The following is a 288,358-nucleotide window of genomic DNA, read 5'->3' as shown; positions in this document are numbered from 1 at the left end:
CTTTCCTTCTCACTGTGACATTTTTTCCCTTCTTCCTGAGACCTTTTATTCCCTTCTCCCTGTGACATTTCATTCCCTTCTCCCTGTGACATTTTATTCCCTCACCATGTGACATTTTATTCCCTTCTCCCTGTGAAATTTTATTTCCTTCTCCCGGTGACTTTTTATTCCCTCTCCATGTGCCATTTTATTCCCTTCTCCCTGTGACATTTTATTCCCTTCTCCCTGTGACATTTTAATCCCTTCTCCCTGTGACATTTTATTCCCTTCTCCCTGTGACATTTTAATCCCTTCTCCCTGTGACATTTTATTCCCTCTCCCTGTGACATTTTATTCCTATTCCATGTGACATTTCATTCCCTCTCCTTGTGACATTTTATTCCCTTCTCCCTGAGTCATTTTATTCCCTTCTCCCTCTGTCATTTTCTTCCCTTCTCCGTGTGACATTTCATTCCCTCTCACTGTGACACTTTATTCCCTCTTCCTGTGACATTTTATTCCCTTCTCCCTGTGACATTTTATTCCCTTCTCTGGGTGACATTTTATTCCCTCTCACTGTGATTTTTTATTCCCTCTCCCTGCGAAATTTTTTTCCATCTCCCTGTGACATTTTATTCCCTCTCCCTGTGACATTTTATTCCCTTCTCCCTATGACATTTTATTCCTTCTCCCTGTGACATTTTATTCTATCTCCCTGTGACATTTTATTCCCTCTCCCTGAGACAGTTTATTCCCTTCTCCCTGTGACATTTTATTCCCTTCTCCCTGTGACATTTTATTCCCTTTTCCCTGTGACATTTTATTCCCTCTCCCTGTGACATTTTATTCCCTCTCCCTGTGACAGTTTATTCCCTTCTCCCTGTGACATTTTATTCCCACTATCTTTGATTTTTTATTCCCTCTCCCTGTGAAATTTTATTCCTTTTCCATGTGATATTTTATTTCCTTCTCCCTGTGACATTTTATTCCCTTCTCACTGTGACATTTCATTCCCTCTCCCTGTGACGTTTTATTCCCTCTTCCTTTGACATCTTATTCCCTTCTCCCTGTGACAATTCATTCCCTCCTCCTATGACATTTCTTTCCCCTCTAACTGTGACATTTCATTCCCTCCCCCTGTGACATCTTATTCCCTCTCCTTGGGATATTTTATTCCCTTCTCCCTGTGTCGTTTCATTCCCTCTCCCCGTGACATTTTATTCCCACTCCCTGTGATTTTTTATTCCCTCTCCATGTGAAATTTTATTACATCTCCCTGTAATATTTTATTTCATTCTCCCTGTGACATTTTATTCCCTTCTCCCTTTGACAATTCATTCCCACCTCCTGTGATATTTCTTTCCCTTCTACCTGTGACATTTCATTCCCTCCACCTGTGACATCTTATTCCGTCTGCTTGGGATATTTTATTCCCTTCTCCCTGTGTCGTTTCATTCCCTCTCCCCGTGACATTTTATTCCCAATCCCTGTGATTTTTTATTCCCTCTCCCTGTGAAATTTTATTCCATCTCCCTGTAATATTTTATTTCATTCTCCCTGTGACATTTTATTCACTTCTCCCTGTGACATTTTATTTCCTTCCACCTGTGACATTTCATTCCCTCTCCCTGTGACATTTTATTCCCTTCTCCCTGTGACATTTTATTCCCTTCTCCCTGTGACATTTTATTCCTTCTCCCTGTGACATTTTATTCTCTCGCCCTGTGACATTTTATTCCCTTCTCCCTGTGTCATTTTATTCCCTCTTCCTGTAACATTTTATTCCCTTCTCCCTGTGACATTTTATTCCCTCTCCCTGTGACATTTTATTCCGTCTCCCTGTGACAGTTTATTCCCTTCTCCCTGAGACATTTTATTCCCTTCTCCCTGTGACATTCTATTCCCTTCTCCCTGTGACATTTCATTCCCTCTCCCTGTGACATTTCATTCCCTCCCCCTTTGACATTTCATTCTCTATCCCCGTGACATTTTATTCCCTCTCGCTGTTAAATATTATTCCCTCTTCCTGTGACTTTTTATTCCCTTCTCCCTTTGATATTTTATTCCCTCTCGCTGTGATTTTTTATTCCCTCTCCCTGTGATATTTTATTTCCTTCTCCCTGTGACATTTTATTCCCACTTCCTTTGACATTTTATTCCCTTCTCCTAGTGACATTTTATTCCCTTCTCACTGTGACATTTCATTCCCTCTCCCTGTGACGTTTTATTCCCTCTTCCTGTGACATTTTATTCCCTTTTCCCTGTGACATTTTATTCCTTCTCCCCGTGACAATTCATTCCCTCTCCCTGTGAAATTTTATTCCCTCTTCCTGTGACTTTTTATTCCCTTCTCCCTGTGACATTTTATTCCCTCTCCCTGTGATTTTTTATTCCCTCACCCTGTGAAATTTTATTCCTTATCGCTGTGATATTTTATTTCCTTCTCCCTGTGACATTTTATTCCCTTCTCCCTGTGAAATTTTATTCCCTCTCTCTGTGAAATTTTATTCCTTCACCCTGTGACATTTTATTCCCTCTCCCTGTGACATTTTATTCCTTCACCCTGTGACATTTTATTCCCTTCTCCATGTGACATTTTATTCCTTCTCTCTGTGACATTTTATTCCCTTCTCCCTGTGACATTTCCTTCCCTTCACCCTGTGACATTTGATTCCCTCTCCCTGTGATATTTAATTCCCTTCTCCCTGTGACATTTTATTCCCTTCTCCCAGTGACATTTTATTCCCTTCTACCTGTGACATTTTATTTCCTTCTCACTGTGACATTTTTTCCCTTCTGCCTGAGACCTTTTATTCCCTTCTCCCTGTGACAATTCATTCCCTTCTCCCTGTGACATTTTATTCCCTCTCCATGTGACATTTTATTCCTTTCTCCCTGTGACATTTTATTTCCTTCTCCCTGTGACTTTTTATTCCCTCTCCATGTGACATTTTATTCCCTTCTCCCTGTGACATTTTATTCCCTTCTCCCTCTGACATTTTAATCCCTTCTCCCTGTGACATTTCATTCCCTTTCCCTGTGACATTTCATTCTCTAACCCTGTGACATTTCATTCCCTCTTCCTGTGACTTTTTATTCCCTCTCCATGTGACATTTTATTCCCTTCTCCCTGTTTCATTTAATTCCCTTCTCCCTCTGACATTTTAATCCCTTCTCCCTCTGACATTTTATTCCCTCTCCCTGTGACATTTTATTCCTATTCCCTGTGACATTTTATTCCCTTCTCCCGGTGACATTTTATTCCCTCTCCCTGTGATTTTTTATTCCCTCTCCCTGCGAAATTTTTTTCCATCTCCCTGTGACATTTTATTCCCTCTCCCTGTGACATTTTATTCCCTTCTCCCTGTGATATTTTATTTCCTTCTCCCTCTGACATTTTATTCCCTTCTCCCTATGACATTTTAATCCTTCTCCCTGTGACATTTTATTCTATCTCCCTGTGACATTTTATTCCCTCTCCCTGTGACATTTTATTCCTTCTCCCTGTGACATTTTATTCCTTTCTCACTTTGACATTTTTTCCCTTCTCCCTGTGACATTTTATTTCCTTCTCCCTCTGACATTTTATTCCCGCTCCCTGTGACATTTTATTACCTTCTCCCTCTGACATTTTATTCCCTCTCCCTGTGACATTTTATTCCTTCTCCCTGTGACATTTTATTCCCACTCCCTTTGATTTTTTATTCCCTCTCCCTGTGAAATTTTATTCCTTTTCCCTGTGATATTTTATTTCCTTCTCCCTGTGACATTTTATTCCCTTCTCCCTGTGACATTTTATTCCCTTCTCCATGTGACATTTCATTCCTTCTCCCTGTGACATTTGATTCCCTCTCCCTGTGATATTTAATTCCCTTCTCCCTGTGACATTTTGTTCCCTTCTCCTAGTGACATTTTATTCCCTTCTGCCTGTGACATTTTCTTTCCTTCTCACTGTGACATTTTTTCCCTTCTTCCTGAGACCTTTTATTCCCTTCTCCCTGTGACATTTTATTCCCTCTCCCTGTGACATTTTATTCCCTTCTCCCTGTGATATTTTATTTCCTTCTCCCTCTGACATTTTATTCCCTTCTCCCTATGACATTTTATTCCTTCTCCCTGTGACATTTTATTCCTTCTCCCTGTGACATTTTATTCCCACTCCCTTTGATTTTTTATTCCCTCTCCCTGTGAAATTTTATTCCTTTTCCCTGTGATATTTTATTTCCTTCTCCCTGTGACATTTTACTCCCTTCTCCCTGTGACATTTTATTCCCTTCTCCATGTGACATTTCATTCCTTCTCCCTGTGACATTTGATTCCCTCTCCCTGTGATATTTAATTCCCTTCCCCCTGTGACATTTTATTCCCTTCTCCTAGTGACATTTTATTCCCTTCTGCCTGTGACATTTTCTTTCCTTCTCACTGTGACATTTTTTCCCTTCTTCCTGAGACCTTTTATTCCCTTCTCCCTGTGACATTTTATTCCTTCACCCTGTGACATGTTATTCCCTTCTCCCTGTGACATTTCATTCCCTTCTCCCTGTGACATTTTATTCCCTCACCATGTGACATTTTATTCCCTTCTCCCTGTGACATTTTATTTCCTTCTCCCGGTGACTTTTTATTCCCTCTCCATGTGACATTTTATTCCCTTCTCCCTGTGACATTTTATTCCCTTCTCCCTGTGACATTTTAATCCCTTCTCCCTGTGACATTTTATTCCCTTCTCCCTGTGACATTTTAATCCCTTCTCCCTGTGACATTTTATTCCCTCTCCCTGTGACATTTTATTCCTATTCCATGTGACATTTCATTCCCTCTCCTTGTGACATTTTATTCCCTTCTCCCTGAGTCATTTTATTCCCTTCTCCCTCTGTCATTTTCTTCCCTTCTCCGTGTGACATTTCATTCCCTCTCACTGTGACACTTTATTCCCTCTTCCTGTGACATTTTATTCCCTTCTCCCTGTGACATTTTATTCCCTTCTCTGGGTGACATTTTATTCCCTCTCACAGTGATTTTTTATTCCCTCTCCCTGCGAAATTTTTTTCCATCTCCCTGTGACATTTTATTCCCTCTCCCTGTGACATTTTATTCCCTTCTCCCTGTGATATTTTATTTCCTTCTCCCTCTGACATTTTATTCCCTTCTCCCTATGACATTTTATTCCTTCTCCCTGTGACATTTTATTCTATCTCCCTGTGACATTTTATTCCCTCTCCCTGTGACATTTTATTCCTTCTCACTGTGACATTTCATTCCCTCTCCCTGTGACGTTTTATTCCCTCTTCCTTTGACATCTTATTCCCTTCTCCCTGTGACAATTCATTCCCTCCTCCTATGACATTTCTTTCCCCTCTAACTGTGACATTTCATTCCCTCCCCCTGTGACATCTTATTCCCTCTCCTTGGGATATTTTATTCCCTTCTCCCTGTGTCGTTTCATTCCCTCTCCCCGTGACATTTTATTCCCACTCCCTGTGATTTTTTATTCCCTCTCCATGTGAAATTTTATTACATCTCCCTGTAATATTTTATTTCATTCTCCCTGTGACATTTTATTCCCTTCTCCCTTTGACAATTCATTCCCACCTCCTGTGATATTTCTTTCCCTTCTACCTGTGACATTTCATTCCCTCCACCTGTCACATCTTATTCCGTCTGCTTGGGATATTTTATTCCCTTCTCCCTGTGTTATTTCATTCCCTCTCCCCGTGACATTTTATTCCCTATCCCTGTGATTTTTTATTCCCTCTCCCTGTGAAATTTTATTCCATCTCCCTGTAATATTTTATTTCATTCTCCCTGTGACATTTTATTCCCTTCTCCCTGTGACATTTTATTCCCTTCTCCCTGTGACATTTTATTCCTTCTCCCTGTGACATTTTATTCACTTCTCCCTGTGACATTTTATTTCCTTCCACCTGTGACATTACATTCCCTCCTCCTGTGACATTTCTTTCCCTTCTACCTGTGACATTTCATTCCCTCCCCCTGTGACATCTTATTCCCTCTCCTTGGGATATTTTATTCCCTTCTCCATGTGTCGTTTCATTCCCTCTCCCCGTGACATTTTATTCCCTCTCCCTGTGATTTTTTATTCCCTCTCCTTGTGAAATTTTATTCCATCTGCCTGTAATATTTTATTTCATTCTCCCTGTGACATTATATTCCCTTCTCCCTGTGACAATTTATTTCCTTCTCCCTGTGACATTTCATTCCCTCTCCCTGTGACATTTTATTCCCTTCTCCCTGTGACCTTTTATTTCTTCTCCCTGTGACATTTTATTCTCTCGCCCTGTGACATTTTATTCCCTTCTCCCTGTGACATTTTATTCCCTCTTCCTGTAACATTTTATTCCCTTCTCCCTGTGACATTTTATTCCCTCTCCCTGTGACATTTTATTCCTTCACCCTGTGACATTTTATTCCCTTCTCCCTGTGACTTTTTATTCCCTCTCCCTGTGACATTACATTCCCTCCCCCTGTGACATTTCTTTCCCTTCTCCCTGTGACATTTCATTCCCTCCCCCTGTGACATTTCATTCCCTTTCCCTGTGACATTTCATTCTCTAACCCTGTGACATTTCATTCCCTCTTCCTGTGACTTTTTATTCCCTCTCCATGTGACATTTTATTCCCTTCTCCCTGTTTCATTTAATTCCCTTCTCCCTCTGACATTTTAATCCCTTCTCCCTCTGACATTTTATTCCCTCTCCCTGTGACATTTTATTCCTATTCCCTGTGACATTTTATTCCCTTCTCCCGGTGACATTTTATTCCCTATCCCTGTGATTTTTTATTCCCTCTCCCTGCGAAATTTTTTTCCATCTCCCTGTGACATTTTATTCCCTCTCCCTGTGACATTTTATTCCCTTCTCCCTGTGATATTTTATTTCCTTCTCCCTCTGACATTTTATTCCCTTCTCCCTATGACATTTTAATCCTTCTCCCTGTGACATTTTATTCTATCTCCCTGTGACATTTTATTCCCTCTCCCTGTGACATTTTATTCCTTCTCCCTGTGACATTTTATTCCTTTCTCACTTTGACATTTATTCCCTTCTCCCTGTGACATTTTATTTCCTTCTCCCTCTGACATTTTATTCCCGCTCCCTGTGACATTTTATTACCTTCTCCCTCTGACATTTTATTCCCTCTCCCTGTGACATTTTATTCCTTCTCCCTGTGACATTTTATTCCCACTCCCTTTGATTTTTTATTCCATCTCCCTGTGAAATTTTATTCGTTTTCCCTGTGATATTTTATTTCCTTCTCCCTGTGACATTTTATTCCCTTCTCCCTGTGACATTTTATTCCCTTCTCCATGTGACATTTCATTCCTTCTCCCTGTGACATTTGATTCCCTCTCCCTGTGATATTTAATTCCCTTCTCCCTGTGACATTTTATTCCCTTCTCCTAGTGACATTTTATTCCCTTCTGCCTGTGACATTTTCTTTCCTTCTCACTGTGACATTTTTTCCCTTCTTCCTGAGACCTTTTATTCCCTTCTCCCTGTGACATTTTATTCCTTCACCCTGTGACATGTTATTCCCTTCTCCCTGTGACATTTCATTCCCTTCTCCCTGTGACATTTTATTCCCTCACCATGTGACATTTTATTCCCTTCTCCCTGTGACATTTTATTTCCATCTCCCGGTGACTTTTTATTCCCTCTCCATGTGCCATTTTATTCCCTTCTCCCTGTGACATTTTATTCCCTTCTCCCTGTGACATTTTAATCCCTTCTCCCTGTGACATTTTATTCCCTTCTCCCTGTGACATTTTAATCCCTTCTCCCTGTGACATTTTATTCCCTCTCCCTGTGACATTTTATTCCTATTCCATGTGACATTTCATTGCCTCTCCTTGTGACATTTTATTCCCTTCTCCCTGAGTCATTTTATTCCCTTCTCCCTCTGTCATTTTCTTCCCTTCTCCGTGTGACATTTCATTCCCTCTCACTGTGACACTTTATTCCCTCTTCCTGTGACATTTTATTCCCTTCTCCCTGTGACATTTTATTCCCTTCTCTGGGTGACATTTTATTCCCTCTCCCTGTGACATTTTATTCCCTCTCCCTGTGACAGTTTATTCCCTTCTCCCTGTGACATTTTATTCCCACGATCTTTGATTTTTTATTCCCTCTCCCTGTGAAATTTTATTCCTTTTCTTTTTTTTTTTTTTTTTTTAATTTTTTATTTTTCACACCATAAATCACAATAGCCATGATATACACTTTTTCTTTTCCACACATTTACAGTGACTTTTTCTCCCTCCCCCCTCCCTCCTCCCAAGCCACCCCCCCATCCCTCCCCCCTCTCATCCATTTTAGTTATACAATCTAGGTTGCATTAATTCAGTTAGACAATGTTGTCATTCAACAAAAATACACCAGAAATTCTACTGAGTCCATTTTTTTCTTCTCTTCTCCTTCCATCAACTTAGGTAATGTTTGTTCCCGGTAGGTTTTCGCTATTGTATCATGTGATATTTTATTTCCTTCTCCCTGTGAAATTTTATTCCCTTCTCACTGTGACATTTCATTCCCTCTCCCTGTGACGTTTTATTCCCTCTTCCTTTGACATCTTATTCCCTTCTCCCTGTGACAATTCATTCCCTCCTCCTATGACATTTCTTTCCCCTCTAACTGTGACATTTCATTCCCTCCCCCTGTGACATCTTATTCCCTCTCCTTGGGATATTTTATTCCCTTCTCCCTGTGTCGTTTCATTCCCTCTCCCCGTGACATTTTATTCCCACTCCCTGTGATTTTTTATTCCCTCTCCATGTGAAATTTTATTACATCTCCCTGTAATATTTTATTTCATTCTCCCTGTGACATTTTATTCCCTTCTCCCTTTGACAATTCTTTCCCACCTCCTGTGATATTTCTTTCCCTTCTACCTGTGACATTTCATTCCCTCCACCTGTGACATCTTATTCCGTCTGCTTGGGATATTTTATTCCCTTCTCCCTGTGTCGTTTCATTCCCTCTCCCCGTGACATTTTATTCCCTATCCCTGTGATTTTTTATTCCCTCTCCCTGTGAAATTTTATTCCATCTCCCTGTAATATTTTATTTCATTCTCCCTGTGACATTTTATTCACTTCTCCCTGTGACATTTTATTTCCTTCCACCTGTGACATTTCATTCCCTCTCCCTGTGACATTTTATTCCCTTCTCCCTGTGACATTTTATTCCCTTCTCCCTGTGACATTTTATTCCTTCTCCCTGTGACATTTTATTCTCTCGCCCTGTGACATTTTATTCCCTTCTCCCTGTGACATTTTATTCCCTCTTCCTGTAACATTTTATTCCCTTCTCCCTGTGACATTTTATTCCCTCTCCCTGTGACATTTTATTCCGTCTCCATGTGACAGTTTATTCCCTTCTCCCTGAGACATTTTATTCCCTTCTCCCTGTGACATTCTATTCCCTTCTCCCTGTGACATTTCATTCCCTCTCCCTGTGACATTTCATTCCCTCCCCCTTTGACATTTCATTCTCTATCCCCGTGACATTTTATTCCCTCTCGCTGTTAAATATTATTCCCTCTTCCTGTGACTTTTTATTCCCTTCTCCCTTTGATATTTTATTCCCTCTCGCTGTGATTTTTTATTCCCTCTCCCTGTGATATTTTATTTCCTTCTCCCTGTGACATTTTATTCCCACTTCCTTTGACATTTTATTCCCTTCTCCTAGTGACATTTTATTCCCTTCTCACTGTGACATTTCATTCCCTCTCCCTGTGACGTTTTATTCCCTCTTCCTGTGACTTTTTATTCCCTTCTCCCTGTGACATTTTATTCCCTCTCCCTGTGATTTTTTATTCCCTCTCCCTGTGAAATTTTATTCCTTATCGCTGTGATATTTTATTTCCTTCTCCCTGTGACATTTTATTCCCTTCTCCCTGTGAAATTTTATTCCCTCTCTCTGTGAAATTTTATTCCTTCACCCTGTGACATTTTATTCCCTCTCCCTGTGACATTTTATTCCTTCACCCTGTGACATTTTATTCCCTTCTCCATGTGACATTTTATTCCTTCTCTCTGTGACATTTTATTCCCTTCTCCCTGTGACATTTCCTTCCCTTCACCCTGTGACATTTGATTCCCTCTCCCTGTGATATTTAATTACCTTCTCCCTGTGACATTTTATTTCCTTCTCACTGTGACATTTTTTCCCTTCTGCCTGAGACCTTTTATTCCCTTCTCCCTGCGACAATTCATTCCCTTCTCCCTGTGACATTTTATTCCCTCTCCATGTGACATTTTATTCCCTTCTCCCTGTGATATTTTATTTCCTTCTCCCTGTGACTTTTTATTCCCTCTCCATGTGACATTTTATTCCCTTCTCCCTGTGACATTTTATTCCCTTCTCCCTCTGACATTTTAATCCCTTCTCCCTGTGACATTTCATTCCCTTTCCCTGTGAACTTTCATTCTCTAACCCTGTGACATTTCATTCCCTCTTCCTGTGACTTTTTATTCCCTCTCCATGTGACATTTTATTCCCTTCTCCCTGTTTCATTTAATTCCCTTCTCCCTCTGACATTTTAATCCCTTCTCCCTCTGACATTTTATTCCCTCTCCCTGTGACATTTTATTCCTATTCCCTGTGACATTTTATTCCCTTCTCCCGGTGACATTTTATTCCCTCTCCCTGTGATTTTTTATTCCCTCTCCCTGCGAAATTTTTTTCCATCTCCCTGTGACATTTTATTCCCTCTCCCTGTGACATTTTATTCCCTTCTCCCTGTGATATTTTATTTCCTTCTCCCTCTGACATTTTATTCCCTTCTCCCTATGACATTTTAATCCTTCTCCCTGTGACATTTTATTCTATCTCACTGTGACATTTTATTCCCTCTCCCTGTGACATTTTATTCCTTCTCCCTCTGACATTTTATTCCCGCTCCCTGTGACATTTTATTACCTTCTCCCTCTGACATTTTATTCCCTCTCCCTGTGAAATTTTATTCCTTTTCCCTGTGATATTTTATTTCCTTCTCCCTGTGACATTTTATTCCCTTCTCCCTGTGACATTTTATTCCCTTCTCCATGTGACATTTCATTCCTTCTCCCTGTGACATTTGATTCCCTCTCCCTGTGATATTTAATTCCCTTCCCCCTGTGACATTTTATTCCCTTCTCCTAGTGACATTTTATTCCCTTCTGCCTGTGACATTTTCTTTCCTTCTCACTGTGACATTTTTTCCCTTCTTCCTGAGACCTTTTATTCCCTTCTCCCTGTGACATTTTATTCCTTCACCCTGTGACATGTTATTCCCTTCTCCCTGTGACATTTCATTCCCTTCTCCCTGTGACATTTTATTCCCTCACCATGTGACATTTTATTCCCTTCTCCCTGTGACATTTTATTTCCTTCTCCCGGTGACTTTTTATTCCCTCTCCATGTGACATTTTATTCCCTTCTCCCTGTGACATTTTATTCCCTTCTCCCTGTGACATTTTAATCCCTTCTCCCTGTGACATTTTATTCCCTTCTCCCTGTGACATTTTAATCCCTTCTCCCTGTGACATTTTATTCCCTCTCCCTGTGACATTTTATTCCTATTCCATGTGACATTTCATTCCCTCTCCTTGTGACATTTTATTCCCTTCTCCCTGAGTCATTTTATTCCCTTCTCCCTCTGTCATTTTCTTCCCTTCTCCGTGTGACATTTCATTCCCTCTCACTGTGACACTTTATTCCCTCTTCCTGTGACATTTTATTCCCTTCTCCCTGTGACATTTTATTCCCTTCTCTGGGTGACATTTTATTCCCTCTCACAGTGATTTTTTATTCCCTCTCCCTGCGAAATTTTTTTCCATCTCCCTGTGACATTTTATTCCCTCTCCCTGTGACATTTTATTCCCTTCTCCCTGTGATATTTTATTTCCTTCTCCCTCTGACATTTTATTCCCTTCTCCCTATGACATTTTATTCCTTCTCCCTGTGACATTTTATTCTATCTCCCTGTGACATTTTATTCCCTCTCCCTGTGACATTTTATTCCTTCTCACTGTGACATTTCATTCCCTCTCCCTGTGACGTTTTATTCCCTCTTCCTTTGACATCTTATTCCCTTCTCCCTGTGACAATTCATTCCCTCCTCCTATGACATTTCTTTCCCCTCTAACTGTGACATTTCATTCCCTCCCCCTGTGACATCTTATTCCCTCTCCTTGGGATATTTTATTCCCTTCTCCCTGTGTCGTTTCATTCCCTCTCCCCGTGACATTTTATTCCCACTCCCTGTGATTTTTTATTCCCTCTCCATGTGAAATTTTATTACATCTCCCTGTAATATTTTATTTCATTCTCCCTGTGACATTTTATTCCCTTCTCCCTTTGACAATTCATTCCCACCTCCTGTGATATTTCTTTCCCTTCTACCTGTGACATTTCATTCCCTCCACCTGTGACATCTTATTCCGTCTGCTTGGGATATTTTATTCCCTTCTCCCTGTGTCATTTCATTCCCTCTCCCCGTGACATTTTATTCCCTATCCCTGTGATTTTTTATTCCCTCTCCCTGTGAAATTTTATTCCATCTCCCTGTAATATTTTATTTCATTCTCCCTGTGACATTTTATTCACTTCTCCCTGTGACATTTTATTTCCTTCCACCTGTGACATTTCATTCCCTCTCCCTGTGACATTTTATTCCCTTCTCCCTGTGACATTTTATTCCCTTCTCCCTGTGACATTTTATTCCTTCTCCCTGTGACATTTTATTCACTTCTCCCTGTGACATTTTATTTCCTTCCACCTGTGACATTACATTCCCTCCTCCTGTGACATTTCTTTCCCTTCTACCTGTGACATTTCATTCCCTCCCCCTGTGACATCTTATTCCCTCTCCTTGGGATATTTTATTCCCTTCTCCATGTGTCGTTTCATTCCCTCTCCCCGTGACATTTTATTCCCTCTCCCTGTGATTTTTTATTCCCTCTCCCTGTGAAATTTTATTCCATCTGCCTGTAATATTTTATTTCATTCTCCCTGTGACATTATATTCCCTTCTCCCTGTGACAATTTATTTCCTTCTCCCTGTGACATTTCATTCCCTCTCCCTGTGACATTTTATTCCCTTCTCCCTGTGACCTTTTATTTCTTCTCCCTGTGAAATTTTATTCTCTCGCCCTGTGACATTTTATTCCCTTCTCCCTGTGACATTTTATTCCCTCTTCCTGTAACATTTTATTCCCTTCTCCTTGTGACATTTTATTCCCTCTCCCTGTGACATTTTATTCCTTCACCCTGTGACATTTTATTCCCTTCTCCCTGTGACTTTTTATTCCCTCTCCCTGTGACATTACATTCCCTCCCCCTGTGACATTTCTTTCCCTTCTCCCTGTGACATTTCATTCCCTCCCCCTGTGACATTTCATTCCCTTTCCCTGTGACATTTCATTCTCTAACCCTGTGACGTTTCATTCCCTCTTCCTGTGACTTTTTATTCCCTCTCCATGTGACATTTTATTCCCTTCTCCCTGTTTCATTTAATTCCCTTCTCCCTCTGACATTTTAATCCCTTCTCCCTCTGACATTTTATTCCCTCTCCCTGTGACATTTTATTCCTATTCCCTGTGACATTTTATTCCCTTCTCCCGGTGACATTTTATTCCCTATCCCTGTGATTTTTTATTCCCTCTCCCTGCGAAATTTTTTTCCATCTCCCTGTGACATTTTATTCCCTCTCCCTGTGACATTTTATTCCCTTCTCCCTGTGATATTTTATTTCCTTCTCCCTCTGACATTTTATTCCCTTCTCCCTATGACATTTTAATCCTTCTCCCTGTGACATTTTATTCTATCTCCCTGTGACATTTTATTCCCTCTCCCTGTGACATTTTATTCCTTCTCCCTGTGACATTTTATTCCTTTCTCACTTTGACATTTATTCCCTTCTCCCTGTGACATTTTATTTCCTTCTCCCTCTGACATTTTATTCCCGCTCCCTGTGACATTTTATTACCTTCTCCCTCTGACATTTTATTCCCTCTCCCTGTGACATTTTATTCCTTCTCCCTGTGACATTTTATTCCCACTCCCTTTGATTTTTTATTCCCTCTCCCTGTGAAATTTTATTCCTTTTCCCTGTGATATTTTATATCCTTCTCCCTGTGACATTTTATTCCCTTCTCCCTGTGACATTTTATTCCCTTCTCCATGTGACATTTCATTCCTTCTCCCTGTGACATTTGATTCCCTCTCCCTGTGATATTTAATTCCCTTCTCCCTGTGACATTTTATTCCCTTCTCCTAGTGACATTTTATTCCCTTCTGCCTGTGACATTTTCTTTCCTTCTCACTGTGACATTTTTTCCCTTCTTCCTGAGACCTTTTATTCCCTTCTCCCTGTGACATTTTATTCCTTCACCCTGTGACATGTTATTCCCTTCTCCCTGTGACATTTCATTCCCTTCTCCCTGTGACATTTTATTCCCTCACCATGTGACATTTTATTCCCTTCTCCCTGTGACATTTTATTTCCATCTCCCGGTGACTTTTTATTCCCTCTCCATGTGACATTTTATTCCCTTCTCCCTGTGACATTTTATTCCCTTCTCCCTGTGACATTTTAATCCCTTCTCCCTGTGACATTTTATTCCCTTCTCCCTGTGACATTTTAATCCCTTCTCCCTGTGACATTTTATTCCCTCTCCCTGTGACATTTTATTCCTATTCCATGTGACATTTCATTCCCTCTCCTTGTGACATTTTATTCCCTTCTCCCTGAGTCATTTTATTCCCTTCTCCCTCTGTCATTTTCTTCCCTTCTCCGTGTGACATTTCATTCCCTCTCACTGTGACACTTTATTCCCTCTTCCTGTGACATTTTATTCCCTTCTCCCTGTGACATTTTATTCCCTTCTCTGGGTGACATTTTATTCCCTCTCCCTGTGACATTTTATTCCCTCTCCCTGTGACAGTTTATTCCCTTCTCCCTGTGACATTTTATTCCCACTATCTTTGATTTTTTATTCCCTCTCCCTGTGAAATTTTATTCCTTTTCTTTTTTTTTTTTTTTTTTTTTTAATTTTTTATTTTTCACACCATAAATCACAATAGCCATGATATACACTTTTTCTTTTCCACACATTTACAGTGACTTTTTCTCCCTCCCCCCTCCCTCCTCCCAAGCCACCCCCCCATCCCTCCCCCCTCTCATCCATTTTAGTTATACAATCTAGGTTGCATTAATTCAGTTAGACAATGTTGTCATTCAACAAAAATACACCAGAAATTCTACTGAGTCCATTTTTTTCTTCTCTTCTCCTTCCATCAACTTAGGTAATGTTTGTTCCCGGTAGGTTTTCGCTATTGTATCATGTGATATTTTATTTCCTTCTCCCTGTGAAATTTTATTCCCTTCTCACTGTGACATTTCATTCCCTCTCCCTGTGACGTTTTATTCCCTCTTCCTTTGACATCTTATTCCCTTCTCCCTGTGACAATTCATTCCCTCCTCCTATGACATTTCTTTCCCCTCTAACTGTGACATTTCATTCCCTCCCCCTGTGACATCTTATTCCCTCTCCTTGGGATATTTTATTCCCTTCTCCCTGTGTCGTTTCATTCCATCTCCCCGTGACATTTTATTCCCACTCCCTGTGATTTTTTATTCCCTCTCCATGTGAAATTTTATTACATCTCCCTGTAATATTTTATTTCATTCTCCCTGTGACATTTTATTCCCTTCTCCCTTTGACAATTCATTCCCACCTCCTGTGATATTTCTTTCCCTTCTACCTGTGACATTTCATTCCCTCCACCTGTGACATCTTATTCCATCTGCTTGGGATATTTTATTCCCTTCTCCCTGTGTCGTTTCATTCCCTCTCCCCGTGACATTTTATTCCCTATCCCTGTGATTTTTTATTCCCTCTCCCTGTGAAATTTTATTCCATCTCCCTGTAATATTTTATTTCATTCTCCCTGTGACATTTTATTCACTTCTCCCTGTGACATTTTATTTCCTTCCACCTGTGACATTTCATTCCCTCTCCCTGTGACATTTTATTCCCTTCTCCCTGTGACATTTTATTCCCTTCTCCCTGTGACATTTTATTCCTTCTCCCTGTGACATTTTATTCTCTCGCCCTGTGACATTTTATTCCCTTCTCCCTGTGACATTTTATTCCCTCTTCCTGTAACATTTTATTCCCTTCTCCCTGTGACATTTTATTCCCTCTCCCTGTGACATTTTATTCCGTCTCCCTGTGACAGTTTATTCCCTTCTCCCTGAGACATTTTATTCCCTTCTCCCTGTGACATTCTATTCCCTTCTCCCTGTGACATTTCATTCCCTCTCCCTGTGACATTTCATTCCCTCCCCCTTTGACATTTCATTCTCTATCCCCGTGACATTTTATTCCCTCTCGCTGTTAAATATTATTCCCTCTTCCTGTGACTTTTTATTCCCTTCTCCCTTTGATATTTTATTCCCTCTCGCTGTGATTTTTTATTCCCTCTCCCTGTGATATTTTATTTCCTTCTCCCTGTGACATTTTATTCCCACTTCCTTTGACATTTTATTCCCTTCTCCTAGTGACATTTTATTCCCTTCTCACTGTGACATTTCATTCCCTCTCCCTGTGACGTTTTATTCCCTCTTCCTGTGACTTTTTATTCCCTTCTCCCTGTGACATTTTATTCCCTCTCCCTGTGATTTTTTATTCCCTCTCCCTGTGAAATTTTATTCCTTATCGCTGTGATATTTTATTTCCTTCTCCCTGTGACATTTTATTCCCTTCTCCCTGTGAAATTTTATTCCCTCTCTCTGTGAAATTTTATTCCTTCACCCTGTGACATTTTATTCCCTCTCCCTGTGACATTTTATTCCTTCACCCTGTGACATTTTATTCCCTTCTCCATGTGACATTTTATTCCTTCTCTCTGTGACATTTTATTCCCTTCTCCCTGTGACATTTCCTTCCCTTCACCCTGTGACATTTGATTCCCTCTCCCTGTGATATTTAATTACCTTCTCCCTGTGACATTTTATTCCCTCTCCATGTGACATTTTATTCCCTTCTCCCTGTGACATTTTATTTCCTTCTCCCTGTGACTTTTTATTCCCTCTCCATGTGACATTTTATTCCCTTCTCCCTGTGACATTTTATTCCCTTCTCCCTCTGACATTTTAATCCCTTCTCCCTGTGACATTTCATTCCCTTTCCCTGTGAACTTTCATTCTCTAACCCTGTGACATTTCATTCCCTCTTCCTGTGACTTTTTATTCCCTCTCCATGTGACATTTTATTCCCTTCTCCCTGTTTCATTTAATTCCCTTCTCCCTCTGACATTTTAATCCCTTCTCCCTCTGACATTTTATTCCCTCTCCCTGTGACATTTTATTCCTATTCCCTGTGACATTTTATTCCCTTCTCCCGGTGACATTTTATTCCCTCTCCCTGTGATTTTTTATTCCCTCTCCCTGCGAAATTTTTTTCCATCTCCCTGTGACATTTTATTCCCTCTCCCTGTGACATTTTATTCCCTTCTCCCTGTGATATTTTATTTCCTTCTCCCTCTGACATTTTATTCCCTTCTCCCTATGACATTTTAATCCTTCTCCCTGTGACATTTTATTCTATCTCCCTGTGACATTTTATTCCCTCTCCCTGTGACATTTTATTCCTTCTCCCTGTGACATTTTATTCCTTTCTCACTTTGACATTTTTTCCCTTCTCCCTGTGACATTTTATTTCCTTCTCCCTCTGACATTTTATTCCCGCTCCCTGTGACATTTTATTACCTTCTCCCTCTGACATTTTATTCCCTCTCCCTGTGACATTTTATTCCTTCTCCCTGTGACATTTTATTCCCACTCCCTTTGATTTTTTATTCCCTCTCCCTGTGAAATTTTATTCCTTTTCCCTGTGATATTTTATTTCCTTCTCCCTGTGACATTTTATTCCCTTCTCCCTGTGACATTTTATTCCCTTCTCCATGTGACATTTCATTCCTTCTCCCTGTGACATTTGATTCCCTCTCCCTGTGATATTTAATTCCCTTCTCCCTGTGACATTTTATTCCCTTCTCCTAGTGACATTTTATTCCCTTCTGCCTGTGACATTTTCTTTCCTTCTCACTGTGACATTTTTTCCCTTCTTCCTGAGACCTTTTATTCCCTTCTCCCTGTGACATTTTATTCCTTCACCCTGTGACATGTTATTCCCTTCTCCCTGTGACATTTCATTCCCTTCTCCCTGTGACATTTTATTCCCTCACCATGTGACATTTTATTCCCTTCTCCCTGTGACATTTTATTCCCTTCTCTCTGTGACATTTTATTCCCTTCCCCCTGTGACATTTTAATCCCTTCTCCCTGTGACATTTTATTCCCTTCTCACTGTGACATTTTAATCCCTTCTCCCTGTGACATTTTATTCCCTCTCCCTGTGACATTTTATTCCTATTCCATGTGACATTTCATTCCCTCTCCTTGTGACATTTTATTCCCTTCTCCCTGAGTCATTTTATTCCCTTCTCCCTCTGTCATTTTCTTCCCTTCTCCGTGTGACATTTCATTCCCTCTCACTGTGACACTTTATTCCCTCTTCCTGTGACATTTTATTCCCTTCTCCCTGTGACATTTTATTCCCTTCTCTGGGTGACATTTTATTCCCTCTCACAGTGATTTTTTATTCCCTCTCCCTGCGAAATTTTTTTCCATCTCCCTGTGACATTTTATTCCCTCTCCCTGTGACATTTTATTCCCTTCTCCCTGTGATATTTTATTTCCTTCTCCCTGTGACATTTTATTCTATCTCCCTGTGACATTTTATTCCCTCTCCCTGTGACATTTTATTCCTTCTCACTGTGACATTTCATTCCCTCTCCCTGTGACGTTTTATTCCCTCTTCCTTTGACATCTTATTCCCTTCTCCCTGTGACAATTCATTCCCTCCTCCTATGACATTTCTTTCCCCTCTAACTGTGACATTTCATTCCCTCCCCCTGTGACATCTTATTCCCTCTCCTTGGGATATTTTATTCCCTTCTCCCTGTGTCGTTTCATTCCCTCTCCCCGTGACATTTTATTCCCACTCCCTGTGATTTTTTATTCCCTCTCCATGTGAAATTTTATTACATCTCCCTGTAATATTTTATTTCATTCTCCCTGTGACATTTTATTCCCTTCTCCCTTTGACAATTCATTCCCACCTCCTGTGATATTTCTTTCCCTTCTACCTGTGACATTTCATTCCCTCCACCTGTGACATCTTATTCCGTCTGCTTGGGATATTTTATTCCCTTCTCCCTGTGTCGTTTCATTCCCTCTCCCCGTGACATTTTATTCCCTATCCCTGTGATTTTTTATTCCCTCTCCCTGTGAAATTTTATTCCATCTCCCTGTAATATTTTATTTCATTCTCCCTGTGACATTTTATTCACTTCTCCCTGTGACATTTTATTTCATTCCACCTGTGACATTTCATTCCCTCTCCCTGTGACATTTTATTCCCTTCTCCCTGTGACATTATATTCCCTTCTCCCTGTGACATTTTATTCCTTCTCCCTGTGACATTTTATTCTCTCGCCCTGTGACATTTTATTCCCTTCTCCCTGTGACATTTTATTCCCTCATCCTGTAACATTTTATTCCCTTCTCCCTGTGACATTTTATTCCCTCTCCCTGTGACATTTTATTCCGTCTCCCTGTGACAGTTTATTCCCTTCTCCCTGAGACATTTTATTCCCTTCTCCCTGTGACATTTCATTCCCTCTCCCTGTGACATTTCATTCCCTCCCCCTTTGACATTTCATTCTCTATCCCCGTGACATTTTATTCCCTCTCGCTGTTAAATATTATTCCCTCTTCCTGTGACTTTTTATTCCCTTCTCCCTTTGATATTTTATTCCCTCTCGCTGTGATTTTTTATTCCCTCTCCCTGTGATATTTTATTTCCTTCTCCCTGTGACATTTTATTCCCACTTCCTTTGACATTTTATTCCCTTCTCCTAGTGACATTTTATTCCCTTTTCACTGTGACATTTCATTCCCTCTCCCTGTGACGTTTTATTCCCTCTTCCTGTGACATTTTATTCCCTTTTCCCTGTGACATTTTATTCCTTCTCCCCGTGACAATTTATTCCCTCTCCCTGTGAAATTTTATTCCCTCTTCCTGTGACTTTTTATTCCCTTCTCCCTGTGACATTTTATTCCCTCTCCCTGTGATTTTATATTCCCTCTCCCTGTGAAATTTTATTCCTTATCGCTGTGATATTTTATTTCCTTCTCCCTGTGACATTTTATTCCCTTCTCCCTGTGAAATTTTATTCCCTCTCTCTGTGAAATTTTATTCCTTCACCCTGTGACATTTTATTCCCTCTCCCTGTGACATTTTATTCCTTCACCCTGTGACATTTTATTCCCTTCTTTATGTGACATTTTATTCCTTCTCTCTGTGACATTTTATTCCCTTCTCCCTGTGACATTTCCTTCCCTTCACCCTGTGACATTTGATTCCCTCTCCCTGTGATATTTAATTCCCTTCTCCCTGTGACATTTTATTCCCTTTTCCCTGTGACATTTTATTCCTTCTCCCCGTGACAATTCATTCCCTTCTCCCTGTGACATTTTATTCCCTCTCCATGTGACATTTTATTCCCTTCTCCCTGTGACATTTTATTTCCTTCTCCCTGTGACTTTTTATTCCCTCTCCATGTGACATTTTATTCCCTTCTCCCTGTGACATTTTATTCCCTTCTCCCTCTGACATTTTAATCCCTTCTCCCTGTGACATTTCATTCCCTTTCCCTGTGACATTTCATTCTCTAACCCTGTGACATTTCATTCCCTCTTCCTGTGACTTTTTATTCCCTCTCCATGTGACATTTTATTCCCTTCTCCCTGTTTCATTTAATTCCCTTCTCCCTCTGACATTTTAATCCCTTCTCCCTCTGACATTTTATTCCCTCTCCCTGTGACATTTTATTCCTATTCCCTGTGACATTTTATTCCCTTCTCCCTGTGATATTTTATTTCCTTCTCCCTCTGACATTTTATTCCCTTCTCCCTATGACATTTTAATCCTTCTCCATGTGACATTTTATTCTATCTCCCTGTGACATTTTATTCCCTCTCCCTGTGACATTTTATTCCTTCTCCCTGTGACATTTTATTCCTTTCTCACTTTGACATTTTTTCCCTTCTCCCTGTGACATTTTATTTCCTTCTCCCTCTGACATTTTATTCCCGCTCCCTGTGACATTTTATTACCTTCTCCCTCTGACATTTTATTCCCTCTCCCTGTGACATTTTATTCCTTCTCCCTGTGACATTTTATTCCCACTCCCTTTGATTTTTTATTCCCTCTCCCTGTGAAATTTTATTCCTTTTCCCTGTGATATTTTATTTCCTTCTCCCTGTGACATTTTATTCCCTCTCCCTGTGACATTTTATTCCCTTCTCCATGTGACATTTCATTCCTTCTCCCTGTGACATTTGATTCCCTCTCCCTGTGATATTTAATTCCCTTCTCCCTGTGACATTTTATTCCCTTCTCCTAGTGACATTTTATTCCCTTCTGCCTGTGACATTTTCTTTCCTTCTCACTGTGACATTTTTTCCCTTCTTCCTGAGACCTTTTATTCCCTTCTCCCTGTGACATTTTATTCCTTCACCCTGTGACATGTTATTCCCTTCTTCCTGTGACATTTCATTCCCTTCTCCCTGTGACATTTTATTCCCTCACCATGTGACATTTTATTCCCTTCTCCCTGTGACATTTTATTTCCTTCTCCCGGTGACTTTTTATTCCCTCTCCCTGTGAAATTTTATTCCATCTCCCTGTAATATTTTATTTCATTCTCCCTGTGACATTTTATTTCCTTCCACCTGTGACATTTCATTCCCTCTCCCTGTGACATTTTATTCCCTTCTCCCTGTGACATTTTATTCCCTTTTCCCTGTGACATTTTATTCCTTCTCCCTGTGACATTTTATTCCCTCTTCCTGTAACATTTTATTCCCTTCTCCCTGTGACATTTTATTCCCTCTTCCTGTGACATTTTATTCCCTTCTCCCTGTGACATTTTATTCCCTCTTCCTGTAACATTTTATTCCCTTCTCCCTGTGACATTTTATTCCCTTCTCCCTGTGACATTCTATTCCCTTCTCCCTGTGACATTTCATTCCCTCTCACTGTGACATTTCATTCCCTCCCCCTTTGACATTTCCTTCTCTATCCCCGTGACATTTTATTCCCTCTCGCTGTTAAATATTATTCCCTCTTCCTGTGACTTTTTATTCCCTTCTCCCTTTGATATTTTATTCCCTCTCGCTGTGATTTTTTATTCCCTCTCCCTGTGATATTTTATTTCCTTCTCCCTGTGACATTTTATTCCCACTTCCTTTGACATTTTATTCCCTTCTCCTAGTGACATTTTATTCCCTTCTCACTGTGACATTTCATTCCCTCTCCCTGTGACGTTTTATTCCCTCTTCCTGTGACATTTTATTCCCTTTTCCCTGTGACATTTTATTCCTTCTCCCCGTGACAATTTATTCCCTCTCCCTGTGAAATTTTATTCCCTCTTCCTGTGACTTTTTATTCCCTTCTCCATGTGACATTTTATTCCCTCTCCCTGTGATTTTTTATTCCCTCTCCCTGTGAAATTTTATTCCTTATCGCTGTGATATTTTATTTCCTTCTCCCTGTGACATTTTATTCCCCTCTCCCTGTGAAATTTTATTCCCTCTCTCTGTGAAATTTTATTCCTTCACCCTGTGACATTTTATTCCCTCTCCCTGTGACATTTTATTCCTTCACCATGTGACATTTTATTCCTTCTCTCTGTGACATTTTATTCCCTTCTCCCTGTGACATTTCCTTCACTTCACCCTGTGACATTTGATTCCCTCTCCCTGTGATATTTAATTCCCTTCTCCCTGTGACATTTTATTCCCTTCTCCCAGTGACATTTTATTCTCTTCCCCTGTGACATTTTATTTCCTTCTCACTGTGACATTTTTTCCCTTCTGCCTGAGACCTTTTATTCCCTTCTCCCTGTGACAATTCATTCCCTTCTCCCTGTGACATTTTATTCCCTCTCCATGTTACATTTTATTCCCTTCTCCCTGTGACATTTTATTTCCTTCTCCCTGTGACTTTTTATTCCCTCTCCATGTGACATTTTATTCCCTTCTCCCTGTGACATTTTATTCCCTTCTCCCTCTGACATTTTAATCCCTTCTCCCTGTGACATTAATTCCCTCTTCATGTGACATTTTATTCCTTCACCCTGTGACATTTTATTCCCTTCTCCCTGTGACTTTTTATTCCCTCTCCCTGTGACATTACATTCCCTCCCCCTGTGACATTTCTTTCCCTTCTCCCTGTGACATTTCATTCCCTCCCCCTGTGACATTTCATTCCCTTTCCCTGTGACATTTCATTCTCTAACCCTGTGACATTTCATTCCCTCTTCCTTGTGACATTTTATTCCTTCTCCCTGTGACATTTTATTCCCTTCTCACTTTGACATTTTTTCCCTTCTGCCTGAGACCTTTTATTCCCTTCTCCCTCTGACATTTTATTCCCTCTCCCTGTGACATTTTATTCCTATTCCCTGAGACATTTTATTCCCTTCTCCCGGTGACATTTTATTCCCTTTTCCTTGTGACATTTTATTCCTTCTCCCTGTGACATTTTATTCCTTTCTCACTTTGACATTTTTTCCCTTCTCCCTGTGACATTTTATTTCCTTCTCCCTCTGACATTTTATTCCCGCTCCCTGTGACATTTTATTACCTTCTCCCTCTGACATTTTATTCCCTCTCCCTGTGACATTTTATTCCTTCTCCCTGTGACATTTTATTCCCACTCCCTTTGATTTTTTATTCCCTCTCCCTGTGAAATTTTATTCCTTTTCCCTGTGATATTTTATTTCCTTCTCCCTGTGACATTTTATTCCCTTCTCCCTGTGACATTTTATTCCCTTCTCCATGTGACATTTCATTCCTTCTCCCTGTGACATTTGATTCCCTCTCCCTGTGATATTTAATTCCCTTCTTCCTGTGACATTTTATTCCCTTCTCCTAGTGACATTTTATTCCCTTCTGCCTGTGACATTTTCTTTGCTTCTCACTGTGACATTTTTTCCCTTCTTCCTGAGACATTTTATTCCCTTCTCCCTGTGACATTTTATTCCTTCACCCTGTGACATTTCATTCCCTTCTCCCTGTGACATTTTATTCCCTCTCCATGTGACATTTTATTCCCTCTCCCTGTTACATTTTATTCCCTTCTCCCTGTGACATTTCATTCCCTTCTCCCTGTGACATTTTATTCCCTCTCCATGTGACATTTTATTCCCTTCTCCCTGTGACATTTTATTTCCTTCTCCCGGTGACTTTTTATTCCCTCTCCATGTGACATTTTATTCCCTTCTCCCTGTGACATTTTATTCCGTTCTCCCTGTGACATTTTAATCCCTTCTCCCTGTGACATTTTATTCCCTCTCCCTGTGACATTTTATTCCTATTCCATGTGACATTTCATTCCCTCTCCTTGTGACATTTTATTCCCTTCTCCCTGAGTCATTTTATTCCCTTCTCCCTCTGTCATTTTCTTCCCTTCTCCGTGTGACATTTCATTCCCTCTCACTGTGACACTTTATTCCCTCTTCCTGTGACATTTTATTCCATTCTCCCTGTGACATTTTATTCCCTTCTCTGGGTGACATTTTATTCCCTCTCACAGTGATTTTTTATTCCCTCTCCCTGCGAAATTTTTTTCCATCTCCCTGTGACATTTTATTCCCTCTCACAGTGATTTTTTATTCCCTCTCCCTGCGAAATTTTTTTCCATCTCCCTGTGACATTTTATTCCCTTCTCCCTGTGATATTTTATTTCCTTCTCCCTCTGACATTTTATTCCCTTCTCCCTATGACATTTTATTCCTTCTCCCTGTGACATTTTATTCTATCTCCCTGTGACATTTTATTCCCTCTCCCTGTGACATTTTATTCCTTCTCCCTGTGACATTTTATTCCTTTCTCACTTTGACATTTTTTCCCTTCTCCCAGTGACATTTTATTCGCTTCTCCCTGTGACATTTTATTTCCTTCTCCCTGTGACATTTTATTCCCTCTCCCTGTGACATTTTATTCCCTCTCCCTGTGACATTTTATTCCCTTCTCCCTGTGACATTTTATTCCCTTCTCCCTGTGACATTTTATTCCCTTCTCTGGGTGACATTTTATTCCCTCTCCCTGTGACATTTTATTCCCTCTCCCTGTGACAGTTTATTCCCTTCTCCCTGTGACATTTTATTCCCACTATCTTTGATTTTTTATTCCCTCTCCCTGTGAAATTTTATTCCTTTTCCATGTGATATTTTATTTCCTTCTCCCTGTGAAATTTTATTCCCTTCTCACTGTGACATTTCATTCCCTCTCCCTGTGACGTTTTATTCCCTCTTCCTTTGACATCTTATTCCCTTCTCCCTGTGACAATTCATTCCCTCCTCCTATGACATTTCTTTCCCCTCTAACTGTGACATTTCATTCCCTCCCCCTTTGACATCTTATTCCCTCTCCTTGGGATATTTTATTCCCTTCTCCCTGTGTCGTTTCATTCCATCTCCCCGTGACATTTTATTCCCACTCCCTGTGATTTTTTATTCCCTCTCCATGTGAAATTTTATTACATCTCCCTGTAATATTTTATTTCATTCTCCCTGTGACATTTTATTCCCTTCTCCCTTTGACAATTCATTCCCACCTCCTGTGATATTTCTTTCCCTTCTACCTGTGACATTTCATTCCCTCCACCTGTGACATCTTATTCCATCTGCTTGGGATATTTTATTCCCTTCTCCCTGTGTCGTTTCATTCCCTCTCCCCGTGACATTTTATTCCCTATCCCTGTGATTTTTTATTCCCTCTCCCTGTGAAATTTTATTCCATCTCCCTGTAATATTTTATTTCATTCTCCCTGTGACATTTTATTCACTTCTCCCTGTGACATTTTATTTCCTTCCACCTGTGACATTTCATTCCCTCTCCCTGTGACATTTTATTCCCTTCTCCCTGTGACATTTTATTCCCTTCTCCCTGTGACATTTTATTCCTTCTCCCTGTGACATTTTATTCTCTCGCCCTGTGACATTTTATTCCCTTCTCCCTGTGACATTTTATTCCCTCTTCCTGTAACATTTTATTCCCTTCTCCCTGTGACATTTTATTCCCTCTCCCTGTGACATTTTATTCCGTCTCCCTGTGACAGTTTATTCCCTTCTCCCTGAGACATTTTATTCCCTTCTCCCTGTGACATTCTATTCCCTTCTCCCTGTGACATTTCATTCCCTCTCCCTGTGACATTTCATTCCCTCCCCCTTTGACATTTCATTCTCTATCCCCGTGACATTTTATTCCCTCTCGCTGTTAAATATTATTCCCTCTTCCTGTGACTTTTTATTCCCTTCTCCCTTTGATATTTTATTCCCTCTCGCTGTGATTTTTTATTCCCTCTCCCTGTGATATTTTATTTCCTTCTCCCTGTGACATTTTATTCCCACTTCATTTGACATTTTATTCCCTTCTCCTAGTGACATTTTATTCCCTTCTCACTGTGACATTTCATTCCCTCTCCCTGTGACGTTTTATTCCCTCTTCCTGTGACTTTTTATTCCCTTCTCCCTGTGACATTTTATTCCCTCTCCCTGTGATTTTTTATTCCCTCTCCCTGTGAAATTTTATTCCTTATCGCTGTGATATTTTATTTCCTTCTCCCTGTGACATTTTATTCCCTTCTCCCTGTGAAATTTTATTCCCTCTCTCTGTGAAATTTTATTCCTTCACCCTGTGACATTTTATTCCCTCTCCCTGTGACATTTTATTCCTTCACCCTGTGACATTTTATTCCCTTCTCCATGTGACATTTTATTCCTTCTCTCTGTGACATTTTATTCCCTTCTCCCTGTGACATTTCCTTCCCTTCACCCTGTGACATTTGATTCCCTCTCCCTGTGATATTTAATTACCTTCTCCCTGTGACATTTTATTCCCTCTCCATGTGACATTTTATTCCCTTCTCCCTGTGACATTTTATTTCCTTCTCCCTGTGACTTTTTATTCCCTCTCCATGTGACATTTTATTCCCTTCTCCCTGTGACATTTTATTCCCTTCTCCCTCTGACATTTTAATCCCTTCTCCCTGTGACATTTCATTCCCTTTCCCTGTGAACTTTCATTCTCTAACCCTGTGACATTTCATTCCCTCTTCCTGTGACTTTTTATTCCCTCTCCATGTGACATTTTATTCCCTTCTCCCTGTTTCATTTAATTCCCTTCTCCCTCTGACATTTTAATCCCTTCTCCCTCTGACATTTTATTCCCTCTCCCTGTGACATTTTATTCCTATTCCCTGTGACATTTTATTCCCTTCTCCCGGTGACATTTTATTCCCTCTCCCTGTGATTTTTTATTCCCTCTCCCTGCGAAATTTTTTTCCATCTCCCTGTGACATTTTATTCCCTCTCCCTGTGACATTTTATTCCCTTCTCCCTGTGATATTTTATTTCCTTCTCCCTCTGACATTTTATTCCCTTCTCCCTATGACATTTTAATCCTTCTCCCTGTGACATTTTATTCTATCTCCCTGTGACATTTTATTCCCTCTCCCTGTGACATTTTATTCCTTCTCCCTGTGACATTTTATTCCTTTCTCACTTTGACATTTTTTCCCTTCTCCCTGTGACATTTTATTTCCTTCTCCCTCTGACATTTTATTCCCGCTCCCTGTGACATTTTATTACCTTCTCCCTCTGACATTTTATTCCCTCTCCCTGTGACATTTTATTCCTTCTCCCTGTGACATTTTATTCCCACTCCCTTTGATTTTTTATTCCCTCTCCCTGTGAAATTTTATTCCTTTTCCCTGTGATATTTTATTTCCTTCTCCCTGTGACATTTTATTCCCTTCTCCCTGTGACATTTTATTCCCTTCTCCATGTGACATTTCATTCCTTCTCCCTGTGACATTTGATTCCCTCTCCCTGTGATATTTAATTCCCTTCTCCCTGTGACATTTTATTCCCTTCTCCTAGTGACATTTTATTCCCTTCTGCCTGTGACATTTTCTTTCCTTCTCACTGTGACATTTTTTCCCTTCTTCCTGAGACCTTTTATTCCCTTCTCCCTGTGACATTTTATTCCTTCACCCTGTGACATGTTATTCCCTTCTCCCTGTGACATTTCATTCCCTTCTCCCTGTGACATTTTATTCCCTCACCATGTGACATTTTATTCCCTTCTCCCTGTGACATTTTATTCCCTTCTCTCTGTGACATTTTATTCCCTTCCCCCTGTGACATTTTAATCCCTTCTCCCTGTGACATTTTATTCCCTTCTCACTGTGACATTTTAATCCCTTCTCCCTGTGACATTTTATTCCCTCTCCCTGTGACATTTTATTCCTATTCCATGTGACATTTCATTCCCTCTCCTTGTGACATTTTATTCCCTTCTCCCTGAGTCATTTTATTCCCTTCTCCCTCTGTCATTTTCTTCCCTTCTCCGTGTGACATTTCATTCCCTCTCACTGTGACACTTTATTCCCTCTTCCTGTGACATTTTATTCCCTTCTCCCTGTGACATTTTATTCCCTTCTCTGGGTGACATTTTATTCCCTCTCACAGTGATTTTTTATTCCCTCTCCCTGCGAAATTTTTTTCCATCTCCCTGTGACATTTTATTCCCTCTCCCTGTGACATTTTATTCCCTTCTCCCTGTGATATTTTATTTCCTTCTCCCTGTGACATTTTATTCTATCTCCCTGTGACATTTTATTCCCTCTCCCTGTGACATTTTATTCCTTCTCACTGTGACATTTCATTCCCTCTCCCTGTGACGTTTTATTCCCTCTTCCTTTGACATCTTATTCCCTTCTCCCTGTGACAATTCATTCCCTCCTCCTATGACATTTCTTTCCCCTCTAACTGTGACATTTCATTCCCTCCCCCTGTGACATCTTATTCCCTCTCCTTGGGATATTTTATTCCCTTCTCCCTGTGTCGTTTCATTCCCTCTCCCCGTGACATTTTATTCCCACTCCCTGTGATTTTTTATTCCCTCTCCATGTGAAATTTTATTACATCTCCCTGTAATATTTTATTTCATTCTCCCTGTGACATTTTATTCCCTTCTCCCTTTGACAATTCATTCCCACCTCCTGTGATATTTCTTTCCCTTCTACCTGTGACATTTCATTCCCTCCACCTGTGACATCTTATTCCGTCTGCTTGGGATATTTTATTCCCTTCTCCCTGTGTCGTTTCATTCCCTCTCCCCGTGACATTTTATTCCCTATCCCTGTGATTTTTTATTCCCTCTCCCTGTGAAATTTTATTCCATCTCCCTGTAATATTTTATTTCATTCTCCCTGTGACATTTTATTCACTTCTCCCTGTGACATTTTATTTCCTTCCACCTGTGACATTTCATTCCCTCTCCCTGTGACATTTTATTCCCTTCTCCCTGTGACATTTTATTCCCTTCTCCCTGTGACATTTTATTCCTTCTCCCTGTGACATTTTATTCTCTCGCCCTGTGACATTTTATTCCCTTCTCCCTGTGACATTTTATTCCCTCATCCTGTAACATTTTATTCCCTTCTCCCTGTGACATTTTATTCCCTCTCCCTGTGACATTTTATTCCGTCTCCCTGTGACAGTTTATTCCCTTCTCCCTGAGACATTTTATTCCCTTCTCCCTGTGACATTTCATTCCCTCTCCCTGTGACATTTCATTCCCTCCCCCTTTGACATTTCATTCTCTATCCCCGTGACATTTTATTCCCTCTCGCTGTTAAATATTATTCCCTCTTCCTGTGACTTTTTATTCCCTTCTCCCTTTGATATTTTATTCCCTCTCGCTGTGATTTTTTATTCCCTCTCCCTGTGATATTTTATTTCCTTCTCCCTGTGACATTTTATTCCCACTTCCTTTGACATTTTATTCCCTTCTCCTAGTGACATTTTATTCCCTTTTCACTGTGACATTTCATTCCCTCTCCCTGTGACGTTTTATTCCCTCTTCCTGTGACATTTTATTCCCTTTTCCCTGTGACATTTTATTCCTTCTCCCCGTGACAATTTATTCCCTCTCCCTGTGAAATTTTATTCCCTCTTCCTGTGACTTTTTATTCCCTTCTCCCTGTGACATTTTATTCCCTCTCCCTGTGATTTTATATTCCCTCTCCCTGTGAAATTTTATTCCTTATCGCTGTGATATTTTATTTCCTTCTCCCTGTGACATTTTATTCCCTTCTCCCTGTGAAATTTTATTCCCTCTCTCTGTGAAATTTTATTCCTTCACCCTGTGACATTTTATTCCCTCTCCCTGTGACATTTTATTCCTTCACCCTGTGACATTTTATTCCCTTCTTTATGTGACATTTTATTCCTTCTCTCTGTGACATTTTATTCCCTTCTCCCTGTGACATTTCCTTCCCTTCACCCTGTGACATTTGATTCCCTCTCCCTGTGATATTTAATTCCCTTCTCCCTGTGACATTTTATTCCCTTCTCCCAGTGACATTTTATTCCCTTCTCCCTGTGACATTTTATTTCCTTCTCACTGTGACATTTTTTCCCTTCTGCCTGAGACCTTTTATTCCCTTCTCCCTGTGACAATTCATTCCCTTCTCCCTGTGACATTTTATTCCCTCTCCATGTGACATTTTATTCCCTTCTCCCTGTGACATTTTATTTCCTTCTCCCTGTGACTTTTTATTCCCTCTCCATGTGACATTTTATTCCCTTCTCCCTGTGACATTTTATTCCCTTCTCCCTCTGACATTTTAATCCCTTCTCCCTGTGACATTTCATTCCCTTTCCCTGTGACATTTCATTCTCTAACCCTGTGACATTTCATTCCCTCTTCCTGTGACTTTTTATTCCCTCTCCATGTGACATTTTATTCCCTTCTCCCTGTTTCATTTAATTCCCTTCTCCCTCTGACATTTTAATCCCTTCTCCCTCTGACATTTTATTCCCTCTCCCTGTGACATTTTATTCCTATTCCCTGTGACATTTTATTCCCTTCTCCCTGTGATATTTTATTTCCTTCTCCCTCTGACATTTTATTCCCTTCTCCCTATGACATTTTAATCCTTCTCCATGTGACATTTTATTCTATCTCCCTGTGACATTTTATTCCCTCTCCCTGTGACATTTTATTCCTTCTCCCTGTGACATTTTATTCCTTTCTCACTTTGACATTTTTTCCCTTCTCCCTGTGACATTTTATTTCCTTCTCCCTCTGACATTTTATTCCCGCTCCCTGTGACATTTTATTACCTTCTCCCTCTGACATTTTATTCCCTCTCCCTGTGACATTTTATTCCTTCTCCCTGTGACATTTTATTCCCACTCCCTTTGATTTTTTATTCCCTCTCCCTGTGAAATTTTATTCCTTTTCCCTGTGATATTTTATTTCCTTCTCCCTGTGACATTTTATTCCCTCTCCCTGTGACATTTTATTCCCTTCTCCATGTGACATTTCATTCCTTCTCCCTGTGACATTTGATTCCCTCTCCCTGTGATATTTAATTCCCTTCTCCCTGTGACATTTTATTCCCTTCTCCTAGTGACATTTTATTCCCTTCTGCCTGTGACATTTTCTTTCCTTCTCACTGTGACATTTTTTCCCTTCTTCCTGAGACCTTTTATTCCCTTCTCCCTGTGACATTTTATTCCTTCACCCTGTGACATGTTATTCCCTTCTTCCTGTGACATTTCATTCCCTTCTCCCTGTGACATTTTATTCCCTCACCATGTGACATTTTATTCCCTTCTCCCTGTGACATTTTATTTCCTTCTCCCGGTGACATTTCATTCCCTCTCCCTGTGACATTTTATTCCCTTCTCCCTGTGACATTTTATTCCCTTTTCCCTGTGACATTTTATTCCTTCTCCCTGTGACATTTTATTCCCTCTTCCTGTAACATTTTATTCCCTTCTCCCTGTGACATTTTATTCCCTCTTCCTGTGACATTTTATTCCCTTCTCCCTGTGACATTTTATTCCCTCTTCCTGTAACATTTTATTCCCTTCTCCCTGTGACATTTTATTCCCTTCTCCCTGTGACATTCTATTCCCTTCTCCCTGTGACATTTCATTCCCTCTCACTGTGACATTTCATTCCCTCCCCCTTTGACATTTCCTTCTCTATCCCCGTGACATTTTATTCCCTCTCGCTGTTAAATATTATTCCCTCTTCCTGTGACTTTTTATTCCCTTCTCCCTTTGATATTTTATTCCCTCTCGCTGTGATTTTTTATTCCCTCTCCCTGTGATATTTTATTTCCTTCTCCCTGTGACATTTTATTCCCACTTCCTTTGACATTTTATTCCCTTCTCCTAGTGACATTTTATTCCCTTCTCACTGTGACATTTCATTCCCTCTCCCTGTGACGTTTTATTCCCTCTTCCTGTGACATTTTATTCCCTTTTCCCTGTGACATTTTATTCCTTCTCCCCGTGACAATTTATTCCCTCTCCCTGTGAAATTTTATTCCCTCTTCCTGTGACTTTTTATTCCCTTCTCCATGTGACATTTTATTCCCTCTCCCTGTGATTTTTTATTCCCTCTCCCTGTGAAATTTTATTCCTTATCGCTGTGATATTTTATTTCCTTCTCCCTGTGACATTTTATTCCCCTCTCCCTGTGAAATTTTATTCCCTCTCTCTGTGAAATTTTATTCCTTCACCCTGTGACATTTTATTCCCTCTCCCTGTGACATTTTATTCCTTCACCATGTGACATTTTATTCCTTCTCTCTGTGACATTTTATTCCCTTCTCCCTGTGACATTTCCTTCACTTCACCCTGTGACATTTGATTCCCTCTCCCTGTGATATTTAATTCCCTTCTCCCTGTGACATTTTATTCCCTTCTCCCAGTGACATTTTATTCTCTTCCCCTGTGACATTTTATTTCCTTCTCACTGTGACATTTTTTCCCTTCTGCCTGAGACCTTTTATTCCCTTCTCCCTGTGACAATTCATTCCCTTCTCCCTGTGACATTTTATTCCCTCTCCATGTTACATTTTATTCCCTTCTCCCTGTGACATTTTATTTCCTTCTCCCTGTGACTTTTTATTCCCTCTCCATGTGACATTTTATTCCCTTCTCCCTGTGACATTTTATTCCCTTCTCCCTCTGACATTTTAATCCCTTCTCCCTGTGACATTAATTCCCTCTTCATGTGACATTTTATTCCTTCACCCTGTGACATTTTATTCCCTTCTCCCTGTGACTTTTTATTCCCTCTCCCTGTGACATTACATTCCCTCCCCCTGTGACATTTCTTTCCCTTCTCCCTGTGACATTTCATTCCCTCCCCCTGTGACATTTCATTCCCTTTCCCTGTGACATTTCATTCTCTAACCCTGTGACATTTCATTCCCTCTTCCTTGTGACATTTTATTCCTTCTCCCTGTGACATTTTATTCCCTTCTCACTTTGACATTTTTTCCCTTCTGCCTGAGACCTTTTATTCCCTTCTCCCTCTGACATTTTATTCCCTCTCCCTGTGACATTTTATTCCTATTCCCTGAGACATTTTATTCCCTTCTCCCGGTGACATTTTATTCCCTTTTCCTTGTGACATTTTATTCCTTCTCCCTGTGACATTTTATTCCTTTCTCACTTTGACATTTTTTCCCTTCTCCCTGTGACATTTTATTTCCTTCTCCCTCTGACATTTTATTCCCGCTCCCTGTGACATTTTATTACCTTCTCCCTCTGACATTTTATTCCCTCTCCCTGTGACATTTTATTCCTTCTCCCTGTGACATTTGATTCCCACTCCCTTTGATTTTTTATTCCCTCTCCCTGTGAAATTTTATTCCTTTTCCCTGTGATATTTTATTTCCTTCTGCCTGTGACATTTTATTCCCTTCTCCCTGTGACATTTTATTCCCTTCTCCATGTGACATTTCATTCCTTCTCCCTGTGACATTTGATTCCCTCTCCCTGTGATATTTAATTCCCTTCTTCCTGTGACATTTTATTCCCTTCTCCTAGTGACATTTTATTCCCTTCTGCCTGTGACATTTTCTTTGCTTCTCACTGTGACATTTTTTCCCTTCTTCCTGAGACATTTTATTCCCTTCTCCCTGTGACATTTTATTCCTTCACCCTGTGACATTTCATTCCCTTCTCCCTGTGACATTTTATTCCCTCTCCATGTGACATTTTATTCCCTCTCCCTGTTACATTTTATTCCCTTCTCCCTGTGACATTTCATTCCCTTCTCCCTGTGACATTTTATTCCCTCTCCATGTGACATTTTATTCCCTTCTCCCTGTGACATTTTATTTCCTTCTCCCGGTGACTTTTTATTCCCTCTCCATGTGACATTTTATTCCCTTCTCCCTGTGACATTTTATTCCGTTCTCCCTGTGACATTTTAATCCCTTCTCCCTGTGACATTTTATTCCCTCTCCCTGTGACATTTTATTCCTATTCCATGTGACATTTCATTCCCTCTCCTTGTGACATTTTATTCCCTTCTCCCTGAGTCATTTTATTCCCTTCTCCCTCTGTCATTTTCTTCCCTTCTCCGTGTGACATTTCATTCCCTCTCACTGTGACACTTTATTCCCTCTTCCTGTGACATTTTATTCCATTCTCCCTGTGACATTTTATTCCCTTCTCTGGGTGACATTTTATTCCCTCTCACAGTGATTTTTTATTCCCTCTCCCTGCGAAATTTTTTTCCATCTCCCTGTGACATTTTATTCCCTTCTCCCTGTGATATTTTATTTCCTTCTCCCTCTGACATTTTATTCCCTTCTCCCTATGACATTTTATTCCTTCTCCCTGTGACATTTTATTCTATCTCCCTGTGACATTTTATTCCCTCTCCCTGTGACATTTTATTCCTTCTCCCTGTGACATTTTATTCCTTTCTCACTTTGACATTTTTTCCCTTCTCCCAGTGACATTTTATTCGCTTCTCCCTGTGACATTTTATTTCCTTCTCCCTGTGACATTTTATTCCCTCTCCCTGTGACATTTTATTCCCTCTCCCTGTGACATTTTATTCCCTTCTCCCTGTGACATTTTATTTCCTTCTCCCTCTGACATTTTATTCCCGCTCCCTGTGGCATTTTATTCCCTTCTCCCTCTGACATTTTATTCCCTCTCCCTGTGACATTTTATTCCTTCTCCCTGTGACATTTTATTCCCTTCTCCCTGTGACTTTTCATTCCCTCTCCATGTGACATTTCATTCCCTCCCCCTTTGACATTTCATTCCCTTTTCCCTGTGACATTTTATTCCTTCTCCCCGTGACAATTTATTCCCTCTCCCTGTGAAATTTTATTCCCTCTTCCTGTGACTTTTTATTGCCTTCTCCCTGTGAAATTTTATTCCTTTTCCCTGTGATATTTTATTTCCTTCTCCCTGTGAAATTTTATTCCTTCACCCTGTGACATTTTATTCCCTTCTCCATGTGACATTTTATTCCTTCTCTCTGTGACATTTTATTCACTTCTCCCTGTGACATTTTCTTCCCTTCACCCTGTGACATTTGATTCCCTCTCCCTGTGATAATTAATTCCCTTCTCCCTGTGACATTTTTCTCTCTTCTCCCAGTGACATTTTATTCACTTCTCCCTGTGACATTTTATTTCCTTCTCACTGTGAGATTTTTTCCCTTCTCCCTGAGACCTTTTATTCCCTTCTCCCTGTGACATTTCATTCCCTTCTCCCTGTGACATTTTATTCCCTCTCCATGTGACATTTTATTCCCTTCTCCCTGTGACATTTTATTCCCTTCTCCCTCTGACATTTTAATCACTTCTCCCTGTGACATTAATTCCCTCTCCCTGTGACATTTCATTCCTTCACCCTGTGTCATTTTATTCCCTTCTCCCTGTGACTTTTTATTCCCTCTCCCTGTGACATTACATTCCCTCCGCTGTGACATTTCTTTCCCTTCTCCCTGTGACATTTCATTCCCTCCCCCTGTGACATTTCATTCCCTTTCCCTGTGACATTTCATTCTCTAACCCTGTGACATTTCATTCCCTCTTCCTGTGACTTTTTATTCCCTTCTCCCTGTGACATTTTATTCTCTCTCCCTGTGATTTTTTATTCCCTCTCCCTGTGAAATTTTATTCCCTCTTCCTGTGACTTTTTATTCCCATCTCCCTGTGACATTTTATTCCCACTCCCTTTGATTTTTTATTCCCTCTCCCTGTGAAATTTTATTCCTTTACCCTGTGATATTTTATTTCCTTCTCCCTGTGACATTTTATTCCCTTCTCCCTGTGACATTTTATTCCCTTCTCCATGTGACATTTCATTCCTTCTCCCAGTGACATTTGATTCCCTCTCCCTGTGACATTTAATTCCCTTCTCCCTGTGACATTTTATTCCCTCTCCCTGTGACATTTTATTCCCTTCTCCCAGTGACATTTTATTCCCTTCTGCCTGTGACATTTTATTTCCTTCTCACTGTGACATTTTTTCCCTTCTTCCTGAGACCTTTTATTCCATTCTCCCTGTGACATTTTATTCCTTCTCCCTGTGACATGTTATTCCCTTCTCCCTGTGACATTTCATTCCCTTCTCCCTGTGACATTTTATTCCCTCACCATGTGACATTTTATTTCCTTCTCCCTGTGACTTTTTATTCCCTCTCAATGTGACATTTTATTCCCTTCTCCCTGTGACATTTTATTCCCTTCTCCCTCTGACATTTTAATCCCTTCTCCCTGTCACATTTTATTCCCTCTTCCTGTGACATTTTATTCCTATTCCCTGTGACATTTTATTCCCTTCTCCCTGTGACTTTTTATTCCCTCTCCCTGTGACATTTCTTTCCCTTCTCCCTGTGAAATTTCATTCCCTCCCCCTGTGGCATTTCATTCCCTTTCCCTGTGACATTTCATTCCCTAACCCTGTGACATTTCATTCCCTCTCCTTGTGACATTTTATTCCCTTCTCCCTGTATCATTTTATTCCCTTCTCCCTCTGTCATTTTCTTCCCTTCTCCGTGTGACATTTTATTCCATTCTCCCTGTGACATTTTATTCCCTTCTGCCTGTGACATTTTATTTCCTTCTCACTGTTACATTTTTTCCCTTCTTCCTGAGACCTTTTATTCCCTTCTCCCTGTGACATTTTATTCCTTCTCCCTGTGACATTTTATTCCCTCTTCCTGTAACATTTTATTCCCTTCACCCTGTGACATTTTATTCCCTCTCCCTGTGACATTTTTTTCCCTTCTCCCTGTGACATTTTATTCCCTCTCCCTTTTACATTTTATTCCGTCTCCCTGTGACAGTTTATTCCCTTCTCCCTGTGACATTTTATTCCCTTCTCCCTGTGACATTCTATTCCCTTCTCCCTGTGACATTTCATTCCCTCTCCCTGTGACATTTCATTCCCTCCCCCTTTGACATTTCATTCTCTATCCCCGTGACATTTTATTCCCTCTCGCTGTTAAATATTATTCCCTCTTCCAGTGACTTTTTATTCCCTTCTCCCTTTGACATTTTATTCCCTCTCGCTGTAATTTTTTATTCCCTCTCCCTGTGATATTTTATTTCCTTCTCCCTGTGACATTTTATTCCCACTCCCTTTGACATTTTATTCCCTTCTCCTAGTGACATTTTATTCCCTTCTCACTGTGACATTTCATTCCCTCTCCCTGTGACGTTTTATTCCCTGTTCCTGTGACATTTTATTCCCTTTTCCCTGTGACATTTTATTCCTTCTCCCCGTGACAATTTATTCCCTCTCCCTGTGAAATTTTATTCCCTCTTCCTGTGACTTTTTATTCCCTTCTCCCTGTGACGTTTTATTCCCTCTCCCTGTGATTTTTTATTCCCTCTCCCTGTGAAATTTTATTCCTTATCCCTGTGATATTTTATTTCCTTCTCCCTGTGACATTTTATTCCCTTCTCCCTGTGAAATTTTATTCCCTCCCCCTGTGAAATTTTATTCCTTCACCCTGTGACATTTTATTCCCTCTCCCTGTGACATTTTATTCCTTCACCCTGTGACATTTTATTCCCTTCTCCATGTGACATTTTATTCCTTCTCTCTGTGACATTTTATTCCCTTCTCCCAGTGACATTTCCTTCCCTTCACCCTGTGACATTTGATTCCCTCTCCCTGTGATATTTAATTCCCTTCTCCCAGTGACATTTTATTCCCTTCTCCCAGTGACATTTTATTCCCTTCTCCCTGTGACATTTTATTTCCTTCTCACTGTGACATTTTTTCCCTTCTGCCTGCGACCTTTTATTCCCTTCTCCCTGTGACAATTCATTCCCTTCTCCCTGTGACATTTTATTCCCTCTCCATGTGACATTTTATTCCCTTCTCCCTGTGACATTTTATTTCCTTCTCCCTGTGACTTTTTATTCCCTCTCCATGTGACATTTTATTCCCTTCTCCCTGTGACATTTTAATCCCTTCTCCCTGTGACATTAATTCCCTCTCCATGTGACATTTTATTCCTTCACCCTGTGACATTTTATTCCCTTCTCCCTGTGACTTTTTATTCCCTCTCCCTGTGACATTACATTCCCTCCCCCTGTGACATTTCTTTCCCTTCTCCCTGTGACATTTCATTCCCTCTTCCTGTGACTTTTTATTCCCTCTTCATGTGACATTTTATTCCCTTCTCCCTGTGACATTTCATTCTCTAACCCTGTGATATTTCATTCCCTCTTCCTGTGACTTTTTATTCCCTTCTCCCTGTGACATTTTATTTGCCTCTCCCTGTGATTTTTTATTCCCTCTCCCTGTGAAATTTTATTCCCTCTTCCTGTGACTTTTTATTCCCATCTCCCTGTGACATTTTATTCCCACTCCCTTTGATTTTTTATTCCCTCTCCCTGTGAAATTTTATTCCTTTACCCTGTGATATTTTATTTCCTTCTCCCTGTGACATTTTATTCCCTTCTCCCTGTGACATTTTATTCCCTTCTCCATGTGACATTTCATTCCTTCTCCCAGTGACATTTGATTCCCTTCTCCCAGTGACATTTTATTCCGTTCTGCCTGTGACATTTTATTTCCTTCTCACTGTGACATTTTTTCCCTTCTTCCTGAGACCTTTTATTCGCTTCTCCCTGTGACATTTTATTCCTTCTCCCTGTGACATGTTATTCCCTTCTCCCTGTGACATTTCATTCCCTTCTCCCTGTGACATTTTATTTCCTTCTCCCTGTGACATGTTATTCCCTTCTCCCTGTGACATTTCATTCCCTTCTCCCTGTGACATTTTATTCCCTTCTCCCTGTGACATTTTATTTCCTTCTCCCTGTGACTTTTTATTCCCTCTCAATGTGACATTTTATTCCCTTCTCCCTGTGACATTTTATTCCCTTCTCCCTCTGACATTTTAATCCCTTCTCCCTGTGACATTTTATTCCATCTTCCTGTGACATTTTATTCCTATTCCCTGTGACATTTTATTCCCTTCTCCCTGTGACTTTTTATTCCCTCTCCCTGTGACATTTCTTTCCCTTCTCCCTGTGACATTTCATTCCCTCCCCCTGTGGCATTTCATTCCCTTTCCCTGTGACATTTCATTCCCTAACCCTGTGACATTTCATTCCCTCTCCTTGTGACATTTTATTCCCTTCTCCCTGTATCATTTTATTCCCTTCTCCCTCTGTCATTTTCTTCCCTTCTCCGTGTGACATTTCATTCCCTCTCACTGTGACATTTTATTCCCTCTTCCTGTGACATTTTATTCCCTTCTCCCGGTGACATTTTATTCCCTCTCCCTGTGATTTTTTATTCCCTTTCACTGCGAAATTTTTTTCCATCTCCCTGTGACATTTTATTCCCTCTCCCTGTGACATTTTATTCCCTTCTCCCTATCACATTTTATTCCCACTCTCTGTGACATTTCATTCCCTTCTCCCTGTGACATTTTATTCTCTCGCCCTGTGACATTTTATTCCCTTCTCCCTGTGACATTTTATTCCCTCTTCCTGTAACATTTTATTCCCTTCTCCCTGTGACATTTTTTCCCTTCTCCCTGTGACATTTTATTCCCTCTCTCTGTTACATTTTATTCCGTCTCCCTGTGACAGTTTATTCCCTTCTCCCTGTGACATTTTATTCCCTTCTCCCTGTGACATTCTATTCCCTTCTCCCTGTGACATTTCATTCCCTCTCCCTGTGACATTTCATTCCCTCCCCCTTTGACATTTCATTCTCTATCCCCGTGACATTTTATTCCCTCTCGCTGTTAAATATTATTCCCTCTTCCTGTGACTTTTTATTCCCTTCTCCCTTTGACATTTTATTCCCTCTCGCTGTAATTTTTTATTCCCTCTCCCTGTGATATTTTATTTCCTTCTCCCTGTGACATTTTATTCCCAATCCCTTTGACATTTTATTCCCTTCTCCTAGTGACATTTTATTCCCTTCTCACTGTGACATTTCATTCCCTCTCCCTGTGACGTTATATTCCCTCTTCCTGTGACATTTTATTCCCTTTTCCCTGTGACATTTTATTCCTTCTCCCCGTGACAATTTATTCCCTCTCCCTGTGAAATTTTATTCCCTCTTCCTGTGACTTTTTATTCCCTTCTCCCTGTGACATTTTATTCCCTCTCCCTGTGATTTTTTATTCCCTCTCCCTGTGAAATTTTATTCCTTATCCCTGTGATATTTTATTTCCTTCTCCCTGTGACATTTTATTCCCTTCTCCCTGTGAAATTTTATTCCCTCCCCCTGTGAAATTTTATTCCTTCACCCTGTGACATTTTATTCCCTCTCCCTGTGACATTTTATTCCTTCACCCTGTGACATTTTATTCCCTTCTCCATGTGACATTTTATTCCTTCTCTCTGTGACATTTTATTCCCTTCTCCCAGTGACATTTCCTTCCCTTCACCCTGTGGCATTTGATTCCCTCTCCCTGTGATATTTAATTCCCTTCTCCCAGTGACATTTTATTCCCTTCTCCATGTGACATTTTATTCCCTTCTCCCTGTGACATTTTATTTCCTTCTCCCTGTGACTTTTTATTCCCTCTCCATGTGACATTTTATTCCCTTCTCCCTGTGACATTTTATTCCCTTCTCCCTCTGACATTTTAATCCCTTCTCCCTGTGACATTAATTCCCTCTCCATTTGACATTTTATTCCTTCACCCTGTGACATTTTATTCCCTTCTCCCTGTGACTTTTTATTCCCTCTCCCTGTGACATTACATTCCCTCCCCCTGTGACATTTCTTTCCCTTCTCCCTGTGACATTTCATTCCCTCTCCTTGTGACATTTTATTCCCTTCTCCCTGTATCATTTTATTCCCTTCTCCCTCTGTCATTTTCTTCCCTTCTCCGTGTGACATTTCATTCCCTCTCACTGTGACATTTTATTCCCTCTTCCTGTGACATTTTATTCCCTTCTCCCGGTGACATTTTATTCCCTCTCCCTGTGATTTTTTATTCCCTCTCACTGCGAAATTTTTTTCCATCTCCCTGTGACATTTTATTCCCTCTCCCTGTGACATTTTATTCCCTTCTCCCTATCACATTTTATTCCCACTCTCTGTGACATTTCATTCCCTTCTCCCTGTGACATTTTATTCCCTCTCCCTGTGACACTTTTTTCCCTTCTCCCTGTGACATTTTATTCCCTCTCCCTGTTACATTTTATTCCGTCTCCCTGTGACAGTTTATTCCCTTCTCCCTGTGACATTTTATTCCCTTCTCCCTGTGACATTCTATTCCCTTCTCCCTGTGACATTTCATTCCCTCTCCCTGTGACATTTCATTCCCTCCCCCTTTGACATTTCATTCTCTATCCCCGTGACATTTTATTCCCTCTCGCTGTTAAATATTATTCCCTCTTCCTGTGACTTTTTATTCCCTTCTCCCTTTGACATTTTATTCCCTCTCGCTGTAATTTTTTATTCCCTCTCCCTGTGATATTTTATTTCCTTCTCCCTGTGACATTTTATTCCCACTCCCTTTGACATTTTATTCCCTTCTCCTAGTGACATTTTATTCCCTTCTCACTGTGACATTTCATTCCCTCTCCCTGTGACGTTTTATTCCCTCTTCCTGTGACATTTTATTCCCTTTTCCCTGTGACATTTTATTCCTTCTCCCCGTGACAATTTATTCCCTCTCCCTGTGAAATTTTATTCCCTCTTCCTGTGACTTTTTATTCCCTTCTCCCTGTGACGTTTTATTCCCTCTCCCTGTGATTTTTTATTCCCTCTCCCTGTGAAATTTTATTCCTTATCCCTGTGATATTTTATTTCCTTCTCCCTGTGACATTTTATTCCCTTCTCCCTGTGAAATTTTATTCCCTCCCCCTATGAAATTTTATTCCTTCACCCTGTGACATTTTATTCCCTCTCCCTGTGACATTTTATTCCTTCACCCTGTGACATTTTATTCCCTTCTCCATGTGACATTTTATTCCTTCTCTCTGTGACATTTTATTCCCTTCTCCCAGTGACATTTCCTTCCCTTCACCCTGTGACATTTGATTCCCTCTCCCTGTGATATTTAATTCCCTTCTCCCAGTGACATTTTATTCCCTTCTCCCAGTGACATTTTATTCCCTTCTCCCTGTGACATTTTATTTCCTTCTCACTGTGACATTTTTTCCCTTCTGCCTGCGACCTTTTATTCCCTTCTCCCTGTGACAATTCATTCCCTTCTCCCTGTGACATTTTATTCCCTCTCCATGTGACATTTTATTCCCTTCTCCCTGTGACATTTTATTTCCTTCTCCCTGTGACTTTTTATTCCCTCTCCATGTGACATTTTATTCCCTTCTCCCTGTGACATTTTAATCCCTTCTCCCTGTGACATTAATTCCCTCTCCATGTGACATTTTATTCCTTCACCCTGTGACATTTTATTCCCTTCTCCCTGTGACTTTTTATTCCCTCTCCCTGTGACATTACATTCCCTCTTCCTGTGACTTTTTATTCCCTCTTCATGTGACATTTTATTCCCTTCTCCCTGTGACATTTCATTCTCTAACCCTGTGATATTTCATTCCCTCTTCCTGTGACTTTTTATTCCCTTCTCCCTGTGACATTTTATTTGCCTCTCCCTGTGATTTTTTATTCCCTCTCCCTGTGAAATTTTATTCCCTCTTCCTGTGACTTTTTATTCCCATCTCCCTGTGACATTTTATTCCCACTCCCTTTGATTTTTTATTCCCTCTCCCTGTGAAATTTTATTCCTTTACCCTGTGATATTTTATTTCCTTCTCCCTGTGACATTTTATTCCCTTCTCCCTGTGACATTTTATTCCCTTCTCCATGTGACATTTCATTCCTTCTCCCAGTGACATTTGATTCCCTTCTCCCAGTGACATTTTATTCCCTTCTGCCTGTGACATTTTATTTCCTTCTCACTGTGACATTTTTTCCCTTCTTCCTGAGACCTTTTATTCCCTTCTCCCTGTGACATTTTATTCCTTCTCCCTGTGACATGTTATTCCCTTCTCCCTGTGACATTTCATTCCCTTCTCCCTGTGACATTTTATTTCCTTCTCCCTGTGACATGTTATTCCCTTCTCCCTGTGACATTTCATTCCCTTCTCCCTGTGACATTTTATTCCCTTCTCCCTGTGACATTTTATTTCCTTCTCCCTGTGACTTTTTATTCCCTCTCAATGTGACATTTTATTCCCTTCTCCCTGTGACATTTTATTCCCTTCTCCCTCTGACATTTTAATCCCTTCTCCCTGTGACATTTTATTCCATCTTCCTGTGACATTTTATTCCTATTCCCTGTGACATTTTATTCCCTTCTCCCTGTGACTTTTTATTCCCTCTCCCTGTGACATTTCTTTCCCTTCTCCCTGTGACATTTCATTCCCTCCCCCTGTGGCATTTCATTCCCTTTCCCTGTGACATTTCATTCCCTAACCCTGTGACATTTCATTCCCTCTCCTTGTGACATTTTATTCCCTTCTCCCTGTATCATTTTATTCCCTTCTCCCTCTGTCATTTTCTTCCCTTCTCCGTGTGACATTTCATTCCCTCTCACTGTGACATTTTATTCCCTCTTCCTGTGACATTTTATTCCCTTCTCCCGGTGACATTTTATTCCCTCTCCCTGTGATTTTTTATTCCCTTTCACTGCGAAATTTTTTTCCATCTCCCTGTGACATTTTATTCCCTCTCCCTGTGACATTTTATTCCCTTCTCCCTATCACATTTTATTCCCACTCTCTGTGACATTTCATTCCCTTCTCCCTGTGACATTTTATTCTCTCGCCCTGTGACATTTTATTCCCTTCTCCCTGTGACATTTTATTCCCTCTTCCTGTAACATTTTATTCCCTTCTCCCTGTGACATTTTATTCCCTCTCCCTGTGACATTTTTTCCCTTCTCCCTGTGACATTTTATTCCCTCTCTCTGTTACATTTTATTCCGTCTCCCTGTGACAGTTTATTCCCTTCTCCCTGTGACATTTTATTCCCTTCTCCCTGTGACATTCTATTCCCTTCTCCCTGTGACATTTCATTCCCTCTCCCTGTGACATTTCATTCCCTCCCCCTTTGACATTTCATTCTCTATCCCCGTGACATTTTATTCCCTCTCGCTGTTAAATATTATTCCCTCTTCCTGTGACTTTTTATTCCCTTCTCCCTTTGACATTTTATTCCCTCTCGCTGTAATTTTTTATTCCCTCTCCCTGTGATATTTTATTTCCTTCTCCCTGTGACATTTTATTCCCACTCCCTTTGACATTTTATTCCCTTCTCCTAGTGACATTTTATTCCCTTCTCACTGTGACATTTCATTCCCTCTCCCTGTGACGTTATATTCCCTCTTCCTGTGACATTTTATTCCCTTTTCCTTGTGACATTTTATTCCTTCTCCCCGTGACAATTTATTCCCTCTCCCTGTGAAATTTTATTCCCTCTTCCTGTGACTTTTTATTCCCTTCTCCCTGTGACATTTTATTCCCTCTCCCTGTGATTTTTTATTCCCTCTCCCTGTGAAATTTTATTCCTTATCCCTGTGATATTTTATTTCCTTCTCCCTGTGACATTTTATTCCCTTCTCCCTGTGAAATTTTATTCCCTCCCCCTGTGAAATTTTATTCCTTCACCCTGTGACATTTTATTCCCTCTCCCTGTGACATTTTATTCCTTCACCCTGTGACATTTTATTCCCTTCTCCATGTGACATTTTATTCCTTCTCTCTGTGACATTTTATTCCCTTCTCCCAGTGACATTTCCTTCCCTTCACCCTGTGGCATTTGATTCCCTCTCCCTGTGATATTTAATTCCCTTCTCCCAGTGACATTTTATTCCCTTCTCCATGTGACATTTTATTCCCTTCTCCCTGTGACATTTTATTTCCTTCTCCCTGTGACTTTTTATTCCCTCTCCATGTGACATTTTATTCCCTTCTCCCTGTGACATTTTATTCCCTTCTCCCTCTGACATTTTAATCCCTTCTCCCTGTGACATTAATTCCCTCTCCATTTGACATTTTATTCCTTCACCCTGTGACATTTTATTCCCTTCTCCCTGTGACTTTTTATTCCCTCTCCCTGTGACATTACATTCCCTCCCCCTGTGACATTTCTTTCCCTTCTCCCTGTGACATTTCATTCCCTCTCCCTGTGACATTTTATTTCCTTCTCACTGTGACATTTTTTCCCTTCTGCCTGCGACCTTTTATTCCCTTCTCCCTGTGACAATTCATTCCCTTCTCCCTGTGACATTTTATTCCCTCTCCATGTGACATTTTATTCCCTTCTCCCTGTGACATTTTATTTCCTTCTCCCTGTGACTTTTTATTCCCTCTCCATGTGACATTTTATTCCCTTCTCCCTGTGACATTTTAATCCCTTCTCCCTGTGACATTAATTCCCTCTCCATGTGACATTTTATTCCTTCACACTGTGACATTTTATTCCCTTCTCCCTGTGACTTTTTATTCCCTCTCCCTGTGACATTACATTCCCTCCCCCTGTGACATTTCTTTCCCTTCTCCCTGTGACATTTCATTCCCTCTTCCTGTGACTTTTTATTCCCTCTTCATGTGACATTTTATTCCCTTCTCCCTGTGACATTTCATTCTCTAACCCTGTGATATTTCATTCCCTCTTCCTGTGACTTTTTATTCCCTTCTCCCTGTGACATTTTATTTGCCTCTCCCTGTGATTTTTTATTCCCTCTCCCTGTGAAATTTTATTCCCTCTTCCTGTGACTTTTTATTCCCATCTCCCTGTGACATTTTATTCCCACTCCCTTTGATTTTTTATTCCCTCTCCCTGTGAAATTTTATTCCTTTACCCTGTGATATTTTATTTCCTTCTCCCTGTGACATTTTATTCCCTTCTCCCTGTGACATTTTATTCCCTTCTCCATGTGACATTTCATTCCTTCTCCCAGTGACATTTGATTCCCTTCTCCCAGTGACATTTTATTCCGTTCTGCCTGTGACATTTTATTTCCTTCTCACTGTGACATTTTTTCCCTTCTTCCTGAGACCTTTTATTCGCTTCTCCCTGTGACATTTTATTCCTTCTCCCTGTGACATGTTATTCCCTTCTCCCTGTGACATTTCATTCCCTTCTCCCTGTGACATTTTATTTCCTTCTCCCTGTGACATGTTATTCCCTTCTCCCTGTGACATTTCATTCCCTTCTCCCTGTGACATTTTATTCCCTTCTCCCTGTGACATTTTATTTCCTTCTCCCTGTGACTTTTTATTCCCTCTCAATGTGACATTTTATTCCCTTCTCCCTGTGACATTTTATTCCCTTCTCCCTCTGACATTTTAATCCCTTCTCCCTGTGACATTTTATTCCATCTTCCTGTGACATTTTATTCCTATTCCCTGTGACATTTTATTCCCTTCTCCCTGTGACTTTTTATTCCCTCTCCCTGTGACATTTCTTTCCCTTCTCCCTGTGACATTTCATTCCCTCCCCCTGTGGCATTTCATTCCCTTTCCCTGTGACATTTCATTCCCTAACCCTGTGACATTTCATTCCCTCTCCTTGTGACATTTTATTCCCTTCTCCCTGTATCATTTTATTCCCTTCTCCCTCTGTCATTTTCTTCCCTTCTCCGTGTGACATTTCATTCCCTCTCACTGTGACATTTTATTCCCTCTTCCTGTGACATTTTATTCCCTTCTCCCGGTGACATTTTATTCCCTCTCCCTGTGATTTTTTATTCCCTTTCACTGCGAAATTTTTTTCCATCTCCCTGTGACATTTTATTCCCTCTCCCTGTGACATTTTATTCCCTTCTCCCTATCACATTTTATTCCCACTCTCTGTGACATTTCATTCCCTTCTCCCTGTGACATTTTATTCTCTCGCCCTGTGACATTTTATTCCCTTCTCCCTGTGACATTTTATTCCCTCTTCCTGTAACATTTTATTCCCTTCTCCCTGTGACATTTTTTCCCTTCTCCCTGTGACATTTTATTCCCTCTCTCTGTTACATTTTATTCCGTCTCCCTGTGACAGTTTATTCCCTTCTCCCTGTGACATTTTATTCCCTTCTCCCTGTGACATTCTATTCCCTTCTCCCTGTGACATTTCATTCCCTCTCCCTGTGACATTTCATTCCCTCCCCCTTTGACATTTCATTCTCTATCCCCGTGACATTTTATTCCCTCTCGCTGTTAAATATTATTCCCTCTTCCTGTGACTTTTTATTCCCTTCTCCCTTTGACATTTTATTCCCTCTCGCTGTAATTTTTTATTCCCTCTCCCTGTGATATTTTATTTCCTTCTCCCTGTGACATTTTATTCCCACTCCCTTTGACATTTTATTCCCTTCTCCTAGTGACATTTTATTCCCTTCTCACTGTGACATTTCATTCCCTCTCCCTGTGACGTTATATTCCCTCTTCCTGTGACATTTTATTCCCTTTTCCCTGTGACATTTTATTCCTTCTCCCCGTGACAATTTATTCCCTCTCCCTGTGAAATTTTATTCCCTCTTCCTGTGACTTTTTATTCCCTTCTCCCTGTGACATTTTATTCCCTCTCCCTGTGATTTTTTATTCCCTCTCCCTGTGAAATTTTATTCCTTATCCCTGTGATATTTTATTTCCTTCTCCCTGTGACATTTTATTCCCTTCTCCCTGTGAAATTTTATTCCCTCCCCCTGTGAAATTTTATTCCTTCACCCTGTGACATTTTATTCCCTCTCCCTGTGACATTTTATTCCTTCACCCTGTGACATTTTATTCCCTTCTCCATGTGACATTTTATTCCTTCTCTCTGTGACATTTTATTCCCTTCTCCCAGTGACATTTCCTTCCCTTCACCCTGTGGCATTTGATTCCCTCTCCCTGTGATATTTAATTCCCTTCTCCCAGTGACATTTTATTCCCTTCTCCATGTGACATTTTATTCCCTTCTCCCTGTGACATTTTATTTCCTTCTCCCTGTGACTTTTTATTCCCTCTCCATGTGACATTTTATTCCCTTCTCCCTGTGACATTTTATTCCCTTCTCCCTCTGACATTTTAATCCCTTCTCCCTGTGACATTAATTCCCTCTCCATTTGACATTTTATTCCTTCACCCTGTGACATTTTATTCCCTTCTCCCTGTGACTTTTTATTCCCTCTCCCTGTGACATTACATTCCCTCCCCCTGTGACATTTCTTTCCCTTCTCCCTGTGACATTTCATTCCCTCTCCTTGTGACATTTTATTCCCTTCTCCCTGTATCATTTTATTCCCTTCTCCCTCTGTCATTTTCTTCCCTTCTCCGTGTGACATTTCATTCCCTCTCACTGTGACATTTTATTCCCTCTTCCTGTGACATTTTATTCCCTTCTCCCGGTGACATTTTATTCCCTCTCCCTGTGATTTTTTATTCCCTCTCACTGCGAAATTTTTTTCCATCTCCCTGTGACATTTTATTCCCTCTCCCTGTGACATTTTATTCCCTTCTCCCTATCACATTTTATTCCCACTCTCTGTGACATTTCATTCCCTTCTCCCTGTGACATTTTATTCCCTCTCCCTGTGACACTTTTTTCCCTTCTCCCTGTGACATTTTATTCCCTCTCCCTGTTACATTTTATTCCGTCTCCCTGTGACAGTTTATTCCCTTCTCCCTGTGACATTTTATTCCCTTCTCCCTGTGACATTCTATTCCCTTCTCCCTGTGACATTTCATTCCCTCTCCCTGTGACATTTCATTCCCTCCCCCTTTGACATTTCATTCTCTATCCCCGTGACATTTTATTCCCTCTCGCTGTTAAATATTATTCCCTCTTCCTGTGACTTTTTATTCCCTTCTCCCTTTGACATTTTATTCCCTCTCGCTGTAATTTTTTATTCCCTCTCCCTGTGATATTTTATTTCCTTCTCCCTGTGACATTTTATTCCCACTCCCTTTGACATTTTATTCCCTTCTCCTAGTGACATTTTATTCCCTTCTCACTGTGACATTTCATTCCCTCTCCCTGTGACGTTTTATTCCCTCTTCCTGTGACATTTTATTCCCTTTTCCCTGTGACATTTTATTCCTTCTCCCCGTGACAATTTATTCCCTCTCCCTGTGAAATTTTATTCCCTCTTCCTGTGACTTTTTATTCCCTTCTCCCTGTGACGTTTTATTCCCTCTCCCTGTGATTTTTTATTCCCTCTCCCTGTGAAATTTTATTCCTTATCCCTGTGATATTTTATTTCCTTCTCCCTGTGACATTTTATTCCCTTCTCCCTGTGAAATTTTATTCCCTCCCCCTATGAAATTTTATTCCTTCACCCTGTGACATTTTATTCCCTCTCCCTGTGACATTTTATTCCTTCACCCTGTGACATTTTATTCCCTTCTCCATGTGACATTTTATTCCTTCTCTCTGTGACATTTTATTCCCTTCTCCCAGTGACATTTCCTTCCCTTCACCCTGTGACATTTGATTCCCTCTCCCTGTGATATTTAATTCCCTTCTCCCAGTGACATTTTATTCCCTTCTCCCAGTGACATTTTATTCCCTTCTCCCTGTGACATTTTATTTCCTTCTCACTGTGACATTTTTTCCCTTCTGCCTGCGACCTTTTATTCCCTTCTCCCTGTGACAATTCATTCCCTTCTCCCTGTGACATTTTATTCCCTCTCCATGTGACATTTTATTCCCTTCTCCCTGTGACATTTTATTTCCTTCTCCCTGTGACTTTTTATTCCCTCTCCATGTGACATTTTATTCCCTTCTCCCTGTGACATTTTAATCCCTTCTCCCTGTGACATTAATTCCTTCTCCATGTGACATTTTATTCCTTCACCCTGTGACATTTTATTCCCTTCTCCCTGTGACTTTTTATTCCCTCTCCCTGTGACATTACATTCCCTCTTCCTGTGACTTTTTATTCCCTCTTCATGTGACATTTTATTCCCTTCTCCCTGTGACATTTCATTCTCTAACCCTGTGATATTTCATTCCCTCTTCCTGTGACTTTTTATTCCCTTCTCCCTGTGACATTTTATTTGCCTCTCCCTGTGATTTTTTATTCCCTCTCCCTGTGAAATTTTATTCCCTCTTCCTGTGACTTTTTATTCCCATCTCCCTGTGACATTTTATTCCCACTCCCTTTGATTTTTTATTCCCTCTCCCTGTGAAATTTTATTCCTTTACCCTGTGATATTTTATTTCCTTCTCCCTGTGACATTTTATTCCCTTCTCCCTGTGACATTTTATTCCCTTCTCCATGTGACATTTCATTCCTTCTCCCAGTGACATTTGATTCCCTTCTCCCAGTGACATTTTATTCCCTTCTGCCTGTGACATTTTATTTCCTTCTCACTGTGACATTTTTTCCCTTCTTCCTGAGACCTTTTATTCCCTTCTCCCTGTGACATTTTATTCCTTCTCCCTGTGACATGTTATTCCCTTCTCCCTGTGACATTTCATTCCCTTCTCCCTGTGACATTTTATTTCCTTCTCCCTGTGACATGTTATTCCCTTCTCCCTGTGACATTTCATTCCCTTCTCCCTGTGACATTTTATTCCCTTCTCCCTGTGACATTTTATTTCCTTCTCCCTGTGACTTTTTATTCCCTCTCAATGTGACATTTTATTCCCTTCTCCCTGTGACATTTTATTCCCTTCTCCCTCTGACATTTTAATCCCTTCTCCCTGTGACATTTTATTCCATCTTCCTGTGACATTTTATTCCTATTCCCTGTGACATTTTATTCCCTTCTCCCTGTGACTTTTTATTCCCTCTCCCTGTGACATTTCTTTCCCTTCTCCCTGTGACATTTCATTCCCTCCCCCTGTGGCATTTCATTCCCTTTCCCTGTGACATTTCATTCCCTAACCCTGTGACATTTCATTCCCTCTCCTTGTGACATTTTATTCCCTTCTCCCTGTATCATTTTATTCCCTTCTCCCTCTGTCATTTTCTTCCCTTCTCCGTGTGACATTTCATTCCCTCTCACTGTGACATTTTATTCCCTCTTCCTGTGACATTTTATTCCCTTCTCCCGGTGACATTTTATTCCCTCTCCCTGTGATTTTTTATTCCCTTTCACTGCGAAATTTTTTTCCATCTCCCTGTGACATTTTATTCCCTCTCCCTGTGACATTTTATTCCCTTCTCCCTATCACATTTTATTCCCACTCTCTGTGACATTTCATTCCCTTCTCCCTGTGACATTTTATTCTCTCGCCCTGTGACATTTTATTCCCTTCTCCCTGTGACATTTTATTCCCTCTTCCTGTAACATTTTATTCCCTTCTCCCTGTGACATTTTATTCCCTCTCCCTGTGACATTTTTTCCCTTCTCCCTGTGACATTTTATTCCCTCTCTCTGTTACATTTTATTCCGTCTCCCTGTGACAGTTTATTCCCTTCTCCCTGTGACATTTTATTCCCTTCTCCCTGTGACATTCTATTCCCTTCTCCCTGTGACATTTCATTCCCTCTCCCTGTGACATTTCATTCCCTCCCCCTTTGACATTTCATTCTCTATCCCCGTGACATTTTATTCCCTCTCGCTGTTAAATATTATTCCCTCTTCCTGTGACTTTTTATTCCCTTCTCCCTTTGACATTTTATTCCCTCTCGCTGTAATTTTTTATTCCCTCTCCCTGTGATATTTTATTTCCTTCTCCCTGTGACATTTTATTCCCACTCCCTTTGACATTTTATTCCCTTCTCCTAGTGACATTTTATTCCCTTCTCACTGTGACATTTCATTCCCTCTCCCTGTGACGTTATATTCCCTCTTCCTGTGACATTTTATTCCCTTTTCCTTGTGACATTTTATTCCTTCTCCCCGTGACAATTTATTCCCTCTCCCTGTGAAATTTTATTCCCTCTTCCTGTGACTTTTTATTCCCTTCTCCCTGTGACATTTTATTCCCTCTCCCTGTGATTTTTTATTCCCTCTCCCTGTGAAATTTTATTCCTTATCCCTGTGATATTTTATTTCCTTCTCCCTGTGACATTTTATTCCCTTCTCCCTGTGAAATTTTATTCCCTCCCCCTGTGAAATTTTATTCCTTCACCCTGTGACATTTTATTCCCTCTCCCTGTGACATTTTATTCCTTCACCCTGTGACATTTTATTCCCTTCTCCATGTGACATTTTATTCCTTCTCTCTGTGACATTTTATTCCCTTCTCCCAGTGACATTTCCTTCCCTTCACCCTGTGGCATTTGATTCCCTCTCCCTGTGATATTTAATTCCCTTCTCCCAGTGACATTTTATTCCCTTCTCCATGTGACATTTTATTCCCTTCTCCCTGTGACATTTTATTTCCTTCTCCCTGTGACTTTTTATTCCCTCTCCATGTGACATTTTATTCCCTTCTCCCTGTGACATTTTATTCCCTTCTCCCTCTGACATTTTAATCCCTTCTCCCTGTGACATTAATTCCCTCTCCATTTGACATTTTATTCCTTCACCCTGTGACATTTTATTCCCTTCTCCCTGTGACTTTTTATTCCCTCTCCCTGTGACATTACATTCCCTCCCCCTGTGACATTTCTTTCCCTTCTCCCTGTGACATTTCATTCCCTCTCCCTGTGACATTTTATTTCCTTCTCACTGTGACATTTTTTCCCTTCTGCCTGCGACCTTTTATTCCCTTCTCCCTGTGACAATTCATTCCCTTCTCCCTGTGACATTTTATTCCCTCTCCATGTGACATTTTATTCCCTTCTCCCTGTGACATTTTATTTCCTTCTCCCTGTGACTTTTTATTCCCTCTCCATGTGACATTTTATTCCCTTCTCCCTGTGACATTTTAATCCCTTCTCCCTGTGACATTAATTCCCTCTCCATGTGACATTTTATTCCTTCACCCTGTGACATTTTATTCCCTTCTCCCTGTGACTTTTTATTCCCTCTCCCTGTGACATTACATTCCCTCCCCCTGTGACATTTCTTTCCCTTCTCCCTGTGACATTTCATTCCCTCTTCCTGTGACTTTTTATTCCCTCTTCATGTGACATTTTATTCCCTTCTCCCTGTGACATTTCATTCTCTAACCCTGTGATATTTCATTCCCTCTTCCTGTGACTTTTTATTCCCTTCTCCCTGTGACATTTTATTTGCCTCTCCCTGTGATTTTTTATTCCCTCTCCCTGTGAAATTTTATTCCCTCTTCCTGTGACTTTTTATTCCCATCTCCCTGTGACATTTTATTCCCACTCCCTTTGATTTTTTATTCCCTCTCCCTGTGAAATTTTATTCCTTTACCCTGTGATATTTTATTTCCTTCTCCCTGTGACATTTTATTCCCTTCTCCCTGTGACATTTTATTCCCTTCTCCATGTGACATTTCATTCCTTCTCCCAGTGACATTTGATTCCCTTCTCCCAGTGACATTTTATTCCGTTCTGCCTGTGACATTTTATTTCCTTCTCACTGTGACATTTTTTCCCTTCTTCCTGAGACCTTTTATTCGCTTCTCCCTGTGACATTTTATTCCTTCTCCCTGTGACATGTTATTCCCTTCTCCCTGTGACATTTCATTCCCTTCTCCCTGTGACATTTTATTTCCTTCTCCCTGTGACATGTTATTCCCTTCTCCCTGTGACATTTCATTCCCTTCTCCCTGTGACATGTTATTCCCTTCTCCCTGTGACATTTTATTTCCTTCTCCCTGTGACTTTTTATTCCCTCTCAATGTGACATTTTATTCCCTTCTCCCTGTGACATTTTATTCCCTTCTCCCTCTGACATTTTAATCCCTTCTCCCTGTGACATTTTATTCCATCTTCCTGTGACATTTTATTCCTATTCCCTGTGACATTTTATTCCCTTCTCCCTGTGACTTTTTATTCCCTCTCCCTGTGACATTTCTTTCCCTTCTCCCTGTGACATTTCATTCCCTCCCCCTGTGGCATTTCATTCCCTTTCCCTGTGACATTTCATTCCCTAACCCTGTGACATTTCATTCCCTCTCCTTGTGACATTTTATTCCCTTCTCCCTGTATCATTTTATTCCCTTCTCCCTCTGTCATTTTCTTCCCTTCTCCGTGTGACATTTCATTCCCTCTCACTGTGACATTTTATTCCCTCTTCCTGTGACATTTTATTCCCTTCTCCCGGTGACATTTTATTCCCTCTCCCTGTGATTTTTTATTCCCTTTCACTGCGAAATTTTTTTCCATCTCCCTGTGACATTTTATTCCCTCTCCCTGTGACATTTTATTCCCTTCTCCCTATCACATTTTATTCCCACTCTCTGTGACATTTCATTCCCTTCTCCCTGTGACATTTTATTCTCTCGCCCTGTGACATTTTATTCCCTTCTCCCTGTGACATTTTATTCCCTCTTCCTGTAACATTTTATTCCCTTCTCCCTGTGACATTTTATTCCCTTCTCCCTCTGTCATTTTCTTCCCTTCTCCGTGTGACATTTCATTCCCTCTCACTGTGACATTTTATTCCCTCTTCCTGTGACATTTTATTCCCTTCTCCCGGTGACATTTTATTCCCTCTCCCTGTGATTTTTTATTCCCTCTCACTGCGAAATTTTTTTCCATCTCCCTGTGACATTTTATTCCCTCTCCCTGTGACATTTTATTCCCTTCTCCCTATCACATTTTATTCCCACTCTCTGTGACATTTCATTCCCTTCTCCCTGTGACATTTTATTCTCTCGCCCTGTGACATTTTATTCCCTTCTCCCTGTGACATTTTATTCCCTCTTCGTGTAACATTTTATTCCCTTCTCCCTGTGACATTTTATTCCCTCTCCCTGTGACACTTTTTTCCCTTCTCCCTGTGACATTTTATTCCCTCTCCCTGTTACATTTTATTCCGTCTCCCTGTGACAGTTTATTCCCTTCTCCCTGTGACATTTTATTCCCTTCTCCCTGTGACATTCTATTCCCTTCTCCCTGTGACATTTCATTCCCTCTCCCTGTGACATTTCATTCCCTCCCCCTTTGACATTTCATTCTCTATCCCCGTGACATTTTATTCCCTCTCGCTGTTAAATATTATTCCCTCTTCCTGTGACTTTTTATTCCCTTCTCCCTTTGACATTTTATTCCCTCTCGCTGTAATTTTTTATTCCCTCTCCCTGTGATATTTTATTTCCTTCTCCCTGTGACATTTTATTCCCACTCCCTTTGACATTTTATTCCCTTCTCCTAGTGACATTTTATTCCCTTCTCACTGTGACATTTCATTCCCTCTCCCTGTGACGTTTTATTCCCTCTTCCTGTGACATTTTATTCCCTTTTCCCTGTGACATTTTATTCCTTCTCCCCGTGACAATTTATTCCCTCTCCCTGTGAAATTTTATTCCCTCTTCCTGTGACTTTTTATTCCCTTCTCCCTGTGACGTTTTATTCCCTCTCCCTGTGATTTTTTATTCCTTCTCCCTGTGAAATTTTATTCCTTATCCCTGTGATATTTTATTTCCTTCTCCCTGTGACATTTTATTCCCTTCTCCCTGTGAAATTTTATTCCCTCCCCCTGTGAAATTTTATTCCTTCACCCTGTGACATTTTATTCCCTCTCCCTGTGACATTTTATTCCTTCACCCTGTGACATTTTATTCCCTTCTCCATGTGACATTTTATTCCTTCTCTCTGTGACATTTTATTCCCTTCTCCCAGTGACATTTCCTTCCCTTCACCCTGTGACATTTGATTCCCTCTCCCTGTGATATTTAATTCCCTTCTCCCAGTGACATTTTATTCCCTTCTCCCAGTGACATTTTATTCCCTTCTCCCTGTGACATTTTATTTCCTTCTCACTGTGACATTTTTTCCCTTCTGCCTGCGACCTTTTATTCCCTTCTCCCTGTGACAATTCATTCCCTTCTCCCTGTGACATTTTATTCCCTCTCCATGTGACATTTTATTCCCTTCTCCCTGTGACATTTTATTTCCTTCTCCCTGTGACTTTTTATTCCCTCTCCATGTGACATTTTATTCCCTTCTCCCTGTGACATTTTAATCCCTTCTCCCTGTGACATTAATTCCCTCTCCATGTGACATTTTATTCCTTCACCCTGTGACATTTTATTCCCTTCTCCCTGTGACTTTTTATTCCCTCTCCCTGTGACATTACATTCCCTCCCCCTGTGACATTTCTTTCCCTTCTCCCTGTGACATTTCATTCCCTCTTCCTGTGACTTTTTATTCCCTCTTCATGTGACATTTTATTCCCTTCTCCCTGTGACATTTCATTCTCTAACCCTGTGATATTTCATTCCCTCTTCCTGTGACTTTTTATTCCCTTCTCCCTGTGACATTTTATTTGCCTCTCCCTGTGATTTTTTATTCCCTCTCCCTGTGAAATTTTATTCCCTCTTCCTGTGACTTTTTATTCCCATCTCCCTGTGACATTTTATTCCCACTCCCTTTGATTTTTTATTCCCTCTCCCTGTGAAATTTTATTCCTTTACCCTGTGATATTTTATTTCCTTCTCCCTGTGACATTTTATTCCCTTCTCCCTGTGACATTTTATTCCCTTCTCCATGTGACATTTCATTCCTTCTCCCAGTGACATTTGATTCCCTTCTCCCAGTGACATTTTATTCCCTTCTGCCTGTGACATTTTATTTCCTTCTCACTGTGACATTTTTTCCCTTCTTCCTGAGACCTTTTATTCCCTTCTCCCTGTGACATTTTATTCCTTCTCCCTGTGACATGTTATTCCCTTCTCCCTGTGACATTTCATTCCCTTCTCCCTGTGACATTTTATTTCCTTCTCCCTGTGACATGTTATTCCCTTCTCCCTGTGACATTTCATTCCCTTCTCCCTGTGACATTTTATTCCCTTCTCCCTCTGACATTTTAATCCCTTCTCCCTGTGACATTTTATTCCATCTTCCTGTGACATTTTATTCCTATTCCCTGTGACATTTTATTCCCTTCTCCCTGTGACTTTTTATTCCCTCTCCCTGTGACATTTCTTTCCCTTCTCCCTGTGACATTTCATTCCCTCTCCTTGTGACATTTTATTCCCTTCTCCCTGTATCATTTTATTCCCTTCTCCCTCTGTCATTTTCTTCCCTTCTCCGTGTGACATTTCATTCCCTCTCACTGTGACATTTTATTCCCTCTTCCTGTGACATTTTATTCCCGTCTCCCGGTGACATTTTATTCCCTCTCCCTGTGATTTTTTATTCCCTTTCACTGCGAAATTTTTTTCCATCTCCCTGTGACATTTTATTCCCTCTCCCTGTGACATTTTATTCCCTTCTCCCTATCACATTTTATTCCCACTCTCTGTGACATTTCATTCCCTTCTCCCTGTGACATTTTATTCTCTCGCCCTGTGACATTTTATTCCCTTCTCCCTGTGACATTTTATTCCCTCTTCCTGTAACATTTTATTCCCTTCTCCCTGTGACATTTTATTCCCTCTCCCTGTGACATTTTTTCCCTTCTCCCTGTGACATTTTATTCCCTCTCTCTGTTACATTTTATTCCGTCTCCCTGTGACAGTTTATTCCCTTCTCCCTGTGACATTTTATTCCCTTCTCCCTGTGACATTCTATTCCCTTCTCCCTGTGACATTTCATTCCCTCTCCCTGTGACATTTCATTCCCTCCCCCTTTGACATTTCATTCTCTATCCCCGTGACATTTTATTCCCTCTCGCTGTTAAATATTATTCCCTCTTCCTGTGACTTTTTATTCCCTTCTCCCTTTGACATTTTATTCCCTCTCGCTGTAATTTTTTATTCCCTCTCCCTGTGATATTTTATTTCCTTCTCCCTGTGACATTTTATTCCCACTCCCTTTGACATTTTATTCCCTTCTCCTAGTGACATTTTATTCCCTTCTCACTGTGACATTTCATTCCCTCTCCCTGTGACGTTATATTCCCTCTTCCTGTGACATTTTATTCCCTTTTCCCTGTGACATTTTATTCCTTCACCCCGTGACAATTTATTCCCTCTCCCTGTGAAATTTTATTCCCTCTTCCTGTGACTTTTTATTCCCTTCTCCCTGTGACATTTTATTCCCTCTCCCTGTGATTTTTTATTCCCTCTCCCTGTGAAATTTTATTCCTTATCCCTGTGATATTTTATTTCCTTCTCCCTGTGACATTTTATTCCCTTCTCCCTGTGAAATTTTATTCCCTCCCCCTGTGAAATTTTATTCCTTCACCCTGTGACATTTTATTCCCTCTCCCTGTGACATTTTATTCCTTCACCCTGTGACATTTTATTCCCTTCTCCATGTGACATTTTATTCCTTCTCTCTGTGACATTTTATTCCCTTCTCCCAGTGACATTTCCTTCCCTTCACCCTGTGGCATTTGATTCCCTCTCCCTGTGATATTTAATTCCCTTCTCCCAGTGACATTTTATTCCCTTCTCCATGTGACATTTTATTCCCTTCTCCCTGTGACATTTTATTTCCTTCTCCCTGTGACTTTTTATTCCCTCTCCATGTGACATTTTATTCCCTTCTCCCTGTGACATTTTATTCCCTTCTCCCTCTGACATTTTAATCCCTTCTCCCTGTGACATTAATTCCCTCTCCATTTGACATTTTATTCCTTCACCCTGTGACATTTTATTCCCTTCTCCCTGTGACTTTTTATTCCCTCTCCCTGTGACATTACATTCCCTCCCCCTGTGACATTTCTTTCCCTTCTCCCTGTGACATTTCATTCCCTCTCCTTGTGACATTTTATTCCCTTCTCCCTGTATCATTTTATTCCCTTCTCCCTCTGTCATTTTCTTCCCTTCTCCGTGTGACATTTCATTCCCTCTCACTGTGACATTTTATTCCCTCTTCCTGTGACATTTTATTCCCTTCTCCCGGTGACATTTTATTCCCTCTCCCTGTGATTTTTTATTCCCTCTCACTGCGAAATTTTTTTCCATCTCCCTGTGACATTTTATTCCCTCTCCCTGTGACATTTTATTCCCTTCTCCCTATCACATTTTATTCCCACTCTCTGTGACATTTCATTCCCTTCTCCCTGTGACATTTTATTCTCTCGCCCTGTGACATTTTATTCCCTTCTCCCTGTGACATTTTATTCCCTCTTCGTGTAACATTTTATTCCCTTCTCCCTGTGACATTTTATTCCCTCTCCCTGTGACACTTTTTTCCCTTCTCCCTGTGACATTTTATTCCCTCTCCCTGTTACATTTTATTCCGTCTCCCTGTGACAGTTTATTCCCTTCTCCCTGTGACATTTTATTCCCTTCTCCCTGTGACATTCTATTCCCTTCTCCCTGTGACATTTCATTCCCTCTCCCTGTGACATTTCATTCCCTCCCCCTTTGACATTTCATTCTCTATCCCCGTGACATTTTATTCCCTCTCGCTGTTAAATATTATTCCCTCTTCCTGTGACTTTTTATTCCCTTCTCCCTTTGACATTTTATTCCCTCTCGCTGTAATTTTTTATTCCCTCTCCCTGTGATATTTTATTTCCTTCTCCCTGTGACATTTTATTCCCACTCCCTTTGACATTTTATTCCCTTCTCCTAGTGACATTTTATTCCCTTCTCACTGTGACATTTCATTCCCTCTCCCTGTGACGTTTTATTCCCTCTTCCTGTGACATTTTATTCCCTTTTCCCTGTGACATTTTATTCCTTCTCCCCGTGACAATTTATTCCCTCTCCCTGTGAAATTTTATTCCCTCTTCCTGTGACTTTTTATTCCCTTCTCCCTGTGACATTTTATTCCCTCTCCCTGTGAAATTTTATTCCTTCACCCTGTGAAATTTTATTCCTTATCCCTGTGATATTTTATTTCCTTCTCCCTGTGACATTTTATTCCCTTCTCCCTGTGAAATTTTATTCCCTCCCCCTGTGAAATTTTATTCCTTCACCCTGTGACATTTTATTCCCTCTCCCTGTGACATTTTATTCCTTCACCCTGTGACATTTTATTCCCTCTCCCTGTGACATTTTATTCCTTCACCCTGTGACATTTTATTCCCTTCTCCATGTGACATTTTATTCCTTCTCTCTGTGACATTTTATTCCCTTCTCCCAGTGACATTTCCTTCCCTTCACCCTGTGGCATTTGATTCCCTCTCCCTGTGATATTTAATTCCCTTCTCCCAGTGACATTTTATTCCCTTCTCCCAGTGACATTTTATTCCCTTCTCCCTGTGACATTTTATTTCCTTCTCACTGTGACATTTTTTCCCTTCTGCCTGCGACCTTTTATTCCCTTCTCCCTGTGACAATTCATTCCCTTCTCCCTGTGACGTTTTATTCCCTCTCCATGTGACATTTTATTCCCTTCTCCCTGTGACATTTTATTTCCTTCTCCCTGTGACTTTTTATTCCCTCTCCATGTGACATTTTATTCCTTCACCCTGTGACATTTTATTCCCTTCTCCCTGTGACTTTTTATTCCCTCTCCCTGTGACATTACATTCCCTCCCCCTGTGACATTTCTTTCCCTTCTCCCTGTGACATTTCATTCCCTCCCCCTGTGACATTTCATTCCCTTTCCCTGTGACATTTCATTCTCTAACCCTGGGACATTTCATTCCCTCTTCCTGTGACTTTTTATTCCCTCTCCATGTGACATTTTATTCCCTTCTCCCTGTTTCATTTAATTCCCTTCTCCCTCTGACATTTTAATCCCTTCTCCCTCTGACATTTTATTCCCTCTCCCTGTGACATTTTATTCCTATTCCCTGTGACATTTTATTCCCTTCTCCCGGTGACATTTTATTCCCTCTCCCTGTGATTTTTTATTCCCTCTCCCTGCGAAATTTTTTTCCATCTCCCTGTAACATTTTATTCCCTCTCCCTGTGACATTTTATTCCCTTCTCCCTGTGATATTTTATTTCCTTCTCCCTCTGACATTTTATTCCCTTCTCCCTATGACATTTTAATCCTTCTCCCTGTGACATTTTATTCTATCTCCCTGTGACATTTTATTCCCTCTCCCTGTGACATTTTATTCCTTCTCCCTGTGACATTTTATTCCTTTCTCACTTTGACATTTTTTCCCTTCTCCCTGTGACATTTTATTTCCTTCTCCCTCTGACATTTTATTCCCGCTCCCTGTGACATTTTATTACCTTCTCCCTCTGACATTTTATTCCCTCTCCCTGTGACATTTTATTCCTTCTCCCTGTGACATTTTATTCCCTTCTCCATGTGACATTTCATTCCTTCTCCCTGTGACATTTGATTCCCTCTCCCTGTGATATTTAATTCCCTTCTCCCTGTGACATTTTATTCCCTTCTCCTAGTGACATTTTATTCCCTTCTGCCTGTGACATTTTCTTTCCTTCTCACTGTGACATTTTTTCCCTTCTTCCTGAGACCTTTTATTCCCTTCTCCCTGTGACATTTTAATCCTTCACCCTGTGACATGTTATTCCCTTCTCCCTGTGACATTTCATTCCCTTCTCCCTGTGACATTTTATTCCCTCACCATGTGACATTTTATTCCCTTCTCCCTGTGACATTTTATTTCCTTCTCCCGGTGACTTTTTATTCCCTCTCCCTGTGAAATTTTATTCCATCTCCCTGTAATATTTTATTTCATTCTCCCTGTGACATTTTATTCACTTCTCCCTGTGACATTTTATTTCCTTCCACCTGTGACATTTCATTCCCTCTTCCTGTGACTTTTTATTCCCTCTTCATGTGACATTTTATTCCCTTCTCCCTGTGACATTTCATTCTCTAACCCTGTGACATTTCATTCCCTCTTCCTGTGACTTTTTATTCCCTTCTCCCTGTGACATTTTATTTGCCTCTCCCTGTGATTTTTTATTCCCTCTCCCTGTGAAATTTTATTCCCTCTTCCTGTGACTTTTTATTCCCATCTCCCTGTGACATTTTATTCCCACTCCCTTTGATTTTTTATTCCCTCTCCCTGTGAAATTTTATTCCTTTACCCTGTGATATTTTATTTCCTTCTCCCTGTGACATTTTATTCCCTTCTCCCTGTGACATTTTATTCCCTTCTCCATGTGACATTTCATTCCTTCTCCCAGTGACATTTGATTCCCTTCTCCCAGTGACATTTTATTCCCTTCTGCCTGTGACATTTTATTTCCTTCTCACTGTGACATTTTTTCCCTTCTTCCTGAGACCTTTTATTCCCTTCTCCCTGTGACATTTTATTCCTTCTCCCTGTGACATGTTATTCCCTTCTCCCTGTGACATTTCATTCCCTTCTCCCTGTGACATTTTATTTCCTTCTCCCTGTGACATGTTATTCCCTTCTCCCTGTGACATTTCATTCCCTTCTCCCTGTGACATTTTATTCCCTTCTCCCTGTGACATTTTATTTCCTTCTCCCTGTGACTTTTTATTCCCTCTCAATGTGACATTTTATTCCCTTCTCCCTGTGACATTTTATTCCCTTCTCCCTCTGACATTTTAATCCCTTCTCCCTGTGACATTTTATTCCATCTTCCTGTGACATTTTATTCCTATTCCCTGTGACATTTTATTCCCTTCTCCCTGTGACTTTTTATTCCCTCTCCCTGTGACATTTCTTTCCCTTCTCCCTGTGACATTTCATTCCCTCCCCCTGTGGCATTTCATTCCCTTTCCCTGTGACATTTCATTCCCTAACCCTGTGACATTTCATTCCCTCTCCTTGTGACATTTTATTCCCTTCTTTCTGTATCATTTTATTCCCTTCTCCCTCTGTCATTTTCTTCCCTTCTCCGTGTGACATTTCATTCCCTCTCACTGTGACATTTTATTCCCTCTTCCTGTGACATTTTATTCCCTTCTCCCTGTGACATTACATTCCCTCCCCCTGTGACATTTCTTTCCCTTCTCCCTGTGACATTTCATTCCCTCTCCTTGTGACATTTTATTCCCTTCTCCCTGTATCATTTTATTCCCTTCTCCCTCTGTCATTTTCTTCCCTTCTCCGTGTGACATTTCATTCCCTCTCACTGTGACATTTTATTCCCTCTTCCTGTGACATTTTATTCCCTTCTCCCGGTGACATTTTATTCCCTCTCCCTGTGATTTTTTATTCCCTCTCACTGCGAAATTTTTTTCCATCTCCCTGTGACATTTTATTCCCTCTCCCTGTGACATTTTATTCCCTTCTCCCTATCACATTTTATTCCCACTCTCTGTGACATTTCATTCCCTTCTCCCTGTGACATTTTATTCTCTCGCCCTGTGACATTTTATTCCCTTCTCCCTGTGACATTTTATTCCCTCTTCCTGTAACATTTTATTCCCTTCTCCCTGTGACATTTTATTCCCTCTCCCTGTGACACTTTTTTCCCTTCTCCCTGTGACATTTTATTCCCTCTCCCTGTTACATTTTATTCCGTCTCCCTGTGACAGTTTATTCCCTTCTCCCTGTGACATTTTATTCCCTTCTCCCTGTGACATTCTATTCCCTTCTCCCTGTGACATTTCATTCCCTCTCCCTGTGACATTTCATTCCCTCTCCCCGTGACATTTTATTCCCTCTCGCTGTTAAATATTATTCCCTCTTCCTGTGACTTTTTATTCCCTTCTCCCTTTGACATTTTATTCCCTCTCGCTGTAATTTTTTATTCCCTCTCCCTGTGATATTTTATTTCCTTCTCCCTGTGACATTTTATTCCCACTCCCTTTGACATTTTATTCCCTTCTCCTAGTGACATTTTATTCCCTTCTCACTGTGACATTTCATTCCCTCTCCCTGTGACGTTTTATTCCCTCTTCCTGTGACATTTTATTCCCTTTTCCCTGTGACATTTTATTCCTTCTCCCCGTGACAATTTATTCCCTCTCCCTGTGAAATTTTATTCCCTCTTCCTGTGACTTTTTATTCCCTTCTCCCTGTGACATTTTATTCCCTCTCCCTGTGATTTTTTATTCCCTCTCCCTGTGAAATTTTATTCCTTATCCCTGTGATATTTTATTTCCTTCTCCCTGTGACATTTTATTCCCTTCTCCCTGTGAAATTTTATTCCCACCCCCTGTGAAATTTTATTCCTTCACCCTGTGACATTTTATTCCCTCTCCCTGTGACATTTTATTCCTTCACCCTGTGACATTTTATTCCCTTCTCCATGTGACATTTTATTCCTTCTCTCTGTGACATTTTATTCCCTTCTCCCAGTGACATTTCCTTCCCTTCACCCTGTGGCATTTGATTCCCTCTCCCTGTGATATTTAATTCCCTTCTCCCAGTGACATTTTATTCCCTTCTCCATGTGACATTTTATTCCCTTCTCCCTGTGACATTTTATTTCCTTCTCCCTGTGACATTTTATTCCCTTCTCCCTCTGACATTTTAATCCCTTCTCCCTGTGACATTAATTCCCTCTCCATTTGACATTTTATTCCTTCACCCTGTGACATTTTATTCCCTTCTCCCTGTGACTTTTTATTCCCTCTCCCTGTGACATTACATTCCCTCCCCCTGTGACATTTCTTTCCCTTCTCCCTGTGACATTTCATTCCCTCTCCTTGTGACATTTTATTCCCTTCTCCCTGTATCATTTTATTCCCTTCTCCCTCTGTCATTTTCTTCCCTTCTCCGTGTGACATTTCATTCCCTCTCACTGTGACATTTTATTCCCTCTTCCTGTGACATTTTATTCCCTTCTCCCGGTGACATTTTATTCCCTCTCCCTGTGATTTTTTATTCCCTCTCACTGCGAAATTTTTTTCCATCTCCCTGTGACATTTTATTCCCTCTCCCTGTGACATTTTATTCCCTTCTCCCTATCACATTTTATTCCCACTCTCTGTGACATTTCATTCCCTTCTCCCTGTGACATTTTATTCTCTCGCCCTGTGACATTTTATTCCCTTCTCCCTGTGACATTTTATTCCCTCTTCCTGTAACATTTTATTCCCTTCTCCCTGTGACATTTTATTCCCTCTCCCTGTGACACTTTTTTCCCTTCTCCCTGTGACATTTTATTCCCTCTCCCTGTTACATTTTATTCCGTCTCCCTGTGACAGTTTATTCCCTTCTCCCTGTGACATTTTATTCCCTTCTCCCTGTGACATTCTATTCCCTTCTCCCTGTGACATTTCATTCCCTCTCCCTGTGACATTTCATTCCCTCCCCCTTTGACATTTAATTCTCTATCCCCGTGACATTTTATTCCCTCTCGCTGTTAAATATTATTCCCTCTTCCTGTGACTTTTTATTCCCTTCTCCCTTTGACATTTTATTCCCTCTCGCTGTAATTTTTTATTCCCTCTCCCTGTGATATTTTATTTCCTTCTCCCTGTGACATTTTATTCCCACTCCCTTTGACATTTTATTCCCTTCTCCTAGTGACATTTTATTCCCTTCTCACTGTGACATTTCATTCCCTCTCCCTGTGACGTTTTATTCCCTCTTCCTGTGACATTTTATTCCCTTTTCCCTGTGACATTTTATTCCTTCTCCCCGTGACAATTTATTCCCTCTCCCTGTGAAATTTTATTCCCTCTTCCTGTGACTTTTTATTCCCTTCTCCCTGTGACATTTTATTCCCTCTCCCTGTGATTTTTTATTCCCTCTCCCTGTGAAATTTTATTCCTTATCCCTGTGATATTTTATTTCCTTCTCCCTGTGACATTTTATTCCCTTCTCCCTGTGAAATTTTATTCCCTCCCCCTGTGAAATTTTATTCCTTCACCCTGTGACATTTTATTCCCTCTCCCTGTGACATTTTATTCCTTCACCCTGTGACATTTTATTCCCTTCTCCATGTGACATTTTATTCCTTCTCTCTGTGACATTTTATTCCCTTCTCCCAGTGACATTTCCTTCCCTTCACCCTGTGGCATTTGATTCCCTCTCCCTGTGATATTTAATTCCCTTCTCCCAGTGACATTTTATTCCCTTCTCCATGTGACATTTTATTCCCTCTCCCTGTGATATTTTATTTCCTTCTCCCTGTGACATTTTATTCCCACTCCCTTTGACATTTTATTCCCTTCTCCTAGTGACATTTTATTCCCTTCTCACTGTGACATTTCATTTCCTCTCCCTGTGACGTTATATTCCCTCTTCCTGTGACATTTTATTCCCTTTTCCCTGTGACATTTTATTCCTTCTCCCCGTGACAATTTATTCCCTCTCCCTGTGAAATTTTATTCCCTCTTCCTGTGACTTTTTATTCCCTTCTCCCTGTGACATTTTATTCCCTCTCCCTGTGATTTTTTATTCCCTCTCCCTGTGAAATTTTATTCCTTATCCCTGTGATATTTTATTTCCTTCTCCCTGTGACATTTTATTCCCTTCTCCCTGTGAAATTTTATTCCCTCCCCCTGTGAAATTTTATTCCTTCACCCTGTGACATTTTATTCCCTCTCCCTGTGACATTTTATTCCTTCACCCTGTGACATTTTATTCCCTTCTCCATGTGACATTTTATTCCTTCTCTCTGTGACATTTTATTCCCTTCTCCCAGTGACATTTCCTTCCCTTCACCCTGTGGCATTTGATTCCCTCTCCCTGTGATATTTAATTCCCTTCTCCCAGTGACATTTTATTCCCTTCTCCCAGTGACATTTTATTCCCTTCTCCCTGTGACATTTTATTTCCTTCTCACTGTGACATTTTTTCCCTTCTGCCTGCGACCTTTTATTCCCTTCTCCCTGTGACAATTCATTCCCTTCTCCCTGTGACGTTTTATTCCCTCTCCATGTGACATTTTATTCCCTTCTCCCTGTGACATTTTATTTCCTTCTCCCTGTGACTTTTTATTCCCTCTCCATGTGACATTTTATTCCCTCTTCCTGTGACTTTTTATTCCCTTCTCCCTGTGACATTTTATTCCCTCTCCCTGTGACATTTTATTTCCTTCTCCCTGTGACATGTTATTCCCTTCTCCCTGTGACATTTCATTCCCTTCTCCCTGTGACATTTTATTCCCTTCTCCCTGTGACATTTTATTTCCTTCTCCCTGTGACTTTTTATTCCCTCTCCCTGTGACATTTCTTTCCCTTCTCCCTGTGACATTTCATTCCCTCCCCCTGTGGCATTTCATTCCCTTTCCCTGTGACATTTCATTCCCTAACCCTGTGACATTTCATTCCCTCTCCTTGTGACATTTTATTCCCTTCTTTCTGTATCATTTTATTCCCTTCTCCCTCTGTCATTTTCTTCCCTTCTCCGTGTGACATTTCATTCCCTCTCACTGTGACATTTTATTCCCTCTTCCTGTGACATTTTATTCCCTTCTCCCGGTGACATTTTATTCCCTCTCCCTGTGATTTTTTATTCCCTTTCACTGCGAAATTTTTTTCCATCTCCCTGTGACATTTTATTCCCTCTCCCTGTGACATTTTATTCCCTTCTCCCTATCACATTTTATTCCCACTCTCTGTGACATTTCATTCCCTTCTCCCTGTGACATTTTATTCTCTCGCCCTGTGACATTTTATTCCCTTCTCCCTGTGACATTTTATTCCCTCTTCCTGTAACATTTTATTCCCTTCTCCCTGTGACATTTTATTCCCTCTCCCTGTGACATTTTTTTCCCTTCTCCCTGTGACATTTTATTCCCTCTCCCTGTTACATTTTATTCCGTCTCCCTGTGACAGTTTATTCCCTTCTCCCTGTGACATTTTATTCCCTTCTCCCTGTGACATTCTATTCCCTTCTCCCTGTGACATTTCATTCCCTCTCCCTGTGACATTTCATTCCCTCCCCCTTTGACATTTCATTCTCTATCCCCGTGACATTTTATTCCCTCTCGCTGTTAAATATTATTCCCTCTTCCTGTGACTTTTTATTCCCTTCTCCCTTTGACATTTTAATCCCTCTCGCTGTAATTTTTTATTCCCTCTCCCTGTGATATTTTATTTCCTTCTCCCTGTGACATTTTATTCCCACTCCCTTTGACATTTTATTCCCTTCTCCTAGTGACATTTTATTCCCTTCTCACTGTGACATTTCATTCCCTCTCCCTGTGACGTTTTATTCCCTCTTCCTGTGACATTTTATTCCCTTTTCCCTGTGACATTTTATTCCTTCTCCCCGTGACAATTTATTCCCTCTCCCTGTGAAATTTTATTCCCTCTTCCTGTGACTTTTTATTCCCTTCTCCCTGTGACATTTTATTCCCTCTCCCTGTGATTTTTTATTCCCTCTCCCTGTGAAATTTTATTCCTTATCCCTGTGATATTTTATTTCCTTCTCCCTGTGACATTTTATTCCCTTCTCCCTGTGAAATTTTATTCCCTCCCCCTGTGAAATTTTATTCCTTCACCCTGTGACATTTTATTCCCTCTCCCTGTGACATTTTATTCCTTCACCCTGTGACATTTTATTCCCTTCTCCATGTGACATTTTATTCCTTCTCTCTGTGACATTTTATTCCCTTCTCCCAGTGACATTTCCTTCCCTTCACCCTGTGGCATTTGATTCCCTCTCCCTGTGATATTTAATTCCCTTCTCCCAGTGACATTTTATTCCCTTCTCCATGTGACATTTTATTCCCTTCTCCCTGTGACATTTTATTTCCTTCTCCCTGTGACTTTTTATTCCCTCTCCATGTGACATTTTATTCCCTTCTCCCTGTGACATTTTATTCCCTTCTCCCTCTGACATTTTAATCCCTTCTCCCTGTGACATTAATTCCCTCTCCATTTGACATTTTATTCCTTCACCCTGTGACATTTTATTCCCTTCTCCCTGTGACTTTTTATTCCCTCTCCCTGTGACATTACATTCCCTCCCCCTGTGACATTTCTTTCCCATCTCCCTGTGACATTTCATTCCCTCTCCTTGTGACATTTTATTCCCTTCTCCCTGTATCATTTTATTCCCTTCTCCCTCTGTCATTTTCTTCCCTTCTCCGTGTGACATTTCATTCCCTCTCACTGTGACATTTTATTCCCTCTTCCTGTGACATTTTATTCCCTTCTCCCGGTGACATTTTATTCCCTCTCCCTGTGATTTTTTATTCCCTCTCACTGCGAAATTTTTTTCCATCTCCCTGTGACATTTTATTCCCTCTCCCTGTGACATTTTATTCCCTTCTCCCTATCACATTTTATTCCCACTCTCTGTGACATTTCATTCCCTTCTCCCTGTGACATTTTATTCTCTCGCCCTGTGACATTTTATTCCCTTCTCCCTGTGACATTTTATTCCCTCTTCCTGTAACATTTTATTCCCTTCTCCCTGTGACATTTTATTCCCTCTCCCTGTGACACTTTTTTCCCTTCTCCCTGTGACATTTTATTCCCTCTCCCTGTTACATTTTATTCCGTCTCCCTGTGACAGTTTATTCCCTTCTCCCTGTGACATTTTATTCCCTTCTCCCTGTGACATTCTATTCCCTTCTCCCTGTGACATTTCATTCCCTCTCCCTGTGACATTTCATTCCCTCCCCCTTTGACATTTAATTCTCTATCCCCGTGACATTTTATTCCCTCTCGCTGTTAAATATTATTCCCTCTTCCTGTGACTTTTTATTCCCTTCTCCCTTTGACATTTTATTCCCTCTCGCTGTAATTTTTTATTCCCTCTCCCTGTGATATTTTATTTCCTTCTCCCTGTGACATTTTATTCCCACTCCCTTTGACATTTTATTCCCTTCTCCTAGTGACATTTTATTCCCTTCTCACTGTGACATTTCATTCCCTCTCCCTGTGACGTTTTATTCCCTCTTCCTGTGACATTTTATTCCCTTTTCCCTGTGACATTTTATTCCTTCTCCCCGTGACAATTTATTCCCTCTCCCTGTGAAATTTTATTCCCTCTTCCTGTGACTTTTTATTCCCTTCTCCCTGTGACATTTTATTCCCTCTCCCTGTGATTTTTTATTCCCTCTCCCTGTGAAATTTTATTCCTTATCCCTGTGATATTTTATTTCCTTCTCCCTGTGACATTTTATTCCCTTCTCCCTGTGAAATTTTATTCCCTCCCCCTGTGAAATTTTATTCCTTCACCCTGTGACATTTTATTCCCTCTCCCTGTGACATTTTATTCCTTCACCCTGTGACATTTTATTCCCTTCTCCATGTGACATTTTATTCCTTCTCTCTGTGACATTTTATTCCCTTCTCCCAGTGACATTTCCTTCCCTTCACCCTGTGGCATTTGATTCCCTCTCCCTGTGATATTTAATTCCCTTCTCCCAGTGACATTTTATTCCCTTCTCCCAGTGACATTTTATTCCCTTCTCCCTGTGACATTTTATTTCCTTCTCACTGTGACATTTTTTCCCTTCTGCCTGCGACCTTTTATTCCCTTCTCCCTGTGACAATTCATTCCCTTCTCCCTGTGACGTTTTATTCCCTCTCCATGTGACATTTTATTCCCTTCTCCCTGTGACATTTTATTTCCTTCTCCCTGTGACTTTTTATTCCCTCTCCATGTGACATTTTATTCCTTCACCCTGTGACATTTTATTCCCTTCTCCCTGTGACTTTTTATTCCCTCTCCCTGTGACATTACATTCCCTCCCCCTGTGACATTTCTTTCCCTTCTCCCTGTGACATTTCATTCCCTCCCCCTGTGACATTTCATTCCCTTTCCCTGTGACATTTCATTCCCTCTTCCTGTGACTTTTTATTCCCTCTCCATGTGACATTTTATTCCCTTCTCCCTGTTTCATTTAATTCCCTTCTCCCTCTGACATTTTAATCCCTTCTCCCTCTGACATTTTATTCCCTCTCCCTGTGACATTTTATTCCTATTCCCTGTGATATTTTATTCCCTTCTCCCGGTGACATTTTATTCCCTCTCCCTGTGATTTTTTATTCCCTCTCCCTGCGAAATTTTTTTCCATCTCCCTGTAACATTTTATTCCCTCTCCCTGTGACATTTTATTCCCTTCTCCCTGTGATATTTTATTTCCTTCTCCCTGTGACATTTTATTCCCTTCTCCCTATGACATTTTAATCCTTCTCCCTGTGACATTTTATTCTATCTCCCTGTGACATTTTATTCCCTCTCCCTGTGACATTTTATTCCTTCTCCCTGTGACATTTTATTCCTTTCTCACTTTGACATTTTTTCCCTTCTCCCTGTGACATTTTATTTCCTTCTCCCTCTGACATTTTATTCCCTCTCCCTGTGACATTTTATTCCTTCTCCCTGTGACATTTTATTCCCTTCTCCATGTGACATTTCATTCCTTCTCCCTGTGACATTTGATTCCCTCTCCCTGTGATATTTAATTCCCTTCTCCCTGTGACATTTTATTCCCTTCTCCTAGTGACATTTTATTCCCTTCTGCCTGTGACATTTTCTTTCCTTCTCACTGTGACATTTTTTCCCTTCTTCCTGAGACCTTTTATTCCCTTCTCCCTGTGACATTTTATTCCTTCACCCTGTGACATGTTATTCCCTTCTCCCTGTGACATTTCATTCCCTTCTCCCTGTGACATTTTATTCCCTCACCATGTGACATTTTATTCCCTTCTCCCTGTGACATTTTATTTCCTTCTCCCGGTGACTTTTTATTCCCTCTCCCTGTGAAATTTTATTCCATCTCCCTGTAATATTTTATTTCATTCTCCCTGTGACATTTTATTCACTTCTCCCTGTGACATTTTATTTCCTTCCACCTGTGACATTTCATTCCCTCTCCCTGTGACATTTTATTCCCTTCTCCCTGTGACATTTTATTCCCTTTTCCCTGTGACATTTTATTCCTTCTCCCTGTGACATTTTATTCTCTCGCCCTGTGACATTTTATTCCCTTCTCCCTGTGACATTTTATTCCCTCTTCCTGTAACATTTTATTCCCTTCTCCCTGTGACAGTTTATTCCCTTCTCCCTGAGACATTTTATTCCCTTCTCCCTGTGACATTCTATTCCCTTCTCCCTGTGACATTTCATTCCCTCTCCCTGTGACATTTCATTCCCTCCCCCTTTGACATTTCATTCTCTATCCCCGTGACATTTTATTCCCTCTCGCTGTTAAATATTATTCCCTCTTCCTGTGACTTTTTATTTTCTTCTCCCTTTGATATTTTATTCCCTCTCGCTGTGATTTTTTATTCCCTCTCCCTGTGATATTTTATTTCCTTCTCCCTGTGACATTTTATTCCCACTTCCTTTGACATTTTATTCCCTTCTCCTAGTGACATTTTATTCCCTCTCCCTGTGACGTTTTATTCCCTCTTCCTGTGACATTTTATTCCCTTTTCCCTGTGACATTTTATTCCTTCTCCCCGTGACAATTTATTCCCTCTCCCTGTGAAATTTTATTCCCTCTTCCTGTGACTTTTTATTCCCTTCTCCATGTGACATTTTATTCCCTCTCCCTGTGACATTTTATTCCTTCACCCTGTGACATGTTATTCCCTTCTCCCTGTGACATTTTATTCCCTCACCATGTGACATTTTATTCCCTTCTCCCTGTGACATTTTATTTCCTTCTCCCGGTGACTTTTTATTCCCTCTCCATGTGCCATTTTATTCCCTTCTCCCTGTGACATTTTATTCCCTTCTCCCTGTGACATTTTAATCCCTTCTCCCTGTGACATTTTATTCCCTTCTCCCTGTGACATTTTAATCCCTTCTCCCTGTGACATTTTATTCCCTCTCCCTGTGACATTTTATTCCTATTCCATGTGACATTTCATTCCCTCTCCTTGTGACATTTTATTCCCTTCTCCCTGAGTCATTTTATTCCCTTCTCCCTCTGTCATTTTCTTCCCTTCTCCGTGTGACATTTCATTCCCTCTCACTGTGACACTTTATTCCCTCTTCCTGTGACATTTTATTCCCTTCTCCCTGTGACATTTTATTCCCTTCTCTGGGTGACATTTTATTCCCTCTCCCTGTGACATTTTATTCCCTCTCCCTGTGACAGTTTATTCCCTTCTCCCTGTGACATTTTATTCCCACTATCTTTGATTTTTTATTCCCTCTCCCTGTGAAATTTTATTCCTTTTCCATGTGATATTTTATTTCCTTCTCCCTGTGAAATTTTATTCCCTTCTCACTGTGACATTTCATTCCCTCTCCCTGTGACGTTTTATTCCCTCTTCCTTTGACATCTTATTCCCTTCTCCCTGTGACAATTCATTCCCTCCTCCTATGACATTTCTTTCCCCTCTAACTGTGACATTTCATTCCCTCCCCCTGTGACATCTTATTCCCTCTCCTTGGGATATTTTATTCCCTTCTCCCTGTATCGTTTCATTCCCTCTCCCCGTGACATTTTATTCCCACTCCCTGTGATTTTTTATTCCCTCTCCATGTGAAATTTTATTACATCTCCCTGTAATATTTTATTTCATTCTCCCTGTGACATTTTATTCCCTTCTCCCTTTGACAATTCATTCCCACCTCTTGTGATATTTCTTTCCCTTCTACCTGTGACATTTCATTCCCTCCACCTGTGACATCTTATTCCGTCTGCTTGGGATATTTTATTCCCTTCTCCCTGTGTCGTTTCATTCCCTCTCCCCGTGACATTTTATTCCCTATCCCTGTGATTTTTTATTCCCTCTCCCTGTGAAATTTTATTCCATCTCCCTGTAATATTTTATTTCATTCTCCCTGTGACATTTTATTCACTTCTCCCTGTGACATTTTATTTCCTTCCACCTGTGACATTTCATTCCCTCTCCCTGTGACATTTTATTCCCTTCTCCCTGTGACATTTTATTCCCTTCTCCCTGTGACATTTTATTCCTTCTCCCTGTGACATTTTATTCTCTCGCCCTGTGACATTTTATTCCCTTCTCCCTGTGACATTTTATTCCCTCTTCCTGTAACATTTTATTCCCTTCTCCCTGTGACATTTTATTCCCTCTCCCTGTGACATTTTATTCCGTCTCCCTGTGACAGTTTATTCCCTTCTCCCTGAGACATTTTATTCCCTTCTCCCTGTGACATTCTATTCCCTTCTCCCTGTGACATTTCATTCCCTTCTCCCAGTGACATTTTATTCCCTTCTCCCTGTGACATTTTATTTCCTTCTCACTGTGACATTTTTTCCCTTCTGCCTGCGACCTTTTATTCCCTTCTCCCTGTGACAATTCATTCCCTTCTCCCTGTGACGTTTTATTCCCTCTCCATGTGACATTTTATTCCCTTCTCCCTGTGACATTTTATTTCCTTCTCCCTGTGACTTTTTATTCCCTCTCCATGTGACATTTTATTCCCTTCTCCCTGTGACATTTTATTCCCTTCTCCCTCTGACATTTTAATCCCTTCTCCCTGTGACATTAATTCCCTCTCCATTTGACATTTTATTCCTTCACCCTGTGACATTTTATTCCCTTCTCCCTGTGACTTTTTATTCCCTCTCCCTGTGACATTACATTCCCTCCCCCTGTGACATTTCTTTCCCTTCTCCCTGTGACATTTCATTCCCTCTCCTTGTGACATTTTATTCCCTTCTCCCTGTATCATTTTATTCCCTTCTCCCTCTGTCATTTTCTTCCCTTCTCCGTGTGACATTTCATTCCCTCTCACTGTGACATTTTATTCCCTCTTCCTGTGACATTTTATTCCCTTCTCCCGGTGACATTTTATTCCCTCTCCCTGTGATTTTTTATTCCCTCTCACTGCGAAATTTTTTTCCATCTCCCTGTGACATTTTATTCCCTCTCCCTGTGACATTTTATTCCCTACTCCCTATCACATTTTATTCCCACTCTCTGTGACATTTCATTCCCTTCTCCCTGTGACATTTTATTCTCTCGCCCTGTGACATTTTATTCCCTTCTCCCTGTGACATTTTATTCCCTCTTCCTGTAACATTTTATTCCCTTCTCCCTGTGACATTTTATTCCCTCTCCCTGTGACACTTTTTTCCCTTCTCCCTGTGACATTTTATTCCCTCTCCCTGTTACATTTTATTCCGTCTCCCTGTGACAGTTTATTCCCTTCTCCCTGTGACATTTTATTCCCTTCTCCCTGTGACATTCTATTCCCTTCTCCCTGTGACATTTCATTCCCTCTCACTGTGACATTTCATTCCCTCCCCCTTTGACATTTCATTCTCTATCCCCGTGACATTTTATTCCCTCTCGCTGTTAAATATTATTCCCTCTTCCTGTGACTTTTTATTCCCTTCTCCCTTTGACATTTTATTCCCTCTCGCTGTAATTTTTTATTCCCTCTCCCTGTGATATTTTATTTCCTTCTCCCTGTGACATTTTATTCCCACTCCCTTTGACATTTTATTCCCTTCTCCTAGTGACATTTTATTCCCTTCTCACTGTGACATTTCATTCCCTCTCCCTGTGACGTTTTATTCCCTCTTCCTGTGACATTTTATTCCCTTTTCCCTGTGACATTTTATTCCTTCTCCCCGTGACAATTTATTCCCTCTCCCTGTGAAATTTTATTCCCTCTTCCTGTGACTTTTTATTCCCTTCTCCCTGTGACATTTTATTCCCTCTCCCTGTGATTTTTTATTCCCTCTCCCTGTGAAATTTTATTCCTTATCCCTGTGATATTTTATTTCCTTCTCCCTGTGACATTTTATTCCCTTCTCCCTGTGAAATTTTATTCCCTCCCCCTGTGAAATTTTATTCCTTCACCCTGTGACATTTTATTCCCTTCTCCATGTGACATTTTATTCCCTTCTCCCTGTGACATTTTATTTCCTTCTCACTGTGACATTTTTTCCCTTCTGCCTGCGACCTTTTATTCCCTTCTCCCTGTGACAATTCATTCCCTTCTCCCTGTGACGTTTTATTCCCTCTCCATGTGACATTTTATTCCCTTCTCCCTGTGACATTTTATTTCCTTCTCCCTGTGACTTTTTATTCCCTCTCCATGTGACATTTTATTCCCTTCACCCTGTGACATTTTATTCCCTTCTCCCTCTGACATTTTAATCCCTTCTCCCTGTGACATTAATTCCCTCTCCATGTGACATTTTATTCCTTCACCCTGTGACATTTTATTCCCTTCTCCCTGTGACTTTTTATTCCCTCTCCCTGTGACATTACATTCCCTCCCCCTGTGACATTTCTTTCCCTTCTCCCTGTGACATTTCATTCCCTCTTCCTGTGACTTTTTATTCCCTCTTCATGTGACATTTTATTCTCTTCTCCCTGTGACATTTCATTCTCTAACCCTGTGACATTTCATTCCCTCTTCCTGTGACTTTTTATTCCCTTCTCCCTGTGACATTTTATTCCCTCTCCCTGTGACATTACATTCCCTCCCCCTGTGACATTTCTTTCCCTTCTCCCTGTGACATTTCATTCCCTCTTCCTGTGATTTTTTATTCCCTCTCCCTGTGAAATTTTATTCCCTCTTCCTGTGACTTTTTATTCCCATCTCCCTGTGACATTTTATTCCCACTCCCTTTGATTTTTTATTCCCTCTCCCTGTGAAATTTTATTCCTTTACCCTGTGATATTTTATTTCCTTCTCCCTGTGACATTTTATTCCCTTCTCCCTGTGACATTTTATTCCCTTCTCCATGTGACATTTCATTCCTTCTCCCAGTGACATTTGATTCCCTTCTCCCAGTGACATTTTATTCCCTTCTGCCTGTGACATTTTATTTCCTTCTCACTGTGACATTTTTTCCCTTCTTCCTGAGACCTTTTATTCCCTTCTCCCTGTGACATTTTATTCCTTCTCCCTGTGACATGTTATTCCCTTCTCCCTGTGACATTTCATTCCCTTCTCCCTGTGACATTTTATTTCCTTCTCCCTGTGACATGTTATTCCCTTCTCCCTGTGACATTTCATTCCCTTCTCCCTGTGACATTTTATTCCCTTCTCCCTGTGACATTTTATTTCCTTCTCCCTGTGACTTTTTATTCCCTCTCAATGTGACATTTTATTCCCTTCTCCCTGTGACATTTTATTCCCTTCTCCCTCTGACATTTTAATCCCTTCTCCCTGTGACATTTTATTCCATCTTCCTGTGACATTTTATTCCTATTCCCTGTGACATTTTATTCCCTTCTCCCTGTGACTTTTTATTCCCTCTCCCTGTGACATTTCTTTCCCTTCTCCCTGTGACATTTCATTCCCTCCCCCTGTAGCATTTCATTCCCTTTCCCTGTGACATTTCATTCCCTAACCCTGTGACATTTCATTCCCTCTCCTTGTGACATTTTATTCCCTTCTCCCTGTATCATTTTATTCCCTTCTCCCTCTGTCATTTTCTTCCCTTCTCCGTGTGACATTTCATTCCCTCTCACTGTGACATTTTATTCCCTCTTCCTGTGACATTTTATTCCCTTCTCCCGGTGACATTTTATTCCCTCTCCCTGTGATTTTTTATTCCCTTCTCCCTGTGACATTTCATTCCCTTCTCCCTGTGACATTTTATTCCCTTCTCCCTGTGACATTTTATTCTCTCGCCCTGTGACATTTCATTCCCTTCTCCCTGTGACATTTTATTCCCTTCTCCCTGTGACATTTCATTCCCTTCTCCCTGTGACATTTTATTCTCTCGCCCTGTGACATTTCATTCCCTTCTCCCTGTGACATTTTATTCCCTCTTCCTGTAACATTTTATTCACTTCTCCCTGTGACATTTTATTCCCTTCTCCCTGTGACATTTTATTCCCTTCTCCCTGTGACATTTTATTCCTTCTCCCTGTGACATTTTATTCTCTCGCCCTGTGACATTTTATTCCCTTCTCCCTGTGACATTTTATTCCCTCTCCCTGTGACATTTTTTTCCCTTCTCCCTGTGACATTTTATTCCCTCTCCCTGTTACATTTTATTCCTTCTCCCTGTGACAGTTTATTCCCTTCTCCCTGTGACATTTTATTCCCTTCTCCCTGTGACATTCTATTCCCTTCTCCCTGTGACATTTCATTCCCTCTCCCTGTGACATTTCATTCCCTCCCCCTTTGACATTTCATTCTCTATCCCCGTGACATTTTATTCCCTCTCGCTGTTAAATATTATTCCCTCTTCCTGTGACTTTTTATTCCCTTCTCCCTTTGACATTTTATTCCCTCTCGCTGTAATTTTTTATTCCCTCTCCCTGTGATATTTTATTTCCTTCTCCCTGTGACATTTTATTCCCACTCCCTTTGACATTTTATTCCCTTCTCCTAGTGACATTTTATTCCCTTCTCACTGTGACATTTCATTCCCTCTCCCTGTGACATTTTATTCCCTCTTCCTGTGACATTTTATTCCCTTTTCCCTGTGACATTTTATTCCTTCTCCCCGTGACAATTTATTCCCTCTCCCTGTGAAATTTTATTCCCTCTTCCTGTGACTTTTTATTCCCTTCTCCCTGTGACATTTTATTCCCTCTCCCTGTGATTTTTTATTCCCTCTCCCTGTGAAATTTTATTCCTTATCCCTGTGATATTTTATTTCCTTCTCCCTGTGACATTTTATTCCCTTCTCCCTGTGAAATTTTATTCCCTCCCCCTGTGAAATTTTATTCCTTCACCCTGTGACATTTTATTCCCTCTCCCTGTGACATTTTATTCCTTCACCCTGTGACATTTTATTCCCTTCTCCATGTGACATTTTATTCCTTCTCTCTGTGACATTTTATTCCCTTCTCCCAGTGACATTTCCTTCCCTTCACCCTGTGGCATTTGATTCCCTCTCCCTGTGATATTTAATTCCCTTCTCCCAGTGACATTTTATTCCCTTCTCCATGTGACATTTTATTCCCTTCTCCCTGTGACATTTTATTTCCTTCTCCCTGTGACTTTTTATTCCCTCTCCATGCGACATTTTATTTCCTTCTCACTGTGACATTTTTTCCCTTCTTCCTGAGACCTTTTATTCCCTTCTCCCTGTGACATTTTATTCCTTCTCCCTGTTACATGTTATTCCCTTCTCCCTGTGACATTTCATTCCCTTCTCCCTGTGACATTTTATTTCCTTCTCCCTGTGACATGTTATTCCCTTCTCCCTGTGACATTTCATTCCCTTCTCCCTGTGACATTTTATTCCCTTCTCCCTGTGACATTTTATTTCCTTCTCCCTGTGACTTTTTATTCCCTCTCAATGTGACATTTTATTCCCTTCTCCCTGTGACATTTTATTCCCTTCTCCCTCTGACATTTTAATCCCTTCTCCCTGTGACATTTTATTCCATCTTCCTGTGACATTTTATTCCTATTCCCTGTGACATTTTATTCCCTTCTCCCTGTGACTTTTTATTCCCTCTCCCTGTGACATTTCTTTCCCTTCTCCCTGTGACATTTCATTCCCTCCCCCTGTGGCATTTCATTCCCTTTCCCTGTGACATTTCATTCCCTAACCCTGTGACATTTCATTCCCTCTCCTTGTGACATTTTATTCCCTTCTTTCTGTATCATTTTATTCCCTTCTCCCTCTGTCATTTTCTTCCCTTCTCCGTGTGACATTTCATTCCCTCTCACTGTGACATTTTATTCCCTCTTCCTGTGACATTTTATTCCCTTCTCCCGGTGACATTTTATTCCCTCTCCCTGTGATTTTTTATTCCCTTTCACTGCGAAATTTTTTTCCATCTCCCTGTGACATTTTATTCCCTCTCCCTGTGACATTTTATTCCCTTCTCCCTATCACATTTTATTCCCACTCTCTGTGACATTTCATTCCCTTCTCCCTGTGACATTTTATTCTCTCGCCCTGTGACATTTTATTCCCTTCTCCCTGTGACATTTTATTCCCTCTTCCTGTAACATTTTATTCCCTTCTCCCTGTGACATTTTATTCCCTCTCCCTGTGACATTTTTTTCCCTTCTCCCTGTGACATTTTATTCCCTCTCCCTGTTACATTTTATTCCGTCTCCCTGTGACAGTTTATTCCCTTCTCCCTGTGACATTTTATTCCCTTCTCCCTGTGACATTCTATTCCCTTCTCCCTGTGACATTTCATTCCCTCTCCCTGTGACATTTCATTCCCTCCCCCTTTGACATTTCATTCTCTATCCCCGTGACATTTTATTCCCTCACGCTGTTAAATATTATTCCCTCTTCCTGTGACTTTTTATTCCCTTCTCCCTTTGACATTTTATTCCCTCTCGCTGTAATTTTTTATTCCCTCTCCCTGTGATATTTTATTTCCTTCTCCCTGTGACATTTTATTCCCACTCCCTTTGACATTTTATTCCCTTCTCCTAGTGACATTTTATTCCCTTCTCACTGTGACATTTCATTCCCTCTCCCTGTGACGTTTTATTCCCTCTTCCTGTGACATTTTATTCCCTTTTCCCTGTGACATTTTATTCCTTCTCCCCGTGACAATTTATTCCCTCTCCCTGTGAAATTTTATTCCCTCTTCCTGTGACTTTTTATTCCCTTCTCCCTGTGACATTTTATTCCCTCTCCCTGTGATTTTTTATTCCCTCTCCCTGTGAAATTTTATTCCTTATCCCTGTGATATTTTATTTCCTTCTCCCTGTGACATTTTATTCCCTTCTCCCTGTGAAATTTTATTCCCTCCCCCTGTGAAATTTTATTCCTTCACCCTGTGACATTTTATTCCCTCTCCCTGTGACATTTTATTCCTTCACCCTGTGACATTTTATTCCCTTCTCCATGTGACATTTTATTCCTTCTCTCTGTGACATTTTATTCCCTTCTCCCAGTGACATTTCCTTCCCTTCACCCTGTGGCATTTGATTCCCTCTCCCTGTGATATTTAATTCCCTTCTCCCAGTGACATTTTATTCCCTTCTCCATGTGACATTTTATTCCCTTCTCCCTGTGACATTTTATTTCCTTCTCCCTGTGACTTTTTATTCCCTCTCCATGTGACATTTTATTCCCTTCTCCCTGTGACATTTTATTCCCTTCTCCCTCTGACATTTTAATCCCTTCTCCCTGTGACATTAATTCCCTCTCCATTTGACATTTTATTCCTTCACCCTGTGACATTTTATTCCCTTCTCCCTGTGACTTTTTATTCCCTCTCCCTGTGACATTACATTCCCTCCCCCTGTGACATTTCTTTCCCTTCTCCCTGTGACATTTCATTCCCTCTCCTTGTGACATTTTATTCCCTTCTCCCTGTATCATTTTATTCCCTTCTCCCTCTGTCATTTTCTTCCCTTCTCCGTGTGACATTTCATTCCCTCTCACTGTGACATTTTATTCCCTCTTCCTGTGACATTTTATTCCCTTCTCCCGGTGACATTTTATTCCCTCTCCCTGTGATTTTTTATTCCCTCTCACTGCGAAATTTTTTTCCATCTCCCTGTGACATTTTATTCCCTCTCCCTGTGACATTTTATTCCCTTCTCCCTATCACATTTTATTCCCACTCTCTGTGACATTTCATTCCCTTCTCCCTGTGACATTTTATTCTCTCGCCCTGTGACATTTTATTCCCTTCTCCCTGTGACATTTTATTCCCTCTTCCTGTAACATTTTATTCCCTTCTCCCTGTGACATTTTATTCCCTCTCCCTGTGACACTTTTTTCCCTTCTCCCTGTGACATTTTATTCCCTCTCCCTGTTACATTTTATTCCGTCTCCCTGTGACAGTTTATTCCCTTCTCCCTGTGACATTTTATTCCCTTCTCCCTGTGACATTCTATTCCCTTCTCCCTGTGACATTTCATTCCCTCTCCCTGTGACATTTCATTCCCTCCCCCTTTGACATTTAATTCTCTATCCCCGTGACATTTTATTCCCTCTCGCTGTTAAATATTATTCCCTCTTCCTGTGACTTTTTATTCCCTTCTCCCTTTGACATTTTATTCCCTCTCGCTGTAATTTTTTATTCCCTCTCCCTGTGATATTTTATTTCCTTCTCCCTGTGACATTTTATTCCCACTCCCTTTGACATTTTATTCCCTTCTCCTAATGACATTTTATTCCCTTCTCACTGTGACATTTCATTCCCTCTCCCTGTGACGTTTTATTCCCTCTTCCTGTGACATTTTATTCCCTTTTCCCTGTGACATTTTATTCCTTCTCCCCGTGACAATTTATTCCCTCTCCCTGTGAAATTTTATTCCCTCTTCCTGTGACTTTTTATTCCCTTCTCCCTGTGACATTTTATTCCCTCTCCCTGTGATTTTTTATTCCCTCTCCCTGTGAAATTTTATTCCTTATCCCTGTGATATTTTATTTCCTTCTCCCTGTGACATTTTATTCCCTTCTCCCTGTGAAATTTTATTCCCTCCCCCTGTGAAATTTTATTCCTTCACCCTGTGACATTTTATTCCCTCTCCCTGTGACATTTTATTCCTTCACCCTGTGACATTTTATTCCCTTCTCCATGTGACATTTTATTCCTTCTCTCTGTGACATTTTATTCCCTTCTCCCAGTGACATTTCCTTCCCTTCACCCTGTGGCATTTGATTCCCTCTCCCTGTGATATTTAATTCCCTTCTCCCAGTGACATTTTATTCCCTTCTCCATGTGACATTTTATTCCCTTCTCCCTGTGACATTTTATTTCCTTCTCCCTGTGACATTTTATTCCCTTCTCCCTCTGACATTTTAATCCCTTCTCCCTGTGACATTAATTCCCTCTCCATTTGACATTTTATTCCTTCACCCTGTGACATTTTATTCCCTTCTCCCTGTGACTTTTTATTCCCTCTCCCTGTGACATTACATTCCCTCCCCCTGTGACATTTCTTTCCCTTCTCCCTGTGACATTTCATTCCCTCTCCTTGTGACATTTTATTCCCTTCTCCCTGTATCATTTTATTCCCTTCTCCCTCTGTCATTTTCTTCCCTTCTCCGTGTGACATTTCATTCCCTCTCACTGTGACATTTTATTCCCTCTTCCTGTGACATTTTATTCCCTTCTCCCGGTGACATTTTATTCCCTCTCCCTGTGATTTTTTATTCCCTCTCACTGCGAAATTTTTTTCCATCTCCCTGTGACATTTTATTCCCTCTCCCTGTGACATTTTATTCCCTTCTCCCTATCACATTTTATTCCCACTCTCTGTGACATTTCATTCCCTTCTCCCTGTGACATTTTATTCTCTCGCCCTGTGACATTTTATTCCCTTCTCCCTGTGACATTTTATTCCCTCTTCCTGTAACATTTTATTCCCTTCTCCCTGTGACATTTTATTCCCTCTCCCTGTGACACTTTTTTCCCTTCTCCCTGTGACATTTTATTCCCTCTCCCTGTTACATTTTATTCCGTCTCCCTGTGACAGTTTATTCCCTTCTCCCTGTGACATTTTATTCCCTTCTCCCTGTGACATTCTATTCCCTTCTCCCTGTGACATTTCATTCCCTCTCCCTGTGACATTTCATTCCCTCCCCCTTTGACATTTAATTCTCTATCCCCGTGACATTTTATTCCCTCTCGCTGTTAAATATTATTCCCTCTTCATGTGACTTTTTATTCCCTTCTCCCTTTGACATTTTATTCCCTCTCGCTGTAATTTTTTATTCCCTCTCCCTGTGATATTTTATTTCCTTCTCCCTGTGACATTTTATTCCCACTCCCTTTGACATTTTATTCCCTTCTCCTAGTGACATTTTATTCCCTTCTCACTGTGACATTTCATTCCCTCTCCCTGTGACGTTTTATTCCCTCTTCCTGTGACATTTTATTCCCTTTTCCCTGTGACATTTTATTCCTTCTCCCCGTGACAATTTATTCCCTCTCCCTGTGAAATTTTATTCCCTCTTCCTGTGACTTTTTATTCCCTTCTCCTTGTGACATTTTATTCCCTCTCCCTGTGATTTTTTATTCCCTCTCCCTGTGAAATTTTATTCCTTATCCCTGTGATATTTTATTTCCTTCTCCCTGTGACATTTTATTCCCTTCTCCCTGTGAAATTTTATTCCCTCCCCCTGTGAAATTTTATTCCTTCACCCTGTGACATTTTATTCCCTCTCCCTGTGACATTTTATTCCTTCACCCTGTGACATTTTATTCCCTTCTCCATGTGACATTTTATTCCTTCTCTCTGTGACATTTTATTCCCTTCTCCCAGTGACATTTCCTTCCCTTCACCCTGTGGCATTTGATTCCCTCTCCCTGTGATATTTAATTCCCTTCTCCCAGTGACATTTTATTCCCTTCTCCATGTGACATTTTATTCCCTCTCCCTGTGATATTTTATTTCCTTCTCCCTGTGACATTTTATTCCCACTCCCTTTGACATTTTATTCCCTTCTCCTAGTGACATTTTATTCCCTTCTCTCTGTGACATTTTATTCCCTTCTCCCAGTGACATTTCCTTCCCTTCACCCTGTGGCATTTGATTCCCTCTCCCTGTGATATTTAATTCCCTTCTCCCAGTGACATTTTATTCCCTTCTCCCAGTGACATTTTATTCCCTTCTCCCTGTGACATTTTATTTCCTTCTCACTGTGACATTTTTTCCCTTCTGCCTGCGACCTTTTATTCCCTTCTCCCTGTGACAATTCATTCCCTTCTCCCTGTGACGTTTTATTCCCTCTCCATGTGACATTTTATTCCCTTCTCCCTGTGACATTTTATTTCCTTCTCCCTGTGACTTTTTATTCCCTCTCCATGTGACATTTTATTCCCTCTTCCTGTGACTTTTTATTCCCTTCTCCCTGTGACATTTTATTCCCTCTCCCTGTGACATTTTATTTCCTTCTCCCTGTGACATGTTATTCCCTTCTCCCTGTGACATTTCATTCCCTTCTCCCTGTGACATTTTATTCCCTTCTCCCTGTGACATTTTATTTCCTTCTCCCTGTGACTTTTTATTCCCTCTCAATGTGACATTTTATTCCCTTCTCCCTGTGACATTTTATTCCCTTCTCCCTCTGACATTTTAATCCCTTCTCCCTGTGACATTTTATTCCATCTTCCTGTGACATTTTATTCCTATTCCCTGTGACATTTTATTCCCTTCTCCCTGTGACTTTTTATTCCCTCTCCCTGTGACATTTCTTTCCCTTCTCCCTGTGACATTTCATTCCCTCCCCCTGTGGCATTTCATTCCCTTTCCCTGTGACATTTCATTCCCTAACCCTGTGACATTTCATTCCCTCTCCTTGTGACATTTTATTCCCTTCTTTCTGTATCATTTTATTCCCTTCTCCCTCTGTCATTTTCTTCCCTTCTCCGTGTGACATTTCATTCCCTCTCACTGTGACATTTTATTCCCTCTTCCTGTGACATTTTATTCCCTTCTCCCGGTGACATTTTATTCCCTCTCCCTGTGATTTTTTATTCCCTTTCACTGCGAAATTTTTTTCCATCTCCCTGTGACATTTTATTCCCTCTCCCTGTGACATTTTATTCCCTTCTCCCTATCACATTTTATTCCCACTCTCTGTGACATTTCATTCCCTTCTCCCTGTGACATTTTATTCTCTCGCCCTGTGATATTTTATTCCCTTCTCCCTGTGACATTTTATTCCCTCTTCCTGTAACATTTTATTCCCTTCTCCCTGTGACATTTTATTCCCTCTCCCTGTGACATTTTTTTCCCTTCTCCCTGTGACATTTTATTCCCTCTCCCTGTTACATTTTATTCCGTCTCCCTGTGACAGTTTATTCCCTTCTCCCTGTGACATTTTATTCCCTTCTCCCTGTGACATTCTATTCCCTTCTCCCTGTGACATTTCATTCCCTCTCCCTGTGACATTTCATTCCCTCCCCCTTTGACATTTCATTCTCTATCCCCGTGACATTTTATTCCCTCTCGCTGTTAAATATTATTCCCTCTTCCTGTGACTTTTTATTCCCTTCTCCCTTTGACATTTTATTCCCTCTCGCTGTAATTTTTTATTCCCTCTCCCTGTGATATTTTATTTCCTTCTCCCTGTGACATTTTATTCCCACTCCCTTTGACATTTTATTCCCTTCTCCTAGTGACATTTTATTCCCTTCTCACTGTGACATTTCATTCCCTCTCCCTGTGACGTTTTATTCCCTCTTCCTGTGACATTTTATTCCCTTTTCCCTGTGACATTTTATTCCTTCTCCCCGTGACAATTTATTCCCTCTCCCTGTGAAATTTTATTCCCTCTTCCTGTGACTTTTTATTCCCTTCTCCCTGTGACATTTTATTCCCTCTCCCTGTGATTTTTTATTCCCTCTCCCTGTGAAATTTTATTCCTTATCCCTGTGATATTTTATTTCCTTCTCCCTGTGACATTTTATTCCCTTCTCCCTGTGAAATTTTATTCCCTCCCCCTGTGAAATTTTATTCCTTCACCCTGTGACATTTTATTTCCTCTCCCTGTGACATTTTATTCCTTCACCCTGTGACATTTTATTCCCTTCTCCATGTGACATTTTATTCCTTCTCTCTGTGACATTTTATTCCCTTCTCCCAGTGACATTTCCTTCCCTTCACCCTGTGGCATTTGATTCCCTCTCCCTGTGATATTTAATTCCCTTCTCCCAGTGACATTTTATTCCCTTCTCCATGTGACATTTTATTCCCTTCTCCCTGTGACATTTTATTTCCTTCTCCCTGTGACTTTTTATTCCCTCTCCATGTGACATTTTATTCCCTTCTCCCTGTGACATTTTATTCCCTTCTCCCTCTGACATTTTAATCCCTTCTCCCTGTGACATTAATTCCCTCTCCATTTGACATTTTATTCCTTCACCCTGTGACATTTTATTCCCTTCTCCCTGTGACTTTTTATTCCCTCTCCCTGTGACATTACATTCCCTCCCCCTGTGACATTTCTTTCCCTTCTCCCTGTGACATTTCATTCCCTCTCCTTGTGACATTTTATTCCCTTCTCCCTGTATCATTTTATTCCCTTCTCCCTCTGTCATTTTCTTCCCTTCTCCGTGTGACATTTCATTCCCTCTCCCTGTGAAATTTTATTCCCTCTTCCTGTGACTTTTTATTCCCTTCTCCCTGTGACATTTTATTCTCTCGCCCTGTGACATTTTATTCCCTTCTCCCTGTGACATTTTATTCCCTCTTCCTGTAACATTTTATTCCCTTCTCCCTGTGACATTTTATTCCCTCTCCCTGTGACACTTTTTTCCCTTCTCCCTGTGACATTTTATTCCCTCTCCCTGTTACATTTTATTCCGTCTCCCTGTGACAGTTTATTCCCTTCTCCCTGTGACATATTATTCCCTTCTCCCTGTGACATTCTATTCCCTTCTCCCTGTGACATTTCATTCCCTCTCCCTGTGACATTTCATTCCCTCCCCCTTTGACATTTAATTCTCTATCCCCGTGACATTTTATTCCCTCTCGCTGTTAAATATTATTCCCTCTTCCTGTGACTTTTTATTCCCTTCTCCCTTTGACATTTTATTCCCTCTCGCTGTAATTTTTTATTCCCTCTCCCTGTGATATTTTATTTCCTTCTCCCTGTGACATTTTATTCCCACTCCCTTTGACATTTTATTCCCTTCTCCTAGTGACATTTTATTCCCTTCTCACTGTGACATTTCATTCCCTCTCCCTGTGACGTTTTATTCCCTCTTCCTGTGACATTTTATTCCCTTTTCCCTGTGACATTTTATTCCTTCTCCCCGTGACAATTTATTCCCTCTCCCTGTGAAATTTTATTCCCTCTTCCTGTGACTTTTTATTCCCTTCTCCCTGTGACATTTTATTCCCTCTCCCTGTGATTTTTTATTCCCTCTCCCTGTGAAATTTTATTCCTTATCCCTGTGATATTTTATTTCCTTCTCCCTGTGACATTTTATTCCCTTCTCCCTGTGAAATTTTATTCCCTCCCCCTGTGAAATTTTATTCCTTCACCCTGTGACATTTTATTCCCTCTCCCTGTGACATTTTATTCCCTTCTCCATGTGACATTTTATTCCTTCTCTCTGTGACATTTTATTCCCTTCTCCCAGTGACATTTCCTTCCCTTCACCCTGTGGCATTTGATTCCCTCTCCCTGTGATATTTAATTCCCTTCTCCCAGTGACATTTTATTCCCTTCTCCCAGTGACATTTTATTCCCTTCTCCCTGTGACATTTTATTTCCTTCTCACTGTGACATTATTTCCCTTCTGCCTGCGACCTTTTATTCCCTTCTCCCTGTGACAATTCATTCCCTTCTCCCTGTGACATTTTATTCCCTTCTCCCTGTGACATTTTATTTCCTTCTCCCTGTGACTTTTTATTCCCTCTCCATGTGACATTTTATTCCTTCACCCTGTGACATTTTATTCCCTTCTCCCTGTGACTTTTTATTCCCTCTCCCTGTGACATTACATTCCCTCCCCCTGTGACATTTCTTTCCCTTCTCCCTGTGACATTTCATTCCCTCCCCCTGTGACATTTCATTCCCTTTCCCTGTGACATTTCATTCTCTAACCCTGTGACATTTCATTCCCTCTTCCTGTGACTTTTTATTCCCTCTCCATGTGACATTTTATTCCCTTCTCCCTGTTTCATTTAATTCCCTTCTCCCTCTGACATTTTAATCCCTTCTCCCTCTGACATTTTATTCCCTCTCCCTGTGACATTTTATTCCTATTCCCTGTGATATTTTATTCCCTTCTCCCGGTGACATTTTATTCCCTCTCCCTGTGATTTTTTATTCCCTCTCCCTGCGAAATTTTTTTCCATCTCCCTGTAACATTTTATTCCCTCTCCCTGTGACATTTTATTCCCTTCTCCCTGTGATATTTTATTTCCTTCTCCCTCTGACATTTTATTCCCTTCTCCCTATGACATTTTAATCCTTCTCCCTGTGACATTTTATTCTATCTCCCTGTGACATTTTATTCCCTCTCCCTGTGACATTTTATTCCTTCTCCCTGTGACATTTTATTCCTTTCTCACTTTGACATTTTTTCCCTTCTCCCTGTGACATTTTATTTCCTTCTCCCTCTGACATTTTATTCCCGCTCCCTGTGACATTTTATTACCTTCTCCCTCTGACATTTTATTCCCTCTCCCTGTGACATTTTATTCCTTCTCCCTGTGACATTTTATTCCCTTCTCCATGTGACATTTCATTCCTTCTCCCTGTGACATTTGATTCCCTCTCCCTGTGATATTTAATTCCCTTCTCCCTGTGACATTTTATTCCCTTCTCCTAGTGACATTTTATTCCCTTCTGCCTGTGACATTTTCTTTCCTTCTCACTGTGACATTTTTTCCCTTCTTCCTGAGACCTTTTATTCCCTTCTCCCTGTGACATTTTATTCCTTCACCCTGTGACATGTTATTCCCTTCTCCCTGTGACATTTCATTCCCTTCTCCCTGTGACATTTTATTCCCTCACCATGTGACATTTTATTCCCTTCTCCCTGTGACATTTTATTTCCTTCTCCCGGTGACTTTTTATTCCCTCTCCCTGTGAAATTTTATTCCATCTCCCTGTAATATTTTATTTCATTCTCCCTGTGACATTTTATTCACTTCTCCCTGTGACATTTTATTTCCTTCCACCTGTGACATTTCATTCCCTCTCCCTGTGACATTTTATTCCCTTCTCCCTGTGACATTTTATTCCCTTTTCCCTGTGACATTTTATTCCTTCTCCCTGTGACATTTTATTCTCTCGCCCTGTGACATTTTATTCCCTTCTCCCTGTGACATTTTATTCCCTCTTCCTGTAACATTTTATTCCCTTCTCCCTGTGACATTTTATTCCCTCTCCCTGTGACATTTTATTCCGTCTCCCTGTGACAGTTTATTCCCTTCTCCCTGAGACATTTTATTCCCTTCTCCCTGTGACATTCTATTCCCTTCTCCCTGTGACATTTCATTCCCTCTCCCTGTGACATTTCATTCCCTCCCCCTTTGACATTTCATTCTCTATCCCCGTGACATTTTATTCCCTCTCGCTGTTAAATATTATTCCCTCTTCCTGTGACTTTTTATTTTCTTCTCCCTTTGATATTTTATTCCCTCTCGCTGTGATTTTTTATTCCCTCTCCCTGTGATATTTTATTTCCTTCTCCCTGTGACATTTTATTCCCACTTCCTTTGACATTTTATTCCCTTCTCCTAGTGACATTTTATTCCCTCTCCCTGTGACGTTTTATTCCCTCTTCCTGTGACATTTTATTCCCTTTTCCCTCTGACATTTTATTCCTTCTCCCCGTGACAATTTATTCCCTCTCCCTGTGAAATTTTATTCCCTCTTCCTGTGACTTTTTATTCCCTTCTCCATGTGACATTTTATTCCCTCTCCCTGTGACATTTTATTCCTTCACCCTGTGACATGTTATTCCCTTCTCCCTGTGACATTTTATTCCCTCACCATGTGACATTTTATTCCCTTCTCCCTGTGACATTTTATTTCCTTCTCCCGGTGACTTTTTATTCCCTCTCCATGTGCCATTTTATTCCCTTCTCCCTGTGACATTTTATTCCCTTCTCCCTGTGACATTTTAATCCCTTCTCCCTGTGACATTTTATTCCCTTCTCCCTGTGACATTTTAATCCCTTCTCCCTGTGACATTTTATTCCCTCTCCCTGTGACATTTTATTCCTATTCCATGTGACATTTCATTCCCTCTCCTTGTGACATTTTATTCCCTTCTCCCTGAGTCATTTTATTCCCTTCTCCCTCTGTCATTTTCTTCCCTTCTCCGTGTGACATTTCATTCCCTCTCACTGTGACACTTTATTCCCTCTTCCTGTGACATTTTATTCCCTTCTCCCTGTGACATTTTATTCCCTTCTCTGGGTGACATTTTATTCCCTCTCCCTGTGACATTTTATTCCCTCTCCCTGTGACAGTTTATTCCCTTCTCCCTGTGACATTTTATTCCCACTATCTTTGATTTTTTATTCCCTCTCCCTGTGAAATTTTATTCCTTTTCCATGTGATATTTTATTTCCTTCTCCCTGTGAAATTTTATTCCCTTCTCACTGTGACATTTCATTCCCTCTCCCTGTGACGTTTTATTCCCTCTTCCTTTGACATCTTATTCCCTTCTCCCTGTGACAATTCATTCCCTCCTCCTATGACATTTCTTTCCCCTCTAACTGTGACATTTCATTCCCTCCCCCTGTGACATCTTATTCCCTCTCCTTGGGATATTTTATTCCCTTCTCCCTGTATCGTTTCATTCCCTCTCCCCGTGACATTTTATTCCCACTCCCTGTGATTTTTTATTCCCTCTCCATGTGAAATTTTATTACATCTCCCTGTAATATTTTATTTCATTCTCCCTGTGACATTTTATTCCCTTCTCCCTTTGACAATTCATTCCCACCTCTTGTGATATTTCTTTCCCTTCTACCTGTGACATTTCATTCCCTCCACCTGTGACATCTTATTCCGTCTGCTTGGGATATTTTATTCCCTTCTCCCTGTGTCGTTTCATTCCCTCTCCCCGTGACATTTTATTCCCTATCCCTGTGATTTTTTATTCCCTCTCCCTGTGAAATTTTATTCCATCTCCCTGTAATATTTTATTTCATTCTCCCTGTGACATTTTATTCACTTCTCCCTGTGACATTTTATTTCCTTCCACCTGTGACATTTCATTCCCTCTCCCTGTGACATTTTATTCCCTTCTCCCTGTGACATTTTATTCCTTCTCCCTGTGACATTTTATTCTCTCGCCCTGTGACATTTTATTCCCTTCTCCCTGTGACATTTTATTCCCTCTTCCTGTAACATTTTATTCCCTTCTCCCTGTGACATTTTATTCCCTCTCCCTGTGACATTTTATTCCGTCTCCCTGTGACAGTTTATTCCCTTCTCCCTGAGACATTTTATTCCCTTCTCCCTGTGACATTCTATTCCCTTCTCCCTGTGACATTTCATTCCCTTCTCCCAGTGACATTTTATTCCCTTCTCCCTGTGACATTTTATTTCCTTCTCACTGTGACATTTTTTCCCTTCTGCCTGCGACCTTTTATTCCCTTCTCCCTGTGACAATTCATTCCCTTCTCCCTGTGACGTTTTATTCCCTCTCCATGTGACATTTTATTCCCTTCTCCCTGTGACATTTTATTTCCTTCTCCCTGTGACTTTTTATTCCCTCTCCATGTGACATTTTATTCCCTTCTCCCTGTGACATTTTATTCCCTTCTCCCTCTGACATTTTAATCCCTTCTCCCTGTGACATTAATTCCCTCTCCATTTGACATTTTATTCCTTCACCCTGTGACATTTTATTCCCTTCTCCCTGTGACTTTTTATTCCCTCTCCCTGTGACATTACATTCCCTCCCCCTGTGACATTTCTTTCCCTTCTCCCTGTGACATTTCATTCCCTCTCCTTGTGACATTTTATTCCCTTCTCCCTGTATCATTTTATTCCCTTCTCCCTCTGTCATTTTCTTCCCTTCTCCGTGTGACATTTCATTCCCTCTCACTGTGACATTTTATTCCCTCTTCCTGTGACATTTTATTCCCTTCTCCCGGTGACATTTTATTCCCTCTCCCTGTGATTTTTTATTCCCTCTCACTGCGAAATTTTTTTCCATCTCCCTGTGACATTTTATTCCCTTCTCCCTATCACATTTTATTCCCACTCTCTGTGACATTTCATTCCCTTCTCCCTGTGACATTTTATTCTCTCGCCCTGTGACATTTTATTCCCTTCTCCCTGTGACATTTTATTCCCTCTTCCTGTAACATTTTATTCCCTTCTCCCTGTGACATTTTATTCCCTCTCCCTGTGACACTTTTTTCCCTTCTCCCTGTTACATTTTATTCCGTCTCCCTGTGACAGTTTATTCCCTTCTCCCTGTGACATTTTATTCCCTTCTCCCTGTGACATTCTATTCCCTTCTCCCTGTGACATTTCATTCCCTCTCACTGTGACATTTCATTCCCTCCCCCTTTGACATTTCATTCTCTATCCCCGTGACATTTTATTCCCTCTCGCTGTTAAATATTATTCCCTCTTCCTGTGACTTTTTATTCCCTTCTCCCTTTGACATTTTATTCCCTCTCGCTGTAATTTTTTATTCCCTCTCCCTGTGATATTTTATTTCCTTCTCCCTGTGACATTTTATTCCCACTCCCTTTGACATTTTATTGCCTTCTCCTAGTGACATTTTATTCCCTTCTCACTGTGACATTTCATTCCCTCTCCCTGTGACGTTTTATTCCCTCTTCCTGTGACATTTTATTCCCTTTTCCCTGTGACATTTTATTCCTTCTCCCCGTGACAATTTATTCCCTTCTCCCTGTGAAATTTTATTCCCTCCCCCTGTGAAATTTTATTCCTTCACCCTGTGACATTTTATTCCCTCTCCCTGTGACATTTTATTCCTTCACCCTGTGACATTTTATTCCCTTCTCCATGTGACATTTTATTCCCTTCTCCCTGTGACATTTTATTTCCTTCTCACTGTGACATTTTTTCCCTTCTGCCTGCGACCTTTTATTCCCTTCTCCCTGTGACAATTCATTCCCTTCTCCCTGTGACGTTTTATTCCCTCTCCATGTGACATTTTATTCCCTTCTCCCTGTGACATTTTATTTCCTTCTCCCTGTGACTTTTTATTCCCTCTCCATGTGACATTTTATTCCCTTCTCCCTGTGACATTTTATTCCCTTCTCCCTCTGACATTTTAATCCCTTCTCCCTGTGACATTAATTCCCTCTCCATGTGACATTTTATTCCTTCACCCTGTGACATTTTATTCCCTTCTCCCTGTGACTTTTTATTCCCTCTCCCTGTGACATTACATTCCCTCCCCCTGTGACATTTCTTTCCCTTCTCCCTGTGACATTTCATTCCCTCTTCCTGTGACTTTTTATTCCCTCTTCATGTGACATTTTATTCCCTTCTCCCTGTGACATTTCATTCTCTAACCCTGTGACATTTCATTCCCTCTTCCTGTGACTTTTTATTCCCTTCTCCCTGTGACATTTTATTTGCCTCTCCCTGTGATTTTTTATTCCCTCTCCCTGTGAAATTTTATTCCCTCTTCCTGTGACTTTTTATTCCCATCTCCCTGTGACATTTTATTCCCACTCCCTTTGATTTTTTATTCCCTCTCCCTGTGAAATTTTATTCCTTTACCCTGTGATATTTTATTTCCTTCTCCCTGTGACATTTTATTCCCTTCTCCCTGTGACATTTTATTCCCTTCTCCATGTGACATTTCATTCCTTCTCCCAGTGACATTTGATTCCCTTCTCCCAGTGACATTTTATTCCCTTCTGCCTGTGACATTTTATTTCCTTCTCACTGTGACATTTTTTCCCTTCTTCCTGAGACCTTTTATTCCCTTCTCCCTGTGACATTTTATTCCTTCTCCCTGTGACATGTTATTCCCTTCTCCCTGTGACATTTCATTCCCTTCTCCCTGTGACATTTTATTTCCTTCTCCCTGTGACATGTTATTCCCTTCTCCCTGTGACATTTCATTCCCTTCTCCCTGTGACATTTTATTCCCTTCTCCCTGTGACATTTTATTTCCTTCTCCCTGTGACTTTTTATTCCCTCTCAATGTGACATTTTATTCCCTTCTCCCTGTGACATTTTATTCCCTTCTCCCTCTGACATTTTAATCCCTTCTCCCTGTGACATTTTATTCCATCTTCCTGTGACATTTTGTTCCTATTCCCTGTGACATTTTATTCCCTTCTCCCTGTGACTTTTTATTCCCTCTCCCTGTGACATTTCTTTCCCTTCTCCCTGTGACATTTCATTCCCTCCCCCTGTGGCATTTCATTCCCTTTCCCTGTGACATTTCATTCCCTAACCCTGTGACATTTCATTCCCTCTCCTTGTGACATTTTATTCCCTTCTCCCTGTATCATTTTATTCCCTTCTCCCTCTGTCATTTTCTTCCCTTCTCCGTGTGACATTTCATTCCCTCTCACTGTGACATTTTATTCCCTCTTCCTGTGACATTTTATTCCCTTCTCCCGGAGACATTTTATTCCCTCTCCCTGTGATTTTTTATTCCCTTTCACTGCGAAATTTTTTTCCATCTCCCTGTGACATTTTATTCCCTCTCCCTGTGACATTTTATTCCCTTCTCCCTGTGACATTTCATTCCCTTCTCCCTGTGACATTTTATTCTCTCGCCCTGTGACATTTCATTCCCTTCTCCCTGTGACATTTTATTCCCTCTTCCTGTAACATTTTATTCACTTCTCCCTGTGACATTTTATTCCCTTCTCCCTGTGACATTTTATTCCCTTCACCCTGTGACATTTTATTCCTTCTCCCTGTGACATTTTATTCTCTCGCCCTGTGACATTTTATTCCCTTCTCCCTGTGACATTTTATTCCCTCTCCCTGTGACATTTTTTTCCCTTCTCCCTGTGACATTTTATTCCCTCTCCCTGTTACATTTTATTCCGTCTCCCTGTGACAGTTTATTCCCTTCTCCCTGTGACATTTTATTCCCTTCTCCCTGTGACATTCTATTCCCTTCTCCCTGTGACATTTCATTCCCTCTCCCTGTGACATTTCATTCCCTCCCCCTTTGACATTTCATTCTCTATCCCCGTGACATTTTATTCCCTCTCGCTGTTAAATATTATTCCCTCTTCCTGTGACTTTTTATTCCCTTCTCCCTTTGACATTTTATTCCCTCTCGCTGTAATTTTTTATTCCCTCTCCCTGTGATATTTTATTTCCTTCTCCCTGTGACATTTTATTCCCACTCCCTTTGACATTTTATTCCCTTCTCCTAGTGACATTTTATTCCCTTCTCACTGTGACATTTCATTCCCTCTCCCTGTGACATTTTATTCCCTCTTCCTGTGACATTTTATTCCCTTTTCCCTGTGACATTTTATTCCTTCTCCCCGTGACAATTTATTCCCTCTCCCTGTGAAATTTTATTCCCTCTTCCTGTGACTTTTTATTCCCTTCTCCCTGTGACATTTTATTCCCTCTCCCTGTGATTTTTTATTCCCTCTCCCTGTGAAATTTTATTCCTTATCCCTGTGATATTTTATTTCCTTCTCCCTGTGACATTTTATTCCCTTCTCCCTGTGAAATTTTATTCCCTCCCCCTGTGAAATTTTATTCCTTCACCCTGTGACATTTTATTCCCTCTCCCTGTGACATTTTATTCCTTCACCCTGTGACATTTTATTCCCTTCTCCATGTGACATTTTATTCCTTCTCTCTGTGACATTTTATTCCCTTCTCCCAGTGACATTTCCTTCCCTTCACCCTGTGGCATTTGATTCCCTCTCCCTGTGATATTTAATTCCCTTCTCCCAGTGACATTTTATTCCCTTCTCCATGTGACATTTTATTCCCTTCTCCCTGTGACATTTTATTTCCTTCTCCCTGTGACTTTTTATTCCCTCTCCATGCGACATTTTATTCCCTTCTCCCTGTGACATTTTATTCCCTTCTCCCTCTGACATTTTAATCCCTTCTCCCTGTGACATTAATTCCCTCTCCATTTGACATTTTATTCCTTCACCCTGTGACATTTTATTCCCTTCTCCCTGTGACTTTTTATACCCTCTCCCTGTGACATTACATTCCCTGCCCCTGTGACATTTCTTTCCCTTCTCCCTGTGACATTTCATTCCCTCTCCTTGTGACATTTTATTCCCTTCTCCCTGTATCATTTTATTCCCTTCTCCCTCTGTCATTTTCTTCCCTTCTCCGTGTGACATTTCATTCCCTCTCACTGTGACATTTTATTCCCTCTTCCTGTGACATTTTATTCCCTTCTCCCGGTGACATTTTATTCCCTCTCCCTGTGATTTTTTATTCCCTCTCACTGCGAAATTTTTTTCCATCTCCCTGTGACATTTTATTCCCTCTCCCTGTGACATTTTATTCCCTTCTCCCTATCACATTTTATTCCCACTCTCTGTGACATTTCATTCCCTTCTCCCTGTGACATTTTATTCTCTCGCCCTGTGACATTTTATTCCCTTCTCCCTGTGACATTTTATTCCCTCTTCCTGTAACATTTTATTCCCTTCTCCCTGTGACATTTTATTCCCTCTCCCTGTGACACTTTTTTCCCTTCTCCCTGTGACATTTTATTCCCTCTCCCTGTTACATTTTATTCCGTCTCCCTGTGACAGTTTATTCCCTTCTCCCTGTGACATTTTATTCCCTTCTCCCTGTGACATTCTATTCCCTTCTCCCTGTGACATTTCATTCCCTCTCCCTGTGACATTTCATTCCCTCCCCCTTTGACATTTCATTCTCTATCCCCGTGACATTTTATTCCCTCTCGCTGTTAAATATTATTCCCTCTTCCTGTGACTTTTTATTCCCTTCTCCCTTTGACATTTTATTCCCTCTCGCTGTAATTTTTTATTCCCTCTCCCTGTGATATTTTATTTCCTTCTCCCTGTGACATTTTATTCCCACTCCCTTTGACATTTTATTCCCTTCTCCTAGTGACATTTTATTCCCTTCTCACTGTGACATTTCATTCCCTCTCCCTGTGACGTTTTATTCCCTCTTCCTGTGACATTTTATTCCCTTTTCCCTGTGACATTTTATTCCTTCTCCCCGTGACAATTTATTCCCTCTCCCTGTGAAATTTTATTCCCTCTTCCTGTGACTTTTTATTCCCTTCTCCCTGTGACATTTTATTCCCTCTCCCTGTGATTTTTTATTCCCTCTCCCTGTGAAATTTTATTCCTTATCCCTGTGATATTTTATTTCCTTCACCCTGTGACATTTTATTCCCTCTCCCTGTGACATTTTATTCCTTCACCCTGTGACATTTTATTCCCTTCTCCATGTGACATTTTATTCCTTCTCTCTGTGACATTTTATTCCCTTCTCCCAGTGACATTTCCTTCCCTTCACCCTGTGGCATTTGATTCCCTCTCCCTGTGATATTTAATTCCCTTCTCCCAGTGACATTTTATTCCCTTCTCCCAGTGACATTTTATTCCCTTCTCCCTGTGACATTTTATTTCCTTCTCACTGTGACATTTTTTCCCTTCTGCCTGCGACCTTTTATTCCCTTCTCCCTGTGACAATTCATTCCCTTCTCCCTGTGACGTTTTATTCCCTCTCCATGTGACATTTTATTCCCTTCTCGCTGTGACATTTTATTTCCTTCTCCCTGTGACTTTTTATTCCCTCTCCATGTGACATTTTATTCCTTCACCCTGTGACATTTTATTCCCTTCTCCCTGTGACTTTTTATTCCCTCTCCCTGTGACATTACATTCCCTCCCCCTGTGACATTTCTTTCCCTTCTCCCTGTGACATTTCATTACCTCACCCTGTGACATTTCATTCCCTGTCCCTGTGACATTTCATTCTCTAACCCTGTGACATTTCATTCCCTCTTCCTGTGACTTTTTATTCCCTCTCCATGTGACATTTTATTCCCTTCTCCCTGTTTCATTTAATTCCCTTCTCCCTCTGACATTTTAATCCCTTCTCCCTCTGACATTTTATTCCCTCTCCCTGTGACATTTTATTCCTATTCCCTGTGACATTTTATTCCCTTCTCCCGGTGACATTTTATTCCCTCTCCCTGTGATTTTTTATTCCCTCTCCCTGCGAAATTTTTTTCCATCTCCCTGTAACATTTTATTCCCTCTCCCTGTGACATTTTATTCCCTTCTCCCTGTGATATTTTATTTCCTTCTCCCTCTGACATTTTATTCCCTTCTCCCTATGACATTTTAATCCTTCTCCCTGTGACATTTTATTCTATCTCCCTGAGACATTTTATTCCCTCTCCCTGTGACATTTTATTCCTTCTCCCTGTGACATTTTATTCCTTTCTCACTTCGACATTTTTTCCCTTCTCCCTGTGACATTTTATTTCCTTCTCCCTCTGACATTTTATTCCCGCTCCCTGTGACATTTTATTACCTTCTCCCTCTGACATTTTATTCCCTCTCCCTGTGACATTTTATTCCTTCTCCCTGTGACATTTTATTCCCTTCTCCATGTGACATTTTATTCCTTCTCCCTGTGATATTTAATTCCCTTCTCCCTGTGACATTTTATTCCCTTCTCCTAGTGACATTTTATTCCCTTCTGCCTGTGACATTTTCTTTCCTTCTCACTGTGACATTTTTTCCCTTCTTCCTGAGACCTTTTATTCCCTTCTCCCTGTGACATTTTATTCCTTCACCCTGTGACATGTTATTCCCTTCTCCCTGTGACATTTCATTCCCTTCTCCCTGTGACATTTTATTCCCTCACCATGTGACATTTTATTCCCTTCTCCCTGTGACATTTTATTTCCTTCTCCCGGTGACTTTTTATTCCCTCTCCCTGTGAAATTTTATTCCATCTCCCTGTAATATTTTATTTCATTCTCCCTGTGACATTTTATTCACTTCTCCCTGTGACATTTTATTTCCTTCCACCTGTGACATTTCATTCCCTCTCCCTGTGACATTTTATTCCCTTCTCCCTGTGACATTTTATTCCCTTTTCCCTGTGACATTTTATTCCTTCTCCCTGTGACATTTTATTCTCTCGCCCTGTGACATTTTATTCCCTTCTCCCTGTGACATTTTATTCCCTCTTCCTGTAACATTTTATTCCCTTCTCCCTGTGACATTTTATTCCCTCTCCCTGTGACATTTTATTCCGTCTCCCTGTGACAGTTTATTCCCTTCTCCCTGAGACATTTTATTCCCTTCTCCCTGTGACATTCTATTCCCTTCTCCCTGTGACATTTCATTCCCTCTCCCTGTGACATTTCATTCCCTCCCCCTTTGACATTTCATTCTCTATCCCCGTGACATTTTATTCCCTCTCGCTGTTAAATATTATTCCCTCTTCCTGTGACTTTTTATTCCCTTCTCCCTTTGATATTTTATTCCTCCTCCCTGTGATATTTTATTTCCTTCTCCCTGTGACATTTTATTCCCACTTCCTTTGACATTTTATTCCCTTCTCCTAGTGACATTTTATTCCCTCTCCCTGTGACGTTTTATTCCCTCTTCCTGTGACATTTTATTCCCTTTTCCCTGTGACATTTTATTCCTTCTCCCCGTGACAATTTATTCCCTCTCCCTGTGAAATTTTATTCCCTCTTCCTGTGACTTTTTATTCCCTTCTCCATGTGACATTTTATTCCCTCTCCCTGTGACATTTTATTCCTTCACCCTGTGACATGTTATTCCCTTCTCCCTGTGACATTTCATTCCCTTCTCCCTGTGACATTTTATTCCCTCACCATGTGACATTTTATTCCCTTCTCCCTGTGACATTTTATTTCCTTCTCCCGGTGACTTTTTATTCCCTCTCCATGTGCCATTTTATTCCCTTCTCCCTGTGACAATTTATTCCCTTCTCCCTGTGACATTTTAATCCCTTCTCCCTGTGACATTTTATTCCCTTCTCCCTGTGACATTTTAATCCCTTCTCCCTGTGACATTTTATTCCCTCTCCCTGTGACATTTTATTCCTATTCCATGTGACATTTCATTCCCTCTCCTTGAGACATTTTATTCCCTTCTCCCTGAGTCATTTTATTCCCTTCTCCCTCTGTCATTTTCTTCCCTTCTCCGTGTGACATTTCATTCCCTCTCACTGTGACACTTTATTCCCTCTTCCTGTGACATTTTATTCCCTTCTCCCTGTGACATTTTATTCCCTTCTCTGGGTGACATTTTATTCCCTCTCCCTGTGACATTTTATTCCCTCTCCCTGTGACAGTTTATTCCCTTCTCCCTGTGACATTTTATTCCCACTATCTTTGATTTTTTATTCCCTCTCCCTGTGAAATTTTATTCCTTTTCCATGTGATATTTTTTTTCCTTCTCCCTGTGAAATTTTATTCCCTTCTCACTGTGACATTTCATTCCCTCTCCCTGTGACGTTTTATTCCCTCTTCCTTTGACATCTTATTCCCTTCTCCCTGTGACAATTCATTCCCTCCTCCTATGACATTTCTTTCCCCTCTAACTGTGACATTTCATTCCCTCCCCCTGTGACATCTTATTCCCTCTCCTTGGGATATTTTATTCCCTTCTCCCTGTGTCGTTTCATTCCCTCTCCCCGTGACATTTTATTCCCACTCCCTGTGATTTTTTATTCCCTCTCCATGTGAAATTTTATTACATCTCCCTGTAATATTTTATTTCATTCTCCCTGTGACATTTTATTCCCTTCTCCCTTTGACAATTCATTCCCACCTCCTGTGATATTTCTTTCCCTTCTACCTGTGACATTTCATTCCCTCCACCTGTGACATCTTATTCCGTCTGCTTGGGATATTTTATTCCCTTCTCCCTGTGTCGTTTCATTCCCTCTCCCCGTGACATTTTATTCCCTATCCCTGTGATTTTTTATTCCCTCTCCCTGTGAAATTTTATTCCATCTCCCTGCAATATTTTATTTCATTCTCCCTGTGACATTTTATTCACTTCTCCCTGTGACATTTTATTTCCTTCCACCTGTGACATTTCATTCCCTCTCCCTGTGACATTTTATTCCCTTCTCCCTGTGACATTTTATTCCCTTCTCCCTGTGACATTTTATTCCTTCTCCCTGTGACATTTTATTCTCTCGCCCTGTGACATTTTATTCCCTTCTCCCTGTGACATTTTATTCCCTCTTCCTGTAACATTTTATTCCCTTCTCCCTGTGACATTTTATTCCCTCTCCCTGTGACATTTTATTCCGTCTCCCTGTGACAGTTTATTCCCTTCTCCCTGAGACATTTTATTCCCTTCTCCCTGTGACATTCTATTCCCTTCTCCCTGTGACATTTCATTCCCTTCTCCCAGTGACATTTTATTCCCTTCTCCCTGTGACATTTTATTTCCTTCTCACTGTGACATTTTTTCCCTTCTGCCTGCGACCTTTTATTCCCTTCTCCCTGTGACAATTCATTCCCTTCTCCCTGTGACGTTTTATTCCCTCTCCATGTGACATTTTATTCCCTTCTCCCTGTGACATTTTATTTCCTTCTCCCTGTGACTTTTTATTCCCTCTCCATGTGACATTTTATTCCCTTCTCCCTGTGACATTTTATTTCCTTCTCCCTGTGACTTTTTATTCCCTCTCCATGTGACATTTTATTCCCTTCTCCCTGTGACATTTTATTCCCTTCTCCCTCTGACATTTTAATCCCTTCTCCCTGTGACATTAATTCCCTCTCCATTTGACATTTTATTCCTTCACCCTGTGACATTTTATTCCCTTCTCCCTGTGACTTTTTATTCCCTCTCCCTGTGACATTACATTCCCTCCCCCTGTGACATTTCTTTCCCTTCTCCCTGTGACATTTCATTCCCTCTCCTTGTGACATTTTATTCCCTTCTCCCTGTATCATTTTATTCCCTTCTCCCTCTGTCATTTTCTTCCCTTCTCCGTGTGACATTTCATTCCCTCTCACTGTGACATTTTATTCCCTCTTCCTGTGACATTTTATTCCCTTCTCCCGGTGACATTTTATTCCCTCTCCCTGTGATTTTTTATTCCCTCTCACTGCGAAATTTTTTTCCATCTCCCTGTGACATTTTATTCCCTCTCCCTGTGACATTTTATTCCCTACTCCCTATCACATTTTATTCCCACTCTCTGTGACATTTCATTCCCTTCTCCCTGTGACATTTTATTCTCTCGCCCTGTGACATTTTATTCCCTTCTCCCTGTGACATTTTATTCCCTCTTCCTGTAACATTTTATTCCCTTCTCCCTGTGACATTTTATTCCCTCTCCCTGTGACACTTTTTTCCCTTCTCCCTGTGACATTTTATTCCCTCTCCCTGTTACATTTTATTCCGTCTCCCTGTGACAGTTTATTCCCTTCTCCCTGTGACATTTTATTCCCTTCTCCCTGTGACATTTCATTCCCTCCCCCTTTGACATTTCATTCTCTATCCCCGTGACATTTTATTCCCTCTCGCTGTTAAATATTATTCCCTCTTCCTGTGACTTTTTATTCCCTTCTCCCTTTGACATTTTATTCCCTCTCGCTGTAATTTTTTATTCCCTCTCCCTGTGATATTTTATTTCCTTCTCCCTGTGACATTTTATTCCCACTCCCTTTGACATTTTATTCCCTTCTCCTAGTGACATTTTATTCCCTTCTCACTGTGACATTTCATTCCCTCTCCCTGTGACGTTTTATTCCCTTTCCTGTGACATTTTATTCCCTTTTCCCTGTGACATTTTATTCCTTCTCCCCGTGACAATTTATTCCCTCTCCCTGTGAAATTTTATTCCCTCTTCCTGTGACTTTTTATTCCCTTCTCCCTGTGACATTTTATTCCCTCTCCCTGTGATTTTTTATTCCCTCTCCCTGTGAAATTTTATTCCTTATCCCTGTGATATTTTATTTCCTTCTACCTGTGACATTTTATTCCCTTCTCCCTGTGAAATTTTATTCCCTCCCCCTGTGAAATTTTATTCCTTCACCCTGTGACATTTTATTCCCTCTCCCTGTGACATTTTATTCCTTCACCCTGTGACATTTTATTCCCTTCTCCATGTGACATTTTATTCCTTCTCTCTGTGACATTTTATTCCCTCTCCCTGTGACATTTTATTCCTTCACCCTGTGACATTTTATTCCCTTCTCCATGTGACATTTTATTCCCTTCTCCCTGTGACATTTTATTCCCTTCTCCCTCTGACATTTTAATCCCTTCTCCCTGTGACATTAATTCCCTCTCCATGTGACATTTTATTCCTTCACCCTGTGACATTTTATTCCCTTCTCCCTGTGACTTTTTATTCCCTCTCCCTGTGACATTACATTCCCTCCCCCTGTGACATTTCTTTCCCTTCTCCCTGTGACATTTCATTCCCTCCCCCTGTGACATTTCATTCCCTTTCCCTGTGACATTTCATTCTCTAACCCTGTGACATTTCATTCCCTCTTCCTGTGACTTTTTATTCCCTCTCCATGTGAAATTTTATTCCCTTCTCCCTGTTTCATTTAATTCCCTTCTCCCTCTGACATTTTAATCCCTTCTCCCTCTGACATTTTATTCCCTCTCCCTGTGACATTTTATTCCTATTCCCTGTGACATTTTGTTCCCTTCTCCCGGTGACATTTTATTCCCTCTCCCTGTGATTTTTTATTCCCTCTCCCTGCGAAATTTTTTTCCATCTCCCTGTAACATTTTATTCCCTCTCCCTGTGACATTTTATTCCCTTCTCCCTGTGATATTTTATTTCCTTCTCCCTCTGACATTTTATTCCCTTCTCCCTGTGACATTTTAATCCTTCTCCCTGTGACATTTTATTCCCTCTCCCTGTGACAGTTTATTCCCTTCTCCCTGTGACATTTTATTCCCACTATCTTTGATTTTTTATTGCCTCTCCCTGTGAAATTTTATTCCTTTTCCATGTGATATTTTATTTCCTTCTCCCTGTGAAATTTTATTCCCTTCTCACTGTGACATTTCATTCCCTCTCCCTGTGACGTTTTATTCCCTCTTCCTTTGACATCTTATTCCCTTCTCCCTGTGACAATTCATTCCCTCCTCCTATGACATTTCTTTCCCCTCTAACTGTGACATTTCATTCCCTCCCCCTGTGACATCTTATTCCCTCTCCTTGGGATATTTTATTCCCTTCTCCCTGTATCGTTTCATTCCCTCTCCCCGTGACATTTTATTCCCACTCCCTGTGATTTTTTATTCCCTCTCCATGTGAAATTTTATTACATCTCCCTGTAATATTTTATTTCATTCTCCCTGTGACATTTTATTCCCTTCTCCCTTTGACAATTCATTCCCACCTCTTGTGATATTTCTTTCCCTTCTACCTGTGACATTTCATTCCCTCCACCTGTGACATCTTATTCCGTCTGCTTGGGATATTTTATTCCCTTCTCCCTGTGTCGTTTCATTCCCTCTCCCCGTGACATTTTATTCCCTATCCCTGTGATTTTTTATTCCCTCTCCCTGTGAAATTTTATTCCATCTCCCTGTAATATTTTATTTCATTCTCCCTGTGACATTTTATTCACTTCTCCCTGTGACATTTTATTTCCTTCCACCTGTGACATTTCATTCCCTCTCCCTGTGACATTTTATTCCCTTCTCCCTGTGACATTTTATTCCTTCTCCCTGTGACATTTTATTCTCTCGCCCTGTGATATTTTATTCCCTTCTCCCTGTGACATTTTATTCCCTCTTCCTGTAACATTTTATTCCCTTCTCCCTGTGACATTTTATTCCCTCTCCCTGTGACATTTTATTCCGTCTCCCTGTGACAGTTTATTCCCTTCTCCCTGAGACATTTTATTCCCTTCTCCCTGTGACATTCCATTCCCTTCTCCCTGTGACATTTCATTCCCTTCTCCCAGTGACATTTTATTCCCTTCTCCCTGTGACATTTTATTTCCTTCTCACTGTGACATTTTTTCCCTTCTGCCTGCGACCTTTTATTCCCTTCTCCCTGTGACAATTCATTCCCTTCTCCCTGTGACGTTTTATTCCCTCTCCATGTGACATTTTATTCCCTTCTCCCTGTGACATTTTATTTCCTTCTCCCTGTGACTTTTTATTCCCTCTCCATGTGACATTTTATTCCCTTCTCCCTGTGACATTTTATTCCCTTCTCCCTCTGACATTTTAATCCCTTCTCCCTGTGACATTAATTCCCTCTCCATTTGACATTTTATTCCTTCACCCTGTGACATTTTATTCCCTTCTCCCTGTGACTTTTTATTCCCTCTCCCTGTGACATTACATTCCCTCCCCCTGTGACATTTCTTTCCCTTCTCCCTGTGACATTTCATTCCCTCTCCTTGTGACATTTTATTCCCTTCTCCCTGTATCATTTTATTCCCTTCTCCCTCTGTCATTTTCTTCCCTTCTCCGTGTGACATTTCATTCCCTCTCACTGTGACATTTTATTCCCTCTTCCTGTGACATTTTATTCCCTTCTCCCGGTGACATTTTATTCCCTCTCCCTGTGATTTTTTATTCCCTCTCACTGCGAAATTTTTTTCCATCTCCCTGTGACATTTTATTCCCTTCTCCCTATCACATTTTATTCCCACTCTCTGTGACATTTCATTCCCTTCTCCCTGTGACATTTTATTCTCTCGCCCTGTGACATTTTATTCCCTTCTCCCTGTGACATTTTATTCCCTCTTCCTGTAACATTTTATTCCCTTCTCCCTGTGACATTTTATTCCCTCTCCCTGTGACACTTTTTTCCCTTCTCCCTGTTACATTTTATTCCGTCTCCCTGTGACAGTTTATTCCCTTCTCCCTGTGACATTTTATTCCCTTCTCCCTGTGACATTCTATTCCCTTCTCCCTGTGACATTTCATTCCCTCTCACTGTGACATTTCATTCCCTCCCCCTTTGACATTTCATTCTCTATCCCCGTGACATTTTATTCCCTCTCGCTGTTAAATATTATTCCCTCTTCCTGTGACTTTTTATTCCCTTCTCCCTTTGACATTTTATTCCCTCTCGCTGTAATTTTTTATTCCCTCTCCCTGTGATATTTTATTTCCTTCTCCCTGTGACATTTTATTCCCACTCCCTTTGACATTTTATTGCCTTCTCCTAGTGACATTTTATTCCCTCTCCCTGTGACGTTTTATTCCCTCTTCCTGTGACATTTTATTCCCTTTTCCCTGTGACATTTTATTCCTTCTCCCCGTGACAATTTATTCCCTTCTCCCTGTGAAATTTTATTCCCTCCCCCTGTGAAATTTTATTCCTTCACCCTGTGACATTTTATTCCCTCTCCCTGTGACATTTTATTCCTTCACCCTGTGACATTTTATTCCCTTCTCCATGTGACATTTTATTCCCTTCTCCCTGTGACATTTTATTTCCTTCTCACTGTGACATTTTTTCCCTTCTGCCTGCGACCTTTTATTCCCTTCTCCCTGTGACAATTCATTCCCTTCTCCCTGTGACGTTTTATTCCCTCTCCATGTGACATTTTATTCCCTTCTCCCTGTGACATTTTATTTCCTTCTCCCTGTGACTTTTTATTCCCTCTCCATGTGACATTTTATTCCCTTCTCCCTGTGACATTTTATTCCCTTCTCCCTCTGACATTTTAATCCCTTCTCCCTGTGACATTAATTCCCTCTCCATGTGACATTTTATTCCTTCACCCTGTGACATTTTATTCCCTTCTCCCTGTGACTTTTTATTCCCTCTCCCTGTGACATTACATTCCCTCCCCCTGTGACATTTCTTTCCCTTCTCCCTGTGACATTTCATTCCCTCTTCCTGTGACTTTTTATTCCCTCTTCATGTGACATTTTATTCCCTTCTCCCTGTGACATTTCATTCTCTAACCCTGTGACATTTCATTCCCTCTTCCTGTGACTTTTTATTCCCTTCTCCCTGTGACATTTTATTTGCCTCTCCCTGTGATTTTTTATTCCCTCTCCCTGTGAAATTTTATTCCCTCTTCCTGTGACTTTTTATTCCCATCTCCCTGTGACATTTTATTCCCACTCCCTTTGATTTTTTATTCCCTCTCCCTGTGAAATTTTATTCCTTTACCCTGTGATATTTTATTTCCTTCTCCCTGTGACATTTTATTCCCTTCTCCCTGTGACATTTTATTCCCTTCTCCATGTGACATTTCATTCCTTCTCCCAGTGACATTTGATTCCCTTCTCCCAGTGACATTTTATTCCCTTCTGCCTGTGACATTTTATTTCCTTCTCACTGTGACATTTTTTCCCTTCTTCCTGAGACCTTTTATTCCCTTCTCCCTGTGACATTTTATTCCTTCTCCCTGTGACATGTTATTCCCTTCTCCCTGTGACATTTCATTCCCTTCTCCCTGTGACATTTTATTTCCTTCTCCCTGTGACATGTTATTCCCTTCTCCCTGTGACATTTCATTCCCTTCTCCCTGTGACATTTTATTCCCTTCTCCCTGTGACATTTTATTTCCTTCTCCCTGTGACTTTTTATTCCCTCTCAATGTGACATTTTATTCCCTTCTCCCTGTGACATTTTATTCCCTTCTCCCTCTGACATTTTAATCCCTTCTCCCTGTGACATTTTATTCCATCTTCCTGTGACATTTTGTTCCTATTCCCTGTGACATTTTATTCCCTTCTCCCTGTGACTTTTTATTCCCTCTCCCTGTGACATTTCTTTCCCTTCTCCCTGTGACATTTCATTCCCTCCCCCTGTGGCATTTCATTCCCTTTCCCTGTGACATTTCATTCCCTAACCCTGTGACATTTCATTCCCTCTCCTTGTGACATTTTATTCCCTTCTCCCTGTATCATTTTATTCCCTTCTCCCTCTGTCATTTTCTTCCCTTCTCCGTGTGACATTTCATTCCCTCTCACTGTGACATTTTATTCCCTCTTCCTGTGACATTTTATTCCCTTCTCCCGGAGACATTTTATTCCCTCTCCCTGTGATTTTTTATTCCCTTTCACTGCGAAATTTTTTTCCATCTCCCTGTGACATTTTATTCCCTCTCCCTGTGACATTTTATTCCCTTCTCCCTGTGACATTTCATTCCCTTCTCCCTGTGACATTTTATTCTCTCGCCCTGTGACATTTCATTCCCTTCTCCCTGTGACATTTTATTCCCTCTTCCTGTAACATTTTATTCACTTCTCCCTGTGACATTTTATTCCCTTCTCCCTGTGACATTTTATTCCCTTCTCCCTGTGACATTTTATTCCTTCTCCCTGTGACATTTTATTCTCTCGCCCTGTGACATTTTATTCCCTTCTCCCTGTGACATTTTATTCCCTCTCCCTGTGACATTTTTTTCCCTTCTCCCTGTGACATTTTATTCCCTCTCCCTGTTACATTTTATTCCGTCTCCCTGTGACAGTTTATTCCCTTCTCCCTGTGACATTTTATTCCCTTCTCCCTGTGACATTCTATTCCCTTCTCCCTGTGACATTTCATTCCCTCTCCCTGTGACATTTCATTCCCTCCCCCTTTGACATTTCATTCTCTATCCCCGTGACATTTTATTCCCTCTCGCTGTTAAATATTATTCCCTCTTCCTGTGACTTTTTATTCCCTTCTCCCTTTGACATTTTATTCCCTCTCGCTGTAATTTTTTATTCCCTCTCCCTGTGATATTTTATTTCCTTCTCCCTGTGACATTTTATTCCCACTCCCTTTGACATTTTATTCCCTTCTCCTAGTGACATTTTATTCCCTTCTCACTGTGACATTTCATTCCCTCTCCCTGTGACATTTTATTCCCTCTTCCTGTGACATTTTATTCCCTTTTCCCTGTGACATTTTATTCCTTCTCCCCGTGACAATTTATTCCCTCTCCCTGTGAAATTTTATTCCCTCTTCCTGTGACTTTTTATTCCCTTCTCCCTGTGACATTTTATTCCCTCTCCCTGTGATTTTTTATTCCCTCTCCCTGTGAAATTTTATTCCTTATCCCTGTGATATTTTATTTCCTTCTCCCTGTGACATTTTATTCCCTTCTCCCTGTGAAATTTTATTCCCTCCCCCTGTGAAATTTTATTCCTTCACCCTGTGACATTTTATTCCCTCTCCCTGTGACATTTTATTCCTTCACCCTGTGACATTTTATTCCCTTCTCCATGTGACATTTTATTCCTTCTCTCTGTGACATTTTATTCCCTTCTCCCAGTGACATTTCCTTCCCTTCACCCTGTGGCATTTGATTCCCTCTCCCTGTGATATTTAATTCCCTTCTCCCAGTGACATTTTATTCCCTTCTCCATGTGACATTTTATTCCCTTCTCCCTGTGACATTTTATTTCCTTCTCCCTGTGACTTTTTATTCCCTCTCCATGCGACATTTTATTCCCTTCTCCCTGTGACATTTTATTCCCTTCTCCCTCTGACATTTTAATCCCTTCTCCCTGTGACATTAATTCCCTCTCCATTTGACATTTTATTCCTTCACCCTGTGACATTTTATTCCCTTCTCCCTGTGACTTTTTATACCCTCTCCCTGTGACATTACATTCCCTGCCCCTGTGACATTTCTTTCCCTTCTCCCTGTGACATTTCATTCCCTCTCCTTGTGACATTTTATTCCCTTCTCCCTGTATCATTTTATTCCCTTCTCCCTCTGTCATTTTCTTCCCTTCTCCGTGTGACATTTCATTCCCTCTCACTGTGACATTTTATTCCCTCTTCCTGTGACATTTTATTCCCTTCTCCCGGTGACATTTTATTCCCTCTCCCTGTGATTTTTTATTCCCTCTCACTGCGAAATTTTTTTCCATCTCCCTGTGACATTTTATTCCCTCTCCCTGTGACATTTTATTCCCTTCTCCCTATCACATTTTATTCCCACTCTCTGTGACATTTCATTCCCTTCTCCCTGTGACATTTTATTCTCTCGCCCTGTGACATTTTATTCCCTTCTCCCTGTGACATTTTATTCCCTCTTCCTGTAACATTTTATTCCCTTCTCCCTGTGACATTTTATTCCCTCTCCCTGTGACACTTTTTTCCCTTCTCCCTGTGACATTTTATTCCCTCTCCCTGTTACATTTTATTCCGTCTCCCTGTGACAGTTTATTCCCTTCTCCCTGTGACATTTTATTCCCTTCTCCCTGTGACATTCTATTCCCTTCTCCCTGTGACATTTCATTCCCTCTCCCTGTGACATTTCATTCCCTCCCCCTTTGACATTTCATTCTCTATCCCCGTGACATTTTATTCCCTCTCGCTGTTAAATATTATTCCCTCTTCCTGTGACTTTTTATTCCCTTCTCCCTTTGACATTTTATTCCCTCTCGCTGTAATTTTTTATTCCCTCTCCCTGTGATATTTTATTTCCTTCTCCCTGTGACATTTTATTCCCACTCCCTTTGACATTTTATTCCCTTCTCCTAGTGACATTTTATTCCCTTCTCACTGTGACATTTCATTCCCTCTCCCTGTGACGTTTTATTCCCTCTTCCTGTGACATTTTATTCCCTTTTCCCTGTGACATTTTATTCCTTCTCCCCGTGACAATTTATTCCCTCTCCCTGTGAAATTTTATTCCCTCTTCCTGTGACTTTTTATTCCCTTCTCCCTGTGACATTTTATTCCCTCTCCCTGTGATTTTTTATTCCCTCTCACTGTGAAATTTTATTCCTTATCCCTGTGATATTTTATTTCCTTCACCCTGTGACATTTTATTCCCTCTCCCTGTGACATTTTATTCCTTCACCCTGTGACATTTTATTCCCTTCTCCATGTGACATTTTATTCCTTCTCTCTGTGACATTTTATTCCCTTCTCCCAGTGACATTTCCTTCCCTTCACCCTGTGGCATTTGATTCCCTCTCCCTGTGATATTTAATTCCCTTCTCCCAGTGACATTTTATTCCCTTCTCCCAGTGACATTTTATTCCCTTCTCCCTGTGACATTTTATTTCCTTCTCACTGTGACATTTTTTCCCTTCTGCCTGCGACCTTTTATTCCCTTCTCCCTGTGACAATTCATTCCCTTCTCCCTGTGACGTTTTATTCCCTCTCCATGTGACATTTTATTCCCTTCTCGCTGTGACATTTTATTTCCTTCTCCCTGTGACTTTTTATTCCCTCTCCATGTGACATTTTATTCCTTCACCCTGTGACATTTTATTCCCTTCTCCCTGTGACTTTTTATTCCCTCTCCCTGTGACATTACATTCCCTCCCCCTGTGACATTTCTTTCCCTTCTCCCTGTGACATTTCATTACCTCCCCCTGTGACATTTCATTCCCTGTCCCTGTGACATTTCATTCTCTAACCCTGTGACATTTCATTCCCTCTTCCTGTGACTTTTTATTCCCTCTCCATGTGACATTTTATTCCCTTCTCCCTGTTTCATTTAATTCCCTTCTCCCTCTGACATTTTAATCCCTTCTCCCTCTGACATTTTATTCCCTCTCCCTGTGACATTTTATTCCTATTCCCTGTGACATTTTATTCCCTTCTCCCGGTGACATTTTATTCCCTCTCCCTGTGATTTTTTATTCCCTCTCCCTGCGAAATTTTTTTCCATCTCCCTGTAACATTTTATTCCCTCTCCCTGTGACATTTTATTCCCTTCTCCCTGTGATATTTTATTTCCTTCTCCCTCTGACATTTTATTCCCTTCTCCCTATGACATTTTAATCCTTCTCCCTGTGACATTTTATTCTATCTCCCTGAGACATTTTATTCCCTCTCCCTGTGACATTTTATTCCTTCTCCCTGTGACATTTTATTCCTTTCTCACTTCGACATTTTTTCCCTTCTCCCTGTGACATTTTATTTCCTTCTCCCTCTGACATTTTATTCCCGCTCCCTGTGACATTTTATTACCTTCTCCCTCTGACATTTTATTCCCTCTCCCTGTGACATTTTATTCCTTCTCCCTGTGACATTTTATTCCCTTCTCCATGTGACATTTTATTCCTTCTCCCTGTGATATTTAATTCCCTTCTCCCTGTGACATTTTATTCCCTTCTCCTAGTGACATTTTATTCCCTTCTGCCTGTGACATTTTCTTTCCTTCTCACTGTGACATTTTTTCCCTTCTTCCTGAGACCTTTTATTCCCTTCTCCCTGTGACATTTTATTCCTTCACCCTGTGACATGTTATTCCCTTCTCCCTGTGACATTTCATTCCCTTCTCCCTGTGACATTTTATTCCCTCACCATGTGACATTTTATTCCCTTCTCCCTGTGACATTTTATTTCCTTCTCCCGGTGACTTTTTATTCCCTCTCCCTGTGAAATTTTATTCCATCTCCCTGTAATATTTTATTTCATTCTCCCTGTGACATTTTATTCACTTCTCCCTGTGACATTTTATTTCCTTCCACCTGTGACATTTCATTCCCTCTCCCTGTGACATTTTATTCCCTTCTCCCTGTGACATTTTATTCCCTTTTCCCTGTGACATTTTATTCCTTCTCCCTGTGACATTTTATTCTCTCGCCCTGTGACATTTTATTCCCTTCTCCCTGTGACATTTTATTCCCTCTTCCTGTAACATTTTATTCCCTTCTCCCTGTGACATTTTATTCCCTCTCCCTGTGACATTTTATTCCGTCTCCCTGTGACAGTTTATTCCCTTCTCCCTGAGACATTTTATTCCCTTCTCCCTGTGACATTCTATTCCCTTCTCCCTGTGACATTTCATTCCCTCTCCCTGTGACATTTCATTCCCTCCCCCTTTGACATTTCATTCTCTATCCCCGTGACATTTTATTCCCTCTCGCTGTTAAATATTATTCCCTCTTCCTGTGACTTTTTATTCCCTTCTCCCTTTGATATTTTATTCCTCCTCCCTGTGATATTTTATTTCCTTCTCCCTGTGACATTTTATTCCCACTTCCTTTGACATTTTATTCCCTTCTCCTAGTGACATTTTATTCCCTCTCCCTGTGACGTTTTATTCCCTCTTCCTGTGACATTTTATTCCCTTTTCCCTGTGACATTTTATTCCTTCTCCCCGTGACAATTTATTCCCTCTCCCTGTGAAATTTTATTCCCTCTTCCTGTGACTTTTTATTCCCTTCTCCATGTGACATTTTATTCCCTCTCCCTGTGACATTTTATTCCTTCACCCTGTGACATGTTATTCCCTTCTCCCTGTGACATTTCATTCCCTTCTCCCTGTGACATTTTATTCCCTCACCATGTGACATTTTATTCCCTTCTCCCTGTGACATTTTATTTCCTTCTCCCGGTGACTTTTTATTCCCTCTCCATGTGCCATTTTATTCCCTTCTCCCTGTGACAATTTATTCCCTTCTCCCTGTGACATTTTAATCCCTTCTCCCTGTGACATTTTATTCCCTTCTCCCTGTGACATTTTAATCCCTTCTCCCTGTGACATTTTATTCCCTCTCCCTGTGACATTTTATTCCTATTCCATGTGACATTTCATTCCCTCTCCTTGAGACATTTTATTCCCTTCTCCCTGAGTCATTTTATTCCCTTCTCCCTCTGTCATTTTCTTCCCTTCTCCGTGTGACATTTCATTCCCTCTCACTGTGACACTTTATTCCCTCTTCCTGTGACATTTTATTCCCTTCTCCCTGTGACATTTTATTCCCTTCTCTGGGTGACATTTTATTCCCTCTCCCTGTGACATTTTATTCCCTCTCCCTGTGACAGTTTATTCCCTTCTCCCTGTGACATTTTATTCCCACTATCTTTGATTTTTTATTCCCTCTCCCTGTGAAATTTTATTCCTTTTCCATGTGATATTTTTTTTCCTTCTCCCTGTGAAATTTTATTCCCTTCTCACTGTGACATTTCATTCCCTCTCCCTGTGACGTTTTATTCCCTCTTCCTTTGACATCTTATTCCCTTCTCCCTGTGACAATTCATTCCCTCCTCCTATGACATTTCTTTCCCCTCTAACTGTGACATTTCATTCCCTCCCCCTGTGACATCTTATTCCCTCTCCTTGGGATATTTTATTCCCTTCTCCCTGTGTCGTTTCATTCCCTCTCCCCGTGACATTTTATTCCCACTCCCTGTGATTTTTTATTCCCTCTCCATGTGAAATTTTATTACATCTCCCTGTAATATTTTATTTCATTCTCCCTGTGACATTTTATTCCCTTCTCCCTTTGACAATTCATTCCCACCTCCTGTGATATTTCTTTCCCTTCTACCTGTGACATTTCATTCCCTCCACCTGTGACATCTTATTCCGTCTGCTTGGGATATTTTATTCCCTTCTCCCTGTGTCGTTTCATTCCCTCTCCCCGTGACATTTTATTCCCTATCCCTGTGATTTTTTATTCCCTCTCCCTGTGAAATTTTATTCCATCTCCCTGCAATATTTTATTTCATTCTCCCTGTGACATTTTATTCACTTCTCCCTGTGACATTTTATTTCCTTCCACCTGTGACATTTCATTCCCTCTCCCTGTGACATTTTATTCCCTTCTCCCTGTGACATTTTATTCCCTTCTCCCTGTGACATTTTATTCCTTCTCCCTGTGACATTTTATTCTCTCGCCCTGTGACATTTTATTCCCTTCTCCCTGTGACATTTTATTCCCTCTTCCTGTAACATTTTATTCCCTTCTCCCTGTGACATTTTATTCCCTCTCCCTGTGACATTTTATTCCGTCTCCCTGTGACAATTTATTCCCTTCTCCCTGAGACATTTTATTCCCTTCTCCCTGTGACATTCTATTCCCTTCTCCCTGTGACATTTCATTCCCTTCTCCCAGTGACATTTTATTCCCTTCTCCCTGTGACATTTTATTTCCTTCTCACTGTGACATTTTTTCCCTTCTGCCTGCGACCTTTTATTCCCTTCTCCCTGTGACAATTCATTCCCTTCTCCCTGTGACGTTTTATTCCCTCTCCATGTGACATTTTATTCCCTACTCCCTGTGACATTTTATTTCCTTCTCCCTGTGACTTTTTATTCCCTCTCCATGTGACATTTTATTCCCTTCTCCCTGTGACATTTTATTTCCTTCTCCCTGTGACTTTTTATTCCCTCTCCATGTGACATTTTATTCCCTTCTCCCTGTGACATTTTATTCCCTTCTCCCTCTGACATTTTAATCCCTTCTCCCTGTGACATTAATTCCCTCTCCATTTGACATTTTATTCCTTCACCCTGTGACATTTTATTCCCTTCTCCCTGTGACTTTTTATTCCCTCTCCCTGTGACATTACATTCCCTCCCCCTGTGACATTTCTTTCCCTTCTCCCTGTGACATTTCATTCCCTCTCCTTGTGACATTTTATTCCCTTCTCCCTGTATCATTTTATTCCCTTCTCCCTCTGTCATTTTCTTCCCTTCTCCGTGTGACATTTCATTCCCTCTCACTGTGACATTTTATTCCCTCTTCCTGTGACATTTTATTCCCTTCTCCCGGTGACATTTTATTCCCTCTCCCTGTGATTTTTTATTCCCTCTCACTGCGAAATTTTTTTCCATCTCCCTGTGACATTTTATTCCCTCTCCCTGTGACATTTTATTCCCTTCTCCCTATCACATTTTATTCCCACTCTCTGTGACATTTCATTCCCTTCTCCCTGTGACATTTTATTCTCTCGCCCTGTGACATTTTATTCCCTTCTCCCTGTGACATTTTATTCCCTCTTCCTGTAACATTTTATTCCCTTCTCCCTGTGACATTTTATTCCCTCTCCCTGTGACACTTTTTTCCCTTCTCCCTGTGACATTTTATTCCCTCTCCCTGTTACATTTTATTCCGTCTCCCTGTGACAGTTTATTCCCTTCTCCCTGTGACATTTTATTCCCTTCTCCCTGTGACATTCTATTCCCTTCTCCCTGTGACATTTCATTCCCTCTCCCTGTGACATTTCATTCCCTCCCCCTTTGACATTTCATTCTCTATCCCCGTGACATTTTATTCCCTCTCGCTGTTAAATATTATTCCCTCTTCCTGTGACTTTTTATTCCCTTCTCCCTTTGACATTTTATTCCCTCTCGCTGTAATTTTTTATTCCCTCTCCCTGTGATATTTTATTTCCTTCTCCCTGTGACATTTTATTCCCACTCCCTTTGACATTTTATTCCCTTCTCCTAGTGACATTTTATTCCCTTCTCACTGTGACATTTCATTCCCTCTCCCTGTGACGTTTTATTCCCTCTTCCTGTGACATTTTATTCCCTTTTCCCTGTGACATTTTATTCCTTCTCCCCGTGACAATTTATTCCCTCTCCCTGTGAAATTTTATTCCCTCTTCCTGTGACTTTTTATTCCCTTCTCCCTGTGACATTTTATTCCCTCTCCCTGTGATTTTTTATTCCCTCTCACTGTGAAATTTTATTCCTTATCCCTGTGATATTTTATTTCCTTCACCCTGTGACATTTTATTCCCTCTCCCTGTGACATTTTATTCCTTCACCCTGTGACATTTTATTCCCTTCTCCATGTGACATTTTATTCCTTCTCTCTGTGACATTTTATTCCCTTCTCCCAGTGACATTTCCTTCCCTTCACCCTGTGGCATTTGATTCCCTCTCCCTGTGATATTTAATTCCCTTCTCCCAGTGACATTTTATTCCCTTCTCCCAGTGACATTTTATTCCCTTCTCCCTGTGACATTTTATTTCCTTCTCACTGTGACATTTTTTCCCTTCTGCCTGCGACCTTTTATTCCCTTCTCCCTGTGACAATTCATTCCCTTCTCCCTGTGACGTTTTATTCCCTCTCCATGTGACATTTTATTCCCTTCTCGCTGTGACATTTTATTTCCTTCTCCCTGTGACTTTTTATTCCCTCTCCATGTGACATTTTATTCCTTCACCCTGTGACATTTTATTCCCTTCTCCCTGTGACTTTTTATTCCCTCTCCCTGTGACATTACATTCCCTCCCCCTGTGACATTTCTTTCCCTTCTCCCTGTGACATTTCATTACCTCCCCCTGTGACATTTCATTCCCTGTCCCTGTGACATTTCATTCTCTAACCCTGTGACATTTCATTCCCTCTTCCTGTGACTTTTTATTCCCTCTCCATGTGACATTTTATTCCCTTCTCCCTGTTTCATTTAATTCCCTTCTCCCTCTGACATTTTAATCCCTTCTCCCTCTGACATTTTATTCCCTCTCCCTGTGACATTTTATTCCTATTCCCTGTGACATTTTATTCCCTTCTCCCGGTGACATTTTATTCCCTCTCCCTGTGATTTTTTATTCCCTCTCCCTGCGAAATTTTTTTCCATCTCCCTGTAACTTTTTATTCCCTCTCCCTGTGACATTTTATTCCCTTCTCCCTGTGATATTTTATTTCCTTCTCCCTCTGACATTTTATTCCCTTCTCCCTATGACATTTTAATCCTTCTCCCTGTGACATTTTATTCTATCTCCCTGAGACATTTTATTCCCTCTCCCTGTGACATTTTATTCCTTCTCCCTGTGACATTTTATTCCTTTCTCACTTCGACATTTTTTCCCTTCTCCCTGTGACATTTTATTTCCTTCTCCCTCTGACATTTTATTCCCGCTCCCTGTGACATTTTATTACCTTCTCCCTCTGACATTTTATTCCCTCTCCCTGTGACATTTTATTCCTTCTCCCTGTGACATTTTATTCCCTTCTCCATGTGACATTTTATTCCTTCTCCCTGTGATATTTAATTCCCTTCTCCCTGTGACATTTTATTCCCTTCTCCTAGTGACATTTTATTCCCTTCTGCCTGTGACATTTTCTTTCCTTCTCACTGTGACATTTTTTCCCTTCTTCCTGAGACCTTTTATTCCCTTCTCCCTGTGACATTTTATTCCTTCACCCTGTGACATGTTATTCCCTTCTCCCTGTGACATTTCATTCCCTTCTCCCTGTGACATTTTATTCCCTCACCATGTGACATTTTATTCCCTTCTCCCTGTGACATTTTATTTCCTTCTCCCGGTGACTTTTTATTCCCTCTCCCTGTGAAATTTTATTCCATCTCCCTGTAATATTTTATTTCATTCTCCCTGTGACATTTTATTCACTTCTCCCTGTGACATTTTATTTCCTTCCACCTGTGACATTTCATTCCCTCTCCCTGTGACATTTTATTCCCTTCTCCCTGTGACATTTTATTCCCTTTTCCCTGTGACATTTTATTCCTTCTCCCTGTGACATTTTATTCTCTCGCCCTGTGACATTTTATTCCCTTCTCCCTGTGACATTTTATTCCCTCTTCCTGTAACATTTTATTCCCTTCTCCCTGTGACATTTTATTCCCTCTCCCTGTGACATTTTATTCCGTCTCCCTGTGACAGTTTATTCCCTTCGCCCTGAGACATTTTATTCCCTTCTCCCTGTGACATTCTATTCCCTTCTCCCTGTGACATTTCATTCCCTCTCCCTGTGACATTTCATTCCCTCCCCCTTTGACATTTCATTCTCTATCCCCGTGACATTTTATTCCCTCTCGCTGTTAAATATTATTCCCTCTTCCTGTGACTTTTTATTCCCTTCTCCCTTTGATATTTTATTCCTCCTCCCTGTGATATTTTATTTCCTTCTCCCTGTGACATTTTATTCCCACTTCCTTTGACATTTTATTCCCTTCTCCTAGTGACATTTTATTCCCTCTCCCTGTGACGTTTTATTCCCTCTTCCTGTGACATTTTATTCCCTTTTCCCTGTGACATTTTATTCCTTCTCCCCGTGACAATTTATTCCCTCTCCCTGTGAAATTTTATTCCCTCTTCCTGTGACTTTTTATTCCCTTCTCCATGTGACATTTTATTCCCTCTCCCTGTGACATTTTATTCCTTCACCCTGTGACATGTTATTCCCTTCTCCCTGTGACATTTCATTCCCTTCTCCCTGTGACATTTTATTCCCTCACCATGTGACATTTTATTCCCTTCTCCCTGTGACATTTTATTTCCTTCTCCCGGTGACTTTTTATTCCCTCTCCATGTGCCATTTTATTCCCTTCTCCCTGTGACAATTTATTCCCTTCTCCCTGTGACATTTTAATCCCTTCTCCCTGTGACATTTTATTCCCTTCTCCCTGTGACATTTTAATCCCTTCTCCCTGTGACATTTTATTCCCTCTCCCTGTGACATTTTATTCCTATTCCATGTGACATTTCATTCCCTCTCCTTGAGACATTTTATTCCCTTCTCCCTGAGTCATTTTATTCCCTTCTCCCTCTGTCATTTTCTTCCCTTCTCCGTGTGACATTTCATTCCCTCTCACTGTGACACTTTATTCCCTCTTCCTGTGACATTTTATTCCCTTCTCCCTGTGACATTTTATTCCCTTCTCTGGGTGACATTTTATTCCCTCTCCCTGTGACATTTTATTCCCTCTCCCTGTGACAGTTTATTCCCTTCTCCCTGTGACATTTTATTCCCACTATCTTTGATTTTTTATTCCCTCTCCCTGTGAAATTTTATTCCTTTTCCATGTGATATTTTTTTTCCTTCTCCCTGTGAAATTTTATTCCCTTCTCACTGTGACATTTCATTCCCTCTCCCTGTGACGTTTTATTCCCTCTTCCTTTGACATCTTATTCCCTTCTCCCTGTGACAATTCATTCCCTCCTCCTATGACATTTCTTTCCCCTCTAACTGTGACATTTCATTCCCTCCCCCTGTGACATCTTATTCCCTCTCCTTGGGATATTTTATTCCCTTCTCCCTGTGTCGTTTCATTCCCTCTCCCCGTGACATTTTATTCCCACTCCCTGTGATTTTTTATTCCCTCTCCATGTGAAATTTTATTACATCTCCCTGTAATATTTTATTTCATTCTCCCTGTGACATTTTATTCCCTTCTCCCTTTGACAATTCATTCCCACCTCCTGTGATATTTCTTTCCCTTCTACCTGTGACATTTCATTCCCTCCACCTGTGACATCTTATTCCGTCTGCTTGGGATATTTTATTCCCTTCTCCCTGTGTCGTTTCATTCCCTCTCCCCGTGACATTTTATTCCCTATCCCTGTGATTTTTTATTCCCTCTCCCTGTGAAATTTTATTCCATCTCCCTGCAATATTTTATTTCATTCTCCCTGTGACATTTTATTCACTTCTCCCTGTGACATTTTATTTCCTTCCACCTGTGACATTTCATTCCCTCTCCCTGTGACATTTTATTCCCTTCTCCCTGTGACATTTTATTCCCTTCTCCCTGTGACATTTTATTCCTTCTCCCTGTGACATTTTATTCTCTCGCCCTGTGACATTTTATTCCCTTCTCCCTGTGACATTTTATTCCCTCTTCCTGTAACATTTTATTCCCTTCTCCCTGTGACATTTTATTCCCTCTCCCTGTGACATTTTATTCCGTCTCCCTGTGACAGTTTATTCCCTTCTCCCTGAGACATTTTATTCCCTTCTCCCTGTGACATTCTATTCCCTTCTCCCTGTGACATTTCATTCCCTTCTCCCAGTGACATTTTATTCCCTTCTCCCTGTGACATTTTATTTCCTTCTCACTGTGACATTTTTTCCCTTCTGCCTGCGACCTTTTATTCCCTTCTCCCTGTGACAATTCATTCCCTTCTCCCTGTGACGTTTTATTCCCTCTCCATGTGACATTTTATTCCCTTCTCCCTGTGACATTTTATTTCCTTCTCCCTGTGACTTTTTATTCCCTCTCCATGTGACATTTTATTCCCTTCTCCCTGTGACATTTTATTTCCTTCTCCCTGTGACTTTTTATTCCCTCTCCATGTGACATTTTATTCCCTTCTCCCTGTGACATTTTATTCCCTTCTCCCTCTGACATTTTAATCCCTTCTCCCTGTGACATTAATTCCCTCTCCATTTGACATTTTATTCCTTCACCCTGTGACATTTTATTCCCTTCTCCCTGTGACTTTTTATTCCCTCTCCCTGTGACATTACATTCCCTCCCCCTGTGACATTTCTTTCCCTTCTCCCTGTGACATTTCATTCCCTCTCCTTGTGACATTTTATTCCCTTCTCCCTGTATCATTTTATTCCCTTCTCCCTCTGTCATTTTCTTCCCTTCTCCGTGTGACATTTCATTCCCTCTCACTGTGACATTTTATTCCCTCTTCCTGTGACATTTTATTCCCTTCTCCCGGTGACATTTTATTCCCTCTCCCTGTGATTTTTTATTCCCTCTCACTGCGAAATTTTTTTCCATCTCCCTGTGACATTTTATTCCCTCTCCCTGTGACATTTTATTCCCTACTCCCTATCACATTTTATTCCCACTCTCTGTGACATTTCATTCCCTTCTCCCTGTGACATTTTATTCTCTCGCCCTGTGACATTTTATTCCCTTCTCCCTGTGACATTTTATTCCCTCTTCCTGTAACATTTTATTCCCTTCTCCCTGTGACATTTTATTCCCTCTCCCTGTGACACTTTTTTCCCTTCTCCCTGTGACATTTTATTCCCTCTCCCTGTTACATTTTATTCCGTCTCCCTGTGACAGTTTATTCCCTTCTCCCTGTGACATTTTATTCCCTTCTCCCTGTGACATTTCATTCCCTCCCCCTTTGACATTTCATTCTCTATCCCCGTGACATTTTATTCCCTCTCGCTGTTAAATATTATTCCCTCTTCCTGTGACTTTTTATTCCCTTCTCCCTTTGACATTTTATTCCCTCTCGCTGTAATTTTTTATTCCCTCTCCCTGTGATATTTTATTTCCTTCTCCCTGTGACATTTTATTCCCACTCCCTTTGACATTTTATTCCCTTCTCCTAGTGACATTTTATTCCCTTCTCACTGTGACATTTCATTCCCTCTCCCTGTGACGTTTTATTCCCTTTCCTGTGACATTTTATTCCCTTTTCCCTGTGACATTTTATTCCTTCTCCCCGTGACAATTTATTCCCTCTCCCTGTGAAATTTTATTCCCTCTTCCTGTGACTTTTTATTCCCTTCTCCCTGTGACATTTTATTCCCTCTCCCTGTGATTTTTTATTCCCTCTCCCTGTGAAATTTTATTCCTTATCCCTGTGATATTTTATTTCCTTCTACCTGTGACATTTTATTCCCTTCTCCCTGTGAAATTTTATTCCCTCCCCCTGTTACATTTTATTCCTTCTCCCTGTGACATTTTATTCCTTTCTCACTTCGACATTTTTTCCCTTCTCCCTGTGACATTTTATTTCCTTCTCCCTCTGACATTTTATTCCCGCTCCCTGTGACATTTTATTACCTTCTCCCTCTGACATTTTATTCCCTCTCCCTGTGACATTTTATTCCTTCTCCCTGTGACATTTTATTCCCTTCTCCATGTGACATTTTATTCCTTCTCCCTGTGATATTTAATTCCCTTCTCCCTGTGACATTTTATTCCCTTCTCCTAGTGACATTTTATTCCCTTCTGCCTGTGACATTTTCTTTCCTTCTCACTGTGACATTTTTTCCCTTCTTCCTGAGACCTTTTATTCCCTTCTCCCTGTGACATTTTATTCCTTCACCCTGTGACATGTTATTCCCTTCTCCCTGTGACATTTCATTCCCTTCTCCCTGTGACATTTTATTCCCTCACCATGTGACATTTTATTCCCTTCTCCCTGTGACATTTTATTTCCTTCTCCCGGTGACTTTTTATTCCCTCTCCCTGTGAAATTTTATTCCATCTCCCTGTAATATTTTATTTCATTCTCCCTGTGACATTTTATTCACTTCTCCCTGTGACATTTTATTTCCTTCCACCTGTGACATTTCATTCCCTCTCCCTGTGACATTTTATTCCCTTCTCCCTGTGACATTTTATTCCCTTTTCCCTGTGACATTTTATTCCTTCTCCCTGTGACATTTTATTCTCTCGCCCTGTGACATTTTATTCCCTTCTCCCTGTGACATTTTATTCCCTCTTCCTGTAACATTTTATTCCCTTCTCCCTGTGACATTTTATTCCCTCTCCCTGTGACATTTTATTCCGTCTCCCTGTGACAGTTTATTCCCTTCTCCCTGAGACATTTTATTCCCTTCTCCCTGTGACATTCTATTCCCTTCTCCCTGTGACATTTCATTCCCTCTCCCTGTGACATTTCATTCCCTCCCCCTTTGACATTTCATTCTCTATCCCCGTGACATTTTATTCCCTCTCGCTGTTAAATATTATTCCCTCTTCCTGTGACTTTTTATTCCCTTCTCCCTTTGATATTTTATTCCTCCTCCCTGTGATATTTTATTTCCTTCTCCCTGTGACATTTTATTCCCACTTCCTTTGACATTTTATTCCCTTCTCCTAGTGACATTTTATTCCCTCTCCCTGTGACGTTTTATTCCCTCTTCCTGTGACATTTTATTCCCTTTTCCCTGTGACATTTTATTCCTTCTCCCCGTGACAATTTATTCCCTCTCCCTGTGAAATTTTATTCCCTCTTCCTGTGACTTTTTATTCCCTTCTCCATGTGACATTTTATTCCCTCTCCCTGTGACATTTTATTCCTTCACCCTGTGACATGTTATTCCCTTCTCCCTGTGACATTTTATTCCCTCACCATGTGACATTTTATTCCCTTCTCCCTGTGACATTTTATTTCCTTCTCCCGGTGACTTTTTATTCCCTCTCCATGTGCCATTTTATTCCCTTCTCCCTGTGACAATTTATTCCCTTCTCCCTGTGACATTTTAATCCCTTCTCCCTGTGACATTTTATTCCCTTCTCCCTGTGACATTTTAATCCCTTCTCCCTGTGACATTTTATTCCCTCTCCCTGTGACATTTTATTCCTATTCCATGTGACATTTCATTCCCTCTCCTTGAGACATTTTATTCCCTTCTCCCTGAGTCATTTTATTCCCTTCTCCCTCTGTCATTTTCTTCCCTTCTCCGTGTGACATTTCATTCCCTCTCACTGTGACACTTTATTCCCTCTTCCTGTGACATTTTATTCCCTTCTCCCTGTGACATTTTATTCCCTTCTCTGGGTGACATTTTATTCCCTCTCCCTGTGACATTTTATTCCCTCTCCCTGTGACAGTTTATTCCCTTCTCCCTGTGACATTTTATTCCCACTATCTTTGATTTTTTATTCCCTCTCCCTGTGAAATTTTATTCCTTTTCCATGTGATATTTTTTTTCCTTCTCCCTGTGAAATTTTATTCCCTTCTCACTGTGACATTTCATTCCCTCTCCCTGTGACGTTTTATTCCCTCTTCCTTTGACATCTTATTCCCTTCTCCCTGTGACAATTCATTCCCTCCTCCTATGACATTTCTTTCCCCTCTAACTGTGACATTTCATTCCCTCCCCCTGTGACATCTTATTCCCTCTCCTTGGGATATTTTATTCCCTTCTCCCTGTGTCGTTTCATTCCCTCTCCCCGTGACATTTTATTCCCACTCCCTGTGATTTTTTATTCCCTCTCCATGTGAAATTTTATTACATCTCCCTGTAATATTTTATTTCATTCTCCCTGTGACATTTTATTCCCTTCTCCCTTTGACAATTCATTCCCACCTCCTGTGATATTTCTTTCCCTTCTACCTGTGACATTTCATTCCCTCCACCTGTGACATCTTATTCCGTCTGCTTGGGATATTTTATTCCCTTCTCCCTGTGTCGTTTCATTCCCTCTCCCCGTGACATTTTATTCCCTATCCCTGTGATTTTTTATTCCCTCTCCCTGTGAAATTTTATTCCATCTCCCTGCAATATTTTATTTCATTCTCCCTGTGACATTTTATTCACTTCTCCCTGTGACATTTTATTTCCTTCCACCTGTGACATTTCATTCCCTCTCCCTGTGACATTTTATTCCCTTCTCCCTGTGACATTTTATTCCCTTCTCCCTGTGACATTTTATTCCTTCTCCCTGTGACATTTTATTCTCTCGCCCTGTGACATTTTATTCCCTTCTCCCTGTGACATTTTATTCCCTCTTCCTGTAACATTTTATTCCCTTCTCCCTGTGACATTTTATTCCCTCTCCCTGTGACATTTTATTCCGTCTCCCTGTGACAGTTTATTCCCTTCTCCCTGAGACATTTTATTCCCTTCTCCCTGTGACATTCTATTCCCTTCTCCCTGTGACATTTCATTCCCTTCTCCCAGTGACATTTTATTCCCTTCTCCCTGTGACATTTTATTTCCTTCTCACTGTGACATTTTTTCCCTTCTGCCTGCGACCTTTTATTCCCTTCTCCCTGTGACAATTCATTCCCTTCTCCCTGTGACGTTTTATTCCCTCTCCATGTGACATTTTATTCCCTTCTCCCTGTGACATTTTATTTCCTTCTCCCTGTGACTTTTTATTCCCTCTCCATGTGACATTTTATTCCCTTCTCCCTGTGACATTTTATTTCCTTCTCCCTGTGACTTTTTATTCCCTCTCCATGTGACATTTTATTCCCTTCTCCCTGTGACATTTTATTCCCTTCTCCCTCTGACATTTTAATCCCTTCTCCCTGTGACATTAATTCCCTCTCCATTTGACATTTTATTCCTTCACCCTGTGACATTTTATTCCCTTCTCCCTGTGACTTTTTATTCCCTCTCCCTGTGACATTACATTCCCTCCCCCTGTGACATTTCTTTCCCTTCTCCCTGTGACATTTCATTCCCTCTCCTTGTGACATTTTATTCCCTTCTCCCTGTATCATTTTATTCCCTTCTCCCTCTGTCATTTTCTTCCCTTCTCCGTGTGACATTTCATTCCCTCTCACTGTGACATTTTATTCCCTCTTCCTGTGACATTTTATTCCCTTCTCCCGGTGACATTTTATTCCCTCTCCCTGTGATTTTTTATTCCCTCTCACTGCGAAATTTTTTTCCATCTCCCTGTGACATTTTATTCCCTCTCCCTGTGACATTTTATTCCCTACTCCCTATCACATTTTATTCCCACTCTCTGTGACATTTCATTCCCTTCTCCCTGTGACATTTTATTCTCTCGCCCTGTGACATTTTATTCCCTTCTCCCTGTGACATTTTATTCCCTCTTCCTGTAACATTTTATTCCCTTCTCCCTGTGACATTTTATTCCCTCTCCCTGTGACACTTTTTTCCCTTCTCCCTGTGACATTTTATTCCCTCTCCCTGTTACATTTTATTCCGTCTCCCTGTGACAGTTTATTCCCTTCTCCCTGTGACATTTTATTCCCTTCTCCCTGTGACATTTCATTCCCTCCCCCTTTGACATTTCATTCTCTATCCCCGTGACATTTTATTCCCTCTCGCTGTTAAATATTATTCCCTCTTCCTGTGACTTTTTATTCCCTTCTCCCTTTGACATTTTATTCCCTCTCGCTGTAATTTTTTATTCCCTCTCCCTGTGATATTTTATTTCCTTCTCCCTGTGACATTTTATTCCCACTCCCTTTGACATTTTATTCCCTTCTCCTAGTGACATTTTATTCCCTTCTCACTGTGACATTTCATTCCCTCTCCCTGTGACGTTTTATTCCCTTTCCTGTGACATTTTATTCCCTTTTCCCTGTGACATTTTATTCCTTCTCCCCGTGACAATTTATTCCCTCTCCCTGTGAAATTTTATTCCCTCTTCCTGTGACTTTTTATTCCCTTCTCCCTGTGACATTTTATTCCCTCTCCCTGTGATTTTTTATTCCCTCTCCCTGTGAAATTTTATTCCTTATCCCTGTGATATTTTATTTCCTTCTACCTGTGACATTTTATTCCCTTCTCCCTGTGAAATTTTATTCCCTCCCCCTGTGAAATTTTATTCCTTCACCCTGTGACATTTTATTCCCTCTCCCTGTGACATTTTATTCCTTCACCCTGTGACATTTTATTCCCTTCTCCATGTGACATTTTATTCCTTCTCTCTGTGACATTTTATTCCCTCTCCCTGTGACATTTTATTCCTTCACCCTGTGACATTTTATTCCCTTCTCCATGTGACATTTTATTCCCTTCTCCCTGTGACATTTTATTCCCTTCTCCCTCTGACATTTTAATCCCTTCTCCCTGTGACATTAATTCCCTCTCCATGTGACATTTTATTCCTTCACCCTGTGACATTTTATTCCCTTCTCCCTGTGACTTTTTATTCCCTCCCCCTGTGACATTTCTTTCCCTTCTCCCTGTGACATTTCATTCCCTCCCCCTGTGACATTTCATTCCCTTTCCCTGTGACATTTCATTCTCTAACCCTGTGACATTTCATTCCCTCTTCCTGTGACTTTTTATTCCCTCTCCATGTGAAATTTTATTCCCTTCTCCCTGTTTCATTTAATTCCCTTCTCCCTCTGACATTTTAATCCCTTCTCCCTCTGACATTTTATTCCCTCTCCCTGTGACATTTTATTCCTATTCCCTGTGACATTTTGTTCCCTTCTCCCGGTGACATTTTATTCCCTCTCCCTGTGATTTTTTATTCCCTCTCCCTGCGAAATTTTTTTCCATCTCCCTGTAACATTTTATTCCCTCTCCCTGTGACATTTTATTCCCTTCTCCCTGTGATATTTTATTTCCTTCTCCCTCTGACACTTTATTCCCTTCTCCCTGTGACATTTTAATCCTTCTCCCTGTGACATTTTATTCTATCTCCCTGTGACATTTTATTCCCTCTCCCTGTGACATTTTATTCCTTCTCCCTGTGACATTTTATTCCTTTCTCACTTTGACATTTTTTCCCTTCTCCCTGTGACATTTTATTTCCTTCTCCCTCTGACATTTTATTCCCGCTCCCTGTGACATTTTATTACCTTCTCCCTCTGACATTTTATTCCCTCTCCCTGTGACATTTTATTCCTTCTCCCTGTGACATTTTATTCCCTTCTCCATGTGACATTTTATTCCCTTCTCCTAGTGACATTTTATTCCCTTCTGCCTGTGACATTTTCTTTCCTTCTCACTGTGACATTTTTTCCCTTCTTCCTGAGACCTTTTATTCCCTTCTCCCTGTGACATTTTATTCCTTCTCCCTGTGACATGTTATTCCCTTCTCCCTGTGACATTTCATTCCCTTCTCCCTGTGACATTTTATTCCCTCACCATGTGACATTTTATTCCCTTCTCCCTGTGACATTTTATTTCCTTCTCCCGGTGACTTTTTATTCCCTCTCCCTGTGAAATTTTATTCCATCTCCCTGTAATATTTTATTTCATTCTCCCTGTGACATTTTATTCACTTCTCCCTGTGACATTTTATTTCCTTCCACCTGTGACATTTCATTCCCTCTCCCTGTGACATTTTATTCCCTTCTCCCTGTGACATTTTATTCCCTTCTCCCTGTGACATTTTAATCCCTTCTCCCTGTGACATTTTATTCCCTCTCCCTGTGACATTTTATTCCTATTCCATGTGACATTTCATTCCCTCTCCTTGAGACATTTTATTCCCTTCTCCCTGAGTCATTTTATTCCCTTCTCCCTCTGTCATTTTCTTCCCTTCTCCGTGTGACATTTCATTCCCTCTCACTGTGACACTTTATTCCCTCTTCCTGTGACATTTTATTCCCTTCTCCCTGTGACATTTTATTCCCTTCTCTGGGTGACATTTTATTCCCTCTCCCTGTGACATTTTATTCCCTCTCCCTGTGACAGTTTATTCCCTTCTCCCTGTGACATTTTATTCCCACTATCTTTGATTTTTTATTCCCTCTCCCTGTGAAATTTTATTCCTTTTCCATGTGATATTTTTTTTCCTTCTCCCTGTGAAATTTTATTCCCTTCTCACTGTGACATTTCATTCCCTCTCCCTGTGACGTTTTATTCCCTCTTCCTTTGACATCTTATTCCCTTCTCCCTGTGACAATTCATTCCCTCCTCCTATGACATTTCTTTCCCCTCTAACTGTGACATTTCATTCCCTCCCCCTGTGACATCTTATTCCCTCTCCTTGGGATATTTTATTCCCTTCTCCCTGTGTCGTTTCATTCCCTCTCCCCGTGACATTTTATTCCCACTCCCTGTGATTTTTTATTCCCTCTCCATGTGAAATTTTATTACATCTCCCTGTAATATTTTATTTCATTCTCCCTGTGACATTTTATTCCCTTCTCCCTTTGACAATTCATTCCCACCTCCTGTGATATTTCTTTCCCTTCTACCTGTGACATTTCATTCCCTCCACCTGTGACATCTTATTCCGTCTGCTTGGGATATTTTATTCCCTTCTCCCTGTGTCGTTTCATTCCCTCTCCCCGTGACATTTTATTCCCTATCCCTGTGATTTTTTATTCCCTCTCCCTGTGAAATTTTATTCCATCTCCCTGCAATATTTTATTTCATTCTCCCTGTGACATTTTATTCACTTCTCCCTGTGACATTTTATTTCCTTCCACCTGTGACATTTCATTCCCTCTCCCTGTGACATTTTATTCCCTTCTCCCTGTGACATTTTATTCCCTTCTCCCTGTGACATTTTATTCCTTCTCCCTGTGACATTTTATTCTCTCGCCCTGTGACATTTTATTCCCTTCTCCCTGTGACATTTTATTCCCTCTTCCTGTAACATTTTATTCCCTTCTCCCTGTGACATTTTATTCCCTCTCCCTGTGACATTTTATTCCGTCTCCCTGTGACAGTTTATTCCCTTCTCCCTGAGACATTTTATTCCCTTCTCCCTGTGACATTCTATTCCCTTCTCCCTGTGACATTTCATTCCCTTCTCCCAGTGACATTTTATTCCCTTCTCCCTGTGACATTTTATTTCCTTCTCACTGTGACATTTTTTCCCTTCTGCCTGCGACCTTTTATTCCCTTCTCCCTGTGACAATTCATTCCCTTCTCCCTGTGACGTTTTATTCCCTCTCCAGGTGACATTTTATTCCCTTCTCCCTGTGACATTTTATTTCCTTCTCCCTGTGACTTTTTATTCCCTCTCCATGTGACATTTTATTCCCTTCTCCCTGTGACATTTTATTTCCTTCTCCCTGTGACTTTTTATTCCCTCTCCATGTGACATTTTATTCCCTTCTCCCTGTGACATTTTATTCCCTTCTCCCTCTGACATTTTAATCCCTTCTCCCTGTGACATTAATTCCCTCTCCATTTGACATTTTATTCCTTCACCCTGTGACATTTTATTCCCTTCTCCCTGTGACTTTTTATTCCCTCTCCCTGTGACATTACATTCCCTCCCCCTGTGACATTTCTTTCCCTTCTCCCTGTGACATTTCATTCCCTCTCCTTGTGACATTTTATTCCCTTCTCCCTGTATCATTTTATTCCCTTCTCCCTCTGTCATTTTCTTCCCTTCTCCGTGTGACATTTCATTCCCTCTCACTGTGACATTTTATTCCCTCTTCCTGTGACATTTTATTCCCTTCTCCCGGTGACATTTTATTCCCTCTCCCTGTGATTTTTTATTCCCTCTCACTGCGAAATTTTTTTCCATCTCCCTGTGACATTTTATTCCCTCTCCCTGTGACATTTTATTCCCTACTCCCTATCACATTTTATTCCCACTCTCTGTGACATTTCATTCCCTTCTCCCTGTGACATTTTATTCTCTCGCCCTGTGACATTTTATTCCCTTCTCTTTGACATTTCATTCTCTATCCCCGTGACATTTTATTCCCTCTCGCTGTTAAATATTATTCCCTCTTCCTGTGACTTTTTATTCCCTTCTCCCTTTGACATTTTATTCCCTCTCGCTGTAATTTTTTATTCCCTCTCCCTGTGATATTTTATTTCCTTCTCCCTGTGACATTTTATTCCCACTCCCTTTGACATTTTATTCCCTTCTCCTAGTGACATTTTATTCCCTTCTCACTGTGACATTTCATTCCCTCTCCCTGTGACGTTTTATTCCCTTTCCTGTGACATTTTATTCCCTTTTCCCTGTGACATTTTATTCCTTCTCCCCGTGACAATTTATTCCCTCTCCCTGTGAAATTTTATTCCCTCTTCCTGTGACTTTTTATTCCCTTCTCCCTGTGACATTTTATTCCCTCTCCCTGTGATTTTTTATTCCCTCTCCCTGTGAAATTTTATTCCTTATCCCTGTGATATTTTATTTCCTTCTCCCTGTGACATTTTATTCCCTTCTCCCTGTGAAATTTTATTCCCTCCCCCTGTGAAATTTTATTCCTTCACCCTGTGACATTTTATTCCCTCTCCCTGTGACATTTTATTCCTTCACCCTGTGACATTTTATTCCCTTCTCCATGTGACATTTTATTCCTTCTCTCTGTGACATTTTATTCCCTCTCCCTGTGACATTTTATTCCTTCACCCTGTGACATTTTATTCCCTTCTCCATGTGACATTTTATTCCCTTCTCCCTGTGACATTTTATTCCCTTCTCCCTCTGACATTTTAATCCCTTCTCCCTGTGACATTAATTCCCTCTCCATGTGACATTTTATTCCTTCACCCTGTGACATTTTATTCCCTTCTCCCTGTGACTTTTTATTCCCTCTCCCTGTGACATTACATTCCCTCCCCCTGTGACATTTCTTTCCCTTCTCCCTGTGACATTTCATTCCCTCCCCCTGTGACATTTCATTCCCTTTCCCTGTGACATTTCATTCTCTAACCCTGTGACATTTCATTCCCTCTTCCTGTGACTTTTTATTCCCTCTCCATGTGAAATTTTATTCCCTTCTCCCTGTTTCATTTAATTCCCTTCTCCCTCTGACATTTTAATCCCTTCTCCCTCTGACATTTTATTCCCTCTCCCTGTGACATTTTATTCCTATTCCCTGTGACATTTTATTCCCTTCTCCCGGTGACATTTTATTCCCTCTCCCTGTGATTTTTTATTCCCTCTCCCTGCGAAATTTTTTTCCATCTCCCTGTAACATTTTATTCCCTCTCCCTGTGACATTTTATTCCCTTCTCCCTGTGATATTTTATTTCCTTCTCCCTCTGACATTTTATTCCCTTCTCCCTATGACATTTTAATCCTTCTCCCTGTGACATTTTATTCTATCTCCCTGTGACATTTTATTCCCTCTCCCTGTGACATTTTATTCCTTCTCCCTGTGACATTTTATTCCTTTCTCACTTTGACATTTTTTCCCTTCTCCCTGTGACATTTTATTTCCTTCTCCCTCTGACATTTTATTCCCGCTCCCTGTGACATTTTATTACCTTCTCCCTCTGACATTTTATTCCCTCTCCCTGTGACATTTTATTCCTTCTCCCTGTGACATTTTATTCCCTTCTCCATGTGACATTTTATTCCCTTCTCCTAGTGACATTTTATTCCCTTCTGCCTGTGACATTTTCTTTCCTTCTCACTGTGACATTTTTTCCCTTCTTCCTGAGACCTTTTATTCCCTTCTCCCTGTGACATTTTATTCCTTCTCCCTGTGACATGTTATTCCCTTCTCCCTGTGACATTTCATTCCCTTCTCCCTGTGACATTTTATTCCCTCACCATGTGACATTTTATTCCCTTCTCCCTGTGACATTTTATTTCCTTCTCCCGGTGACTTTTTATTCCCTCTCCCTGTGAAATTTTATTCCATCTCCCTGTAATATTTTATTTCATTCTCCCTGTGACATTTTATTCACTTCTCCCTGTGACATTTTATTTCCTTCCACCTGTGACATTTCATTCCCTCTCCCTGTGACATTTTATTCCCTTCTCCCTGTGACATTTTATTCCCTTTTCCCTGTGACATTTTATTCCCTTCTCCCTGTGACATTTTATTCCCTCTTCCTGTAACATTTTATTCCCTTTTCCCTGTGACATTTTATTCCCTTCTCCCTGTGACATTTTATTCCCTCTTCCTGTAACATTTTATTCCCTTCTCCCTGTGACATTTTATTTCCTTCTCCCTGTGACATTTTATTCCCACTCCCTTTGACATTTTATTCCCTTCTCCTAGTGACATTTTATTCCCTTCTCACTGTGACATTTCATTCCCTCTCCCTGTGACGTTTTATTCCCTCTTCCTGTGACATTTTATTCCCTTTTCCCTGTGACATTTTATTCCTTCTCCCCGTGACAATTTATTCCCTCTCCCTGTGAAATTTTATTCCCTCTTCCTGTGACTTTTTATTCCCTTCTCCCTGTGACATTTTATTCCCTCTCCCTGTGATTTTTTATTCCCTCTCACTGTGAAATTTTATTCCTTATCCCTGTGATATTTTATTTCCTTCACCCTGTGACATTTTATTCCCTCTCCCTGTGACATTTTATTCCTTCACCCTGTGACATTTTATTCCCTTCTCCATGTGACATTTTATTCCTTCTCTCTGTGACATTTTATTCCCTTCTCCCAGTGACATTTCCTTCCCTTCACCCTGTGGCATTTGATTCCCTCTCCCTGTGATATTTAATTCCCTTCTCCCAGTGACATTTTATTCCCTTCTCCCAGTGACATTTTATTCCCTTCTCCCTGTGACATTTTATTTCCTTCTCACTGTGACATTTTTTCCCTTCTGCCTGCGACCTTTTATTCCCTTCTCCCTGTGACAATTCATTCCCTTCTCCCTGTGACGTTTTATTCCCTCTCCATGTGACATTTTATTCCCTTCTCGCTGTGACATTTTATTTCCTTCTCCCTGTGACTTTTTATTCCCTCTCCATGTGACATTTTATTCCTTCACCCTGTGACATTTTATTCCCTTCTCCCTGTGACTTTTTATTCCCTCTCCCTGTGACATTACATTCCCTCCCCCTGTGACATTTCTTTCCCTTCTCCCTGTGACATTTCATTACCTCCCCCTGTGACATTTCATTCCCTGTCCCTGTGACATTTCATTCTCTAACCCTGTGACATTTCATTCCCTCTTCCTGTGACTTTTTATTCCCTCTCCATGTGACATTTTATTCCCTTCTCCCTGTTTCATTTAATTCCCTTCTCCCTCTGACATTTTAATCCCTTCTCCCTCTGACATTTTATTCCCTCTCCCTGTGACATTTTATTCCTATTCCCTGTGACATTTTATTCCCTTCTCCCGGTGACATTTTATTCCCTCTCCCTGTGATTTTTTATTCCCTCTCCCTGCGAAATTTTTTTCCATCTCCCTGTAACATTTTATTCCCTCTCCCTGTGACATTTTATTCCCTTCTCCCTGTGATATTTTATTTCCTTCTCCCTCTGACATTTTATTCCCTTCTCCCTATGACATTTTAATCCTTCTCCCTGTGACATTTTATTCTATCTCCCTGAGACATTTTATTCCCTCTCCCTGTGACATTTTATTCCTTCTCCCTGTGACATTTTATTCCTTTCTCACTTCGACATTTTTTCCCTTCTCCCTGTGACATTTTATTTCCTTCTCCCTCTGACATTTTATTCCCGCTCCCTGTGACATTTTATTACCTTCTCCCTCTGACATTTTATTCCCTCTCCCTGTGACATTTTATTCCTTCTCCCTGTGACATTTTATTCCCTTCTCCATGTGACATTTTATTCCTTCTCCCTGTGATATTTAATTCCCTTCTCCCTGTGACATTTTATTCCCTTCTCCTAGTGACATTTTATTCCCTTCTGCCTGTGACATTTTCTTTCCTTCTCACTGTGACATTTTTTCCCTTCTTCCTGAGACCTTTTATTCCCTTCTCCCTGTGACATTTTATTCCTTCACCCTGTGACATGTTATTCCCTTCTCCCTGTGACATTTCATTCCCTTCTCCCTGTGACATTTTATTCCCTCACCATGTGACATTTTATTCCCTTCTCCCTGTGACATTTTATTTCCTTCTCCCGGTGACTTTTTATTCCCTCTCCCTGTGAAATTTTATTCCATCTCCCTGTAATATTTTATTTCATTCTCCCTGTGACATTTTATTCACTTCTCCCTGTGACATTTTATTTCCTTCCACCTGTGACATTTCATTCCCTCTCCCTGTGACATTTTATTCCCTTCTCCCTGTGACATTTTATTCCCTTTTCCCTGTGACATTTTATTCCTTCTCCCTGTGACATTTTATTCTCTCGCCCTGTGACATTTTATTCCCTTCTCCCTGTGACATTTTATTCCCTCTTCCTGTAACATTTTATTCCCTTCTCCCTGTGACATTTTATTCCCTCTCCCTGTGACATTTTATTCCGTCTCCCTGTGACAGTTTATTCCCTTCTCCCTGAGACATTTTATTCCCTTCTCCCTGTGACATTCTATTCCCTTCTCCCTGTGACATTTCATTCCCTCTCCCTGTGACATTTCATTCCCTCCCCCTTTGACATTTCATTCTCTATCCCCGTGACATTTTATTCCCTCTCGCTGTTAAATATTATTCCCTCTTCCTGTGACTTTTTATTCCCTTCTCCCTTTGATATTTTATTCCTCCTCCCTGTGATATTTTATTTCCTTCTCCCTGTGACATTTTATTCCCACTTCCTTTGACATTTTATTCCCTTCTCCTAGTGACATTTTATTCCCTCTCCCTGTGACGTTTTATTCCCTCTTCCTGTGACATTTTATTCCCTTTTCCCTGTGACATTTTATTCCTTCTCCCCGTGACAATTTATTCCCTCTCCCTGTGAAATTTTATTCCCTCTTCCTGTGACTTTTTATTCCCTTCTCCATGTGACATTTTATTCCCTCTCCCTGTGACATTTTATTCCTTCACCCTGTGACATGTTATTCCCTTCTCCCTGTGACATTTCATTCCCTTCTCCCTGTGACATTTTATTCCCTCACCATGTGACATTTTATTCCCTTCTCCCTGTGACATTTTATTTCCTTCTCCCGGTGACTTTTTATTCCCTCTCCATGTGCCATTTTATTCCCTTCTCCCTGTGACAATTTATTCCCTTCTCCCTGTGACATTTTAATCCCTTCTCCCTGTGACATTTTATTCCCTTCTCCCTGTGACATTTTAATCCCTTCTCCCTGTGACATTTTATTCCCTCTCCCTGTGACATTTTATTCCTATTCCATGTGACATTTCATTCCCTCTCCTTGAGACATTTTATTCCCTTCTCCCTGAGTCATTTTATTCCCTTCTCCCTCTGTCATTTTCTTCCCTTCTCCGTGTGACATTTCATTCCCTCTCACTGTGACACTTTATTCCCTCTTCCTGTGACATTTTATTCCCTTCTCCCTGTGACATTTTATTCCCTTCTCTGGGTGACATTTTATTCCCTCTCCCTGTGACATTTTATTCCCTCTCCCTGTGACAGTTTATTCCCTTCTCCCTGTGACATTTTATTCCCACTATCTTTGATTTTTTATTCCCTCTCCCTGTGAAATTTTATTCCTTTTCCATGTGATATTTTTTTTCCTTCTCCCTGTGAAATTTTATTCCCTTCTCACTGTGACATTTCATTCCCTCTCCCTGTGACGTTTTATTCCCTCTTCCTTTGACATCTTATTCCCTTCTCCCTGTGACAATTCATTCCCTCCTCCTATGACATTTCTTTCCCCTCTAACTGTGACATTTCATTCCCTCCCCCTGTGACATCTTATTCCCTCTCCTTGGGATATTTTATTCCCTTCTCCCTGTGTCGTTTCATTCCCTCTCCCCGTGACATTTTATTCCCACTCCCTGTGATTTTTTATTCCCTCTCCATGTGAAATTTTATTACATCTCCCTGTAATATTTTATTTCATTCTCCCTGTGACATTTTATTCCCTTCTCCCTTTGACAATTCATTCCCACCTCCTGTGATATTTCTTTCCCTTCTACCTGTGACATTTCATTCCCTCCACCTGTGACATCTTATTCCGTCTGCTTGGGATATTTTATTCCCTTCTCCCTGTGTCGTTTCATTCCCTCTCCCCGTGACATTTTATTCCCTATCCCTGTGATTTTTTATTCCCTCTCCCTGTGAAATTTTATTCCATCTCCCTGCAATATTTTATTTCATTCTCCCTGTGACATTTTATTCACTTCTCCCTGTGACATTTTATTTCCTTCCACCTGTGACATTTCATTCCCTCTCCCTGTGACATTTTATTCCCTTCTCCCTGTGACATTTTATTCCCTTCTCCCTGTGACATTTTATTCCTTCTCCCTGTGACATTTTATTCTCTCGCCCTGTGACATTTTATTCCCTTCTCCCTGTGACATTTTATTCCCTCTTCCTGTAACATTTTATTCCCTTCTCCCTGTGACATTTTATTCCCTCTCCCTGTGACATTTTATTCCGTCTCCCTGTGACAGTTTATTCCCTTCTCCCTGAGACATTTTATTCCCTTCTCCCTGTGACATTCTATTCCCTTCTCCCTGTGACATTTCATTCCCTTCTCCCAGTGACATTTTATTCCCTTCTCCCTGTGACATTTTATTTCCTTCTCACTGTGACATTTTTTCCCTTCTGCCTGCGACCTTTTATTCCCTTCTCCCTGTGACAATTCATTCCCTTCTCCCTGTGACGTTTTATTCCCTCTCCATGTGACATTTTATTCCCTACTCCCTGTGACATTTTATTTCCTTCTCCCTGTGACTTTTTATTCCCTCTCCATGTGACATTTTATTCCCTTCTCCCTGTGACATTTTATTTCCTTCTCCCTGTGACTTTTTATTCCCTCTCCATGTGACATTTTATTCCCTTCTCCCTGTGACATTTTATTCCCTTCTCCCTCTGACATTTTAATCCCTTCTCCCTGTGACATTAATTCCCTCTCCATTTGACATTTTATTCCTTCACCCTGTGACATTTTATTCCCTTCTCCCTGTGACTTTTTATTCCCTCTCCCTGTGACATTACATTCCCTCCCCCTGTGACATTTCTTTCCCTTCTCCCTGTGACATTTCATTCCCTCTCCTTGTGACATTTTATTCCCTTCTCCCTGTATCATTTTATTCCCTTCTCCCTCTGTCATTTTCTTCCCTTCTCCGTGTGACATTTCATTCCCTCTCACTGTGACATTTTATTCCCTCTTCCTGTGACATTTTATTCCCTTCTCCCGGTGACATTTTATTCCCTCTCCCTGTGATTTTTTATTCCCTCTCACTGCGAAATTTTTTTCCATCTCCCTGTGACATTTTATTCCCTCTCCCTGTGACATTTTATTCCCTACTCCCTATCACATTTTATTCCCACTCTCTGTGACATTTCATTCCCTTCTCCCTGTGACATTTTATTCTCTCGCCCTGTGACATTTTATTCCCTTCTCTTTGACATTTCATTCTCTATCCCCGTGACATTTTATTCCCTCTCGCTGTTAAATATTATTCCCTCTTCCTGTGACTTTTTATTCCCTTCTCCCTTTGACATTTTATTCCCTCTCGCTGTAATTTTTTATTCCCTCTCCCTGTGATATTTTATTTCCTTCTCCCTGTGACATTTTATTCCCACTCCCTTTGACATTTTATTCCCTTCTCCTAGTGACATTTTATTCCCTTCTCACTGTGACATTTCATTCCCTCTCCCTGTGACGTTTTATTCCCTTTCCTGTGACATTTTATTCCCTTTTCCCTGTGACATTTTATTCCTTCTCCCCGTGACAATTTATTCCCTCTCCCTGTGAAATTTTATTCCCTCTTCCTGTGACTTTTTATTCCCTTCTCCCTGTGACATTTTATTCCCTCTCCCTGTGATTTTTTATTCCCTCTCCCTGTGAAATTTTATTCCTTATCCCTGTGATATTTTATTTCCTTCTCCCTGTGACATTTTATTCCCTTCTCCCTGTGAAATTTTATTCCCTCCCCCTGTGAAATTTTATTCCTTCACCCTGTGACATTTTATTCCCTCTCCCTGTGACATTTTATTCCTTCACCCTGTGACATTTTATTCCCTTCTCCATGTGACATTTTATTCCTTCTCTCTGTGACATTTTATTCCCTCTCCCTGTGACATTTTATTCCTTCACCCTGTGACATTTTATTCCCTTCTCCATGTGACATTTTATTCCCTTCTCCCTGTGACATTTTATTCCCTTCTCCCTCTGACATTTTAATCCCTTCTCCCTGTGACATTAATTCCCTCTCCATGTGACATTTTATTCCTTCACCCTGTGACATTTTATTCCCTTCTCCCTGTGACTTTTTATTCCCTCTCCCTGTGACATTACATTCCCTCCCCCTGTGACATTTCTTTCCCTTCTCCCTGTGACATTTCATTCCCTCCCCCTGTGACATTTCATTCCCTTTCCCTGTGACATTTCATTCTCTAACCCTGTGACATTTCATTCCCTCTTCCTGTGACTTTTTATTCCCTCTCCATGTGAAATTTTATTCCCTTCTCCCTGTTTCATTTAATTCCCTTCTCCCTCTGACATTTTAATCCCTTCTCCCTCTGACATTTTATTCCCTCTCCCTGTGACATTTTATTCCTATTCCCTGTGACATTTTATTCCCTTCTCCCGGTGACATTTTATTCCCTCTCCCTGTGATTTTTTATTCCCTCTCCCTGCGAAATTTTTTTCCATCTCCCTGTAACATTTTATTCCCTCTCCCTGTGACATTTTATTCCCTTCTCCCTGTGATATTTTATTTCCTTCTCCCTCTGACATTTTATTCCCTTCTCCCTATGACATTTTAATCCTTCTCCCTGTGACATTTTATTCTATCTCCCTGTGACATTTTATTCCCTCTCCCTGTGACATTTTATTCCTTCTCCCTGTGACATTTTATTCCTTTCTCACTTTGACATTTTTTCCCTTCTCCCTGTGACATTTTATTTCCTTCTCCCTCTGACATTTTATTCCCGCTCCCTGTGACATTTTATTACCTTCTCCCTCTGACATTTTATTCCCTCTCCCTGTGACATTTTATTCCTTCTCCCTGTGACATTTTATTCCCTTCTCCATGTGACATTTTATTCCCTTCTCCTAGTGACATTTTATTCCCTTCTGCCTGTGACATTTTCTTTCCTTCTCACTGTGACATTTTTTCCCTTCTTCCTGAGACCTTTTATTCCCTTCTCCCTGTGACATTTTATTCCTTCTCCCTGTGACATGTTATTCCCTTCTCCCTGTGACATTTCATTCCCTTCTCCCTGTGACATTTTATTCCCTCACCATGTGACATTTTATTCCCTTCTCCCTGTGACATTTTATTTCCTTCTCCCGGTGACTTTTTATTCCCTCTCCCTGTGAAATTTTATTCCATCTCCCTGTAATATTTTATTTCATTCTCCCTGTGACATTTTATTCACTTCTCCCTGTGACATTTTATTTCCTTCCACCTGTGACATTTCATTCCCTCTCCCTGTGACATTTTATTCCCTTCTCCCTGTGACATTTTATTCCCTTTTCCCTGTGACATTTTATTCCCTTCTCCCTGTGACATTTTATTCCCTCTTCCTGTAACATTTTATTCCCTTTTCCCTGTGACATTTTATTCCCTTCTCCCTGTGACATTTTATTCCCTCTTCCTGTAACATTTTATTCCCTTCTCCCTGTGACATTTTATTTCCTTCTCCCTGTGACATTTTATTCCCACTCCCTTTGACATTTTATTCCCTTCTCCTAGTGACATTTTATTCCCTTCTCACTGTGACATTTCATTCCCTCTCCCTGTGACGTTTTATTCCCTCTTCCTGTGACATTTTATTCCCTTTTCCCTGTGACATTTTATTCCTTCTCCCCGTGACAATTTATTCCCTCTCCCTGTGAAATTTTATTCCCTCTTCCTGTGACTTTTTATTCCCTTCTCCCTGTGACATTTTATTCCCTCTCCCTGTGATTTTTTATTCCCTCTCACTGTGAAATTTTATTCCTTATCCCTGTGATATTTTATTTCCTTCACCCTGTGACATTTTATTCCCTCTCCCTGTGACATTTTATTCCTTCACCCTGTGACATTTTATTCCCTTCTCCATGTGACATTTTATTCCTTCTCTCTGTGACATTTTATTCCCTTCTCCCAGTGACATTTCCTTCCCTTCACCCTGTGGCATTTGATTCCCTCTCCCTGTGATATTTAATTCCCTTCTCCCAGTGACATTTTATTCCCTTCTCCCAGTGACATTTTATTCCCTTCTCCCTGTGACATTTTATTTCCTTCTCACTGTGACATTTTTTCCCTTCTGCCTGCGACCTTTTATTCCCTTCTCCCTGTGACAATTCATTCCCTTCTCCCTGTGACGTTTTATTCCCTCTCCATGTGACATTTTATTCCCTTCTCGCTGTGACATTTTATTTCCTTCTCCCTGTGACTTTTTATTCCCTCTCCATGTGACATTTTATTCCTTCACCCTGTGACATTTTATTCCCTTCTCCCTGTGACTTTTTATTCCCTCTCCCTGTGACATTACATTCCCTCCCCCTGTGACATTTCTTTCCCTTCTCCCTGTGACATTTCATTACCTCCCCCTGTGACATTTCATTCCCTGTCCCTGTGACATTTCATTCTCTAACCCTGTGACATTTCATTCCCTCTTCCTGTGACTTTTTATTCCCTCTCCATGTGACATTTTATTCCCTTCTCCCTGTTTCATTTAATTCCCTTCTCCCTCTGACATTTTAATCCCTTCTCCCTCTGACATTTTATTCCCTCTCCCTGTGACATTTTATTCCTATTCCCTGTGACATTTTATTCCCTTCTCCCGGTGACATTTTATTCCCTCTCCCTGTGATTTTTTATTCCCTCTCCCTGCGAAATTTTTTTCCATCTCCCTGTAACATTTTATTCCCTCTCCCTGTGACATTTTATTCCCTTCTCCCTGTGATATTTTATTTCCTTCTCCCTCTGACATTTTATTCCCTTCTCCCTATGACATTTTAATCCTTCTCCCTGTGACATTTTATTCTATCTCCCTGAGACATTTTATTCCCTCTCCCTGTGACATTTTATTCCTTCTCCCTGTGACATTTTATTCCTTTCTCACTTCGACATTTTTTCCCTTCTCCCTGTGACATTTTATTTCCTTCTCCCTCTGACATTTTATTCCCGCTCCCTGTGACATTTTATTACCTTCTCCCTCTGACATTTTATTCCCTCTCCCTGTGACATTTTATTCCTTCTCCCTGTGACATTTTATTCCCTTCTCCATGTGACATTTTATTCCTTCTCCCTGTGATATTTAATTCCCTTCTCCCTGTGACATTTTATTCCCTTCTCCTAGTGACATTTTATTCCCTTCTGCCTGTGACATTTTCTTTCCTTCTCACTGTGACATTTTTTCCCTTCTTCCTGAGACCTTTTATTCCCTTCTCCCTGTGACATTTTATTCCTTCACCCTGTGACATGTTATTCCCTTCTCCCTGTGACATTTCATTCCCTTCTCCCTGTGACATTTTATTCCCTCACCATGTGACATTTTATTCCCTTCTCCCTGTGACATTTTATTTCCTTCTCCCGGTGACTTTTTATTCCCTCTCCCTGTGAAATTTTATTCCATCTCCCTGTAATATTTTATTTCATTCTCCCTGTGACATTTTATTCACTTCTCCCTGTGACATTTTATTTCCTTCCACCTGTGACATTTCATTCCCTCTCCCTGTGACATTTTATTCCCTTCTCCCTGTGACATTTTATTCCCTTTTCCCTGTGACATTTTATTCCTTCTCCCTGTGACATTTTATTCTCTCGCCCTGTGACATTTTATTCCCTTCTCCCTGTGACATTTTATTCCCTCTTCCTGTAACATTTTATTCCCTTCTCCCTGTGACATTTTATTCCCTCTCCCTGTGACATTTTATTCCGTCTCCCTGTGACAGTTTATTCCCTTCTCCCTGAGACATTTTATTCCCTTCTCCCTGTGACATTCTATTCCCTTCTCCCTGTGACATTTCATTCCCTCTCCCTGTGACATTTCATTCCCTCCCCCTTTGACATTTCATTCTCTATCCCCGTGACATTTTATTCCCTCTCGCTGTTAAATATTATTCCCTCTTCCTGTGACTTTTTATTCCCTTCTCCCTTTGATATTTTATTCCTCCTCCCTGTGATATTTTATTTCCTTCTCCCTGTGACATTTTATTCCCACTTCCTTTGACATTTTATTCCCTTCTCCTAGTGACATTTTATTCCCTCTCCCTGTGACGTTTTATTCCCTCTTCCTGTGACATTTTATTCCCTTTTCCCTGTGACATTTTATTCCTTCTCCCCGTGACAATTTATTCCCTCTCCCTGTGAAATTTTATTCCCTCTTCCTGTGACTTTTTATTCCCTTCTCCATGTGACATTTTATTCCCTCTCCCTGTGACATTTTATTCCTTCACCCTGTGACATGTTATTCCCTTCTCCCTGTGACATTTCATTCCCTTCTCCCTGTGACATTTTATTCCCTCACCATGTGACATTTTATTCCCTTCTCCCTGTGACATTTTATTTCCTTCTCCCGGTGACTTTTTATTCCCTCTCCATGTGCCATTTTATTCCCTTCTCCCTGTGACAATTTATTCCCTTCTCCCTGTGACATTTTAATCCCTTCTCCCTGTGACATTTTATTCCCTTCTCCCTGTGACATTTTAATCCCTTCTCCCTGTGACATTTTATTCCCTCTCCCTGTGACATTTTATTCCTATTCCATGTGACATTTCATTCCCTCTCCTTGAGACATTTTATTCCCTTCTCCCTGAGTCATTTTATTCCCTTCTCCCTCTGTCATTTTCTTCCCTTCTCCGTGTGACATTTCATTCCCTCTCACTGTGACACTTTATTCCCTCTTCCTGTGACATTTTATTCCCTTCTCCCTGTGACATTTTATTCCCTTCTCTGGGTGACATTTTATTCCCTCTCCCTGTGACATTTTATTCCCTCTCCCTGTGACAGTTTATTCCCTTCTCCCTGTGACATTTTATTCCCACTATCTTTGATTTTTTATTCCCTCTCCCTGTGAAATTTTATTCCTTTTCCATGTGATATTTTTTTTCCTTCTCCCTGTGAAATTTTATTCCCTTCTCACTGTGACATTTCATTCCCTCTCCCTGTGACGTTTTATTCCCTCTTCCTTTGACATCTTATTCCCTTCTCCCTGTGACAATTCATTCCCTCCTCCTATGACATTTCTTTCCCCTCTAACTGTGACATTTCATTCCCTCCCCCTGTGACATCTTATTCCCTCTCCTTGGGATATTTTATTCCCTTCTCCCTGTGTCGTTTCATTCCCTCTCCCCGTGACATTTTATTCCCACTCCCTGTGATTTTTTATTCCCTCTCCATGTGAAATTTTATTACATCTCCCTGTAATATTTTATTTCATTCTCCCTGTGACATTTTATTCCCTTCTCCCTTTGACAATTCATTCCCACCTCCTGTGATATTTCTTTCCCTTCTACCTGTGACATTTCATTCCCTCCACCTGTGACATCTTATTCCGTCTGCTTGGGATATTTTATTCCCTTCTCCCTGTGTCGTTTCATTCCCTCTCCCCGTGACATTTTATTCCCTATCCCTGTGATTTTTTATTCCCTCTCCCTGTGAAATTTTATTCCATCTCCCTGCAATATTTTATTTCATTCTCCCTGTGACATTTTATTCACTTCTCCCTGTGACATTTTATTTCCTTCCACCTGTGACATTTCATTCCCTCTCCCTGTGACATTTTATTCCCTTCTCCCTGTGACATTTTATTCCCTTCTCCCTGTGACATTTTATTCCTTCTCCCTGTGACATTTTATTCTCTCGCCCTGTGACATTTTATTCCCTTCTCCCTGTGACATTTTATTCCCTCTTCCTGTAACATTTTATTCCCTTCTCCCTGTGACATTTTATTCCCTCTCCCTGTGACATTTTATTCCGTCTCCCTGTGACAGTTTATTCCCTTCTCCCTGAGACATTTTATTCCCTTCTCCCTGTGACATTCTATTCCCTTCTCCCTGTGACATTTCATTCCCTTCTCCCAGTGACATTTTATTCCCTTCTCCCTGTGACATTTTATTTCCTTCTCACTGTGACATTTTTTCCCTTCTGCCTGCGACCTTTTATTCCCTTCTCCCTGTGACAATTCATTCCCTTCTCCCTGTGACGTTTTATTCCCTCTCCATGTGACATTTTATTCCCTACTCCCTGTGACATTTTATTTCCTTCTCCCTGTGACTTTTTATTCCCTCTCCATGTGACATTTTATTCCCTTCTCCCTGTGACATTTTATTTCCTTCTCCCTGTGACTTTTTATTCCCTCTCCATGTGACATTTTATTCCCTTCTCCCTGTGACATTTTATTCCCTTCTCCCTCTGACATTTTAATCCCTTCTCCCTGTGACATTAATTCCCTCTCCATTTGACATTTTATTCCTTCACCCTGTGACATTTTATTCCCTTCTCCCTGTGACTTTTTATTCCCTCTCCCTGTGACATTACATTCCCTCCCCCTGTGACATTTCTTTCCCTTCTCCCTGTGACATTTCATTCCCTCTCCTTGTGACATTTTATTCCCTTCTCCCTGTATCATTTTATTCCCTTCTCCCTCTGTCATTTTCTTCCCTTCTCCGTGTGACATTTCATTCCCTCTCACTGTGACATTTTATTCCCTCTTCCTGTGACATTTTATTCCCTTCTCCCGGTGACATTTTATTCCCTCTCCCTGTGATTTTTTATTCCCTCTCACTGCGAAATTTTTTTCCATCTCCCTGTGACATTTTATTCCCTCTCCCTGTGACATTTTATTCCCTTCTCCCTATCACATTTTATTCCCACTCTCTGTGACATTTCATTCCCTTCTCCCTGTGACATTTTATTCTCTCGCCCTGTGACATTTTATTCCCTTCTCCCTGTGACATTTTATTCCCTCTTCCTGTAACATTTTATTCCCTTCTCCCTGTGACATTTTATTCCCTCTCCCTGTGACACTTTTTTCCCTTCTCCCTGTGACATTTTATTCCCTCTCCCTGTTACATTTTATTCCGTCTCCCTGTGACAGTTTATTCCCTTCTCCCTGTGACATTTTATTCCCTTCTCCCTGTGACATTCTATTCCCTTCTCCCTGTGACATTTCATTCCCTCTCCCTGTGACATTTCATTCCCTCCCCCTTTGACATTTCATTCTCTATCCCCGTGACATTTTATTCCCTCTCGCTGTTAAATATTATTCCCTCTTCCTGTGACTTTTTATTCCCTTCTCCCTTTGACATTTTATTCCCTCTCGCTGTAATTTTTTATTCCCTCTCCCTGTGATATTTTATTTCCTTCTCCCTGTGACATTTTATTCCCACTCCCTTTGACATTTTATTCCCTTCTCCTAGTGACATTTTATTCCCTTCTCACTGTGACATTTCATTCCCTCTCCCTGTGACGTTTTATTCCCTCTTCCTGTGACATTTTATTCCCTTTTCCCTGTGACATTTTATTCCTTCTCCCCGTGACAATTTATTCCCTCTCCCTGTGAAATTTTATTCCCTCTTCCTGTGACTTTTTATTCCCTTCTCCCTGTGACATTTTATTCCCTCTCCCTGTGATTTTTTATTCCCTCTCACTGTGAAATTTTATTCCTTATCCCTGTGATATTTTATTTCCTTCACCCTGTGACATTTTATTCCCTCTCCCTGTGACATTTTATTCCTTCACCCTGTGACATTTTATTCCCTTCTCCATGTGACATTTTATTCCTTCTCTCTGTGACATTTTATTCCCTTCTCCCAGTGACATTTCCTTCCCTTCACCCTGTGGCATTTGATTCCCTCTCCCTGTGATATTTAATTCCCTTCTCCCAGTGACATTTTATTCCCTTCTCCCAGTGACATTTTATTCCCTTCTCCCTGTGACATTTTATTTCCTTCTCACTGTGACATTTTTTCCCTTCTGCCTGCGACCTTTTATTCCCTTCTCCCTGTGACAATTCATTCCCTTCTCCCTGTGACGTTTTATTCCCTCTCCATGTGACATTTTATTCCCTTCTCGCTGTGACATTTTATTTCCTTCTCCCTGTGACTTTTTATTCCCTCTCCATGTGACATTTTATTCCTTCACCCTGTGACATTTTATTCCCTTCTCCCTGTGACTTTTTATTCCCTCTCCCTGTGACATTACATTCCCTCCCCCTGTGACATTTCTTTCCCTTCTCCCTGTGACATTTCATTACCTCCCCTGTGACATTTCATTCCCTGTCCCTGTGACATTTCATTCTCTAACCCTGTGACATTTCATTCCCTCTTCCTGTGACTTTTTATTCCCTCTCCATGTGACATTTTATTCCCTTCTCCCTGTTTCATTTAATTCCCTTCTCCCTCTGACATTTTAATCCCTTCTCCCTCTGACATTTTATTCCCTCTCCCTGTGACATTTTATTCCTATTCCCTGTGACATTTTATTCCCTTCTCCCGGTGACATTTTATTCCCTCTCCCTGTGATTTTTTATTCCCTCTCCCTGCGAAATTTTTTTCCATCTCCCTGTAACATTTTATTCCCTCTCCCTGTGACATTTTATTCCCTTCTCCCTGTGATATTTTATTTCCTTCTCCCTCTGACATTTTATTCCCTTCTCCCTATGACATTTTAATCCTTCTCCCTGTGACATTTTATTCTATCTCCCTGAGACATTTTATTCCCTCTCCCTGTGACATTTTATTCCTTCTCCCTGTGACATTTTATTCCTTTCTCACTTCGACATTTTTTCCCTTCTCCCTGTGACATTTTATTTCCTTCTCCCTCTGACATTTTATTCCCGCTCCCTGTGACATTTTATTACCTTCTCCCTCTGACATTTTATTCCCTCTCCCTGTGACATTTTATTCCTTCTCCCTGTGACATTTTATTCCCTTCTCCATGTGACATTTTATTCCTTCTCCCTGTGATATTTAATTCCCTTCTCCCTGTGACATTTTATTCCCTTCTCCTAGTGACATTTTATTCCCTTCTGCCTGTGACATTTTCTTTCCTTCTCACTGTGACATTTTTTCCCTTCTTCCTGAGACCTTTTATTCCCTTCTCCCTGTGACATTTTATTCCTTCACCCTGTGACATGTTATTCCCTTCTCCCTGTGACATTTCATTCCCTTCTCCCTGTGACATTTTATTCCCTCACCATGTGACATTTTATTCCCTTCTCCCTGTGACATTTTATTTCCTTCTCCCGGTGACTTTTTATTCCCTCTCCCTGTGAAATTTTATTCCATCTCCCTGTAATATTTTATTTCATTCTCCCTGTGACATTTTATTCACTTCTCCCTGTGACATTTTATTTCCTTCCACCTGTGACATTTCATTCCCTCTCCCTGTGACATTTTATTCCCTTCTCCCTGTGACATTTTATTCCCTTTTCCCTGTGACATTTTATTCCTTCTCCCTGTGACATTTTATTCTCTCGCCCTGTGACATTTTATTCCCTTCTCCCTGTGACATTTTATTCCCTCTTCCTGTAACATTTTATTCCCTTCTCCCTGTGACATTTTATTCCCTCTCCCTGTGACATTTTATTCCGTCTCCCTGTGACAGTTTATTCCCTTCGCCCTGAGACATTTTATTCCCTTCTCCCTGTGACATTCTATTCCCTTCTCCCTGTGACATTTCATTCCCTCTCCCTGTGACATTTCATTCCCTCCCCCTTTGACATTTCATTCTCTATCCCCGTGACATTTTATTCCCTCTCGCTGTTAAATATTATTCCCTCTTCCTGTGACTTTTTATTCCCTTCTCCCTTTGATATTTTATTCCTCCTCCCTGTGATATTTTATTTCCTTCTCCCTGTGACATTTTATTCCCACTTCCTTTGACATTTTATTCCCTTCTCCTAGTGACATTTTATTCCCTCTCCCTGTGACGTTTTATTCCCTCTTCCTGTGACATTTTATTCCCTTTTCCCTGTGACATTTTATTCCTTCTCCCCGTGACAATTTATTCCCTCTCCCTGTGAAATTTTATTCCCTCTTCCTGTGACTTTTTATTCCCTTCTCCATGTGACATTTTATTCCCTCTCCCTGTGACATTTTATTCCTTCACCCTGTGACATGTTATTCCCTTCTCCCTGTGACATTTCATTCCCTTCTCCCTGTGACATTTTATTCCCTCACCATGTGACATTTTATTCCCTTCTCCCTGTGACATTTTATTTCCTTCTCCCGGTGACTTTTTATTCCCTCTCCATGTGCCATTTTATTCCCTTCTCCCTGTGACAATTTATTCCCTTCTCCCTGTGACATTTTAATCCCTTCTCCCTGTGACATTTTATTCCCTTCTCCCTGTGACATTTTAATCCCTTCTCCCTGTGACATTTTATTCCCTCTCCCTGTGACATTTTATTCCTATTCCATGTGACATTTCATTCCCTCTCCTTGAGACATTTTATTCCCTTCTCCCTGAGTCATTTTATTCCCTTCTCCCTCTGTCATTTTCTTCCCTTCTCCGTGTGACATTTCATTCCCTCTCACTGTGACACTTTATTCCCTCTTCCTGTGACATTTTATTCCCTTCTCCCTGTGACATTTTATTCCCTTCTCTGGGTGACATTTTATTCCCTCTCCCTGTGACATTTTATTCCCTCTCCCTGTGACAGTTTATTCCCTTCTCCCTGTGACATTTTATTCCCACTATCTTTGATTTTTTATTCCCTCTCCCTGTGAAATTTTATTCCTTTTCCATGTGATATTTTTTTTCCTTCTCCCTGTGAAATTTTATTCCCTTCTCACTGTGACATTTCATTCCCTCTCCCTGTGACGTTTTATTCCCTCTTCCTTTGACATCTTATTCCCTTCTCCCTGTGACAATTCATTCCCTCCTCCTATGACATTTCTTTCCCCTCTAACTGTGACATTTCATTCCCTCCCCCTGTGACATCTTATTCCCTCTCCTTGGGATATTTTATTCCCTTCTCCCTGTGTCGTTTCATTCCCTCTCCCCGTGACATTTTATTCCCACTCCCTGTGATTTTTTATTCCCTCTCCATGTGAAATTTTATTACATCTCCCTGTAATATTTTATTTCATTCTCCCTGTGACATTTTATTCCCTTCTCCCTTTGACAATTCATTCCCACCTCCTGTGATATTTCTTTCCCTTCTACCTGTGACATTTCATTCCCTCCACCTGTGACATCTTATTCCGTCTGCTTGGGATATTTTATTCCCTTCTCCCTGTGTCGTTTCATTCCCTCTCCCCGTGACATTTTATTCCCTATCCCTGTGATTTTTTATTCCCTCTCCCTGTGAAATTTTATTCCATCTCCCTGCAATATTTTATTTCATTCTCCCTGTGACATTTTATTCACTTCTCCCTGTGACATTTTATTTCCTTCCACCTGTGACATTTCATTCCCTCTCCCTGTGACATTTTATTCCCTTCTCCCTGTGACATTTTATTCCCTTCTCCCTGTGACATTTTATTCCTTCTCCCTGTGACATTTTATTCTCTCGCCCTGTGACATTTTATTCCCTTCTCCCTGTGACATTTTATTCCCTCTTCCTGTAACATTTTATTCCCTTCTCCCTGTGACATTTTATTCCCTCTCCCTGTGACATTTTATTCCGTCTCCCTGTGACAGTTTATTCCCTTCTCCCTGAGACATTTTATTCCCTTCTCCCTGTGACATTCTATTCCCTTCTCCCTGTGACATTTCATTCCCTTCTCCCAGTGACATTTTATTCCCTTCTCCCTGTGACATTTTATTTCCTTCTCACTGTGACATTTTTTCCCTTCTGCCTGCGACCTTTTATTCCCTTCTCCCTGTGACAATTCATTCCCTTCTCCCTGTGACGTTTTATTCCCTCTCCATGTGACATTTTATTCCCTTCTCCCTGTGACATTTTATTTCCTTCTCCCTGTGACTTTTTATTCCCTCTCCATGTGACATTTTATTCCCTTCTCCCTGTGACATTTTATTTCCTTCTCCCTGTGACTTTTTATTCCCTCTCCATGTGACATTTTATTCCCTTCTCCCTGTGACATTTTATTCCCTTCTCCCTCTGACATTTTAATCCCTTCTCCCTGTGACATTAATTCCCTCTCCATTTGACATTTTATTCCTTCACCCTGTGACATTTTATTCCCTTCTCCCTGTGACTTTTTATTCCCTCTCCCTGTGACATTACATTCCCTCCCCCTGTGACATTTCTTTCCCTTCTCCCTGTGACATTTCATTCCCTCTCCTTGTGACATTTTATTCCCTTCTCCCTGTATCATTTTATTCCCTTCTCCCTCTGTCATTTTCTTCCCTTCTCCGTGTGACATTTCATTCCCTCTCACTGTGACATTTTATTCCCTCTTCCTGTGACATTTTATTCCCTTCTCCCGGTGACATTTTATTCCCTCTCCCTGTGATTTTTTATTCCCTCTCACTGCGAAATTTTTTTCCATCTCCCTGTGACATTTTATTCCCTCTCCCTGTGACATTTTATTCCCTACTCCCTATCACATTTTATTCCCACTCTCTGTGACATTTCATTCCCTTCTCCCTGTGACATTTTATTCTCTCGCCCTGTGACATTTTATTCCCTTCTCCCTGTGACATTTTATTCCCTCTTCCTGTAACATTTTATTCCCTTCTCCCTGTGACATTTTATTCCCTCTCCCTGTGACACTTTTTTCCCTTCTCCCTGTGACATTTTATTCCCTCTCCCTGTTACATTTTATTCCGTCTCCCTGTGACAGTTTATTCCCTTCTCCCTGTGACATTTTATTCCCTTCTCCCTGTGACATTTCATTCCCTCCCCCTTTGACATTTCATTCTCTATCCCCGTGACATTTTATTCCCTCTCGCTGTTAAATATTATTCCCTCTTCCTGTGACTTTTTATTCCCTTCTCCCTTTGACATTTTATTCCCTCTCGCTGTAATTTTTTATTCCCTCTCCCTGTGATATTTTATTTCCTTCTCCCTGTGACATTTTATTCCCACTCCCTTTGACATTTTATTCCCTTCTCCTAGTGACATTTTATTCCCTTCTCACTGTGACATTTCATTCCCTCTCCCTGTGACGTTTTATTCCCTTTCCTGTGACATTTTATTCCCTTTTCCCTGTGACATTTTATTCCTTCTCCCCGTGACAATTTATTCCCTCTCCCTGTGAAATTTTATTCCCTCTTCCTGTGACTTTTTATTCCCTTCTCCCTGTGACATTTTATTCCCTCTCCCTGTGATTTTTTATTCCCTCTCCCTGTGAAATTTTATTCCTTATCCCTGTGATATTTTATTTCCTTCTACCTGTGACATTTTATTCCCTTCTCCCTGTGAAATTTTATTCCCTCCCCCTGTTACATTTTATTCCTTCTCCCTGTGACATTTTATTCCTTTCTCACTTCGACATTTTTTCCCTTCTCCCTGTGACATTTTATTTCCTTCTCCCTCTGACATTTTATTCCCGCTCCCTGTGACATTTTATTACCTTCTCCCTCTGACATTTTATTCCCTCTCCCTGTGACATTTTATTCCTTCTCCCTGTGACATTTTATTCCCTTCTCCATGTGACATTTTATTCCTTCTCCCTGTGATATTTAATTCCCTTCTCCCTGTGACATTTTATTCCCTTCTCCTAGTGACATTTTATTCCCTTCTGCCTGTGACATTTTCTTTCCTTCTCACTGTGACATTTTTTCCCTTCTTCCTGAGACCTTTTATTCCCTTCTCCCTGTGACATTTTATTCCTTCACCCTGTGACATGTTATTCCCTTCTCCCTGTGACATTTCATTCCCTTCTCCCTGTGACATTTTATTCCCTCACCATGTGACATTTTATTCCCTTCTCCCTGTGACATTTTATTTCCTTCTCCCGGTGACTTTTTATTCCCTCTCCCTGTGAAATTTTATTCCATCTCCCTGTAATATTTTATTTCATTCTCCCTGTGACATTTTATTCACTTCTCCCTGTGACATTTTATTTCCTTCCACCTGTGACATTTCATTCCCTCTCCCTGTGACATTTTATTCCCTTCTCCCTGTGACATTTTATTCCCTTTTCCCTGTGACATTTTATTCCTTCTCCCTGTGACATTTTATTCTCTCGCCCTGTGACATTTTATTCCCTTCTCCCTGTGACATTTTATTCCCTCTTCCTGTAACATTTTATTCCCTTCTCCCTGTGACATTTTATTCCCTCTCCCTGTGACATTTTATTCCGTCTCCCTGTGACAGTTTATTCCCTTCTCCCTGAGACATTTTATTCCCTTCTCCCTGTGACATTCTATTCCCTTCTCCCTGTGACATTTCATTCCCTCTCCCTGTGACATTTCATTCCCTCCCCCTTTGACATTTCATTCTCTATCCCCGTGACATTTTATTCCCTCTCGCTGTTAAATATTATTCCCTCTTCCTGTGACTTTTTATTCCCTTCTCCCTTTGATATTTTATTCCTCCTCCCTGTGATATTTTATTTCCTTCTCCCTGTGACATTTTATTCCCACTTCCTTTGACATTTTATTCCCTTCTCCTAGTGACATTTTATTCCCTCTCCCTGTGACGTTTTATTCCCTCTTCCTGTGACATTTTATTCCCTTTTCCCTGTGACATTTTATTCCTTCTCCCCGTGACAATTTATTCCCTCTCCCTGTGAAATTTTATTCCCTCTTCCTGTGACTTTTTATTCCCTTCTCCATGTGACATTTTATTCCCTCTCCCTGTGACATTTTATTCCTTCACCCTGTGACATGTTATTCCCTTCTCCCTGTGACATTTTATTCCCTCACCATGTGACATTTTATTCCCTTCTCCCTGTGACATTTTATTTCCTTCTCCCGGTGACTTTTTATTCCCTCTCCATGTGCCATTTTATTCCCTTCTCCCTGTGACAATTTATTCCCTTCTCCCTGTGACATTTTAATCCCTTCTCCCTGTGACATTTTATTCCCTTCTCCCTGTGACATTTTAATCCCTTCTCCCTGTGACATTTTATTCCCTCTCCCTGTGACATTTTATTCCTATTCCATGTGACATTTCATTCCCTCTCCTTGAGACATTTTATTCCCTTCTCCCTGAGTCATTTTATTCCCTTCTCCCTCTGTCATTTTCTTCCCTTCTCCGTGTGACATTTCATTCCCTCTCACTGTGACACTTTATTCCCTCTTCCTGTGACATTTTATTCCCTTCTCCCTGTGACATTTTATTCCCTTCTCTGGGTGACATTTTATTCCCTCTCCCTGTGACATTTTATTCCCTCTCCCTGTGACAGTTTATTCCCTTCTCCCTGTGACATTTTATTCCCACTATCTTTGATTTTTTATTCCCTCTCCCTGTGAAATTTTATTCCTTTTCCATGTGATATTTTTTTTCCTTCTCCCTGTGAAATTTTATTCCCTTCTCACTGTGACATTTCATTCCCTCTCCCTGTGACGTTTTATTCCCTCTTCCTTTGACATCTTATTCCCTTCTCCCTGTGACAATTCATTCCCTCCTCCTATGACATTTCTTTCCCCTCTAACTGTGACATTTCATTCCCTCCCCCTGTGACATCTTATTCCCTCTCCTTGGGATATTTTATTCCCTTCTCCCTGTGTCGTTTCATTCCCTCTCCCCGTGACATTTTATTCCCACTCCCTGTGATTTTTTATTCCCTCTCCATGTGAAATTTTATTACATCTCCCTGTAATATTTTATTTCATTCTCCCTGTGACATTTTATTCCCTTCTCCCTTTGACAATTCATTCCCACCTCCTGTGATATTTCTTTCCCTTCTACCTGTGACATTTCATTCCCTCCACCTGTGACATCTTATTCCGTCTGCTTGGGATATTTTATTCCCTTCTCCCTGTGTCGTTTCATTCCCTCTCCCCGTGACATTTTATTCCCTATCCCTGTGATTTTTTATTCCCTCTCCCTGTGAAATTTTATTCCATCTCCCTGCAATATTTTATTTCATTCTCCCTGTGACATTTTATTCACTTCTCCCTGTGACATTTTATTTCCTTCCACCTGTGACATTTCATTCCCTCTCCCTGTGACATTTTATTCCCTTCTCCCTGTGACATTTTATTCCCTTCTCCCTGTGACATTTTATTCCTTCTCCCTGTGACATTTTATTCTCTCGCCCTGTGACATTTTATTCCCTTCTCCCTGTGACATTTTATTCCCTCTTCCTGTAACATTTTATTCCCTTCTCCCTGTGACATTTTATTCCCTCTCCCTGTGACATTTTATTCCGTCTCCCTGTGACAGTTTATTCCCTTCTCCCTGAGACATTTTATTCCCTTCTCCCTGTGACATTCTATTCCCTTCTCCCTGTGACATTTCATTCCCTTCTCCCAGTGACATTTTATTCCCTTCTCCCTGTGACATTTTATTTCCTTCTCACTGTGACATTTTTTCCCTTCTGCCTGCGACCTTTTATTCCCTTCTCCCTGTGACAATTCATTCCCTTCTCCCTGTGACGTTTTATTCCCTCTCCATGTGACATTTTATTCCCTTCTCCCTGTGACATTTTATTTCCTTCTCCCTGTGACTTTTTATTCCCTCTCCATGTGACATTTTATTCCCTTCTCCCTGTGACATTTTATTTCCTTCTCCCTGTGACTTTTTATTCCCTCTCCATGTGACATTTTATTCCCTTCTCCCTGTGACATTTTATTCCCTTCTCCCTCTGACATTTTAATCCCTTCTCCCTGTGACATTAATTCCCTCTCCATTTGACATTTTATTCCTTCACCCTGTGACATTTTATTCCCTTCTCCCTGTGACTTTTTATTCCCTCTCCCTGTGACATTACATTCCCTCCCCCTGTGACATTTCTTTCCCTTCTCCCTGTGACATTTCATTCCCTCTCCTTGTGACATTTTATTCCCTTCTCCCTGTATCATTTTATTCCCTTCTCCCTCTGTCATTTTCTTCCCTTCTCCGTGTGACATTTCATTCCCTCTCACTGTGACATTTTATTCCCTCTTCCTGTGACATTTTATTCCCTTCTCCCGGTGACATTTTATTCCCTCTCCCTGTGATTTTTTATTCCCTCTCACTGCGAAATTTTTTTCCATCTCCCTGTGACATTTTATTCCCTCTCCCTGTGACATTTTATTCCCTACTCCCTATCACATTTTATTCCCACTCTCTGTGACATTTCATTCCCTTCTCCCTGTGACATTTTATTCTCTCGCCCTGTGACATTTTATTCCCTTCTCCCTGTGACATTTTATTCCCTCTTCCTGTAACATTTTATTCCCTTCTCCCTGTGACATTTTATTCCCTCTCCCTGTGACACTTTTTTCCCTTCTCCCTGTGACATTTTATTCCCTCTCCCTGTTACATTTTATTCCGTCTCCCTGTGACAGTTTATTCCCTTCTCCCTGTGACATTTTATTCCCTTCTCCCTGTGACATTTCATTCCCTCCCCCTTTGACATTTCATTCTCTATCCCCGTGACATTTTATTCCCTCTCGCTGTTAAATATTATTCCCTCTTCCTGTGACTTTTTATTCCCTTCTCCCTTTGACATTTTATTCCCTCTCGCTGTAATTTTTTATTCCCTCTCCCTGTGATATTTTATTTCCTTCTCCCTGTGACATTTTATTCCCACTCCCTTTGACATTTTATTCCCTTCTCCTAGTGACATTTTATTCCCTTCTCACTGTGACATTTCATTCCCTCTCCCTGTGACGTTTTATTCCCTTTCCTGTGACATTTTATTCCCTTTTCCCTGTGACATTTTATTCCTTCTCCCCGTGACAATTTATTCCCTCTCCCTGTGAAATTTTATTCCCTCTTCCTGTGACTTTTTATTCCCTTCTCCCTGTGACATTTTATTCCCTCTCCCTGTGATTTTTTATTCCCTCTCCCTGTGAAATTTTATTCCTTATCCCTGTGATATTTTATTTCCTTCTACCTGTGACATTTTATTCCCTTCTCCCTGTGAAATTTTATTCCCTCCCCCTGTGAAATTTTATTCCTTCACCCTGTGACATTTTATTCCCTCTCCCTGTGACATTTTATTCCTTCACCCTGTGACATTTTATTCCCTTCTCCATGTGACATTTTATTCCTTCTCTCTGTGACATTTTATTCCCTCTCCCTGTGACATTTTATTCCTTCACCCTGTGACATTTTATTCCCTTCTCCATGTGACATTTTATTCCCTTCTCCCTGTGACATTTTATTCCCTTCTCCCTCTGACATTTTAATCCCTTCTCCCTGTGACATTAATTCCCTCTCCATGTGACATTTTATTCCTTCACCCTGTGACATTTTATTCCCTTCTCCCTGTGACTTTTTATTCCCTCCCCCTGTGACATTTCTTTCCCTTCTCCCTGTGACATTTCATTCCCTCCCCCTGTGACATTTCATTCCCTTTCCCTGTGACATTTCATTCTCTAACCCTGTGACATTTCATTCCCTCTTCCTGTGACTTTTTATTCCCTCTCCATGTGAAATTTTATTCCCTTCTCCCTGTTTCATTTAATTCCCTTCTCCCTCTGACATTTTAATCCCTTCTCCCTCTGACATTTTATTCCCTCTCCCTGTGACATTTTATTCCTATTCCCTGTGACATTTTGTTCCCTTCTCCCGGTGACATTTTATTCCCTCTCCCTGTGATTTTTTATTCCCTCTCCCTGCGAAATTTTTTTCCATCTCCCTGTAACATTTTATTCCCTCTCCCTGTGACATTTTATTCCCTTCTCCCTGTGATATTTTATTTCCTTCTCCCTCTGACATTTTATTCCCTTCTCCCTGTGACATTTTAATCCTTCTCCCTGTGACATTTTATTCTATCTCCCTGTGACATTTTATTCCCTCTCCCTGTGACATTTTATTCCTTCTCCCTGTGACATTTTATTCCTTTCTCACTTTGACATTTTTTCCCTTCTCCCTGTGACATTTTATTTCCTTCTCCCTCTGACATTTTATTCCCGCTCCCTGTGACATTTTATTACCTTCTCCCTCTGACATTTTATTCCCTCTCCCTGTGACATTTTATTCCTTCTCCCTGTGACATTTTATTCCCTTCTCCATGTGACATTTTATTCCCTTCTCCTAGTGACATTTTATTCCCTTCTGCCTGTGACATTTTCTTTCCTTCTCACTGTGACATTTTTTCCCTTCTTCCTGAGACCTTTTATTCCCTTCTCCCTGTGACATTTTATTCCTTCTCCCTGTGACATGTTATTCCCTTCTCCCTGTGACATTTCATTCCCTTCTCCCTGTGACATTTTATTCCCTCACCATGTGACATTTTATTCCCTTCTCCCTGTGACATTTTATTTCCTTCTCCCGGTGACTTTTTATTCCCTCTCCCTGTGAAATTTTATTCCATCTCCCTGTAATATTTTATTTCATTCTCCCTGTGACATTTTATTCACTTCTCCCTGTGACATTTTATTTCCTTCCACCTGTGACATTTCATTCCCTCTCCCTGTGACATTTTATTCCCTTCTCCCTGTGACATTTTATTCCCTTCTCCCTGTGACATTTTAATCCCTTCTCCCTGTGACATTTTATTCCCTCTCCCTGTGACATTTTATTCCTATTCCATGTGACATTTCATTCCCTCTCCTTGAGACATTTTATTCCCTTCTCCCTGAGTCATTTTATTCCCTTCTCCCTCTGTCATTTTCTTCCCTTCTCCGTGTGACATTTCATTCCCTCTCACTGTGACACTTTATTCCCTCTTCCTGTGACATTTTATTCCCTTCTCCCTGTGACATTTTATTCCCTTCTCTGGGTGACATTTTATTCCCTCTCCCTGTGACATTTTATTCCCTCTCCCTGTGACAGTTTATTCCCTTCTCCCTGTGACATTTTATTCCCACTATCTTTGATTTTTTATTCCCTCTCCCTGTGAAATTTTATTCCTTTTCCATGTGATATTTTTTTTCCTTCTCCCTGTGAAATTTTATTCCCTTCTCACTGTGACATTTCATTCCCTCTCCCTGTGACGTTTTATTCCCTCTTCCTTTGACATCTTATTCCCTTCTCCCTGTGACAATTCATTCCCTCCTCCTATGACATTTCTTTCCCCTCTAACTGTGACATTTCATTCCCTCCCCCTGTGACATCTTATTCCCTCTCCTTGGGATATTTTATTCCCTTCTCCCTGTGTCGTTTCATTCCCTCTCCCCGTGACATTTTATTCCCACTCCCTGTGATTTTTTATTCCCTCTCCATGTGAAATTTTATTACATCTCCCTGTAATATTTTATTTCATTCTCCCTGTGACATTTTATTCCCTTCTCCCTTTGACAATTCATTCCCACCTCCTGTGATATTTCTTTCCCTTCTACCTGTGACATTTCATTCCCTCCACCTGTGACATCTTATTCCGTCTGCTTGGGATATTTTATTCCCTTCTCCCTGTGTCGTTTCATTCCCTCTCCCCGTGACATTTTATTCCCTATCCCTGTGATTTTTTATTCCCTCTCCCTGTGAAATTTTATTCCATCTCCCTGCAATATTTTATTTCATTCTCCCTGTGACATTTTATTCACTTCTCCCTGTGACATTTTATTTCCTTCCACCTGTGACATTTCATTCCCTCTCCCTGTGACATTTTATTCCCTTCTCCCTGTGACATTTTATTCCCTTCTCCCTGTGACATTTTATTCCTTCTCCCTGTGACATTTTATTCTCTCGCCCTGTGACATTTTATTCCCTTCTCCCTGTGACATTTTATTCCCTCTTCCTGTAACATTTTATTCCCTTCTCCCTGTGACATTTTATTCCCTCTCCCTGTGACATTTTATTCCGTCTCCCTGTGACAGTTTATTCCCTTCTCCCTGAGACATTTTATTCCCTTCTCCCTGTGACATTCTATTCCCTTCTCCCTGTGACATTTCATTCCCTTCTCCCAGTGACATTTTATTCCCTTCTCCCTGTGACATTTTATTTCCTTCTCACTGTGACATTTTTTCCCTTCTGCCTGCGACCTTTTATTCCCTTCTCCCTGTGACAATTCATTCCCTTCTCCCTGTGACGTTTTATTCCCTCTCCAGGTGACATTTTATTCCCTTCTCCCTGTGACATTTTATTTCCTTCTCCCTGTGACTTTTTATTCCCTCTCCATGTGACATTTTATTCCCTTCTCCCTGTGACATTTTATTTCCTTCTCCCTGTGACTTTTTATTCCCTCTCCATGTGACATTTTATTCCCTTCTCCCTGTGACATTTTATTCCCTTCTCCCTCTGACATTTTAATCCCTTCTCCCTGTGACATTAATTCCCTCTCCATTTGACATTTTATTCCTTCACCCTGTGACATTTTATTCCCTTCTCCCTGTGACTTTTTATTCCCTCTCCCTGTGACATTACATTCCCTCCCCCTGTGACATTTCTTTCCCTTCTCCCTGTGACATTTCATTCCCTCTCCTTGTGACATTTTATTCCCTTCTCCCTGTATCATTTTATTCCCTTCTCCCTCTGTCATTTTCTTCCCTTCTCCGTGTGACATTTCATTCCCTCTCACTGTGACATTTTATTCCCTCTTCCTGTGACATTTTATTCCCTTCTCCCGGTGACATTTTATTCCCTCTCCCTGTGATTTTTTATTCCCTCTCACTGCGAAATTTTTTTCCATCTCCCTGTGACATTTTATTCCCTCTCCCTGTGACATTTTATTCCCTACTCCCTATCACATTTTATTCCCACTCTCTGTGACATTTCATTCCCTTCTCCCTGTGACATTTTATTCTCTCGCCCTGTGACATTTTATTCCCTTCTCTTTGACATTTCATTCTCTATCCCCGTGACATTTTATTCCCTCTCGCTGTTAAATATTATTCCCTCTTCCTGTGACTTTTTATTCCCTTCTCCCTTTGACATTTTATTCCCTCTCGCTGTAATTTTTTATTCCCTCTCCCTGTGATATTTTATTTCCTTCTCCCTGTGACATTTTATTCCCACTCCCTTTGACATTTTATTCCCTTCTCCTAGTGACATTTTATTCCCTTCTCACTGTGACATTTCATTCCCTCTCCCTGTGACGTTTTATTCCCTTTCCTGTGACATTTTATTCCCTTTTCCCTGTGACATTTTATTCCTTCTCCCCGTGACAATTTATTCCCTCTCCCTGTGAAATTTTATTCCCTCTTCCTGTGACTTTTTATTCCCTTCTCCCTGTGACATTTTATTCCCTCTCCCTGTGATTTTTTATTCCCTCTCCCTGTGAAATTTTATTCCTTATCCCTGTGATATTTTATTTCCTTCTCCCTGTGACATTTTATTCCCTTCTCCCTGTGAAATTTTATTCCCTCCCCCTGTGAAATTTTATTCCTTCACCCTGTGACATTTTATTCCCTCTCCCTGTGACATTTTATTCCTTCACCCTGTGACATTTTATTCCCTTCTCCATGTGACATTTTATTCCTTCTCTCTGTGACATTTTATTCCCTCTCCCTGTGACATTTTATTCCTTCACCCTGTGACATTTTATTCCCTTCTCCATGTGACATTTTATTCCCTTCTCCCTGTGACATTTTATTCCCTTCTCCCTCTGACATTTTAATCCCTTCTCCCTGTGACATTAATTCCCTCTCCATGTGACATTTTATTCCTTCACCCTGTGACATTTTATTCCCTTCTCCCTGTGACTTTTTATTCCCTCTCCCTGTGACATTACATTCCCTCCCCCTGTGACATTTCTTTCCCTTCTCCCTGTGACATTTCATTCCCTCCCCCTGTGACATTTCATTCCCTTTCCCTGTGACATTTCATTCTCTAACCCTGTGACATTTCATTCCCTCTTCCTGTGACTTTTTATTCCCTCTCCATGTGAAATTTTATTCCCTTCTCCCTGTTTCATTTAATTCCCTTCTCCCTCTGACATTTTAATCCCTTCTCCCTCTGACATTTTATTCCCTCTCCCTGTGACATTTTATTCCTATTCCCTGTGACATTTTATTCCCTTCTCCCGGTGACATTTTATTCCCTCTCCCTGTGATTTTTTATTCCCTCTCCCTGCGAAATTTTTTTCCATCTCCCTGTAACATTTTATTCCCTCTCCCTGTGACATTTTATTCCCTTCTCCCTGTGATATTTTATTTCCTTCTCCCTCTGACATTTTATTCCCTTCTCCCTATGACATTTTAATCCTTCTCCCTGTGACATTTTATTCTATCTCCCTGTGACATTTTATTCCCTCTCCCTGTGACATTTTATTCCTTCTCCCTGTGACATTTTATTCCTTTCTCACTTTGACATTTTTTCCCTTCTCCCTGTGACATTTTATTTCCTTCTCCCTCTGACATTTTATTCCCGCTCCCTGTGACATTTTATTACCTTCTCCCTCTGACATTTTATTCCCTCTCCCTGTGACATTTTATTCCTTCTCCCTGTGACATTTTATTCCCTTCTCCATGTGACATTTTATTCCCTTCTCCTAGTGACATTTTATTCCCTTCTGCCTGTGACATTTTCTTTCCTTCTCACTGTGACATTTTTTCCCTTCTTCCTGAGACCTTTTATTCCCTTCTCCCTGTGACATTTTATTCCTTCTCCCTGTGACATGTTATTCCCTTCTCCCTGTGACATTTCATTCCCTTCTCCCTGTGACATTTTATTCCCTCACCATGTGACATTTTATTCCCTTCTCCCTGTAATATTTTATTTCATTCTCCCTGTGACATTTTATTCACTTCTCCCTGTGACATTTTATTTCCTTCCACCTGTGACATTTCATTCCCTCTCCCTGTGACATTTTATTCCCTTCTCCCTGTGACATTTTATTCCCTTTTCCCTGTGACATTTTATTCCGTCTCCCTGTGACAGTTTAATCCCTTCTCCCTGAGACATTTTATTCCCTTCTCCCTGTGACATTCTATTCCCTTCTCCCTGTGACATTTCATTCCCTCTCCCTGTGACATTTCATTCCCTCCCCCTTTGACATTTCATTCTCTATCCCCGTGACATTTTATTCCCTCTCGCTGTTAAATATTATTCCCTCTTCCTGTGACTTTTTATTCCCTTCTCCCTTTGATATTTTATTCCCTCTCGCTGTGATTTTTTATTCCCTCTCCCTGTGATATTTTATTTCCTTCTCCCTGTGACATTTTATTCCCACTTCCTTTGACATTTTATTCCCTTCTCCTAGTGACATTTTATTCCCTTCTCACTGTGACATTTCATTCCCTCTCCCTGTGACGTTTTATTCCCTCTTCCTGTGACATTTTATTCCCTTTTCCCTGTGACATTTTATTCCTTCTCCCCGTGACAATTTATTCCCTCTCCCTGTGAAATTTTATTCCCTCTTCCTGTGACTTTTTATTCCCTTCTCCATGTGACATTTTATTCCCTCTCCCTGTGACATTTTATTCCTTCACCCTGTGACATGTTATTCCCTTCTCCCTGTGACATTTCATTCCCTTCTCCCTGTGACATTTTATTCCCTCACCATGTGACATTTTATTCCCTTCTCCCTGTGACATTTTATTTCCTTCTCCCGGTGACTTTTTATTCCCTCTCCATGTTCCATTTTATTCCCTTCTCCCTGTGACATTTTATTCCCTTCTCCCTGTGACATTTTAATCCCTTCTCCCTGTGACATTTTATTCCCTTCTCCCTGTGACATTTTAATCCCTTCTCCCTGTGACATTTTATTCCCTCTCCCTGTGACATTTTATTCCTATTCCATGTGACATTTCATTCCCTCTCCTTGTGACATTTTATTCCCTTCTCCCTGAGTCATTTTATTCCCTTCTCCCTCTGTCATTTTCTTCCCTTCTCCGTGTGACATTTCATTCCCTCTCACTGTGACACTTTATTCCCTCTTCCTGTGACATTTTATTCCCTTCTCCCTGTGACATTTTATTCCCTTCTCTGGGTGACATTTTATTCCCTCTCCCTGTGACATTTTATTCCCTCTCCCTGTGACAGTTTATTCCCTTCTCCCTGTGACATTTTATTCCCACTATCTTTGATTTTTTATTCCCTCTCCCTGTGAAATTTTATTCCTTTTCCATGTGATATTTTATTTCCTTCTCCCTGTGAAATTTTATTCCCTTCTCACTGTGACATTTCATTCCCTCTCCCTGTGACGTTTTATTCCCTCTTCCTTTGACATCTTATTCCCTTCTCCCTGTGACAATTCATTCCCTCCTCCTATGACATTTCGTTCCCCTCTAACTGTGACATTTCATTCCCTCCCCCTGTGACATCTTATTCCCTCTCCTTGGGATATTTTATTCCCTTCTCCCTGTGTCGTTTCATTCCCTCTCCCCGTGACATTTTATTCCCACTCCCTGTGATTTTTATTCCCTCTCCATGTGAAATTTTATTACATCTCCCTGTAATATTTTATTTCATTCTCCCTGTGACATTTTATTCCCTTCTCCCTTTGACAATTCATTCCCACCTCCTGTGATATTTCTTTCCCTTCTACCTGTGACATTTCATTCCCTCCACCTGTGACATCTTATTCCGTCTGCTTGGGATATTTTATTCCCTTCTCCCTGTGTCGTTTCATTCCCTCTCCCCGTGACATTTTATTCCCTATCCCTGTGATTTTTTATTCCCTCTCCCTGTGAAATTTTATTCCATCTCCCTGTAATATTTTATTTCATTCTCCCTGTGACATTTTATTCACTTCTCCCTGTGACATTTTATTTCCTTCCACCTGTGACATTTCATTCCCTCTCCCTGTGACATTTTATTCCCTTCTCCCTGTGACATTTTATTCCCTTCTCCCTGTGACATTTTATTCCTTCTCCCTGTGACATTTTATTCTCTCGCCCTGTGACATTTTATTCCCTTCTCCCTGTGACATTTTATTCCCTCTTCCTGTAACATTTTATTACCTTCTCCCTGTGACATTTTATTCCCTCTCCCTGTGACATTTTATTCCGTCTCCCTGTGACAGTTTATTCCCTTCTCCCTGAGACATTTTATTCCCTTCTCCCTGTGACATTCTATTCCCTTCTCCCTGTGACATTTCATTCCCTCTCCCTGTGACATTTCATTCCCTCCCCCTTTGACATTTCATTCTCTATCCCCTTGACATTTTATTCCCTCTCGCTGTTAAATATTATTCCCTCTTCCTGTGACTTTTTATTCCCTTCTCCCTTTGATATTTTATTCCCTCTCGCTGTGATTTTTTATTCCCTCTCCCTGTGATATTTTATTTCCTTCTCCCTGTGACATTTTATTCCCACTTCCTTTGACATTTTATTCCCTTCTCCTAGTGACATTTTATTCCCTTCTCACTGTGACATTTCATTCCCTCTCCCTGTGACGTTTTATTCCCTCTTCCTGTGACATTTTATTCCCTTTTCCCTGTGACATTTTATTCCTTCTCCCCGTGACAATTTATTCCCTCTCCCTGTGAAATTTTATTCCCTCTTCCTGTGACTTTTTATTCCCTTCTCCCTGTGACATTTTATTCCCTCTCCCTGTGATTTTTTATTCCCTCTCCCTGTGAAATTTTATTCCTTATCGCTGTGATATTTTATTTCCTTCTCCCTGTGACATTTTATTCCCTTCTCCCTGTGAAATTTTATTCCCTCTCTCTGTGAAATTTTATTCCTTCACCCTTTGACATTTGATTCCCTCTCCCTGTGATATTTAATTCCCTTCTCCCTGTGACATTTTATTCCCTTCTCCCAGTGACATTTTATTCCCTTCTCCCTGTGACATTTTATTTCCTTCTCACTGTGACATTTTTTCCCTTCTGCCTGAGACCTTTTATTCCCTTCTCCCTGTGACAATTCATTCCCTTCTCCCTGTGACATTTTATTCCCTCTCCATGTGACATTTTATTCCCTTCTCCCTGTGACATTATATTTCCTTCTCCCTGTGACTTTTTATTCCCTCTCCATGTGACATTTTATTCCCTTCTCCCTGTGACATTTTATTCCCTTCTCCCTCTGACATTTTAATCCCTTCTCCCTGTGACATTTCATTCCCTTTCCCTGTGACATTTCATTCTCTAACCCTGTGACATTTCATTCCCTCTTCCTGTGACTTTTTATTCCCTCTCCATGTGACATTTTATTCCCTTCTCCCTGTTTCATTTAATTCCCTTCTCCCTCTGACATTTTAATCCCTTCTCCCTCTGACATTTTATTCCCTCTCCATGTGACATTTTATTCCTATTCCCTGTGACATTTTATTCCCTTCTCCCGGTGACATTTTATTCCCTCTCCCTGTGATTTTTTATTCCCTCTCCCTGCGAAATTTTTTTCCATATCCCTGTGACATTTTATTCCCTCTCCCTGTGACATTTTATTCCCTTCTCCCTGTGATATTTTATTTCCTTCTCCCTCTGACATTTTATTCCCTTCTCCCTATGACATTTTAATCCTTCTCCCTGTGACATTTTATTCTATCTCCCTGTGACATTTTATTCCTTCTCCCTGTGACATTTTATTCCTTTCTCACTTTGACATTTTTTCCCTTCACCCTGTGACATTTTATTCCTTCTCCCTGTGACATTTTATTCCTTTCTCACTTTGACATTTTTTCCCTTCTCCCTGTGACATTTTATTACCTTCTCCCTCTGACATTTTATTCCTTCTCCCTGTGACATTTTATTCCTTTCTCACTTTGACATTTTTTCCCTTCTCCCTGTGACATTTTATTACCTTCTCCCTCTGACATTTTATTCCCTCTCCCTGTGACATTTTATTCCTTCTCCCTGTGACATTTTATTCCCACTCCCTTTGATTTTTTATTCCCTCTCCCTGTGAAATTTTATTCCTTTTCCCTGTGATATTTTATTTCCTTCTCCCTGTGACATTTTATTCCCTTCTCCCTGTGACATTTTATTCCCTTCTCCATGTGACATTTCATTCCTTCTCCCTGTGACATTTGATTCCCTCTCCCTGTGATATTTAATTCCCTTCTCCCTGTGACATTTTATTCCCTTCTCCTAGTGACATTTTATTCCCTTCTGCCTGTGACATTTTCTTTCCTTCTCACTGTGACATTTTTTCCCTTCTTCCTGAGACCTTTTATTCCCTTCTCCCTGTGACATTTTATTCCTTCACCCTGTGACATGTTATTCCCTTCTCCCTGTGACATTTCATTCCCTTCTCCCTGTGACATTTTATTCCCTCACCATGTGACATTTTATTCCCTTCTCCCTGTGACATTTTATTTCCTTCTCCAGGTGACTTTTTATTCCCTCTCCCTGTGAAATTTTATTCCATCTCCCTGTAATATTTTATTTCATTCTCCCTGTGACATTTTATTCACTTCTCCCTGTGACATTTTATTTCCTTCCACCTGTGACATTTCATTCCCTCTCCCTGTGACATTTTATTCCCTTCTCCCTGTGACATTTTATTTCCTTCTCCCTGTGACATTTTATTCCTTCTCCCTGTGACATTTTATTCTCTCGCCCTGTGACATTTTATTCCCTTCTCCCTGTGACATTTTATTCCCTCTTCCTGTAACATTTTATTCCCTTCTCCCTGTGACATTTTATTCCCTCTCCCTGTGACATTTTATTCCGTCTCCCTGTGACAGTTTATTCCCTTCTCCCTGAGACATTTTATTCCCTTCTCCCTGTGACATTCTATTCCCTTCTCCCTGTGACATTTCATTCCCTCTCCCTGTGACATTTCATTCCCTCCCCCTTTGACATTTCATTCTCTATCCCTGTGACATTTTATTCCCTCTCGCTGTTAAATATTATTCCCTCTTCCTGTGACTTTTTATTCCCTTCTCCCTTTGATATTTTATTCCCTCTCGCTGTGATTTTTTATTCCCTCTCCCTGTGATATTTTATTTCCTTCTCCCTGTGACATTTTATTCCCACTTCCTTTGACATTTTATTCCCTTCTCCTAGTGACATTTTATTCCCTTCTCACTGTGACATTTCATTCCCTCTCCCTGTGACGTTTTATTCCCTCTTCCTGTGACATTTTATTCCCTTTTCCCTGTGACATTTTATTCCTTCTCCCCGTGACAATTTATTCCCTCTCCCTGTGAAATTTTATTCCCTCTTCCTGTGACTTTTTATTCCCTTCTCCATGTGACATTTTATTCCCTCTCCCTGTGATTTTTTATTCCCTCTCCCTGTGAAATTTTATTCCTTATCGCTGTGATATTTTATTTCCTTCTCCCTGTGACATTTTATTCCCCTCTCCCTGTGAAATTTTATTCCCTCTCTCTGTGAAATTTTATTCCTTCACCCTGTGACATTTTATTCCCTCTCCCTGTGACATTTTATTCCTTCACCCTGTGACATTTTATTCCCTTCTCCATGTGACATTTTATTCCTTCTCTCTGTGACATTTTATTCCCTTCTCCCTGTGACATTTCCTTCACTTCACCCTGTGACATTTGATTCCCTCTCCCTGTGATATTTAATTCCCTTCTCCCAGTGACATTTTATTCCCTTCTCCCTGTGACATTTTATTTCCTTCTCACTGTGACATTTTTTCCCTTCTGCCTGAGACCTTTTATTCCCTTCTCCCTGTGACATTTCATTCCCTTCTCCCTGTGACATTTTATTCCCTCTCCATGTGACATTTTATTCCCTTCTCCCTGTGACATTTTATTTCCTTCTCCCTGTGACTTTTTATTCCCTCTCCATGTGACATTTTATTCCCTTCTCCCTGTGACATTTTATTCCCTTCTCCCTCTGACATTTTAATCCCTTCTCCCTGTGACATTAATTCCCTCTCCATGTGACATTTTATTCCTTCACCCTGTGACATTTTATTCCCTTCTCCCTGTGACTTTTTATTCCCTCTCCCTGTGACATTACATTCCCTCCCCCTGTGACATTTCTTTCCCTTCTCCCTGTGACATTTCATTCCCTCCCCCTGTGACATTTCATTCCCTTTCCCTGTGACATTTCATTCTCTAACCCTGTGACATTTCATTCCCTCTTCCTGTGACTTTTTATTCCCTCTCCATGTGACATTTTATTCCCTTCTCCCTGTTTCATTTAATTCCCTTCTCCCTCTGACATTTTAATCCCTTCTCCCTCTGACATTTTATTCCCTCTCCCTGTGACATTTTATTCCTATTCCCTGTGACATTTTATTCCCTTCTCCCGGTGACATTTTATTCCCTCTCCCTGTGATTTTTTATTCCCTCTCCCTGCGAAATTTTTTTCCATCTCCCTGTGACATTTTATTCCCTCTCCCTGTGACATTTTATTCCTTCTCCCTGTGACATTTTATTCCTTTCTCACTTTGACATTTTTTCCCTTCTCCCTGTGACATTTTATTTCCTTCTCCCTCTGACATTTTATTCCCGCTCCCTGTGACATTTTATTACCTTCTCCCTCTGACATTTTATTCCCTCTCCCTGTGACATTTTATTCCTTCTCCCTGTGACATTTTATTCCCACTCCCTTTGATTTTTTATTCCCTCTCCCTGTGAAATTTTATTCCTTTTCCCTTTGATATTTTATTTCCTTCTCCCTGTGACATTTTATTCCCTTCTCCCTGTGACATTTTATTCCCTTCTCCATGTGACATTTCATTCCTTCTCCCTGTGACATTTCATTCCCTCTCCCTGTGATATTTAATTCCCTTCTCCCTGTGACATTTTATTCCCTTCTCCTAGTGACATTTTATTCCCTTCTGCCTGTGACATTTTCTTTCCTTCTCACTGTGACATTTTTTCCCTTCTTCCTGAGACCTTTTATTCCCTTCTCCCTGTGACATTTTATTCCTTCACCCTGTGACATGTTATTCCCTTCTCCCTGTGACATTTCATTCCCTTCTCCCTGTGACATTTTATTCCCTCACCATGTGACATTTTATTCCCTTCTCCCTGTGACATTTTATTTCCTTCCCCGGTGACTTTTTATTCCCTCTCCATGTGACATTTTATTCCCTTCTCCCTGTGACATTTTATTCCCTTCTCCCTGTGACATTTTAATCCCTTCTCCCTGTGACATTTTATTCCCTTCTCCCTGTGACATTTTAATCCCTTCTCCCTGTGACATTTTATTCCCTCTCCCTGTGACATTTTATTCCTATTCCATGTGACATTTCATTCCCTCTCCTTGTGACATTTTATTCCTTCTCCCTGTGACAGTTTATTCCCTTCTCCCTGAGACATTTTATTCCCTTCTCCCTGTGACATTCTATTCCCTTCTCCCTGTGACATTTCATTCCCTCTCCCTGTGACATTTCATTCCCTCCCCCTTTGACATTTCATTCTCTATCCCCGTGACATTTTATTCCCTCTCGCTGTTAAATATTATTCCCTCTTCCTGTGACTTTTTATTCCCTTCTCCCTTTGATATTTTATTCCCTCTCGCTGTGATTTTTTATTCCCTCTCCCTGTGATATTTTATTTCCTTCTCCCTGTGACATTTTATTCCCACTTCCTTTGACATTTTATTCCCTTCTCCTAGTGACATTTTATTCCCTTCTCACTGTGACATTTCATTCCCTCTCCCTGTGACGTTTTATTCCCTCTTCCTGTGACATTTTATTCCCTTCTCCCTGTGACATTTTATTCCCTTCTCCCTCTGACATTTTAATCCCTTCTCCCTGTGACATTTCATTCCCTTTCCCTGTGACATTTCATTCTCTAACCCTGTGACATTTCATTCCCTCTTCCTGTGACTTTTTATTCCCTCTCCATGTGACATTTTATTCCCTTCTCCCTGTTTCATTTAATTCCCTTCTCCCTCTGACATTTTAATCCCTTCTCCCTCTGACATTTTATTCCCTCTCCCTGTGACATTTTATTCCTATTCCCTGTGACATTTTATTCCCTTCTCCCGGTGACATTTTATTCCCTCTCCCTGTGATTTTTTATTCCCTCTCCCTGCGAAATTTTTTTCCATCTCCCTGTGACATTTTATTCCCTCTCCCTGTGACATTTTATTCCCTTCTCCCTGTGATATTTTATTTCCTTCTCCCTCTGACATTTTATTCCCTTCTCCCTATGACATTTTAATCCTTCTCCCTGTGACATTTTATTCTATCTCCCTGTGACATTTTATTCCCTCTCCCTGTGACATTTTATTCCTTCTCCCTGTGACATTTTATTCCTTTCTCACTTTGACATTTTTTCCCTTCTCCCTGTGACATTTTATTACCTTCTCCCTCTGACATTTTATTCCCTCTCCCTGTGACATTTTATTCCTTCTCCCTGTGACATTTTATTCCCACTCCCTTTGATTTTTTATTCCCTCTCCCTGTGAAATTTTATTCCTTTTCCCTGTGATATTTTATTTCCTTCTCCCTGTGACATTTTATTCCCTTCTCCCTGTGACATTTTATTCCCTTCTCCATGTGACATTTCATTCCTTCTCCCTGTGACATTTGATTCCCTCTCCCTGTGATATTTAATTCCCTTCTCCCTGTGACATTTTATTCCCTTCTCCTAGTGACATTTTATTCCCTTCTGCCTGTGACATTTTCTTTCCTTCTCACTGTGACATTTTTTCCCTTCTTCCTGAGACCTTTTATTCCCTTCTCCCTGTGACATTTTATTCCTTCACCCTGTGACATGTTATTCCCTTCTCCCTGTGACATTTCATTCCCTTCTCCCTGTGACATTTTATTCCCTCACCATGTGACATTTTATTCCCTTCTCCCTGTGACATTTTATTTCCTTCTCCCGGTGACTTTTTATTCCCTCTCCCTGTGAAATTTTATTCCATCTCCCTGTAATATTTTATTTCATTCTCCCTGTGACATTTTATTCACTTCTCCCTGTGACATTTTATTTCCTTCCACCTGTGACATTTCATTCCCTCTCCCTGTGACATTTTATTCCCTTCTCCCTGTGACATTTTATTTCCTTCTCCCTGTGACATTTTATTCCTTCTCCCTGTGACATTTTATTCTCTCGCCCTGTGACATTTTATTCCCTTCTCCCTGTGACATTTTATTCCCTCTCCCTGTGACATTTTATTCCGTCTCCCTGTGACAGTTTATTCCCTTCTCCCTGAGACATTTTATTCCCTTCTCCCTGTGACATTCTATTCCCTTCTCCCTGTGACATTTCATTCCCTCTCCCTGTGACATTTCATTCCCTCCCCCTTTGACATTTCATTCTCTATCCCCGTGACATTTTATTCCCTCTCGCTGTTAAATATTATTCCCTCTTCCTGTGACTTTTTATTCCCTTCTCCCTTTGATATTTTATTCCCTCTCGCTGTGATTTTTTATTCCCTCTCCCTGTGATATTTTATTTCCTTCTCCCTGTGACATTTTATTCCCACTTCCTTTGACATTTTATTCCCTTCTCCTAGTGACATTTTATTCCCTTCTCACTGTGACATTTCATTCCCTCTCCCTGTGACGTTTTATTCCCTCTTCCTGTGACATTTTATTCCCTTTTCCCTGTGACATTTTATTCCTTCTCCCCGTGACAATTTATTCCCTCTCCCTGTGAAATTTTATTCCCTCTTCCTGTGACTTTTTATTCCCTTCTCCATGTGACATTTTATTCCCTCTCCCTGTGATTTTTTATTCCCTCTCCCTGTGAAATTTTATTCCTTATCGCTGTGATATTTTATTTCCTTCTCCCTGTGACATTTTATTCCCCTCTCCCTGTGAAATTTTATTCCCTCTCTCTGTGAAATTTTATTCCTTCACCCTGTGACATTTTATTCCCTCTCCCTGTGACATTTTATTCCTTCACCCTGTGACATTTTATTCCCTTCTCCCTGTGACATTTCCTTCACTTCACCCTGTGACATTTGATTCCCTCTCCCTGTGATATTTAATTCCCTTCTCCCTGTGACATTTTATTCCCTTCTCCCAGTGACATTTTATTCCCTTCTCCCTGTGACATTTTATTTCCTTCTCACTGTGACATTTTTTCCCTTCTGCCTGAGACCTTTTATTCCCTTCTCCCTGTGACAATTCATTCCCTTCTCCCTGTGACATTTTATTCCCTCTCCATGTGACATTTTATTCCCTTCTCCCTGTGACATTTTATTTCCTTCTCCCTGTGACTTTTTATTCCCTCTCCATGTGACATTTTATTCCCTTCTCCCTGTGACATTTTATTCCCTTCTCCCTCTGACATTTTAATCCCTTCTCCCTGTGACATTAATTCCCTCTCCATGTGACATTTTATTCCTTCACCCTGTGACATTTTATTCCCTTCTCCCTGTGACTTTTTATTCCCTCTCCCTGTGACATTACATTCCCTCCCCCTGTGACATTTCTTTCCCTTCTCCCTGTGACATTTCATTCCCTCCCCCTGTGACATTTCATTCCCTTTCCCTGTGACATTTCATTCTCTAACCCTGTGACATTTCATTCCCTCTTCCTGTGACTTTTTATTCCCTCTCCATGTGACATTTTATTCCCTTCTCCCTGTTTCATTTAATTCCCTTCTCCCTCTGACATTTTAATCCCTTCTCCCTCTGACATTTTATTCCCTCTCCCTGTGACATTTTATTCCTATTCCCTGTGACATTTTATTCCCTTCTCCCGGTGACATTTTATTCCCTCTCCCTGTGATTTTTTATTCCCTCTCCCTGCGAAATTTTTTTCCATCTCCCTGTGACATTTTATTCCCTCTCCCTGTGACATTTTATTCACTTCTCCCTGTGATATTTTATTTCCTTCTCCCTCTGACATTTTATTCCCTTCTCCCTATGACATTTTAATCCTTCTCCCTGTGACATTTTATTCTATCTCCCTGTGACATTTTATTCCCTCTCCCTGTGACATTTTATTCCTTTCTCACTTTGACATTTTTCCCCTTCTCCCTGTGACATTTTATTTCCTTCTCCCTCTGACATTTTATTCCCGCTCCCTGTGACATTTTATTACCTTCTCCCTCTGACATTTTATTCCCTCTCCCTGTGACATTTTATTCCTTCTCCCTGTGACATTTTATTCCCACTCCCTTTGATTTTTTATTCCCTCTCCCTGTGAAATTTTATTCCTTTTCCCTGTGATATTTTATTTCCTTCTCCCTGTGACATTTTATTCCCTTCTCCCTGTGACATTTTATTCCCTTCTCCATGTGACATTTCATTCCTTCTCCATGTGACATTTGATTCCCTCTCCCTGTGATATTTAATTCCCTTCTCCCTGTGACATTTTATTCCCTTCTCCTAGTGACATTTTATTCCCTTCTGCCTGTGACATTTTCTTTCCTTCTCACTGTGACATTTTTTCCCTTCTTCCTGAGACCTTTTATTCCCTTCTCCCTGTGACATTTTATTCCTTCACCCTGTGACATGTTATTCCCTTCTCCCTGTGACATTTCATTCCCTTCTCCCTGTGACATTTTATTCCCTCACCATGTGACATTTTATTCCCTTCTCCCTGTGACATTTTATTTCCTTCCCCGGTGACTTTTTATTCCCTCTCCATGTGACATATTATTCCCTTCTCCCTGTGACATTTTATTCCCTTCTCCCTGTGACATTTTAATCCCTTCTCCCTGTGACATTTTATTCCCTTCTCCCTGTGACATTTTAATCCCTTCTCCCTGTGACATTTTATTCCCTCTCCCTGTGACATTTTATTCCTATTCCATGTGACATTTCATTCCCTCTCCTTGTGACATTTTATTCCTTCTCCCTGTGACAGTTTATTCCCTTCTCCCTGAGACATTTTATTCCCTTCTCCCTGTGACATTCTATTCCCTTCTCCCTGTGACATTTCATTCCCTCTCCCTGTGACATTTCATTCCCTCCCCCTTTGACATTTCATTCTCTATCCCCGTGACATTTTATTCCCTCTCGCTGTTAAATATTATTCCCTCTTCCTGTGACTTTTTATTCCCTTCTCCCTTTGATATTTTATTCCCTCTCGCTGTGATTTTTTATTCCCTCTCCCTGTGATATTTTATTTCCTTCTCCCTGTGACATTTTATTCCCACTTCCTTTGACATTTTATTCCCTTCTCCTAGTGACATTTTATTCCCTTCTCACTGTGACATTTCATTCGCTCTCCCTGTGACGTTTTATTCCCTCTTCCTGTGACATTTTATTCCCTTTTCCCTGTGACATTTTATTCCTTCTCCCCGTGACAATTTATTCCCTCTCCCTGTGAAATTTTATTCCCTCTTCCTGTGACTTTTTATTCCCTTCTCCATGTGACATTTTATTCCCTCTCCCTGTGATTTTTTATTCCCTCTCCCTGTGAAATTTTATTCCTTATCGCTGTGATATTTTATTTCCTTCTCCCTGTGACATTTTATTCCCCTCTCCCTGTGAAATTTTATTCCCTCTCTCTGTGAAATTTTATTCCTTCACCCTGTGACATTTTATTCCCTCTCCCTGTGACATTTTATTCCTTCACCCTGTGACATTTTATTCCCTTCTCCATGTGACATTTTATTCCTTCTCTCTGTGACATTTTATTCCCTTCTCCCTGTGACATTTCCTTCACTTCACCCTGTGACATTTGATTCCATCTCCCTGTGATATTTAATTCCCTTCTCCCTGTGACATTTTATTCCCTTCTCCCAGTGACATTTTATTCCCTTCTCCCTGTGACATTTTATTTCCTTCTCACTGTGACATTTTTTCCCTTCTGCCTGAGACCTTTTATTCCCTTCTCCCTGTGACAATTCATTCCCTTCTCCCTGTGACATTTTATTCCCTCTCCATGTGACATTTTATTCCCTTCTCCCTGTGACATTTTATTTCCTTCTCCCTGTGACTTTTTATTCCCTCTCCATGTGACATTTTATTCCCTTCTCCATGTGACATTTTATTCCCTTCTCCCTCTGACATTTTAATCCCTTCTCCCTGTGACATTAATTCCCTCTCCATGTGACATTTTATTCCTTCACCCTGTGACATTTTATTCCCTTCTCCCTGTGACTTTTTATTCCCTCTCCCTGTGACATTACATTCCCTCCCCCTGTGACATTTCTTTCCCTTCTCCCTGTGACATTTCATTCCCTCCCCCTGTGACATTTCATTCCCTTTCCCTGTGACATTTCATTCTCTAACCCTGTGACATTTCATTCCCTCTTCCTGTGACTTTTTATTCCCTCTCCATGTGACATTTTATTCCCTTCTCCCTGTTTCATTTAATTCCCTTCTCCCTCTGACATTTTAATCCCTTCTCCCTCTGACATTTTATTCCCTCTCCCTGTGACATTTTATTCCTATTCCCTGTGACATTTTATTCCCTTCTCCCGGTGACATTTTATTCCCTCTCCCTGTGATTTTTTATTCCCTCTCCCTGCGAAATTTTTTTCCATCTCCCTGTGACATTTTATTCCCTCTCCCTGTGACATTTTATTCCCTTCTCCCTGTGATATTTTATTTCCTTCTCCCTCTGACATTTTATTCCCTTCTCCCTATGACATTTTAATCCTCCTCCCTGTGACATTTTATTCTATCTCCCTGTGACATTTTATTCCCTCTCCCTGTGACATTTTATTCCTTTCTCACTTTGACATTTTTTCCCTTCTCCCTGTGACATTTTATTTCCTTCTCCCTCTGACATTTTATTCCCGCTCCCTGTGACATTTTATTACCTTCTCCCTCTGACATTTTATTCCCTCTCCCTGTGACATTTTATTCCTTCTCCCTGTGACAATTTATTCCCACTCCCTTTGATTTTTTATTCCCTCTCCCTGTGAAATTTTATTCCTTTTCCCTGTGATATTTTATTTCCTTCTGCCTGTGACATTTTATTCCCTTCTCCCTGTGACATTTTATTCCCTTCTCCATGTGACATTTCATTCCTTCTCCCTGTGACATTTGATTCCCTCTCCCTGTGATATTTCATTCCCTTCTCCCTGTGACATTTTATTCCCTTCTCCTAGTGACATTTTATTCCCTTCTGCCTGTGACATTTTCTTTCCTTCTCACTGTGACATTTTTTCCCTTCTTCCTGAGACCTTTTATTCCCTTCTCCCTGTGACATTTTATTCCTTCACCCTGTGACATGTTATTCCCTTCTCCCTGTGACATTTCATTCCCTTCTCCCTGTGACATTTTATTCCCTCACCATGTGACATTTTATTCCCTTCTCCCTGTGACATTTTATTTCCTTCCCCGGTGACTTTTTATTCCCTCTCCATGTGACATTTTATTCCCTTCTCCCTGTGACATTTTATTCCCTTCTCCCTGTGACATTTTAATCCCTTCTCCCTGTGACATTTTATTCCCTTCTCCCTGTGACATTTTAATCCCTTCTCCCTGTGACATTTTATTCCCTCTCCCTGTGACATTTTATTCCTATTCCATGTGACATTTCATTCCCTCTCCTTGTGACATTTTATTCCCTTCTCCCTGAGTCATTTTATTCCCTTCTCCCTCTGTCATTTTCTTCCCTTCTCCCTGTGACATTTTATTCCCTCTCACTGTGACACTTTATTCCCTCTTCCTGTGACATTTTATTCCCTTCTCCCTGTGACATTTTATTCCCTTCTCTGGGTGACATTTTATTCCCTCTCACAGTGATTTTTTATTCCCTCTCCCTGCGAAATTTTTTTCCATCTCCCTGTGACATTTTATTCCCTCTCCCTGTGACATTTTATTCCCTTCTCCCTGTGATATTTTATTTCCTTCTCCCTCTGACATTTTATTCCCTTCTCCCTGTGACATTTTATTCTATCTCCCTGTGACATTTTATTCCCTCTCCCTGTGACATTTTATTCCTTCTCACTGTGACATTTCATTCCCTCTCCCTGTGACGTTTTATTCCCTCTTCCTTTGACATCTTATTCCCTTCTCCCTGTGACAATTCATTCCCTCCTCCTATGACATTTCTTTCCCCTCTAACTGTGACATTTCATTCCCTCCCCCTGTGACATCTTATTCCCTCTCCTTGGGATATTTTATTCCCTTCTCCCTGTGTCGTTTCATTCCCTCTCCCCGTGACATTTTATTCCCACTCCCTGTGATTTTTTATTCCCTCTCCATGTGAAATTTTATTACATCTCCCTGTAATATTTTATTTCATTCTCCCTGTGACATTTTATTCCCTTCTCCCTTTGACAATTCATTCCCACCTCCTGTGATATTTCTTTCCCTTCTACCTGTGACATTTCATTCCCTCCACCTGTGACATCTTATTCCGTCTGCTTGGGATATTTTATTCCCTTCTCCCTGTGTCGTTTCATTCCCTCTCCCCGTGACATTTTATTCCCTATCCCTGTGATTTTTTATTCCCTCTCCCTGTGAAATTTTATTCCATCTCCCTGTAATATTTTATTTCATTCTCCCTGTGACATTTTATTCACTTCTCCCTGTGACATTTTATTTCCTTCCACCTGTGACATTTCATTCCCTCTCCCTGTGACATTTTATTCCCTTCTCCCTGTGACATTTTATTCCCTTCTCCCTGTGACATTTTATTCTCTCGCCCTGTGACATTTTATTCCCTTCTCCCTGTGACATTTTATTCCCTCATCCTGTAACATTTTATTCCCTTCTCCCTGTGACATTTTATTCCCTCTCCCTGTGACATTTTATTCCCTCTCCCTGTGACATTTTATTCCGTCTCCCTGTGACAGTTTATTCCCTTCTCCCTGAGACATTTTATTCCCTTCTCCCTGTGACATTCTATTCCCTTCTCCCTGTGACATTTCATTCCCTCTCCCTGTGACATTTCATTCCCTCCCCCTTTGACATTTCATTCTCTATCCCCGTGACATTTTATTCCCTCTCGCTTTTAAATATTATTCCCTCTTCCTGTGACTTTTTATTCCCTTCTCCCTTTGATATTTTATTCCCTCTCGCTGTGATTTTTTATTCCCTCTCCCTGTGATATTTTATTTCCTTCTCCCTGTGACATTTTATTCCCACTTCCTTTGACATTTTATTCCCTTCTCCTAGTGACATTTTATTCCCTTCTCACTGTGACATTTCATTCCCTCTCCCTGTGACGTTTTATTCCCTCTTCCTGTGACATTTTATTCCCTTTTCCCTGTGACATTTTATTCCTTCTCCCCGTGACAATTTATTCCCTCTCCCTGTGAAATTTTATTCCCTCTTCCTGTGACTTTTTATTCCCTTCTCCCTGTGACATTTTATTCCCTCTCCCTGTGATTTTTTATTCCCTCTCCCTGTGAAATTTTATTCCTTATCGATGTGATATTTTATTTCCTTCTCCCTGTGACATTTTATTCCCTTCTCCCTGTGAAATTTTATTCCCTCTCTCTGTGAAATTTTATTCCTTCACCCTGTGACATTTTATTCCCTCTCCCTGTGACATTTTATTCCTTCACCCTGTGACATTTTATTCCCTTCTTTATGTGACATTTTATTCCTTCTCTCTGTGACATTTTATTCCCTTCTCCCTGTGACATTTCCTTCCCTTCACCCTGTGACATTTGATTCCCTCTCCCTGTGATATTTAATTCCCTTCTCCCTGTGACATTTTATTCCCTTCTCACTGTGACATTTCATTCCCTCTCCCTGTGACGTTTTATTCCCTCTTCCTGTGACATTTTATTCCCTTTTCCCTGTGACATTTTATTCCTTCTCCCCGTGACAATTTATTCCCTCTCCCTGTGAAATTTTATTCCCTCTTTCTGTGACTTTTTATTCCCTTCTCCATGTGACATTTTATTCCCTCTCCCTGTGATTTTTTATTCCCTCTCCCTGTGAAATTTTATTCCTTATCGCTGTGATATTTTATTTCCTTCTCCCTGTGACATTTTATTCCCCTCTCCCTGTGAAATTTTATTCCCTCTCTCTGTGAAATTTTATTCCTTCACCCTGTGACATTTTATTCCCTCTCCCTGTGACATTTTATTCCTTCACCCTGTGACATTTTATTCCCTTCTCCATGTGACATTTTATTCCTTCTCTCTGTGACATTTTATTCCCTTCTCCCTGTGACATTTCCTTCACTTCACCCTGTGACATTTGATTCCCTCTCCCTGTGATATTTAATTCCCTTCTCCCTGTGACATTTTATTCCCTTCTCCCAGTGACATTTTATTCCCTTCTCCCTGTGACATTTTATTTCCTTCTCACTGTGACATTTTTTCCCTTCTGCCTGAGACCTTTTATTCCCTTCTCCCTGTGACAATTCATTCCCTTCTCCCTGTGACATTTTATTCCCTCTCCATGTGACATTTTATTCCCTTCTCCCTGTGACATTTTATTTCCTTCTCCCTGTGACTTTTTATTCCCTCTCCATGTGACATTTTATTCCCTTCTCCCTGTGACATTTTATTCCCTTCTCCCTCTGACATTTTAATCCCTTCTCCCTGTGACATTAATTCCCTCTCCATGTGACATTTTATTCCTTCACCCTGTGACATTTTATTCCCTTCTCCCTGTGACTTTTTATTCCCTCTCCCTGTGACATTACATTCCCTCCCCCTGTGACATTTCTTTCCCTTCTCCCTGTGACATTTCATTCCCTCCCCCTGTGACATTTCATTCCCTTTCCCTGTGACATTTCATTCTCTAACCCTGTGACATTTCATTCCCTCTTCCTGTGACTTTTTATTCCCTCTCCATGTGACATTTTATTCCCTTCTCCCTGTTTCATTTAATTCCCTTCTCCCTCTGACATTTTAATCCCTTCTCCCTCTGACATTTTATTCCCTCTCCCTGTGACATTTTATTCCTATTCCCTGTGACATTTTATTCCCTTCTCCCGGTGACATTTTATTCCCTCTCCCTGTGATTTTTTATTCCCTCTCCCTGCGAAATTTTTTTCCATCTCCCTGTGACATTTTATTCCCTCTCCCTGTGACATTTTATTCCCTTCTCCCTGTGATATTTTATTTCCTTCTCCCTCTGACATTTTATTCCCTTCTCCCTATGACATTTTAATCCTTCTCCCTGTGACATTTTATTCTATCTCCCTGTGACATTTTATTCCCTCTCCCTGTGACATTTTATTCCTTTCTCACTTTGACATTTTTTCCCTTCTCCCTGTGACATTTTATTTCCTTCTCCCTCTGACATTTTATTCCCGCACCCTGTGACATTTTATTACCTTCTCCCTCTGACATTTTATTCCCTCTCCCTGTGACATTTTATTCCTTCTCCCTGTGACATTTTATTCCCACTCCCTTTGATTTTTTATTCCCTCTCCCTGTGAAATTTTATTCCTTTTCCCTGTGATATTTTATTTCCTTCTCCCTGTGACATTTTATTCCCTTCTCCCTGTGACATTTTATTCCCTTCTCCATGTGACATTTCATTCCTTCTCCCTGTGACATTTGATTCCCTCTCCCTGTGATATTTAATTCCCTTCTCCCTGTGACATTTTATTCCCTTCTCCTAGTGACATTTTATTCCCTTCTGCCTGTGACATTTTCTTTCCTTCTCACTGTGACATTTTTTCCCTTCTTCCTGAGACCTTTTATTCCCTTCTCCCTGTGACATTTTATTCCTTCACCCTGTGACATGTTATTCCCTTCTCCCTGTGACATTTCATTCCCTTCTCCCTGTGACATTTTATTCCCTCACCATGTGACATTTTATTCCCTTCTCCCTGTGACATTTTATTTCCTTCCCCGGTGACTTTTTATTCCCTCTCCATGTGACATTTTATTCCCTTCTCCCTGTGACATTTTATTCCCTTCTCCCTGTGACATTTTAATCCCTTCTCCCTGTGACATTTTATTCCCTTCTCCCTGTGACATTTTAATCCCTTCTCCCTGTGACATTTTATTCCCTCTCCCTGTGACATTTTATTCCTATTCCATGTGACATTTCATTCCCTCTCCTTGTGACATTTTATTCCCTTCTCCCTGAGTCATTTTATTCCCTTCTCCCTCTGTCATTTTCTTCCCTTCTCCCTGTGACATTTTATTCCCTCTCACTGTGACACTTTATTCCCTCTTCCTGTGACATTTTATTCCCTTCTCCCTGTGACATTTTATTCCCTTCTCTGGGTGACATTTTATTCCCTCTCACAGTGATTTTTTATTCCCTCTCCCTGCGAAATTTTTTTGCATCTCCCTGTGACATTTTATTCCCTCTCCCTGTGACATTTTATTCCCTTCTCCCTGTGATATTTTATTTCCTTCTCCCTCTGACATTTTATTCCCTTCTCCCTATGACATTTTATTCCCTCTCCCTGTGACATTTTATTCTATCTCCCTGTGACATTTTATTCCCTCTCCCTGTGACATTTTATTCCTTCTCACTGTGACATTTCATTCCCTCTCCCTGTGACGTTTTATTCCCTCTTCCTTTGACATCTTATTCCCTTCTCCCTGTGACAATTCATTCCCTCCTCCTATGACATTTCTTTCCCCTCTAACTGTGACATTTCATTCCCTCCCCCTGTGACATCTTATTCCCTCTCCTTGGGATATTTTATTCCCTTCTCCCTGTGTCGTTTCATTCCCTCTCCCCGTGACATTTTATTCCCACTCCCTGTGATTTTTTATTCCCTCTCCATGTGAAATTTTATTACATCTCCCTGTAATATTTTATTTCATTCTCCCTGTGACATTTTATTCCCTTCTCCTTTTGACAATTCATTCCCACCTCCTGTGATATTTCTTTCCCTTCTACCTGTGACATTTCATTCCCTCCACCTGTGACATCTTATTCCGTCTGCTTGGGATATTTTATTCCCTTCTCCCTGTGTCGTTTCATTCCCTCTCCCCGTGACATTTTATTCCCTATCCCTGTGATTTTTTATTCCCTCTCCCTGTGAAATTTTATTCCATCTCCCTGTAATATTTTATTTCATTCTCCCTGTGACATTTAATTCACTTCTCCCTGTGACATTTTATTTCCTTCCACCTGTGACATTTCATTCCCTCTCCCTGTGACATTTTATTCCCTTCTCCCTGTGACATTTTATTCCCTTCTCCCTGTGACATTTTATTCCTTCTCCCTGTGACATTTTATTCTCTCGCCCTGTGACATTTTATTCCCTTCTCCCTGTGACATTTTATTCCCTCATCCTGTAACATTTTATTCCCTTCTCCCTGTGACATTTTATTCCCTCTCCCTGTGACATTTTATTCCCTCTCCCTGTGACATTTTATTCCGTCTCCCTGTGACAGTTTATTCCCTTCTCCCTGAGACATTTTATTCCCTTCTCCCTGTGACATTCTATTTCCTTCTCCCTGTGACATTTCATTCCCTCTCCCTGTGACATTTCATTCCCTCCCCCTTTGACATTTCATTCTCTATCCCCGTGACATTTTATTCCCTCTCGCTGTTAAATATTATTCCCTCTTCCTGTGACTTTTTATTCCCTTCTCCCTTTGATATTTTATTCCCTCTCGCTGTGATTTTTTATTCCCTCTCCCTGTGATATTTTATTTCCTTCTCCCTGTGACATTTTATTCCCACTTCCTTTGACATTTTATTCCCTTCTCCTAGTGACATTTTATTCCCTTCTCACTGTGACATTTCATTCCCTCTCCCTGTGACGTTTTATTCCCTCTTCCTGTGACATTTTATTCCCTTTTCCCTGTGACATTTTATTCCTTCTCCCCGTGACAATTTATTCCCTCTCCCTGTGAAATTTTATTCCCTCTTCCTGTGACTTTTTATTCCCTTCTCCCTGTGACATTTTATTCCCTCTCCCTGTGATTTTTTATTCCCTCTCCCTGTGAAATTTTATTCCTTATCGATGTGATATTTTATTTCCTTCTCCCTGTGACATTTTATTCCCTTCTCCCTGTGAAATTTTATTCCCTCTCTCTGTGAAATTTTATTCCTTCACACTGTGACATTTTATTCCCTCTCCCTGTGACATTTTATTCCTTCACCCTGTGACATTTTATTCCCTTCTTTATGTGACATTTTATTCCTTCTCTCTGTGACATTTTATTCCCTTCTCCCTGTGACATTTCCTTCCCTTCACCCTGTGACATTTGATTCCCTCTCCCTGTGATATTTAATTCCCTTCTCCCTGTGACATTTTATTCCCTTCTCACTGTGACATTTCATTCCCTCTCCCTGTGACGTTTTATTCCCTCTTCCTGTGACATTTTATTCCCTTTTCCCTGTGACATTTTATTCCTTCTCCCCGTGACAATTTATTCCCTCTCCCTGTGAAATTTTATTCCCTCTTCCTGTGACTTTTTATTCCCTTCTCCATGTGACATTTTATTCCCTCTCCCTGTGATTTTTTATTCCCTCTCCCTGTGAAATTTTATTCCTTATCGCTGTGATATTTTATTTCCTTCTCCCTGTGACATTTTATTCCCCTCTCCCTGTGAAATTTTATTCCCTCTCTCTGTGAAATTTTATTCCTTCACCCTGTGACATTTTATTCCCTCTCCCTGTGACATTTTATTCCTTCACCCTGTGACATTTTATTCCCTTCTCCATGTGACATTTTATTCCTTCTCTCTGTGACATTTTATTCCCTTCTCCCTGTGACATTTCCTTCACTTCACCCTGTGACATTTGATTCCCTCTCCCTGTGATATTTAATTCCCTTCTCCCTGTGACATTTTATTCCCTTCTCCCAGTGACATTTTATTCCCTTCTCCCTGTGACATTTTATTTCCTTCTCACTGTGACATTTTTTCCCTTCTGCCTGAGACCTTTTATTCCCTTCTCCCTGTGACAATTCATTCCCTTCTCCCTGTGACATTTTATTCCCTCTCCATGTGACATTTTATTCCCTTCTCCCTGTGACATTTTATTTCCTTCTCCCTGTGACTTTTTATTCCCTCTCCATGTGACATTTTATTCCCTTCTCCCTGTGACATTTTATTCCCTTCTCCCTCTGACATTTTAATCCCTTCTCCCTGTGACATTAATTCCCTCTCCATGTGACATTTTATTCCTTCACCCTGTGACATTTTATTCCCTTCTCCCTGTGACTTTTTATTCCCTCTCCCTGTGACATTACATTCCCTCCCCCTGTGACATTTCTTTCCCTTCTCCCTGTGACATTTCATTCCCTCCCCCTGTGACATTTCATTCCCTTTCCCTGTGACATTTCATTCTCTAACCCTGTGACATTTCATTCCCTCTTCCTGTGACTTTTTATTCCCTCTCCATGTGACATTTTATTCCCTTCTCCCTGTTTCATTTAATTCCCTTCTCCCTCTGACATTTTAATCCCTTCTCCCTCTGACATTTTATTCCCTCTCCCTGTGACATTTTATTCCTATTCCCTGTGACATTTTATTCCCTTCTCCCGGTGACATTTTATTCCCTCTCCCTGTGATTTTTTATTCCCTCTCCCTGCGAAATTTTTTTCCATCTCCCTGTGACATTTTATTCCCTCTCCCTGTGACATTTTATTCCCTTCTCCCTGTGATATTTTATTTCCTTCTCCCTCTGACATTTTATTCCCTTCTCCCTATGACATTTTAATCCTTCTCCCTGTGACATTTTATTCTATCTCCCTGTGACATTTTATTCCCTCTCCCTGTGACATTTTATTCCTTTCTCACTTTGACATTTTTTCCCTTCTCCCTGTGACATTTTATTTCCTTCTCCCTCTGACATTTTATTCCCGCACCCTGTGACATTTTATTACCTTCTCCCTCTGACATTTTATTCCCTCTCCCTGTGACATTTTATTCCTTCTCCCTGTGACATTTTATTCCCACTCCCTTTGATTTTTTATTCCCTCTCCCTGTGAAATTTTATTCCTTTTCCCTGTGATATTTTATTTCCTTCTCCCTGTGACATTTTAATCCCTTCTCCCTGTGACATTTTATTCCCTTCTCCATGTGACATTTCATTCCTTCTCCCTGTGACATTTGATTCCCTCTCCCTGTGATATTTAATTCCCTTCTCCCTGTGACATTTTATTCCCTTCTCCTAGTGACATTTTATTCCCTTCTGCCTGTGACATTTTCTTTCCTTCTCACTGTGACATTTTTTCCCTTCTTCCTGAGACCTTTTATTCCCTTCTCCCTGTGACATTTTATTCCTTCACCCTGTGACATGTTATTCCCTTCTCCCTGTGACATTTCATTCCCTTCTCCCTGTGACATTTTATTCCCTCACCATGTGACATTTTATTCCCTTCTCCCTGTGACATTTTATTTCCTTCCCCGGTGACTTTTTATTCCCTCTCCATGTGACATTTTATTCCCTTCTCCCTGTGACATTTTATTCCCTTCTCCCTGTGACATTTTAATCCCTTCTCCCTGTGACATTTTATTCCCTTCTCCCTGTGACATTTTAATCCCTTCTCCCTGTGACATTTTATTCCCTCTCCCTGTGACATTTTATTCCTATTCCATGTGACATTTCATTCCCTCTCCTTGTGACATTTTATTCCCTTCTCCCTGAGTCATTTTATTCCCTTCTCCCTCTGTCATTTTCTTCCCTTCTCCCTGTGACATTTTATTCCCTCTCACTGTGACACTTTATTCCATCTTCCTGTGACATTTTATTCCCTTCTCCCTGTGACATTTTATTCCCTTCTCTGGGTGACATTTTATTCCCTCTCACAGTGATTTTTTATTCCCTCTCCCTGCGAAATTTTTTTCCATCTCCCTGTGACATTTTATTCCCTCTCCCTGTGACATTTTATTCCCTTCTCCCTGTGATATTTTATTTCCTTCTCCCTCTGACATTTTATTCCCTTCTCCCTATGACATTTTATTCCTTCTCCCTGTGACATTTTATTCTATCTCCCTGTGACATTTTATTCCCTCTCCCTGTGACATTTTATTCCTTCTCACTGTGACATTTCATTCCCTCTCCCTGTGACGTTTTATTCCCTCTTCCTTTGACATCTTATTCCCTTCTCCCTGTGACAATTCATTCCCTCCTCCTATGACATTTCTTTCCCCTCTAACTGTGACATTTCATTCCCTCCCCCTGTGACATCTTATTCCCTCTCCTTGGGATATTTTATTCCCTTCTCCCTGTGTCGTTTCATTCCCTCTCCCCGTGACATTTTATTCCCACTCCCTGTGATTTTTTATTCCCTCTCCATGTGAAATTTTATTACATCTCCCTGTAATATTTTATTTCATTCTCCCTGTGACATTTTATTCCCTTCTCCCTTTGACAATTCATTCCCACCTCCTGTGATATTTCTTTCCCTTCTACCTGTGACATTTCATTCCCTCCACCTGTGACATCTTATTCCGTCTGCTTGGGATATTTTATTCCCTTCTCCCTGTGTCGTTTCATTCCCTCTCCCCGTGACATTTTATTCCCTATCCCTGTGATTTTTTATTCCCTCTCCCTGTGATTTTTTATTCCCTCTCCATGTGAAATTTTATTCCTTATCGATGTGATATTTTATTTCCTTCTCCCTGTGACATTTTATTCCCTTCTCCCTGTGAAATTTTATTCCCTCTCTCTGTGAAATTTTATTCCTTCACCCTGTGACATTTTATTCCCTCTCCCTGTGACATTTTATTCCTTCACCCTGTGACATTTTATTCCCTTCTTTATGTGACATTTTATTCCTTCTCTCTGTGACATTTTATTCCCTTCTCCCTGTGACATTTCCTTCCCTTCACCCTGTGACATTTGATTCCCTCTCCCTGTGATATTTATTTCCCTTCTCCCTGTGACATTTTATTCCCTTCTCCCAGTGACATTTTATTCCCTTCTCCCTGTGACATTTTATTCCCTTCTCCCTGTGACATTTTATTCCCTTCTCCCTCTGACATTTTAATCCCTTCTCCCTGTGACATTAATTCCCTCTCCATGTGACATTTTATTCCTTCACCCTGTGACATTTTATTCCCTTCTCCCTGTGACTTTTTATTCCCTCTCCCTGTGACATTACATTCCCTCCCCCTGTGACATTTCTTTCCCTTCTCCCTGTGACATTTCATTCCCTCCCCCTGTGACATTTCATTCCCTTTCCCTGTGACATTTCATTCTCTAACCCTGTGACATTTCATTCCCTCTTCCTGTGACTTTTTATTCCCTCTCCATGTGACATTTTATTCCCTTCTCCCTGTTTCATTTAATTCCCTTCTCCCTCTGACATTTTAATCCCTTCTCCCTCTGACATTTTATTCCCTCTCCCTGTGACATTTTATTCCTATTCCCTGTGACATTTTATTCCCTTCTCCCGGTGACATTTTATTCCCTCTCCCTGTGATTTTTTATTCCCTCTCCCTGCGAAATTTTTTTCCATCTCCCTGTGACATTTTATTCCCTCTCCCTGTGACATTTTATTCCCTTCTCCCTGTGATATTTTATTTCCTTCTCCCTCTGACATTTTATTCCCTTCTCCCTATGACATTTTAATCCTTCTCCCTGTGACATTTTATTCTATCTCCCTGTGACATTTTATTCCTTCTCCCTGTGACATTTTATTCCTTTCTCACTTTGACATTTTTTCCCTTCTCCCTGTGACATTTTATTTCCTTCTCCCTCTGACATTTTATTCCCGCTACCTGTGACATTTTATTACCTTCTCCCTCTGACATATTATTCCCTCTCCCTGTGACATTTTATTCCTTCTCCCTGTGACATTTTATTCCCACTCCCTTTGATTTTTTATTCCCTCTCCCTGTGAAATTTTATTCCTTTTCCCTGTGATATTTTATTTCCTTCTCCCTGTGACATTTTATTCCCTTCTCCCTGTGACATTTTATTCCCTTCTCCATGTGACATTTCATTCCTTCTCCCTGTGACATTTGATTCCCTCTCCCTGTGATATTTCATTCCCTTCTCCCTGTGACATTTTATTACCTTCTCCTAGTGACATTTTATTCCCTTCTGCCTGTGACATTTTCTTTCCTTCTCACTGTGACATTTTTTCCCTTCTTCCTGAGACCTTTTATTCCCTTCTCCCTGTGACATTTTATTCCTTCACCCTGTGACATGTTATTCCCTTCTCCCTGTGACATTTCATTCCCTTCTCCCTGTGACATTTTATTCCCTCACCATGTGACATTTTATTCCCTTCTCCCTGTGACATTTTATTTCCTTCCCCGGTGACTTTTTATTCCCTCTCCATATGACATTTTATTCCCTTCTCCCTGTGACATTTTATTCCCTTCTCCCTGTGACATTTTAATCCCTTCTCCCTGTGACATTTTATTCCCTTCTCCCTGTGACATTTTAATCCCTTCTCCCTGTGACATTTTATTCCCTCTCCCTGTGACATTTTATTCCTATTCCATGTGACATTTCATTCCCTCTCCTTGTGACATTTTATTCCCTTCTCCCTGAGTCATTTTATTCCCTTCTCCCTCTGTCATTTTCTTCCCTTCTCCCTGTGACATTTTATTCCCTCTCACTGTGACACTTTATTCCCTCTTCCTGTGACATTTTATTCCCTTCTCCCTGTGACATTTTATTCCCTTCTCTGGGTGACATTTTATTCACTCTCACAGTGATTTTTTATTCCCTCTCCCTGCGAAATTTTTTTCCATCTCCCTGTGACATTTTATTCCCTCTCCCTGTGACATTTTATTCCCTTCTCCCTGTGATATTTTATTTCCTTCTCCCTCTGACATTTTATTCCCTTCTCCCTGTGACATTTTATTCCCTTCTCACTGTGACATTTCATTCCCTCTCCCTGTGACGTTTTATTCCCTCTTCCTTTGACATCTTATTCCCTTCTCCCTGTGACAATTCATTCCCTCCTCCTATGACATTTCTTTCCCCTCTAACTGTGACATTTCATTCCCTCCCCCTGTGACATCTTATTCCCTCTCCTTGGGATATTTTATTCCCTTCTCCCTGTGTCGTTTCATTCCCTCTCCCCGTGACATTTTATTCCCACTCCCTGTGATTTTTTATTCCCTCTCCATGTGAAATTTTATTACATCTCCCTGTAATATTTTATTTCATTCTCCCTGTGACATTTTATTCCCTTCTCCCTTTGACAATTCATTCCCACCTCCTGTGATATTTCTTTCCCTTCTACCTGTGACATTTCATTCCCTCCACCTGTGACATCTTATTCCGTCTGCTTGGGATATTTTATTCCCTTCTCCCTGTGTCGTTTCATTCCCTCTCCCCGTGACATTTTATTCCCTATCCCTGTGATTTTTTATTCCCTCTCCCTGTGAAATTTTATTCCATCTCCCTGTAATATTTTATTTCATTCTCCCTGTGACATTTTATTCACTTCTCCCTGTGACATTTTATTTCCTTCCACCTGTGACATTTCATTCCCTCTCCCTGTGACATTTTATTCCCTTCTCCCTGTGACATTTTATTCCCTTCTCCCTGTGACATTTTATTCTCTCGCCCTGTGACATTTTATTCCCTTCTCCCTGTGACATTTTATTCCCTCATCCTGTAACATTTTATTCCCTTCTCCCTGTGACATTTTATTCCCTCTCCCTGTGACATTTTATTCCCTCTCCCTGTGACATTTTATTCCGTCTCCCTGTGACAGTTTATTCCCTTCTCCCTGAGACATTTTATTCCCTTCTCCCTGTGACATTCTATTCCCTTCTCCCTGTGTCATTTCATTCCCTCTCCCTGTGACATTTCATTCCCTCCCCCTTTGACATTTCATTCTCTATCCCCGTGACATTTTATTCCCTCTCGCTGTTAAATATTATTCCCTCTTCCTGTGACTTTTTATTCCCTTCTCCCTTTGATATTTTATTCCCTCTCGCTGTGATTTTTTATTCCCTCTCCCTGTGATATTTTATTTCCTTCTCCCTGTGACACTTTATTCCCACTTCCTTTGACATTTTATTCCCTTCTCCTAGTGACATTTTATTCCCTTCTCACTGTGACATTTCATTCCCTCTCCCTGTGACGTTTTATTCCCTCTTCCTGTGACATTTTATTCCCTTTTCCCTGTGACATTTTATTCCTTCTCCCCGTGACAATTTATTCCCTCTCCCTGTGAAATTTTATTCCCTCTTCCTGTGACTTTTTATTCCCTTCTCTCTGTGACATTTTATTCCCTCTCCCTGTGATTTTTTATTCCCTCTCCCTGTGAAATTTTATTCCTTATCGATGTGATATTTTATTTCCTTCTCCCTGTGACATTTTATTCCCTTCTCCCTGTGAAATTTTATTCCCTCTCTCTGTGAAATTTTATTCCTTCACCCTGTGACATTTTATTCCCTCTCCCTGTGACATTTTATTCCTTCACCCTGTGACATTTTATTCCCTTCTTTATGTGACATTTTATTCCTTCTCTCTGTGACATTTTATTCCCTTCTCCCTGTGACATTTCCTTCCCTTCACCCTGTGACATTTGATTCCCTCTCCCTGTGATATTTATTTCCCTTCTCCCTGTGACATTTTATTCCCTTCTCCCAGTGACATTTTATTCCCTTCTCCCTGTGACATTTTATTCCCTTCTCCCTGTGACATTTTATTCCCTTCTCCCTCTGACATTTTAATCCCTTCTCCCTGTGACATTAATTCCCTCTCCATGTGACATTTTATTCCTTCACCCTGTGACATTTTATTCCCTTCTCCCTGTGACTTTTTATTCCCTCTCCCTGTGACATTACATTCCCTCCCCCTGTGACATTTCTTTCCCTTCTCCCTGTGACATTTCATTCCCTCCCCCTGTGACATTTCATTCCCTTTCCCTGTGACATTTCATTCTCTAACCCTGTGACATTTCATTCCCTCTTCCTGTGACTTTTTATTCCCTCTCCATGTGACATTTTATTCCCTTCTCCCTGTTTCATTTAATTCCCTTCTCCCTCTGACATTTTAATCCCTTCTCCCTCTGACATTTTATTCCCTCTCCCTGTGACATTTTATTCCTATTCCCTGTGACATTTTATTCCCTTCTCCCGGTGACATTTTATTCCCTCTCCCTGTGATTTTTTATTCCCTCTCCCTGCGAAATTTTTTTCCATCTCCCTGTGACATTTTATTCCCTCTCCCTGTGACATTTTATTCCCTTCTCCCTGTGATATTTTATTTCCTTCTCCCTCTGACATTTTATTCCCTTCTCCCTATGACATTTTAATCCTTCTCCCTGTGACATTTTATTCTATCTCCCTGTGACATTTTATTCCTTCTCCCTGTGACATTTTATTCCTTTCTCACTTTGACATTTTTTCCCTTCTCCCTGTGACATTTTATTACCTTCTCCCTCTGACATATTATTCCCTCTCCCTGTGACATTTTATTCCTTCTCCCTGTGACATTTTATTCCCACTCCCTTTGATTTTTTATTCCCTCTCCCTGTGAAATTTTATTCCTTTTCCCTGTGATATTTTATTTCCTTCTCCCTGTGACATTTTATTCCCTTCTCCCTGTGACATTTTATTCCCTTCTCCATGTGACATTTCATTCCTTCTCCCTGTGACATTTGATTCCCTCTCCCTGTGATATTTCATTCCCTTCTCCCTGTGACATTTTATTCCCTTCTCCTAGTGACATTTTATTCCCTTCTGCCTGTGACATTTTCTTTCCTTCTCACTGTGACATTTTTTCCCTTCTTCCTGAGACCTTTTATTCCCTTCTCCCTGTGACATTTTATTCCTTCACCCTGTGACATGTTATTCCCTTCTCCCTGTGACATTTCATTCCCTTCTCCCTGTGACATTTTATTCCCTCACCATGTGACATTTTATTCCCTTCTCCCTGTGACATTTTATTTCCTTCCCCGGTGACTTTTTATTCCCTCTCCATATGACATTTTATTCCCTTCTCCCTGTGACATTTTATTCCCTTCTCCCTGTGACATTTTAATCCCTTCTCCCTGTGACATTTTATTCCCTTCTCCCTGTGACATTTTAATCCCTTCTCCCTGTGACATTTTATTCCCTCTCCCTGTGACATTTTATTCCTATTCCATGTGACATTTCATTCCCTCTCCTTGTGACATTTTATTCCCTTCTCCCTGAGTCATTTTATTCCCTTCTCCCTCTGTCATTTTCTTCCCTTCTCCCTGTGACATTTTATTCCCTCTCACTGTGACACTTTATTCCCTCTTCCTGTGACATTTTATTCCCTTCTCCCTGTGACATTTTATTCCCTTCTCTGGGTGACATTTTATTCACTCTCACAGTGATTTTTTATTCCCTCTCCCTGCGAAATTTTTTTCCATCTCCCTGTGACATTTTATTCCCTCTCCCTGTGACATTTTATTCCCTTCTCCCTGTGATATTTTATTTCCTTCTCCCTCTGACATTTTATTCCCTTCTCCCTGTGACATTTTATTCTATCTCCCTGTGACATTTCATTCCCTCTCCCTGTGACGTTTTATTCCCTCTTCCTTTGACATCTTGTTCCCTTCTCCCTGTGACAATTCATTCCCTCCTCCTATGACATTTCTTTCCCCTCTAACTGTGACATTTCATTCCCTCCCCCTGTGACATCTTATTCCCTCTCCTTGGGATATTTTATTCCCTTCTCCCTGTGTCGTTTCATTCCCTCTCCCCGTGACATTTTATTCCCACTCCCTGTGATTTTTTATTCCCTCTCCATGTGAAATTTTATTACATCTCCCTGTAATATTTTATTTCATTCTCCCTGTGACATTTTATTCCCTTCTCCCTTTGACAATTCATTCCCACCTCCTGTGATATTTCTTTCCCTTCTCCCTGTGACATTTCATTCCCTTCTCCCTGTGACATTTTAATCCCTTCTCCCTGTGACATTTTATTCACTTCTCCCTGTGACATTTTATTTCCTTCCACCTGTGACATTTCATTCCCTCTCCCTGTGACATTTTATTCCCTTCTCCCTGTGACATTTTATTCCCTTCTCCCTGTGACATTTTATTCCTTCTCCCTGTGACATTTTATTCTCTCGCCCTGTGACATTTTATTCCCTTCTCCCTGTGACATTTTATTCCCTCATCCTGTAACATTTTATTCCCTTCTCCCTGTGACATTTTATTCCCTCTCCCTGTGACATTTTATTCCCTCTCCCTGTGACATTTTATTCCGTCTCCCTGTGACAGTTTATTCCCTTCTCCCTGAGACATTTTATTCCCTTCTCCCTGTGACATTCTATTCCCTTCTCCCTGTGACATTTCATTCCCTCTCCCTGTGACATTTCATTCCCTCCCCCTTTGACATTTCATTCTCTATCCCCGTGACATTTTATTCCCTCTCGCTGTTAAATATTATTCCCTCTTCCTGTGACTTTTTATTCCCTTCTCCCTTTGATATTTTATTCCCTCTCGCTGTGATTTTTTATTCCCTCTCCCTGTGATATTTTATTTCCTTCTCCCTGTGACATTTTATTCCCACTTCCTTTGACATTTTATTCCCTTCTCCTAGTGACATTTTATTCCCTTCTCACTGTGACATTTCATTCCCTCTCCCTGTGACGTTTTATTCCCTCTTCCTGTGACATTTTATTCCCTTTTCCCTGTGACATTTTATTCCTTCTCCCCGTGACAATTTATTCCCTCTCCCTGTGAAATTTTATTCCCTCTTCCTGTGACTTTTTATTCCCTTCTCCCTGTGACATTTTATTCCCTCTCCCTGTGATTTTTTATTCCCTCTCCCTGTGAAATTTTATTCCTTATCGATGTGATATTTTATTTCCTTCTCCCTGTGACATTTTATTCCCTTCTCCCTGTGAAATTTTATTCCCTCTCTCTGTGAAATTTTATTCCTTCACCCTGTGACATTTTATTCCCTCTCCCTGTGACATTTTATTCCTTCACCCTGTGACATTTTATTCCCTTCTTTATGTGACATTTTATTCCTTCTCTCTGTGACATTTTATTCCCTTCTCCCTGTGACATTTCCTTCCCTTCACCCTGTGACATTTGATTCCCTCTCCCTGTGATATTTAATTCCCTTCTCCCTGTGACATTTTATTCCCTTCTCACTGTGACATTTCATTCCCTCTCCCTGTGACGTTTTATTCCCTCTTCCTGTGACATTTTATTCCCTTTTCCCTGTGACATTTTATTCCTTCTCCCCGTGACAATTTATTCCCTCTCCCTGTGAAATTTTATTCCCTCTTCCTGTGACTTTTTATTCCCTTCTCCATGTGACATTTCATTCCCTCTCCCTGTGATTTTTTATTCCCTCTCCCTGTGAAATTTTATTCCTTATCGCTGTGATATTTTATTTCCTTCTCCCTGTGACATTTTATTCCCCTCTCCCTGTGAAATTTTATTCCCTCTCTCTGTGAAATTTTATTCCTTCACCCTGTGACATTTTATTCCCTCTCCCTGTGACATTTTATTCCTTCACCCTGTGACATTTTATTCCCTTCTCCATGTGACATTTTATTCCTTCTCTCTGTGACATTTTATTCCCTTCTCCCTGTGACATTTCCTTCACTTCACCCTGTGACATTTGATTCCCTCTCCCTGTGATATTTAATTCCCTTCTCCCTGTGACATTTTATTCCCTTCTCCCAGTGACATTTTATTCCCTTCTCCCTGTGACATTTTATTTCCTTCTCACTGTGACATTTTTTCCCTTCTGCCTGAGACCTTTTATTCCCTTCTCCCTGTGACAATTCATTCCCTTCTCCCTGTGACATTTTATTCCCTCTCCATGTGACATTTTATTCCCTTCTCCCTGTGACATTTTATTTCCTTCTCCCTGTGACTTTTTATTCCCTCTCCATGTGACATTTTATTCCCTTCTCCCTGTGACATTTTATTCCCTTCTCCCTCTGACATTTTAATCCCTTCTCCCTGTGACATTAATTCCCTCTCCCTGTGACATTTTATTCCTTCACCCTGTGACATTTTATTCCCTTCTCCCTGTGACTTTTTATTCCCTCTCCCTGTGACATTACATTCCCTCCCCCTGTGACATTTCTTTCCCTTCTCCCTGTGACATTTCATTCCCTCCCCCTGTGACATTTCATTCCCTTTCCCTGTGACATTTCATTCTCTCACCCTGTGACATTTCATTCCCTCTTCCTGTGACTTTTTATTCCCTCTCCATGTGACATTTTATTCCCTTCTCCCTGTTTCATTTAATTCCCTTCTCCCTCTGACATTTTAATCCCTTCTCCCTCTGACATTTTATTCCCTCTCCCTGTGACATTTTATTCCTATTCCCTGTGACATTTTATTCCCTTCTCCCGGTGACATTTTATTCCCTCTCCCTGTGATTTTTTATTCCCTCTCCCTGCGAAATTTTTTTCCATCTCCCTGTGACATTTTATTCCCTCTCCCTGTGACATTTTATTCCCTTCTCCCTGTGATATTTTATTTCCTTCTCCCTCTGACATTTTATTCCCTTCTCCCTATGACATTTTAATCCTTCTCCCTGTGAAATTTTATTCTATCTCCCTGTGACATTTTATTCCCTCTCCCTGTGACATTTTATTCCTTTCTCACTTTGACATTTTTTCCCTTCTCCCTGTGACATTTTATTTCCTTCTCCCTCTGACATTTTATTCCCGCTCCCTGTGACATTTTATTACCTTCTCCCTCTGACATTTTATTCCCTCTCCCTGTGACATTTTATTCCTTCTCCCTGTGACATTTTATTCCCACTCCCTTTGATTTTTTATTCCCTCTCCTTGTGAAATTTTATTCCTTTTCCCTGTGATATTTTATTTCCTTCTCCCTGTGACATTTTATTCCCTTCTCCCTGTGACATTTTATTCCCTTCTCCATGTGACATTTCATTCCTTCTCCCTGTGACATTTGATTCCCTCTCCCTGTGATATTTAATTCCCTTCTCCCTGTGACATTTTATTCCCTTCTCCTAGTGACATTTTATTCCCTTCTGCCTGTGACATTTTCTTTCCTTCTCACTGTGACATTTTTTCCCTTCTTCCTGAGACCTTTTATTCCCATTCTCCCTGTGACATTTTATTCCTTCACCCTGTGACATGTTATTCCCTTCTCCCTGTGACATTTCATTCCCTTCTCCCTGTGACATTTTAATCCCTTCTCCCTGTGACATTTTATTCCCTTCTCCCTGTGACATTTTAATCCCTTCTCCCTGTGACATTTTATTCCCTCTCCCTGTGACATTTTATTCCTATTCCATGTGACATTTCATTCCCTCTCCTTGTGACATTTTATTCCCTTCTCCCTGAGTCATTTTATTCCCTTCTCCCTCTGTCATTTTCTTCCCTTCTCCCTGTGACATTTTATTCCCTCTCACTGTGACACTTTATTCCCTCTTCCTGTGACATTTTATTCCCTTCTCCCTGTGACATTTTATTCCCTTCTCTGGGTGACATTTTATTCCCTCTCACAGTGATTTTTTATTCCCTCTCCCTGCGAAATTTTTTTGCATCTCCCTGTGACATTTTATTCCCTCTCCCTGTGACATTTTATTCCCTTCTCCCTGTGATATTTTATTTCCTTCTCCCTCTGACATTTTATTCCCTTCTCCCTATGACATTTTATTCCCTCTCCCTGTGACATTTTATTCTATCTCCCTGTGACATTTTATTCCCTCTCCCTGTGACATTTTATTCCTTCTCACTGTGACATTTCATTCCCTCTCCCTGTGACGTTTTATTCCCTCTTCCTTTGACATCTTATTCCCTTCTCCCTGTGACAATTCATTCCCTCCTCCTATGACATTTCTTTCCCCTCTAACTGTGACATTTCATTCCCTCCCCCTGTGACATCTTATTCCCTCTCCTTGGGATATTTTATTCCCTTCTCCCTGTGTCGTTTCATTCCCTCTCCCCGTGACATTTTATTCCCACTCCCTGTGATTTTTTATTCCCTCTCCATGTGAAATTTTATTACATCTCCCTGTAATATTTTATTTCATTCTCCCTGTGACATTTTATTCCCTTCTCCTTTTGACAATTCATTCCCACCTCCTGTGATATTTCTTTCCCTTCTACCTGTGACATTTCATTCCCTCCACCTGTGACATCTTATTCCGTCTGCTTGGGATATTTTATTCCCTTCTCCCTGTGTCGTTTCATTCCCTCTCCCCGTGACATTTTATTCCCTATCCCTGTGATTTTTTATTCCCTCTCCCTGTGAAATTTTATTCCATCTCCCTGTAATATTTTATTTCATTCTCCCTGTGACATTTTATTCACTTCTCCCTGTGACATTTTATTTCCTTCCACCTGTGACATTTCATTCCCTCTCCCTGTGACATTTTATTCCCTTCTCCCTGTGACATTTTATTCCCTTCTCCCTGTGACATTTTATTCCTTCTCCCTGTGACATTTTATTCTCTCGCCCTGTGACATTTTATTCCCTTCTCCCTGTGACATTTTATTCCCTCATCCTGTAACATTTTATTCCCTTCTCCCTGTGACATTTTATTCCCTCTCCCTGTGACATTTTATTCCCTCTCCCTGTGACATTTTATTCCGTCTCCCTGTGACAGTTTATTCCCTTCTCCCTGAGACATTTTATTCCCTTCTCCCTGTGACATTCTATTTCCTTCTCCCTGTGACATTTCATTCCCTCTCCCTGTGACATTTCATTCCCTCCCCCTTTGACATTTCATTCTCTATCCCCGTGACATTTTATTCCCTCTCGCTGTTAAATATTATTCCCTCTTCCTGTGACTTTTTATTCCCTTCTCCCTTTGATATTTTATTCCCTCTCGCTGTGATTTTTTATTCCCTCTCCCTGTGATATTTTATTTCCTTCTCCCTGTGACATTTTATTCCCACTTCCTTTGACATTTTATTCCCTTCTCCTAGTGACATTTTATTCCCTTCTCACTGTGACATTTCATTCCCTCTCCCTGTGACGTTTTATTCCTTCTTCCTGTGACATTTTATTCCCTTTTCCCTGTGACATTTTATTCCTTCTCCCCGTGACAATTTATTCCCTCTCCCTGTGAAATTTTATTCCCTCTTCCTGTGACTTTTTATTCCCTTCTCCCTGTGACATTTTATTCCCTCTCCCTGTGATTTTTTATTCCCTCTCCCTGTGAAATTTTATTCCTTATCGATGTGATATTTTATTTCCTTCTCCCTGTGACATTTTATTCCCTTCTCCCTGTGAAATTTTATTCCCTCTCTCTGTGAAATTTTATTCCTTCACACTGTGACATTTTATTCCCTCTCCCTGTGACATTTTATTCCTTCACCCTGTGACATTTTATTCCCTTCTTTATGTGACATTTTATTCCTTCTCTCTGTGACATTTTATTCCCTTCTCCCTGTGACATTTCCTTCCCTTCACCCTGTGACATTTGATTCCCTCTCCCTGTGATATTTAATTCCCTTCTCCCTGTGACATTTTATTCCCTTCTCACTGTGACATTTCATTCCCTCTCCCTGTGACGTTTTATTCCCTCTTCCTGTGACATTTTATTCCCTTTTCCCTGTGACATTTTATTCCTTCTCCCCGTGACAATTTATTCCCTCTCCCTGTGAAATTTTATTCCCTCTTCCTGTGACTTTTTATTCCCTTCTCCATGTGACATTTTATTCCCTCTCCCTGTGATTTTTTATTCCCTCTCCCTGTGAAATTTTATTCCTTATCGCTGTGATATTTTATTTCCTTCTCCCTGTGACATTTTATTCCCCTCTCCCTGTGAAATTTTATTCCCTCTCTCTGTGAAATTTTATTCCTTCACCCTGTGACATTTTATTCCCTCTCCCTGTGACATTTTATTCCTTCACCCTGTGACATTTTATTCCCTTCTCCATGTGACATTTTATTCCTTCTCTCTGTGACATTTTATTCCCTTCTCCCTGTGACATTTCCTTCACTTCACCCTGTGACATTTGATTCCCTCTCCCTGTGATATTTAATTCCCTTCTCCCTGTGACATTTTATTCCCTTCTCCCAGTGACATTTTATTCCCTTCTCCCTGTGACATTTTATTTCCTTCTCACTGTGACATTTTTTCCCTTCTGCCTGAGACCTTTTATTCCCTTCTCCCTGTGACAATTCATTCCCTTCTCCCTGTGACATTTTATTCCCTCTCCATGTGACATTTTATTCCCTTCTCCCTGTGACATTTTATTTCCTTCTCCCTGTGACTTTTTATTCCCTCTCCATGTGACATTTTATTCCCTTCTCCCTGTGACATTTTATTCCCTTCTCCCTCTGACATTTTAATCCCTTCTCCCTGTGACATTAATTCCCTCTCCATGTGACATTTTATTCCTTCACCCTGTGACATTTTATTCCCTTCTCCCTGTGACTTTTTATTCCCTCTCCCTGTGACATTACATTCCCTCCCCCTGTGACATTTCTTTCCCTTCTCCCTGTGACATTTCATTCCCTCCCCCTGTGACATTTCATTCCCTTTCCCTGTGACATTTCATTCTCTAACCCTGTGACATTTCATTCCCTCTTCCTGTGACTTTTTATTCCCTCTCCATGTGACATTTTATTCCCTTCTCCCTGTTTCATTTAATTCCCTTCTCCCTCTGACATTTTAATCCCTTCTCCCTCTGACATTTTATTCCCTCTCCCTGTGACATTTTATTCCTATTCCCTGTGACATTTTATTCCCTTCTCCCGGTGACATTTTATTCCCTCTCCCTGTGATTTTTTATTCCCTCTCCCTGCGAAATTTTTTTCCATCTCCCTGTGACATTTTATTCCCTCTCCCTGTGACATTTTATTCCCTTCTCCCTGTGATATTTTATTTCCTTCTCCCTCTGACATTTTATTCCCTTCTCCCTATGACATTTTAATCCTTCTCCCTGTGACATTTTATTCTATCTCCCTGTGACATTTTATTCCCTCTCCCTGTGACATTTTATTCCTTTCTCACTTTGACATTTTTTCCCTTCTCCCTGTGACATTTTATTTCCTTCTCCCTCTGACATTTTATTCCCGCACCCTGTGACATTTTATTACCTTCTCCCTCTGACATTTTATTCCCTCTCCCTGTGACATTTTATTCCTTCTCCCTGTGACATTTTATTCCCACTCCCTTTGATTTTTTATTCCCTCTCCCTGTGAAATTTTATTCCTTTTCCCTGTGATATTTTATTTCCTTCTCCCTGTGACATTTTAATCCCTTCTCCCTGTGACATTTTATTCCCTTCTCCATGTGACATTTCATTCCTTCTCCCTGTGACATTTGATTCCCTCTCCCTGTGATATTTAATTCCCTTCTCCCTGTGACATTTTATTCCCTTCTCCTAGTGACATTTTATTCCCTTCTGCCTGTGACATTTTCTTTCCTTCTCACTGTGACATTTTTTCCCTTCTTCCTGAGACCTTTTATTCCCTTCTCCCTGTGACATTTTATTCCTTCACCCTGTGACATGTTATTCCCTTCTCCCTGTGACATTTCATTCCCTTCTCCCTGTGACATTTTATTCCCTCACCATGTGACATTTTATTCCCTTCTCCCTGTGACATTTTATTTCCTTCCCCGGTGACTTTTTATTCCCTCTCCATGTGACATTTTATTCCCTTCTCCCTGTGACATTTTATTCCCTTCTCCCTGTGACATTTTAATCCCTTCTCCCTGTGACATTTTATTCCCTTCTCCCTGTGACATTTTAATCCCTTCTCCCTGTGACATTTTATTCCCTCTCCCTGTGACATTTTATTCCTATTCCATGTGACATTTCATTCCCTCTCCTTGTGACATTTTATTCCCTTCTCCCTGAGTCATTTTATTCCCTTCTCCCTCTGTCATTTTCTTCCCTTCTCCCTGTGACATTTTATTCCCTCTCACTGTGACACTTTATTCCATCTTCCTGTGACATTTTATTCCCTTCTCCCTGTGACATTTTATTCCCTTCTCTGGGTGACATTTTATTCCCTCTCACAGTGATTTTTTATTCCCTCTCCCTGCGAAATTTTTTTCCATCTCCCTGTGACATTTTATTCCCTCTCCCTGTGACATTTTATTCCCTTCTCCCTGTGATATTTTATTTCCTTCTCCCTCTGACATTTTATTCCCTTCTCCCTATGACATTTTATTCCTTCTCCCTGTGACATTTTATTCTATCTCCCTGTGACATTTTATTCCCTCTCCCTGTGACATTTTATTCCTTCTCACTGTGACATTTCATTCCCTCTCCCTGTGACGTTTTATTCCCTCTTCCTTTGACATCTTATTCCCTTCTCCCTGTGACAATTCATTCCCTCCTCCTATGACATTTCTTTCCCCTCTAACTGTGACATTTCATTCCCTCCCCCTGTGACATCTTATTCCCTCTCCTTGGGATATTTTATTCCCTTCTCCCTGTGTCGTTTCATTCCCTCTCCCCGTGACATTTTATTCCCACTCCCTGTGATTTTTTATTCCCTCTCCATGTGAAATTTTATTACATCTCCCTGTAATATTTTATTTCATTCTCCCTGTGACATTTTATTCCCTTCTCCCTTTGACAATTCATTCCCACCTCCTGTGATATTTCTTTCCCTTCTACCTGTGACATTTCATTCCCTCCACCTGTGACATCTTATTCCGTCTGCTTGGGATATTTTATTCCCTTCTCCCTGTGTCGTTTCATTCCCTCTCCCCGTGACATTTTATTCCCTATCCCTGTGATTTTTTATTCCCTCTCCCTGTGAAATTTTATTCCATCTCCCTGTAATATTTTATTTCATTCTCCCTGTGACATTTTATTCACTTCTCCCTGTGACATTTTATTTCCTTCCACCTGTGACATTTCATTCCCTCTCCCTGTGACATTTTATTCCCTTCTCCCTGTGACATTTTATTCCCTTCTCCCTGTGACATTTTATTCCTTCTCCCTGTGACATTTTATTCTCTCGCCCTGTGACATTTTATTCCCTTCTCCCTTTGACATTTTATTCCCTCATCCTGTAACATTTTATTCCCTTCTCCCTGTGACATTTTATTCCCTCTCCCTGTGACATTTTATTCCCTCTCCCTGTGACATTTTATTCCGTCTCCCTGTGACAGTTTATTCCCTTCTCCCTGAGACATTTTATTCCCTTCTCCCTGTGACATTCTATTCCCTTCTCCCTGTGACATTTCATTCCCTCTCCCTGTGACATTTCATTCCCTCCCCCTTTGACATTTCATTCTCTATCCCCGTGACATTTTATTCCCTCTCGCTGTTAAATATTATTCCCTCTTCCTGTGACTTTTTATTCCCTTCTCCCTTTGATATTTTATTCCCTCTCGCTGTGATTTTTTATTCCCTCTCCCTGTGATATTTTATTTCCTTCTCCCTGTGACATTTTATTCCCACTTCCTTTGACATTTTATTCCCTTCTCCTAGTGACATTTTATTCCCTTCTCACTGTGACATTTCATTCCCTCTCCCTGTGACGTTTTATTCCCTCTTCCTGTGACATTTTATTCCCTTTTCCCTGTGACATTTTATTCCTTCTCCCCGTGACAATTTATTCCCTCTCCCTGTGAAATTTTATTCCCTCTTCCTGTGACTTTTTATTCCCTTCTCTCTGTGACATTTTATTCCCTCTCCCTGTGATTTTTTATTCCCTCTCCATGTGAAATTTTATTCCTTATCGATGTGATATTTTATTTCCTTCTCCCTGTGACATTTTATTCCCTTCTCCCTGTGAAATTTTATTCCCTCTCTCTGTGAAATTTTATTCCTTCACCCTGTGACATTTTATTCCCTCTCCCTGTGACATTTTATTCCTTCACCCTGTGACATTTTATTCCCTTCTTTATGTGACATTTTATTCCTTCTCTCTGTGACATTTTATTCCCTTCTCCCTGTGACATTTCCTTCCCTTCACCCTGTGACATTTGATTCCCTCTCCCTGTGATATTTATTTCCCTTCTCCCTGTGACATTTTATTCCCTTCTCCCAGTGACATTTTATTCCCTTCTCCCTGTGACATTTTATTCCCTTCTCCCTGTGACATTTTATTCCCTTCTCCCTCTGACATTTTAATCCCTTCTCCCTGTGACATTAATTCCCTCTCCATGTGACATTTTATTCCTTCACCCTGTGACATTTTATTCCCTTCTCCCTGTGACTTTTTATTCCCTCTCCCTGTGACATTACATTCCCTCCCCCTGTGACATTTCTTTCCCTTCTCCCTGTGACATTTCATTCCCTCCCCCTGTGACATTTCATTCCCTTTCCCTGTGACATTTCATTCTCTAACCCTGTGACATTTCATTCCCTCTTCCTGTGACTTTTTATTCCCTCTCCATGTGACATTTTATTCCCTTCTCCCTGTTTCATTTAATTCCCTTCTCCCTCTGACATTTTAATCCCTTCTCCCTCTGACATTTTATTCCCTCTCCCTGTGACATTTTATTCCTATTCCCTGTGACATTTTATTCCCTTCTCCCGGTGACATTTTATTCCCTCTCCCTGTGATTTTTTATTCCCTCTCCCTGCGAAATTTTTTTCCATCTCCCTGTGACATTTTATTCCCTCTCCCTGTGACATTTTATTCCCTTCTCCCTGTGATATTTTATTTCCTTCTCCCTCTGACATTTTATTCCCTTCTCCCTATGACATTTTAATCCTTCTCCCTGTGACATTTTATTCTATCTCCCTGTGACATTTTATTCCTTCTCCCTGTGACATTTTATTCCTTTCTCACTTTGACATTTTTTCCCTTCTCCCTGTGACATTTTATTTCCTTCTCCCTCTGACATTTTATTCCCGCTCCCTGTGACATTTTATTACCTTCTCCCTCTGACATATTATTCCCTCTCCCTGTGACATTTTATTCCTTCTCCCTGTGACATTTTATTCCCACTCCCTTTGATTTTTTATTCCCTCTCCCTGTGAAATTTTATTCCTTTTCCCTGTGATATTTTATTTCCTTCTCCCTGTGACATTTTATTCCCTTCTCCCTGTGACATTTTATTCCCTTCTCCATGTGACATTTCATTCCTTCTCCCTGTGACATTTGATTCCCTCTCCCTGTGATATTTCATTCCCTTCTCCCTGTGACATTTTATTCCCTTCTCCTAGTGACATTTTATTCCCTTCTGCCTGTGACATTTTCTTTCCTTCTCACTGTGACATTTTTTCCCTTCTTCCTGAGACCTTTTATTCCCTTCTCCCTGTGACATTTTATTCCTTCACCCTGTGACATGTTATTCCCTTCTCCCTGTGACATTTCATTCCCTTCTCCCTGTGACATTTTATTCCCTCACCATGTGACATTTTATTCCCTTCTCCCTGTGACATTTTATTTCCTTCCCCGGTGACTTTTTATTCCCTCTCCATATGACATTTTATTCCCTTCTCCCTGTGACATTTTATTCCCTTCTCCCTGTGACATTTTAATCCCTTCTCCCTGTGACATTTTATTCCCTTCTCCCTGTGACATTTTAATCCCTTCTCCCTGTGACATTTTATTCCCTCTCCCTGTGACATTTTATTCCTATTCCATGTGACATTTCATTCCCTCTCCTTGTGACATTTTATTCCCTTCTCCCTGAGTCATTTTATTCCCTTCTCCCTCTGTCATTTTCTTCCCTTCTCCCTGTGACATTTTATTCCCTCTCACTGTGACACTTTATTCCCTCTTCCTGTGACATTTTATTCCCTTCTCCCTGTGACATTTTATTCCCTTCTCTGGGTGACATTTTATTCACTCTCACAGTGATTTTTTATTCCCTCTCCCTGCGAAATTTTTTTCCATCTCCCTGTGACATTTTATTCCCTCTCCCTGTGACATTTTATTCCCTTCTCCCTGTGATATTTTATTTCCTTCTCCCTCTGACATTTTATTCCCTTCTCCCTGTGACATTTTATTCTATCTCCCTGTGACATTTCATTCCCTCTCCCTGTGACGTTTTATTCCCTCTTCCTTTGACATCTTATTCCCTTCTCCCTGTGACAATTCATTCCCTCCTCCTATGACATTTCTTTCCCCTCTAACTGTGACATTTCATTCCCTCCCCCTGTGACATCTTATTCCCTCTCCTTGGGATATTTTATTCCCTTCTCCCTGTGTCGTTTCATTCCCTCTCCCCGTGACATTTTATTCCCACTCCCTGTGATTTTTTATTCCCTCTCCATGTGAAATTTTATTACATCTCCCTGTAATATTTTATTTCATTCTCCCTGTGACATTTTATTCCCTTCTCCCTTTGACAATTCATTCCCACCTCCTGTGATATTTCTTTCCCTTCTACCTGTGACATTTCATTCCCTCCACCTGTGACATCTTATTCCGTCTGCTTGGGATATTTTATTCCCTTCTCCCTGTGTCGTTTCATTCCCTCTCCCCGTGACATTTTATTCCCTATCCCTGTGATTTTTTATTCCCTCTCCCTGTGAAATTTTATTCCATCTCCCTGTAATATTTTATTTCATTCTCCCTGTGACATTTTATTCACTTCTCCCTGTGACATTTTATTTCCTTCCACCTGTGACATTTCATTCCCTCTCCCTGTGACATTTTATTCCCTTCTCCCTGTGACATTTTATTCCCTTCTCCCTGTGACATTTTATTCTCTCGCCCTGTGACATTTTATTCCCTTCTCCCTGTGACATTTTATTCCCTCATCCTGTAACATTTTATTCCCTTCTCCCTGTGACATTTTATTCCCTCTCCCTGTGACATTTTATTCCCTCTCCCTGTGACATTTTATTCCGTCTCCCTGTGACAGTTTATTCCCTTCTCCCTGAGACATTTTATTCCCTTCTCCCTGTGACATTCTATTCCCTTCTCCCTGTGACATTTCATTCCCTCTCCCTGTGACATTTCATTCCCTCCCCCTTTGACATTTCATTCTCTATCCCCGTGACATTTTATTCCCTCTCGCTGTTAAATATTATTCCCTCTTCCTGTGACTTTTTATTCCCTTCTCCCTTTGATATTTTATTCCCTCTCGCTGTGATTTTTTATTCCCTCTCCCTGTGATATTTTATTTCCTTCTCCCTGTGACATTTTATTCCCACTTCCTTTGACATTTTATTCCCTTCTCCTAGTGACATTTTATTCCCTTCTCACTGTGACATTTCATTCCCTCTCCCTGTGACGTTTTATTCCCTCTTCCTGTGACATTTTATTCCCTTTTCCCTGTGACATTTTATTCCTTCTCCCCGTGACAATTTATTCCCTCTCCCTGTGAAATTTTATTCCCTCTTCCTGTGACTTTTTATTCCCTTCTCTCTGTGACATTTTATTCCCTCTCCCTGTGATTTTTTATTCCCTCTCCCTGTGAAATTTTATTCCTTATCGATGTGATATTTTATTTCCTTCTCCCTGTGACATTTTATTCCCTTCTCCCTGTGAAATTTTATTCCCTCTCTCTGTGAAATTTTATTCCTTCACCCTGTGACATTTTATTCCCTCTCCCTGTGACATTTTATTCCTTCACCCTGTGACATTTTATTCCCTTCTTTATGTGACATTTTATTCCTTCTCTCTGTGACATTTTATTCCCTTCTCCCTGTGACATTTCCTTCCCTTCACCCTGTGACATTTGATTCCCTCTCCCTGTGATATTTATTTCCCTTCTCCCTGTGACATTTTATTCCCTTCTCCCAGTGACATTTTATTCCCTTCTCCCTGTGACATTTTATTCCCTTCTCCCTGTGACATTTTATTCCCTTCTCCCTCTGACATTTTAATCCCTTCTCCCTGTGACATTAATTCCCTCTCCATGTGACATTTTATTCCTTCACCCTGTGACATTTTATTCCCTTCTCCCTGTGACTTTTTATTCCCTCTCCCTGTGACATTACATTCCCTCCCCCTGTGACATTTCTTTCCCTTCTCCCTGTGACATTTCATTCCCTCCCCCTGTGACATTTCATTCCCTTTCCCTGTGACATTTCATTCTCTAACCCTGTGACATTTCATTCCCTCTTCCTGTGACTTTTTATTCCCTCTCCATGTGACATTTTATTCCCTTCTCCCTGTTTCATTTAATTCCCTTCTCCCTCTGACATTTTAATCCCTTCTCCCTCTGACATTTTATTCCCTCTCCCTGTGACATTTTATTCCTATTCCCTGTGACATTTTATTCCCTTCTCCCGGTGACATTTTATTCCCTCTCCCTGTGATTTTTTATTCCCTCTCCCTGCGAAATTTTTTTCCATCTCCCTGTGACATTTTATTCCCTCTCCCTGTGACATTTTATTCCCTTCTCCCTGTGATATTTTATTTCCTTCTCCCTCTGACATTTTATTCCCTTCTCCCTATGACATTTTAATCCTTCTCCCTGTGACATTTTATTCTATCTCCCTGTGACATTTTATTCCTTCTCCCTGTGACATTTTATTCCTTTCTCACTTTGACATTTTTTCCCTTCTCCCTGTGACATTTTATTTCCTTCTCCCTCTGACATTTTATTCCCGCTCCCTGTGACATTTTATTACCTTCTCCCTCTGACATATTATTCCCTCTCCCTGTGACATTTTATTCCTTCTCCCTGTGACATTTTATTCCCACTCCCTTTGATTTTTTATTCCCTCTCCCTGTGAAATTTTATTCCTTTTCCCTGTGATATTTTATTTCCTTCTCCCTGTGACATTTTATTCCCTTCTCCCTGTGACATTTTATTCCCTTCTCCATGTGACATTTCATTCCTTCTCCCTGTGACATTTGATTCCCTCTCCCTGTGATATTTCATTCCCTTCTCCCTGTGACATTTTATTCCCTTCTCCTAGTGACATTTTATTCCCTTCTGCCTGTGACATTTTCTTTCCTTCTCACTGTGACATTTTTTCCCTTCTTCCTGAGACCTTTTATTCCCTTCTCCCTGTGACATTTTATTCCTTCACCCTGTGACATGTTATTCCCTTCTCCCTGTGACATTTCATTCCCTTCTCCCTGTGACATTTTATTCCCTCACCATGTGACATTTTATTCCCTTCTCCCTGTGACATTTTATTTCCTTCCCCGGTGACTTTTTATTCCCTCTCCATATGACATTTTATTCCCTTCTCCCTGTGACATTTTATTCCCTTCTCCCTGTGACATTTTAATCCCTTCTCCCTGTGACATTTTATTCCCTTCTCCCTGTGACATTTTAATCCCTTCTCCCTGTGACATTTTATTCCCTCTCCCTGTGACATTTTATTCCTATTCCATGTGACATTTCATTCCCTCTCCTTGTGACATTTTATTCCCTTCTCCCTGAGTCATTTTATTCCCTTCTCCCTCTGTCATTTTCTTCCCTTCTCCCTGTGACATTTTATTCCCTCTCACTGTGACACTTTATTCCCTCTTCCTGTGACATTTTATTCCCTTCTCCCTGTGACATTTTATTCCCTTCTCTGGGTGACATTTTATTCACTCTCACAGTGATTTTTTATTCCCTCTCCCTGCGAAATTTTTTTCCATCTCCCTGTGACATTTTATTCCCTCTCCCTGTGACATTTTATTCCCTTCTCCCTGTGATATTTTATTTCCTTCTCCCTCTGACATTTTATTCCCTTCTCCCTGTGACATTTTATTCTATCTCCCTGTGACATTTCATTCCCTCTCCCTGTGACGTTTTATTCCCTCTTCCTTTGACATCTTATTCCCTTCTCCCTGTGACAATTCATTCCCTCCTCCTATGACATTTCTTTCCCCTCTAACTGTGACATTTCATTCCCTCCCCCTGTGACATCTTATTCCCTCTCCTTGGGATATTTTATTCCCTTCTCCCTGTGTCGTTTCATTCCCTCTCCCCGTGACATTTTATTCCCACTCCCTGTGATTTTTTATTCCCTCTCCATGTGAAATTTTATTACATCTCCCTGTAATATTTTATTTCATTCTCCCTGTGACATTTTATTCCCTTCTCCCTTTGACAATTCATTCCCACCTCCTGTGATATTTCTTTCCCTTCTCCCTGTGACATTTCATTCCCTTCTCCCTGTGACATTTTAATCCCTTCTCCCTGTGACATTTTATTCACTTCTCCCTGTGACATTTTATTTCCTTCCACCTGTGACATTTCATTCCCTCTCCCTGTGACATTTTATTCCCTTCTCCCTGTGACATTTTATTCCTTTTCCCTGTGACATTTTATTCTCTCGCCCTGTGACATTTTATTCCCTTCTCCCTGTGACATTTTATTCCCTCATCCTGTAACATTTTATTCCCTTCTCCCTGTGACATTTTATTCCCTCTCCCTGTGACATTTTATTCCCTCTCCCTGTGACATTTTATTCCGTCTCCCTGTGACAGTTTATTCCCTTCTCCCTGAGACATTTTATTCCCTTCTCCCTGTGACATTCTATTCCCTTCTCCCTGTGACATTTCATTCCCTCTCCCTGTGACATTTCATTCCCTCCCCCTTTGACATTTCATTCTCTATCCCCGTGACATTTTATTCCCTCTCGCTGTTAAATATTATTCCCTCTTCCTGTGACTTTTTATTCCCTTCTCCCTTTGATATTTTATTCCCTCTCGCTGTGATTTTTTATTCCCTCTCCCTGTGATATTTTATTTCCTTCTCCCTGTGACATTTTATTCCCACTTCCTTTGACATTTTATTCCCTTCTCCTAGTGACATTTTATTCCCTTCTCACTGTGACATTTCATTCCCTCTCCCTGTGACGTTTTATTCCCTCTTCCTGTGACATTTTATTCCCTTTTCCCTGTGACATTTTATTCCTTCTCCCCGTGACAATTTATTCCCTCTCCCTGTGAAATTTTATTCCCTCTTCCTGTGACTTTTTATTCCCTTCTCCCTGTGACATTTTATTCCCTCTCCCTGTGATTTTTTATTCCCTCTCCCTGTGAAATTTTATTCCTTATCGATGTGATATTTTATTTCCTTCTCCCTGTGACATTTTATTCCCTTCTCCCTGTGAAATTTTATTCCCTCTCTCTGTGAAATTTTATTCCTTCACCCTGTGACATTTTATTCCCTCTCCCTGTGACATTTTATTCCTTCACCCTGTGACATTTTATTCCCTTCTTTATGTGACATTTTATTCCTTCTCTCTGTGACATTTTATTCCCTTCTCCCTGTGACATTTCCTTCCCTTCACCCTGTGACATTTGATTCCCTCTCCCTGTGATATTTAATTCCCTTCTCCCTGTGACATTTTATTCCCTTCTCACTGTGACATTTCATTCCCTCTCCCTGTGACGTTTTATTCCCTCTTCCTGTGACATTTTATTCCCTTTTCCCTGTGACATTTTATTCCTTCTCCCCGTGACAATTTATTCCCTCTCCCTGTGAAATTTTATTCCCTCTTCCTGTGACTTTTTATTCCCTTCTCCATGTGACATTTTATTCCCTCTCCCTGTGATTTTTTATTCCCTCTCCCTGTGAAATTTTATTCCTTATCGCTGTGATATTTTATTTCCTTCTCCCTGTGACATTTTATTCCCCTCTCCCTGTGAAATTTTATTCCCTCTCTCTGTGAAATTTTATTCCTTCACCCTGTGACATTTTATTCCCTCTCCCTGTGACATTTTATTCCTTCACCCTGTGACATTTTATTCCCTTCTCCATGTGACATTTTATTCCTTCTCTCTGTGACATTTTATTCCCTTCTCCCTGTGACATTTCCTTCACTTCACCCTGTGACATTTGATTCCCTCTCCCTGTGATATTTAATTCCCTTCTCCCTGTGACATTTTATTCCCTTCTCCCAGTGACATTTTATTCCCTTCTCCCTGTGACATTTTATTTCCTTCTCACTGTGACATTTTTTCCCTTCTGCCTGAGACCTTTTATTCCCTTCTCCCTGTGACAATTCATTCCCTTCTCCCTGTGACATTTTATTCCCTCTCCATGTGACATTTTATTCCCTTCTCCCTGTGACATTTTATTTCCTTCTCCCTGTGACTTTTTATTCCCTCTCCATGTGACATTTTATTCCCTTCTCCCTGTGACATTTTATTCCCTTCTCCCTCTGACATTTTAATCCCTTCTCCCTGTGACATTAATTCCCTCTCCCTGTGACATTTTATTCCTTCACCCTGTGACATTTTATTCCCTTCTCCCTGTGACTTTTTATTCCCTCTCCCTGTGACATTACATTCCCTCCCCCTGTGACATTTCTTTCCCTTCTCCCTGTGACATTTCATTCCCTCCCCCTGTGACATTTCATTCCCTTTCCCTGTGACATTTCATTCTCTCACCCTGTGACATTTCATTCCCTCTTCCTGTGACTTTTTATTCCCTCTCCATGTGACATTTTATTCCCTTCTCCCTGTTTCATTTAATTCCCTTCTCCCTCTGACATTTTAATCCCTTCTCCCTCTGACATTTTATTCCCTCTCCCTGTGACATTTTATTCCTATTCCCTGTGACATTTTATTCCCTTCTCCCGGTGACATTTTATTCCCTCTCCCTGTGATTTTTTATTCCCTCTCCCTGCGAAATTTTTTTCCATCTCCCTGTGACATTTTATTCCCTCTCCCTGTGACATTTTATTCCCTTCTCCCTGTGATATTTTATTTCCTTCTCCCTCTGACATTTTATTCCCTTCTCCCTATGACATTTTAATCCTTCTCCCTGTGAAATTTTATTCTATCTCCCTGTGACATTTTATTCCCTCTCCCTGTGACATTTTATTCCTTTCTCACTTTGACATTTTTTCCCTTCTCCCTGTGACATTTTATTTCCTTCTCCCTCTGACATTTTATTCCCGCTCCCTGTGACATTTTATTACCTTCTCCCTCTGACATTTTATTCCCTCTCCCTGTGACATTTTATTCCTTCTCCCTGTGACATTTTATTCCCACTCCCTTTGATTTTTTATTCCCTCTCCTTGTGAAATTTTATTCCTATTCCCTGTGATATTTTATTTCCTTCTCCCTGTGACATTTTATTCCCTTCTCCCTGTGACATTTTATTCCCTTCTCCATGTGACATTTCATTCCTTCTCCCTGTGACATTTGATTCCCTCTCCCTGTGATATTTAATTCCCTTCTCCCTGTGACATTTTATTCCCTTCTCCTAGTGACATTTTATTCCCTTCTGCCTGTGACATTTTCTTTCCTTCTCACTGTGACATTTTTTCCCTTCTTCCTGAGACCTTTTATTCCCATTCTCCCTGTGACATTTTATTCCTTCACCCTGTGACATGTTATTCCCTTCTCCCTGTGACATTTCATTCCCTTCTCCCTGTGACATTTTATTCCCTCACCATGTGACATTTTATTCCCTTCTCCCTGTGACATTTTATTTCCTTCCCCGGTGACTTTTTATTCCCTCTCCATGTGACATTTTATTCCCTTCTCCCTGTGACATTTTATTCCCTTCTCCCTGTGACATTTTAATCCCTTCTCCCTGTGACATTTTATTCCCTTCTCCCTGTGACATTTTAATCCCTTCTCCCTGTGACATTTTATTCCCTCTCCCTGTGACATTTTATTCCTATTCCATGTGACATTTCATTCCCTCTCCTTGTGACATTTTATTCCCTTCTCCCTGAGTCATTTTATTCCCTTCTCCCTCTGTCATTTTCTTCCCTTCTCACTGTGACATTTTATTCCCTCTCACTGTGACACTTTATTCCCTCTTCCTGTGACATTTTATTCCCTTCTCCCTGTGACATTTTATTCCCTTCTCTGGGTGACATTTTATTCCCTCTCACAGTGATTTTTTATTCCCTCTCCCTGCGAAATTTTTTTCCATCTCCCTGTGACATTTTATTCCCTCTCCCTGTGACATTTTATTCCCTTCTCCCTGTGATATTTTATTTCCTTCTCCCTCTGACATTTTATTCCCTTCTCCCTATGACATTTTATTCCTTCTCCCTGTGACATTTTATTCTATCTCCCTGTGACATTTTATTCCCTCTCCCTGTGACATTTTATTCCTTCTCACTGTGACATTTCATTCCCTCTCCCTGTGACGTTTTATTCCCTCTTCCTTTGACATCTTATTCCCTTCTCCCTGTGACAATTCATTCCCTCCTCCTATGACATTTCTTTCCCCTCTAACTGTGACATTTCATTCCCTCCCCCTGTGACATCTTATTCCCTCTCCTTGGGATATTTTATTCCCTTCTCCCTGTGTCGTTTCATTCCCTCTCCCCGTGACATTTTATTCCCACTCCCTGTGATTTTTTATTCCCTCTCCATGTGAAATTTTATTACATCTCCCTGTAATATTTTATTTCATTCTCCCTGTGACATTTTATTCCCTTCTCCCTTTGACAATTCATTCCCACCTCCTGTGATATTTCTTTCCCTTCTACCTGTGACATTTCATTCCCTCCACCTGTGACATCTTATTCCGTCTGCTTGGGATATTTTATTCCCTTCTCCCTGTGTCGTTTCATTCCCTCTCCCCGTGACATTTTATTCCCTATCCCTGTGATTTTTTATTCCCTCTCCCTGTGAAATTTTATTCCATCTCCCTGTAATATTTTATTTCATTCTCCCTGTGACATTTTATTCACTTCTCCCTGTGACATTTTATTTCCTTCCACCTGTGACATTTCATTCCCTCTCCCTGTGACATTTTATTCCCTTCTCCCTGTGACATTTTATTCCCTTCTCCCTGTGACATTTTATTCCTTCTCCCTGTGACATTTTATTCTCTCGCCCTGTGACATTTTATTCCCTTCTCCCTGTGACATTTTATTCCCTCATCCTGTAACATTTTATTCCCTTCTCCCTGTGACATTTTATTCCCTCTCGCTGTGACATTTTATTCCCTCTCCCTGTGACATTTTATTCCGTCTCCCTGTGACAGTTTATTCCCTTCTCCCTGAGACATTTTATTCCCTTCTCCCTGTGACATTCTATTCCCTTCTCCCTGTGACATTTCATTCCCTCTCCCTGTGACATTTCATTCCCTCCCCCTTTGACATTTCATTCTCTATCCCCGTGACATTTTATTCCCTCTCGCTGTTAAATATTATTCCCTCTTCCTGTGACTTTTTATTCCCTTCTCCCTTTGATATTTTATTCCCTCTCGCTGTGATTTTTTATTCCCTCTCCCTGTGATATTTTATTTCCTTCTCCCTGTGACATTTTATTCCCACTTCCTTTGACATTTTATTCCCTTCTCCTAGTGACATTTTATTCCCTTCTCACTGTGACATTTCATTCCCTCTCCCTGTGACGTTTTATTCCCTCTTCCTGTGACATTTTATTCCCTTTTCCCTGTGACATTTTATTCCTTCTCCCCGTGACAATTTATTCCCTCTCCCTGTGAAATTTTATTCCCTCTTCCTGTGACTTTTTATTCCCTTCTCCCTGTGACATTTTATTCCCTCTCCCTGTGATTTTTTATTCCCTCTCCCTGTGAAATTTTATTCCTTATCGATGTGATATTTTATTTCCTTCTCCCTGTGACATTTTATTCCCTTCTCCCTGTGAAATTTTATTCCCTCTCTCTGTGAAATTTTATTCCTTCACCCTGTGACATTTTATTCCCTCTCCCTGTGACATTTTATTCCTTCACCCTGTGACATTTTATTCCCTTCTTTATGTGACATTTTATTCCTTCTCTCTGTGACATTTTATTCCCTTCTCCCTGTGACATTTCCTTCCCTTCACCCTGTGACATTTGATTCCATCTCCCTGTGATATTTAATTCCCTTCTCCCTGTGACATTTTATTCCCTTCTCCCAGTGACATTTTATTCCCTTCTCCCTGTGACATTTTATTTCCTTCTCACTGTGACATTTTTTCCCTTCTGCCTGAGACCTTTTATTCCCTTCTCCCTGTGACAATTCATTCCCTTCGCCCTATGACATTTTATTCCCTCTCCATGTGACATTTTATTCCCTTCTCCCTGTGACATTTTATTTCCTTCTCCCTGTGACTTTTTATTCCCTCTCCATGTGACATTTTATTCCCTTCTCCCTGTGACATTTTATTCCCTTCTCCCTCTGACATTTTAATCCCTTCTCCCTGTGACATTTCATTCCCTTTCCCTGTGACATTTCATTCTCTAACCCTGTGACATTTCATTCCCTCTTCCTGTGACTTTTTATTCCCTCTCCATGTGACATTTTATTCCCTTCTCCCTGTTTCATTTAATTCCCTTCTCCCTCTGACATTTTAATCCCTTCTCCCTCTGACATTTTATTCCCTCTCCCTGTGACATTTTATTCCTATTCCCTGTGACATTTTATTCCCTTCTCCCGGTGACATTTTATTCCCTCTCCCTGTGATTTTCTATTCCCTCTCCCTGCGAAATTTTTTTCCATCTCCCTGTGACATTTTATTCCCTCTCCCTGTGACATTTTATTCCCTTCTCCCTGTGATATTTTATTTCCTTCTCCCTCTGACATTTTATTCCCTTCTCCCTATGACATTTTAATCCTTCTCCCTGTGACATTTTATTCTATCTCCCTGTGACATTTTATTCCCTCTCCCTGTGACATTTTATTCCTTCTCCCTGTGACATTTTATTCCTTTCTCACTTTGACACTTTTTCCCTTCTCCCTGTGACATTTTATTTCCTTCTCCCTCTGACATTTTATTCCCGCTCCCTGTGACATTTTATTACCTTCTCCCTCTGACATTTTACTCCCTCTCCCTGTGACATTTTATTCCTTCTCCCTGTGACATTTTATTCCCACTCCCTTTGATTTTTTATTCCCTCTCCCTGTGAAATTTTATTCCTTTTCCCTGTGATATTTTATTTCCTTCTCCCTGTGACATTTTATTCCCTTCTCCCTGTGACATTTTATTCCCTTCTCCATGTGACATTTCATTCCTTCTCCCTGTGACATTTGATTCCCTCTCCCTGTGATATTTAATTCCCTTCTCCCTGTGACATTTTATTCCCTTCTCCTAGTGACATTTTATTCCCTTCTGCCTGTGACATTTTCTTTCCTTCTCACTGTGACATTTTTTCCCTTCTTCCTGAGACCTTTTATTCCCTTCTCCCTGTGACATTTTATTCCATCTCCCTGTAATATTTTATTTCATTCTCCCTGTGACATTTTATTCACTTCTCCCTGTGACATTTTATTTCCTTCCACCTGTGACATTTCATTCCCTCTCCCTGTGACATTTTATTCCCTTCTCCCTGTGACATTTTATTCCCTTTTCCCTGTGACATTTTATTCCTTCTCCCTGTGACATTTTATTCTCTCGCCCTGTGACATTTTATTCCCTTCTCCCTGTGACATTTTATTCCCTCTTCCTGTAACATTTTATTCCCTTCTCCCTGTGACATTTTATTCCCTTCTCCCTGTGACATTCTATTCCCTTCTCCCTGTGACATTTCATTCCCTCTCCCTGTGACATTTCATTCCCTCCCCCTTTGACATTTCATTCTCTATCCCCGTGACATTTTATTCCCTCTCGCTGTTAAATATTATTCCCTCTTCCTGTGACTTTTTATTCCCTTCTCCCTTTGATATTTTATTCCCCCTCGCTGTGATTTTTTATTCCCTCTCCCTGTGATATTTTATTTCCTTCTCCCTGTGACATTTTATTCCCACTTCCTTTGACATTTTATTCCCTTCTCCTAGTGACATTTTATTCCCTTCTCACTGTGACATTTCATTCCCTCTCCCTGTGACGTTTTATTCCCTCTTCCTGTGACATTTTATTCCCTTTTCCCTGTGACATTTTATTCCTTCTCCCCGTGACAATTTATTCCCTCTCCCTGTGAAATTTTATTCCCTCTTCCTGTGACTTTTTATTCCCTTCTCCATGTGACATTTTATTCCCTCTCCCTGTGATTTTTTATTCCCTCTCCCTGTGAAATTTTATTCCTTATCGCTGTGATATTTTATTTCCTTCTCCCTGTGACATTTTATTCCCCTCTCCCTGTGAAATTTTATTCCCTCTCTCTTTGAAATTTTATTCCTTCACCCTGTGACATTTTATTCCCTCTCCCTGTGACATTTTATTCCTTCACCCTGTGACATTTTATTCCCTTCTCCATGTGACATTTTATTCCTTCTCTCTGTGACATTTTATTCCCTTCTCCCTGTGACATTTCCTTCACTTCACCCTGTGACATTTGATTCCCTCTCCCTGTGATATTTAATTCCCTTCTCCCTGTGACATTTTATTCCCTTCTCCCAGTGACATTTTATTCTCTTCCCCTGTGACATTTTATTTCCTTCTCACTGTGACATTTTTTCCCTTCTGCCTGAGACCTTTTATTCCCTTCTCCCTGTGACATTTTATTCCCTCTCCATGTGACATTTTATTCCCTTCTCCCAGTGACATTTTATTTCCTTCTCCCTGTGACTTTTTATTCCCTCTCCATGTGACATTTTATTCCCTTCTCCCTGTGACATTTTATTCCCTTCTCCCTCTGACATTTTAATCCCTTCTCCCTGTGACATTAATTCCCTCTCCATGTGACATTTTATTCCTTCACCCTGTGACATTTTATTCCCTTCTCCCTGTGACTTTTTATTCCCTCTCCCTGTGACATTACATTCCCTCCCCCTGTGACATTTCTTTCCCTTCTCCCTGTGACATTTCATTCCCTCCCCCTGTGACATTTCATTCCCTTTCCCTGTGACATTTCATTCTCTAACCCTGTGACATTTCATTCCCTCTTCCTGTGACTTTTTATTCCCTCTCCATGTGACATTTTATTCCCTTCTCCCTGTTTCATTTAATTCCCTTCTCCCTCTGACATTTTAATCCCTTCTCCCTCTGACATTTTATTCCCTCTCCCTGTTTCATTTTATTCCTATTCCCTGTGACATTTTATTCCCTTCTCCCGGTGACATTTTATTCCCTCTCCCTGTGACATTTTATTCCTTCTCCCTGTGACATTTTATTCCTTTCTCACTTTGACATTTTTTCCCTTCTCCCTGTGACATTTTATTTCCTTCTCCCTCTGACATTTTATTCCCGCTCCCTGTGACATTTTATTACCTTCTCCCTCTGACATTTTATTCCCTCTCCCTGTGACATTTTATTCCTTCTCCCTGTGACATTTTATTCCCACTCCCTTTGATTTTTTATTCCCTCTCCCTGTGAAATTTTATTCCTTTTCCCTGTGATATTTTATTTCCTTCTCCCTGTGACATTTTATTCCCTTCTCCCTGTGACATTTTATTCCCTTCTCCATGTGACATTTCATTCCTTCTCCCTGTGACATTTGATTCCCTCTCCCTGTGATATTTAATACCCATCTCCCTGTGACATTTTATTCCCTTCTCCTAGTGACATTTTATTCCCTTCTGCCTGTGACATTTTCTTTCCTTCTCACTGTGACATTTTTTCCCTTCTTCCTGAGACCTTTTATTCCCTTCTCCCTGTGACATTTTATTCCTTCACCCTGTGACATGTTATTCCCTTCTCCCTGTGACATTTCATTCCCTTCTCCCTGTGACATTTTATTCCCTCACCATGTGACATTTTATTCCCTTCTCCCTGTGACATTTTATTTCCTTCTCCCGGTGACTTTTTATTCCCTCTCCATGTGACATTTTATTCCCTTCTCCCTGTGACATTTTATTCCCTTCTCCCTGTGACATTTTAATCCCTTCTCCCTGTGACATTTTATTCCCTTCTCCCTGTGACATTTTAATCCCTTAGCCCTGTGACATTTTATTCCCTCTCCCTGTGACATTTTATTCCTATTCCATGTGACATTTCATTCCCTCTCCTTGTGACATTTTATTCCCTTCTCCCTGAGTCATTTTATTCCCTTCTCCCTCTGTCATTTTCTTCCCTTCTCCGTGTGACATTTCATTCCCTCTCACTGTGACACTTTATTCCCTCTTCCTGTGACATTTTATTCCCTTCTCCCTGTGACATTTTATTCCCTTCTCTGGGTGACATTTTATTCCCTCTCACAGTGATTTTTTATTCCCTCTCCCTGCGAAATTTTTTTCCATCTCCCTGTGACATTTTATTCCCTCTCCCTGTGACATTTTATTCCCTTCTCCCTGTGATATTTTATTTCCTTCTCCCTCTGACATTTTATTCCCTTCTCCCTATGACATTTTATTCCTTCTCCCTGTGACATTTTATTCTATCTCCCTGTGACATTTTATTCCCTCTCCCTGTGACATTTTATTCCTTCTCCCTGTGACATTTTATTCCTTTCTCACTTTGACATTTTTTCCCTTCTTCCTGTGACATTTTATTCGCTTCTCCCTGTGACATTTTATTCCCTCTCCCTGTGACATTTTATTCCCTCTCCCTGTGACATTTTATTCCCTTCTCCCTGTTACATTTTATTTCCTTCTCCCTCTGACATTTTATTCCCGCTCCCTGTGACATTTGATTCCCTTCTCCCTCTGACATTTTATTCCCTCTCCCTGTGACATTTTATTCCTTCTCCCTGTGACATTTTATTCCCTTCTCCCTGTGACTTTTCATTCCCTCTCCCTGTGACATTTCATTCCCTCCCCCTTTGACATTTCATTCCCTTTTCCCTGTGACATTTTATTCCTTCTCCCCGTGACAATTTATTCCCTCTCCCTGTGAAATTTTATTCCCTCTTCCTGTTACTTTTTATTGCCTTCTCCCTGTGAAATTTTATTCCTTTTCCCTGTGATATTTCATTTCCTTCTCCCTGTGAAATTTTATTCCTTCACCCTGTGACATTTTATTCCCTTCTCCATGTGACATTTTATTCCTTCTCTCTGTGACATTTTATTCCCTCTCCCTGTGACGTTTTATTCCCTCTTCCTGTGACATTTTATTCCCTTTTCCCTGTGACATTTTATTCCTTCTCCCCGTGACAATTTATTCCCTCTCCCTGTGAAATTTTATTCCCTCTTCCTGTGACTTTTTATTCCCTTCTCCATGTGACATTTTATTCCCTCTCCCTGTGATTTTTTATTCCCTCTCCCTGTGAAATTTTATTCCTTATCGCTGTGATATTTTATTTCCTTCTCCCTGTGACATTTTATTCCCCTCTCCCTGTGAAATTTTATTCCCTCTCTCTGTGAAATTTTATTCCTTCACCCTGTGACATTTTATTCCCTCTCCCTGTGACATTTTATTCCTTCACCCTGTGACATTTTATTCCCTTCTCCATGTGACATTTTATTCCTTCTCTCTGTGACATTTTATTCCCTTCTCCCTGTGACATTTCCTTCACTTCACCCTGTGACATTTGATTCCCTCTCCCTGTGATATTTAATTCCCTTCTCCCTGTGACATGTTATTCCCTTCTCCCTGTGACAATTCATTCCCTTCTCCCTGTGACATTTTATTCCCTCTCCATGTGACATTTTATTCCCTTCTCCCTGTGACATTTTATTTCCTTCTCCCTGTGACTTTTTATTCCCTCTCCATGTGACATTTTATTCCCTTCTCCCTGTGACATTTTATTCCCTTCTCCCTCTGACATTTTAATCCCTTCTCCCTGTGACATTAATTCCCTCTCCATGTGACATTTTATTCCTTCACCCTGTGACATTTTATTCCCTTCTCCCTGTGACTTTTTATTCCCTCTCCCTGTGACATTACATTCCCTCCCCCTGTGACATTTCTTTCCCTTCTCCCTGTGACATTTCATTCCCTCCCCCTGTGACATTTCATTCCCTTTCCCTGTGACATTTCATTCTCTAACCCTGTGACATTTCATTCCCTCTTCCTGTGACTTTTTATTCCCTCTCCATGTGACATTTTATTCCCTTCTCCCTGTTTCATTTAATTCCCTTCTCCCTCTGACATTTTAATCCCTTCTCCCTCTGACATTTTATTCCCTCTCCCTGTGACATTTTATTCCTATTCCCTGTGACATTTTATTCCCTTCTCCCGGTGACATTTTATTCCCTCTCCCTGTGATTTTTTATTCCCTCTCCCTGCGAAATTTTTTTCCATCTCCCTGTGACATTTTATTCCCTCTCCCTGTGACATTTTATTCCCTTCTCCCTGTGATATTTTATTTCCTTCTCCCTCTGACATTTTATTCCCTTCTCCCTATGACATTTTAATCCTTCTCCCTGTGACATTTTATTCTATCTCCCTGTGACATTTTATTCTATCTCTCTGTGACATTTTATTCCCTTCTCCCTGTGACATTTCCTTCACTTCACCCTGTGACATTTGATTCCCTCTCCCTGTGATATTTAATTCCCTTCTCCCTGTGACATTTTATTCCCTTCTCCCAGTGACATTTTATTCCCTTCTCCCTGTGACATTTTATTTCCTTCTCCCAGTGACATTTTATTCCCTTCTCCCTGTGAAATTTTATTCCCTCTCTCTGTGAAATTTTATTCCTTCACCCTGTGACATTTTATTCCCTCTCCCTGTGACATTTTATTCCTTCACCCTGTGACATTTTATTCCCTTCTTTATGTGACATTTTATTCCTTCTCTCTGTGACATTTTATTCCCTTCTCCCTGTGACATTTCCTTCCCTTCACCCTGTGACATTTGATTCCCTCTCCCTGTGATATTTAATTCCCTTCTCCCTGTGACATTTTATTCCCTTCTCACTGTGACATTTCATTCCCTCTCCCTGTGACGTTTTATTCCCTCTTCCTGTGACATTTTATTCCCTTTTCCCTGTGACATTTTATTCCTTCTCCCCGTGACAATTTATTCCCTCTCCCTGTGAAATTTTATTCCCTCTTCCTGTGACTTTTTATTCCCTTCTCCATGTGACATTTTATTCCCTCTCCCTGTGATTTTTTATTCCCTCTCCCTGTGAAATTTTATTCCTTATCGCTGTGATATTTTATTTCCTTCTCCCTGTGACATTTTATTCCCCTCTCCCTGTGAAATTTTATTCCCTCTCTCTGTGAAATTTTATTCCTTCACCCTGTGACATTTTATTCCCTCTCCCTGTGACATTTTATTCCTTCACCCTGTGACATTTTATTCCCTTCTCCATGTGACATTTTATTCCTTCTCTCTGTGACATTTTATTCCCTTCTCCCTGTGACATTTCCTTCACTTCACCCTGTGACATTTGATTCCCTCTCCCTGTGATATTTAATTCCCTTCTCCCTGTGACATTTTATTCCCTTCTCCCTGTGACATTTTAATCCCTTCTCCCTGTGACATTTTATTCCCTCTCCCTGTGACATTTTATTCCTATTCCATGTGACATTTCATTCCCTCTCCCTGTGACATTTTATTCCCTTCTCCCTGTGACATTTTATTCCCTCTTCCTGTAACATTTTATTCCCTTCTCCCTGTGACATTTTATTCCCTTCTCCCTGTGACATTCTATTCCCTTCTCCCTGTGACATTTCATTCCCTCTCCCTGTGACATTTCATTCCCTCCCCCTTTGACATTTCATTCTCTATCCCCGTGACATTTTATTCCCTCTCGCTGTTAAATATTATTCCCTCTTCCTGTGACTTTTTATTCCCTTCTCCCTTTGATATTTTATTCCCTCTCGCTGTGATTTTTTATTCCCTCTCCCTGTGATATTTTATTTCCTTCTCCCTGTGACATTTTATTCCCACTTCCTTTGACATTTTATTCCCTTCTCCTAGTGACATTTTATTCCCTTCTCACTGTGACATTTCATTCCCTCTCCCTGTGACGTTTTATTCCCTCTTCCTGTGACATTTTATTCCCTTTTCCCTGTGACATTTTATTCCTTCTCCCCGTGACAATTTATTCCCTCTCCCTGTGAAATTTTATTCCCTCTTCCTGTGACTTTTTATTCCCTTCTCCATGTGACATTTTATTCCCTCTCCCTGTGATTTTTTATTCCCTCTCCCTGTGAAATTTTATTCCTTATCGCTGTGATATTTTATTTCCTTCTCCCTGTGACATTTTATTCCCCTCTCCCTGTGAAATTTTATTCCCTCTCCCTTTGAAATTTTATTCCTTCACCCTGTGACATTTTATTCCCTCTCCCTGTGACATTTTATTCCTTCACCCTGTGACATTTTATTCCCTTCTCCATGTGACATTTTATTCCTTCTCTCTGTGACATTTTATTCCCTTCTCCCTGTGACATTTCCTTCACTTCACCCTGTGACATTTGATTCCCTCTCCCTGTGATATTTAATTCCCTTCTCCCTGTGACATTTTATTCCCTTCTCCCAGTGACATTTTATTCTCTTCCCCTGTGACATTTTATTTCCTTCTCACTGTGACATTTTTTCCCTTCTGCCTGAGACCTTTTATTCCCTTCTCCCTGTGACATTTTATTCCCTCTCCATGTGACATTTTATTCCCTTCTCCCAGTGACATTTTATTTCCTTCTCCCTGTGACTTTTTATTCCCTCTCCATGTGACATTTTATTCCCTTCTCCCTGTGACATTTTATTCCCTTCTCCCTCTGACATTTTAATCCCTTCTCCCTGTGACATTAATTCCCTCTCCATGTGACATTTTATTCCTTCACCCTGTGACATTTTATTCCCTTCTCCCTGTGACTTTTTATTCCCTCTCCCTGTGACATTACATTCCCTCCCCCTGTGACATTTCTTTCCCTTCTCCCTGTGACATTTCATTCCCTCCCCCTGTGACATTTCATTCCCTTTCCCTGTGACATTTCATTCTCTAACCCTGTGACATTTCATTCCCTCTTCCTGTGACTTTTTATTCCCTCTCCATGTGACATTTTATTCCCTTCTCCCTGTTTCATTTAATTCCCTTCTCCCTCTGACATTTTAATCCCTTCTCCCTCTGACATTTTATTCCCTCTCCCTGTTTCATTTTATTCCTATTCCCTGTGACATTTTATTCCCTTCTCCCGGTGACATTTTATTCCCTCTCCCTGTGACATTTTATTCCTTCTCCCTGTGACATTTTATTCCTTTCTCACTTTGACATTTTTTCCCTTCTCCCTGTGACATTTTATTTCCTTCTCCCTCTGACATTTTATTCCCGCTCCCTGTGACATTTTATTACCTTCTCCCTCTGACATTTTATTCCCTCTCCCTGTGACATTTTATTCCTTCTCTCTGTGACATTTTATTCCCACTCCCTTTGATTTTTTATTCCCTCTCCCTGTGAAATTTTATTCCTTTTCCCTGTGATATTTTATTTCCTTCTCCCTGTGACATTTTATTCCCTTCTCCCTGTGACATTTTATTCCCTTCTCCATGTGACATTTCATTCCTTCTCCCTGTGACATTTGATTCCCTCTCCCTGTGATATTTAATACCCTTCTCCCTGTGACATTTTATTCCCTTCTCCTAGTGACATTTTATTCCCTTCTGCCTGTGACATTTTCTTTCCTTCTCACTGTGACATTTTTTCCCTTCTTCCTGAGACCTTTTATTCCCTTCTCCCTGTGACATTTTATTCCTTCACCCTGTGACATGTTATTCCCTTCTCCCTGTGACATTTCATTCCCTTCTCCCTGTGACATTTTATTCCCTCACCATGTGACATTTTATTCCCTTCTCCCTGTGACATTTTATTTCCTTCTCCCGGTGACTTTTTATTCCCTCTCCATGTGACATTTTATTCCCTTCTCCCTGTGACATTTTATTCCCTTCTCCCTGTGACATTTTAATCCCTTCTCCCTGTGACATTTTATTCCCTTCTCCCTGTGACATTTTAATCCCTTCTCCCTGTGACATTTTATTCCCTCTCCCTGTGACATTTTATTCCTATTCCATGTGACATTTCATTCCCTCTCCTTGTGACATTTTATTCCCTTCTCCCTGAGTCATTTTATTCCCTTCTCCCTCTGTCATTTTCTTCCCTTCTCCGTGTGACATTTCATTCCCTCTCACTGTGACACTTTATTCCCTCTTCCTGTGACATTTTATTCCCTTCTCCCTGTGACATTTTATTCCCTTCTCTGGGTGACATTTTATTCCCTCTCACAGTGATTTTTTATTCCCTCTCCCTGCGAAATTTTTTTCCATCTCCCTGTGACATTTTATTCCCTCTCCCTGTGACATTTTATTCCCTTCTCCCTGTGATATTTTATTTCCTTCTCCCTCTGACATTTTATTCCCTTCTCCCTATGACATTTTATTCCTTCTCCCTGTGACATTTTATTCTATCTCCCTGTGACATTTTATTCCCTCTCCCTGTGACATTTTATTCCTTCTCCCTGTGACATTTTATTCCCTTCTCCTAGTGACATTTTATTCCCTTCTGCCTGTGACATTTTCTTTCCTTCTCACTGTGACATTTTTTCCCTTCTTCCTGAGACCTTTTATTCCCTTCTCCCTGTGACATTTTATTCCTTCACCCTGTGACATGTTATTCCCTTCTCCCTGTGACATTTCATTCCCTTCTCCCTGTGACATTTTATTCCCTCACCATGTGACATTTTATTCCCTTCTCCCTGTGACATTTTATTTCCTTCTCCCGGTGACTTTTTATTCCCTCTCCATGTGACATTTTATTCCCTTCTCCCTGTGACATTTTATTCCCTTCTCCCTGTGACATTTTAATCCCTTCTCCCTGTGACATTTTATTCCCTTCTCCCTGTGACATTTTAATCCCTTCTCCCTGTGACATTTTATTCCCTCTCCCTGTGACATTTTATTCCTATTCCATGTGACATTTCATTCCCTCTCCTTGTGACATTTTATTCCCTTCTCCCTGAGTCATTTTATTCCCTTCTCCCTCTGTCATTTTCTTCCCTTCTCCGTGTGACATTTCATTCCCTCTCACTGTGACACTTTATTCCCTCTTCCTGTGACATTTTATTCCCTTCTCCCTGTGACATTTTATTCCCTTCTCTGGGTGACATTTTATTCCCTCTCACAGTGATTTTTTATTCCCTCTCCCTGCGAAATTTTTTTCCATCTCCCTGTGACATTTTATTCCCTCTCCCTGTGACATTTTATTCCCTTCTCCCTGTGATATTTTATTTCCTTCTCCCTCTGACATTTTATTCCCTTCTCCCTATGACATTTTATTCCTTCTCCCTGTGACATTTTATTCTATCTCCCTGTGACATTTTATTCCCTCTCCCTGTGACATTTTATTCCCTTCTCCATGTGACATTTCATTCCTTCTCCCTGTGACATTTGATTCCCTCTCCCTGTGATATTTAATACCCTTCTCCCTGTGACATTTTATTCCCTTCTCCTAGTGACATTTTATTCCCTTCTGCCTGTGACATTTTCTTTCCTTCTCACTGTGACATTTTTTCCCTTCTTCCTGAGACCTTTTATTCCCTTCTCCCTGTGACATTTTATTCCTTCACCCTGTGACATGTTATTCCCTTCTCCCTGTGACATTTCATTCCCTTCTCCCTGTGACATTTTATTCCCTCACCATGTGACATTTTATTCCCTTCTCCCTGTGACATTTTATTTCCTTCTCCCGGTGACTTTTTATTCCCTCTCCATGTGACATTTTATTCCCTTCTCCCTGTGACATTTTATTCCCTTCTCCCTGTGACATTTTAATCCCTTCTCCCTGTGACATTTTATTCCCTTCTCCCTGTGACATTTTAATCCCTTCTCCCTGTGACATTTTATTCCCTCTCCCTGTGACATTTTATTCCTATTCCATGTGACATTTCATTCCCTCTCCTTGTGACATTTTATTCCCTTCTCCCTGAGTCATTTTATTCCCTTCTCCCTCTGTCATTTTCTTCCCTTCTCCGTGTGACATTTCATTCCCTCTCACTGTGACACTTTATTCCCTCTTCCTGTGACATTTTATTCCCTTCTCCCTGTGACATTTTATTCCCTTCTCTGGGTGACATTTTATTCCCTCTCACAGTGATTTTTTATTCCCTCTCCCTGCGAAATTTTTTTCCATCTCCCTGTGACATTTTATTCCCTCTCCCTGTGACATTTTATTCCCTTCTCCCTGTGATATTTTATTTCCTTCTCCCTCTGACATTTTATTCCCTTCTCCCTATGACATTTTATTCCTTCTCCCTGTGACATTTTATTCTATCTCCCTGTGACATTTTATTCCCTCTCCCTGTGACATTTTATTCCTTCTCCCTGTGACATTTTATTCCTTTCTCACTTTGACATTTTTTCCCTTCTTCCTGTGACATTTTATTCGCTTCTCCCTGTGACATTTTATTCCCTCTCCCTGTGACATTTTATTCCCTCTCCCTGTGACATTTTATTCCCTTCTCCCTGTGACATTTTATTTCCTTCTCCCTCTGACATTTTATTCCCGCTCCCTGTGACATTTGATTCCCTTCTCCCTCTGACATTTTATTCCCTCTCCCTGTGACATTTTATTCCTTCTCCCTGTGACATTTTATTCCCTTCTCCCTGTGACTTTTCATTCCCTCTCCCTGTGACATTTCATTCCCTCCCCCTTTGACATTTCATTCCCTTTTCCCTGTGACATTTTATTCCTTCTCCCCGTGACAATTTATTCCCTCTCCCTGTGAAATTTTATTCCCTCTTCCTGTTACTTTTTATTGCCTTCTCCCTGTGAAATTTTATTCCTTTTCCCTGTGATATTTTATTTCCTTCTCCCTGTGAAATTTTATTCCTTCACCCTGTGACATTTTATTCCCTTCTCCATGTGACATTTTATTCCTTCTCTCTGTGACATTTTATTCACTTCTCCCTGTGACATTTTCTTCCCTTCACCCTGTGACATTTGATTCCCTCTCCCTGTGATAATTAATTCCCTTCTCCCTGTGACATTTTACTCTCTTCTCCCAGTGACATTTTATTCACTTCTCCCTGTGACATTTTACTCTCTTCTCCCTGTGACATTTTACTCTCTTCTCCCTGTGACATTTCATTCCCTTCTCCCTGTGACATTTTATTCCCTCTCCATGTGACATTTTATTCCCTTCTCCCTTTGATATTTTATTCCCTCTCGCTGTGATTTTTTATTCCCTCTCCCTGTGATATTTTATTTCCTTCTCCCTGTGACATTTTATTCCCACTTCCTTTGACATTTTATTCCCTTCTCCTAGTGACATTTTATTCCCTTCTCACTGTGACATTTCATTCCCTCTCCCTGTGACGTTTTATTCCCTCTTCCTGTTACATTTTATTCCCTTCTCCCTGTGACATTTTATTCCTTCTCCCTGTGAAATTTTATTCCCTCTTCCTGTGACTTTTTATTCCCTTCTCCCTGTGACATTTTATTCCCTCTCCCTGTGAAATTTTATTCCTTATCGATGTGATATTTTATTTCCTTCTCCCTGTGACATTTTATTCCCTTCTCCCTGTGAAATTTTATTCCCTCTCTCTGTGAAATTTTATTCCTTCACCCTGTGACATTTTATTCCCTCTCCCTGTGACATTTTATTCCTTCACCCTGTGACATTTTATTCCCTTCTTTATGTGACATTTTATTCCTTCTCTCTGTGACATTTTATTCCCTTCTCCCTGTGACATTTCCTTCCCTTCACCCTGTGACATTTGATTCCCTCTCCCTGTGATATTTAATTCCCTTCTCCCTGTGACATTTTATTCCCTTCTCACTGTGACATTTCATTCCCTCTCCCTGTGACGTTTTATTCCCTCTTCCTGTGACATTTTATTCCCTTTTCCCTGTGACATTTTATTCCTTCTCCCCGTGACAATTTATTCCCTCTCCCTGTGAAATTTTATTCCCTCTTCCTGTGACTTTTTATTCCCTTCTCCATGTGACATTTTATTCCCTCTCCCTGTGATTTTTTATTCCCTCTCCCTGTGAAATTTTATTCCTTATCGCTGTGATATTTTATTTCCTTCTCCCTGTGACATTTTATTCCCCTCTCCCTGTGAAATTTTATTCCCTCTCTCTGTGAAATTTTATTCCTTCACCCTGTGACATTTTATTCCCTCTCCCTGTGACATTTTATTCCTTCACCCTGTGACATTTTATTCCCTTCTCCATGTGACATTTTATTCCTTCTCTCTGTGACATTTTATTCCCTTCTCCCTGTGACATTTCCTTCACTTCACCCTGTGACATTTGATTCCCTCTCCCTGTGATATTTAATTCCCTTCTCCCTGTGACATTTTATTCCCTTCTCCCATTGACATTTTATTCCCTTCTCCCTGTGACATTTTATTTCCTTCTCCCAGTGACATTTTATTCCCTTCTCCCTGTGAAATTTTATTCCCTCTCTCTGTGAAATTTTATTCCTTCACCCTGTGACATTTTATTCCCTCTCCCTGTGACATTTTATTCCTTCACCCTGTGACATTTTATTCCCTTCTTTATGTGACATTTTATTCCTTCTCTCTGTGACATTTTATTCCCTTCTCCCTGTGACATTTCCTTCCCTTCACCCTGTGACATTTGATTCCCTCTCCCTGTGATATTTAATTCCCTTCTCCCTGTGACATTTTATTCCCTTCTCACTGTGACATTTCATTCCCTCTCCCTGTGACGTTTTATTCCCTCTTCCTGTGACATTTTATTCCCTTTTCCCTGTGACATTTTATTCCTTCTCCCCGTGACAATTTATTCCCTCTCCCTGTGAAATTTTATTCCCTCTTCCTGTGACTTTTTATTCCCTTCTCCATGTGACATTTTATTCCCTCTCCCTGTGATTTTTTATTCCCTCTCCCTGTGAAATTTTATTCCTTATCGCTGTGATATTTTATTTCCTTCTCCCTGTGACATTTTATTCCCCTCTCCCTGTGAAATTTTATTCCCTCTCTCTGTGAAATTTTATTCCTTCACCCTGTGACATTTTATTCCCTCTCCCTGTGACATTTTATTCCTTCACCCTGTGACATTTTATTCCCTTCTCCATGTGACATTTTATTCCTTCTCTCTGTGACATTTTATTCCCTTCTCCCTGTGACATTTCCTTCACTTCACCCTGTGACATTTGATTCCCTCTCCCTGTGATATTTAATTCCCTTCTCCCTGTGACATGTTATTCCCTTCTCCCTGTGACAATTCATTCCCTTCTCCCTGTGACATTTTATTCCCTCTCCATGTGACATTTTATTCCCTTCTCCCTGTGACATTTTATTTCCTTCTCCCTGTGACTTTTTATTCCCTCTCCATGTGACATTTTATTCCCTTCTCCCTGTGACATTTTATTCCCTTCTCCCTCTGACATTTTAATCCCTTCTCCCTGTGACATTAATTCCCTCTCCATGTGACATTTTATTCCTTCACCCTGTGACATTTTATTCCCTTCTCCCTGTGACTTTTTATTCCCTCTCCCTGTGACATTACATTCCCTCCCCCTGTGACATTTCTTTCCCTTCTCCCTGTGACATTTCATTCCCTCCCGCTGTGACATTTCATTCCCTTTCCCTGTGACATTTCATTCTCTAACCCTGTGACATTTCATTCCCTCTTCCTGTGACTTTTTATTCCCTCTCCATGTGACATTTTATTCCCTTCTCCCTGTTTCATTTAATTCCCTTCTCCCTCTGACATTTTAATCCCTTCTCCCTCTGACATTTTATTCCCTCTCCCTGTGACATTTTATTCCTATTCCCTGTGACATTTTATTCCCTTCTCCCGGTGACATTTTATTCCCTCTCCCTGTGATTTTTTATTCCCTCTCCCTGCGAAATTTTTTTCCATCTCCCTGTGACATTTTATTCCCTCTCCCTGTGACATTTTATTCCCTTCTCCCTGTGATATTTTATTTCCTTCTCCCTCTGACATTTTATTCCCTTCTCCCTATGAAATTTTAATCCTTCTCCCTGTGACATTTTATTCTATCTCCCTGTGACATTTTATTCTATCTCTCTGTGACATTTTATTCCCTTCTCCCTGTGACATTTCCTTCACTTCACCCTGTGACATTTGATTCCCTCTCCCTGTGATATTTAATTCCCTTCTCCCTGTGACATTTTATTCCCTTCTCCCAGTGACATTTTATTCCCTTCTCCCTGTGACATTTTATTTCCTTCTCCCAGTGACATTTTATTCCCTTCTCCCTGTGAAATTTTATTCCCTCTCTCTGTGAAATTTTATTCCTTCACCCTGTGACATTTTATTCCCTCTCCCTGTGACATTTTATTCCTTCACCCTGTGACATTTTATTCCCTTCTTTATGTGACATTTTATTCCTTCTCTCTGTGACATTTTATTCCCTTCTCCCTGTGACATTTCCTTCCCTTCACCCTGTGACATTTGATTCCCTCTCCCTGTGATATTTAATTCCCTTCTCCCTGTGACATTTTATTCCCTTCTCACTGTGACATTTCATTCCCTCTCCCTGTGACGTTTTATTCCCTCTTCCTGTGACATTTTATTCCCTTTTCCCTGTGACATTTTATTCCTTCTCCCCGTGACAATTTATTCCCTCTCCCTGTGAAATTTTATTCCCTCTTCCTGTGACTTTTTATTCCCTTCTCCATGTGACATTTTATTCCCTCTCCCTGTGATTTTTTATTCCCTCTCCCTGTGAAATTTTATTCCTTATCGCTGTGATATTTTATTTCCTTCTCCCTGTGACATTTTATTCCCCTCTCCCTGTGAAATTTTATTCCCTCTCTCTGTGAAATTTTATTCCTTCACCCTGTGACATTTTATTCCCTCTCCCTGTGACATTTTATTCCTTCACCCTGTGACATTTTATTCCCTTCTCCATGTGACATTTTATTCCTTCTCTCTGTGACATTTTATTCCCTTCTCCCTGTGACATTTCCTTCACTTCACCCTGTGACATTTGATTCCCTCTCCCTGTGATATTTAATTCCCTTCTCCCTGTGACATGTTATTCCCTTCTCCCTGTGACAATTCATTCCCTTCTCCCTGTGACATTTTATTCCCTCTCCATGTGACATTTTATTCCCTTCTCCCTGTGACATTTTATTTCCTTCTCCCTGTGACTTTTTATTCCCTCTCCATGTGACATTTTATTCCCTTCTCCCTGTGACATTTTATTCCCTTCTCCCTCTGACATTTTAATCCCTTCTCCCTGTGACATTAATTCCCTCTCCATGTGACATTTTATTCCTTCACCCTGTGACATTTTATTCCCTTCTCCCTGTGACTTTTTATTCCCTCTCCCTGTGACATTACATTCCCTCCCCCTGTGACATTTCTTTCCCTTCTCCCTGTGACATTTCATTCCCTCCCCCTGTGACATTTCATTCCCTTTCCCTGTGACATTTCATTCTCTAACCCTGTGACATTTCATTCCCTCTTCCTGTGACTTTTTATTCCCTCTCCATGTGACATTTTATTCCCTTCTCCCTGTTTCATTTAATTCCCTTCTCCCTCTGACATTTTATTCCCTTCTCCCGGTGACATTTTATTCCCTCTCCCTGTGATTTTTTATTCCCTCTCCCTGCGAAATTTTTTTCCATCTCCCTGTGACATTTTATTCCCTCTCCCTGTGACATTTTATTCCCTTCTCCCTGTGATATTTTATTTCCTTCTCCCTCTGACATTTTATTCCCTTCTCCCTATGACATTTTAATCCTTCTCCCTGTGACATTTTATTCTATCTCCCTGTGACATTTTATTCTATCTCTCTGTGACATTTTATTCCCTTCTCCCTGTGACATTTCCTTCACTTCACCCTGTGACATTTGATTCCCTCTCCCTGTGATATTTAATTCCCTTCTCCCTGTGACATTTTATTCCCTTCTCCCAGTGACATTTTATTCCCTTCTCCCTGTGACATTTTATTTCCTTCTCCCAGTGACATTTTATTCCCTTCTCCCTGTGAAATTTTATTCCCTCTCTCTGTGAAATTTTATTCCTTCACCCTGTGACATTTTATTCCCACTCCCTGTGACATTTTATTCCTTCACCCTGTGACATTTTATTCCCTTCTTTATGTGACATTTTATTCCTTCTCTCTGTGACATTTTATTCCCTTCTCCCTGTGACATTTCCTTCCCTTCACCCTGTGACATTTGATTCCCTCTCCCTGTGATATTTAATTCCCTTCTCCCTGTGACATTTTATTCCCTTCTCACTGTGACATTTCATTCCCTCTCCCTGTGATATTTAATTCCCTTCTCCCTATGACATTTTAATCCTTCTCCCTGTGACATTTTATTCTATCTCCCTGTGACATTTTATTCCCTCTCCCTGTGACATTTTATTCCTTCTCCCTGTGACATTTTATTCCTTTCTCACTTTGACATTTTTTCCCTTCTCCCTGTGACATTTTATTTCCTTCTCCCTCTGACATTTTATTCCCGCTCCCTGTGACATTTTATTACCTTCTCCCTCTGACATTTTATTCCCTCTCCCTGTGACATTTTATTCCTTCTCCCTGTGACATTTTATTCCCACTCCCTTTGATTTTTTATTCCCTCTCCCTGTGAAATTTTATTCCTTTTCCCTGTGATATTTTATTTCCTTCTCCCTGTGACATTTTATTCCCTTCTCCCTGTGACATTTTATTCCCTTCTCCATGTGACATTTCATTCCTTCTCCCTGTGACATTTGATTCCCTCTCCCTGTGATATTTAATTCCCTTCTCCCTGTGACATTTTATTCCCTTCTCCTAGTGACATTTTATTCCCTTCTGCCTGTGACATTTTCTTTCCTTCTCACTGTGACATTTTTTCCCTTCTTCCTGAGACCTTTTATTCCCTTCTCCCTGTGACATTTTATTCCTTCACCCTGTGACATGTTATTCCCTTCTCCCTGTGACATTTCATTCCCTTCTCCCTGTGACATTTTATTCCCTCACCATGTGACATTTTATTCCCTTCTCCCTGTGACATATTATTTCCTTCTCCCGGTGACTTTTTATTCCCTCTCCCTGTGAAATTTTATTCCATCTCCCTGTAATATTTTATTTCATTCTCCCTGTGACATTTTATTTACTTCTCCCTGTGACATTTTATTTCCTTCCACCTGTGACATTTCATTCCCTCTCCCTGTGACATTTTATTCCCTTCTCCCTGTGACATTTTATTCCCTTTTCCCTGTGACATTTTATTCCTTCTCCCTGTGACATTTTATTCTCTCGCCCTGTGACATTTTATTCCCTTCTCCCTGTGACATTTTATTCCCTCTTCCTGTAACATTTTATTCCCTTCTCCCTGTGACATTTTATTCCCTTCTCCCTGTGACATTCTATTCCCTTCTCCCTGTGACATTTCATTCCCTCTCCCTGTGACATTTCATTCCCTCCCCCTTTGACATTTCATTCTCTATCCCCGTGACATTTTATTCCCTCTCGCTGTTAAATATTATTCCCTCTTCCTGTGACTTTTTATTCCCTTCTCCCTTTGATATTTTATTCCCTCTCGCTGTGATTTTTTATTCCCTCTCCCTGTGATATTTTATTTCCTTCTCCCTGTGACATTTTATTCCCACTTCCTTTGACATTTTATTCCCTTCTCCTAGTGACATTTTATTCCCTTCTCACTGTGACATTTCATTCCCTCTCCCTGTGACGTTTTATTCCCTCTTCCTGTGACATTTTATTCCCTTTTCCCTGTGACATTTTATTCCTTCTCCCCGTGACAATTTATTCCCTCTCCCTGTGAAATTTTATTCCCTCTTCCTGTGACTTTTTATTCCCTTCTCCATGTGACATTTTATTCCCTCTCCCTGTGATTTTTTATTCCCTCTCCCTGTGAAATTTTATTCCTTATCGCTGTGATATTTTATTTCCTTCTCCCTGTGACATTTTATTCCCCTCTCCCTGTGAAATTTTATTCCCTCTCTCTTTGAAATTTTATTCCTTCACCCTGTGACATTTTATTCCCTCTCCCTGTGACATTTTATTCCTTCACCCTGTGACATTTTATTCCCTTCTCCATGTGACATTTTATTCCTTCTCTCTGTGACATTTTATTCCCTTCTCCCTGTGACATTTCCTTCACTTCACCCTGTGACATTTGATTCCCTCTCCCTGTGATATTTAATTCCCTTCTCCCTGTGACATTTTATTCCCTTCTCCCAGTGACATTTTATTCTCTTCCCCTGTGACATTTTATTTCCTTCTCACTGTGACATTTTTTCCCTTCTGCCTGAGACCTTTTATTCCCTTCTCCCTGTGACATTTTATTCCCTCTCCATGTGACATTTTATTCCCTTCTCCCAGTGACATTTTATTCCCACTCCCTTTGATTTTTTATTCCCTCTCCCTGTGAAATTTTATTCCTTTTCCCTGTGATATTTTATTTCCTTCTCCCTGTGACATTTTATTCCCTTCTCCCTGTGACATTTTATTCCCTTCTCCATGTGACATTTCATTCCTTCTCCCTGTGACATTTGATTCCCTCTCCCTGTGATATTTAATTCCCTTCTCCCTGTGACATTTTATTCCCTTCTCCTAGTGACATTTTATTCCCTTCTGCCTGTGACATTTTCTTTCCTTCTCACTGTGACATTTTTTCCCTTCTTCCTGAGACCTTTTATTCCCTTCTCCCTGTGACATTTTATTCCTTCACCCTGTGACATGTTATTCCCTTCTCCCTGTGACATTTCATTCCCTTCTCCCTGTGACATTTTATTCCCTCACCATGTGACATTTTATTCCCTTCTCCCTGTGACATATTATTTCCTTCTCCCGGTGACTTTTTATTCCCTCTCCCTGTGAAATTTTATTCCATCTCCCTGTAATATTTTATTTCATTCTCCCTGTGACATTTTATTCACTTCTCCCTGTGACATTTTATTTCCTTCCACCTGTGACATTTCATTCCCTCTCCCTGTGACATTTTATTCCCTTCTCCCTGTGACATTTTATTCCCTTTTCCCTGTGACATTTTATTCCTTCTCCCTGTGACATTTTATTCTCTCGCCCTGTGACATTTTATTCCCTTCTCCCTGTGACATTTTATTCCCTCTTCCTGTAACATTTTATTCCCTTCTCCCTGTGACATTTTATTCCCTTCTCCCTGTGACATTCTATTCCCTTCTCCCTGTGACATTTCATTCCCTCTCCCTGTGACATTTCATTCCCTCCCCCTTTGACATTTCATTCTCTATCCCCGTGACATTTTATTCCCTCTCGCTGTTAAATATTATTCCCTCTTCCTGTGACTTTTTATTCCCTTCTCCCTTTGATATTTTATTCCCTCTCGCTGTGATTTTTTATTCCCTCTCCCTGTGATATTTTATTTCCTTCTCCCTGTGACATTTTATTCCCACTTCCTTTGACATTTTATTCCCTTCTCCTAGTGACATTTTATTCCCTTCTCACTGTGACATTTCATTCCCTCTCCCTGTGACGTTTTATTCCCTCTTCCTGTGACATTTTATTCCCTTTTCCCTGTGACATTTTATTCCTTCTCCCCGTGACAATTTATTCCCTCTCCCTGTGAAATTTTATTCCCTCTTCCTGTGACTTTTTATTCCCTTCTCCATGTGACATTTTATTCCCTCTCCCTGTGATTTTTTATTCCCTCTCCCTGTGAAATTTTATTCCTTATCGCTGTGATATTTTATTTCCTTCTCCCTGTGACATTTTATTCCCCTCTCCCTGTGAAATTTTATTCCCTCTCTCTTTGAAATTTTATTCCTTCACCCTGTGACATTTTATTCCCTCTCCCTGTGACATTTTATTCCTTCACCCTGTGACATTTTATTCCCTTCTCCATGTGACATTTTATTCCTTCTCTCTGTGACATTTTATTCCCTTCTCCCTGTGACATTTCCTTCACTTCACCCTGTGACATTTGATTCCCTCTCCCTGTGATATTTAATTCCCTTCTCCCTGTGACATTTTATTCCCTTCTCCCAGTGACATTTTATTCTCTTCCCCTGTGACATTTTATTTCCTTCTCACTGTGACATTTTTTCCCTTCTGCCTGAGACCTTTTATTCCCTTCTCCCTGTGACATTTTATTCCCTCTCCATGTGACATTTTATTCCCTTCTCCCAGTGACATTTTATTTCCTTCTCCCTGTGACTTTTTATTCCCTCTCCATGTGACATTTTATTCCCTTCTCCCTGTGACATTTTATTCCCTTCTCCCTCTGACATTTTAATCCCTTCTCCCTGTGACATTAATTCCCTCTCCATGTGACATTTTATTCCTTCACCCTGTGACATTTTATTCCCTTCTCCCTGTGACTTTTTATTCCCTCTCCCTGTGACATTACATTCCCTCCCCCTGTGACATTTCTTTCCCTTCTCCCTGTGACATTTCATTCCCTCCCCCTGTGACATTTCATTCCCTTTCCCTGTGACATTTCATTCTCTAACCCTGTGACATTTCATTCCCTCTTCCTGTGACTTTTTATTCCCTCTCCATGTGAAATTTTATTCCCTTCTCCCTGTTTCATTTAATTCCCTTCTCCCTCTGACATTTTAATCCCTTCTCCCTCTGACATTTTATTCCCTCTCCCTGTGACATTTTATTCCTATTCCCTGTGACATTTTATTCCCTTCTCCCGGTGACATTTTATTCCCTCTCCCTGTGATTTTTTATTCCCTCTCCCTGCGAAATTTTTTTCCATCTCCCTGTAACATTTTATTCCCTCTCCCTGTGACATTTTATTCCCTTCTCCCTGTGATATTTTATTTCCTTCTCCCTCTGACATTTTATTCCCTTCTCCCTATGACATTTTAATCCTTCTCCCTGTGACATTTTATTCTATCTCCCTGTGACATTTTATTCCCTCTCCCTGTGACATTTTATTCCTTCTCCCTGTGACATTTTATTCCTTTCTCACTTTGACATTTTTTCCCTTCTCCCTGTGACATTTTATTTCCTTCTCCCTCTGACATTTTATTCCCGCTCCCTGTGACATTTTATTACCTTCTCCCTCTGACATTTTATTCCCTCTCCCTGTGACATTTTATTCCTTCTCCCTGTGACATTTTATTCCCTTCTCCATGTGACATTTTATTCCCTTCTCCTAGTGACATTTTATTCCCTTCTGCCTGTGACATTTTCTTTCCTTCTCACTGTGACATTTTTTCCCTTCTTCCTGAGACCTTTTATTCCCTTCTCCCTGTGACATTTTATTCCTTCTCCCTGTGACATGTTATTCCCTTCTCCCTGTGACATTTCATTCCCTTCTCCCTGTGACATTTTATTCCCTCACCATGTGACATTTTATTCCCTTCTCCCTGTGACATTTTATTTCCTTCTCCCGGTGACTTTTTATTCCCTCTCCCTGTGAAATTTTATTCCATCTCCCTGTAATATTTTATTTCATTCTCCCTGTGACATTTTATTCACTTCTCCCTGTGACATTTTATTTCCTTCCACCTGTGACATTTCATTCCCTCTCCCTGTGACATTTTATTCCCTTCTCCCTGTGACATTTTATTCCCTTTTCCCTGTGACATTTTATTCCGTCTCCCTGTGACAGTTTAATCCCTTCTCCCTGAGACATTTTATTCCCTTCTCCCTGTGACATTCTATTCCCTTCTCCCTGTGACATTTCATTCCCTCTCCCTGTGACATTTCATTCCCTCCCCCTTTGACATTTCATTCTCTATCCCCGTGACATTTTATTCCCTCTCGCTGTTAAATATTATTCCCTCTTCCTGTGACTTTTTATTCCCTTCTCCCTTTGATATTTTATTCCCTCTCGCTGTGATTTTTTATTCCCTCTCCCTGTGATATTTTATTTCCTTCTCCCTGTGACATTTTATTCCCACTTCCTTTGACATTTTATTCCCTTCTCCTAGTGACATTTTATTCCCTTCTCACTGTGACATTTCATTCCCTCTCCCTGTGACGTTTTATTCCCTCTTCCTGTGACATTTTATTCCCTTTTCCCTGTGACATTTTATTCCTTCTCCCCGTGACAATTTATTCCCTCTCCCTGTGAAATTTTATTCCCTCTTCCTGTGACTTTTTATTCCCTTCTCCATGTGACATTTTATTCCCTCTCCCTGTGACATTTTATTCCTTCACCCTGTGACATGTTATTCCCTTCTCCCTGTGACATTTCATTCCCTTCTCCCTGTGACATTTTATTCCCTCACCATGTGACATTTTATTCCCTTCTCCCTGTGACATTTTATTTCCTTCTCCCGGTGACTTTTTATTCCCTCTCCATGTTCCATTTTATTCCCTTCTCCCTGTGACATTTTATTCCCTTCTCCCTGTGACATTTTAATCCCTTCTCCCTGTGACATTTTATTCCCTTCTCCCTGTGACATTTTAATCCCTTCTCCCTGTGACATTTTATTCCCTCTCCCTGTGACATTTTATTCCTATTCCATGTGACATTTCATTCCCTCTCCTTGTGACATTTTATTCCCTTCTCCCTGAGTCATTTTATTCCCTTCTCCCTCTGTCATTTTCTTCCCTTCTCCGTGTGACATTTCATTCCCTCTCACTGTGACACTTTATTCCCTCTTCCTGTGACATTTTATTCCCTTCTCCCTGTGACATTTTATTCCCTTCTCTGGGTGACATTTTATTCCCTCTCCCTGTGACATTTTATTCCCTCTCCCTGTGACAGTTTATTCCCTTCTCCCTGTGACATTTTATTCCCACTATCTTTGATTTTTTATTCCCTCTCCCTGTGAAATTTTATTCCTTTTCCATGTGATATTTTATTTCCTTCTCCCTGTGAAATTTTATTCCCTTCTCACTGTGACATTTCATTCCCTCTCCCTGTGACGTTTTATTCCCTCTTCCTTTGACATCTTATTCCCTTCTCCCTGTGACAATTCATTCCCTCCTCCTATGACATTTCGTTCCCCTCTAACTGTGACATTTCATTCCCTCCCCCTGTGACATCTTATTCCCTCTCCTTGGGATATTTTATTCCCTTCTCCCTGTGTCGTTTCATTCCCTCTCCCCGTGACATTTTATTCCCACTCCCTGTGATTTTTATTCCCTCTCCATGTGAAATTTTATTACATCTCCCTGTAATATTTTATTTCATTCTCCCTGTGACATTTTATTCCCTTCTCCCTTTGACAATTCATTCCCACCTCCTGTGATATTTCTTTCCCTTCTACCTGTGACATTTCATTCCCTCCACCTGTGACATCTTATTCCGTCTGCTTGGGATATTTTATTCCCTTCTCCCTGTGTCGTTTCATTCCCTCTCCCCGTGACATTTTATTCCCTATCCCTGTGATTTTTTATTCCCTCTCCCTGTGAAATTTTATTCCATCTCCCTGTAATATTTTATTTCATTCTCCCTGTGACATTTTATTCACTTCTCCCTGTGACATTTTATTTCCTTCCACCTGTGACATTTCATTCCCTCTCCCTGTGACATTTTATTCCCTTCTCCCTGTGACATTTTATTCCCTTCTCCCTGTGACATTTTATTCCTTCTCCCTGTGACATTTTATTCTCTCGCCCTGTGACATTTTATTCCCTTCTCCCTGTGACATTTTATTCCCTCTTCCTGTAACATTTTATTACCTTCTCCCTGTGACATTTTATTCCCTCTCCCTGTGACATTTTATTCCGTCTCCCTGTGACAGTTTATTCCCTTCTCCCTGAGACATTTTATTCCCTTCTCCCTGTGACATTCTATTCCCTTCTCCCTGTGACATTTCATTCCCTCTCCCTGTGACATTTCATTCCCTCCCCCTTTGACATTTCATTCTCTATCCCCTTGACATTTTATTCCCTCTCGCTGTTAAATATTATTCCCTCTTCCTGTGACTTTTTATTCCCTTCTCCCTTTGATATTTTATTCCCTCTCGCTGTGATTTTTTATTCCCTCTCCCTGTGATATTTTATTTCCTTCTCCCTGTGACATTTTATTCCCACTTCCTTTGACATTTTATTCCCTTCTCCTAGTGACATTTTATTCCCTTCTCACTGTGACATTTCATTCCCTCTCCCTGTGACGTTTTATTCCCTCTTCCTGTGACATTTTATTCCCTTTTCCCTGTGACATTTTATTCCTTCTCCCCGTGACAATTTATTCCCTCTCCCTGTGAAATTTTATTCCCTCTTCCTGTGACTTTTTATTCCCTTCTCCCTGTGACATTTTATTCCCTCTCCCTGTGATTTTTTATTCCCTCTCCCTGTGAAATTTTATTCCTTATCGCTGTGATATTTTATTTCCTTCTCCCTGTGACATTTTATTCCCTTCTCCCTGTGAAATTTTATTCCCTCTCTCTGTGAAATTTTATTCCTTCACCCTTTGACATTTGATTCCCTCTCCCTGTGATATTTAATTCCCTTCTCCCTGTGACATTTTATTCCCTTCTCCCAGTGACATTTTATTCCCTTCTCCCTGTGACATTTTATTTCCTTCTCACTGTGACATTTTTTCCCTTCTGCCTGAGACCTTTTATTCCCTTCTCCCTGTGACAATTCATTCCCTTCTCCCTGTGACATTTTATTCCCTCTCCATGTGACATTTTATTCCCTTCTCCCTGTGACATTATATTTCCTTCTCCCTGTGACTTTTTATTCCCTCTCCATGTGACATTTTATTCCCTTCTCCCTGTGACATTTTATTCCCTTCTCCCTCTGACATTTTAATCCCTTCTCCCTGTGACATTTCATTCCCTTTCCCTGTGACATTTCATTCTCTAACCCTGTGACATTTCATTCCCTCTTCCTGTGACTTTTTATTCCCTCTCCATGTGACATTTTATTCCCTTCTCCCTGTTTCATTTAATTCCCTTCTCCCTCTGACATTTTAATCCCTTCTCCCTCTGACATTTTATTCCCTCTCCATGTGACATTTTATTCCTATTCCCTGTGACATTTTATTCCCTTCTCCCGGTGACATTTTATTCCCTCTCCCTGTGATTTTTTATTCCCTCTCCCTGCGAAATTTTTTTCCATATCCCTGTGACATTTTATTCCCTCTCCCTGTGACATTTTATTCCCTTCTCCCTGTGATATTTTATTTCCTTCTCCCTCTGACATTTTATTCCCTTCTCCCTATGACATTTTAATCCTTCTCCCTGTGACATTTTATTCTATCTCCCTGTGACATTTTATTCCTTCTCCCTGTGACATTTTATTCCTTTCTCACTTTGACATTTTTTCCCTTCACCCTGTGACATTTTATTCCTTCTCCCTGTGACATTTTATTCCTTTCTCACTTTGACATTTTTTCCCTTCTCCCTGTGACATTTTATTACCTTCTCCCTCTGACATTTTATTCCTTCTCCCTGTGACATTTTATTCCTTTCTCACTTTGACATTTTTTCCCTTCTCCCTGTGACATTTTATTACCTTCTCCCTCTGACATTTTATTCCCTCTCCCTGTGACATTTTATTCCTTCTCCCTGTGACATTTTATTCCCACTCCCTTTGATTTTTTATTCCCTCTCCCTGTGAAATTTTATTCCTTTTCCCTGTGATATTTTATTTCCTTCTCCCTGTGACATTTTATTCCCTTCTCCCTGTGACATTTTATTCCCTTCTCCATGTGACATTTCATTCCTTCTCCCTGTGACATTTGATTCCCTCTCCCTGTGATATTTAATTCCCTTCTCCCTGTGACATTTTATTCCCTTCTCCTAGTGACATTTTATTCCCTTCTGCCTGTGACATTTTCTTTCCTTCTCACTGTGACATTTTTTCCCTTCTTCCTGAGACCTTTTATTCCCTTCTCCCTGTGACATTTTATTCCTTCACCCTGTGACATGTTATTCCCTTCTCCCTGTGACATTTCATTCCCTTCTCCCTGTGACATTTTATTCCCTCACCATGTGACATTTTATTCCCTTCTCCCTGTGACATTTTATTTCCTTCTCCAGGTGACTTTTTATTCCCTCTCCCTGTGAAATTTTATTCCATCTCCCTGTAATATTTTATTTCATTCTCCCTGTGACATTTTATTCACTTCTCCCTGTGACATTTTATTTCCTTCCACCTGTGACATTTCATTCCCTCTCCCTGTGACATTTTATTCCCTTCTCCCTGTGACATTTTATTTCCTTCTCCCTGTGACATTTTATTCCTTCTCCCTGTGACATTTTATTCTCTCGCCCTGTGACATTTTATTCCCTTCTCCCTGTGACATTTTATTCCCTCTTCCTGTAACATTTTATTCCCTTCTCCCTGTGACATTTTATTCCCTCTCCCTGTGACATTTTATTCCGTCTCCCTGTGACAGTTTATTCCCTTCTCCCTGAGACATTTTATTCCCTTCTCCCTGTGACATTCTATTCCCTTCTCCCTGTGACATTTCATTCCCTCTCCCTGTGACATTTCATTCCCTCCCCCTTTGACATTTCATTCTCTATCCCTGTGACATTTTATTCCCTCTCGCTGTTAAATATTATTCCCTCTTCCTGTGACTTTTTATTCCCTTCTCCCTTTGATATTTTATTCCCTCTCGCTGTGATTTTTTATTCCCTCTCCCTGTGATATTTTATTTCCTTCTCCCTGTGACATTTTATTCCCACTTCCTTTGACATTTTATTCCCTTCTCCTAGTGACATTTTATTCCCTTCTCACTGTGACATTTCATTCCCTCTCCCTGTGACGTTTTATTCCCTCTTCCTGTGACATTTTATTCCCTTTTCCCTGTGACATTTTATTCCTTCTCCCCGTGACAATTTATTCCCTCTCCCTGTGAAATTTTATTCCCTCTTCCTGTGACTTTTTATTCCCTTCTCCATGTGACATTTTATTCCCTCTCCCTGTGATTTTTTATTCCCTCTCCCTGTGAAATTTTATTCCTTATCGCTGTGATATTTTATTTCCTTCTCCCTGTGACATTTTATTCCCCTCTCCCTGTGAAATTTTATTCCCTCTCTCTGTGAAATTTTATTCCTTCACCCTGTGACATTTTATTCCCTCTCCCTGTGACATTTTATTCCTTCACCCTGTGACATTTTATTCCCTTCTCCATGTGACATTTTATTCCTTCTCTCTGTGACATTTTATTCCCTTCTCCCTGTGACATTTCCTTCACTTCACCCTGTGACATTTGATTCCCTCTCCCTGTGATATTTAATTCCCTTCTCCCAGTGACATTTTATTCCCTTCTCCCTGTGACATTTTATTTCCTTCTCACTGTGACATTTTTTCCCTTCTGCCTGAGACCTTTTATTCCCTTCTCCCTGTGACATTTCATTCCCTTCTCCCTGTGACATTTTATTCCCTCTCCATGTGACATTTTATTCCCTTCTCCCTGTGACATTTTATTTCCTTCTCCCTGTGACTTTTTATTCCCTCTCCATGTGACATTTTATTCCCTTCTCCCTGTGACATTTTATTCCCTTCTCCCTCTGACATTTTAATCCCTTCTCCCTGTGACATTAATTCCCTCTCCATGTGACATTTTATTCCTTCACCCTGTGACATTTTATTCCCTTCTCCCTGTGACTTTTTATTCCCTCTCCCTGTGACATTACATTCCCTCCCCCTGTGACATTTCTTTCCCTTCTCCCTGTGACATTTCATTCCCTCCCCCTGTGACATTTCATTCCCTTTCCCTGTGACATTTCATTCTCTAACCCTGTGACATTTCATTCCCTCTTCCTGTGACTTTTTATTCCCTCTCCATGTGACATTTTATTCCCTTCTCCCTGTTTCATTTAATTCCCTTCTCCCTCTGACATTTTAATCCCTTCTCCCTCTGACATTTTATTCCCTCTCCCTGTGACATTTTATTCCTATTCCCTGTGACATTTTATTCCCTTCTCCCGGTGACATTTTATTCCCTCTCCCTGTGATTTTTTATTCCCTCTCCCTGCGAAATTTTTTTCCATCTCCCTGTGACATTTTATTCCCTCTCCCTGTGACATTTTATTCCTTCTCCCTGTGACATTTTATTCCTTTCTCACTTTGACATTTTTTCCCTTCTCCCTGTGACATTTTATTTCCTTCTCCCTCTGACATTTTATTCCCGCTCCCTGTGACATTTTATTACCTTCTCCCTCTGACATTTTATTCCCTCTCCCTGTGACATTTTATTCCTTCTCCCTGTGACATTTTATTCCCACTCCCTTTGATTTTTTATTCCCTCTCCCTGTGAAATTTTATTCCTTTTCCCTTTGATATTTTATTTCCTTCTCCCTGTGACATTTTATTCCCTTCTCCCTGTGACATTTTATTCCCTTCTCCATGTGACATTTCATTCCTTCTCCCTGTGACATTTCATTCCCTCTCCCTGTGATATTTAATTCCCTTCTCCCTGTGACATTTTATTCCCTTCTCCTAGTGACATTTTATTCCCTTCTGCCTGTGACATTTTCTTTCCTTCTCACTGTGACATTTTTTCCCTTCTTCCTGAGACCTTTTATTCCCTTCTCCCTGTGACATTTTATTCCTTCACCCTGTGACATGTTATTCCCTTCTCCCTGTGACATTTCATTCCCTTCTCCCTGTGACATTTTATTCCCTCACCATGTGACATTTTATTCCCTTCTCCCTGTGACATTTTATTTCCTTCCCCGGTGACTTTTTATTCCCTCTCCATGTGACATTTTATTCCCTTCTCCCTGTGACATTTTATTCCCTTCTCCCTGTGACATTTTAATCCCTTCTCCCTGTGACATTTTATTCCCTTCTCCCTGTGACATTTTAATCCCTTCTCCCTGTGACATTTTATTCCCTCTCCCTGTGACATTTTATTCCTATTCCATGTGACATTTCATTCCCTCTCCTTGTGACATTTTATTCCTTCTCCCTGTGACAGTTTATTCCCTTCTCCCTGAGACATTTTATTCCCTTCTCCCTGTGACATTCTATTCCCTTCTCCCTGTGACATTTCATTCCCTCTCCCTGTGACATTTCATTCCCTCCCCCTTTGACATTTCATTCTCTATCCCCGTGACATTTTATTCCCTCTCGCTGTTAAATATTATTCCCTCTTCCTGTGACTTTTTATTCCCTTCTCCCTTTGATATTTTATTCCCTCTCGCTGTGATTTTTTATTCCCTCTCCCTGTGATATTTTATTTCCTTCTCCCTGTGACATTTTATTCCCACTTCCTTTGACATTTTATTCCCTTCTCCTAGTGACATTTTATTCCCTTCTCACTGTGACATTTCATTCCCTCTCCCTGTGACGTTTTATTCCCTCTTCCTGTGACATTTTATTCCCTTCTCCCTGTGACATTTTATTCCCTTCTCCCTCTGACATTTTAATCCCTTCTCCCTGTGACATTTCATTCCCTTTCCCTGTGACATTTCATTCTCTAACCCTGTGACATTTCATTCCCTCTTCCTGTGACTTTTTATTCCCTCTCCATGTGACATTTTATTCCCTTCTCCCTGTTTCATTTAATTCCCTTCTCCCTCTGACATTTTAATCCCTTCTCCCTCTGACATTTTATTCCCTCTCCCTGTGACATTTTATTCCTATTCCCTGTGACATTTTATTCCCTTCTCCCGGTGACATTTTATTCCCTCTCCCTGTGATTTTTTATTCCCTCTCCCTGCGAAATTTTTTTCCATCTCCCTGTGACATTTTATTCCCTCTCCCTGTGACATTTTATTCCCTTCTCCCTGTGATATTTTATTTCCTTCTCCCTCTGACATTTTATTCCCTTCTCCCTATGACATTTTAATCCTTCTCCCTGTGACATTTTATTCTATCTCCCTGTGACATTTTATTCCCTCTCCCTGTGACATTTTATTCCTTCTCCCTGTGACATTTTATTCCTTTCTCACTTTGACATTTTTTCCCTTCTCCCTGTGACATTTTATTACCTTCTCCCTCTGACATTTTATTCCCTCTCCCTGTGACATTTTATTCCTTCTCCCTGTGACATTTTATTCCCACTCCCTTTGATTTTTTATTCCCTCTCCCTGTGAAATTTTATTCCTTTTCCCTGTGATATTTTATTTCCTTCTCCCTGTGACATTTTATTCCCTTCTCCCTGTGACATTTTATTCCCTTCTCCATGTGACATTTCATTCCTTCTCCCTGTGACATTTGATTCCCTCTCCCTGTGATATTTAATTCCCTTCTCCCTGTGACATTTTATTCCCTTCTCCTAGTGACATTTTATTCCCTTCTGCCTGTGACATTTTCTTTCCTTCTCACTGTGACATTTTTTCCCTTCTTCCTGAGACCTTTTATTCCCTTCTCCCTGTGACATTTTATTCCTTCACCCTGTGACATGTTATTCCCTTCTCCCTGTGACATTTCATTCCCTTCTCCCTGTGACATTTTATTCCCTCACCATGTGACATTTTATTCCCTTCTCCCTGTGACATTTTATTTCCTTCTCCCGGTGACTTTTTATTCCCTCTCCCTGTGAAATTTTATTCCATCTCCCTGTAATATTTTATTTCATTCTCCCTGTGACATTTTATTCACTTCTCCCTGTGACATTTTATTTCCTTCCACCTGTGACATTTCATTCCCTCTCCCTGTGACATTTTATTCCCTTCTCCCTGTGACATTTTATTTCCTTCTCCCTGTGACATTTTATTCCTTCTCCCTGTGACATTTTATTCTCTCGCCCTGTGACATTTTATTCCCTTCTCCCTGTGACATTTTATTCCCTCTCCCTGTGACATTTTATTCCGTCTCCCTGTGACAGTTTATTCCCTTCTCCCTGAGACATTTTATTCCCTTCTCCCTGTGACATTCTATTCCCTTCTCCCTGTGACATTTCATTCCCTCTCCCTGTGACATTTCATTCCCTCCCCCTTTGACATTTCATTCTCTATCCCCGTGACATTTTATTCCCTCTCGCTGTTAAATATTATTCCCTCTTCCTGTGACTTTTTATTCCCTTCTCCCTTTGATATTTTATTCCCTCTCGCTGTGATTTTTTATTCCCTCTCCCTGTGATATTTTATTTCCTTCTCCCTGTGACATTTTATTCCCACTTCCTTTGACATTTTATTCCCTTCTCCTAGTGACATTTTATTCCCTTCTCACTGTGACATTTCATTCCCTCTCCCTGTGACGTTTTATTCCCTCTTCCTGTGACATTTTATTCCCTTTTCCCTGTGACATTTTATTCCTTCTCCCCGTGACAATTTATTCCCTCTCCCTGTGAAATTTTATTCCCTCTTCCTGTGACTTTTTATTCCCTTCTCCATGTGACATTTTATTCCCTCTCCCTGTGATTTTTTATTCCCTCTCCCTGTGAAATTTTATTCCTTATCGCTGTGATATTTTATTTCCTTCTCCCTGTGACATTTTATTCCCCTCTCCCTGTGAAATTTTATTCCCTCTCTCTGTGAAATTTTATTCCTTCACCCTGTGACATTTTATTCCCTCTCCCTGTGACATTTTATTCCTTCACCCTGTGACATTTTATTCCCTTCTCCCTGTGACATTTCCTTCACTTCACCCTGTGACATTTGATTCCCTCTCCCTGTGATATTTAATTCCCTTCTCCCTGTGACATTTTATTCCCTTCTCCCAGTGACATTTTATTCCCTTCTCCCTGTGACATTTTATTTCCTTCTCACTGTGACATTTTTTCCCTTCTGCCTGAGACCTTTTATTCCCTTCTCCCTGTGACAATTCATTCCCTTCTCCCTGTGACATTTTATTCCCTCTCCATGTGACATTTTATTCCCTTCTCCCTGTGACATTTTATTTCCTTCTCCCTGTGACTTTTTATTCCCTCTCCATGTGACATTTTATTCCCTTCTCCCTGTGACATTTTATTCCCTTCTCCCTCTGACATTTTAATCCCTTCTCCCTGTGACATTAATTCCCTCTCCATGTGACATTTTATTCCTTCACCCTGTGACATTTTATTCCCTTCTCCCTGTGACTTTTTATTCCCTCTCCCTGTGACATTACATTCCCTCCCCCTGTGACATTTCTTTCCCTTCTCCCTGTGACATTTCATTCCCTCCCCCTGTGACATTTCATTCCCTTTCCCTGTGACATTTCATTCTCTAACCCTGTGACATTTCATTCCCTCTTCCTGTGACTTTTTATTCCCTCTCCATGTGACATTTTATTCCCTTCTCCCTGTTTCATTTAATTCCCTTCTCCCTCTGACATTTTAATCCCTTCTCCCTCTGACATTTTATTCCCTCTCCCTGTGACATTTTATTCCTATTCCCTGTGACATTTTATTCCCTTCTCCCGGTGACATTTTATTCCCTCTCCCTGTGATTTTTTATTCCCTCTCCCTGCGAAATTTTTTTCCATCTCCCTGTGACATTTTATTCCCTCTCCCTGTGACATTTTATTCACTTCTCCCTGTGATATTTTATTTCCTTCTCCCTCTGACATTTTATTCCCTTCTCCCTATGACATTTTAATCCTTCTCCCTGTGACATTTTATTCTATCTCCCTGTGACATTTTATTCCCTCTCCCTGTGACATTTTATTCCTTTCTCACTTTGACATTTTTCCCCTTCTCCCTGTGACATTTTATTTCCTTCTCCCTCTGACATTTTATTCCCGCTCCCTGTGACATTTTATTACCTTCTCCCTCTGACATTTTATTCCCTCTCCCTGTGACATTTTATTCCTTCTCCCTGTGACATTTTATTCCCACTCCCTTTGATTTTTTATTCCCTCTCCCTGTGAAATTTTATTCCTTTTCCCTGTGATATTTTATTTCCTTCTCCCTGTGACATTTTATTCCCTTCTCCCTGTGACATTTTATTCCCTTCTCCATGTGACATTTCATTCCTTCTCCATGTGACATTTGATTCCCTCTCCCTGTGATATTTAATTCCCTTCTCCCTGTGACATTTTATTCCCTTCTCCTAGTGACATTTTATTCCCTTCTGCCTGTGACATTTTCTTTCCTTCTCACTGTGACATTTTTTCCCTTCTTCCTGAGACCTTTTATTCCCTTCTCCCTGTGACATTTTATTCCTTCACCCTGTGACATGTTATTCCCTTCTCCCTGTGACATTTCATTCCCTTCTCCCTGTGACATTTTATTCCCTCACCATGTGACATTTTATTCCCTTCTCCCTGTGACATTTTATTTCCTTCCCCGGTGACTTTTTATTCCCTCTCCATGTGACATATTATTCCCTTCTCCCTGTGACATTTTATTCCCTTCTCCCTGTGACATTTTAATCCCTTCTCCCTGTGACATTTTATTCCCTTCTCCCTGTGACATTTTAATCCCTTCTCCCTGTGACATTTTATTCCCTCTCCCTGTGACATTTTATTCCTATTCCATGTGACATTTCATTCCCTCTCCTTGTGACATTTTATTCCTTCTCCCTGTGACAGTTTATTCCCTTCTCCCTGAGACATTTTATTCCCTTCTCCCTGTGACATTCTATTCCCTTCTCCCTGTGACATTTCATTCCCTCTCCCTGTGACATTTCATTCCCTCCCCCTTTGACATTTCATTCTCTATCCCCGTGACATTTTATTCCCTCTCGCTGTTAAATATTATTCCCTCTTCCTGTGACTTTTTATTCCCTTCTCCCTTTGATATTTTATTCCCTCTCGCTGTGATTTTTTATTCCCTCTCCCTGTGATATTTTATTTCCTTCTCCCTGTGACATTTTATTCCCACTTCCTTTGACATTTTATTCCCTTCTCCTAGTGACATTTTATTCCCTTCTCACTGTGACATTTCATTCGCTCTCCCTGTGACGTTTTATTCCCTCTTCCTGTGACATTTTATTCCCTTTTCCCTGTGACATTTTATTCCTTCTCCCCGTGACAATTTATTCCCTCTCCCTGTGAAATTTTATTCCCTCTTCCTGTGACTTTTTATTCCCTTCTCCATGTGACATTTTATTCCCTCTCCCTGTGATTTTTTATTCCCTCTCCCTGTGAAATTTTATTCCTTATCGCTGTGATATTTTATTTCCTTCTCCCTGTGACATTTTATTCCCCTCTCCCTGTGAAATTTTATTCCCTCTCTCTGTGAAATTTTATTCCTTCACCCTGTGACATTTTATTCCCTCTCCCTGTGACATTTTATTCCTTCACCCTGTGACATTTTATTCCCTTCTCCATGTGACATTTTATTCCTTCTCTCTGTGACATTTTATTCCCTTCTCCCTGTGACATTTCCTTCACTTCACCCTGTGACATTTGATTCCATCTCCCTGTGATATTTAATTCCCTTCTCCCTGTGACATTTTATTCCCTTCTCCCAGTGACATTTTATTCCCTTCTCCCTGTGACATTTTATTTCCTTCTCACTGTGACATTTTTTCCCTTCTGCCTGAGACCTTTTATTCCCTTCTCCCTGTGACAATTCATTCCCTTCTCCCTGTGACATTTTATTCCCTCTCCATGTGACATTTTATTCCCTTCTCCCTGTGACATTTTATTTCCTTCTCCCTGTGACTTTTTATTCCCTCTCCATGTGACATTTTATTCCCTTCTCCATGTGACATTTTATTCCCTTCTCCCTCTGACATTTTAATCCCTTCTCCCTGTGACATTAATTCCCTCTCCATGTGACATTTTATTCCTTCACCCTGTGACATTTTATTCCCTTCTCCCTGTGACTTTTTATTCCCTCTCCCTGTGACATTACATTCCCTCCCCCTGTGACATTTCTTTCCCTTCTCCCTGTGACATTTCATTCCCTCCCCCTGTGACATTTCATTCCCTTTCCCTGTGACATTTCATTCTCTAACCCTGTGACATTTCATTCCCTCTTCCTGTGACTTTTTATTCCCTCTCCATGTGACATTTTATTCCCTTCTCCCTGTTTCATTTAATTCCCTTCTCCCTCTGACATTTTAATCCCTTCTCCCTCTGACATTTTATTCCCTCTCCCTGTGACATTTTATTCCTATTCCCTGTGACATTTTATTCCCTTCTCCCGGTGACATTTTATTCCCTCTCCCTGTGATTTTTTATTCCCTCTCCCTGCGAAATTTTTTTCCATCTCCCTGTGACATTTTATTCCCTCTCCCTGTGACATTTTATTCCCTTCTCCCTGTGATATTTTATTTCCTTCTCCCTCTGACATTTTATTCCCTTCTCCCTATGACATTTTAATCCTCCTCCCTGTGACATTTTATTCTATCTCCCTGTGACATTTTATTCCCTCTCCCTGTGACATTTTATTCCTTTCTCACTTTGACATTTTTTCCCTTCTCCCTGTGACATTTTATTTCCTTCTCCCTCTGACATTTTATTCCCGCTCCCTGTGACATTTTATTACCTTCTCCCTCTGACATTTTATTCCCTCTCCCTGTGACATTTTATTCCTTCTCCCTGTGACAATTTATTCCCACTCCCTTTGATTTTTTATTCCCTCTCCCTGTGAAATTTTATTCCTTTTCCCTGTGATATTTTATTTCCTTCTGCCTGTGACATTTTATTCCCTTCTCCCTGTGACATTTTATTCCCTTCTCCATGTGACATTTCATTCCTTCTCCCTGTGACATTTGATTCCCTCTCCCTGTGATATTTCATTCCCTTCTCCCTGTGACATTTTATTCCCTTCTCCTAGTGACATTTTATTCCCTTCTGCCTGTGACATTTTCTTTCCTTCTCACTGTGACATTTTTTCCCTTCTTCCTGAGACCTTTTATTCCCTTCTCCCTGTGACATTTTATTCCTTCACCCTGTGACATGTTATTCCCTTCTCCCTGTGACATTTCATTCCCTTCTCCCTGTGACATTTTATTCCCTCACCATGTGACATTTTATTCCCTTCTCCCTGTGACATTTTATTTCCTTCCCCGGTGACTTTTTATTCCCTCTCCATGTGACATTTTATTCCCTTCTCCCTGTGACATTTTATTCCCTTCTCCCTGTGACATTTTAATCCCTTCTCCCTGTGACATTTTATTCCCTTCTCCCTGTGACATTTTAATCCCTTCTCCCTGTGACATTTTATTCCCTCTCCCTGTGACATTTTATTCCTATTCCATGTGACATTTCATTCCCTCTCCTTGTGACATTTTATTCCCTTCTCCCTGAGTCATTTTATTCCCTTCTCCCTCTGTCATTTTCTTCCCTTCTCCCTGTGACATTTTATTCCCTCTCACTGTGACACTTTATTCCCTCTTCCTGTGACATTTTATTCCCTTCTCCCTGTGACATTTTATTCCCTTCTCTGGGTGACATTTTATTCCCTCTCACAGTGATTTTTTATTCCCTCTCCCTGCGAAATTTTTTTCCATCTCCCTGTGACATTTTATTCCCTCTCCCTGTGACATTTTATTCCCTTCTCCCTGTGATATTTTATTTCCTTCTCCCTCTGACATTTTATTCCCTTCTCCCTGTGACATTTTATTCTATCTCCCTGTGACATTTTATTCCCTCTCCCTGTGACATTTTATTCCTTCTCACTGTGACATTTCATTCCCTCTCCCTGTGACGTTTTATTCCCTCTTCCTTTGACATCTTATTCCCTTCTCCCTGTGACAATTCATTCCCTCCTCCTATGACATTTCTTTCCCCTCTAACTGTGACATTTCATTCCCTCCCCCTGTGACATCTTATTCCCTCTCCTTGGGATATTTTATTCCCTTCTCCCTGTGTCGTTTCATTCCCTCTCCCCGTGACATTTTATTCCCACTCCCTGTGATTTTTTATTCCCTCTCCATGTGAAATTTTATTACATCTCCCTGTAATATTTTATTTCATTCTCCCTGTGACATTTTATTCCCTTCTCCCTTTGACAATTCATTCCCACCTCCTGTGATATTTCTTTCCCTTCTACCTGTGACATTTCATTCCCTCCACCTGTGACATCTTATTCCGTCTGCTTGGGATATTTTATTCCCTTCTCCCTGTGTCGTTTCATTCCCTCTCCCCGTGACATTTTATTCCCTATCCCTGTGATTTTTTATTCCCTCTCCCTGTGAAATTTTATTCCATCTCCCTGTAATATTTTATTTCATTCTCCCTGTGACATTTTATTCACTTCTCCCTGTGACATTTTATTTCCTTCCACCTGTGACATTTCATTCCCTCTCCCTGTGACATTTTATTCCCTTCTCCCTGTGACATTTTATTCCCTTCTCCCTGTGACATTTTATTCTCTCGCCCTGTGACATTTTATTCCCTTCTCCCTGTGACATTTTATTCCCTCATCCTGTAACATTTTATTCCCTTCTCCCTGTGACATTTTATTCCCTCTCCCTGTGACATTTTATTCCCTCTCCCTGTGACATTTTATTCCGTCTCCCTGTGACAGTTTATTCCCTTCTCCCTGAGACATTTTATTCCCTTCTCCCTGTGACATTCTATTCCCTTCTCCCTGTGACATTTCATTCCCTCTCCCTGTGACATTTCATTCCCTCCCCCTTTGACATTTCATTCTCTATCCCCGTGACATTTTATTCCCTCTCGCTTTTAAATATTATTCCCTCTTCCTGTGACTTTTTATTCCCTTCTCCCTTTGATATTTTATTCCCTCTCGCTGTGATTTTTTATTCCCTCTCCCTGTGATATTTTATTTCCTTCTCCCTGTGACATTTTATTCCCACTTCCTTTGACATTTTATTCCCTTCTCCTAGTGACATTTTATTCCCTTCTCACTGTGACATTTCATTCCCTCTCCCTGTGACGTTTTATTCCCTCTTCCTGTGACATTTTATTCCCTTTTCCCTGTGACATTTTATTCCTTCTCCCCGTGACAATTTATTCCCTCTCCCTGTGAAATTTTATTCCCTCTTCCTGTGACTTTTTATTCCCTTCTCCCTGTGACATTTTATTCCCTCTCCCTGTGATTTTTTATTCCCTCTCCCTGTGAAATTTTATTCCTTATCGATGTGATATTTTATTTCCTTCTCCCTGTGACATTTTATTCCCTTCTCCCTGTGAAATTTTATTCCCTCTCTCTGTGAAATTTTATTCCTTCACCCTGTGACATTTTATTCCCTCTCCCTGTGACATTTTATTCCTTCACCCTGTGACATTTTATTCCCTTCTTTATGTGACATTTTATTCCTTCTCTCTGTGACATTTTATTCCCTTCTCCCTGTGACATTTCCTTCCCTTCACCCTGTGACATTTGATTCCCTCTCCCTGTGATATTTAATTCCCTTCTCCCTGTGACATTTTATTCCCTTCTCACTGTGACATTTCATTCCCTCTCCCTGTGACGTTTTATTCCCTCTTCCTGTGACATTTTATTCCCTTTTCCCTGTGACATTTTATTCCTTCTCCCCGTGACAATTTATTCCCTCTCCCTGTGAAATTTTATTCCCTCTTTCTGTGACTTTTTATTCCCTTCTCCATGTGACATTTTATTCCCTCTCCCTGTGATTTTTTATTCCCTCTCCCTGTGAAATTTTATTCCTTATCGCTGTGATATTTTATTTCCTTCTCCCTGTGACATTTTATTCCCCTCTCCCTGTGAAATTTTATTCCCTCTCTCTGTGAAATTTTATTCCTTCACCCTGTGACATTTTATTCCCTCTCCCTGTGACATTTTATTCCTTCACCCTGTGACATTTTATTCCCTTCTCCATGTGACATTTTATTCCTTCTCTCTGTGACATTTTATTCCCTTCTCCCTGTGACATTTCCTTCACTTCACCCTGTGACATTTGATTCCCTCTCCCTGTGATATTTAATTCCCTTCTCCCTGTGACATTTTATTCCCTTCTCCCAGTGACATTTTATTCCCTTCTCCCTGTGACATTTTATTTCCTTCTCACTGTGACATTTTTTCCCTTCTGCCTGAGACCTTTTATTCCCTTCTCCCTGTGACAATTCATTCCCTTCTCCCTGTGACATTTTATTCCCTCTCCATGTGACATTTTATTCCCTTCTCCCTGTGACATTTTATTTCCTTCTCCCTGTGACTTTTTATTCCCTCTCCATGTGACATTTTATTCCCTTCTCCCTGTGACATTTTATTCCCTTCTCCCTCTGACATTTTAATCCCTTCTCCCTGTGACATTAATTCCCTCTCCATGTGACATTTTATTCCTTCACCCTGTGACATTTTATTCCCTTCTCCCTGTGACTTTTTATTCCCTCTCCCTGTGACATTACATTCCCTCCCCCTGTGACATTTCTTTCCCTTCTCCCTGTGACATTTCATTCCCTCCCCCTGTGACATTTCATTCCCTTTCCCTGTGACATTTCATTCTCTAACCCTGTGACATTTCATTCCCTCTTCCTGTGACTTTTTATTCCCTCTCCATGTGACATTTTATTCCCTTCTCCCTGTTTCATTTAATTCCCTTCTCCCTCTGACATTTTAATCCCTTCTCCCTCTGACATTTTATTCCCTCTCCCTGTGACATTTTATTCCTATTCCCTGTGACATTTTATTCCCTTCTCCCGGTGACATTTTATTCCCTCTCCCTGTGATTTTTTATTCCCTCTCCCTGCGAAATTTTTTTCCATCTCCCTGTGACATTTTATTCCCTCTCCCTGTGACATTTTATTCCCTTCTCCCTGTGATATTTTATTTCCTTCTCCCTCTGACATTTTATTCCCTTCTCCCTATGACATTTTAATCCTTCTCCCTGTGACATTTTATTCTATCTCCCTGTGACATTTTATTCCCTCTCCCTGTGACATTTTATTCCTTTCTCACTTTGACATTTTTTCCCTTCTCCCTGTGACATTTTATTTCCTTCTCCCTCTGACATTTTATTCCCGCACCCTGTGACATTTTATTACCTTCTCCCTCTGACATTTTATTCCCTCTCCCTGTGACATTTTATTCCTTCTCCCTGTGACATTTTATTCCCACTCCCTTTGATTTTTTATTCCCTCTCCCTGTGAAATTTTATTCCTTTTCCCTGTGATATTTTATTTCCTTCTCCCTGTGACATTTTATTCCCTTCTCCCTGTGACATTTTATTCCCTTCTCCATGTGACATTTCATTCCTTCTCCCTGTGACATTTGATTCCCTCTCCCTGTGATATTTAATTCCCTTCTCCCTGTGACATTTTATTCCCTTCTCCTAGTGACATTTTATTCCCTTCTGCCTGTGACATTTTCTTTCCTTCTCACTGTGACATTTTTTCCCTTCTTCCTGAGACCTTTTATTCCCTTCTCCCTGTGACATTTTATTCCTTCACCCTGTGACATGTTATTCCCTTCTCCCTGTGACATTTCATTCCCTTCTCCCTGTGACATTTTATTCCCTCACCATGTGACATTTTATTCCCTTCTCCCTGTGACATTTTATTTCCTTCCCCGGTGACTTTTTATTCCCTCTCCATGTGACATTTTATTCCCTTCTCCCTGTGACATTTTATTCCCTTCTCCCTGTGACATTTTAATCCCTTCTCCCTGTGACATTTTATTCCCTTCTCCCTGTGACATTTTAATCCCTTCTCCCTGTGACATTTTATTCCCTCTCCCTGTGACATTTTATTCCTATTCCATGTGACATTTCATTCCCTCTCCTTGTGACATTTTATTCCCTTCTCCCTGAGTCATTTTATTCCCTTCTCCCTCTGTCATTTTCTTCCCTTCTCCCTGTGACATTTTATTCCCTCTCACTGTGACACTTTATTCCCTCTTCCTGTGACATTTTATTCCCTTCTCCCTGTGACATTTTATTCCCTTCTCTGGGTGACATTTTATTCCCTCTCACAGTGATTTTTTATTCCCTCTCCCTGCGAAATTTTTTTGCATCTCCCTGTGACATTTTATTCCCTCTCCCTGTGACATTTTATTCCCTTCTCCCTGTGATATTTTATTTCCTTCTCCCTCTGACATTTTATTCCCTTCTCCCTATGACATTTTATTCCCTCTCCCTGTGACATTTTATTCTATCTCCCTGTGACATTTTATTCCCTCTCCCTGTGACATTTTATTCCTTCTCACTGTGACATTTCATTCCCTCTCCCTGTGACGTTTTATTCCCTCTTCCTTTGACATCTTATTCCCTTCTCCCTGTGACAATTCATTCCCTCCTCCTATGACATTTCTTTCCCCTCTAACTGTGACATTTCATTCCCTCCCCCTGTGACATCTTATTCCCTCTCCTTGGGATATTTTATTCCCTTCTCCCTGTGTCGTTTCATTCCCTCTCCCCGTGACATTTTATTCCCACTCCCTGTGATTTTTTATTCCCTCTCCATGTGAAATTTTATTACATCTCCCTGTAATATTTTATTTCATTCTCCCTGTGACATTTTATTCCCTTCTCCTTTTGACAATTCATTCCCACCTCCTGTGATATTTCTTTCCCTTCTACCTGTGACATTTCATTCCCTCCACCTGTGACATCTTATTCCGTCTGCTTGGGATATTTTATTCCCTTCTCCCTGTGTCGTTTCATTCCCTCTCCCCGTGACATTTTATTCCCTATCCCTGTGATTTTTTATTCCCTCTCCCTGTGAAATTTTATTCCATCTCCCTGTAATATTTTATTTCATTCTCCCTGTGACATTTAATTCACTTCTCCCTGTGACATTTTATTTCCTTCCACCTGTGACATTTCATTCCCTCTCCCTGTGACATTTTATTCCCTTCTCCCTGTGACATTTTATTCCCTTCTCCCTGTGACATTTTATTCCTTCTCCCTGTGACATTTTATTCTCTCGCCCTGTGACATTTTATTCCCTTCTCCCTGTGACATTTTATTCCCTCATCCTGTAACATTTTATTCCCTTCTCCCTGTGACATTTTATTCCCTCTCCCTGTGACATTTTATTCCCTCTCCCTGTGACATTTTATTCCGTCTCCCTGTGACAGTTTATTCCCTTCTCCCTGAGACATTTTATTCCCTTCTCCCTGTGACATTCTATTTCCTTCTCCCTGTGACATTTCATTCCCTCTCCCTGTGACATTTCATTCCCTCCCCCTTTGACATTTCATTCTCTATCCCCGTGACATTTTATTCCCTCTCGCTGTTAAATATTATTCCCTCTTCCTGTGACTTTTTATTCCCTTCTCCCTTTGATATTTTATTCCCTCTCGCTGTGATTTTTTATTCCCTCTCCCTGTGATATTTTATTTCCTTCTCCCTGTGACATTTTATTCCCACTTCCTTTGACATTTTATTCCCTTCTCCTAGTGACATTTTATTCCCTTCTCACTGTGACATTTCATTCCCTCTCCCTGTGACGTTTTATTCCCTCTTCCTGTGACATTTTATTCCCTTTTCCCTGTGACATTTTATTCCTTCTCCCCGTGACAATTTATTCCCTCTCCCTGTGAAATTTTATTCCCTCTTCCTGTGACTTTTTATTCCCTTCTCCCTGTGACATTTTATTCCCTCTCCCTGTGATTTTTTATTCCCTCTCCCTGTGAAATTTTATTCCTTATCGATGTGATATTTTATTTCCTTCTCCCTGTGACATTTTATTCCCTTCTCCCTGTGAAATTTTATTCCCTCTCTCTGTGAAATTTTATTCCTTCACACTGTGACATTTTATTCCCTCTCCCTGTGACATTTTATTCCTTCACCCTGTGACATTTTATTCCCTTCTTTATGTGACATTTTATTCCTTCTCTCTGTGACATTTTATTCCCTTCTCCCTGTGACATTTCCTTCCCTTCACCCTGTGACATTTGATTCCCTCTCCCTGTGATATTTAATTCCCTTCTCCCTGTGACATTTTATTCCCTTCTCACTGTGACATTTCATTCCCTCTCCCTGTGACGTTTTATTCCCTCTTCCTGTGACATTTTATTCCCTTTTCCCTGTGACATTTTATTCCTTCTCCCCGTGACAATTTATTCCCTCTCCCTGTGAAATTTTATTCCCTCTTCCTGTGACTTTTTATTCCCTTCTCCATGTGACATTTTATTCCCTCTCCCTGTGATTTTTTATTCCCTCTCCCTGTGAAATTTTATTCCTTATCGCTGTGATATTTTATTTCCTTCTCCCTGTGACATTTTATTCCCCTCTCCCTGTGAAATTTTATTCCCTCTCTCTGTGAAATTTTATTCCTTCACCCTGTGACATTTTATTCCCTCTCCCTGTGACATTTTATTCCTTCACCCTGTGACATTTTATTCCCTTCTCCATGTGACATTTTATTCCTTCTCTCTGTGACATTTTATTCCCTTCTCCCTGTGACATTTCCTTCACTTCACCCTGTGACATTTGATTCCCTCTCCCTGTGATATTTAATTCCCTTCTCCCTGTGACATTTTATTCCCTTCTCCCAGTGACATTTTATTCCCTTCTCCCTGTGACATTTTATTTCCTTCTCACTGTGACATTTTTTCCCTTCTGCCTGAGACCTTTTATTCCCTTCTCCCTGTGACAATTCATTCCCTTCTCCCTGTGACATTTTATTCCCTCTCCATGTGACATTTTATTCCCTTCTCCCTGTGACATTTTATTTCCTTCTCCCTGTGACTTTTTATTCCCTCTCCATGTGACATTTTATTCCCTTCTCCCTGTGACATTTTATTCCCTTCTCCCTCTGACATTTTAATCCCTTCTCCCTGTGACATTAATTCCCTCTCCATGTGACATTTTATTCCTTCACCCTGTGACATTTTATTCCCTTCTCCCTGTGACTTTTTATTCCCTCTCCCTGTGACATTACATTCCCTCCCCCTGTGACATTTCTTTCCCTTCTCCCTGTGACATTTCATTCCCTCCCCCTGTGACATTTCATTCCCTTTCCCTGTGACATTTCATTCTCTAACCCTGTGACATTTCATTCCCTCTTCCTGTGACTTTTTATTCCCTCTCCATGTGACATTTTATTCCCTTCTCCCTGTTTCATTTAATTCCCTTCTCCCTCTGACATTTTAATCCCTTCTCCCTCTGACATTTTATTCCCTCTCCCTGTGACATTTTATTCCTATTCCCTGTGACATTTTATTCCCTTCTCCCGGTGACATTTTATTCCCTCTCCCTGTGATTTTTTATTCCCTCTCCCTGCGAAATTTTTTTCCATCTCCCTGTGACATTTTATTCCCTCTCCCTGTGACATTTTATTCCCTTCTCCCTGTGATATTTTATTTCCTTCTCCCTCTGACATTTTATTCCCTTCTCCCTATGACATTTTAATCCTTCTCCCTGTGACATTTTATTCTATCTCCCTGTGACATTTTATTCCCTCTCCCTGTGACATTTTATTCCTTTCTCACTTTGACATTTTTTCCCTTCTCCCTGTGACATTTTATTTCCTTCTCCCTCTGACATTTTATTCCCGCACCCTGTGACATTTTATTACCTTCTCCCTCTGACATTTTATTCCCTCTCCCTGTGACATTTTATTCCTTCTCCCTGTGACATTTTATTCCCACTCCCTTTGATTTTTTATTCCCTCTCCCTGTGAAATTTTATTCCTTTTCCCTGTGATATTTTATTTCCTTCTCCCTGTGACATTTTAATCCCTTCTCCCTGTGACATTTTATTCCCTTCTCCATGTGACATTTCATTCCTTCTCCCTGTGACATTTGATTCCCTCTCCCTGTGATATTTAATTCCCTTCTCCCTGTGACATTTTATTCCCTTCTCCTAGTGACATTTTATTCCCTTCTGCCTGTGACATTTTCTTTCCTTCTCACTGTGACATTTTTTCCCTTCTTCCTGAGACCTTTTATTCCCTTCTCCCTGTGACATTTTATTCCTTCACCCTGTGACATGTTATTCCCTTCTCCCTGTGACATTTCATTCCCTTCTCCCTGTGACATTTTATTCCCTCACCATGTGACATTTTATTCCCTTCTCCCTGTGACATTTTATTTCCTTCCCCGGTGACTTTTTATTCCCTCTCCATGTGACATTTTATTCCCTTCTCCCTGTGACATTTTATTCCCTTCTCCCTGTGACATTTTAATCCCTTCTCCCTGTGACATTTTATTCCCTTCTCCCTGTGACATTTTAATCCCTTCTCCCTGTGACATTTTATTCCCTCTCCCTGTGACATTTTATTCCTATTCCATGTGACATTTCATTCCCTCTCCTTGTGACATTTTATTCCCTTCTCCCTGAGTCATTTTATTCCCTTCTCCCTCTGTCATTTTCTTCCCTTCTCCCTGTGACATTTTATTCCCTCTCACTGTGACACTTTATTCCATCTTCCTGTGACATTTTATTCCCTTCTCCCTGTGACATTTTATTCCCTTCTCTGGGTGACATTTTATTCCCTCTCACAGTGATTTTTTATTCCCTCTCCCTGCGAAATTTTTTTCCATCTCCCTGTGACATTTTATTCCCTCTCCCTGTGACATTTTATTCCCTTCTCCCTGTGATATTTTATTTCCTTCTCCCTCTGACATTTTATTCCCTTCTCCCTATGACATTTTATTCCTTCTCCCTGTGACATTTTATTCTATCTCCCTGTGACATTTTATTCCCTCTCCCTGTGACATTTTATTCCTTCTCACTGTGACATTTCATTCCCTCTCCCTGTGACGTTTTATTCCCTCTTCCTTTGACATCTTATTCCCTTCTCCCTGTGACAATTCATTCCCTCCTCCTATGACATTTCTTTCCCCTCTAACTGTGACATTTCATTCCCTCCCCCTGTGACATCTTATTCCCTCTCCTTGGGATATTTTATTCCCTTCTCCCTGTGTCGTTTCATTCCCTCTCCCCGTGACATTTTATTCCCACTCCCTGTGATTTTTTATTCCCTCTCCATGTGAAATTTTATTACATCTCCCTGTAATATTTTATTTCATTCTCCCTGTGACATTTTATTCCCTTCTCCCTTTGACAATTCATTCCCACCTCCTGTGATATTTCTTTCCCTTCTACCTGTGACATTTCATTCCCTCCACCTGTGACATCTTATTCCGTCTGCTTGGGATATTTTATTCCCTTCTCCCTGTGTCGTTTCATTCCCTCTCCCCGTGACATTTTATTCCCTATCCCTGTGATTTTTTATTCCCTCTCCCTGTGATTTTTTATTCCCTCTCCATGTGAAATTTTATTCCTTATCGATGTGATATTTTATTTCCTTCTCCCTGTGACATTTTATTCCCTTCTCCCTGTGAAATTTTATTCCCTCTCTCTGTGAAATTTTATTCCTTCACCCTGTGACATTTTATTCCCTCTCCCTGTGACATTTTATTCCTTCACCCTGTGACATTTTATTCCCTTCTTTATGTGACATTTTATTCCTTCTCTCTGTGACATTTTATTCCCTTCTCCCTGTGACATTTCCTTCCCTTCACCCTGTGACATTTGATTCCCTCTCCCTGTGATATTTATTTCCCTTCTCCCTGTGACATTTTATTCCCTTCTCCCAGTGACATTTTATTCCCTTCTCCCTGTGACATTTTATTCCCTTCTCCCTGTGACATTTTATTCCCTTCTCCCTCTGACATTTTAATCCCTTCTCCCTGTGACATTAATTCCCTCTCCATGTGACATTTTATTCCTTCACCCTGTGACATTTTATTCCCTTCTCCCTGTGACTTTTTATTCCCTCTCCCTGTGACATTACATTCCCTCCCCCTGTGACATTTCTTTCCCTTCTCCCTGTGACATTTCATTCCCTCCCCCTGTGACATTTCATTCCCTTTCCCTGTGACATTTCATTCTCTAACCCTGTGACATTTCATTCCCTCTTCCTGTGACTTTTTATTCCCTCTCCATGTGACATTTTATTCCCTTCTCCCTGTTTCATTTAATTCCCTTCTCCCTCTGACATTTTAATCCCTTCTCCCTCTGACATTTTATTCCCTCTCCCTGTGACATTTTATTCCTATTCCCTGTGACATTTTATTCCCTTCTCCCGGTGACATTTTATTCCCTCTCCCTGTGATTTTTTATTCCCTCTCCCTGCGAAATTTTTTTCCATCTCCCTGTGACATTTTATTCCCTCTCCCTGTGACATTTTATTCCCTTCTCCCTGTGATATTTTATTTCCTTCTCCCTCTGACATTTTATTCCCTTCTCCCTATGACATTTTAATCCTTCTCCCTGTGACATTTTATTCTATCTCCCTGTGACATTTTATTCCTTCTCCCTGTGACATTTTATTCCTTTCTCACTTTGACATTTTTTCCCTTCTCCCTGTGACATTTTATTTCCTTCTCCCTCTGACATTTTATTCCCGCTACCTGTGACATTTTATTACCTTCTCCCTCTGACATATTATTCCCTCTCCCTGTGACATTTTATTCCTTCTCCCTGTGACATTTTATTCCCACTCCCTTTGATTTTTTATTCCCTCTCCCTGTGAAATTTTATTCCTTTTCCCTGTGATATTTTATTTCCTTCTCCCTGTGACATTTTATTCCCTTCTCCCTGTGACATTTTATTCCCTTCTCCATGTGACATTTCATTCCTTCTCCCTGTGACATTTGATTCCCTCTCCCTGTGATATTTCATTCCCTTCTCCCTGTGACATTTTATTACCTTCTCCTAGTGACATTTTATTCCCTTCTGCCTGTGACATTTTCTTTCCTTCTCACTGTGACATTTTTTCCCTTCTTCCTGAGACCTTTTATTCCCTTCTCCCTGTGACATTTTATTCCTTCACCCTGTGACATGTTATTCCCTTCTCCCTGTGACATTTCATTCCCTTCTCCCTGTGACATTTTATTCCCTCACCATGTGACATTTTATTCCCTTCTCCCTGTGACATTTTATTTCCTTCCCCGGTGACTTTTTATTCCCTCTCCATATGACATTTTATTCCCTTCTCCCTGTGACATTTTATTCCCTTCTCCCTGTGACATTTTAATCCCTTCTCCCTGTGACATTTTATTCCCTTCTCCCTGTGACATTTTAATCCCTTCTCCCTGTGACATTTTATTCCCTCTCCCTGTGACATTTTATTCCTATTCCATGTGACATTTCATTCCCTCTCCTTGTGACATTTTATTCCCTTCTCCCTGAGTCATTTTATTCCCTTCTCCCTCTGTCATTTTCTTCCCTTCTCCCTGTGACATTTTATTCCCTCTCACTGTGACACTTTATTCCCTCTTCCTGTGACATTTTATTCCCTTCTCCCTGTGACATTTTATTCCCTTCTCTGGGTGACATTTTATTCACTCTCACAGTGATTTTTTATTCCCTCTCCCTGCGAAATTTTTTTCCATCTCCCTGTGACATTTTATTCCCTCTCCCTGTGACATTTTATTCCCTTCTCCCTGTGATATTTTATTTCCTTCTCCCTCTGACATTTTATTCCCTTCTCCCTGTGACATTTTATTCCCTTCTCACTGTGACATTTCATTCCCTCTCCCTGTGACGTTTTATTCCCTCTTCCTTTGACATCTTATTCCCTTCTCCCTGTGACAATTCATTCCCTCCTCCTATGACATTTCTTTCCCCTCTAACTGTGACATTTCATTCCCTCCCCCTGTGACATCTTATTCCCTCTCCTTGGGATATTTTATTCCCTTCTCCCTGTGTCGTTTCATTCCCTCTCCCCGTGACATTTTATTCCCACTCCCTGTGATTTTTTATTCCCTCTCCATGTGAAATTTTATTACATCTCCCTGTAATATTTTATTTCATTCTCCCTGTGACATTTTATTCCCTTCTCCCTTTGACAATTCATTCCCACCTCCTGTGATATTTCTTTCCCTTCTACCTGTGACATTTCATTCCCTCCACCTGTGACATCTTATTCCGTCTGCTTGGGATATTTTATTCCCTTCTCCCTGTGTCGTTTCATTCCCTCTCCCCGTGACATTTTATTCCCTATCCCTGTGATTTTTTATTCCCTCTCCCTGTGAAATTTTATTCCATCTCCCTGTAATATTTTATTTCATTCTCCCTGTGACATTTTATTCACTTCTCCCTGTGACATTTTATTTCCTTCCACCTGTGACATTTCATTCCCTCTCCCTGTGACATTTTATTCCCTTCTCCCTGTGACATTTTATTCCCTTCTCCCTGTGACATTTTATTCTCTCGCCCTGTGACATTTTATTCCCTTCTCCCTGTGACATTTTATTCCCTCATCCTGTAACATTTTATTCCCTTCTCCCTGTGACATTTTATTCCCTCTCCCTGTGACATTTTATTCCCTCTCCCTGTGACATTTTATTCCGTCTCCCTGTGACAGTTTATTCCCTTCTCCCTGAGACATTTTATTCCCTTCTCCCTGTGACATTCTATTCCCTTCTCCCTGTGTCATTTCATTCCCTCTCCCTGTGACATTTCATTCCCTCCCCCTTTGACATTTCATTCTCTATCCCCGTGACATTTTATTCCCTCTCGCTGTTAAATATTATTCCCTCTTCCTGTGACTTTTTATTCCCTTCTCCCTTTGATATTTTATTCCCTCTCGCTGTGATTTTTTATTCCCTCTCCCTGTGATATTTTATTTCCTTCTCCCTGTGACACTTTATTCCCACTTCCTTTGACATTTTATTCCCTTCTCCTAGTGACATTTTATTCCCTTCTCACTGTGACATTTCATTCCCTCTCCCTGTGACGTTTTATTCCCTCTTCCTGTGACATTTTATTCCCTTTTCCCTGTGACATTTTATTCCTTCTCCCCGTGACAATTTATTCCCTCTCCCTGTGAAATTTTATTCCCTCTTCCTGTGACTTTTTATTCCCTTCTCTCTGTGACATTTTATTCCCTCTCCCTGTGATTTTTTATTCCCTCTCCCTGTGAAATTTTATTCCTTATCGATGTGATATTTTATTTCCTTCTCCCTGTGACATTTTATTCCCTTCTCCCTGTGAAATTTTATTCCCTCTCTCTGTGAAATTTTATTCCTTCACCCTGTGACATTTTATTCCCTCTCCCTGTGACATTTTATTCCTTCACCCTGTGACATTTTATTCCCTTCTTTATGTGACATTTTATTCCTTCTCTCTGTGACATTTTATTCCCTTCTCCCTGTGACATTTCCTTCCCTTCACCCTGTGACATTTGATTCCCTCTCCCTGTGATATTTATTTCCCTTCTCCCTGTGACATTTTATTCCCTTCTCCCAGTGACATTTTATTCCCTTCTCCCTGTGACATTTTATTCCCTTCTCCCTGTGACATTTTATTCCCTTCTCCCTCTGACATTTTAATCCCTTCTCCCTGTGACATTAATTCCCTCTCCATGTGACATTTTATTCCTTCACCCTGTGACATTTTATTCCCTTCTCCCTGTGACTTTTTATTCCCTCTCCCTGTGACATTACATTCCCTCCCCCTGTGACATTTCTTTCCCTTCTCCCTGTGACATTTCATTCCCTCCCCCTGTGACATTTCATTCCCTTTCCCTGTGACATTTCATTCTCTAACCCTGTGACATTTCATTCCCTCTTCCTGTGACTTTTTATTCCCTCTCCATGTGACATTTTATTCCCTTCTCCCTGTTTCATTTAATTCCCTTCTCCCTCTGACATTTTAATCCCTTCTCCCTCTGACATTTTATTCCCTCTCCCTGTGACATTTTATTCCTATTCCCTGTGACATTTTATTCCCTTCTCCCGGTGACATTTTATTCCCTCTCCCTGTGATTTTTTATTCCCTCTCCCTGCGAAATTTTTTTCCATCTCCCTGTGACATTTTATTCCCTCTCCCTGTGACATTTTATTCCCTTCTCCCTGTGATATTTTATTTCCTTCTCCCTCTGACATTTTATTCCCTTCTCCCTATGACATTTTAATCCTTCTCCCTGTGACATTTTATTCTATCTCCCTGTGACATTTTATTCCTTCTCCCTGTGACATTTTATTCCTTTCTCACTTTGACATTTTTTCCCTTCTCCCTGTGACATTTTATTACCTTCTCCCTCTGACATATTATTCCCTCTCCCTGTGACATTTTATTCCTTCTCCCTGTGACATTTTATTCCCACTCCCTTTGATTTTTTATTCCCTCTCCCTGTGAAATTTTATTCCTTTTCCCTGTGATATTTTATTTCCTTCTCCCTGTGACATTTTATTCCCTTCTCCCTGTGACATTTTATTCCCTTCTCCATGTGACATTTCATTCCTTCTCCCTGTGACATTTGATTCCCTCTCCCTGTGATATTTCATTCCCTTCTCCCTGTGACATTTTATTCCCTTCTCCTAGTGACATTTTATTCCCTTCTGCCTGTGACATTTTCTTTCCTTCTCACTGTGACATTTTTTCCCTTCTTCCTGAGACCTTTTATTCCCTTCTCCCTGTGACATTTTATTCCTTCACCCTGTGACATGTTATTCCCTTCTCCCTGTGACATTTCATTCCCTTCTCCCTGTGACATTTTATTCCCTCACCATGTGACATTTTATTCCCTTCTCCCTGTGACATTTTATTTCCTTCCCCGGTGACTTTTTATTCCCTCTCCATATGACATTTTATTCCCTTCTCCCTGTGACATTTTATTCCCTTCTCCCTGTGACATTTTAATCCCTTCTCCCTGTGACATTTTATTCCCTTCTCCCTGTGACATTTTAATCCCTTCTCCCTGTGACATTTTATTCCCTCTCCCTGTGACATTTTATTCCTATTCCATGTGACATTTCATTCCCTCTCCTTGTGACATTTTATTCCCTTCTCCCTGAGTCATTTTATTCCCTTCTCCCTCTGTCATTTTCTTCCCTTCTCCCTGTGACATTTTATTCCCTCTCACTGTGACACTTTATTCCCTCTTCCTGTGACATTTTATTCCCTTCTCCCTGTGACATTTTATTCCCTTCTCTGGGTGACATTTTATTCACTCTCACAGTGATTTTTTATTCCCTCTCCCTGCGAAATTTTTTTCCATCTCCCTGTGACATTTTATTCCCTCTCCCTGTGACATTTTATTCCCTTCTCCCTGTGATATTTTATTTCCTTCTCCCTCTGACATTTTATTCCCTTCTCCCTGTGACATTTTATTCTATCTCCCTGTGACATTTCATTCCCTCTCCCTGTGACGTTTTATTCCCTCTTCCTTTGACATCTTGTTCCCTTCTCCCTGTGACAATTCATTCCCTCCTCCTATGACATTTCTTTCCCCTCTAACTGTGACATTTCATTCCCTCCCCCTGTGACATCTTATTCCCTCTCCTTGGGATATTTTATTCCCTTCTCCCTGTGTCGTTTCATTCCCTCTCCCCGTGACATTTTATTCCCACTCCCTGTGATTTTTTATTCCCTCTCCATGTGAAATTTTATTACATCTCCCTGTAATATTTTATTTCATTCTCCCTGTGACATTTTATTCCCTTCTCCCTTTGACAATTCATTCCCACCTCCTGTGATATTTCTTTCCCTTCTCCCTGTGACATTTCATTCCCTTCTCCCTGTGACATTTTAATCCCTTCTCCCTGTGACATTTTATTCACTTCTCCCTGTGACATTTTATTTCCTTCCACCTGTGACATTTCATTCCCTCTCCCTGTGACATTTTATTCCCTTCTCCCTGTGACATTTTATTCCCTTCTCCCTGTGACATTTTATTCCTTCTCCCTGTGACATTTTATTCTCTCGCCCTGTGACATTTTATTCCCTTCTCCCTGTGACATTTTATTCCCTCATCCTGTAACATTTTATTCCCTTCTCCCTGTGACATTTTATTCCCTCTCCCTGTGACATTTTATTCCCTCTCCCTGTGACATTTTATTCCGTCTCCCTGTGACAGTTTATTCCCTTCTCCCTGAGACATTTTATTCCCTTCTCCCTGTGACATTCTATTCCCTTCTCCCTGTGACATTTCATTCCCTCTCCCTGTGACATTTCATTCCCTCCCCCTTTGACATTTCATTCTCTATCCCCGTGACATTTTATTCCCTCTCGCTGTTAAATATTATTCCCTCTTCCTGTGACTTTTTATTCCCTTCTCCCTTTGATATTTTATTCCCTCTCGCTGTGATTTTTTATTCCCTCTCCCTGTGATATTTTATTTCCTTCTCCCTGTGACATTTTATTCCCACTTCCTTTGACATTTTATTCCCTTCTCCTAGTGACATTTTATTCCCTTCTCACTGTGACATTTCATTCCCTCTCCCTGTGACGTTTTATTCCCTCTTCCTGTGACATTTTATTCCCTTTTCCCTGTGACATTTTATTCCTTCTCCCCGTGACAATTTATTCCCTCTCCCTGTGAAATTTTATTCCCTCTTCCTGTGACTTTTTATTCCCTTCTCCCTGTGACATTTTATTCCCTCTCCCTGTGATTTTTTATTCCCTCTCCCTGTGAAATTTTATTCCTTATCGATGTGATATTTTATTTCCTTCTCCCTGTGACATTTTATTCCCTTCTCCCTGTGAAATTTTATTCCCTCTCTCTGTGAAATTTTATTCCTTCACCCTGTGACATTTTATTCCCTCTCCCTGTGACATTTTATTCCTTCACCCTGTGACATTTTATTCCCTTCTTTATGTGACATTTTATTCCTTCTCTCTGTGACATTTTATTCCCTTCTCCCTGTGACATTTCCTTCCCTTCACCCTGTGACATTTGATTCCCTCTCCCTGTGATATTTAATTCCCTTCTCCCTGTGACATTTTATTCCCTTCTCACTGTGACATTTCATTCCCTCTCCCTGTGACGTTTTATTCCCTCTTCCTGTGACATTTTATTCCCTTTTCCCTGTGACATTTTATTCCTTCTCCCCGTGACAATTTATTCCCTCTCCCTGTGAAATTTTATTCCCTCTTCCTGTGACTTTTTATTCCCTTCTCCATGTGACATTTCATTCCCTCTCCCTGTGATTTTTTATTCCCTCTCCCTGTGAAATTTTATTCCTTATCGCTGTGATATTTTATTTCCTTCTCCCTGTGACATTTTATTCCCCTCTCCCTGTGAAATTTTATTCCCTCTCTCTGTGAAATTTTATTCCTTCACCCTGTGACATTTTATTCCCTCTCCCTGTGACATTTTATTCCTTCACCCTGTGACATTTTATTCCCTTCTCCATGTGACATTTTATTCCTTCTCTCTGTGACATTTTATTCCCTTCTCCCTGTGACATTTCCTTCACTTCACCCTGTGACATTTGATTCCCTCTCCCTGTGATATTTAATTCCCTTCTCCCTGTGACATTTTATTCCCTTCTCCCAGTGACATTTTATTCCCTTCTCCCTGTGACATTTTATTTCCTTCTCACTGTGACATTTTTTCCCTTCTGCCTGAGACCTTTTATTCCCTTCTCCCTGTGACAATTCATTCCCTTCTCCCTGTGACATTTTATTCCCTCTCCATGTGACATTTTATTCCCTTCTCCCTGTGACATTTTATTTCCTTCTCCCTGTGACTTTTTATTCCCTCTCCATGTGACATTTTATTCCCTTCTCCCTGTGACATTTTATTCCCTTCTCCCTCTGACATTTTAATCCCTTCTCCCTGTGACATTAATTCCCTCTCCCTGTGACATTTTATTCCTTCACCCTGTGACATTTTATTCCCTTCTCCCTGTGACTTTTTATTCCCTCTCCCTGTGACATTACATTCCCTCCCCCTGTGACATTTCTTTCCCTTCTCCCTGTGACATTTCATTCCCTCCCCCTGTGACATTTCATTCCCTTTCCCTGTGACATTTCATTCTCTCACCCTGTGACATTTCATTCCCTCTTCCTGTGACTTTTTATTCCCTCTCCATGTGACATTTTATTCCCTTCTCCCTGTTTCATTTAATTCCCTTCTCCCTCTGACATTTTAATCCCTTCTCCCTCTGACATTTTATTCCCTCTCCCTGTGACATTTTATTCCTATTCCCTGTGACATTTTATTCCCTTCTCCCGGTGACATTTTATTCCCTCTCCCTGTGATTTTTTATTCCCTCTCCCTGCGAAATTTTTTTCCATCTCCCTGTGACATTTTATTCCCTCTCCCTGTGACATTTTATTCCCTTCTCCCTGTGATATTTTATTTCCTTCTCCCTCTGACATTTTATTCCCTTCTCCCTATGACATTTTAATCCTTCTCCCTGTGAAATTTTATTCTATCTCCCTGTGACATTTTATTCCCTCTCCCTGTGACATTTTATTCCTTTCTCACTTTGACATTTTTTCCCTTCTCCCTGTGACATTTTATTTCCTTCTCCCTCTGACATTTTATTCCCGCTCCCTGTGACATTTTATTACCTTCTCCCTCTGACATTTTATTCCCTCTCCCTGTGACATTTTATTCCTTCTCCCTGTGACATTTTATTCCCACTCCCTTTGATTTTTTATTCCCTCTCCTTGTGAAATTTTATTCCTTTTCCCTGTGATATTTTATTTCCTTCTCCCTGTGACATTTTATTCCCTTCTCCCTGTGACATTTTATTCCCTTCTCCATGTGACATTTCATTCCTTCTCCCTGTGACATTTGATTCCCTCTCCCTGTGATATTTAATTCCCTTCTCCCTGTGACATTTTATTCCCTTCTCCTAGTGACATTTTATTCCCTTCTGCCTGTGACATTTTCTTTCCTTCTCACTGTGACATTTTTTCCCTTCTTCCTGAGACCTTTTATTCCCATTCTCCCTGTGACATTTTATTCCTTCACCCTGTGACATGTTATTCCCTTCTCCCTGTGACATTTCATTCCCTTCTCCCTGTGACATTTTAATCCCTTCTCCCTGTGACATTTTATTCCCTTCTCCCTGTGACATTTTAATCCCTTCTCCCTGTGACATTTTATTCCCTCTCCCTGTGACATTTTATTCCTATTCCATGTGACATTTCATTCCCTCTCCTTGTGACATTTTATTCCCTTCTCCCTGAGTCATTTTATTCCCTTCTCCCTCTGTCATTTTCTTCCCTTCTCCCTGTGACATTTTATTCCCTCTCACTGTGACACTTTATTCCCTCTTCCTGTGACATTTTATTCCCTTCTCCCTGTGACATTTTATTCCCTTCTCTGGGTGACATTTTATTCCCTCTCACAGTGATTTTTTATTCCCTCTCCCTGCGAAATTTTTTTGCATCTCCCTGTGACATTTTATTCCCTCTCCCTGTGACATTTTATTCCCTTCTCCCTGTGATATTTTATTTCCTTCTCCCTCTGACATTTTATTCCCTTCTCCCTATGACATTTTATTCCCTCTCCCTGTGACATTTTATTCTATCTCCCTGTGACATTTTATTCCCTCTCCCTGTGACATTTTATTCCTTCTCACTGTGACATTTCATTCCCTCTCCCTGTGACGTTTTATTCCCTCTTCCTTTGACATCTTATTCCCTTCTCCCTGTGACAATTCATTCCCTCCTCCTATGACATTTCTTTCCCCTCTAACTGTGACATTTCATTCCCTCCCCCTGTGACATCTTATTCCCTCTCCTTGGGATATTTTATTCCCTTCTCCCTGTGTCGTTTCATTCCCTCTCCCCGTGACATTTTATTCCCACTCCCTGTGATTTTTTATTCCCTCTCCATGTGAAATTTTATTACATCTCCCTGTAATATTTTATTTCATTCTCCCTGTGACATTTTATTCCCTTCTCCTTTTGACAATTCATTCCCACCTCCTGTGATATTTCTTTCCCTTCTACCTGTGACATTTCATTCCCTCCACCTGTGACATCTTATTCCGTCTGCTTGGGATATTTTATTCCCTTCTCCCTGTGTCGTTTCATTCCCTCTCCCCGTGACATTTTATTCCCTATCCCTGTGATTTTTTATTCCCTCTCCCTGTGAAATTTTATTCCATCTCCCTGTAATATTTTATTTCATTCTCCCTGTGACATTTTATTCACTTCTCCCTGTGACATTTTATTTCCTTCCACCTGTGACATTTCATTCCCTCTCCCTGTGACATTTTATTCCCTTCTCCCTGTGACATTTTATTCCCTTCTCCCTGTGACATTTTATTCCTTCTCCCTGTGACATTTTATTCTCTCGCCCTGTGACATTTTATTCCCTTCTCCCTGTGACATTTTATTCCCTCATCCTGTAACATTTTATTCCCTTCTCCCTGTGACATTTTATTCCCTCTCCCTGTGACATTTTATTCCCTCTCCCTGTGACATTTTATTCCGTCTCCCTGTGACAGTTTATTCCCTTCTCCCTGAGACATTTTATTCCCTTCTCCCTGTGACATTCTATTTCCTTCTCCCTGTGACATTTCATTCCCTCTCCCTGTGACATTTCATTCCCTCCCCCTTTGACATTTCATTCTCTATCCCCGTGACATTTTATTCCCTCTCGCTGTTAAATATTATTCCCTCTTCCTGTGACTTTTTATTCCCTTCTCCCTTTGATATTTTATTCCCTCTCGCTGTGATTTTTTATTCCCTCTCCCTGTGATATTTTATTTCCTTCTCCCTGTGACATTTTATTCCCACTTCCTTTGACATTTTATTCCCTTCTCCTAGTGACATTTTATTCCCTTCTCACTGTGACATTTCATTCCCTCTCCCTGTGACGTTTTATTCCTTCTTCCTGTGACATTTTATTCCCTTTTCCCTGTGACATTTTATTCCTTCTCCCCGTGACAATTTATTCCCTCTCCCTGTGAAATTTTATTCCCTCTTCCTGTGACTTTTTATTCCCTTCTCCCTGTGACATTTTATTCCCTCTCCCTGTGATTTTTTATTCCCTCTCCCTGTGAAATTTTATTCCTTATCGATGTGATATTTTATTTCCTTCTCCCTGTGACATTTTATTCCCTTCTCCCTGTGAAATTTTATTCCCTCTCTCTGTGAAATTTTATTCCTTCACACTGTGACATTTTATTCCCTCTCCCTGTGACATTTTATTCCTTCACCCTGTGACATTTTATTCCCTTCTTTATGTGACATTTTATTCCTTCTCTCTGTGACATTTTATTCCCTTCTCCCTGTGACATTTCCTTCCCTTCACCCTGTGACATTTGATTCCCTCTCCCTGTGATATTTAATTCCCTTCTCCCTGTGACATTTTATTCCCTTCTCACTGTGACATTTCATTCCCTCTCCCTGTGACGTTTTATTCCCTCTTCCTGTGACATTTTATTCCCTTTTCCCTGTGACATTTTATTCCTTCTCCCCGTGACAATTTATTCCCTCTCCCTGTGAAATTTTATTCCCTCTTCCTGTGACTTTTTATTCCCTTCTCCATGTGACATTTTATTCCCTCTCCCTGTGATTTTTTATTCCCTCTCCCTGTGAAATTTTATTCCTTATCGCTGTGATATTTTATTTCCTTCTCCCTGTGACATTTTATTCCCCTCTCCCTGTGAAATTTTATTCCCTCTCTCTGTGAAATTTTATTCCTTCACCCTGTGACATTTTATTCCCTCTCCCTGTGACATTTTATTCCTTCACCCTGTGACATTTTATTCCCTTCTCCATGTGACATTTTATTCCTTCTCTCTGTGACATTTTATTCCCTTCTCCCTGTGACATTTCCTTCACTTCACCCTGTGACATTTGATTCCCTCTCCCTGTGATATTTAATTCCCTTCTCCCTGTGACATTTTATTCCCTTCTCCCAGTGACATTTTATTCCCTTCTCCCTGTGACATTTTATTTCCTTCTCACTGTGACATTTTTTCCCTTCTGCCTGAGACCTTTTATTCCCTTCTCCCTGTGACAATTCATTCCCTTCTCCCTGTGACATTTTATTCCCTCTCCATGTGACATTTTATTCCCTTCTCCCTGTGACATTTTATTTCCTTCTCCCTGTGACTTTTTATTCCCTCTCCATGTGACATTTTATTCCCTTCTCCCTGTGACATTTTATTCCCTTCTCCCTCTGACATTTTAATCCCTTCTCCCTGTGACATTAATTCCCTCTCCATGTGACATTTTATTCCTTCACCCTGTGACATTTTATTCCCTTCTCCCTGTGACTTTTTATTCCCTCTCCCTGTGACATTACATTCCCTCCCCCTGTGACATTTCTTTCCCTTCTCCCTGTGACATTTCATTCCCTCCCCCTGTGACATTTCATTCCCTTTCCCTGTGACATTTCATTCTCTAACCCTGTGACATTTCATTCCCTCTTCCTGTGACTTTTTATTCCCTCTCCATGTGACATTTTATTCCCTTCTCCCTGTTTCATTTAATTCCCTTCTCCCTCTGACATTTTAATCCCTTCTCCCTCTGACATTTTATTCCCTCTCCCTGTGACATTTTATTCCTATTCCCTGTGACATTTTATTCCCTTCTCCCGGTGACATTTTATTCCCTCTCCCTGTGATTTTTTATTCCCTCTCCCTGCGAAATTTTTTTCCATCTCCCTGTGACATTTTATTCCCTCTCCCTGTGACATTTTATTCCCTTCTCCCTGTGATATTTTATTTCCTTCTCCCTCTGACATTTTATTCCCTTCTCCCTATGACATTTTAATCCTTCTCCCTGTGACATTTTATTCTATCTCCCTGTGACATTTTATTCCCTCTCCCTGTGACATTTTATTCCTTTCTCACTTTGACATTTTTTCCCTTCTCCCTGTGACATTTTATTTCCTTCTCCCTCTGACATTTTATTCCCGCACCCTGTGACATTTTATTACCTTCTCCCTCTGACATTTTATTCCCTCTCCCTGTGACATTTTATTCCTTCTCCCTGTGACATTTTATTCCCACTCCCTTTGATTTTTTATTCCCTCTCCCTGTGAAATTTTATTCCTTTTCCCTGTGATATTTTATTTCCTTCTCCCTGTGACATTTTAATCCCTTCTCCCTGTGACATTTTATTCCCTTCTCCATGTGACATTTCATTCCTTCTCCCTGTGACATTTGATTCCCTCTCCCTGTGATATTTAATTCCCTTCTCCCTGTGACATTTTATTCCCTTCTCCTAGTGACATTTTATTCCCTTCTGCCTGTGACATTTTCTTTCCTTCTCACTGTGACATTTTTTCCCTTCTTCCTGAGACCTTTTATTCCCTTCTCCCTGTGACATTTTATTCCTTCACCCTGTGACATGTTATTCCCTTCTCCCTGTGACATTTCATTCCCTTCTCCCTGTGACATTTTATTCCCTCACCATGTGACATTTTATTCCCTTCTCCCTGTGACATTTTATTTCCTTCCCCGGTGACTTTTTATTCCCTCTCCATGTGACATTTTATTCCCTTCTCCCTGTGACATTTTATTCCCTTCTCCCTGTGACATTTTAATCCCTTCTCCCTGTGACATTTTATTCCCTTCTCCCTGTGACATTTTAATCCCTTCTCCCTGTGACATTTTATTCCCTCTCCCTGTGACATTTTATTCCTATTCCATGTGACATTTCATTCCCTCTCCTTGTGACATTTTATTCCCTTCTCCCTGAGTCATTTTATTCCCTTCTCCCTCTGTCATTTTCTTCCCTTCTCCCTGTGACATTTTATTCCCTCTCACTGTGACACTTTATTCCATCTTCCTGTGACATTTTATTCCCTTCTCCCTGTGACATTTTATTCCCTTCTCTGGGTGACATTTTATTCCCTCTCACAGTGATTTTTTATTCCCTCTCCCTGCGAAATTTTTTTCCATCTCCCTGTGACATTTTATTCCCTCTCCCTGTGACATTTTATTCCCTTCTCCCTGTGATATTTTATTTCCTTCTCCCTCTGACATTTTATTCCCTTCTCCCTATGACATTTTATTCCTTCTCCCTGTGACATTTTATTCTATCTCCCTGTGACATTTTATTCCCTCTCCCTGTGACATTTTATTCCTTCTCACTGTGACATTTCATTCCCTCTCCCTGTGACGTTTTATTCCCTCTTCCTTTGACATCTTATTCCCTTCTCCCTGTGACAATTCATTCCCTCCTCCTATGACATTTCTTTCCCCTCTAACTGTGACATTTCATTCCCTCCCCCTGTGACATCTTATTCCCTCTCCTTGGGATATTTTATTCCCTTCTCCCTGTGTCGTTTCATTCCCTCTCCCCGTGACATTTTATTCCCACTCCCTGTGATTTTTTATTCCCTCTCCATGTGAAATTTTATTACATCTCCCTGTAATATTTTATTTCATTCTCCCTGTGACATTTTATTCCCTTCTCCCTTTGACAATTCATTCCCACCTCCTGTGATATTTCTTTCCCTTCTACCTGTGACATTTCATTCCCTCCACCTGTGACATCTTATTCCGTCTGCTTGGGATATTTTATTCCCTTCTCCCTGTGTCGTTTCATTCCCTCTCCCCGTGACATTTTATTCCCTATCCCTGTGATTTTTTATTCCCTCTCCCTGTGAAATTTTATTCCATCTCCCTGTAATATTTTATTTCATTCTCCCTGTGACATTTTATTCACTTCTCCCTGTGACATTTTATTTCCTTCCACCTGTGACATTTCATTCCCTCTCCCTGTGACATTTTATTCCCTTCTCCCTGTGACATTTTATTCCCTTCTCCCTGTGACATTTTATTCCTTCTCCCTGTGACATTTTATTCTCTCGCCCTGTGACATTTTATTCCCTTCTCCCTTTGACATTTTATTCCCTCATCCTGTAACATTTTATTCCCTTCTCCCTGTGACATTTTATTCCCTCTCCCTGTGACATTTTATTCCCTCTCCCTGTGACATTTTATTCCGTCTCCCTGTGACAGTTTATTCCCTTCTCCCTGAGACATTTTATTCCCTTCTCCCTGTGACATTCTATTCCCTTCTCCCTGTGACATTTCATTCCCTCTCCCTGTGACATTTCATTCCCTCCCCCTTTGACATTTCATTCTCTATCCCCGTGACATTTTATTCCCTCTCGCTGTTAAATATTATTCCCTCTTCCTGTGACTTTTTATTCCCTTCTCCCTTTGATATTTTATTCCCTCTCGCTGTGATTTTTTATTCCCTCTCCCTGTGATATTTTATTTCCTTCTCCCTGTGACATTTTATTCCCACTTCCTTTGACATTTTATTCCCTTCTCCTAGTGACATTTTATTCCCTTCTCACTGTGACATTTCATTCCCTCTCCCTGTGACGTTTTATTCCCTCTTCCTGTGACATTTTATTCCCTTTTCCCTGTGACATTTTATTCCTTCTCCCCGTGACAATTTATTCCCTCTCCCTGTGAAATTTTATTCCCTCTTCCTGTGACTTTTTATTCCCTTCTCTCTGTGACATTTTATTCCCTCTCCCTGTGATTTTTTATTCCCTCTCCATGTGAAATTTTATTCCTTATCGATGTGATATTTTATTTCCTTCTCCCTGTGACATTTTATTCCCTTCTCCCTGTGAAATTTTATTCCCTCTCTCTGTGAAATTTTATTCCTTCACCCTGTGACATTTTATTCCCTCTCCCTGTGACATTTTATTCCTTCACCCTGTGACATTTTATTCCCTTCTTTATGTGACATTTTATTCCTTCTCTCTGTGACATTTTATTCCCTTCTCCCTGTGACATTTCCTTCCCTTCACCCTGTGACATTTGATTCCCTCTCCCTGTGATATTTATTTCCCTTCTCCCTGTGACATTTTATTCCCTTCTCCCAGTGACATTTTATTCCCTTCTCCCTGTGACATTTTATTCCCTTCTCCCTGTGACATTTTATTCCCTTCTCCCTCTGACATTTTAATCCCTTCTCCCTGTGACATTAATTCCCTCTCCATGTGACATTTTATTCCTTCACCCTGTGACATTTTATTCCCTTCTCCCTGTGACTTTTTATTCCCTCTCCCTGTGACATTACATTCCCTCCCCCTGTGACATTTCTTTCCCTTCTCCCTGTGACATTTCATTCCCTCCCCCTGTGACATTTCATTCCCTTTCCCTGTGACATTTCATTCTCTAACCCTGTGACATTTCATTCCCTCTTCCTGTGACTTTTTATTCCCTCTCCATGTGACATTTTATTCCCTTCTCCCTGTTTCATTTAATTCCCTTCTCCCTCTGACATTTTAATCCCTTCTCCCTCTGACATTTTATTCCCTCTCCCTGTGACATTTTATTCCTATTCCCTGTGACATTTTATTCCCTTCTCCCGGTGACATTTTATTCCCTCTCCCTGTGATTTTTTATTCCCTCTCCCTGCGAAATTTTTTTCCATCTCCCTGTGACATTTTATTCCCTCTCCCTGTGACATTTTATTCCCTTCTCCCTGTGATATTTTATTTCCTTCTCCCTCTGACATTTTATTCCCTTCTCCCTATGACATTTTAATCCTTCTCCCTGTGACATTTTATTCTATCTCCCTGTGACATTTTATTCCTTCTCCCTGTGACATTTTATTCCTTTCTCACTTTGACATTTTTTCCCTTCTCCCTGTGACATTTTATTTCCTTCTCCCTCTGACATTTTATTCCCGCTCCCTGTGACATTTTATTACCTTCTCCCTCTGACATATTATTCCCTCTCCCTGTGACATTTTATTCCTTCTCCCTGTGACATTTTATTCCCACTCCCTTTGATTTTTTATTCCCTCTCCCTGTGAAATTTTATTCCTTTTCCCTGTGATATTTTATTTCCTTCTCCCTGTGACATTTTATTCCCTTCTCCCTGTGACATTTTATTCCCTTCTCCATGTGACATTTCATTCCTTCTCCCTGTGACATTTGATTCCCTCTCCCTGTGATATTTCATTCCCTTCTCCCTGTGACATTTTATTCCCTTCTCCTAGTGACATTTTATTCCCTTCTGCCTGTGACATTTTCTTTCCTTCTCACTGTGACATTTTTTCCCTTCTTCCTGAGACCTTTTATTCCCTTCTCCCTGTGACATTTTATTCCTTCACCCTGTGACATGTTATTCCCTTCTCCCTGTGACATTTCATTCCCTTCTCCCTGTGACATTTTATTCCCTCACCATGTGACATTTTATTCCCTTCTCCCTGTGACATTTTATTTCCTTCCCCGGTGACTTTTTATTCCCTCTCCATATGACATTTTATTCCCTTCTCCCTGTGACATTTTATTCCCTTCTCCCTGTGACATTTTAATCCCTTCTCCCTGTGACATTTTATTCCCTTCTCCCTGTGACATTTTAATCCCTTCTCCCTGTGACATTTTATTCCCTCTCCCTGTGACATTTTATTCCTATTCCATGTGACATTTCATTCCCTCTCCTTGTGACATTTTATTCCCTTCTCCCTGAGTCATTTTATTCCCTTCTCCCTCTGTCATTTTCTTCCCTTCTCCCTGTGACATTTTATTCCCTCTCACTGTGACACTTTATTCCCTCTTCCTGTGACATTTTATTCCCTTCTCCCTGTGACATTTTATTCCCTTCTCTGGGTGACATTTTATTCACTCTCACAGTGATTTTTTATTCCCTCTCCCTGCGAAATTTTTTTCCATCTCCCTGTGACATTTTATTCCCTCTCCCTGTGACATTTTATTCCCTTCTCCCTGTGATATTTTATTTCCTTCTCCCTCTGACATTTTATTCCCTTCTCCCTGTGACATTTTATTCTATCTCCCTGTGACATTTCATTCCCTCTCCCTGTGACGTTTTATTCCCTCTTCCTTTGACATCTTATTCCCTTCTCCCTGTGACAATTCATTCCCTCCTCCTATGACATTTCTTTCCCCTCTAACTGTGACATTTCATTCCCTCCCCCTGTGACATCTTATTCCCTCTCCTTGGGATATTTTATTCCCTTCTCCCTGTGTCGTTTCATTCCCTCTCCCCGTGACATTTTATTCCCACTCCCTGTGATTTTTTATTCCCTCTCCATGTGAAATTTTATTACATCTCCCTGTAATATTTTATTTCATTCTCCCTGTGACATTTTATTCCCTTCTCCCTTTGACAATTCATTCCCACCTCCTGTGATATTTCTTTCCCTTCTACCTGTGACATTTCATTCCCTCCACCTGTGACATCTTATTCCGTCTGCTTGGGATATTTTATTCCCTTCTCCCTGTGTCGTTTCATTCCCTCTCCCCGTGACATTTTATTCCCTATCCCTGTGATTTTTTATTCCCTCTCCCTGTGAAATTTTATTCCATCTCCCTGTAATATTTTATTTCATTCTCCCTGTGACATTTTATTCACTTCTCCCTGTGACATTTTATTTCCTTCCACCTGTGACATTTCATTCCCTCTCCCTGTGACATTTTATTCCCTTCTCCCTGTGACATTTTATTCCCTTCTCCCTGTGACATTTTATTCTCTCGCCCTGTGACATTTTATTCCCTTCTCCCTGTGACATTTTATTCCCTCATCCTGTAACATTTTATTCCCTTCTCCCTGTGACATTTTATTCCCTCTCCCTGTGACATTTTATTCCCTCTCCCTGTGACATTTTATTCCGTCTCCCTGTGACAGTTTATTCCCTTCTCCCTGAGACATTTTATTCCCTTCTCCCTGTGACATTCTATTCCCTTCTCCCTGTGACATTTCATTCCCTCTCCCTGTGACATTTCATTCCCTCCCCCTTTGACATTTCATTCTCTATCCCCGTGACATTTTATTCCCTCTCGCTGTTAAATATTATTCCCTCTTCCTGTGACTTTTTATTCCCTTCTCCCTTTGATATTTTATTCCCTCTCGCTGTGATTTTTTATTCCCTCTCCCTGTGATATTTTATTTCCTTCTCCCTGTGACATTTTATTCCCACTTCCTTTGACATTTTATTCCCTTCTCCTAGTGACATTTTATTCCCTTCTCACTGTGACATTTCATTCCCTCTCCCTGTGACGTTTTATTCCCTCTTCCTGTGACATTTTATTCCCTTTTCCCTGTGACATTTTATTCCTTCTCCCCGTGACAATTTATTCCCTCTCCCTGTGAAATTTTATTCCCTCTTCCTGTGACTTTTTATTCCCTTCTCTCTGTGACATTTTATTCCCTCTCCCTGTGATTTTTTATTCCCTCTCCCTGTGAAATTTTATTCCTTATCGATGTGATATTTTATTTCCTTCTCCCTGTGACATTTTATTCCCTTCTCCCTGTGAAATTTTATTCCCTCTCTCTGTGAAATTTTATTCCTTCACCCTGTGACATTTTATTCCCTCTCCCTGTGACATTTTATTCCTTCACCCTGTGACATTTTATTCCCTTCTTTATGTGACATTTTATTCCTTCTCTCTGTGACATTTTATTCCCTTCTCCCTGTGACATTTCCTTCCCTTCACCCTGTGACATTTGATTCCCTCTCCCTGTGATATTTATTTCCCTTCTCCCTGTGACATTTTATTCCCTTCTCCCAGTGACATTTTATTCCCTTCTCCCTGTGACATTTTATTCCCTTCTCCCTGTGACATTTTATTCCCTTCTCCCTCTGACATTTTAATCCCTTCTCCCTGTGACATTAATTCCCTCTCCATGTGACATTTTATTCCTTCACCCTGTGACATTTTATTCCCTTCTCCCTGTGACTTTTTATTCCCTCTCCCTGTGACATTACATTCCCTCCCCCTGTGACATTTCTTTCCCTTCTCCCTGTGACATTTCATTCCCTCCCCCTGTGACATTTCATTCCCTTTCCCTGTGACATTTCATTCTCTAACCCTGTGACATTTCATTCCCTCTTCCTGTGACTTTTTATTCCCTCTCCATGTGACATTTTATTCCCTTCTCCCTGTTTCATTTAATTCCCTTCTCCCTCTGACATTTTAATCCCTTCTCCCTCTGACATTTTATTCCCTCTCCCTGTGACATTTTATTCCTATTCCCTGTGACATTTTATTCCCTTCTCCCGGTGACATTTTATTCCCTCTCCCTGTGATTTTTTATTCCCTCTCCCTGCGAAATTTTTTTCCATCTCCCTGTGACATTTTATTCCCTCTCCCTGTGACATTTTATTCCCTTCTCCCTGTGATATTTTATTTCCTTCTCCCTCTGACATTTTATTCCCTTCTCCCTATGACATTTTAATCCTTCTCCCTGTGACATTTTATTCTATCTCCCTGTGACATTTTATTCCTTCTCCCTGTGACATTTTATTCCTTTCTCACTTTGACATTTTTTCCCTTCTCCCTGTGACATTTTATTTCCTTCTCCCTCTGACATTTTATTCCCGCTCCCTGTGACATTTTATTACCTTCTCCCTCTGACATATTATTCCCTCTCCCTGTGACATTTTATTCCTTCTCCCTGTGACATTTTATTCCCACTCCCTTTGATTTTTTATTCCCTCTCCCTGTGAAATTTTATTCCTTTTCCCTGTGATATTTTATTTCCTTCTCCCTGTGACATTTTATTCCCTTCTCCCTGTGACATTTTATTCCCTTCTCCATGTGACATTTCATTCCTTCTCCCTGTGACATTTGATTCCCTCTCCCTGTGATATTTCATTCCCTTCTCCCTGTGACATTTTATTCCCTTCTCCTAGTGACATTTTATTCCCTTCTGCCTGTGACATTTTCTTTCCTTCTCACTGTGACATTTTTTCCCTTCTTCCTGAGACCTTTTATTCCCTTCTCCCTGTGACATTTTATTCCTTCACCCTGTGACATGTTATTCCCTTCTCCCTGTGACATTTCATTCCCTTCTCCCTGTGACATTTTATTCCCTCACCATGTGACATTTTATTCCCTTCTCCCTGTGACATTTTATTTCCTTCCCCGGTGACTTTTTATTCCCTCTCCATATGACATTTTATTCCCTTCTCCCTGTGACATTTTATTCCCTTCTCCCTGTGACATTTTAATCCCTTCTCCCTGTGACATTTTATTCCCTTCTCCCTGTGACATTTTAATCCCTTCTCCCTGTGACATTTTATTCCCTCTCCCTGTGACATTTTATTCCTATTCCATGTGACATTTCATTCCCTCTCCTTGTGACATTTTATTCCCTTCTCCCTGAGTCATTTTATTCCCTTCTCCCTCTGTCATTTTCTTCCCTTCTCCCTGTGACATTTTATTCCCTCTCACTGTGACACTTTATTCCCTCTTCCTGTGACATTTTATTCCCTTCTCCCTGTGACATTTTATTCCCTTCTCTGGGTGACATTTTATTCACTCTCACAGTGATTTTTTATTCCCTCTCCCTGCGAAATTTTTTTCCATCTCCCTGTGACATTTTATTCCCTCTCCCTGTGACATTTTATTCCCTTCTCCCTGTGATATTTTATTTCCTTCTCCCTCTGACATTTTATTCCCTTCTCCCTGTGACATTTTATTCTATCTCCCTGTGACATTTCATTCCCTCTCCCTGTGACGTTTTATTCCCTCTTCCTTTGACATCTTATTCCCTTCTCCCTGTGACAATTCATTCCCTCCTCCTATGACATTTCTTTCCCCTCTAACTGTGACATTTCATTCCCTCCCCCTGTGACATCTTATTCCCTCTCCTTGGGATATTTTATTCCCTTCTCCCTGTGTCGTTTCATTCCCTCTCCCCGTGACATTTTATTCCCACTCCCTGTGATTTTTTATTCCCTCTCCATGTGAAATTTTATTACATCTCCCTGTAATATTTTATTTCATTCTCCCTGTGACATTTTATTCCCTTCTCCCTTTGACAATTCATTCCCACCTCCTGTGATATTTCTTTCCCTTCTCCCTGTGACATTTCATTCCCTTCTCCCTGTGACATTTTAATCCCTTCTCCCTGTGACATTTTATTCACTTCTCCCTGTGACATTTTATTTCCTTCCACCTGTGACATTTCATTCCCTCTCCCTGTGACATTTTATTCCCTTCTCCCTGTGACATTTTATTCCTTTTCCCTGTGACATTTTATTCTCTCGCCCTGTGACATTTTATTCCCTTCTCCCTGTGACATTTTATTCCCTCATCCTGTAACATTTTATTCCCTTCTCCCTGTGACATTTTATTCCCTCTCCCTGTGACATTTTATTCCCTCTCCCTGTGACATTTTATTCCGTCTCCCTGTGACAGTTTATTCCCTTCTCCCTGAGACATTTTATTCCCTTCTCCCTGTGACATTCTATTCCCTTCTCCCTGTGACATTTCATTCCCTCTCCCTGTGACATTTCATTCCCTCCCCCTTTGACATTTCATTCTCTATCCCCGTGACATTTTATTCCCTCTCGCTGTTAAATATTATTCCCTCTTCCTGTGACTTTTTATTCCCTTCTCCCTTTGATATTTTATTCCCTCTCGCTGTGATTTTTTATTCCCTCTCCCTGTGATATTTTATTTCCTTCTCCCTGTGACATTTTATTCCCACTTCCTTTGACATTTTATTCCCTTCTCCTAGTGACATTTTATTCCCTTCTCACTGTGACATTTCATTCCCTCTCCCTGTGACGTTTTATTCCCTCTTCCTGTGACATTTTATTCCCTTTTCCCTGTGACATTTTATTCCTTCTCCCCGTGACAATTTATTCCCTCTCCCTGTGAAATTTTATTCCCTCTTCCTGTGACTTTTTATTCCCTTCTCCCTGTGACATTTTATTCCCTCTCCCTGTGATTTTTTATTCCCTCTCCCTGTGAAATTTTATTCCTTATCGATGTGATATTTTATTTCCTTCTCCCTGTGACATTTTATTCCCTTCTCCCTGTGAAATTTTATTCCCTCTCTCTGTGAAATTTTATTCCTTCACCCTGTGACATTTTATTCCCTCTCCCTGTGACATTTTATTCCTTCACCCTGTGACATTTTATTCCCTTCTTTATGTGACATTTTATTCCTTCTCTCTGTGACATTTTATTCCCTTCTCCCTGTGACATTTCCTTCCCTTCACCCTGTGACATTTGATTCCCTCTCCCTGTGATATTTAATTCCCTTCTCCCTGTGACATTTTATTCCCTTCTCACTGTGACATTTCATTCCCTCTCCCTGTGACGTTTTATTCCCTCTTCCTGTGACATTTTATTCCCTTTTCCCTGTGACATTTTATTCCTTCTCCCCGTGACAATTTATTCCCTCTCCCTGTGAAATTTTATTCCCTCTTCCTGTGACTTTTTATTCCCTTCTCCATGTGACATTTTATTCCCTCTCCCTGTGATTTTTTATTCCCTCTCCCTGTGAAATTTTATTCCTTATCGCTGTGATATTTTATTTCCTTCTCCCTGTGACATTTTATTCCCCTCTCCCTGTGAAATTTTATTCCCTCTCTCTGTGAAATTTTATTCCTTCACCCTGTGACATTTTATTCCCTCTCCCTGTGACATTTTATTCCTTCACCCTGTGACATTTTATTCCCTTCTCCATGTGACATTTTATTCCTTCTCTCTGTGACATTTTATTCCCTTCTCCCTGTGACATTTCCTTCACTTCACCCTGTGACATTTGATTCCCTCTCCCTGTGATATTTAATTCCCTTCTCCCTGTGACATTTTATTCCCTTCTCCCAGTGACATTTTATTCCCTTCTCCCTGTGACATTTTATTTCCTTCTCACTGTGACATTTTTTCCCTTCTGCCTGAGACCTTTTATTCCCTTCTCCCTGTGACAATTCATTCCCTTCTCCCTGTGACATTTTATTCCCTCTCCATGTGACATTTTATTCCCTTCTCCCTGTGACATTTTATTTCCTTCTCCCTGTGACTTTTTATTCCCTCTCCATGTGACATTTTATTCCCTTCTCCCTGTGACATTTTATTCCCTTCTCCCTCTGACATTTTAATCCCTTCTCCCTGTGACATTAATTCCCTCTCCCTGTGACATTTTATTCCTTCACCCTGTGACATTTTATTCCCTTCTCCCTGTGACTTTTTATTCCCTCTCCCTGTGACATTACATTCCCTCCCCCTGTGACATTTCTTTCCCTTCTCCCTGTGACATTTCATTCCCTCCCCCTGTGACATTTCATTCCCTTTCCCTGTGACATTTCATTCTCTCACCCTGTGACATTTCATTCCCTCTTCCTGTGACTTTTTATTCCCTCTCCATGTGACATTTTATTCCCTTCTCCCTGTTTCATTTAATTCCCTTCTCCCTCTGACATTTTAATCCCTTCTCCCTCTGACATTTTATTCCCTCTCCCTGTGACATTTTATTCCTATTCCCTGTGACATTTTATTCCCTTCTCCCGGTGACATTTTATTCCCTCTCCCTGTGATTTTTTATTCCCTCTCCCTGCGAAATTTTTTTCCATCTCCCTGTGACATTTTATTCCCTCTCCCTGTGACATTTTATTCCCTTCTCCCTGTGATATTTTATTTCCTTCTCCCTCTGACATTTTATTCCCTTCTCCCTATGACATTTTAATCCTTCTCCCTGTGAAATTTTATTCTATCTCCCTGTGACATTTTATTCCCTCTCCCTGTGACATTTTATTCCTTTCTCACTTTGACATTTTTTCCCTTCTCCCTGTGACATTTTATTTCCTTCTCCCTCTGACATTTTATTCCCGCTCCCTGTGACATTTTATTACCTTCTCCCTCTGACATTTTATTCCCTCTCCCTGTGACATTTTATTCCTTCTCCCTGTGACATTTTATTCCCACTCCCTTTGATTTTTTATTCCCTCTCCTTGTGAAATTTTATTCCTATTCCCTGTGATATTTTATTTCCTTCTCCCTGTGACATTTTATTCCCTTCTCCCTGTGACATTTTATTCCCTTCTCCATGTGACATTTCATTCCTTCTCCCTGTGACATTTGATTCCCTCTCCCTGTGATATTTAATTCCCTTCTCCCTGTGACATTTTATTCCCTTCTCCTAGTGACATTTTATTCCCTTCTGCCTGTGACATTTTCTTTCCTTCTCACTGTGACATTTTTTCCCTTCTTCCTGAGACCTTTTATTCCCATTCTCCCTGTGACATTTTATTCCTTCACCCTGTGACATGTTATTCCCTTCTCCCTGTGACATTTCATTCCCTTCTCCCTGTGACATTTTATTCCCTCACCATGTGACATTTTATTCCCTTCTCCCTGTGACATTTTATTTCCTTCCCCGGTGACTTTTTATTCCCTCTCCATGTGACATTTTATTCCCTTCTCCCTGTGACATTTTATTCCCTTCTCCCTGTGACATTTTAATCCCTTCTCCCTGTGACATTTTATTCCCTTCTCCCTGTGACATTTTAATCCCTTCTCCCTGTGACATTTTATTCCCTCTCCCTGTGACATTTTATTCCTATTCCATGTGACATTTCATTCCCTCTCCTTGTGACATTTTATTCCCTTCTCCCTGAGTCATTTTATTCCCTTCTCCCTCTGTCATTTTCTTCCCTTCTCACTGTGACATTTTATTCCCTCTCACTGTGACACTTTATTCCCTCTTCCTGTGACATTTTATTCCCTTCTCCCTGTGACATTTTATTCCCTTCTCTGGGTGACATTTTATTCCCTCTCACAGTGATTTTTTATTCCCTCTCCCTGCGAAATTTTTTTCCATCTCCCTGTGACATTTTATTCCCTCTCCCTGTGACATTTTATTCCCTTCTCCCTGTGATATTTTATTTCCTTCTCCCTCTGACATTTTATTCCCTTCTCCCTATGACATTTTATTCCTTCTCCCTGTGACATTTTATTCTATCTCCCTGTGACATTTTATTCCCTCTC

This window comes from Narcine bancroftii, chromosome 2, assembly GCF_036971445.1.
Source record: "Narcine bancroftii isolate sNarBan1 chromosome 2, sNarBan1.hap1, whole genome shotgun sequence".
Lineage (NCBI taxonomy): Eukaryota > Metazoa > Chordata > Chondrichthyes > Torpediniformes > Narcinidae > Narcine > Narcine bancroftii.
Note: the sequence above shows the minus strand (reverse complement) of the source record.